This window comes from Lethenteron reissneri, chromosome 3 (genome assembly GCF_015708825.2).
Source record: "Lethenteron reissneri isolate LAM-NWPU_2019-01 chromosome 3, ASM1570882v1, whole genome shotgun sequence".
Lineage (NCBI taxonomy): Eukaryota > Metazoa > Chordata > Hyperoartia > Petromyzontiformes > Petromyzontidae > Lethenteron > Lethenteron reissneri.
In genome coordinates, this window is record NC_083781.1 from 5,258,541 (window position 1) to 5,546,898 (window position 288,358).

Consider the following 288,358-nt stretch of genomic DNA (forward strand, 5'->3'; position numbering starts at 1 on the left):
CAGAAGATCGTGCCAGAGCAAAGCTGTGCATGGTGCAAAGGAGACCATGAGAGTGGGTTGCCGAGAGAGACTCACGGACAAGAGGTCTGATGAGAAGGAAGGCGACGTTTTTGGGAGATGTCCTTAGAGCAGCGGTCGGGAACATATGGCTCGCGAGCCATATATGGCTCTTCCGGTGACGGCATATGGCTCCCAGACAATTTTGAGTTTAAAAAAATAATAATAAAAAAATAAAAATAAAATCAGTTTGGAACTGATTTTAAAATACTTGTGATATTGCTTAATAATACTGTGTCATTTTAAAGTAAACAGAAATTAGTTTTAAAGATAAAATTTCTCGGGTCACAGGTCCCGTGACCAGAAGTCGCATTAAAAGTAAGACATTTAATTTATTATACGTTAAAAATACTATATGGCTCTCATTGAAATATATTTAGAAAAAATTGGCTTTTATGGCTCTCCCAGTCAAAAAGGTTCCCGACCCCTGCCTTAGAGGGTCACAGTTGGAGATATACGCTGTCGACGAAGGTGGTGCCGCAATAGAGAATGGAACAGTTGTTGGTGGGAGAGAGTGCGAAACTGTGAGACCGTGGGGATTTTCGAAGAGTTGGACGGCAATGCTCCACGACAGAGGCTGACGATTGCCTAATCTTATCTTAAATTAATTGATATCGTGCCTTACCCAAGGCGTTCTACACAGAATCACGTGTGGATGCAACGGTGGAGATGAGGTGAATGGAATGGATGAGAGGAAGCAATTGGGGCAAATCTGCGATGCGTGAATTCCGTGAAAGTGAAACTGGTGCGCTGTAATTGATGACGAATGGATTTAATGAATGGGGAATGAGTGAAAGCTAATTGAGAATGTGAGGAGGGAAACATAACAGTGGCGGTTATGAAAGATGCAAAGCACCTGTCATGGACATCGACCCTCAGTTGGGAGGTTGACACAAGGAGCTCAATTATGCATGATATAAAAAACATACAGTCCAAAGTGACTACAAGTCTGTTTTCCTATAAAGCAGTAGTAGTTGCGTTCCAGAAGATCACTGCGTTATGGAAAGATCGCGTTATAATAAATCATAAAGGGGAAAAGCACAGTCCGCGATAACACGTGAGATGCGTACGCAGGCCGAACAAAGACTAAGGCACGTGGGTTGCATCTAGAAACATCCAGGAGCATCCCACTGCATTGTTGCGTGATGCTACACCGAGGCAGCCGTACAACCGCTTATTCCTACTCGCGCGACGTAGCTCCGTTCACTCGATCGCGTTATAGCCAATTCGCATCCGCGTCATGAAAAAAAATAATGTGTTCCCCAATACATCCATCGCGTTGTTATAGGAGAACGTTGAGCAAAATGATTTATTTTTTTTATTACACGGGAAAACTCCAGCTTCTTGAGTTACAGCTGATAGTACAAGAGAGCACCACATATTAAATTAGATGAACAGCAAACAGTAGGTAATCTGTAAGAGAGCATTCAGAAGAGAGGAAAAACAATTATTTTTGATCCATGCTGTTTGATGTCAGACTTTTGCGGTCCAGAATGTTGCGTTTTCATGTTGTATCTCTAATCGTGGCTCAGAAGCAGAAATGTCCTCTGAAAAATTATGCAGTGTACTCAGGTGCGTACGATCACATGCAGCCTGCAGTATCACATGAATGACTGTAATTGCAACCGATGTCGTGCGAAAATGCGATTCCATCTGCTCCGTTACCCAACGGCACCGTTTTATCTGGAGCACAGAGGGCAGTGCCGTTTACGTCTTGTCCATGGGTTCATCCACGGCGTCAATGCAATGTACGTTGAGCACACGTTTAACGGACACATTCCCAGTGCGAAGAACAACAAATGCAGGGCGCTTAAAAAAAACGTGAACACATCTGAGAATTTGCAACAACACCAACAGTAATGCGCCTCCGGGCTCTGGAGACCACCTGGAGAAGATTCTAGGCACGTGTTGACAATGATGGCGAACAAGACTATTTGACTTACATTTGTTATCATGTTTAGTGTATTATCCGTTCTTTTTCCATTAGTCCCATGTAAGTGTTAACATTTTTTTTAGGCACCCTGTATATTCACCCCAGACATCATTAACACTCCACCGAATGTGACTCTAGAATTAATCAAATTCAAAGCTTATTATTGTATATTTGGAATGTTACGATGCAGTGTTCCCCTTGTATATAAAATCACGAATTTGTTTACTTGACAAACCTTACTAATTGGCTGTGTCGGGTGGTGGTGGGTTAACGACACGTTTATATTTACGCAGCTATTAGCACGGATGGCTATATGCTGTGTGAAAGAAGTCAACGTACATCTAACCCAAAAAACATTTATTATCAACAATATCGGTCACGAAAGCCTACGTGTTAAAAAATAAAAAAGCTGGAGCTGCATCTAATCATCTGCCGCGATGTGCACACGTGTGACCAGATCTGTGTAATTTTTTTGATACTGCGAACAAATTAAAAGTGCGTCTTACTTCCCAGAGCATCTTATAATCCGGACAGTACAGTACTGATATTTTGGACTTTTGAAGGGTTTGTTGATCTGCTCGACGTTTACTCGTGAACAATCTTAACACTGCCAACTGATAGCGAGTCATTTTGTAATAAAGGACTCCGTCACAGGTTGTTGATCTCCCGTTGGTCCTTTATTTGTGTTCGTCTTCCGCTCACCCCGCTGGCCTCCTCCTCGGTCCAGCGTCGTCTCTCCTTGCGCCCCGCACACTCTCTATGCAGCCACTCTACTGCCTGTGCAACCTCGCACCCTCTGCTAGCCTCCGCTAGTCTACAGCTACTCGGCTGCTCCGTGCAACCTCGCACGCCCTGTGTGCCCCGCGCACACTGCTTCTCCCCTGCCCTGCGTGGCCTCCTCCTCTCTCTATTCTGACTCTCTCCTCACCCCGCTGGCTGGCGCCATCATGAGCCCCTCAGCCACTAGGCTGAGGCACGGCGACCACCCAACGTGGTCTCCCCTCTTCACTCCCTCGACTCCCCCCAGATGTCTTCCTGTCTCCTCGCTATATCTTCTCTCCCACGTGACCCTGACTCATCCCTCTCCCACGTGACCCTGACTCCTCCCTCTTGGATCGTCACATCCGACCTGCCCATTTACGCTCGCATTACACCACCCTCCCCCGTAGAGAAAATTCCAGCCGTCCTCGGCTGAAATAGAACCAGATAATGCGAGAAAAGGCATCACAATCAGGAGTCCCCCAGACACAACGGAGATTATAACAACAACAACACAAGTAACGAAGGGGGAAGGATCAGGATCCGGAACAGAACACCGGCCTGTCCTCCGCGCAACAACAACAAGAATAAGAATGGAACAATGCACAACAACAGCAACCGACACGCAAGAACGGCCGACGCGCACAACCCAGGAATGTGGTGTTTTAGAGTGTGTCCATGTTGCTGTTTCATCCGCTCGGCTCACGTCCAACGTCAAAGAGCAAGTGGTAGAGCAGGAATGATGAACGGGCGTTCAATTGCTCCTTTAAGTCCTCATCCAGTTAGCACACCCAGTGTGGCAGGCGCCGAAGATCTGTGACGAGAAGGAGAGTCCAATCCCCTGAGGCACAGCACAACAACACACATCCGCATGTCGTACACGACAGCCACCCAGCCCCAGGGTAGTGGAGATGATGTAAATCCGTCCCGCTTAAGAAAACCCCAATAAATACCCAAAATAGACGCGATGGATGCCCCAGTATTTACATTTTAACAACAACATTATTTACACGTGACAACAACAACAACAAAAAAAATTCCTGCTCTTGCCCACCAGCAGTCCTCCCTTGAGGACCAGCACAGACATCGCACGTACACAGCATGTACCCACGGTCACTCTCAACAAAGCCCCCAGTCACACACCCTCGCGTGGAGAGAGCCACGCTCCCCAGCGGTAACGTTTAACTCGCCCTAACCCTCACCGTGGTCGTCAAACCACAGCAACATCCACTGACCATACTCTCGGCTAGTGCAATTTCGGGGATGAGCAGCAACTCGGCCATGCTCCTCTCTTACTAGCCCATCAGCGATGGACACACACCAGCATCTTATAGTCTGACGCTTTATAGCCCAGGGAAGGTTCATCCCCCGGCAATGCCAGACCCCATTGACCCCCCCCCCCCCCCCCCACGGGGCAATGTTCTCTTATAGATTCAATAACGCCCTAACCCAGAGCGGAACAAGTCCGCGGCTCTTCCAGCTGGAGGACCCACAAAGAGAATCCCCGCTCCATGCTAGCCAGGTCACCCCGATCGCTGGCACGTAACGGAACCTCTACTCCAAATCCCGTGAGCCCCCGGCACACCAGGTTCAGTGTGCCACCGCACAACTGAACCATGACTCCCCGAGCTATATGAGCACATGGCCCATTAGTTTGAGACATACCACGGACCGTCTCGCCTCCGGGCTGTCAGGTCAGCCATCAGCCATAGGCCGATGTGACCACAACTCGTGTATCACCCAGTCAACAATGGCAGGCATATACAGATGGAATATTTGCCCCACCGAGGTTTTTCCCGCGCGCTCAAAATGGCAGCACCCTTCGCCAAGCGCATCGCCGCAATATCTCGCGCGCACTAAAAATGGCGGCCCCTTGCGCAAAGCGCATCGTCGCAATACCCCGCGCGTGCTCAAAATGGCGTCCCAACGTGCAAACACGTCGCCAGTTTTCCCCGTGCGTGCACCCCAGCTGCCCTTTGCTGTGGGTCACAAGACGCATCCCCCGTCACGTTGTAACAACCCCCCCCAATGATAGACGCACAGCCCCAGCTTGCTGCGCACAGCAGTCATATCGGGGAAATTTTAACCAATATTTTATCAAAACACATTGCCTACACACCCCCCCCCCCCCAAATTTTACCAATTTCCAAACAGGTACGCACAATTAATAACAATCCAAAACCCAATAGTCAACCAATGCATCGCACCCCGCAACCATACAGAACAGTGTAAACAGCACATGCAGTCAGCATATCGCGATCACAACCGCGGCGTCTTCCCGCCGCGGTGAAGACAAGATGGCGGCTTCCCGCCGTTTCTCTCCGACCACACCCAAGATGGCGGTGCTCTGCCGCGTGTTGGAGAGGCGGGAAGCATAGTCCAGGCCCCAATGGCGGACGGCTCAGCCCCCCTCGGAGACTCACCGCTTCCAGTCCCGCCGCGTGGCCGATCCGGCCTCGTCGCCGGCGCAACCAAGGTGACAAAATCCAGCAGAACGGCCCGCACCGATTCAGTTGGACCGCCACGTGGCCGCTGGAGGACGTGCACCGGCGGCTGTTTCTTCGTCGTCGGAAGACGTAACAAGTGGGTTACGCTTTTCCAAGGTCTTGGTCCTCTTCCTCGATGTTATTTTGCCTTGAAAAAGTCCACTCTGACACCAATGTAATAAAGGACTCCATCACACGTTGTTGATCTCCCGTTGGTCCTTAATTTGTGTTCGTCTTCCGCTCACCCCGCTGGCCTCCTCCTCGGTCCAGCGTCGTCTCTCCTTGCGCCCCGCGCACTCTCTATGCAGCCACTCTGCTGCTCCTTGCAACCTCACACGCCCTGTGCTAGCCTCCGCTAGTCTGCGGCTACTCTGCTGCCTGTGCAACCTCGCATCCTCTGCTAGCTTCCGCTAGTCTGCAGCTACTCGGCTGCTCCGTGCAACCTCGCACGCCCTGTGCGCCCCGCGCACTCTGCTTCTCCCCTGCCCTGCGTGGCCTCCTCCTCTCTCTATTCTGACTCTCTCCTCACCCCGCTGGCTGGCGCCGTCATGAGCCCCTCAGCCACCAGGCTGAGGCACGGCGACCACCCAACGTGGTCTCCCCTCTTCACTCCCTTGACTCCCCCCAGATGTCTTCCTGTCTCCTCGCTATATCTTCTCTCCCACGTGACCCTGACTCCTCCCTCTTGGATCGTCACATCCGACCTGCCCATTTACGCTCACATTACAATTTGATGAAAAATAAGAATAGGTTTTACCCTTTCTGGCAATAAAACTGGTCTTAAGATGTTCATACACCAAATAAAAACCTTTTGCTAGGTATCAAGTCTACATTAACCACACATACTTGTGACAAGACATGCATGCTCTGATAATATATGCATTTTCTTTGAAACTGATTGGCCAACACCAGAGACAGCCTTCTTAATAGCCTTGTCTCATCAGTGTCAGACCAGAGAACGCCAAAAGGCGAACAGCACAAAGACAATTCAAGTATCGGAACACTTATAGCTCGGGTCGAGCATTTAAAAAGTCCCATCGCGAGTAATTTACCAACAATGTAAGGCTTATCAGGACTCCGCAGTGAACGCCGTGCAAAATCCAACGGCAAGTAATTTTTCAGTTTCAGTTCATGTATTAGGTATAACCCTGTGAGCCATGCGGCTCTTGACTCGGGTGCAACCGCAACAAAACAAAAGCATGATCAAGAAACATCTTAAAGTGACTACACACAACAGAAAAATCCTGGAAAAAACAGCAAAGTCTTCCAGAAAAAACACCGCATTTCAACGCTGTGTGCAAAAATCCCAGTGGGATGCAAGTCAAACAATAACAACCATAAGACAATGTAGATTAAAGTTATCAGACCAATTCTGTACTACAACATACACACATGGCCAGACCAAACCGTCCTCAAAATCACCAAAATAAAACCACAAAAACAATGTAACAGTGATCATAGGAACTGTGATTCAAAACCAACAACAAACGATATACATAACATGTGTAGTAAGTATATGGGAGGCTTGACGACAGGATCGGAGGCACACTTGTTTATTACACCAACACAGTAATTACAGGTCACTTGGCTGCAGGGATTCACGACAGCTAACCCCTCTAACCTAAGGCAATTCCTCCACTACGGGGCTAGGGGAGGCTATCTGTCCCAGCCTGGTTAAGCTGGGACCCCGGCACCCTGAGTCACCAGACCAGCTTAGTCTGGGCTCTCGGGGCCACGCCACCAGCTTGCCCTGGTCGGCCCTTATAAGGACAGCGAGCCAGGGGAGCTCTGGGGCCTATTCTAGCAGGTCTTCCTTCTTCTCTGGTTAAAGCTGAGTCCCGACCTCGAGCCCTCGAGCTCATCACCTTTTATAGGACTCGCCCCCGAGGGGGGGCCCGTGGGGGATACACATGCGGACGTCGGTGCGAGCGCCACCCTTGTGTACGGCCGTAACCCCGCCCCTTGTGTTTGTTGGCCATCCGTGGCCATGCATAATCACACCTCAACATTCGTAGCCATGCGCAATTACACCTCTACACATGTATGACCAAACCCCGCAGCGATAGCTGGCTGCATGAGTAACTCCATAACAGCAGGAGCATCAGTAGCAGAATAAAAATTTCTCAATACAGCTTTAAAATCAGCACACCACAATCAAGACTCAAGATCATACTTTGCAGCGGCCATTCGGAATGATACATATGATTTCAGGCCATTCTGAACAGCAGTGGCAACTAGGGGTGTACAACTCCTCTAGAGCAGTTTTGAGTGAACATCTCACAGGCAGTGATCCAAGTTGCAGTTTATTGGCGATAGCATTCCAGACCCTGGGGGCATCAATAGCAAAGGCCCTTCCTCCAGTATTTGTACAGCAATAAGGAATGTGAAGCTGATAAATGAGCGAAGACCTTTTATCACATTTGTTCTTCGAAACAGTGAGGAGATCCAGCAGGTAGTCTGCTGATTTTTTTGTAAGTACATCGTAATCTTCCTCTGGGCATTTCTCCATGTACAGGTTGAGCTCCTCCTCATTCTTGTTAGTATTTCACATGTGTTGAAAGTTGAATACTAAATGCATGGGCGGCAATGGATCGGAATTCACGTTGACTGCGTCACGCCCGACACTCCAAACAACATCACACTACCAGGGGTTGCCTCTCCTTTTCTTGCTGTGAGGGAAAAAAATACCTTTTCACAGTTTCGCCCAAACTATATATTTCTGCCTGGGTGAAAATCGGGCTGTGTCCTTGCCCAATCATGGCCCACTGGCTCCAATCTTAGCAACACAATGTTGATGCAAGGTAGCGTTGATGGCAAATTCATTATTTTTTGGATTGCGCTTACAAACAGTAGCGACAATTACTGCGCCGTTAATGTTCCTGGCATATTCTCCCACATCCGATAGCTCACAATGCCCCCTTGTGCGACTGTATGACGAAATGAAAAATGTTCTTCGGCACTTGTTGTCTCACGGCTCATTATACCTTATCATCCGAATCCGCACGCCAATTAGTGTTTGGGTTTTATCAAAAGCCCATGGAGAGCTTTCCTCCAAAAACAGTTTGCTTCAAAAATCAATGCTTCATTGTTTTTTTTCTTTGACAAACACTTGCTTATTTGATTACATGCTGCATGGGAGGATTGTTTCTTTGTCACCATATGTAATTGTGGAATTAGAGTTAAGCCTTGAGTCAATAAAACATCTTTCCTCAACTCCTTCAGCCAATCTCAGGGATTTGCCTCCAATGATGAAACCAAACCCTCATCACCTCAAAAGGCCTTCTGTACAGCCACCCGAACATGGCTTTTGTAACCATCACCAGGCTGCACAAATTCACCCTCTGGAAAGGACGGTTTACTCCATGTCATTAATCCAATATAATTCAAACCAGTTATAATAAATACACCCCGTATTATTATTATTTTGATCCACATGATTTGTGTACTTGGACAAAACAACCGCCATTCGCCACAAAGTGGCGGTGACGTCACCACGGCGCTTGTGTCAGGCTATGTGCACGTTGAGGCCACGTGACGTGTCAAACGTCCGCTGCCAGGAGGTCACGCGGCAGACCCAGGTGCCACGGGTCGACTGACTGAGGGGGGGGGAGTCGACTGACACACACACAGCCCACCACACATACACCCCACCACACACACACCCCAACACACAAACACACCCCACTCCACACACACACAACAACCGCCATTCGCCACTAAGTGGCGGTGACGTCACCACGGCGCTTGTGCCAGGCCATGTGCATTTTACAGAGTGACGGTGCTGTTCTTCACATGATTGCTATTAACCACAATAAATGTGCTTGCACTCGATTTTGAGCACCTGCCCACGTCCTTCATTTCGAGTGTGCAACATATAATTTCTAGAGATAAGATTCGCAAATTATTATTTTTTTACGTCATATTTGCCTGCGTATAAACTTGCGTTGGTGGCCTCAGCTGACCGGATGGCCAAGGTCAGGGGTCGGCAAACCCGCGGCTCCTTAAGGGATGGCTTCGTGCCAGTTATTTGCTAAGGACCCGCCGTGTTTTGTATTCACCACATTGCATTGCGGCTCTCGAAATATTGAAGTTTTTTACCGAATTCTAACAATAAATGGCTCTTCTTGGTCTTTTGGTTACTGACCCCCTGGCCTATGCCACAATGCCCGCAGGCTTTACCGATGGCCACCGACATCTTATCAATTGGCTTTCGCTTTTTTGTGTGAAAAACAAATAAAATTACCCCGGGCTGTACATATATATTTTGTATGTGGAGAGGTGAATACGTGAAGGAGACAGACGCTTTGTCTGATTTTTTTAAATGTTTTTTTTTATTCCAAACACGTAAGCTAATTCAGATTCCAAAGAACACAGGATGAGATGTTACTATCCTTTGTGCAAGCACTTCCAAGAGTTCATGAACAGTGAGCCTGGTGAAATTTGGGGAGCGCATCGTCAGTAGTGAACCTTTGGGTCCTAGGGTGTTTCGGCCTTTCATACTATACACCCTCCCCAAAGGCGGCCAGCGACAGGGTGATCAATCCTACGCTTGCGTCCCATTCCCAATTAGTCATAGGAGTTGCCTTGTTGTTGATAGCCAACATCCCATGGGACTATGCATGGCAGGGGCGTCCTCCTCCCTGAGTCAAGCATTGTTGACTGCATACCTCCCGGCCCTCTCACTTTGGGGCCCAGCTGGAGTCTTTGCTCTTCATCCAGAGCCACTGATTGCTGCCTTCTGCCGCCTCCGATACAGCTCTGATTGCCGAACGCTGGCTCTGGCCCTTAATTTCCAGGTCTCTAAGCAGTCTGGTTGTAGATGTTGCCACAAAACCTCTGCAGCCCACCTCCACTGGTCGGACTTCTGTGTTCCAGCCATGATGCCGTGCTTCGGCAGCTAGATCGGCATAGCGCAGATGTTTTCGCTCATAAGCCTCATCTACTGAGTCCTCCCAGGGTACTGTGAGCTCAATGATGAAGACCTTCTTGAGCGAACGGGACCAGAGCACCATGCCAGGTCTTAGGGTGGTGGTTGCGATCTCCGGAGGAAACACAAGTTGCCGGCCAATGTCAGCTAGCATTTTCCAGTCGCGGGCCAAGCGCAGCTGGTCTCGCTCTATTGGTGTAGAGCCGCTCTTCGGTGGTTTAGCCCCTTCGTGGACAAAGGTCGTCCGTAAGGGGTGTGATGCTGCTGGGGGTGGTAGGGAGTTGGTGGCAGCTCGCTTGTCCTCCAGGGCGGACGCAAGGTTTTTAAGGACTTGGTTGTGACGTCAAGTGTAGCGTCCTTGGGTGAGGCTTGTTTTACACCCTGTGAGAATGTGCCTGAGGTTGGCTGGCATGGAACAGAGGGCACAGTCCGGATCTTCACCATACCATTGGTGAAGATTAACTGGTGTTGGAAGGACGTCATATGTTGCTCTGATGGAAAAGCTCAACCGCCTCGCTTCCATGGCCCACAGATCCTTCCAGCTGATCTTCCTCTTCTCCACACTGTCCCATCGAGTCCACTGCCCTGTTTGGCAAGAGAGACTGCCTTGGCCCACCTTGCAGCCTCCTCCTGATGGCGTACTTCCTGCACTACCATCTTCCGCCGCTCTGGTGCAGCGGCCTTACTCTAAGCAGCACGGCCAGTTAGCCCAAGGCCCCCTCTCCCTTGCTGAACATGACCCATAATGTCAGCATGTCTAATGATTCTTGTGAGTTATTAAAGTACAGAAATTAAGTAAATAGAGAAACCGGAACGAAACAAATATTGGTTGGCTTAATTAAAAGCCTCAATTGTCTCTCTCTACGTGGTTATTCGACGTTGCTTGTTATTTTTTCCCCTATTCGAAATCTACTTTATATTCTGGGTTCTTGAATAGCAAAAAAAAGCCTCCAATGTCATATGACGAGGGTCGCCCAGAAAGTAATTCCCCACTTTTATTTTCTCGGCCAGAATGTATTGAAGAAAAGTTAAACCTACCCATAGAAATAGGTTTTATTGTATACATACCGGATAACTTTTCCACGTAATCTCCTTCCACCTCAACGGCTTTACACCATCGGGAGACGAGAACGGTGTATTCCTTGCCAGTGGAGCATTACTGTCTGGGTGGCCCTCATATACACGACAACCACAGCTGCTGCCATTGCGAATCAGCATCCGGAGGCTGATGATGTACGTATGTACGTTGAACTTCTTTCGCACCGTGCGTAGCCAACCGTGCTAATCAAAGGTGCGAGGGAAGGACAACACACAAAACAAGCACTGGCGGTGTGCAGGAATGGAGGTGTCCATTCCTGTACAATTCTTTAAATCAAAGAGAGAATAAGAATGAACTCGATAGGCTATACGAAAATAGAAGAATGAAACATTTATATAGTCAGTTAATTTGTCTGACTTAGCGAGTAGCTTAGGAAAAACTTTCGCTTTGCTATTTTAAATAGAAAGTAGCTGAATTCTCTCTTGGGAATGAGACATTCTGGAAAAGATAATTTGTGGATTTTCTCAGCAACACCAGAAATCATAATATTTGTACTGGAGGAATCCGATGAGCTATAACGATCTTTTTCACAGATGTCTAATTAGGGGCGGGTCAGAACGTTACAATAAACAATTCAAACACCAAATAGGAGTGCAAAGTACAAGAAAGGTAAACAAATCACTTAAAATGTATATACAAATAAAACATTTTAAATAAATTTTACTCGGTAAAGACCACTGAGCTATTAGCTTCTTTTTCAGAAGCGACCTAGTCACAGATGATAGCTCAACGAAGTGGCTTATCACTTAGAAATTTATGGCAGCAAAATCATAGAAATAATCTCAACATAAATTTCATCGCTCGAGTTTCATTTTTAAGGGCAGGGATACAATCGGTTTCTTGCCCTGAGCTGACTCAGGGCAAGAAACCACTTTTGGCAAAGCCTTTCTTGATAAATGTTGACAATTTGACTTCACTGACGTTAGCCTCTTCCAGATATTTCAAATATCCTATCAGCGAGCTTGTCCACACGCAATTTCTCAGGGTTATATTTATTTCAATAAAAGGGAAAGAAAGTATTAGCGTAAACACTGTGCGCGTTCTTGCAATCTTCACGACCCACGCGCGTTTTAGTTATTGGGGCTACACTGGCTGATCCTTGTCAAATTGCTCCGATTTCGTAAGAAATGTCAACTCCATGCGAAGGAAGGCACATTGTTTTGTCTTTTTCGAATGCACCACTTCATCCTCACGATTATTCACGTTCAGAACATCTAAAATGCAAGAAAAAAATCTTTACAAAAACTATTTTTGTATATGTGCATGGTGCGTGTTACTTCACCGATCACCGAGTTACAATACAAGATTGTGTAATTAGGCAAATGTATAGGATTATATCTGCTGGCATAGCAGTAGGAAGAATAGGCAAGTTTCTTGAATCCATCTCCGTCTGCCTAGCAGGATAAATTGAACACCACAGATAGTCAATCGGCAGGTCAAATACGGGCAATAAGCGCGTGCCTGTTACTATCTCAGTATGTCACCAATGTAATTTTTGTAGACCCCTTCATTTCATATCCTCGCCTTCCATAGTACAGGTAACTTATTTCACGTATGTGTATAAAAAATATTGAGGCTCGCTGGTCTCGTCATGAAACTGCAATGAAAAAGCACCAGGGGAGGCAGCTATCACATCTGCCTCACTGAAGGGGACGTGTCTAACACGCCCCCTCAGTGAGTACACGCCCCCTCAGTGAGGACACACCCCCTCCGGGAGGCCACGCCCCCATCAGTGAGGCCACGCTCCTCAGTGAGGCCACGCCCCCTCGGTGAGGCCACGCCCCCCTCAGTGTGTGAATCCGGCTCTGACACTAGCCAGTGCCTCCCCCAGCCATTGACCTCACCGCATGTCACTGATGTATGGTGGGGTAATGCGTAGGTAGTCCCACATCTTCCAAGACGTGGCCAGCGTGGAAGGATAAGGTAATTACCCTCTTTTAGAGGGAACTCTCTATAGTACCCTCTAGTAGAGTCCTTCCACCAGCAGTGAAGTGAGCAAGCAATTGCAGGGCTGCACCTTTGCCTATAGTATTAAATGGGCTGCGCGACGAGCGAGCATCGGAATGGACGGTGATGGAGGGGAGATTCCAAAGTGATACAAGCAGGAGTCTAGTTACAGTTGCAATGGCTAATCGAAGGTCGTAGAAGGAGGGGTCTGAAAGAGGATATGAAGGACAGGAGAGGAGGAGAGCTCCGGTTTTGTTGGAGATCTCCGTACGATTGATAGGGGTTTGCCAACACTCCCGAATTGGTCTCTCGATCTCTGTGACGCTGTTGAGAAATCAAAGTTCAAAGGACGTCATGATGAACAAGGGATTATGGTGTGGCACTTTAGGAAGGGACCACTTTTAATTATATCCTTGTGCAGCAAGGGAGTAAAGTGTGGTTCTGTGAAAGTCCTTATGTGCTGTGCAGTGTATCAATGCATCTGTGTACAGCAGCATGTGATGACTTAGTTGGGCTTTTAGGTGGCTGGCAGCGTTAATGATTAACCGGACTTGGACACCTGCCACATGGTTAATGGCGACTCGGAAGAATTGCTGTGTGTGACACACGTTCTGGGTGCATTTTACAGATAAAGGACCCAAAGGTTGTTTTTGATCGTTATATAAATGTCCTAGACTTGTTCTAGACTTTTAGCTTGGCTTTGAATTGTTCGTTTGTGATATATGCTATTAGAGGGGTGTTAGCACTGTGCATTGTAAAGGATGACGCACTGTAATGACCTGCTGTCATTGTAATTCTCTAACCCTAATAATGTTTAGTCTATAACCATGCCCATGCAACCAGAGTATGACTACTTAAATGCTATTGAGAATAGAACACATGTAAAGTAGTAAGTTGTACAATGGTGACAAATACAGTACGTATACTGTACACATACAGTACAGATAATAGGTGTAAGATACCGATATAAGTAGATGGTATAGATAGACATACAGCTTAGGATTAACGTAATATTCGAAGAGTGAAGTGCAAATGTTATTGTCAATGACAAAGATGGTTTATCAGTAGTAGAATTGGGTTAAAGAGAAAACTGTTAATGATTAACTGGACGTGGAGATCAGCCACATGGTTAATGGCGACTCGGAAGAATTTCTGTGTGTGACACACGTGCTGGTGCATTTGTGACGGTGCTGTTCTTCACAAGATTACAGATTAACCACAATAAATATCTTCTTGGTTCTTTCGGTAAAGTCACGTAGAAGGGAAGTAATAAAATAATAAAAATGAAACATAATAAAATAATTCTCACGACGTTTCGGCCACAACACAAGTAGCCGTCCTCAGGTGAAGACAGACCTGTCTTCATTACTTCCCTTCTACGTGACTTTACCGAAAGAACCAAGAAGATGAATCCCTGCAGTCACGAAAGCTTTAAATCGAAACACAATAAATATGTCTGCCCTCGATTTGGAGCACCTGCCCACGTCCTTCATTTCGAGTGTGCAACAATAACCTTTAAATGAAATAGGTCTGTGTCACCGCACCCTTACAAATTGCACACACATTAATGAAATGAATATCACATCGCGTTCTGCTTTTCGCTTGCAAGTTTCAGATTTACTGCAATACACCCGTCCTTGGACGGGCAAAGGCGAGTGAATAATAATTACGCCCTTTGTGAGCCCCAATGCTGGATGAGGGCCTCTCCACGCCTTTTGGGGGTCATGGAGGAATATTTGACTGCATCGCACCACCCCTGGTCAGTGTAGGTTGGTGGAGGTGGGGAGAGTAGAGCGCAGTATTTGGGAGTATTGAGGTACAGTACAACAATGCATATTACTGGACTTCCCTTTGTTGCCCAACACATTCCTGCGGAGGGAGCTGGTAGGAACGTTGGGTTGCTCAGTCAATGGCCAGAGTCAACAGCGGCGTAGTGTATTTCGCAAATATGGCCAACTGTGAGGGCGGGCACAAGCCGGCGTGAGTAGGTTAAACGTTGAGTTTCATAAGGGCACCACGGGGTGACCAGCCCCTCCCCACCCAGCCCCACACCTCCCACCCCCCACCCAGCCCCAACCTCCCCACCCAGCCCCTCCCCACCCTCCCCAGCCAGCCCTTCCCTCCCCACCCAGCCCCTCCCTGCACGACGGACGGACACAATAATCCACTGTGGGCTGGTGTAACCAGGAGGTTCCTACCAGTATAACGGAGCCTTACAGCAGCCTGTAATGACACAGTGGTCACATTCGCCACGCTTCAGGCTCAACCCACATTCTGATGCGATATGACACAATCGTATTATATGGCATATGTTATGACGTCACGTTTTCTAACTTAGTGCAGAGGTAAATATAAAAAACTGCCTAATAAATGCTAACATTACACGTGATATATTTTTTCACATTTTAGATAAATGCTTTGGTAAGTATGCAATATCCCCACAGAAATGTTAGGTTATAAAAGTCATTATCTAATGACAAACCTTCAACATCATTAAAGCTTTTTTTTATGTTGAAATACCCAAAACGTTAAATTCAATTAATGCAGTGTGCAATTACTCATATCAATGGTCGGCATGCAATGAAATAATGCCTTTTGAGCTGCGTAGAATATGAGTATTAATGAGGTTATAGGAGAGTATATATTAGGTGGATGAATGACTTTACGTTCTGCTGGTAAATGATGTTGGGACATTACCAGGGGGTTTTGTTTGCTATATATTAATCATAATGAAAAGCCTGCTGTATTATTTCAGGGAATATGCAATTGTGCTGTATATTAGCCTAAATCACCACTCTTAATACCTTAAATATACCTCAAACTGTAATCAATAAATTCCTGTGCATCATGCCATTTATGCTGCTGTCAGTTGCCAAAGCGATAACGCATCTCAATGTGCTCTCATTAAATTAACATACATCAATGAATCTATTTAAAAAGTTCCCTGGGCATATAATAACTCATATCAAACAGAGGTCACGTTTTATACCTTGGGTTTCTTTTGCTGATGTACACCTATATGCTTACTCTTTCTCTCGCTCAGTAACATTTTTATAGGAGCTCTGATTCCACTATACATGAAAAAAACTCACCATGTGGCCCTTAAAAAGAAAAGCCACACGATAGGTGACGTTCCTGACTACGACGCCTTCCGCACGGCACATGCGGTGAGGTCAATGGCTGACGAGGCACTGGCTGGTATCAGAGCCAGATTTACACACTGAAGGGGGCGTGTCCTCACTGAGGGGGACGTGACTGACACGCCCCCCTCAGTGAGGCAGATGTGATAGCTGCCTCCCCTGGTGCTTTTTCATTATAGTTTCATGACGAGACCAGCGAGCCTAAATATCTTTATACACATACGTGAAATAAGCTATCTGGAGTATGGAAGGCGAGGACATGAAATGAAGGGGTCTACAAACATTACATTGGTGACATACTGAGATAGTAACAGGCACGCGCTTATTGCCCGCGCTCCATCCAGTTACTGAGGAGTTGCTCAATCAGAGGGGAGGCTGAGCTCGTCGCTGCCTCACTTCTCGTCTCTTCCTGTATTTGCGGCGGAGCTCCGCAAATTTTGGCGGTTTTGACTATTAAAATGATTGGAATCGTACAGAAATGACATTTATAACACAGATCAGTGGAATAATCTTAATATTTATTTAATTTGATTATTCTTTATTTTTATTTTTCGTAACAGATATTTTCATTGGAGTATGACAGGTGAAGCTCTGCCTCCCCTGCCTCCCCTGACCGCACGTCCCTGCCGTATACAACATCCCTTCCCCCCTTCCCCGCTGCCGACGTGGGGTCCCCTTACTTGGCTGGGGCAGCGAGCCCTATATCACCCCCCCCCCCCGGACCCCCTGCTATGTATGTTCCTGTCGCACCGAATTGGAACTTTCACAGATTTTCTATTCCTCTCCCAAGTGCATTGGCATATTGTACCGTGCTCACGTTCTGTTGCAATAGAAACGTAAAAAAAAACCCAGCATCACTGGCTACGAGCAGAACAACCTCTACGTAGCTCTTTCTGCAGACAAACACGTCGGCTCTGGTCTCAATCCCCAAACCTTGTTGGACTGGGGGCCAGAACGGAGAGAAACAAACTTCCTCGTTGAGTTGGACAAGGAGAAAAGGGGAGACCTCTGTACTCCCTACAGTCGTGGCAACATGTTCTAGTCACACAGAGAGGGAGAGTGGACAGTTGGCCTAAATCATGTAGGAGTGGGGATTCTTAGTATCTCCAGCAAAGCAAGAGTTTGCTCAGCAAACATTAAGGATTTAACATTGCTACAAGTTTAAGATATTGTGTTGCTGTCCGTCACCCGCACCCCTAATTAGCATGATTGGCTAAGTACTGTGTGACAAACTTTCCAACATATGTGTATACGTATATTGAACATAATTACAACACTAACAAGCCAACGAAGACGCGGATGTAGACAACATTTACGAAGATATTGACCAACATCTTAAATTGGAGTAACAAAAACACGACAACCTGCATCTCCAAAGCCCCATGCGGCTCTTTGGGGACTGCAGTGCGGCTTTTGAAATTCGGAATAAATTAAATAAATATTTTCGTTTGCCGACCTCTAAGCATGGTAGTCAAATTTACCATGGGAGTCCAGTTCACCATGGGAGTCGAGTTCAGCAAGGGAGTCCAGTTCACCATGGGAGTCCAGTTCACCATGGGAGTCCAGTTCACCATGGGAATCCAGCTCAGCAAGGGAGTCTAGTTCACCATGGGAGTCCAGCTTCATTCGTTCATGAAGCAATCTATATATACAGACACAAACACAATTTCCACCGAGAGGATGGGTGCAAACTCAGCAATTATTGGAAAGACGTCATCAACCAGTTTAAGTCATAACTGGCTGTGACATTCCCATCTTGCCACCTTCCGATGTTAATTTTTTTTTTCCCCGTAGCTTCGGCTCTCTGATTTTACATGAACAGGTTGCATTTCTCGCGCCAACGGGGCCACCTACGGACGCCGACCTCTACGTCATGGAGGCCGCTCTTATAACTTACAGTACATTAACATGCTAATCTCTCACATTAACATCACTAGCGCCGCCCACTTAGTTTATAACCCTCGGATTACACCCTATAAAACAATCTGCATTCAGCAGCTTTCTGCCTCTTTCCTCCTGATGACGATCATTTGTGTTGTGATCGAAACGTCGTAATTTTTACAAATATTTATTATTTTTATTAATTTGTACCTATCTACGTGACTTTACCGAAAGACCCAAATAATATGATTTCCACCGTCTCGTATTCACCACAGTGCATTGCGGCTCTTGAAATATTGAGGGTGTTTTTTTTCACCGAATTCAAAAGAATTGGCTCTTCTTGTTGTTTCAGTTGCCGGCCCCTGATCCCCAGCATCATAATGCATGTACAAGCACTCACGTTATTTGGTATGTATTTTTACATTGTTTTGCAAGGCTTCTGCATACACATTATGGGACTGAGTAATACCCCACATCTTCACCCCCCTGCCCCGCCTCCCCACCTTCTGGAAATCATGAACACAGTTAATATCTCAGAGACCGCTATACCTATAATCGAATTCTGTAAGTGCTCGCGACAGAATGAAACACTGGTCCGTTGTTTTAAAATAACACGCCAAGTGAGCACATCAGCGTTGATTGTAGTAACGCATGAGCCGCTTTTGCTGCTAAGGTCACAATCAGATGCATTTATTTATATAACAAGCAGGCAATACGGATGGAGAATGTTAAATTAAAGTATGTACGCATGTTGAACTCCTCTTGGCGCCGCACATGGCCAAGTGTCCGTGTCTGACAGCGCCAATGTCCAAGAGAACGCGTGACCTCTACTTGCAGTTTAAATATGAAATCACAAGAAGAGCCTTTTTGCTTCCAATCAGTCACACTTTTTTTTTTTACCGGTAACGCCGGTAACGTCGAAGCTAATGCAAATGTCGAAACGAGTGCAAGACGTTTCTTGGAAAATCGAAGAAAAAATTAAACAGAGCCCGTGGTAGCGTCGGATTTCATCAGCGAGAAACCATCTCTACCCACGCACGCTCAAGCTGCATCATTAAATAGTCACGAGTGTGATGGACAGCCGTACCTGCGAGAGGAATTGGGAGTCCTTCATTCGGTTTGATCTTGCTCGGACAACACGGGTCGAGTTTAAGCAATAGATTATTGCTCAGGGAAGCTGTAGGATATCGGGTTTTGGATAAAAGACAAGCGTAGAGGCTTTGCCTGTCCCTTCATGGGCCCTCAATGCTCCCCCCCACAACCCCCAGGCGAACACACCACTACAGGGAGCACTGGATATGCATTACCAATGTTGGCCGTGAATGGGAATCTAACTCGGGTGGCCGGGTTTTGGAGCGCAGCTTAGCGCTAACTGCTACACTACCTCTCCCCAGCACACGCGACCTGCCGATCAACCATCTGTTGTGGACCGGTTTAAACCGATGGGTGGACAGGTGGGGGGAAGGGGAGGGGGGAGATTTAAGAAACTTGCACCATCCTTTGTCTGCCACACCACGAGACCGAATTGGCGCCCTCTGGATTGCAAGTCCAGTTTGCTGCCCATTACTCCGCAACAGCATACTGGTAAAGGGATATGGCCACGAATACGTTTCACGTTTAGGATATTGGTGGGAAAGTTAGGATGAAAATATAATCATGGATAATTAATGATCAATGTGAAGCAGCTGTACTCAGTCAGAAAATAAGATGGCTTCTTTCTGGTAATACGTTTATTTTTTTTATTTTCCACCTCTATATTTATTCTGATTGCGCTATCGGCAGAGTGAGAAAAATAATCAATCTCTCAGGCGTGCAAAGAAAATATCAAAGAAGTTGCTGCCCGAGTTAATGCCCTTCAAGTTACTTTTCATTGGGCACCTCCACACTTGTCCTGCTACATAGTCACGGTCACCGCATGGCAGTGAGTCTGACATCTTTTAAGTTTCCGAGGTGGAATTTACTCAAATAGAATGCAGAACTAAATGCAGTCATTGTTGACTGGGCTCGGACCATCAACGTATTACGTGGTGCCGCGGCGGCGAGATGTTAACTACCTCGCCCGGTATACGGGAGGTCGTGGGTTTGATCCTGGCCCTGACGCCTACATATTTGGAGTTTGCATGTCTCTCTCCCCATGGTCGTCTGGATTTTTCTCCGGGTCCTCCGGTTTCCACAAATGATAGCTCAACGAAGTGGCTTATCACGTGGAAATGTATAGCAGCCAAGTACTCTCAAAGCATGTTTCTAAATGTGGAGGAAAAAACCGGTGGACCCGGAGAAAAATCTACACGACCACAGGGACATGCAAACTCCAAGTATACAGCAGGTGTCAGGGTCTGGATAGAACCCACGACTTCCTGTATACCAGGCGAGGTAGTTAACATCTCCCCAGCGTGGCACATGCCAGGTGGTCGGGATTAAATGTTTCCATAATGTGGATACTCTGCAAAGACGAAACTATATGTTGGCACAGTTCAAACACCGGTCGACTGTCGCGTACACATTCACGTCAGACGATTCTCTTCCACGCTCCTTTTGACAGTGGAGAAGAAGATGGCGACCTTCCCAGGCCTCCCCTGGTACGAGTGATTAAACAAAAAACTGGGCCGTGTAATTGAATCAAATGATGCGAGAACAAGTAACGGAACAAACTGCGAGCGGCCCCCATCAGGGCCACGATATGCATATTCTTGGAGGCAGAACGCTTGGAACAATGCAGGCGTCTGGAGTAAATGCCTCATTCGAGACACAAACATCTGAACCTCCTCACTTTGACATTCCTCATAGACACCAGCGTAACCATCAGCCGCATCAGGAACATCAATGGACCGATGTGCGCATCTCCTTCAAAAGTGGACGATTAAAGACACAAGCCGCGGTTAGTGCAACTGTCGCTGTGCAAAGAAAGCTATTGCAATGTGAGGGAATATCCGGGTGGTTGATTGATCACACCTCGTTACGATGATTGGCTCTACCGGTCCTGGCCCATAGCCAATGGGGAGAGCTCTATGGGCGTGGCCCTGACATAATGGGAAGGTGACATCTGCAAGTAGATGATTGGATCTGCTGGCTTTAGCCACAGCCAATGGGGGGACGAGTCAGGGGCGTGGTCCTGGGATCGTACGATGGAGTCTGGAAGATTCCATGGAGGTTAACCAGGACTGGTGGAAAGGTACCACGTGACCTGGGTGGTCAGATCTGGAACGAACGAATGGTGAGGCCATGCTGGAGCGGGCGTCCAGGCCTGCCACGTGGCAGCACGAGTCTCTCTCTCCCTCTCACGCTGTCTGTTCGCAGCGTGAAGGAGTAAGACAGGAGTGGAATTTACATGAGGAGAGTTGTGAACTAAAGACAAATAAAGACCCTGATTCCAGAAGTCGCTTCCACGACCTTTATTACACTATGAACGACACAGTGAACCGCCGCAGTTTCGCGCTTTTTCAAACGGAGGAGGAAAAGCAAAACAAAACAAACTCTCTCCTGAAGCCCTCTCGGTGGTGGCAGTCATCGTTTGGCATTTATCTCCGGAACCTTATTGCCATACGCAAGAAACATTAGGTACAAACGCTATACATCATGCCAATCCTGATGCCATCCGACAGATTACACTATGTAACACAATTTTTGTTCCTGGGTAGTAAGTGTTATTTCCGAATTGCTTATGCCTAAAAAGTACGTATAGAAAACGGCTATTATTCCCAAGAAACTTTTTTTTTGTGACCAGGACAGTGCTATTTTGAAATGTACCTATTTTTTAATGAGAGAACGGGCGAATTTGTGTCTTTTCGTTCAAATAAAGTCATAAAAAAACAACATATTAATCAAATTCACATGCATTTATAATAAAGTAATACAAAAATTACTACAAAAGATTTATAAGTGAGTAGTTTTTCGAGATTTACGATTATATTGTAAATCACTTTCACGAATCAGCCCCCAAATGTAGTCTCCCATCATGTTCTCATTATACTGTCCTTGGTAGCAGTGTTCAAAGTCCAGTATATCCTGGTGGAAGCGCTCACGTTGCTCCACCGAGTACGCTCCCATGTTCTCCTTGAATTTATCAAGATGAGCATCAAGGATATGGACTTTGAGGGACATTCTACAGCCCATTGTGCCGTAGTTCTTCACCAGTCTCAACCAGCTCCACATAGTTTTCGACCTTGTAATTACCCAGGATGCCACGAACCACAGCAAGAAAGCTGTTCCAAGCCGCTTTCTCCTTACTAGTGAGCTTTTTGGGGAATTAATTGTACTCCAGGATCTTCTTTTTCTGTGGTCCGACGAAGACACCGGCTTTGACCTTTGCCTCAGACAGCTTAGGGAAGAAGTCTTGAAGGAACATGAAGGCTGCCGACTCCTTATCTACAGCTCAATTTGATGTGCAGTGGTGGCATTAGCACCTTCAGGGGGTCTACCAGAGGCTCCCACTTGACGTTGTTCCTCCCCACAGAGAACTTGGTCCGCTGTGGCCAGTCCTGCCTGTGGTAGTGCGCCTTGGTGTCCCTGCTGTTCCAAAGGCAAAGATAGCAGGAAAACTTGGTAAATCCGCCTTGGAGACCCATCAGGAATGCCACCATTTTGAAGTCTGCGATTACCTCCCAACCGTACTCATCATACTTCAAGGCATCTAGCAAGGTCTTGATGTTGTTGTAATCCTCATTGAGGTCCACCGAGTGAGCCAGGGGAAGAGACGGGTACTTGATACCATTATGGAACCGCATGGCTTTTAGGCTCCTGGATGAGCTGTCAATGAAGAGGCGCCACTCATTCTGGTTACAGGCAATTCCGATTGCCTTGAACAGACTGGTCACATTGTGGCAGAAGAAGAGCCCATCTTGACGGGTGCTGAAGCTGCAAAAATGTTGGTGACGCTTCCTCTGATCTGCGACTTGCACACTTTCATCCAACAAGTTCCACTGCCTGAGCCTAGACGTCAAAAGCTCGGCATTGGACTTGGTGAGACCAAGATCTCTGATGAAGTTGTTGAGGTCTTTTTGGTTGGGGTAGTATGGGTTTCTCTCCTCAGCTCCACGTCTAAAATTGTCATCTGGGTCTACGTCTTCCCGCCAAAATCTTGGGATAGCGAACTTCATGACTGTCTTTTCCCCTCTGTACCATCCTACAAACTACAAAAATAAATGTATTTCACCCATGACTAATGTGTAAGAGATTAAATTTTGATTTAAAGCTTTCGTGACTGCAGGGATTCATATTCTTGGTTCTTTCGGTAAAGTCACGTAGAATGGAAGTAATAAAATAAAAAAAATTAAACATAATAAAATAATTCGTCTGACAGACCTGTTCTTCACCTGAGGACAGCTGCTTGCGTTGTGGCCGAAACGTCGTGAGAATTATTTTATTATGTTTTATTTTCATTATTTTATTATTTCCATTCTACGTGACTTTACCGAAAGAACCAAGAAGGTGTAAGAGATTCTCGAAACATTTTTAATAAATGATATTTTTTCAATAACATTGAAAATTGTAAAACAATGAAAAATTTTGACCTTTTCCAATTACTTTTTTTTAACTAATGTTATAACGTAAAATTCTGAGCAGCAATTGTCCATCTAACCTTCCAGAGTTTTTTTGCATTGTTCGCAGGTAAAATGAGGTGCTCAGAGTTTGTCTTGATCCCTGATAGGTATGCCGAAATACACTTTGTAGGCCTCATACATCTTCGCCGATGCTTCCACAGATAACTTTTTGCTTTTGCTTTGATAAATTGGCCGCAGACATAGCAAAATGCGTCTGCCGGATGCTTGCAGCCTCTTGATGCCATCTCAGAAAAATTCAGATATGTATCCACTTTGGCAGCTGGAACGAAACTGAACTAGTGGGCTTAAGGCCCCTGTATTTATACCTCTATTTATGTTACTGGAAAGTTATATAATGTTCTAGAAGTTACTCCAAATTTACTCAGCACTGAATCTATTTGGAATGTTCTGGAAAATAGGTAAATTTCAAAATATCACTGTTTTGGTCCCAAAAGCTAAGTTTGTGGGGAATAATATCCATTTTCTGTACTTTTGAGGCATATGCAAATAGGAAATAACACGACCCAGGAACAAAAAAAAGCTATTTGTTACACAGTATTATAAATTTCAATTTCCCATTCCCAACATTGTGCCGGTCGCTTTTTTAATTCCAAACCAAATAAGAAGGATAATACACTAGTTGCATCAATACAATGTTGTCATTAGACAGGTCATATAATTCCACTCACTCGATTAGCACTCACTACATTTTATTCTAATCAATGTGACATGACTACCTCTCTGCGCTGAATACGTTGACCCACTGAAGTATTTTGTCAACATTATGTTAATCTTGGGTGTCTGGATCACAGTTAATGAGACGAAAATAAATGTTCATGCTTTTTTGCTTTAATTTAATAGCATATATATTTTTTTACAATAATCTGCTTATCGTGTCCAGGGAGTTTGCTTACAATCCCTCTTCAATTTCACTAGAAGTCAGTAGGTGATTGCTTTTAGGTCGATCAACACAAAATTCGGAATATATTATTATTATATTTTAGGCACAATGCAACCTTTCAAATCGAAAAAGGTATGATTTTATTTCCCTAACTGCTGCTTGTCACAAAATCGCTCAATCCAATTTTCGAGAAAAGTGGAAATGAAACAAAAGAAAACCATCCGCTCGCTTGCTCGAATCTCCTTCAGCATTCGTGACGCACCGAGTGGTGAGCGCAATTTATTGATTTATTTTGGTTCACGCGAGGCACCTTCCTTGTACAAATCCGCCACCCAAAGCGCCATCGTCACATCATTGCAAACTTAAACAATTATATGCAGTTATTTGTTTTTAATTTTAAAGACAACAGGGTTGTAGATATGTTGCACATTAGGAATGAACCACATAGAGTTTATTGAAACATGCGGCTTCGACAGGCTTCCATTGCACACCTGTAATCCGTAATGTGTCTGTGCTGGTGTCAACCCCCTTTCATATCCTCTGTGTTGTGTTACCTACATTATTTTGTTCATTGGGGGGGAAAGGATTTTTTCTAATAATTAAAAGCAATTAGTGACTGTGAGTTAAGTTGTTGTTCTCGTTGGCCTTAAGGTGTGGAGGCTGTGTAAATGCCTCCCGCATGTCACGAGAGGTCAGGCATGTTTGTTTTAATTTCCCTATTAAGATTCTATGTGTTCGGACGAAGCTTGCGTGTCGAGTCTGGTGGCGCATCAAAACGAAGTGCATGGCTTGTGCTCCAAAGCCCCTTTAAACACGCAAATATCCTCATGTGTGGGTTGGCTGTGATCACGTACCCTTGCAATGGGCTTAGACGGAGGGCTCCTGTCAATAATATCTGCCAACGTAGGAGCGTTTGTTTAACAGCCCGACTGCTGATGAGACCAAGGCAAATGCTGCCGTATACTGGCCTGGAAAGCCAGTCGACTGCGGGTTATTTTAAATGTGTGGAGACAGAAGAGAGTTTTGCTTATAACGTATACAATTTTACCCATCATTCTCTACATCAAAGCTGAAAGAGCTAGTCTAATGTAGGGTATGATAGATGACCCTTGACCCTTCTCCAGGACAACAAATGCCTGTGTCTCAGTTTACGACGCTGTTTACTTTGTAGCTGTACATTTACACTCAAACCACAACGCATTTGCTATTCATCTCCCTACTCGAAGAGACCAAAAGCACTTCTTTGTAGGCGGCGTAACAAATGCTGCGATTGAATTATGTTCACTTGAGGCATGTGCCCATAATCACGGCGTGCACATTTTCAGCTTGACATTAGCTGATTGCTCGTCATCTTCACGTTCATACGGAAATCTATTTAAAGCGTGGCAGCATCTTCCAGTAAGAGCACCGAAGCATTTGATTATAATTCTAACCTTATACCTTTTTCGTAAAAAACCCCCCATAATACTGGAATGCAGATGCTGTAAAATCATACTTTAATGGAGTCTGCCAGTGCGTATCACTGGGAATTAGTTAAATGTTACAATAAAGTTGCAATATATAGCATCTAAATGCAACTGCATTATCACGATGCCGTGCAGAAACGGTGAGCATGTTTATTTGATAAAAAGAGGTAGTCAGTCATTGGCAATGGAATAAATGGAACTTCAGGAGCCTCGACTTAAACAGGGGCAGAAGGTCAACAGCACAAGTATCTGAGGGAGAGAAGTTTCAAACTATGTACATATGTTGAACTTCTTTCGCACTGTACTTACCCAACCGTGCTGATCGGAGGTGCTGGGGAAGGACAACAAACTTAACACAGAAAGCAGTTCTGAAGAAATGAGTTTTCAATTTAGATTTAAAAGTGCACAGCTCTCAGTGGCTTCCTCACATCAGAAGGAAGAGCATTCCAGACGGCCGCGGAAGCGCATCTGAAAAGCGTGCGATGGAGGCAGTAGGTGAAAAAAAGTGACCTCCAAACCGAGCAGAGGGTTGACTGGGAGCTTCGTAAGAAAGTTGCTGGCAAGGGGCGACCTACCGGTGGATCTTGAAGAATGGTGAAGTGCAACCTCTAAGCGAACCTGGCGTTGGGATGGCGTTGGCCACATTTAGGGGCGTGCACGTGAGGAGTCCAAACAGCGGAATGTTAGACGCGTAGGGAATGGCAAAGATGAAGGATTTGGGAAGTTTCATCGAGGAAAGAGTTGCGCTGGCCGAGGTCGGGGTGTTGTCACGACGAAGGCGGGAACGAGGAACTCAGTCGCGTCTGGGCTGAGGAAGCCATGGGCGTGCACAGGGAGTTTGTTGCGCTGGATGGGAGGGGAGCGAGAGGCCCTACGGAGTCCAGATGGGCGAGAAACGAACGAGGCTCAGGCTCGATGATAACTTCACGCCATCGCACACATACACACAATCTCCTCGCCATTGCGACCTCATGCGTTTAGGAGGTGCTCCCCTCGAGCTGGCATCTAGCGAGCATGCGATATGCATTTTTGTTTGTTTCTGACGAGGAGAAAGTTGAAGGCAGTTGCACGACGAGACGGCGTCAAGGAGGAACGAGACATAGCCACGCGAGTCACTCACACGGTCAGCATGAGGGGGTTGATGGTGAGAAAGTTACGATCATCGGCAACCTCCAGAGGAGTGCGGTTCGCTACGTATGGCGCGAAATAATTTCAACACACTGTACATAACAGTGAGGCTGGGATCACAGTGCCAATGGGGATGTGGCCATGCGTGTAATCGGCATAGCCATGATAGTTGACAATGTACATTTTCATTTCGAATCGTGAAGCTGAGAGCACTTACGTTGTGCCTAATTCCGCAGCTCTATACTTTTGTAGTGGGTCCAACTGAGTCGCACCCGGCTCCGCTAACAGCGTCTCCCACGCATCCTCCGGAGCTGCAAGCTGCATGAAGTTCTCGTCCTCGTCATCCGACGCCCAGGTACTCGGTCCACGATGTGTAGATTTAGTCTACAGCTTAGTTGAATAACTAGCGTGTTGGCCACTTCCGACACCAGTTGTAGTAGTTCCAACTGAGTCGCAGACATTCTTCCTTTTAGAAGCAAAACTTTTATTTGTAACACCGTAACACAAAGGGGTAACTGCCCCTTTGCCAGACTACAGCGAGTTACTGCTACGAAAGGTCGATCCCTCACACGGGTCTCCGACCACGTGGTTGCCTCGTAAGACGGAGAGCTTCAGCTTGAGACGTAGAGCTTCCCGCTTGTAGATGTTGAGCTTCCAGCTTATAGATGTTGAGCTTCCAGCTTGTAGAATGCAGCGACCCCGATCCCTCTCAGGGACCCGCCTTATATCCATCTCCGGTTGGGGCCGTTCCGCCTTCAGCCCCGCCCACCTTCCCGAACATTCTCGTTTCCTCTCGATCCTTCTCAAGAGCTCTCTCCGGACACGTGATAACCCCTGAGTCCCCCCCACCTGGGGCCCGCTTGTATGGATATTCTGGATCACGTGTCTACGGGGTCAACTAGAGTGCCATGGCCCGGGGAAACCCTGCCCCTGGGCTGACGCTCACCCCCTCCTCCTCGGGGGAGCCCCCACCACACGCTGTGCGTGGTGCCCGCACTATCCCAGTGCTCGCCAAGCCCCGCTAGGACTGGTACTACACACAGCCACCCACACGGTGCTGTCCCCACTAGGGTCGGTGTTACACACAGCCACCCACACCGTGTTGTCCCTGCTAGGGCTGGTGCTACACACAGCCACTTACACGGTGCTGTCCACGATGTAGGAACATCGAACGGCACGACCCTTCCGGGCCGGCACATACAGTGACATCCCCGATGTCACTACACTTTGACAAAGCCAAATAAACTCCTTTGAGATGCTTCTGGGGACAGCGCTCGCAAATTAAACGATCCCGATCTCTTGAGTTCTCACTTTTTGCCGGAGAAAAATACCCTGGAAGCACTGAGCCATGGTGCCCTTGAGCCCACGCACCTCAGAAATATCGCAACATTTATTTCCAGACCATACGACTTCTGCACATCGGGATGCAACAAATGCAATGTGCACCACACTTGACACTAGCTGCACCATCCAAGCTCTTTGTTGTGGTCAATTTCAGGTATATACAGGGGCTCAGTCTCTGAAATATTTTCTGAAATTATTCTCGATTGTCTTGCAGTGGGGATTGTCGGCCACTATGCATAACTAGTACGGCAACCAATCCCAAACCATCGACCACACTGCTGTCTTAAATCGGACGAGATCCACTCTGCGTCTGAACAGACAATTGAGTGGATAAAAAAATCTAAAATGACATCATTAATTTGCTGCTATTAATACATACGAAAGAAGAATAAGTACTGTAGTCAAATACTCTTTTACCCTTTAATCTTACAATACTATGAACAGGTTTGTACAATTGCAATGGATGGACTGACCTTTTTTTTTTACTGTGACTTTCGTTACTATCCTGAAGCAGAAGATTTGTGCCTGGATAAAGCCACATTTCTCAAATGTGATTTGTAATTTTGATCCTTATCCATACATCGATAGCTCAATCCGAACGTGCACTTTCATTGAGGGACGACTGTGTGTTATCTTGGTGTGGCCTGGGGCTGTTTTTTCTTTTGCTGCCTTGCCCAAACTTGCATATAGTGTTGAAAAATCGGACTTATATACTTCATATATTGTTATTTATATATTTATACGTCGTGGATTACCATTTTCTCTATTTTGCGCTCCTATTTTGTGTTTGTATTGTTTGCTGTTGTCACTCGATGACCCGCCCATACTGGACATGTGTGATAAAGAGCTTCATATCTCATCGGATTCCTCCTGCAGTCTAAATTTATATTCTGATTCTGATCATGAAGAAGCATGATAATTCCCGGGAAAGAATGTTGAACTGTTCTGGCTGAAATTAAGCACTGGGTGCGTTTGTTAAAATTGCTCTCGAGGTTATACCCCCTTACTCAGCACGTACACGCGTTTGAGGCACGTTTGAGTGGGACATTATATCCGCATTTACCTGCTGCAACCGTTTAATGAGGGTTAAAATTACTCCATCGGCACACAAATTTGAAGTCTAATTTCTTAGGTAACAGGCAGAATTCTCGACCCCAATTATTTATTTTCGTGCTTTCCAGAATCGTTCAAATGGCGAGTATTTTTTTTTTATATCGGCCACGGAGAGAAAAAATAAAACCCGATGAAACATCCAAAGGCTTCACGATTTAAAAGGGGCACGCAACGAAACACGAGCTAAGCGACACGCATATTGCTATTCACACAGTGCCAATGCCATGCATTATGCATCGTCGGTACCTATTGTGCCAGGCCCGCAATTTTTTTAAATTAAATTGCACTGCACGGTTTGTGTATCTGAAACTTTCACGGGGTCTGTTCCGGGTTTGAATGTGTGGAGTGGCTTCACTGATTGAAGGACACTTTCCAGGGTCACGGCTACAGCCTTAAGAGGTACATTATTCCAAAGCTGCCTAGCAGACAGGAAGATCAATACGTGCCCGCACATTTAAATACAACACTGATGGAACACGCGTGTGCAAATGTAAGCTTTACATTTATAGGATGCGTGACAAAATGGGTGACTTGATCAAATGAACTCCGATCCTTCACAAGCCGAAGGTTTTCAGTTCAAATCCCGCACGGAGGTAGACTCAACCTCTAAACCCTCCGTGATAGATCAAATGAATGGCACTTGGCAGAGATGTGTATTAAACACCCACCATAGAAACTTGGAATTTCCACGAATGGTTCAGGATTGCCAATTGAGTTGATTATCCGACACATTGCTAATTTGAAGTGAATGACACATACGTTGTATTATGTTTTATTACTAAAACGTGACTGAGGATTTTGAATCACAGCAACCACACAAATCAACGTCACAATATCGGCCATTAAGTAACTGTCGAACAACATGGAGTTTGGCGCAAGCGTGGATGGACGATTTGCTTGGGCATCGCTAGTCCAGCCAGTGGTATATGTCGGAGTGTTGGCCGTCTGCACCTCGGACGGTGCACTCTGCCGTGTGCGGCGAGCCAACATAAAACGGGTTTACCCCGAAGTATACGGAGACACACCGATGCAACGTCGCTCACCCATGCGCCTATCCGTGCACGACTACCCAGTTAGCCCACAGCACAAGTAGCAACAACATATTCTTTTGGTATTTCGGTAAAGTCACGTAGAAAGGTTCAAAGAAAAATAAATAAATTATTTTTGTGTTATTTTCTTTGAACCTATCTTCGTGACTTTACCGAAAGATCAAAATAATATTAATTCCTGCAGTCACGAAAGCTTTAAGTCAAAATTTAGCAAAAACGTATTTAGGACGAGACTGCGTGGAGCAGAAACTCTCCCATCAGGGTCAGAGGAACCGCGGGGCACTCTTTGGGCGATGCCTGGAATGCCTCAGTGCCCCGTGTTTGGCTGCCGTGGGGCAAAATACAACGAGTGGAGCCACTTAGACCCAGGAGCAGAGCACGACCCGCGTCTGCGTTGAAGGGCAAACGATGTCCCCATCGCTTATATGTGTAATATAGTAATTACGGCAGGAGACCACTTGACGGGCAGCACACTTTTATTAATACTCCCTTAGCCACAATAACACGTGTAGCCAACTACAGCCTACGCTACGCGTTCCACTCGGCTACACACACACAGACTCTTCGGCCCCGTAGCTTCCAGGGGAACTCACAGACCCACCCCGGCTGGGGTATGGGTCACGACCACTGGGTCCCACAGCCCGGCCCTCACAAGGACGTCCGGCCGCGGGTCCCAAGGTCTCGCCTCTGAGCCACACAGGGTCCCGGCCCTTACAAAGACAGCGGGGCTAGGGGTCTCAGGGCTCTATCTCTTCCTCCTCCGTCTTCTGTCTTCACTGGTTACCAACTCCCCGAGTGCCCGCGCGCATTGCCTTTCATAGCCCTCCGCTCCCGAGGGGGCGGAGCCTATGCGGACCGCGATGTGAGCACCCACTCGATGTAACCAATCACCACGCGCTGCCACACGATCCCTACTGCCAGCGCGTATCACCACTACATAGCCAATCACCACGCGCTGCCACACGATCCCTACTGCCAGCGCGTATCACCACTACATATGCTCCAGCATCGTCTGTTACGGGAGTCGTGCGCAGACGATGATTTTAAACACCGTTGCTGATCATGCAATCCGCACACAAACCATGGCAGATGCGGATACCTGATGCACAAATGGGAAATTAAAAACTCTCCAGTAGTGCGCGACCGTGGTCATTTACAACATGTAACGACGCAATGTCCCCATCCGCAAACACGAAGGAGACGTCACGGCGATGATCACAACTCCGCTGCTCCTGACGTGGTCGTCCGGCTTGACCACCCCGATGTGAAATTGTAGTTGTGGCTCTGCAATCTATAATCGGCAGCCGTACAACAAGAAAGAAAACTGGTCGTGCGAGGGCCGCTGCTCCCTTACAGCAGTTGAGATTGATCCAAGTTGGTTTTGATGGACACGAAATGAATGGATGACAGGGTGGCCAAAGTCAATTTACAGAGATGAAGTGGTACACCATGAAGCGTGTTCCTCGGCTTTCTGGCACCTTGACCTACACCGGTAAATTACACGAGGCGGAGTGAGTTCGTCATGCCTCCTTGCCCACATGATGCCAGATCGGAACAGCACGCCGAGCGAGCGCTGCTATGTTTTTTTTAGTACTGCGCGGAGGTTGATTAAAGCCCAATGTAAATGGAGAAAAGAAAAAAATCAATTAAACTCGGGAGGCTTGCGTGTCTTTGTCAATATGAAATGACATTTAATTCCACCGACCAGCAGGCAGGGTTTAATGCGTTCCACCCCCATAGTCGCTTGAACGAGCCCATCCGCGGGGACATCTACACGTCTCGGAGTCCTGTCAATTGGTTGGGTGTGTGCTGCACAGAGGCGAAGTTTGACTTCTATACTTGGAGGGCGGGGGGGAGACAGACGTTCGCTTTGTCCCTCACATTAGGAATCGCCGATTCACACAATTAATTTGTAATCTTCTTTATAAACTACTGAAAATAAATTAACGTGTCCAGTTTGGGCGGGGCGTTGCCCCCCCCCCCCCCCTCGCTGTGCCCCCCCCCTCAAACTCCCCCCATAGTGCCGCTCTTGTCGGTGGCGGCCGGGTGGGTGAATTTATTCGAGGAGGCACGGATGTCTGCGGTTGTGCGTGTGAGGTGCAAGGCAGCGAGAAGGTGCCTGCAGATTATAATCTTTGTAATGAGCAGATAAGAATTAAGAGGGGGGGGGGATGGGGGCTGCCCCATGGGCCGTAATGATGAGCCCCGCTCCTTCTGTTGCCTGTAACACACCACGACCATGACGACAATCCAGAAGCGTTTATACGTGTCTTTATTTGACCAGGTAAGGGCCACTGAGGCGATATAGCTCTTTTTTTCAGAAGCGACCTGGCTCTCACGAATGATCGCGCAACAAAGTGGTGCATCATCGTCACGTGGAAATGTATAGCAAACCAAATGCTCCAAACGCGTGTCGATTCTAAATGTGGCGTGGTGGAGGGGGGGGAATCGGGATGAAGGGACACATCTTGGAGACGAGGCTCGGGAGACGTTGCATCCAGTCTCGGGGATTGCCTTGTTTAAACAAACGCTGCTGAAGAACGCTGGTCCTGGAAGGCACGGTGGTCGATGGATCCCGGTGGTGAGATGTTAACTATCTCGCCTGGCATGCAGGAGGCAGTGGGTTCGAATGCAATCCCTGGCGCCTGTATATTTGGAGTTTGCATGTTCTCCCCGTGGTCGCGTGGATTTTTCTCCAGGTCCTCCGATTTTTCCCTTCGCATTTAGAAATAACATGCGTTTAGAGAATTTGGCTGCTATAAATGCTTCCGCATGATAAGTAATGTTATTGCTTATCAGCTGGGTGGGCCTTGTCTGGTAAAATAAAAAAAATAGTATAGTAAAACAAACAGTCTCAATAATTTAAATGTAATATTTTTGCGCGTAATAAAAAAGAACATTTCCCTGCTTTTTACCCACAATCCACAAAAGTAATGATTTGGTGCTAAAATAAATCCAGTGCATTGCTAACATGGTTGCTTTAACAGTTACATTGTATTTTAAAGTTATTTTCAATTTGAGCACTGCTGGCTCAGAGTTCACCGAATGGCTCATGACAAGCATATTTAATCTGATCGGACTCTTTGCTGTTTTCCTTGTCCATATGTCATTGCCAGTGATTCATTTCAACAGGAATAGTTCGGAACATTGTTCCGGGGAAATATTTTATCCTCATGATATTTATTTAGACCTCGTAGGATTATATGGATATGGGATACAATAATATAGGATTAATAGGGATAAGGGAGCGCCTTATTCTGATCATCACAGCAGCGTCCTGGAAAATGACGAGGGAGAATTTAACCCCTGAAATAACTATAACTGACCAGAACAAAGCCCTTGCTTGGATGCTGTAGCAGTGTGAGGTGCAGTGCACTTGCATCTGCTTTTATCTAAAGCTGCTGAGTGAGAAGCTAAGCCCTAGCAATAGATATGCATATGTACTGTACATACCCCGCACCTCCGATTAGTGCGGTTAGCTACGTACGGTGCGAAAGACGTTCAACATACAAACAGTATACATCTCGATCAAGAGTTGCAAGGGTAAATGCCTGGCCAAGACTATTTCACGCTCGACAGCGAGGCAACAGACGAGGAATATTTCCAGCGAATCGGAGAAGCTCTAATCTTGATTTGAAGCTCTCTTCGTTGACGAGAGGACAGGGCATGCATCTCGCCTGGGTCAAAGGTGTTCATGGGACTTGTACAATTCCTACTATCAAGAAAACTGACCTCTTCACTCGGTATTTCAGTGCAGCGAGTAATTTCCACCTTTCATGTGCTGCCTTTACACTCTGAGAGCTGAGTACCAATTGCCATATCAAGCGCAAGACACCTCTTTTGGGATGCTGCCATGAAGTTGTGGTCGGCCCACTGGATTTGCAATCTACGATGGGGCAAGTTTGTTAAATCCCTCCTGTCCACCCGCCAGTGCAAACTGTGTTTACTGCAGTCTTGATTTGAAGCTTTCGTGACTGCGGGAATCCATACTCTTTGGTTGTTTCGGTAAAGTCACGTGTTCACCACAGTCAGTGGCTTTGTTCTCCGGTTTCTCCGGTTTTTCCTTCCACATTTAGAAACTTGCATGTAAGAGTATTTGGCTGCTATATAATTTCACGCGATGAACCACTTCGTTGAGCTATCATTTGTGGGCAGGTCACTTGTGAAAAAGAGTTATAGGAGGAACACGCGAAAAAGGGCATCAGAGACAAATTAGAGCATCATGACTGGGAGGGACCTTAGCCGATGACAGGCGCCGGTGATGAAATTGCAGCCAGAGAAGAAACCACATCCACTCCTCAAGACGGATTTTTGAGATCAGCTCATGTGCAGGAATAAGGCGCCCTAGGAATTCGCAAGGCCATGACAGATGTTGACAATGTGGGGAAGCCTTCATCCACAAATGGACTGATCGTGGCTGTTTATGATAAGGAATGACATGGTAAGTTTGCACGTCTACATTGACACAGTGTGATGGCTTCTCTTGCTCCGAAAATCACATTCTTATCGCGAGGGTAATGCGATGTATTGTGCTCTTCTTCAGCTGATGTTCTTTCACGACGTTACAAATTACCTACGAGGAATGTCTATAAGCTTCAGTCACCGATTAACATTCCATTATTGTGGTCTATTTAAAACCTTTCTATTTCTGATATAATCTAGAATTGTGATTTACTTATTCGGCAGGACTCACTGAATATTTTCCAGGTCACTAGGAGACTGGAGTGAGGGGCACCACATATCAGAAACATTATATTTATTCATACTGGAGGAATCCGATGAGCTATAAAGCTCTTTTTCACCGATGTCCAGCCAGGTTGGGTAAATTAAGTGGGCATACTGGATGTGGTGCGCCAGGCACAGAAATATTTTTTCCAGGTCACAGATCTGGACAATCCCCGCCGAGATTACGCCCTGGCAATTCCGCACCTCACATCTGTACCGGGGCCGGGAGCCAAGAACTTAATTTATGGGGCACGCACATGGCGCTATCAGGCACGGTGCCAGAAACATGGAGAGTCATGAATAACATGGAACAAAAGCGACAAAAGTGCGCAAAAACAAAGCGTGGCGGGATTCGTGCTTGGGACAGCAAGAGAAACACATGGATCAGAGAACGTTGAATCAATCTTGATTTTACGTGGTAATATCGCCATCAATAAAGTAGGCACATTACAGCAGAACAAGAACGGCACAGGGGACACGGAGCAACAGCAATTATAAAAGAAAACCGTCACGACCTCATCAGCCAACACCGACCGAGAAAGGTGAATTGCAACCGCCCGCAAAATAAAATCGTGCAGCAATCTGGAGAGACGAGGCTGCATTGACGCCGGGTTTACACTGCTCTACCAGCCGGACTGCTCAGTCTCATGCACACGGTGTTCATGCCACACCACTTCTGGTCACAACGCCCCGTGTCGGTTATCTGAAAAATGTAATAAAGCTTATCTCTCAGACAAGCTGTGCCAAATTTAGTCCAAAGCAAAACATTTTTTGCAATCATTTTTCGGGGGATGTTCAAGATCTGGTTGATACGACACAAATCAGGAAACGTGAGCCCCTGGTTTAATTACGACAGGATGGAGCCAAGATTTAAACCGAGGCACTGATACCCCCATTATGAGCCACTTCTCCCCCTCACACTGCTTGACTTTGAAATTCCCTCCAATCCTCCAATCACCTCAAAAACTCCTATAATCTTGCTCAATTCAAGAAATGCATGTTAACTTGTATGCTCATAACAGAGGGTGGTTTTTGGGGTTAGATCACGTAAATATAAATGCGTGATTAAACCCGCCATCACCCGACACAGCTAATTAGTAATGTTTGTCACGTAAATAAAACAAACCCACAACATTTACAATTTGAGTACGACGTTTCGCCGGTAAAAATATGACCTTTAGCCAATACTCACAACTAGCCTCATCAGGCTGTTTTGTTTACGTAACAAACCTAATTGGCTGTGTCAGGTGGTGACGGGTTTAGCGACACATTTATATTTACGCGATCGAACCCCCCCAAAATACCTCTCTAATGAATAATATTGGTCTAGAAAATCTATTACTACGTGTAAATTAACTCGTATGTCTTCCAACCCTAATGGTGCTGTATGTTGCTGCATACTTGGGATTCTGGGCGTTTTGGGCCTTGTGCCCAGCAACCGTGAACTTTAACGTGGGGATGGGGGTGAAACATCACTACTTCACATCCGATTGTCACAAATATTGACAACACTCCGAAATTAGGGTCGTGTTGGTAAACCTTTGGAAAGTAAAAAAACACAATTGACTGAAAGTGAAAACTATATCGGATGAATTCGTCTCGGCATGCACTCTGCTCCCCCAGCCTCTCCCCTCTGAACCGCGGAGTGATCGATGTCTCCACAGCGGGCGCTTTCAGGTCAAAAGTCGACATCAAACCCTTCCCCTTGAGCTGTCAATGGGTAAAACAGTGGCATGGGAGCACACACCCCGTACCTGCCACTCTACGGTTTCAGTTTCGTGTTTACTGCTAACAGTGGAATAAGTATTTGGCCAGAGTCCCAGGAATTTCAAGTCAAAGGCAGAATTTTCAATGCACCATTCGTTTTGCCTCCTGATGCATGCTCGCCGATCAATACACGGCAGAGGATTATAGAAGTAAAATAGAGACGAATAAAAATGCATGGTTATAATTCAAATCACACCTCTTTGTGTCGAATTGCATTTGTAAAGAGGTTCCTTCATTGTTTGTGGATATATAATAATGAATATAATGCTTGTGAGTGGCAGATGCAACAGTACTCGTTTCAATGAGGGGGGTACTCATAAGGGCTCTCTTAAGGCCACAACAACCACAAGACACTACTTCAGCCAACAAACCGAGTGGTGCCTTTATGACCTAGAGCATACATCCACCATGCTACCAGTTGCGGCACAACCAAAATAAATGCAAAGCCACAATTATTGGCTTCCTGCACGTGCGTCAGTGGGCGAGTTAACACTTTCAAACTTACTGCACAATGCCGTGCCAATGTAGTTTTACTGGCAACCGAGTATTCGAAGTGAGGATCTTGCGCTAAAAGACAATTCATTGTGATACCCAGTGATCTAAAAAAACACTCGACAACAAGATGAGCAGAGGAGATATGTAGCTACAGAATCGAGGCACTTCTGAAAGGCCAAGCCACTTTTAGGTCTATTCGATTGTAAGTAGCTGCACTTGACGGTGGCAGCATTCATCTAGAATATGATTCAGAATAGTTTACAATTCAGATGAAGATTATAGTGGTGATGGGAATGAAAATGAAAGTGGCCCGGCGAAATGGAATCGCTGTTAATGAATACAATTTATTCGCAGCAAATAAGCACATTTGTTCAATTACTTCTTTTTTAGTGTTTTTTTTTATATATACAACTTTTTTTCATCTATTCTCCACATTGGACCGTTAAAAATCCACTTACAGAGGTTAGGATGCTAATACTAAACTAATCTTCTCATCCCTACAATTGAGTCTCCAATTGGTGGGGGTTTAATGGATTTCCATAAAGAGCAGTTGTAGCTGTACGGCTTGTCGTGTGGGCGGCAGGGTGGCGTGGCGCAGTGGTAACACTTGTGCCTCAGAGCAAGACGCACCTGGGTTCGATGTATGACGTTGGTGGCTTTCTGTGTGAAGTTTGCATGTTCTCCCCCTGTTCTGCATGGATTTCCTCCAGTTTCTCTGGTTTCCTTTTGTCGCGAAATTACATCCCAATGTTGTAAAATGACCTGTAAATTACTCAGTTGGAATTACACGAAGCAACAACGCCCCCTACTGCGACAACTTGGCAGGACTCTCCTGAAAAAAAGTATAAGACTGGCAGAAACTTTCCTGGGGAAACCAGCACACATACTCATAATTATCGTTGGAAAGCTTACCAAAGAAATGCAGCGTATCAATGCAATTTTATGAGAACATAACCTTTGTGATCCATTATTATTAGCATTGATATGTGGATGTTGCCGTGGTGTAAAGGTTGGCAAGTTGGACTTGCAATTCAGAACTGGACTGTTCGATTTCCTGGTGCGTCAGTTAAAACAAATTGGAAAGGTTTCATTAATTCATTAATTTATTCTCTCACCTGTCTCCACTCAGCAGTGTACATAGACCACAGTGAGTAGATCGGCAGGTAGCACCTGGTGGAGTAAAGTGTGTGCACTCCCACCCCTTCTAGCGAGCGTGGAAGAGTCGATCAAATACCCTCAAGAGGCGCCGTCTAGGTCTCCCTCTTGCGGAAGTCCTTCTGCGGGAAAAAAATATCCCATTGCTTCAACTGCGGTGCCTGGGGAGACTGAACCGCAAGAACTCCGGCTTGCTAACCATTGCACAGCAGCAGAATCCAGCACAGCAATGCAGTAATCCCCATTGCAACAGTGGTTCTTAACCTTCACTTGCAGCCCGCACCCCTTTGGTTCTTAATCGTTAAAACACGTACAAAGATAGTGAGTAAAACTAAGGGACAAGCGGTGACAACAGGAAAGGGAGAGAAAAAGGGAAGGATTGCAAGTTCCAGAAAGGTTCGGAAACTTGCCAGAGAGTTCGAGAAGGAAAGGCGGGACCAAGGGCGGGGTGAGGTTCACGGCGAGGATAAAAGGGGGGCGAGGAACGAGGTTCGGGGCTGGATTTGGGGTCGTCGCTGGTTGATCATCGTCGTTGCTGCTGTCTCGTCGCTGTCGCTTGCTATGTTGTTAAATAAAAGAACCCTCTACAGATCGAGTCCGAAGTCATTACACATGTATACTGTTAATAAATACATATGTTTGATTAAACAAAGTAGTTGTACTTAGGTACCCGTGCTTTATTTGTGTCTTCTAAAAAATGTGGCCGTGTCTCACACCCCCAGAAAAAGCATCTCGCATCCCAGGAGGTGCCGTGCACCCCAGATTAAGAACCACTGCATTACAATATATCACATGAGGTCCACACGTCGTCACCTGACATCCGCTGGGCATGGCGATCCGCGTGTTGCCAAATAAAAAAAGACGATGTTTGGCGTGGCCTGGAAAGAGTCCTTGCCACTGTGGTCGTGCAAGCTGTTGGAGTCACTGCTGTCGTTCAATAAAATTCACTCAAAACCCCGTTCAATAGCTAAGAGTGACAACTAGATGTATTTCTCGCCACAATGGCCCCATGATTAATGTTTGTGTTGGTTGTTCAGCAACCCTTGTAATAGCTTGCCTTGTGATGGGGCTATCGAAATTGTCATTTTCTATGATGTACAGCAAATATATAGTCCAACGAAACGGCATCATTATTAAGCCAGGTTTCGTGTTTTGCATTCACTCGAAATGGACATTTCTTGATCACAAATTGTAGTGTCTGAACGCAAGCACTGCACGGAAAAAGCGGGCATATTTTGTGCTCAAAAAATAAATTCCAGCATCGCAACTGCATATTAACCTGCTCACAGTCATACACCTTCGTAAATCAGCTGATTACAACCATATTCACACATATGAAGTCCCAAATCCATGGCTATGGCCCGATTTAACATCCACAAAAATGTAACTTTTTTTTACAACACTAGTCAAGCAAAGAAGTCACGCCAAGGGCCACAAATCTGTCTTACGCATAGCTGTGGATATGTCAATGACTACACGTGGATTCTAAGCAGTTGGGAAATTAAAATCGCTGGCTGTGGGTTCGATGAAACACATACAACGAATACAATCTTGGTTTTTAGTATTTTAAAAAATGCACTTAACAAACACTGCAGGTCACCATTGTGGATAATTACTCTGAATCATAAGTACCGTATCGAAAGGTGATAATCGCTTATAAATTATTCATATCAATACCGTGTGCACGAACACAAACGAAAGCAAGCCGTGTGATATATGCCAATGGTATTACATGCACCACTGCTTAGCATACTGGCGCATCGGTTTCTAAGTGATAATTTTTTTTATGAGAGCCTTGTTGCATGTAATACAATTGCAAGAAATACTGCATTACATTATACAACTCTGAACACACCACGCATTGTATCTTAAACCAGGAATTGCATCTTATTTTTCTTCGCCAAAAGTCACATTATTGCTCGATGTTGTCTACTAGGATTTTAACAACTACTTATATTCTGTGCTGAATAGAAAAATACCTGCTCAACCCACCCTGCTTATCCTTCACGTAAATTACTTGAAGACTGTACTTTTGTTAACGTAACTTTCGAGTGCCTCCTCAACCGGGGACTTGAGGTAGCAATCAAGCAGCAAATGAAAAGTTCCACAGGGTGGGCACAAAGTCTCTTTGCAACACGGATCCTGCAAGGAAGATGGGGCCTCCACCGCATTATGCCCTTCCAATTCGCGGCTCTCCCGTGCAAGAATAATTTCTACAACTCCTGCAGGAGATAAACACGGTAAAATATACACGAGGAGCAGTGAACATACAGTGAGGGAAAAAAGTATTTGATCCCCTGCTGATTTTGTACGTTTGCCCACTGACAAAGAAATGATCAGTCTATAATTTTAATGGTATGTTTATTTGAACAGTGAGAGACAGAATAACAACAAAACAATCCAGAAAAACACATGTCAAAAATGTTATAAATTGATTTGCATTATAATGAGGGAAATAAGTATTTGACCCCTCTGCAAAACATGACTTAGTACTTGGTGGCAAAACCCTTGTTGGCAATCACAGAGGTCAGACGTTTCTTGTAGTTGGCCACCAGGTTTGCACACATCTCAGGAGGGATTTTGTCCAACTCCTCTTTGCAGATCTTCTCCAAGTCATTAAGGTTTCGAGGCTGACGTTTGGCAACTCGAACCTTCAGCTCCCTCCACAGATTTTCTATGGGATTGAGGTCTGGAGACTGGCTAGGCCACTCCAGGACCTTAATGTGCTTCTTCTTGAGCCACTCCTTTGTTGCCTTGGCCGTGTGTTTTGGGTCATTGTCGTGCTGGAATACCCATCCACGACCCATTTTCAATGCCCTGGCTGAGGGAAGGAGGTTCTCACCCAAGATGTGACGGTACATGGCCCTGTCCATCGTCCCGTTGATGCAGTGAAGTTGTCCTGTCCCCTTAGCAGAAAAACACCCCCAAAGCATATTGTTTCCACCTCCATGTTTGACGGTGGGGATGGTGTTCTTGGAGTCATAGGCAGCATTCCTCCTCCTCTAAATACGGCGAGTTGAGTTGATGCCAAAGAGCTCCATTTTGGTCTCATCTGACCACAACACATTCACCCAGTTGTCCTCTGAATCATTCAGATGTTTATTGGCAAACTTCAGACGGGCATGTATAGGTGCTACTTGAGCAGGGGGACCTTGCGGGCGCAGCAGGATTTCAGCCGTTCATGGCGTAGTGTGTTACCAACTGTTTTCTTGGTGACTATGGTCCCAGCTGCCTTGAGATCATTGACAAGATCCTCCCGTGTAGTTCTGGGCTGATTCCACCGTTCTCATGAACATTGCAACTCCACGAGGTGAGATCTTGCATGGAGCTCCAGGCCGAGGGAGATTGACAGTTATTTTGTGTGTCTTCCATTTGCAAATAATCGCACCAACTTTTGTCACCTTCTCACCAAGCTGCTTCGCGATGGTCTTGTAGCCCATTCCAGCCTTGTGTAGGTCTACAATCTTGTCCCTCACATCCTTGGAGAGCTCTTTGGTCTTGGCCATGGTGGAGAGTTTGAAATCTGATTGATTGATTGCTTCTGTGAACAGGTGTCTTTTATACAGGTGTAGTGGGTTCGAATTAGGTGCACACACACAGCTTGGAGGCAACACTATTTATTAAACGGTAAATAACATAACACTGTACATGAGGTGGTGACCACCTTCCTCAACTAACTAACACTCTGGAACGCGACACAGACTGGACCAGGCAGAGTGTCTTCACTCTTCGGAGTACAGTACAACAGCCTTGCTCTCCGTTCACACCACGCTTATATCTGCTTTGGCGTGGCCGGCTCCGCCCAGGCGTGGCTGGCTCTCTCCAGGCCATGCCTCCCTTCCCAGGACACGCCTCACTTCCCCCACCTCTGGGAAGGTCCGGATCCCTCCAGCACGTGACCCCCCAGGCACCCCCTTGGGGCCCCCAGCCCTCGTACGGGCCAACAGAGTAGTGACCGTTTTATGTCACTACATCACCCCCCCCTGTATAAACACACAGCCGTCCCCGGCTGTAACACAACTGTGAAACATCGAAAAGGTGTGCCTCCGAACCAGCAACATCAATAAATGACCGGCGACCGATAAGAAATACAATCACGTAATATATACAGAATCGACGAGGGTAAAAGGGAACCGCATAGAAAACGGGGAATTAACAACAAATATACATGAAAACCGGCTAACCCACTTACGCTCCAGCACAGCCCCCCCCCCCCGTTAGAATCACGCATGCAATGACAGTCACCCGTTAGCACCCCCCCCCCGCCTTTCCGACGTGGTGTCACAACCAGTAGCACGCGTCGGCCATATCGGGGGGGGGGAATTTCCATGTTACCACCCCACCGCCTTTCCGACGCGGCGTCACAACCAGTAGCACGCGTCGGCCATATCGGTGGGATTTTAAACCAGTCTCTCTCCAAGACTCGCATCGCAGCATATAGCTGTACCGACCGAGCTGAGACGACCCATCGTTCACTCACTGCACAACATGCACCCTAACAACTGAGGGAAACAGTCTCAACGTAACAGGACAACTCCACCTGAACCTTACGAATCTCCAGCCCACTGTTTCAACGCGCCTCAGAGGGTCTCAACCTCTGAGCCGTCAGGTCAAGCTGTCAGCCATAGCATGACGGGACCACCCTCCCTGAGCCATGTGAGCGCACAGCCCACAAGGCTAGACAAGCCACAGAGTGTCTCGATCTCCGGGCTGTCAGGTCAAGCCGTCAGACACAGCATGACGGGACGGCACTCCCTGAGCCATGTGAGCGCACAGCCCAGGACGACGACTCGGGACTTGACGACCGATGGTGTCTTCACTCTTCGGAGTACAGTACAACAGCCTTGCTCTCCGTTCACACCACGCTTATATCTGCTTTGGCGTGGCCGGCTCCGCCCAGGCGTGGCTGGCTCTCTCCAGGCCACGCCTCCCTTCCCAGGACACGCCTCACTTCCCCCACCTCTGGGAAGGTCCGGATCCCTCCAGCACGTGACCCCCCAGGCACCCCCTTGGGGCCCCCAGCCCTCGTACGGGCCAACAGAGTAGTGACCGTTCTATGTCACTACACAGGTAACAAGTTGAGATTAGGAGCACCCCCTGTAAGAGTGTGCTCCTAATCTCAGCTCGTTACCTGTATAAAAGACACCTGGGATCCAAAAATCTTTCTGATTGAGAGGGGGTCAATTACTTATTTCCCTCATTAAAATGCAAATCAATGTATAACATTTTTGACATTCGTTTTTCTGGATTGTTTTGTTGTTATTCTGTCTCTCACTGTTAAAATAAATCTACCATTAAAATGATAGACTAATAATTTCTTTGTCAGTGGGCAAACGTACAAAATGAGCAGGGGATCAAATACTTTTTCCCTCACTAGACGACCCTCGTTCATAGTGCTGAATCAGAAGATTCAACGCATTCACAAGCAGCAGACTGCAGAGGCAAGAACCAAACATCTTGACATTTCAAAATTAACCTGAACACCTGGCCAAATTGGTGAAAGAGTATGAGAGATGCCCTCACGGAGATTGCAGGCAGCGCTACACAACCTGGAGATAAAAAAAAACCAGAGAGACAATCAGTGGACACCTTACAGATTCTAAACTCAAAGTCTGACAGGGCTCTTTCGAGAATGAAGTATCAAAGATGCAAGATGAGCCATGTGAGACGTCACCACCACCCCCCTTTCTATCCCAGACACTTCACGCTTCCACTCTCATAACCCCCCTCCCTTCCATCCCAATATTTTGACGGACCATCGGCCAAATATGTCGCGCAAATTTTACATTAATTTACCTTAATTAGATTAGTGATATTTTTACGTCTTTTTTAACTTTAAAGGCCTTCCTCAGCCTCGTACGATCAAAATCAATTCTGTTGCAATTTGTCCATGAGTCAAGCCTCTATTTTCAGTATAGTTTTTGGGTCACTGGCAGACTATGCATGTATATACAATATGTTGAACTTCTTCTCCCCATACGTAGCCAACCGCGTTAATCGGAGGTCCAGGGAAGGGCAACAAACTAGTACAAGCATAGCTAGATCGATACTTGATGTGGTGTGCCGGGTGCAGAATAGTTCCCGGATCGTCGACCTGGACCGAGCCAGCTGAAATCAATCCCTGATTATGAGCCGTAAATAATATTTCGACAAATGCCTTTAAAGCAATGGAAAAATGTGATACAGAGAATAGAGTAACCCAAACGTACAGTGGGTAAGTTGATTCCGCTGGGGTGATAGAGTGTCCGGGTCATCAGTCATCATCTAAATCTTAATCCGTTTCAATAACATAATCTTCTTCACTGTCCATCATCGTCAATGTCACTATTAACCAGCACAATACAATATGGATTGTCATAGCGTTTCAAATGCGACCTCATCTCCCTGACGCTGTACAGAAACAGTGGGCATGTTTTATTGATGAACTAGCTGAAATACCTGGTGTTGCCCGGGTCAAAAAAATATTTAAAAACTACTCTTAAAAACCTAACAGCAGTGCATACTGACTGGTAGTACCTGCTATGATTACAGCAGTGCATACCGACTGTGGTGATACCTTCTATCACTACAGTAGTACATGCTGACTCTATAGCAGTATTTATCAACTCTATAGCACAAAGTACCTGACAGAGTGGCGTGGTGAAGACTAGTCCCGTGCAAAGCCTCCGGCCTCGCCTAGATTGTCCAGCCGGCCAAGGTGGTACCTTGGCAGCCTGGGGCTGGGCTGCTATCCCTGACCTCCCCCCTCAGCCACGATCTCCCCGGCCGCTCTGCAGTAATATCTACGACCTATAGTGGTAGCATCTAGCGACTGTATATATTAGTAACTGCACGCATCGAGGTGGCGGGGACATCACACTGTGAAGATTTAAGCACAGCGTTTAGTGTATTTATTGCATTTTTAACGCGAAAGAAAATGTCCCCCTCACTCCCAACGAAGGCGTGCGACTTGGCATGGGTCGTCCCTCCCACCAAGAGATAAATAAAGAGATAGCGCAAAAATTTGGCACTAAATCGTTCACTAAACTTATTAAAAGTTGACGGATGTGAAAAAGGAATAGCGCTTTCTCACGGCGAGGCTTTAACTTAAACCCCACCGTTAGAGAGACAAATCCTTCGCAAGCGCGTGAATACACACAAAGCCACAAACAGACATTTTTTTACTTTTATATATATTGAATAATTCATACAAAGAGGTCAGCCGGTTGCTCATATGCAGAGGTAAAAAAAAAAAGAAAGGTCCCAAGCCTAAACCTCAACAGGGGTTGGGAGTCGAGAACAATAGATCATCATAATCATTGTTCATTATCATCATGACCATCAATAACCATGTATTGATTTCCGATCTGTGCGGCTCATGTTTGTGTTTCTGCTTAATTTAAATATTATTTCATTTTAAGGTCACAGGGTTATTGACGAATGCGTCAAGTGGTTGTTGTTTGTGCTTGTACACCACTGCCAAAGCAGTGCAGCGTCATTGAATCATTTTCCTCATTTTTTATTTTGATAATTCTCTTGTGTTTTTTTCCTAATTCTATGTATATTTACTAGCTGTACTACCCGGCTTCGCCCGGGACTTGTATCCACCACAGGCCGGCCGCCTTTGTCTCCCCAGTGGCGATGTTAATACGCCACACCAGTTACTCGTTTGAGGCTGAGTCGACCTATGGGAGGTTCAAATAATCTTGACCGGTGGTGGCCATGAGCGGGAATCGAACTCGGTTCGCCGGGTTGGTAGCGCAGCGTAGCGTTAACCACTACACCCACCGCTCCTCACACACACAGACGCACAGACACACACACACACAGACACACGCAGAAACACACAGACAGACACAGACAGACACACAGACACACAGACAGCACGCTAACCACTTTACTACCGCTCCCCACACACCACACACGCACACACACAGACACACACACAGAACACACACACAGACACACAGACAGACACACACACACAGACACACAGACAGCACGCTAACCACTACACTACCGCTCCCCACACACCACACACGCACACACACAGACACACACACAGACACACACACACAGACACACACACACAGACACACACACAGGCAGCACGCTAAGCACTACACTACCGTTCCCCCTACACACCACACACGCACACACACAGACACACACACAGACACACACACAGACACACACACACAGACACACACACAGACACACACACACAGACACACAGACACACACACACAGACACACACACAGACACACACACAGACACACACACACAGACACACACACACAGACACACACACACAGATACACAGACACACACACACAGGCAGCACGCTAAGCACTACACTACCGTTCCCCCTACACACCACACACACAGACACACACACAGACACACAGACACACACACACAGACACAGGCAGCACGCTAAGCACTACACTACCGTTGCCCCTACACAACACACGCGCGCGCGTCCATAGGTACACATACACGCGCTTGCTGCAGACACACACATACACACACATACATACACGCACATACACACAAACACATACACACACATGCATACACACAGACATACACATACATACAAACACACACATACATACACACAAACACATACACAATACACACACACATACATACAGACACACACATACATACACACAAACACATACAGACACACACATACACACATACATACAGACACACAGACATACACATAAACACATACACACATAGTCATGACCCGGCTTTGCCCGGGACTTGTATCCACCACGCCCGGCCGCCTTTGTCTCCCCAGTGGCGATGTTAATACGCCACACCAGTTACTCGTTTTGAGGCTGAGTCCCTCCCTCGCCACTCTGCCTCCCTCGCCACTCTGTAGAGGACGTGAAATTTGTATGAATTTACCTCAGAGTGGCGTGTTGGGTGTCGAGGCCTAGCACCGTGCAGAGCCTCCCGCCTTGCCTGATTTTCCCACCCGGCGAACGCTGGGTACGGGTGCCGGTCCCCCCCCCCCCCCCCGCGCTATTAAAAATGGCGTCCACCCCGCGGAGAAAAGTTGCTACTCGTTGCCAGGGGCAACCGCCGTCCAATGAAAGCGGCGAAGGCGTTGTTAGCTGTTGCCAGGGGCAACCGCCGTCCAATGAAAGTGCGTATGGTCCGAAATCCACACACACATACACAGACAGACAGACATGCACGATTTTATATATATAGATTAGGTTTGCCGAGGTAGCAGCAGATACGACGTGACGGATCATTTGAAGCTTGGAAGTGAGGGATGCTTTGCCGTGTACTATAGCTGCCGCGCCTTTCATCGCAACCTATGCGGGGGAAAAAAAACGGCGTGGGGGCGCATCAGGCCCCCCCCCTCCCCACCAAGGACACTGCCATCAAATGCTGCCACGACGTTTCCAGTCACATGAAAGCAAAATAGCGATCCCTTTTCGGGGGTGGGGGGGGAGTGTGCTTGTATCAATGCTGAACTGCCAGATGTGAAAGGGCGAGACCCTCCATTAACAATACGAATAAAGTTCTAGTTTGACGCCAAAACTATCATGGGAAGAATGGGGGGGGGGGGGACGCCCTCCCAAACTGGGCACCTTTATTAATTTACTTTCAGTAGTTTACAGTCAAGATTTAAAATAAATAATATGCAATGGGCGGTGAAAGGTCCTGGATACCTCTGATGTAGACATTTCGGGTAGATGCACAAAAATGTTATCGCGATGGTGAAAAGACGAGGAGACAATGCCACTTTGAGGGAGCACAATGCACGATGATGAGAATGTTCGCAAAACTTATTTCCATGAATTGTGCCCACCGATCAAAGATGAGCACTTCATGGAACATTCAACATCTGTGACTGACTCATTTTCAAGTATAACACCTCCACACTTGCCTTAATCTATCACCGTACAAGAACGTATGTGTAATAATAGTTCAAGATATTGCAATGCTGTTATCGATAGTTGGTAGTACTATGAGATTACAATGAAAACGTCAGCTGTTAATTAAAAAAAATTTACATAAACGCTTTTCTTGCCTGCAAGCTATAGGAATTTATTTGCATGTAAATTAACTTGAGATTGGCTGTTGGCTGCTGGCCATCGAACAAAGACGGTGGTTAACTCATTGCGTGTTTTCGGATGCACTTCTGCGGCCGTCTGGAATGCTCTTCCTTCCGATATAAAGAAGCCACTGAAGCTATGCAATTTCAAATCACCTAGACTAAACGTTTATTTCTTTCAAAAAGCTTTTTGTGTTCAGTTAGTTGGCCGTCCCTACAACTCCGATTACACTATGTAACACAATTTTTATTCCTGGGTAGTAAGTGTTATTTCTTAATTGCTTATGCCTAAAAAGTGTAGAAATGGCTATTATTCCCACCAACTTTTCTTTTGTGGCCAGGACAGTGATATTGTGAAATTTACCTGTTTTCAAAGAGAAAACGGCGAATTTTTGTCTTTTCGTTCAAATAAAGTAAGAAAACAACAACATATGAATCAAAATTAACATGTATTTATACTAAAGCAATACAAAAATACTATAAAAGATTTAGAAGTGAGTAGTTTTTTTAGATTTACGATTTACTGTAAATCACTTTCAAGAAACAGCCCCCAAATGTAGTCTCCCATCATGTTTTCGTTATACTGTCCTTGGTAGCAGCGTTCAAAGTCCAGTATATCCTGGTGGAAGCGCTCACGTTGCTCCTCCGAGTACGCTCCCATGTTCTCCTTGAATTTATCAAGATGAGCATTCAGGATATGGACTTTGAGGGACATCCTACAGCCCATTGTGACATAGTTCTTCACCAGAGTCTCAACCAGCTCCACATAGTTTTCGACCTTGTGATTACCCAGGAAGCCACGGACCACTGCGACAAAGCTATTCCCAAGCCGCTTTCTCCTTACTAGTGAGTTTCTTGGGGAATTCATTGCACTTCAGGATCTTTTTTTTCTGTGGTCCGACGAAGACACCGGCTTTGACCTTTGCCTCAAACAGCTTAGGGAAGAAGTCTTGAAGGTACTTGAAGGCTGCCGACTCCTTATCTACAGCTCTTACAAACTGTTTCATAAGGCCCAATTTGATGTGCAGTGGTGGCATCAGCACCTTCCGGGGGTCCACCAGTGGCTCCCACTTGACATTGTTACTCTCCACAGAGAGCTCGGTCCGCTGTGGCCAGTCCCGCCCGTGGTAGTGCGCCTTGGTGTCCCTGCTGTCCCAAAGGCAAAAATAGCAGGGAAACTTGGTAAAACCGCATAGGAGACCCATCAGGAATGCCACCATTTTTAAGTCTCCGATTACCTCCCAGCCGTACTCATCATACTTCAAGGCATCCAGCAAGGTCTTGATGTTGTTGTAATCCTCATTGAGGTCCACCGAGTGAGTCAGGGGAAGAGACGGGTACTTGTTACCATTATGGAACCGCATGGCTTTTAGGCTCCTGGATGAGCTGTCAATGAAGAGGCGCCACTCATTCTGGTTACAGGTGATTCAGATTGCCTCGAACAGACTGGTCACATTGTGGCAGAAGCAGAGCCCATCTTGATGGGTGAAGAAGTTGCAGAAAGGTTGGTGACGCTTCCTCTGATCTGCGAATTGCATACTTTCATCCAACAAGTTCCACTGCTTGAGCCGAGATGTCAAAAGCTCAGCATTGGACTTAGTGAGACCAAGATCTCTGATCAACTTGTTGAGGTTTTTTTGGTTGGGGTCGTATGGGTTTCTCTCCTCAGCTCCACCTCTGAAATTGTCATCTGGATCGACAATGTCTTCCTTGCTCTCTGACTTGCTGCTCTCTTCTAAAGACGGCTGCTCTCTCTCTCTGGAGGAGTGGGCACAGGGAGCTCATGGCAGTGTCGCACTGGGGCAATGGATGGAGGAAGGTCCAGATACATGATAGCAAGTGCATTCTTGCCAATCCGACATTTGGAAGGGTCCACCATGCAGAAGTAGCAGTTGCTTGAGTGGTCAGTGAGTTCCCGCCAAATTATTGGGATAGCGAACTTCATGGATCCCTTTTCCCTTCTGTACCATCCTACAAAAATGCGTTTATTTCACCCATGACTAATGTGTAAGAGATTCTCGCAACATTTTTCATATATGATATTTTTTTTCAATAACATTGAAAATTGTAAAACATTTGAAAATTTAAAACTTTTACAATTAAAAAAATGGTAACAAATTTTATAACTTAAAATTTCAATCAATAATTGTCCATCTTACCTTCCAGAGTATTTTATACATTGCTCGCAGATGAAATGAGGTGCCCAGGGTTTTTCTTGATCCCCGACAGGCATGCCGAAATATGCCTTGTCGGCCTCACACATCTTAGCAGATGCTTCCACAGAGTATTTTTTGTTCTTGTCTTGATAAATTGGCCACAGGCATAGCAAAATGCGTCTGCCGGATGCTTGCAGCCTGTTGATGCCATCTCAGAAAAATGCAGATATGTATCCACTTAGGCAGCTGGAACTAAACTGAACTGGTAGGCTTAAGGCGCCTGTATTTATACTACTATTAATATTACTGGCAAGTTCTAGAATGTTCAGAAATGACTCCAAGTTTACTCAGCACTGAATCTATCTAAAATGTTCTGGAAAATAGGTAAATTTCTAAATATCAATGTCCTGGTCACAAAAGCAAAGTTTGTGGGGAATAATAGCCATTTTCTGTACTTTTGAGGCATACGCAATTAGGAAATATAACTTACTACCCAGGAACAAAAAAAAGTTGTGACACAGTGTTATCACGGTTGGCTATGTACGGTGCGAAAGAAGTTCAACAAACATACATTAATTGAATTTTGCTGTGGTATGATGGATATAGTGTAATGGTTAGCAGGACAGTGGAGTTGCAACCTGGATGTCGTCGGTTCGATTTCCATGCACAACAACCGCGTTTCTTAAATCCCCACCTGCCCATCCCACCGTCTATGTTAGTGTAGTGACGTAAATGGAGTCACTATGGCGTTTAGCGCCAGCTACTGTCACAAGAGTGGAACTATACTCTTTGGTTCTTTCGGTAAAGTCATGTAGGTAGAAATAAAATAAAATAAATCACGACGATGTCTGCAGACATCGTGCTGCTCGCAGCAGACATCGCAGCTACTGCGATTTTCTCCTGAAGACGAACGCTTGTGTTGCGTTCAAAACGTCGTGATTTATTTTATTTTATTTCTACCTACGTGACTTTACCGAAAAAAACAAAGAGTATGGATTCCTGCGGTCACGAAAGCGTCAAATCAAGAGTGGTTGTCTTCTGGAATCAACCGGTATTCGGTCGTTACACTTCGTGGGTTCGGTAGTGTGTTACTGACTGACTGTTTTGTAGTTACCCCGTTGTGGTCTGAGTTACTCGTGGTAGTCACCACCTATGTCATTATCCCATACGTTATGCAGTTACCCTGTTGGGGTGTTAGAATAAACGTGTTGCTTCCCAGTTCAAGTGTGTGCCTCCGTAAAACCTACTACATTAGTATAAATGTGTCCACCACAATAAGTCATACTCTTTAGTTCTTTCGGTAAAGTCACGTAGTTAGAAATAACATAAAATAAAACAAATCACGACGTTTCGATTACAACACAAGCGGTCGTCATCAGGCAAAGGGGAGATGTAATTTGATTTATATTATTTTATTATTTTATTTTATTTCTAACTACGTGACTTTACCGAAAGAACCAAAGAGTATGATGGATTCCTGCAGTCACCAAAGCTTCAAATCAAGATTGAATCACAATATGTCAATCAGGCAGACTGTGTGTGGTGGGGTAAAGTGTGGGTGCTCCCACCTCTTCAGAGACACCTGGCATTTGAGAGTGGTTCCCTGAAGCTGGCCCTTCTACCAGCAGTGGCATGAGCAAGTAGTAGCAAAGCCGTAACCTTAGTTTTCACATTTTGGATTACAAATGAGCAAATTGGTACATGTCTCAGTAACAGAAAGATATATATTTTTTCTCAATTGGTTCTCTCCTCCAAGGTGAAATACAGCCCCCGATTGTATTATTTTAGATCCTGACAGGACAAGCGCGTAGACATACACGCTCTATCTTTATTACGTTGCAAGCGAGAGGTCACTAAAATCAAACTCGGTTCAGGCCACAAAGTGAGCCGGAGAGAACCGGTTTCCTGGTCTCTCGATAATGCATTTAAAGCCACCAATGCTGAAACACCAAGCCTCGCAGAATAGGATCACTGGTAATCTTACAGTGATAGCGTAGAAACTACACATTTGATGTGACATGATTAAATTAGTGCGCAATGCAAGTGAGAGTAATGATTCCATGAAATCGCACGTTTGAAATGTAAAATGAATCTGCAACTGCACGCCACGTTAACATGTTAAATTAGGCAATCGTGCTTCTCTGCATAGGCACTGCAGTATACTGGCAAACGCATAGTTATGTCTTGTACGGTGGACTCTAGATACGAGCAAACACATCATCACATTCGGCCAGGTGGCTCAAGTGGTGAAGGCAACGGCTCACAGTTTGGAAAGTTGCGAGTGCCATTCCTTGTTTGGGGGTTGACTCAGCCCATCATCCCTCCGGGATCGATACACTTGCTAACACGTTGTGGGGAAGTGGAACAGTGGTTGTCCTGTGGATGAACTCGTCCTAGCCATAGCAATGTAGATATGCTACCACTGGTTCATGCGAGGTGAGTACCGTCTCAATGTTCGTTTGAGTAGGAAATCACTATGATGTTGACCATAAATTACATACAGTGAGGGAAAAAAGTATTTGATCCCCTGCTGATTTTGTACGTTTGCCCACTGACAAACGATCAGTCTATAATTTTAATGGTAGGTTTATTTGAACAGTGAGAGACAGAATAACAACAATAAAAATCCAGAAAAACACATGTCAAAAATGTTATAAATTGATTTGCATTTTAATGAGGGAAATAAGTACTTGACCCCTCTGCAAAACATGACTTAGTATTTGGTGGCAAAACCCTTGTTGGTAATCACAGAGGTCAGACGTTACTTGTAGTTGGCCACCAGGTTTGCACACATTTCAGGAGGGATTTTGTCCCACTCCTCTTTGCAGATATTCTCCAAGTCATTAAGGTTTCGAGGCTAACGTTTGGCAACTCGAACCTTCAGCTCCCTCCACATATTTTCCATGGGTTAAGGTCTGTTTTGGGTCATTGTCATGCTGGAATACCCATCCACGACCCATTTTCAATGCCCTCGCTGAGGAAAGGAGGTTCTCACCCAAAATTTGACGGTACATGGCCCGGTCCATCGTCCCTTTGATGCGGTGAAGTTGTCCTGTCCCCTTAGCAGAAAAACACCCCCAAAGCATAATTTTTCCACCTCCATGTTTGACGGTGGGGATGGTGTTCTTGGGGTCATAGGCAGCATTCCTCCTCCTCCAAACACGGCGAGTTGAGTTGATGCCAAAGAGCTCCATTTTGGTCTCATCTGACCACAACACTTTCACCCAGTTGTCCTCTGAATCATTCAGATGTTCATTGGCAAACTTCAGACGGGCATGTATATGTGCTTTCTTGAGCAGGGGGACCTTGCGGGCGCTGCAGGATTTCAGTCCTTCACGGCATAGTGTGTTACCAACTGTTTTATTGGTGGCAACTGTTTTATTGGTGGCACCAACTGTTGTCACCTTCTCACCAAGCTGCTTGGCGATGGTCTGGTAGCCCATTCCAGCCTTGTGTAGGTCTACAATCTTGTCCCTGACATCCTTGGAGAGCCCTTTGGTCTAGGCCATGGTGGAGAGTTTGGAATCTGATTGATTGATTGCTTCTGTGAACAGGTGTCTTATATACAGGTAACAAGCTGAGATTAGAGGCACTCCCCTTAAGAGTGTGCTCCTAATCTCAGCTCGTTACCTGTATAAAAGACACCTGGGAACCAGAAATCTTTCTGATTGAGAGGGGGTTAAATACTTATTTCCCTCATTAAAATTTTAAAAATTAGAACATTTTTGACATGCGTTTTTCTGGATTTTGTTGTTGTTATTCTGTCTCTCACTGTTCAAATAAACCTACCATTAAAATTATAGACTGATCATTTCTTTGTCAGTGGGCAAACGTACAAAATCAGTAGGGGATCAAATACTTTTTTTCCCTCACTGGAGGTGGATAAACGCAAATGGCAATTTATGATACGGTACAAGCGTACTTTACATATAAACACACCTGTTCTTGCTACTGTAGTGCAGTAGAACGACACTAGTGTGTTGGCTCGTTATGGGGGCTGTAGGCGGGTGTCACGGATGTCGTGTCAGGCCGTGACACTCTGCGTGAACCCAACAGGACACGTGAAAGTATAAAGGCAGGCCAGGGGCCCCAGGGGGGTCATGTGGTAGGGGGCTCGGGCATTCCTGAAGGATCGGGAAAGGGGGCGTGGTTATAAGTGGGGTGTGAACAGAGAGCTGGGCTGTTCTGCTGCGTCAACTCTGGGATGAAGCCACCATCTACGATCCTTGGTCTCCGGTCCAGAAATGTAGTATCCCTGTGTTTTAGCTCAGGTAGGAATGGTGGTTACCACCCTATGTCGTTATCCTGTTAATGTTAAGAGTTACCCGTTGTGTTTAGAGAATACATAGTGTTGCCTCCAAAGTTCCAGTGTGCGCCTGCATTTAACCCATTACAACTGGTGTCAGAAGTTGCGGAAATTAATTGCTAGGTGTTATCCTAGTATAGTGCAATGTGCGCACAACGACTTGCCTGGACGCCTTCATATGACGGGCACGGCTGGAAGATCATCCTCCTGATAGCCCTGGGGTCTGCAGCCCCGGTGAATGAGTGAGATGGTGCTGCAGGCGGGGTGGCCGGACGGACATCATGGCGCTGCTTTGCCGCCGTCGAGAGAGAGAGACTGCTGGAGTTGCGGGGAGAAGACGCCGCATGCTCAGGTGGGAAATTCGCATGCTCAGCACGCGTGTGCGGCCGCCATTTTGGCGGCTGGTTGGGACGTGGTTCCCGCCAAAATGCCGTTCCCGCCATTTTCAACACCTGCGGAGAGAGACCTTCTTTTGTTCGAGTGCGGGAGGCCGGGTCGGTTCGCAAGAGGATGCCGCGCCCACCATCCAAGATTCTTCAGGGTGTCTCAAGTCTCCACCCTGCTGTCCTCCACTCTTCACAGCCTCTCAGGCGAGTCGTGACACGACATATACCCGGCCCTTGTAGTAACTTCACCCATCTTGCGTGTGCCGGGTTGCGATTGCGTATTTAAAAAAAAAATACTCGCTGGGTTACGGAGCGTGTTAATCGGGTTGTGTGAGTGGCGGATGGACGTGGCGTCCGTGCGGGTGTCCGCGTTGTAACATTGTTTGTTGTTAATAATGGCGTCGGGATCGTTTATCTTTGAGGGGGCTGTTGAGGTATTTTTTTTAGGTCATGGTTGGGTGCCCTGAGCCCGTTAATATCCCGTGGGTTACCGTGTTAATGGTTCACGTTGTGACATAGTTTTTTGTTGTTGTTGCGGAGTCGCGTTTCTTGATGATGTATGGACTGTGACATTGTTACCGCAAGCGGCCGTCCTCAGGTGAACACCAGGTCTGTCTCCCTGACAGACCTGGTCTTCACCTGAGGACGGCTGCTTGCGTTGTGGCCGAAACGTCGTGAGAATTATATTATTTTATTATGTTTTATTTTTATTATTTTATTATTTCCCTTCTACGTGACTTTACCGAAAGAACCAAGAAGATGAATCTCTGCAGTCACGAAAGCTTTAAATCATGATGTATGGAGTGTAAAAAACTTTGATCCCGATTGTTAACGATGTGTTGACTGTATGCAACTTTGCTCGTGATTGTTAACGATGTGTGGACTGTCCGAAACTTTGATCGCGATTGTTGACGATGTGAAGACTGTATGGAGCTTTGCTCGCGATTGTTGACTATGTGCAGACTGTATGGAACATTGCTTATGAGTGCAACATATGGTGCCAGTGATTTGGAATTGGGATGTTGGCTGTGGCCTATCCTGGGGCAAAGATCCTGACAGGATGCCCTTGTGATTACCGCATGTCTGACATGATGGCCTGGAGATCTAGACCCAACGCGGCGCATCTAGTACGATGAGACATGGGCTTATAGTGCCCGGGAGTAGTGGTCCCGTCGGGTTGATACAGACGACTTTACCTGACGGCCCGGAGGTTGAGACCCTCCATGGCGCGTCTGGAGCTGTAGGCTCGATCTGACGGACAGGAGATCGAGACACTCTGAGGCACGTCTGGAACAGTGGGGCCGGAGGCTCGCGGAGTTCAGGAGTAGTGGTCCTGTTAAGTTGTGGCAGTAACCTTAATTGGAGTGAGTGAGCGATGTGTCCTCTCAGCTCGGTTGGTACAGCTGATTGCTGCAATGCGAGTTTTGGAGAGGTGTTGTTGTGTCTTCTCAGCTCGGTTGGTACAGCCAAGGTGAGTGTTCACATCCAACTTCCACTGTATATCAATTTCCCAATAGCTAAGGCTCCTTTTGTTGCGAGATCACAGATTTAAAAAATCTTGATCTACCGATTCACACGTTTATCAAAAAGATGGGATTTTTAGACGATGGATCACTGCCAATGACATTTTCCACGAAGACGTGCCTATGGTGAAGATAAAAGTGCAACCCTGTAAATGCTCGCCCATGCCTCTGCCAGTGGAACGGTCCATACAAGAGGAAGCTTTTGAGAACCTTTAAGAGGTTTATTGGCCTAAACTTTACACACTGCCCATGCATCTTGGATGAGGTGGGAGTACTCATATTTTACCATACCAAATGTGACCTGTTTGTTCAACGAACTGCAAGTTGATCAATTTATACTAGTGTAGTGAGTCACTTCGGAGACACTAATATTAGGAGGCACTTTCCACAGTGTAGGGGATAACTATATACGGGTCAGGACAGCTGGAACACTACCTGACCCAACACCGACGAGGAGGACGAATACTTCATAGACGACAGCTCCATTCCCAAACCGCAGCAGCCCCGACCCAGTGTCGGGGCCTCCCTGTTATCCTCCCCAGCTTGGTCCTGGTTCCGCCCTCGTCCACGCCCCCTTCTGGAACCTACCAGAAGGTTCTGGGCTCTGCCCCACGTATCCCCTCTGTCACTTTTACCCTACATCCGTGCCTGTCACGTGCCCTACTGGCAGACCGGCCGCTGTATCCTAAAATGCCCTTCACTGCCAGCAACTGGCGCTACGCTCTCCAGTGGCACACTTCACCTGCCCTGCTGGTAGACCGGACTATTACACCCACGATCCCGCTCTCTACCAATAACCAGCACTATGCGCCGTAATGTCCCATTCTATGTCACTACACTAGTGGGTGGCCACAGGCGGGGAGGATTTAATAAACTTGCTGCAATGGGAGATTGAACCGGCCACCTCTGAATTGCAAGCCCAGTGTGCAAACCACTGCACGAAGGCAACATCATGCACCTAAGAGTGCAACAGGCACCTCCGATTAGCATGGTTGGATACGTATGGTGCAAAAGAAGTTGGACATACAGCACAGTCGAGTACTGTGTGTTTTGGACACAAAGGTGAAACACATCGTCATAAAATGACAACTCTGCACTTTGCATTGCGTGGCAGCAGAAACAACGTTGAAATTCAGGTCCTGTATGAGTGCACAATCACGTCCAACATGGACTGAACCCTGATGTCCCTGCGCTGGTTAAGCACTGCCTCACCAACACGTTCTTCACCTGGAATGGTACCTTCTACAAAAAAATTAGGGCACCCGTATGGGTCCCCCCTTGTCACCAGTGATTGCCAATGTTTTCATGGAGAAATTTGAAACAGACGCCATCCAGTCATCCACTCTGCGTCCTTCCCTGTGGAAGAGATACGTGGATGATACTTTCGTCATTTGGTCACATGGCCTCCCAGCATTGAACCAATTTCTAGACCACATCAACTCCATACACCCATCCATCAAATTTACCATGGAAGTGGAGAAGGATGGCATGCTACCATTCCTGGATGTTCTGTTTGAGAGGAGGCCCAATGGCTCTTTGGGACATTCTGTCTACAGGAAGGCCACCCACACAGATTCCTACTTGAAGCCTGATTCCCACCACCATCCGGCACAAGATAATGCCCTCATCAAAACACTATACCATAGGGCCCACTGCATCTCTGACCAACACCACCTGGCCAGTGAATTGGAACATGTACATCTGGCCCTCAAGATGAACGGATACTCGGACCGTGCTATCCGCTAAGCTGTTTCTCCCACCATTGAGAAACAACCCCTTGAGACTCTGATCAAAATCATTACATTGCCATACATAGCAGGCGTTACCAAATTTTTTCCAAAATTCTAAACAAACACAATATCCAGGTCCGATTCAGTACAGTACACAAGATCCGTGATCTGATCCCATCCGTAAAGGATGTCATTCCTGACTTACAGTACCCTGGTGTTTACAAACTGAGTTGCACCTGTGGTGATTGTTATATTGGGGAAACGAAACGACATATTTCTGACCGCATTCGCGAGTACAATTCAGATTTGAAGCATGGCAGGACAAATTCTTCGGCCGTAGCTGACCACTGTGATAATACTGCTGGTTCTCATGGCATTGTGTTCTCTGATACCAAGGTACTCTGCAAGCCTCCTGGATACTACCAAAAAGGTGTCCATGAAGCCATCCAGATATACAAACATAGACATAACTTCAACCTAGAGGATGGATTCAAATTGAGCAATCATTGGAAGAATGTAATTAACCAAGTTAAACTTTAGCTACCGTGCAGTGTACTGCTATACAGCCAGTTTATATTTATTTTCATATTCATATCTATATTCCCAGTCTTCTACTCCCAGCTTTACACACTACCATCACCATTGCCACACATTATTTCGAGCGTGCAAGTTTAGCTTGCGCCTTTTCTAATTTTCCAGATATACAAACATAGACGTAACTTCAACCGATATGATTGATTCAAATTGAGCAATCATTGGAAGGATGTAATTAACCAATTTAAAATTTAGCTGCCGTGCAGTTTACTGCTAGACAGCCAGTTTAGATTTATTTTCATAATCATATCCATATTCTCAGTCTGTTACCCCTAGCTTCACACACTACCATCACCATTACCACACATTGTTTTTCAGCTTGCGCATTTCTAATTTACCCCCCCCCCCCCCCCGACAGCATAACAAAAGGCTGCTTAATCTTAGCTTTCTTATCTATTTCTGCCCCTGCATCACAAAGCTTCAGTTTGAACTCCATACATTGCCTCCAAGCGCCCACCCTGTTCCTCACATCGTTGACTCCCAGTCCACAGCCCGCCCACACACTCATCATGGCCCCTCCCCTCCCTCCATCCCCCGCGACTATATAATTCCTCGTCACAGCCCATCTCTGAGACACACTTAAGTGGTTATGCTTTCGTTACGTTGTACCCACCTGAAGAACGACGTTTGTGTTGCGCCCAAAACGTCGTGATTTAATTTAGTTGTTTTCATTTATTTTCTTTTTTACCTACGTGACTTTACCGAAAAAACCAAAGAGTATGAATCCTTGCAGTCACGAAAGCTTCAAATCTAGAACTCCCGCATATGTTTCTCACAATTATACATACTTTGGCCATTCTGTTTAAGGCATAGAGCAAGAGCACTTGATGCGTAAAGCTTGAAGGTTAATTGCCCATTAGGGAAAGAAGCATTTAAAAGGGTACACAACACTTGTAAAATAACGAGATCATGACTGTGTTGGGTTTTTCTTATCTTGAAGTTGTTTTCGTCAAATATTCAAACTGTGCTCTCCACCACATGTCATGAGACAAATAACTTATTCGTATCTCTAGCAGAGCAGTGCATTACCCCCGTGTGTCAGAAAATTTTCAGCGGCAAGAAGACTTCACAGGCTTACCCAGTAGAGCACTGCACTTCCCCACAGGCCCTACTGCGATGAATGTTCCAAACTACCCCAATATTTCTATTTTCAGAGATGGAGTTTTTCCAAATTAAGTATAATGCCCCGCACCCCCCCCCCCCATTACCCAATCTATATATATAAAATCGTGCATGTCTGTCTGTCTGTGTATGTGTGTGTGGATTTCGGACCATACGCACTTTCATTGGACGGCGGTTGCCCCTGGCAACAGCTAACAACGCCTTCGCCGCTTTCATTGGACGGCGGTTGCCCCTGGCAACGAGTAGCAACTTTTCTCCGCGGGGTGGACGCCATTTTTAATAGCGCGGGGGGGGGGGGGGGGACCGGCACCCGTACCCAGCGTTCGCCGGGTGGGAAAATCAGGCAAGGCGGGAGGCTCTGCACGGTGCTAGGCCTCGACACCCAACACGCCACTCTGAGGTAAATTCATACAAATTTCACGTCCTCTACAGAGTGGCGAGGGAGGCAGAGTGGCGAGGGAGGGACTCAGCCTCAAAACGAGTAACTGGTGTGGCGTATTAACATCGCCACTGGGGAGACAAAGGCGGCCGGGCGTGGTGGATACAAGTCCCGGGCAAAGCCGGGTCATGACTATGTGTGTATGTGTTTATGTGTATGTCTGTGTGTCTGTATGTATGTGTGTATGTATGTGTCTGTATGTGTTTGTGTGTATGTATGTGTGTGTCTGTATGTATGTGTGTGTGTATTGTGTATGTGTTTGTGTGTATGTATGTGTGTGTTTGTATGTATGTGTATGTCTGTGTGTATGCATGTGTGTATGTGTTTGTGTGTATGTGCGTGTATGTATGTGTGTGTCTGCAGCAAGCGCGTGTATGTGTACCTATGGACGCGCGCGCGTGTGTTGTGTAGGGGGAACGGTAGTGTAGTGCTTAGCGTGCTGCCTGTGTCTGTGTGTGTGTGTCTGTGTGTGTGTGTCTGTGTGTATGTCTGTGTGTGTGGTGTGTAGGGGGAACGGTAGTGTAGTGCTTAGCGTGCTGCCTGTGTGTGTGTGTCTGTGTATCTGTGTGTGTGTGTCTGTGTGTGTGTGTCTGTGTGTGTGTGTCTGTGTGTGTGTGTCTGTGTGTCTGTGTGTGTGTGTCTGTGTGTGTGTCTGTGTGTGTGTGTCTGTGTGTGTGTCTGTGTGTGTGTCTGTGTGTGTGCGTGTGTGGTGTGTAGGGGGAACGGTAGTGTAGTGCTTAGTGTGCTGCCTGTGTGTGTGTCTGTGTGTGTGTGTCTGTGTGTGTGTGTCTGTGTGTGTGTCTGTGTGTGTGTCTGTGTGTGTGCGTGTGTGGTGTGTGGGGAGCCGTAGTGTAGTGGTTAGCGTGCTGTCTGTGTGTCTGTGTGTGTGTGTCTGTCTGTGTGTCTGTGTGTGTGTTCTGTGTGTGTGTCTGTGTGTGTGCGTGTGTGGTGTGTGGGGAGCGGTAGTGTAGTGGTTAGCGTGCTGTCTGTGTGTCTGTGTGTCTGTCTGTGTCTGTCTGTGTGTTTCTGCGTGTGTCTGTGTGTGTGTGTGTCTGTGCGTCTGTGTGTGTGAGGAGCGGTGGGTGTAGTGGTTAACGCTACGCTGCGCTACCAACCCGGCGAACCGAGTTCGATTCCCGCTCATGGCCACCACCGGTCAAGATTATTTGAACCTCCCATAGGTCGACTCAGCCTCAAACGAGTAACTGGTGTGGCGTATTAACATCGCCACTGGGGAGACAAAGGCGGCCGGCCGTGGTGGATACAAGTCCCGGGCGAAGCCGGGTAGTACAGCTAGTATGGCTACAAAATAAAGCTCAACTCTTGCATGTAGGGTGTGTAGGCATATATGCCTACATATATTTATTTGGGGGGGAGAGTCAACAATTTTTGCAAACCTGTTGGATCAATACTCTTTGGTTATTTCGGTAAAGTCACGTAGGTATAAAATAAAATAAATCACGACGTTTCGGGCGCAACACAAGCGTCCGTCATCAGGTGGGAAAGCATGGTCTGCTGCTGAGGCAGACTGTTTTAAAAGGTTTGAAATGGGTGTAGCCCAGGGGTCATAAATAAGTGGCCGGGGATAGTGATGTTAATGTGAAAAATTAGCATGTTAATGTAAGATACCGTACAATCCACAAATCTGTCTCCCCAGCCATGCGGAGACAACCTTCTGAGGATCCAACAAAAACCATCACTTTACCGTACATAGCAGGGGTTACCAAAAATATTTGCACGTGCCATCGTCGTCGAAAGCGGGGGGGGGGGGGGGGGATCCGAATGATGATGCAGGAGAGAGCGGCTGATTTGGGAGATTTTAAACTTGATCATGAAAAAGGAACATAACTCATGCCTGATGAAGCACGTGGTGTGTACGAGCTGCTATGCGTCACGCGGTTGAGGAACGCGGTCATGAATGACAAACATGGAACGGTAGCTCAAATGTGTGCTAAGAGGTAGGGGGATATGTATGCCATTGCGATTACACCGAGAGACAAAGAAGAGAGAACACGGATCAGAGAAAACACGCAGATTTCGTGGCATGATTTAAATTGCGAATACAAGTGAGTTGGTTCGGACAAGGGCAAGTGAAAACAAGAAGGGCTGAATGGCTTGTGGTCGAAAATAATAAGGGCCTGGGGCGAATTATTCCCCGAGTCTCCGTTTGAATGAACTCAGTGAATGGGACACCCACATGACGTCATCACGTATCCGTAGCTGATAGAGAGCAACATAAATCCAATACCTTTATTATAAATTCAACACCTGTAAACATTTATACAATACCTCGCCTTCATATAATACCTTGTACCTAAATCGAATACCGATATATCTTACCTAAATACAATACCTATATGCAATACCCATATACAATATCTTACCTTAATATAATACCTTATACCTGAATACAATACCTCAATTAAATACTATACCTCATACCTAAATGCAATACAGTAACCAATATACAATACCCTGCCTTAATACAATATATTATACCTAAATACAATACCATATACCTAAATACAATACCTTATACCTAAATACAATACCTTACCTGAATATAATAAAATATATATATACAATACCAACACAATCTATATATATAAAATCGTTCATGTCTGTCTGTGTGTGTGTGTGTGTGTGTATTTCGGCCCATACGCACTTTCATTGGACGGCGGTTGCCCCTGGCAACGGCTAGCCACGCCTTCGCCGCTTTCATTGGACCTGGCAACGGCTAGCGACGCCTTCGCCAAGGGCTGCAGTTTCATTGGACGGCGGTTGCTTCTGCCAACGGCTAGCCACGCCTTCGCCACTTTCATAAGCTCCGTATTTAATTAAATAATAGCTATTACACAGTATTGTTGGAGCGCTGAGGGGGGGGGAAGGAACGCCACCCGTACCCTGCCTCTTCCAAGCCGACAATTTTAGGCGAGGCCGCAGGCTTTGCACGCTACTAGGCCTCGACACCCACCACGCCACTCTGAGGTAAATTCATCAAAGTTTTTCCTACTCTTCACTACACCCCCACCACAATGTGTGCTATTAATATTACTTTTAAACCCAACGCGCCAACAATCGATTACTTTAATGTTCACTGTACAAATACTCATTAAGCTGGGTGAGCGTACTGCCAGTCTATCATGTACACTGTAGCCTGCTTATTAAGCTCGGTGAGCGTACTGCCACTCTATCATGTACACTCTAGCCTGCTTATGAAGCTGACTGCGTGTACTGGCAGTCTATAATGTGGACTGTAGCCTGGTTATTATAATCGATTCTTTATATGTTCTTTGTACAAACAGTCATTAAGCTGCTTGAGCGACCCCAGTTCGATTCCAACTCACGCCCACCACCGCTGACGATTATTTGAAACGGACCTGGCCCTCCCCTAGGTCCACTTAGCCTCAAACGCGTAACTGCTGTCGTGTGTGAACATCGTCACTGGGGAGACAAAGGCGGCGGGGCATCGTGGATCCAAGTCCCGGGCGAAGCCGGGTCATGTGTATGTGTGTTTGTGTTTATGTGTATGTCTGTGTGTCTCTATGTATGTGTGTATGTATGTGTATGTATGTGTTTGTGTGTATGTGTGTGTGTATGTGTTTGTATGTGTTTGTGTGTTTACGCTCGCATTACACAAATGTGTTGCTGGTCTAAGGCGTTCCTCGCACAGCATTGCCGCTTTATTTTTTCAGTCGTTTACTGCCTTACGCACCCTGAAAGTCGTGTGTGTCTGCAGCAAGCGCGTGTATGTGTACCTATGGATGCGCGCGCGTGTGTTGTGTAGGGGGAACGGTAGTGTAGTGCTTAGCGTGCTGTCTGTGTCTGTGTGTGTGTGTCTGTCTGTGTGTGTCTGCGTGTGTCTGTGTGTGTGTCTGTGTGTGTGCGTGTGTGGTGTGTGGGGAGCGGTAGTGTAGTGCTTAGCGTGCTGTCTGTGTGTCTGTGTGTGTGTGTGTCTGTCTGTGTCTGTCTGTGTGTGTCTGCGTGTGTCTGTGTGTGTGTCTGTGCGTGTGTGGTGTGTGAGGAGCGGTGGGTGTAGTGCTTAACGCTACGCTGCGCTACCAACCCGGCCAACCGAGTTCGATTCCCGCTCACGGCCACCACCGGTGACGATTATTTGAACCTCCCCTAGGTCCACTCAGCCTCAAACGAGTAACTGGTGTGGCGTATTAACATCGGCACTTGGGAGACAAAGGCGGCCGGGCGTGGTAGATCCAAGTCCCGGGCGAAGCCGGGTCATGTGTATGTGTTTATGTGTATGTCTGTGTGTCTGTATGCATGTGTGTATGTATGTGTTTGTGTGTATGTCTGTGTGTGTATGTATGTGGGTTTTTTTGTATGTGTTTAAGTCTATGTCTGTGTGTCTGTATGTGTGTATGTACGTGTGTGTATGTGTTTGTGTGTATGTGTGTGTGTATGTATGTGTGTATGTGTGTGTGTATGTATGTGTGTATGTGTTTCTGTGTATGTATGTGTGTGTATGTATGTGTGTTATGTGTGTCTCTGTGTGTCTGCATGTATGTCTGTGTGTATTGTGTATGTGTTTGTGTGTATGTATGTGTGTGTTTGTGTGTATGTGTATGTCTGTGTGTATGTATGTGTGTGTATGTGTGTGTGTGTGTTTGTGTGTATGTGTGTGTGTGTATGTGTTTGTATGTCTTTGTGTGTTTACGCTCGCATTACACAAATGTGTTGCAGGTCTAAGGCGTTCCACGCGCAGCATTGCCGCTTTATTATTGCAGTCGTTTACTGCCGTGCGCACCCTGAAAGTCGTGTGTGTCTGCAGCAAGTGCGTGTATGTGTTCCTATGGACGCGCGCGCGTGTGTTGTGTAGGGGGAACGGTAGTGTAGTGCTTAGCGTGCTGTCTGTGTCTGTGTGTGTGTGTCTGTGTGTGTGTCTGTGTGTGTGCGTGTGTGGTGTGTGGGGAGCGATAGTGTAGTGCTTAGCGTGCTGTCTGTGTGTCTGTGTGTGTGTGTGTCTGTCTGTGTCTGTCTGTGTGTGTCTGCGTGTGTCTGTGTGTGTGTCTGTGTGTGTGTCTGTGCGTGTGTGGTGTGTGAGGAGCGGTGGGTGTAGTGCTTAACGCTACGCTGCGCTACCAACCCGGCGAACCGAGTTCGATTCCCGCTCACGGCCACCACCGGTGACGATTATTTGAACCTCCCCTAGGTCGACTCAGCCTCAAACGAGTAACTGGTGTTGCGTATTAACATCGGCACTGGGGAGACAAAGGCGGCCGGGCGTGGTGGATCCAAGTCCCGGGCGAAGCCGGGTCATGTGTATGTGTGTATGTGTTTATGTGTATGTCTGTGTGTCTGTATGCATGTGTGTATGTATGTGTGTGCATGTGTTTGTGTGTATGTATGTGTGTGTGTATGTATGTGGGTTTTTTTGTATGTGTTTATGTGTATGTCTGCGTGCCTGTATGTATGTGTGTATTTACGTCTGTGGATGTGTATGTGTGTGTCTATGTATGTGTGTGTATGTGTTTCTGTGTTTGTATGTGTGTGTATGTATGTGTGTTATCTGTCTGTCTGTGTGTCTGCATGTATGTGTGTGTGTATTGTGTATGTGTTCGTGTGTGTTTGTGTGTTTACGCTCGCATTACACAAATGTGTAATGCGGGTCTAAGGCGTTCCTTACACAGCATTGCCGCTTTATTATTTCAGTCGTTTACTGCCGTACGCACCCTGAAAGTCGTGTGTGTCTGCAGCAAGCGCGTGTATGTGTACCTATGGACGCGCGCGCGTGTGTTGTGTAGGGGGAACGGTAGTGTAGTGCTTAGCGTGCTGCCTGTGTCTGTGTGTGTGTCTGTGTGTGTGTCTGTGTGTGTGCGTGTGTGGTGTGTGAGGAGCGGTGGGTGTAGTGCTTAACGCTACGCTGCGCTACCAACACGGCAAACCCAGTTCGATTCCCGCTCACGGCCACCACCGGTGACGATTATTTTAACCTCCCCTAGGTCGACTCTGCCTCAAACGAGTAACTGCTGTAGCGTATTAACATCGCCACTGGGGAGACAAAGGCGGCCGGCCGTGGTAGATACAAGTCCCGGGCGAAGCCGGGTAGTACAGCTAGTACCTATATACAATACCTTACCGGAATACAATACCTTAATACCGAAAAAAGTAAAAAATATATATAGATGACAGAATTTGACTTCCTAAATATAATCGCCAAGCATTTCAAGTTGTCCCTTATGTCCTGGAATTGCATGCTTCTGTTTTCTTTGGATGACACTTTCCCCAGCCCCCATGTATTTAAAGCAATCGCTGGCATTAAGTCTTATAACCCCAGTAAGCTGTGTGTTTGAAGGTGTTCAAATTTCTATAACTCTATTGCCAACCTGGCACACGTTTTTAGGGTGCGTCTTACTTTCCCGAGTGTCTTAGGGGCCGTACATAAATGACGTCACGCACCTGGGGGGGGGGGGGGTCAGACATTTGTGACAATGTGTGACGAGGGAGGGGGTTTGTGAAATGTGACGTCACATAAAAATGCGCAACTTTAAATAAATATAGAATTTCGATTTAAAGCTTTCGTGACTGCAGGGATTCATCTTCTTGGTTCTTTCGGTAAAGTCACGTAGAAGGGAAGTAATAAAATAATAAAAATAAAACATAATAAAACAATTCTCACGACGTTTCGGCCACAACGCAAGCAGCCGTCCTCAGGTGAAAACCAGGTCCGTCGAGGCGACAGAGTCTGAATGAAACAGCACACGAGCTTGGAGCATATATATAAGCTGGGCGCATTGACAAAGGAATTTGCATATCAAAAGGGATTTAGCATATTTATGGGAAATGCAGGGATGTGATTAGTACTGCATATGCATGTGCATTATGCAGGATTAACAGCATCAAAGGGAGCTGCAGTTACTGCTGCTGCAGCAGTTGCTGCTGCTGCTGCAGTTTCTGCTGCTGCTGCAGTTTCTGCTGCTGCTGCAGTTGCTGCTGCTGCAGTTGCTGCTGCTGCTACAGTTGCTGCTGCTGCACTTGCTGCTGCTGCAGTTGCTGCCTTATCCATTTTAATATAACACTACTAGCTGTACTACCCGGCTTCGCCCGGGACTTGTATCCACCACGGCCGGCCGCCTTTGTCTCCCCAGTGGCGATGTTAATACGCCACACCAGTTACTCGTTTTGAGGCTGAGTCCCTCCCTCGCCACTCTGCCTCCCTCGCCACTCTGTAGAGGACGTGAAATTTGTATGAATTTACCTCAGAGTGGCGTGTTGGGTGTCGAGGCCTAGCACCGTGCAGAGCCTCCCGCCTTGCCTGATTTTCCCACCCGGCGAACGCTGGGTACGGGTGCCGGTCCCCCCCCCCCCCCACGCTATTAAAAATGGCGTCCACCCCGCGGAGAAAAGTTGCTACTCGTTGCCAGGGGCAACCGCCGTCCAATGAAAGCGGCGAAGGCGTTGTTAGCTGTTGCCAGGGGCAACCGCCGTCCAATGAAAGTGCGTATGGTCCGAAATCCACACACACATACACAGACAGACAGACATGCACGATTTTATATATATAGATGTATTATTCTACCCACCCTAATGTGTATCATACTGCTATATGTTTACTGTACAATTACGACACCATACATTACTCTGCACACTGCACCATGCCAGTGAGTGGAACGCGGTCTGAAAGTCACCGTAAACGTGAACACAATCAGTTAAGATCCGAAATGGTTTATTACGTCCTTCCAATGATTGCTAAGCCAGAATCCATCTTCTCGGTTGAAATTGTCTCTGTGTTTGTATATGTGGATCGCCTCATGAACGAATCTCTCATGATAGCCAGATGGCTTGCAGAGAACCTCTGTCTTGGAGAAGTCAATGTCATGTGAGCCCACTGAATTGTAACAGTGATCTGCCACGGCTGAGGTGTTTGTCCTACCGTGTTTCAGGTCTGCCTTATGTTCACGGATGCGGTCCGAGACATGTCGTTTGGTTTCTCCAATGTAACTGCTACCACAGAGGAAACTTAGTTTGTAGACGCCAGGGTACTGTATGTCTGGAACCACATCTTTTACAGACGGGACCAGATCACGGATTTTATGTACTGTGTTGAATCGGACCTGGATCTTGTGTTTAATCAGGATTTTGGAGATCTTTTTTGTGACCCCAGCAATGTAGGGTAAGGTGATGGTCTTGAAAGGCTCCTCAACAGGATCCTTCTTGATGGTTGGAGTGATGGCTTTGCGGATTGTGTAGTCGGAGTAACCATTAGCCTTAAGAGCTTGGCGTACGTGTTTGAGTTCACTGGAAATGTGTTCATGGTCGGAGATGCATTGGGCTCTATGATATAGAGTCTTGATGAGGGAATTCTTCTGGGATGGATGGTGGTGGGAATCCGGTTTTAGATAAGCATCCGTGTGGGTGGCTTTCCTGTAGACAGAGTGGCTCATTGAACCATCAGGTCTCCTTTTGATTAGGACATCCAAAAAGGGTAGCTTGCCATCATTTTCGACTTCCATGGTGAATCTGATGGCTGGGTGTATGGAATTGATGTGGTCGAGAAATTGGTCTAGAGCAGGCCGGCCATGTGGCCAGATGACAAAAGTGTCGTCTACGTACCTCTTCCATAAGGTCGGGCGTAGAGTGGCAGTCTGGATGGCGTCCGTCTCAAATTTCTCCATGAAGATGTTGGCTACAACCGGAGATAGGGGGGAGCCCATTGGGGTGCCCTCAATTTGCTTGTAGAAGGTTCCATTCCAGGTGAAGTATGTATTGGTTAAGCAGTGTCTCACCAGGGGGGGTACCCCAGCATTCAGTCCTTGATGAACCAAGTCTTCAATGATTGCGATGGTGTCAGGCACAGGCACCTTGGTGAACAAGGAAACCACATCAAAACTGACAAGCAGGTCGTCTGGGGACAGGGCAATCCCCTTGATTGTCGATACCAGGTCAGTAGAGTTTAGTACTGCAGAGGTGGTTTTTTCAGTGAAAGGCCGTAGGATTTCGGACAAAAAACGAGCCAGTTTGTAAGTGGGGGAGTTGATAGTAGAGACAATGGGACGAAGAGGTGTATCTTCTTTATGTATCTTTGGCAAGCCGTGCAATCTTGGTGGCCTGGCTGCAGAAGGTTTCAACGAGAACTGTTTGGTCTGATCAATTAATGCGGTTGAAGCAGAAATGATGTTGTTGGTTTTGGAGACGAGGCTGTTGGTGGGGTCTCTTTTTATTTCTGTATAGCTGCCATCGTTGAGTAGTTCTTGAATTTTGTTGTTGTATTCTATTTTGTCCATGATGACAGTGGCATTGCCTTTGTCGGCTGAGAGGATGACAATGTCATTCCTCTTTTTTAATTGAGCTAATTCAAAACGCTCATCTTTGCTGATGTTGCTAGCTGGCATCTTAGCGTTTTTGAGGGTCACAGAGATTTCAGATCTTGCTACGTCTGCAGCGATGTGACTCAAGCCCTTGAGAGCTACATCTACTCGAGCAATTATATCATTAACTGGTATGTGTCTAGGTGTGACTGCAAAGTTTAGTCCTTTAGCTAAAACGGATTTCAAACCTTCAGAAATAGGACTGTTACTGCGATTAATTACGACTTTGTTAACATCTAGCTTTTCAATGTGTGGGTCCGGTTTCTTGTTTGAGAGGCGGTTGAATTTGGAAATCAAGTTGTCCTTACATTTAGTCGACATAGCGGCAGCTGAAGAGGCAGTCATTTTTTCCACATGTTCCCAATCCGATGTGGACATTGTTACACTCAAAGATAAGTGTGATTTGTAGAGTGTCTTGTCTAACTGATCTAGTTCGGTGCGCGTAAGTCTGATTTTCTCTGAGATAAGAGCTAAACTAGTTCTAGACAGAATTCGTTTCGCATTAGAAGAAGTTACAGCAGCAGATGTTAGTGTAAATGCGTTTGGTATTACCTTAGAGTCGCGGCATCTCTTCAGAAAGGTGAGAGACTCGATTAGCTGAGCCTTCTTATCCCGGAGCTTGTTGAAGGATCTCAAAGTTATGTGGAAACCCTCCCCGTAGAGGTGGTTAAATTTCGATTTAAAGCTTTCGTGACTGCAGGGATTCATCTTCTTGGTTCTTTCGGTAAAGTCACGTAGAAGGGAAGTAATAAAATAATAATTGTTATAACACCACTCCTACAACATCAGACTGCAGCGCCACATTAAATACGCACTACAATGACAGTAGTTTAAAGCGATTTGAAGCATGTTTAATTTTCAAAATGGAAATATGGTTTGGGGGGGGCAGAGCTTTGTGACGTCATATTGAGGGGGTCTGAATTTTTGTGACGCCGTGTGACGAGAAGGGGGGTCAAAAATCGTCCAAAATCGCGTGACGTCATCTATGGACGGCCCCTTATGTTAAGGAGAATACGGTAACACGAGGCAATGCAAAATCGATTATATTGTTTTAAACAAATGTTATTATCCCATTCCGCGTCGATGCTTACAGATGCAATGGGAAAAGCAGTGGTTGTACACAACACAACGAATGGTGAACATTTGAATTTCACAAACCGTTTTTATTTGCAAAGAAACATTACATTTTTCTTCACTGCAGACGTGTGTTCCCTGTGTATGCTGCGGACAAAGGTGCGTTGGTTTCACAGTTGGTCAGATGGCACGCGAGAATACAATGGGAGATACTGACCCTCCGCACAGTGCGAAGTGTTAATGGCGCTGAAAGATGATATATGTTCTCTGTGTAGTAAGGCATTCTGAAACAAAATCATCAACCATGGTCAAAACACTGCTGAAGCCCCCCCTCCCCCCAAGCCGCTGCCATCTGTCACGACCGTGCAATGTAACTGACAAGCACCCCGGGAATACGACCGCCACGGAGATGGAGCGATGAGATCAGGTTCATTTGCAGGGGTGAGATGGACTTTGGCGTTGCAGGATCATGAAAAATGGCAATAGCGTGGAGATGCTTTCATCTAGCAGTGGCTGCAGATGATTGTGATGATGAGAGATATCCTGACTCGGCTCACTGCAGGATATCTATTTGATCGCAGCCTGAATGGACAATGATAATGTTAGATGAAAAATGGCCTTTACCTGCAATCTAACCTGGATACCGTGGATTTCAAGTGAGGAGTGCTGGCTTCTATATTAAAGCGTGCATTTATTAATATCCCATGACTTGGGTTCAAGGTCTGCGCCTTGGCTGTCAGACCGACAATGCCCATGTCAATTACCAATCCTACTCCATTCAGTTCACGTACAAAGCCCATCACAACCTCTCCTTCCTAATAGCATCTACAATGCTCGCATGCCACATTTTATTCCCGTGATAGAGAAAGTAATTTTAGATATGAGTATACGGTAACACGGTGACTGCGTGCATTGTTTTCAACGGCAACGTTTTTACTTTGAAAGATACATGCTTAAATATAGTTCACTTAATGTCGCCTTGAAACACATACATCTCAAATTGCAAGTGCTTTAATACTTTATTTCGTATTTACCGATGAATTTCCTCTATGTGTTGTGACATTTGGTTAATTAAACAATTTATATTGTTGAAAGTGAAACTCGAATGCATTTCTGGTGAAGTGATAAATATGGCATCTTGCAGCTGTGTTGTTCCACTGCGCAAATCAGCAGGGAGATAAATTGCCCTTTTTAAGTCTTCTCAATTCGTATTCGTTCATTAATATTAAGCAAGGCATCATGGTAATTCGACAGAAGCGCCGTCTGTGAATTGCTGCATTGGAACAATAGTATACAAAACGGCCTGGGGCTCCATCGGACCTGAAAGTTAAATAACATGAAAAGAAAACGTATTCTATCAGCTACTGCTCAGGTTTACACCGTTCTGCTTTATAGCTCTCTGATGAAGTTTACGGTTGTAACGCGAGGTGTTTGTTACAATGTCGGACCTTTTGCTCCACATCCTGGGAGCTTCTTCAACATCTTCCTTCCCCCATGCCTGAAGAAACTCCAGGAACATACCGCAAACACATCGGAGAGATATACAGCACAACCACAGAGAAACCTACGCAGTACGTCAAGGTATTGTTTAATGTCTGCTTTAACAAAATACTTTGAGCGATTGCATGCATAGATTGCCTGGTAGCAGTCGTAATTGAACCATTTGATCCGAGCAAACTGTGGCTTGCTAAATACTAAGTGGGTAGCTGAGAGCTAAACACTAAGTGGGTATTCTTGGTTCTTTCGGTAAAGTCACGTAGAAGGGAAATAATAAAATAATATTAATATTAAACAATAAAAATTCTCACGACGTTTCGACTGCAACACAAGCAATCATCATCAGGTGTGAAATCCACAGCAAAAAAAATCCACAAATTTTCTTGCTGTGGATTTCACACCTGATGATGATTGCTTGTGTTGCAGTCGAAACGTCGTGAGGATTTTTATTTAATATTTTTATTATTTTATTATTTCCCTTCTACGTGACTTTACCGAAAGAACCAAGAATATGAATCCCTGCAGTCACGAAAGCTTTAAATAAATAAAAAACTAAGCGAGTAGCTGAGTGTTAAACGCTAAGCAGTTAGCTGGGTGCTAAATGAGGCTGCCGTTGTGATGGATCATCAGAGGGTGGATTACGACAGCTGAAGAATGAAAGAGGCGAGGGTTGAAATATCGCACCGCGCCTCACCGCGATTAGTGTTCATTAATGTTCAGAGCGACTTACCACAAGGTTCAAGGTTCAATTTCTGCAAAGGCCGGAAGAGTTGAGCAAGTAACTTGCTGTGAATGTATTTTTAAAAAGATAATTTTACATCGTAATACTTGGGTGGATAGTAGGCATTCAACAATGCATCGATTAAGATAGATTATTGTGATGACGGTGCATTCTAAGAATCGATTATTTGTCAATAATGTATGAAATTTACGTGACCCCTGCAGCCAACAGAGGCACTACATTCACCACAAAGTTAAAAACAAATCGCACAGTGACCCAAAATCGTGACATTTAATGACGTGGATAAGGCAGAATTTAACCGTAGAACTAGAACACTTACTCTATATAATATGTAACTAAAAGTTAGAGGTTTATCATCCACTCCTACCAAAATTCTTTGCATAGCTAGTTGGGTCTCCTCACAAAATAACAGTTTTATTACCATCGACCTTCAATTTTGAACAAATTAGATATCACAATGACACGTTGTCTCCCAAATTAAATACCTCGCGAATGGTATGCATTCACCAATATTCCTCATTCAAATCCCAATCAAGTAATTACACATTGCACAAATCCGAAGACTGCTAAAACTCGAAACACGGTGGGACACGGAGAATGGCACTCGAAAAGTCTTGCGTTGCCAAAGGCTTCGCGAAATAAGAAATTTGGTTTGGCAATTAATTTTGCTAAAATACCGCTCTGAGAGGTAAAAATTGGGGTTTGACCATCGTGCGACAAACATTGCCCTCCATGGCAGGGCGGGTGGGAAATTGCTGCCCCATACTGTGTTGCCCAATGATCACTTGAAGGGATCTCAGAGGATAGCTCTGCATTATCAACTTCTGTGGGCCATTCTCTCAAAACTAAGGGTCATCCCTGCTCCGTGCGAGATCAGAACGATTCCTTCTTTCGTGAAGTGACACCTATGTCACGATCGGGATGAAAACCGGGCGGGGAAAAAAGACCCAAACGCATTTGAGGGGAAACTCCTGCTCCGCGTATCCGTGTGGTTGGCGAGGGCCCCTCAGTCGTCCAGCTGGCAGAGAGCAGCCACGCCCCGGTTGATCCAGTGGCTGCTGGGCCGGTCGGACGGCAGCTCGATGGGAATGACGTAGTTGGTGGAGTGGCCCGTGGTGGAGAGCGTGCCGCGGCGGGCGCTTGTCTTGTACACGGGGCAGGAGTAGCAGGGCGCCGGCCGGAACGACGCCTGGTCCCCGGGCCGCAGCCACACGATGGGGATCTGATCGAAGAGGACCTTGGGCAGCGACTCCCCGATCGCCATGCGTTGGCGATCCCAGCGGGCGCCCTCCAGGAAGAGCCCCTTGATGTAAGCGCCGTCCTCCGGCTTCTTCTCCATCTCCGACTCGGCCTTTGTCACCTGCACGGGGAGCAGAAACGCGTGAGCAGAGTAGCGGTTGTCGCGCGCTTGCACAGAAGCACGGCACGCCGAGCGGCAATCCTATATTTTGGCCCCCGAAAGTGAGCACTGTTTTGTGGGAAGTCAAAAGGAGTTGTCCTGAAGATTGAACTTCCCCTGCCATAGGAATGTGCAATTTACACCACTGCCTGAGGGCTGTAAACAGTAGCTGATCCCTGTTCCATGCGCATTCGAGCATGGAGCATCACATCGCTTACAAAAGAGTCCATAATATCGTCAAATCTTTGCTTCGGTGAAATGTAAAGGTGGGCAACATGATGCTGTCACTGAACTGAAACCAATTTTCCAGCAAAAAAACACAACTAGATGTGAAGATCCCTTGCACCGACAAGTGCTTATCACATTCGTTCCCACTGCATACAGGTAACCACTTGGTTAAGAAAGCACAATGAACATCAGCATATAGCCTTTAACAGAATGTTCGGGCAAGTGCTGTCAGTGAACACCGGTTAAGGCTGACATGGCATATAAGTGGCCAATCCCGACCCAGCCTCATTCGTCTCCCTGGTGCTGATGTTTACACACCGCACTGGTTGCTCATTTTAAGGCTCAGTCGACCTACAGGGGGCCCAGAACTGGTTGAGATATTCATCACTGACATCGGCCATGGGCGGGAATCGAACTCGGGTACCTGGGTTCATAGGGCAGTTCGCTAACTAAACAGAGAAACACATTCCTGCAGAGGGAGCTGGTAGGAACGTTGGGTTGCTCGGTCAATGGCCAGGCTCAACGGCGGTGTGGTGTATTCCGCAAATATGCCCGACTGTGAGGGCGGGCACAAGCCGGCGTGAGTAGGTTAAACGTTGAGTTTGATAAGGGCACCATGGGGTGACCAGCCCCTCCCCACCCAGCCCCACTCCTCCCACCCCCCATCCAGCCCCACCCTCCCCACCCAGCCTCTCCCCACCCTCCCCACCCAGCCCCTTCCCACCCTCCCCTCTCCACCCAACCCCTCCCATTTTTGGATGCACGACGGACACAATAATCCCCTGTGGGCTGGTGGAACCAAGAGGTTCCTACCAGTAATAAACACAGACAATGCAATAACACCGCACCTCAAACTCGAAGCCGATGTGATCGATGGGGATGGTGTATTTCCTCGCGTAGTTCTGGGAGACACCAGTCAGGAAGGACTGAGTGAAATAGAAGCCTGAGATCCAGAACACGCTCGGGGGACCATTGTCTATCCAGTCCTGGTCACAGTGTAGGAGAAACAAAACACAGCAAAGGAACGTCGTCGTGGCTTTTTCAACTTTCACGTGTAAATATTTACGTGTCCTTGATAAAAAAAAATGTTTGGCAAGATATAAAAAACACACGTGAGAAGCAAGGGTGGTATTTTATTTCTTGTTAATTATTATTATGTATTTTATTCACCGTTGTATGTTTGTGCTATGAGTGTTAAACCATTACATGCACACGTTGTCAAGACTACCCCAGGGAGTTTTGGTTTTTGAAAGACTTCTAAAGCCTTCTCACTAGGCCTCTCATGTCTGACTCTCGATGGCTCTGCCTTAAGGATACGTGTGGCATAGAAACAAACCCCCAAAGTGCTCAGTCTTCAAAGCTGGAAAAAGGTTAATGGAGTGAAAATACTACTTTTTAATTAACATGTATCTAGCCAAGACCGTCAACTCGTTACCACTAAGAACCAGGTTTAATTACGGGCCTGGTGAAACCGGAATTTGAACAAGTGATCTCATCAAAAAAAATGTATGTTCCCTAATAGGCCGCTGTACGTGAGCTGTATCGTTCAGTTTCGTTCCGACAAACGGGGCACTACTTTTTCTTTTGCTCAATATGTTCAACGTTAATAAAAGGTATCCAAGCAAAAAGTTCTCCACGCATTATCCTGCAGTTAATGAGAAAAGTGTAATTTATTGGCGCACTATATTGACTGCGTATTGAGACATATAAAACTGTTGAGCTAGATTTTCAACCAATCAGCATCGAAAATGTAAGTAGGTCAGAGTCAAAATCAAGCCAATATCACTACGCACATGTAAACATGGAGGAGGACTTAAGCAGCGCAGCTTCATCTGATAGCGGCGATCAAACTCGATTAACACAGGTATGTTTACTCACTTGAATTGAATGTTATGCAAGTTAATATATTGCCAACTGGGTTTATAATTTATTCTTCATATCTTTAATATAGGACTTCTTCGTGAGGCAGCTCAAATGAAATCAGATCAGAGCATTCTGACACACATTCGTGGGAAAGACTGCATTGCAATCGAGGTCCGATACCACAAATCCTGCTATCGAGATTACACAAGATTTCTCAGCAAAACTGAAAAACATATAGGTAGGTAAAAAAAAAAGTTTGTTCACAAATCTGTGGGGTCACTCCAATTACATTTACATATTGCGTGTGAATGCAATGTAATTCCATAATCAAATTATTTCTCTATAGAAGGTAGGGCTTTAAATATACATGTCCTATCTAATGCTCTGACTGGAGCCTTCACTTGGCAACAGTGAGACGTATGCTGGCATGGTATTTTGCATATGACCGCCAAAATTATGCAAGGTACCTATCAGCATATTGGGTCGAGATGATCAATCTTCCAAAGACTCATCCACACTGCTATGAAGAAGTTACTGCAAAAGGAAACTGGACAGTACAGCGTAAGGATGCTAATAGGTTCTCATCCATAGCTTGTGACCAAGCAATAGAACAAACCTGCAACCGTGATTCAAAGACCAAGGGCGGCATAACTGGGATAACATTGAACAGAGGTGCCATCCAGCGATGGATACTGTCTCATCCTGAACGTTCTGCAATCACAAGGCAGTGTGAAATGATGGCTGGAATGCAACATGAAGAGAGGGGTCATAAAGAGTTGGATGCAACAAGAATTGCAAAAGACAACGCTGCTGTTATATCTTTGGTTTCAGCGGTTGAGTCTATGATCAATCCCTTGCTGCCTCGTGAAGATCTTGTAGGTATTAGCTCTGGTGTTGTTGCTACAAAGACTGTCAGAGATGACATACAAAGTGCTTGTGATAAAGGTGAAACAGCTCTGAAAATTTTCATCCAAGATCGAGTCCAGTCATCAAAAACAGACTTCTTCTCTCCAATAAAGTCATTGAAGCTCACTGCGTTTGGGGATCAAATGAAGAAATCATCCAAGACAAAAGATGGAAATCAAGTCATTCTAAAAAATGACAGGAGACTCTTTGCACGACTGTTAGTGATAAGTCAATCCCTGTCTGTAAACTTGAAAGAGATTCTGACATATTCACTTGGCAATATCTCATCCCCGCTAGCAAGCACTGATGGTTCATTAGCCAAAACAAATAAGGCTGCTTTTCTATCTTGTTTAGAATCAAAGAACAAGGACTGTCATGTGAACAAGACTGTTGGTGATAATGGTGCCCTACTGATAGATGGCATGGCATTGATCAGGAGTCTCAAGAATATACCAGGCACATTCGGTGAGCTTGCTGATGATCTTCTTCAACTTATGATTAAGATGGGTAGAAAGTTGTCCAAGGGTCGATTTTGTCATTGATCGCTACCCGGCAGTGAGCATCAAAAATGCTGAACGATCAAGACGTGCTGTTGCTGGACAACAATTACTGCAAATATACAGCATCAAGCAGAAGACTCCAAGTCAGTGGACCAAGTTTATAGCCAGTGGTGAAAATAAAAAAAGCCTTGACAGACTTTTTCTTTGAGACATGGAGAACTGTGCCTTTACAAGCATCTGGAAACGACATAGCTATCTTTGTGGCACACAGAAATGTATGTCATCAACTCACTCTTAAAGATGGCATTATGTCTGTCAAAGAGGTAGAATCTTTGACTTGTGACCATGAAGAAGCGGACACGAGGCTCCTACTTCATGCAAAACATGCCTGGAGTGAACTTTATAATAAGATAATCATCCAGAGTCCTGACACTGATGTTGCTATCATTTCACTTTCAATAATGTCTAAGCTTCCCTCAGCAAAGATGTACTTTCTGACAGGAACAAAAGACAGGCAAAGAATGTTAGATCTCCAGGCTATTGGTTCTGCTTTGGGTCCTTCACTAACAGAGGCACTGATAGGACTACATACATTCACTGGCTGTGACTCAACTAGTTCCTTTTATGGGAAAGGAAAAGAGAAACCACTAAATATAGTGTCTGGAAATGCAGAGTACATCCTGTATTTGTTGCTCTTGGGAGGCAATTTGAAATGGACAGCACCACATTTGTGACCATAGAACGTTTTGTGTGTGAGCTGTATGGAGAAAAGGTATCAGATGTTAATTTGGCCAGATACAATAGGTTCTGTGTCCAGGCCTCTTCCGAACAGGCATTACCTCCAACAAAAGATGCACTTACAGAGCACTTCAAGCGTGCTAACTACCTAGCTGCAATCCACAGGAGAGCATTGGATCCTTTTATAAATGCTCCCAGTCCAGACGGCTTTGGATGGATTGTCAAGGATGGTGATCTCATCATATCATGGATGACTAAAGATCCAGCTTCTCAACAGATTTTGGGGTCACTCCACTGTGGGTGTAAGTCTGGTACTTGTACAGGTGGAAGGTGCTCATGCCACAAGGCTGACCTGGCCTGCACTGACCTATGTAAATGTGTTCATTGTGACAATGTGAGATTAACTGAGGATATTGTTTCATGTGAATCTGATAGTGAGGACAGTGATCTTGATATTTAGTGATGTGTATATGATAATAAAATTAATATAGGACATATATCTATATATATAAAATCGTTCATGTCTGTCTGTCTGTGTGTGTGTGTGTGGACTTTGGCCCATACGCACTTTCATTGGACGGCGGTTGCCCCTGGCAACGGCTAGCCACGCCTTCGCCGCTTTCATTGGACCTGGCAACGGCTAGCCACGCCTTCGCCAAGGGCTGCAGTTTCATTGGACGGCGGTTGCCCCTGCCAACGGCTAGCCACGCCTTCGCCACTTTCATAAGCTCCGTATTTAATTAAATAATAGCCATTACACAGTATTGTTGGAGCGCTAGGGGGGGGGGGAAGGAACGCCACCCGTACCCTGCCTTTTCCAAGCCGACAATTTTAGGCGAGGCCGCAGGCTTTGCACGCTACTAGGCCTCAACACCCACCACGCCACTCTGAGGTAAATTCATCAAAGTTTTTCCTACTCTTCACTACACCCCCACCACAATGTGTGCTATTAATATTACTTTTAAACCCAACGCGCCAACAATCGATTACTTTAATGTTCACTGTACAAATACTCATTAAGCTGGGTGAGCGTACTGCCAGTCTATCATGTACACTGTAGCCTGCTTATTAAGCTCGGTGAGCGTACTGCCACTCTATCATGTACACTCTAGCCTGCTTATGAAGCTGAGTGCGTGTACTGGCAGTCTATAATGTGGACTCTTGCCTGGTTATTATAATCGATTCTTTATATGTTCTTTGTACAAACAGTCATTAAGCTGCTTGAGCGACCCCAGTTCGATTCCAACTCACGCCCACCACCGCTGACGATTATTTGAAACGGACCTGGCCCTCCCCTAGGTCCACTCAGCCTCAAAAGCGTAACTGCTGTCGTGTGTGAACATCGTCACTGGGGAGACAAAGGCGGCGGGGCATCGTGGATCCAAGTCCCGGGCGAAGCCGGGTCATGTGTATGTGTGTTTGTGTTTATGTGTATGTCTGTGTGTCTCTATGTATGTGTGTATGTATGTGTATGTATGTGTTTGTGTGTATGTGTGTGTGTATGTATGTGGGTTTTTTTTTATGTCTTTATGTGTATGTCTGCGTGTCTCTATGTATGTGTGTATGTACGTGTGTGCATGTGTTTGTGTGTATGTATGTGTGTGTCTATGTGTGTGTGTGTATGTGTTTCTGTGTATGTATGTGTGTGTATGTATGTGTGTTACGTGTCTGTCTGTGTGTCTGCATGTATGTGTGTGTGTATTGTGTATGTGTTTGTGTGCATGTATGTGTGTGTTTGTGTGTATGTGTATGTCTGTGTGTTTGTATGTGTGTGTATGTGTGTGTATGTGTTTGTGTGTATGTGTGTGTATGTATGTGTGTGTATGTGTTTGTATGTGTTTGTGTGTTTACGCTCGCATTACACAAATGTGTTGCTGGTCTAAGGCGTTCCTCGCACAGCATTGCCGCTTTATTATTTCAGTCGTTTACTGCCTTACGCACCCTGAAAGTCGTGTGTGTCTGCAGCAAGCGCGTGTATGTGTACCTATGGACGCGCGCGCGTGTGTTGTGTAGGGGGAACGGTAGTGTAGTGCTTAGCGTGCTGTCTGTGTCTGTGTGTGTGTCTGTGTGTGTGTCTGTGTGTGTGCGTGTGTGGTGTGTGGGGAGCGGTAGTGTAGTGCTTAGCGTGCTGTCTGTGTGTCTGTGTGTGTGTGTGTCTGTCTGTGTCTGTCTGTGTGTGTCTGCGTGTGTCTGAGTGTGTGTCTGTGCGTGTGTGGTGTGTGAGGAGCGGTGGGTGTAGTGCTTAACGCTACGCTGCGCTACCAACCCGGCGAACCGAGTTCGATTCCCGCTCACGGCCACCACCGGTGATGATTATTTGAACCTCCCCTAGGTCGACTCAGCCTCAAACGAGTAACTGGTGTGGCGTATTAACATCGGCACTTGGGAGACAAAGGCGGCCGGGCGTGGTGGATCCAAGTCCCGGGCGAAGCCGGGTAGTACAGCTAGTCTATATATATAAAATCGTTCATGTCTGTCTGTCTGTGTGTGTGTGTGTGGACTTTGGCCCATACGCACTTTCATTGGACGGCGGTTGCCCCTGGCAACGGCTAGCCACGCCTTCGCGCTTTCATTGGACCTGGCAACGGCTAGCCACGCCTTCGCCAAGGGCTGCAGTTTCATTGGACGGCGGTTGCCCCTGCCAACGGCTAGCCACGCCTTCGCCACTTTCATAAGCTCCGTATTTAATTAAATAATAGCCATTACACAGTATTGTTGGAGCGCTAGGGGGGGGGGGAAGGAACGCCACCCGTACCCTGCCTTTTCCAAGCCGACAATTTTAGGCGAGGCCGCAGGCTTTGCACGCTACTAGGCCTCGACACCCACCACGCCACTCTGAGGTAAATTCATCAAAGTTTTTCCTACTCTTCACTACACCCCCACCACAATGTGTGCTATTAATATTACTTTTAAACCCAACGCGCCAACAATCGATTACTTTAATGTTCACTGTACAAATACTCATTAAGCTGGGTGAGCGTACTGCCAGTCTATCATGTACACTGTAGCCTGCTTATTAAGCTCGGTGAGCGTACTGCCACTCTATCATGTACACTCTAGCCTGCTTATGAAGCTGAGTGCGTGTACTGGCAGTCTATAATGTGGACTCTTGCCTGGTTATTATAATCGATTCTTTATATGTTCTTTGTACAAACAGTCATTAAGCTGCTTGAGCGACCCCAGTTCGATTCCAACTCACGCCCACCACCGCTGACGATTATTTGAAACGGACCTGGCCCTCCCCTAGGTCCACTCAGCCTCAAAAGCGTAACTGCTGTCGTGTGTGAACATCGTCACTGGGGAGACAAAGGCGGCGGGGCATCGTGGATCCAAGTCCCGGGCAAAGCCGGGTCATGTGTATGTGTGTTTGTGTTTATGTGTATGTCTGTGTGTCTCTATGTATGTGTGTATGTATGTGTATGTATGTGTTTGTGTGTATGTGTGTGTGTATGTATGTGGGTTTTTTTTTATGTCTTTATGTGTATGTCTGCGTGTCTCTATGTATGTGTGTATGTACGTGTGTGCATGTGTTTGTGTGTATGTATGTATGTGTGTGTCTATGTGTGTGTCTATGTATGTGTGTGTATGTGTTTCTGTGTATGTATGTGTGTGTATGTATGTGTGTTACGTGTCTGTCTGTGTGTCTGCATGTATGTGTGTGTGTATTGTGTATGTGTTTGTGTGCATGTATGTGTGTGTTTGTGTGTATGTGTATGTCTGTGTGTTTGTATGTGTGTGTATGTGTTTGTGTGTATGTGTGTGTATGTATGTGTGTGTATGTGTTTGTATGTGTTTGTGTGTTTACGCTCGCATTACACAAATGTGTTGCTGGTCTAAGGCGTTCCTCGCACAGCATTGCCGCTTTATTATTTCAGTCGTTTACTGCCTTACGCACCCTGAAAGTCGTGTGTGTCTGCAGCAAGCGCGTGTATGTGTACCTATGGACGCGCGCGCGTGTGTTGTGTAGGGGGAACGGTAGTGTAGTGCTTAGCGTGCTGTCTGTGTCTGTGTGTGTGTCTGTGTGTGTGTCTGTGTGTGTGCGTGTGTGGTGTGTGGGGAGCGGTAGTGTAGTGCTTAGCGTGCTGTCTGTGTGTCTGTGTGTGTGTGTGTCTGTCTGTGTCTGTCTGTGTGTGTCTGCGTGTGTCTGAGTGTGTGTCTGTGCGTGTGTGGTGTGTGAGGAGCGGTGGGTGTAGTGCTTAACGCTACGCTGCGCTACCAACCCGGCGAACCGAGTTCGATTCCCGCTCACGGCCACCACCGGTGATGATTATTTGAACCTCCCCTAGGTCGACTCAGCCTCAAACGAGTAACTGGTGTGGCGTATTAACATCGGCACTTGGGAGACAAAGGCGGCCGGGCGTGGTGGATCCAAGTCCCGGGCGAAGCCGGGTAGTACAGCTAGTATTTAATATAAATCAATCAAAATTCAATCTTGTTTACAATAATCATTGCTGTGAATATGTACATGTAGTGCAGTTGCTGCTCATGTATGCGAATTGACAATTCACCATTAAATGTGTTATTTTGAAAAGTGCTTTTTTATATATTATATTTTGGCTTAATTCTATTTGTTATTCAGATTTTACCTCAAATATTACCTTTCAATTGGAACAACATAATGATAAGTAATTGGGATGTTAATGCTACAGCAGAAGTTTTCTTGATAATCTTATCATGTTTACTGTGCATAGATAGCAACTTCAGGTATATCACACATTTCAAACTGGTTAATTTTGTACTTCAAGTGGTAATTCTGCATTTTTGGGTTTATATGATAAACAGGTTTAAAAGTGCAAAATTCCCTATGGTTTCCCTTTTTTCAAAATGGGCACCTTTAGCATCATTTTTCTCAAAAACTGCAAGGTTGTGTGCGGAGAACTTTTTCCTAAGGAATCTCTATATATTTCTGATGTTAAATATTAAAAAAGTAGGTAGTGCCCCACTTGGTGGAACGAAACCCTATTTCTAGGCCTCTTTTAGGCTACCGACAGCGGCCTATAAAACTAAAAAGCATTGTATCTGTGGTTGGAGCAGTAAGTTGCACATGATCCCACATTCCGTGTTTCATAAGAACTATATATAAAAAAAATTGTTATATTATGACCTCACTTTGTTTGTGTTCGCATATTTGGGCTGACTCTGTCAGCTCAAGTGTGCTAGAGACACACGGGCAAGACATCAGAAAACTTTTTGTTCCATAAAACTAAAAACATTGGATCTGTGGACGGAGCAGTAAATTGCACATGAATCCACATTCTGTGTTTCATCAGAGCTCTTTATATAACAAAATAATTGTTATATTATGACCTCACTCTGTTTGTATTCGTGTGTTCGGGCTGACTCAAGTCACCACACGTATGCTGGAGACACAAAGGCCTCTGATGCCAGCCTCGTTATCCGAAAGGCTGTCTATAGCTCCCTCTCGTACTCTTTCAGTATAAATAATGATTATGATTCTGACAAAGATTCTGATGTGGTGGGTCAGGCACAGGTGCTTGCTGAGAAGATTGAAAAATACAATTATTTTGTGTATACTTGTGCGTGGGAAGCTGTGGTGCAGCGATTAGCACGCTGCACTGTGAACCCCCATGAGCCGATTTCGATTTTCGCTCACAACCAACATCAGTTGCGAATAGCTTAATCTGTCCGGAGCCTACCGTAGCGAGACTCAACGTTAAAAGGGTTCCTGGTACAGTGTGTGGAATCGTCAACAGTGGAGAGAAAAAGGTGGCCGGGCGTGGTTCTGGTCACACCACCCCTTCGTGTGCCGTGCTGGCTTTCATAGGTTCGCACCTCTGAATAGCATGGTTGGCTATGTGCGGTGTAAAATAAGTTAAACATACATACATACGTAGGTGCTCACTGACAGCACTTGCACCCACAGTCTGTACAGCTATAAGGGGAATCTTTTTCTTTGTGTGCGCACACATGGGTATGCGTCCAAATGTACACATTTGGGAAGCTGTGGTTAGGTAGTTAGCTCAGTATGATACAGTTTGGACTTGTGCAGCATCTAAAATGTGAGGGCATCTCAACACGCTGGGCAGAAACAGTGGCGCATATGTAGTTTATAGAGAGAGTGGCATTCAATCATAGCAGAGGAAAACGAGGAAGGTCTTGAGCCTGGGCTTTAAAGGGTGGCTAGTGGTAGGGAGCCCTGAATCTCACCTAGGTTGACTCAACCTTCCAGAAAAACAGGTGTGGTGTGTGAAGGGTGGCGCTACTACACCATACCTTCGTATGTAGATACTATGTTAGCGTTAGTAGGTGCTTGCCAATGGTACGTTACTAAACTGCATAGGTAGTAAAGATATAGCCTTCCCTAGGTCCCTCTTACTTGTGTGAGCGTCTCATTGCACACTACCTTGCGTGCGTTACAAATCGGACTTATTGTTACGAGGGCCACCACGAGAGGGAGCTATAGACAGCCCTTCGATAGAGTATTTGTATCTATGTACTAGCTGTACTACCCGGCTTCGCCCGGGACTTGGATCCACCACGCCCGGCCGCCTTTGTCTCCCAAGTGCCGATGTTAATACGCCACACCAGTTACTCGTTTGAGGCTGAGTCGACCTAGGGGAGGTTCAAATAATCATCACCGGTGGTGGCCGTGAGCGGGAATCGAACTCGGTTCGCCGGGTTGGTAGCGCAGCGTAGCGTTAAGCACTACACCCACCGCTCCTCACACACCACACACGCACAGACACACACTCAGACACACGCCGACACACACAGACAGACACAGACAGACACACACACACACAGACACACAGACAGCACGCTAAGCACTACACTACCGCTCCCCACACACCACACACGCACACACACAGACACACACACAGACACAGACAGCACGCTAAGCACTACACTACCGTTCCCCCTACACAACACACGCGCGCGCGTCCATAGGTACACATACACGCGCTTGCTGCAGACACACACGACTTTCAGGGTGCGTAAGGCAGTAAACGACTGAAATAATAAAGCGGCAATGCTGTGCGAGGAACGCCTTAGACCAGCAACACATTTGTGTAATGCGAGCGTAAACACACAAACACATACAAACACATACACACACATACATACACACACATACACACAAACACATACACACACATACAAACACACAGACATACACATACACACAAACACACACATACATGCACACAAACACATACACAATACACACACACATACATGCAGACACACAGACAGACACGTAACACACATACATACACACACATACATACACAGAAACACATACACACACATACATAGACACACACATAGACACACACATACATACACACAAACACATGCACACACGTACATACACACATACATAGAGACACGCAGACATACACATAAAGACATAAAAAAAAACCCACATACATACACACACACATACACACAAACACATACATACACATACATACACACATACATAGAGACACACAGACATACACATAAACACAAACACACATACACATGACCCGGCTTTGCCCGGGACTTGGATCCACGATGCCCCGCCGCCTTTGTCTCCCCAGTGACGATGTTCACACACGACAGCAGTTACGCTTTTGAGGCTGAGTGGACCTAGGGGAGGGCCAGGTCCGTTTCAAATAATCGTCAGCGGTGGTGGGCGTGAGTTGGAATCGAACTGGGGTCGCTCAAGCAGCTTAATGACTGTTTGTACAAAGAACATATAAAGAATCGATTATAATAACCAGGCAAGAGTCCACATTATAGACTGCCAGTACATGCACTCAGCTTCATAAGCAGGCTAGAGTGTACATGATAGAGTGGCAGTACGCTCACCGAGCTTAATAAGCAGGCTACAGTGTACATGATAGACTGGCAGTACGCTCACCCAGCTTAATGAGTATTTGTACAGTGAACATTAAAGTAATCGATTGTTGGCGCGTTGGGTTTAAAAGTAATATTAATAGCACACATTGTGGTGGGGGTGTAGTGAAGAGTAGGAAAAACTTTGATGAATTTACCTCAGAGTGGCGTGGTGGGTGTCGAGGCCTAGTAGCGTGCAAAGCCTGCGGCCTCGCCTAAAATTGTCGGCTTGGAAAAGGCAGGGTACGGGTGGCGTTCCTTCCCCCCCCCCCTAGCGCTCCAACAATACTGTGTAATGGCTATTATTTAATTAAATACGGAGCTTATGAAAGTGGCGAAGGCGTGGCTAGCCGTTGGCAGGGGCAACCGCCGTCCAATGAAACTGCAGCCCTTGGCGAAGGCGTGGCTAGCCGTTGCCAGGTCCAATGAAAGCGGCGAAGGCGTGGCTAGCCGTTGCCAGGGGCAACCGCCGTCCAATGAAAGTGCGTATGGGCCAAAGTCCACACACACACACACAGACAGACAGACATGAACGATTTTATATATATAGATGTTGAACTTGTTTGCACCGTATGCAGCCAACCCGTGCTAATAAGAGGTGTGGGGCAAGGACAAGAAACTACCGCAAACAAAAGCTGCTCTAAAGAAATTAATTTTCAACATAGATTTAAAAGTGCGTAGCTCCAGTGGCTTCCTAATATCGGAAGAAGAACGTTCCAGACGGCCGCAGAAGCACATCTGAAAGCACGCGATGCAGTGACAGTCTTTGTTCGATGGTAAGGAAAAACCTGCTGGGAGGATGACCGGAGTTTGCGTGATGATGGTTAATGCCCCTTGACGAGATCAGCGAGGTATTGTGGTTCATTTGTGGCAAGCACTTTGTGTGTAATGAGTGCAACCTTGCAATGTGTTCGTTCAGCAACTGCAAGCCACAAGCGACCTGCCGATTGACTGAGACGAAACGTGGGGAACCTTCACCTACATTTGCGCGCACGGTACACCGATCGCACCTGGAAGAACTGCAGACGTGCGAGCAGGTCGGTGACGTAGCTGCCCAGCGGCTTGAGCGAAGGGTAGGACTTGGCAGCCCACTTTCCCGGCACCTTTCCCACCAACATGGAGTTGAAGATGTCCTCCAGGTCCTCAGACATGACCACCAGACCCTTGATGGCCTTGCGGACGTTAATGAGGCTTGAGCGAACAACGGTCGTCAGTCTGAAAATGAAACGCGAATGTCGGAAATGTATGTATTTATGTTGATAAATGTCTGTATGTTTAACACGTAGGCTTTCGCGACCAATATCATCCACTCTTCAACACACCGGTGGGCTAAAGTAGTGAACTATTTGTCTTTTGTCAACGTGACACTTTTTTGCTGATTGGCCGTGTCGGGTGGTGGAGGGTTACGACACATTTATAAATAACGCGATCTAACACAAAAACGTTTATTATGAATAATATTGGTCGCGAAAGCCTACGTGTTAAACTGAATATCATCCATAATACATGTTTTTTTTGGTTAGATCGCGTAAATATATAAATGTGTTGTTAAACCCGTCACCACTCGACACAGCCAACTAGTAAGGTTTGTCACGTAAACAGAACATGCCAATTCGTCACTAGAACAGCACACCGGTGTGTTGGAGAGCAAATCCACATGATTTACAATCTGAGTACGACGTTTTGCCAGTAATTACAACCAGCTTCATCAGGCGACAGCCAGATTTGTGGAGAAATCCTGTTTCGTTCCATAAATAGAGGGGTAGAGGTGATGACATCACTTGTGTGCTCTTCTTGCGTGAAGTGGGGGGAGGATTAATGAATGCATATAAATTACTATGGGTATCCATTGCCGTTTGGGTTATTTATATGGTAATCAACGTACATTATGCATGCGCATTATGCAAGCCCATTGTTCTTGAACTTCCTGTCGATTGTGTGCACTAAAATAGCCGTACCAACGGTAATCCCGATTGAAGTATGGTGACCCGTAGAGGCATGCATTTAAACAATGTATTATTTCATGATTCGCTTTTGAATCATCATTATAAATGTATGTATGTTGATAAATGTATGTTGAACTTATTTCGCACCATACCTAGCCAACCATGCTAATCGGCCTCCATTGAAGCTTCTTAACTCAATGGGCCTTACCCGAAATAAACTGACTGACTTCCTGATGTCAGAATCAAAATATGTGTTTATACTTGTATGAATACAATGAGCCTTAAAGCTCTGTGAACAGTTAGCCGCAGTCAAAACAAGAGTTGTACCGGATGTGGTAAAGAAATATGCTGCGGGTCGCTGACCCGGATGGACAAGGCTGAAATTAAGCCCTAACCACAACTGCTGACCATCCTGCTGGGTGACATTGGAGCAGACTGCCGAGCTCACAATCCAATTGATGTCGATTCCAATTTTCGGTTGGCAGACATCTCTGCAGTAGATAGTATGTATGCTAGACTTCTTTGGCACCGTACATAGCCACTTGTGCAAATCGGAGGGAGGGGTAAAGTGCGTTTCTGGCCACTTCTAGAAGGTGCTAGCTACGGCACACTGTCACGCGCCGCAGCTGGCTGTAACACCTTGCTAGGCTGGCATTTAACGCTGCTACAGTGCACATAAGCACAATTTGCCGTGCGTACGTCGCCGCGTCTCCTGTATACTCCACATTACAACATGCTCCAGCAAGTAAGATGTACCCCGATACTTGCGCCCGGTGTCAATAAAGTTACACAAATCTGCTCACATATACACACGAAGCAGATAATATAACGCACACCCCAACTTTTGGGGGGGGGGGGGCATCTTATATTCCAGAGAACACCAGCATATTAGTTAGCACGTATATATGTTATTCATCCAAAAAATATGCCATGGTTGAAACTATCTTGACAGGAGTGTTTATATCAAAGAAGGCATCACTGAGGGCTTCAACCTACTTGCTGTACAGCCTCTAACTCAGTTCCCCTTGCAACTGCATGTCACTCAAGAGATGGTTACATCTCTGCAGAAACTATCAACCCCACCGAGCTGAAATGTTTCATTACAGACGCACGCCACCTTGCCCGGTATGTTCAAGTAACTCGCTCTCTGATATGTTTTCAGACTGCACGTGCTATTCGGCATGATGCTTTTGCTCCGCGTGCTAGGAACTTCTTCATTTCCTGAAGAAGCTCCCGGCACGTGCATTGAAACGTCGATACATCATGTCGTGATACAACCTGAGCTGTACAGCACAGCTGCAAGAAACCATGCGGTCGTCGTGACCGATGAGTTTAGTTGCCACACAGAAGTGGCAGAGCAATCGTTGTGGTTGGTTAAGAAAGCGTCGAGGAGAAGCGGTTGTCCCTACCTGTTGAAACGAATGAGTTCCTGTCTCAGCACGGTGTTCATGGACTCCTGGTAGACCACAGGGTACTTGGCCATCACCACCTCCATGTCAAAATCCTTGGGAAGTTTGGAGAGGATGTCTGACGCCAGCTCCTCTATCACGTCCTGCGTTACAGTTCAGCACAGAGGAGTTCTTGCCAACATCTTTGACATGTGCAGTCATCTAAGTTACACGCCTTGTACAACTGACAACCATGTATATGTTTCCCCTGCACCTCCGATGAGCACGGTTGGCTATGTACGGTGAGAAAGAAGTTTGACGTACATACACACAGTATACATCTAGAGCAAGAGTTGTAAGAGTAAATGCCTGGCCAAGACAAATTCTTCCGAGATTATTTTAAGGTCGACGGTGAGCAAACAAGCGAGGTGATATTTCCAGCGAATCGCAGAAGCTCTATTCGTTGACGGGAAGACAGGCCATGTATCTAGCCTGGGTGTCAAAGGTGTTCATGGGACTTGTACATTACTACTATCAAGCAAACTGACCTCTTCACCCGGGATTTCAGTGCAACTAGTAATTTGCACCTTTCATGTGCTCCTTTTACACACTCTCAAAACTGAGTACTTATTGCGATATGAAGCGCAAACGCCACTGTTGCGATACTGACGTGAAGTAAAGATGTGCATTCATAAAACCTTAATGGCACAAAACCTGAAAAACTCCAGTCCAATCAAACGGAGAGACAATTGCTTACATCGGAGAGCCACACGGCACAACCGCAAAAAACACAGGCGGTAGCCTGAGTGCTATCACTAAGCTGGTCAACAACAGTGCGGTACGTGGTATGGCGCACGATGAATACACCCCCCACAGGCCTCACCTGTGAGGACTTGCCAGTGCCCCCGGACTGTCTGGGCAGCGTGAGCAGCACGCTATTGAAGAGCTGGTTCGTCTCTTGGTTGTCCTTGGTGATGTCGGCGTTCTCGTGCAGCCCGAACACCTCCGGGTGGGTGATGAGCGGAAGCCCGCGGATGTACCCGACGTAGGTCTGCGGGAAAGGGGCAAACGCCAGCTCAGCTCGATGGCGGTGAACGCGGTGACGTAGCCGAGCGCTTGACACGTTCGGTTGCTTGCAGTGGCCGCGGTTCGCGGTTTCGGGGGCCCAGCGGCTGCTCTGGTCATTACCGCCGCTCGCCGTCCGCTCCGCGGTGCACGTTCAAGGAGAGTTGGCCACGTGTGCTGGCGCCGTGGTCCAAATTTGCCGAGATTGAGAAATGACCTCCAACTTACTTGATCGGGTGGAAATGATGGGGCAACATGACTCCCGACATAACAACATCCATCTGTGAAACGTGGCAACTTCGTGATAGCCTTGCGCTACAAGAATGGTGTGAACTGTTACTATTAACTGTTTTAGAAACTCATCAGGAGCCAGACTTCAGTGCTACATGACAATGACCACTTCTCGCTCTCTCTCTCCATGCGCCGTGTCCTTTCCAAAACACATTGGCGATCATGACCTTACTTCCATTTAGCCCTGTCTGCAATATTACTCAAGAACTTTGCATTGGATACTCCTCCCATTTGCATCCAATTGTTTAAATTAGTTATGTACGCAATTCGCTCTCTTCCCCGGCTTATTGTGGTACCTATAATCATTACAGCGTCAAGCTGCTCATTATTGTGATTATCATTCTGCAGAGTGCTGCTGTTGATAGACTGTCCCACTCATGATCCCACAGTAGACAGCTCTAATGCCAATAGAGGGTTCACTCAGTCCATTATCTCATAGGAAATGAAAAATAAGTATCACTTTGTAAAAATTCCAACAGTGGTTGTCTTCATGGAGAGACTCAAGTTCTGCCATGACAATATGCAATTTTCACCACTGGTTCAGGACACTTACAGAATAGGGTGACCAAGGTCACCTAAATTGTTCAGATTAATGGGTTGCAGCGAGACAAACAGCAGTCCCCATCATCCTGGAAACGATGTTAAACATCCATTGAGGAAGGCAAGGGGAAAAACTTCTCCTCAAAATGGCACATGTCAAAAACGAATAAAAGAGAATCACACATCAGACCTGTCTACAGACGAAACACTTGATGATGAAAATGATGGTGGATCAGGACACCACCTGATATGAGCAAAACCTCAGTGCTCATCGGAGCATGTGGACTGTTTGTCCATTTCTTAATGCCATTAATAAAAAAAAGCAATACTCAAAACTAAATTTTAAATGTTGATACATTGCTGAGTTTATCTCCGCTGAACTTCCAGAAACTGCTTCGTCAAGGAGTCACGAACAGATAAAGACGTTATGATTTTAATAATAACCAATTCGGCATTATTAAGCAGCCATGGTCTCCTCCTGCTGAATGAAGGTCCCCCACTTATCACCTATATTAGCCATGGCATGGAATCGAATTCCGATCACCAGTTGCATAACAGCACTATGTGCGAACCACTCCACCAACTACTCCTCATGTGAATCATTATTATTATATTTAGTGAGTATCCTTTGTGATGCACCACAATGAATGGAATGCTTTTGAGAGCACATTCTCTGAGGAGATGTCACGATGACACCAGGTCATGTGCCGATGCTGTGGTTGGGTTATTACATCGCAGGGTTGAGAGGTGGTGTTGGTGGTTTGCGAAGGCTTTTATCCAGCAGTGGATTAACCAGGGCTGTTGATGATGATGAACACATGTTTAAACACTAAACATGGTGCGGTTCGTTAATAAGCATGCACGTTTGTAAATGTGTTTATTGCAGCTTCAAAATTTTAAATAATAACTTTAAATATGTCTGTTAAGCCAAAGTATTATTTTAATTGCATTGTTCTAAAGTTTGATAGGAAAATAACAATGTATTTATTGGACTCTTGGTTTAAGAAAGTAGGTGTGTTGAACTTCTTTTGCACAGAACGTATCCAACCGTGCTAATTGGAGGTGCAAGGGATGGACAACAAACTAAACACAAAAAGGAGTTCTAAAGATAATTGCTTGCAATTTAGATTTAAAAGTGCAGTGTTCCAGCGGCTTCCTCATTTTGTAAGGAAGAGCAATCCAGATGACCGCAGAGGTGCACGTCATGCAGTGGCTGTTTTTGCTCGTTGGTTATCCAAAAGCCGCTGCTGTGAGTAAAAGAAAGGCAACTTCAAAGAAATGAAGCTTGATCGATACCTGGTATTCACCGTGCAGTGGCACGAAGTAGGCCTCAATGGGAGAGAGAGGGTATTTGTCTTTCTGCAGCAAACTCTGGTTGTAGAAGTTTGCGAGCAGAGACAGGAGAAGCCGTCTGTCCTTGTCATCTGTTACTCGACCACCGTAGTTGCACTCCCCTGGGTAAAACAATGAAGGGAAATTCACCTGGCCTCCGATCACAGCTTGGACAACAAGTCTGGTTCACACCGTCACATGCGTTATTATGGGGTCGTTGTCAACATTTTCAAAAGCGTAACTGCCATGGATAAACGAAATTACTGAATTAAAATGCTGATCATTAGTTTATGATTTTATAAACATTTTACTGTCACAAAAAATATATAGTTTATATGTTAAAAAAAGCCTAGATTAGACCTCACCCATTGTCAATTACGGTTCGTGCTGGGTGTGTGACAATGCATACATTAATTTATTCACATCGATCATTACATTATATGTGTATTCATAATAATGTATATGTGATGCTCATTTGAAATACGTGAATGTAACATTTAAACGTATGCAGCGAATACAACTGAGCAAATGAGACGGGGCAAATGAGCCAGCAAAAACAAGAGAACTTAATAATAATATATTCTTGAATCAAATCGCAATCCTGAAGCATGACATTATTATATCACTGGGTGGGGGAGCTAATCATCATATCACAAGCTTGTTTTGTAAACTCAATTTGGAGATACTGTTGATACGTGGATTTAACGTTTAATAATCCGTTGGTTATAATGGACCTGTGTACGTGGGGGAGTGTGTGAATTGTAAATGTGGTTTTAGCGCACGGGAGAATAAGTAAACAGTCACTTTAACAGGAATATGTGAGGTCCACTTTCACACATGTCTTTGCTGTTCATTCACAACACCACGAACCATCAAAGAGAGCAGCACAGTCCATGAACATTCCAATACTGCAGATTTCACCATCTCCGGTGAGTTTATCTGTGACACTGTGTGGCATGAGTTGGTGTGTTTATGTATTTTAAAAACATTGGGAAGCTAAAAGCGGAGCATTCTCAGTATCAACATGAATTTAAATCTTTCTCCTTGTGGAAGCATCATCAATGAGTCTCAAAAACCATTGTCAGGCACGACCTGCTGGGGATGTTAGGCCAATTCACTGTCGCGTTTATGTGGAGGATACAACCAAAGTGCTTATGAGTACCACCCGTGGTGGCAAATGCTAACAATTATTTTCCAGAAGAATTTCATCTCTATATTACAAATTCGTATGATAGCAAGGTCACTACGGTCGCATTTTTTCTTTTATGAGAACATATTAAATGGGCACCATATTGTGTTTGATGGAGATAATCGCTTTGGAATGAAAATAAACCCATGTGATTTGACACATCCACGAAATATGAGAATACATGGGAATAGTTCTATTGTATACGCTAAACGTTCTGCTCACAGTAGATATTTTACCCATGGTGCACACTGCCCATGGTGCACACTGCCCACGGTGGATACTGATGGTTTGTGCCACATTCTGCCACATTGTGAACACAAGCAACTCATCATAAGCACACGTGATTGATGCACCACTCCACAATGAAACATCGTTTTCTTATTTTATCGCCAAACCAAACAGAAGAAATAGCAAATAAATTTCAATGAACATTTTATAGATATAAAAAAGCTAGGATGAAAATTAGACCATTAAATAGCGTTCTGAAGAATAAAAATCACAAAATGCAAAAAACTAAACTATAAAAGAACCTATTTTTATTTTACCAGATTTGGCCCACTGAGCGATATAGCTCTTTTTCAGAAGTGACCTGGTCACAATTGATAGCCCAATTAGGTGGCTTATCACGTGTAAATTTACAGCAGCCAAATACTCTAAACTCGTGTTGATTCTAAATGTGGAGGGAAAAACTGGAGGACCCGAAGAAAATATCCACGCCACCACAGAGATAAGAAAAACATTTCAAGAAGAAATGATGGCCACTGAAACACTGTCTCAATTGTGGATGATCCAGGGCCTGCATATGCACATTGTTGTGACAGCAACGGGAAGGTACACGTGACAGGGCATTTGAGCGAGGAGACGGAGCAATAAAAACAGCTCTGTGTGCAGGCGCTAACCGAATTGCAGGATCGTGAGAGCTGATGATGATGAATTGGGGAGGCATTCATCCAAGACGGTGGATTGCGCATGGCTCACAATGTTCCACATCGCTTGTACGAGACCGTTACCTGTGAGGTACGTGAGGGCTTCCAGGGGGACCTCTTCGTATTCGTTCAAAAACATCTGGATCTGTCTCATGCTGATCCGGAGGTCAGATTCATTGAACTCGTACGGGATATTCCACCCTGCAAATAGAGCCAGCACAACGCATGTATGTGTGCATGTATGTTGAACTTATTTTGCACTGTAAGTAGCTAACCGTGTTAATTGGAGGTACAGGGGGAAGGACAACAGACTAAACACAAACCATTTGCACCTCAGCCCTAGTAATAGAGGTACAGGTGCAGCCCTGCAATTACTTCCTCACGACACTGCTGATGGAAGGCCCTCCACTAGAGGGAGCTCAAGGGAAACTACCTCTGGAAGATATTTTGTCCAAACGTCTTGTAAGAAGTGGAAGTACCCACACTTTACCCCACCACACGCCACCTGCCGATAGACTCCCTGTTGAGCATCCATCTATACTCCTGGACCAACAGTGGCGGGAGGGATTAATTTGCCTGGTGGGAGATCGAATCGAGCCTGCAAGCCTCGACCCCGGGAGGCTTCTGGCTAATCGATAGATTAGGCTGAGTCACTTATCAATGGGGATTTGAACTCAGACCCCTCCGGTTGTGAATTGGACACATAAGACAAATGGATTAGATGACATAGACATCTTGACGGTTGTTATTCTCATCTCCGAGGTCCCTTTCATAACCCCATCGTAGAAATGGTTCCTGAGCTTCATGCCCCATTGCACAAGCAATTTCAAGTGTGCAAGGGAAAAATGTTTGACGAAACAAACAGATGGTAATTTTCATTCAACTAAACACAAATCCATTTCTGTTGAGAGCCATTTAAGAGGAAAACGAGTGCTTCCTTCAAGGTATATGGAGACAAACACACCACAGCTTCGCTACGCAGAGCCCCTTGATTGACGTGGATCATTATATTACAATATCAATACACTCGGCCTCTACAATCTGATTTCGCAAGGATGTTGCTACAATACGTGTAAAAACAAAAACACACGCGCGGGACACACTAAGCTAACTCCACAAACTCAACCTCAAAGGGCTGCTCACTGCCAATTATTTATACACTTGCATATTATTCTTGAATGTAAGCTGTATCAAACCATGTGTCTCTCAGAGCTCTCGAAGCCCGTGGTCTGATTAAATTACGGTGCAGATATATAGTTCAGTTTTGTAGAATATTCATGTTTACGTGATCAAAATTCTGTATCAAATAAAAAATGCATTTTGATCAGACAAAAAAATCCTCATTGTTGCATCTGAACAACTTTGTTTTTCAGTCGGACCATTCGTGATATATTTCGCTTCATACTTCAGTGTATTTGTGGTGGGGAGAATCGAAATTCCTAAAAAATACCCATGCATACGAGGAGAGAATGGACACATCTCAAACCTATTTGATTCAATAATAAATAAATAAAGGCGCGTTTCATACCCATAATAAAAATAACAATACATTGCATTTATATAGGGTCTAAGTGCCATTCATCTCAAGACACTTTACTAAAAATGAGAACCCCACATTCTTGTAGAAGGGGAGTGGGAAGTGGGGCCAGGCCAGGGAAACGACGGGGAATGAGAGGGTACGACATTTCATGACGGCGAAGGACCAAGCAAAGTTTGTTTATCAAACCGAGTCTCAGAGTGGGAATTCAATCAATAGGTAACCTGCTAGTGACCAGGCTGAGACCATCAGCTTCTTCCACCAACTCATTGCTGAGTTCCCTCCAACTACCCCCAAAAACGGGCACCCAACTTTCATTTAAACACGAGAAACCCACTGCATAGGTTTTGCACTTGTGCTGTATAGCTCTCCGATGTTGTAGTTTCGCCCCACGTGCTGGGAGCTTCTTCGAGGAACAGTTCCAGGAGCACTATTACTATGAACAATATTTATTTTACCAGACAAGGCTCAATGAGCTGCATAGCTCTTTTTCATAAGCGATCTGGCCACAATGATAGCTCAACGAAGTGGCTCATCAAGTGGACTTTCATTGTAGCCAAATACTCTACAAACGTACGCCGATACTAAATGTGGAGGGAAAAACCAGAGGACCCGGAGAAAAAACTCCACGCAGGTCCTGAAGAAGCTCTTCATGCACGGAGCGAAACGTCAACACGTCATCCAACGGAGAACGACGCGCAGTTAACAGGCCGAAACCACATCGGAGAGTGACGGATGAAACCCGTCATTTTGGGGCAGCCGATCGCAACCAGTTGCCCAGCACACGAGAAGGAGCCCTCACCGAGCGGGCCGAAGTTGCGGCGCTCCTGCACCAGCGCGTGGAAGAAGCACAGCCCGAAGAGGAGTTTGTTCCAGGCGTGCGGCTTGGAGCAGGCGGCGAAGAAGGTGGCGTCCGACACGGGGTCGTTGAGGTACGAGCGCAGGAGGTTGGCGCGCAGACCCTTGGGCGGTTCGTTGGTCATCTTGACGCCGTTCTGCAGGATACTCACAGGGAACTTGTCCGACGGGTAGCTGGTGAGCCACAGGCTGTGTGTCGAATGGGCAGAGGGGGGGCAGCAACAGGCCCCGGGGAATGAAATCCAGGAATTTCAATAAAGTGGCGAGAATAAATGAGAGGTGGAGTGACTCGCGCCCACATCGAAGAGCATCAGCAGATGAAAGGGTGACATGACATCAATTTCTGTGATGTCACTTCCTCCTGGAATGGGTGCATGGTGGCAAAGGTGACAGAAGATGTTCTTAGTGATGCTGAAATATTTTTTTAACGAATCACGTAGTTTTTTGTTACATAATTTTATTTATTTATTTTACAATAGTAATGTACAGGGGTTGGCCACTTGCAGCTCCAGAGCCGCATGCGGCTCTTTAAGGACTGCTTCGTGATGTTATTTATGAAGGTTCACCACCGTCTTGTATTCGCATGCATTGCGGCTCTTTAAATATTGAGTTATTTTGACCGGATTGGAAAATAATTGCCCTTGTCATTTTGGTTGCCGACCCCTTGGTGGAATGACATTGGCCGAGGGCACAGGTTGACCAATCGCGTTGGTCTCCCACGTGCTCTGTGGTAGTGGTGACCTTGCTCTCTCTTGCCGAGTCCAGCTTAGAGAGGCTTTTCTATGCAGTCTGTTTGAATGAAGAGCGTTTTGATGATAACTGTATGTACTGCATTGTGATTTGGCCTGGAACCAATTTTCCCCTCCTAATGTGATATATTGTCATGATTCCGGGTTGTCATTTTAGTGTTTGTTGCTGTCTGCTTTGTTGAATTCAATGACTTTTCATAGCAGAAGTGACATCAACCCACAAGATGTACATTTAGTCAATAATCAATTCTTATAAGCACGACTTGATGCGTAGTGTGTAAGCAGAAGAATACATTTTTACCGAACCAATATTTTGACACACCTACTTAATTCTAACTTACACAAATATGCTGGATTATAAAAAAAAGATAGACACACAATAACTGGAAAAACAGCATGAAACACTTGCTCAAGCTTTTCATCATTGTACACCACGCTGAACGATGTGCCCTCCGTGAGCTGCTCACGAAACAAATACATTATACGGTGGCACTCATTACACACAAAGTGCTTTCCACAAATGAACTACAGTATCTTGCTGATCCCGTCAAGGATAATCAACAAACACACGAACTCTGATCATCCTAGCAGCGACTTTTAGCGAGCCACCGAACAAAGACGGTCACCGCACCGCGCGCTTTCAGATGCGCTCCTGCGGCTATCTGGAACGCTTTTCATTCCGATAGTAGGAAGCCACTGAAGCTATGCACTTTTAAATCTCGAATGAAAACTCACTTCTTTATAACTTCTTTTCGTGTTTAGTTTGTTGTCCTTCCTCCACACCTCCCAATAGCACAGTTGGCTACGTACGTTGCAAAATAAGTTCAATGTAGACACATACAATACGCCTCTCTTACCGGAAATCAGGGTGTGTCGATTCGGGTGTGATGACCTCTTCGCACATCTTCTCCAGCTTGGGCATCCAGCTGGTGGCCAGGTGACAGTTCTGCAGCACCACCCAGGTGCCGGCCTTTATGGCACTCTCCATCATCTGGGCCGCGATCGGGCCTTGACCTTGGCCCAGCGAGATGCACTGGGTCTTACTGCCTCCCATGCCCATATCCTCGGCAAACTTGAGCAAACCTAGCCATCAAATCGTTCAATTGGTCATTCATTCAAATTAGTCCTTCAATTACTCATTCGACAATTATCCATCAATCTATTGTCACTATAAATCTACGTAGAGTGAAGCAAAATGTGTGATTGCCTGATTGAGCAGGACTTTTCTGTTCTAAGTATCGATCCTAATCCTGTGTATGGCAACGTGTTTGGAAGCTGAATGCAGCTGGCCGCGACGAGACGGCATCAGAATAGAGTCCATGCAGTCTTGGTATTGCTGCGTTGAAGGAGCGCAGGCTGCAGTGGTTTAATACATGGTTAATAGTTTGGCTTGTATGGCCTTTTACCTGGATAATTGGCCGAGATGGAATGTCATTTTCAAGGGTTTCCAGGGCATCAAGTGACACGTACATGGAAAACATGGAATGAGACCCATATAGAAACAGCACTGGACACGTCTCACGAGAAATTAAGCCATTTCAGATCTCACAAAAATAGAAAATGAGTCACAGCTAATGTAGTGCTGTAATGGGAACATTGCAAATTGTAGCTATGCAGCCTTAGAAACACATTTGTCAATTTCCTGGAAAAGGCAAAATTAACTTTACAACTGATCAAGACCTGACCCTCTTTTGAGAATTGGCATCCGCTATTTGCTGGACATGGCCAAGCCTAACCTGAATGTGCCACTAAAGAGTGCCGGTTGTGGTCGTTGCTTTCATTAGCTTATTATGATGGATCATTTTCCTATCACGTGTAGTGACAGAAGAAGCATTATCTCCTCATCATAGACAATGCAGAGATGTGTTCTTTTGCAACCATGCGGTAGCGTATGGAAGAGAATGACACGTGCAACCATAAGTGTACCTGAGAATGTGACGGTGGTCTGAGCACAAATGACTTACATTGGTAAATTATTCTGCTCTTCGTCAAACAAGTAAAAATGTTTTCTTGCTCAAATGAGCACTGAGGCGGTGCTCATCTCCTGATAACAGCCCTTAGGCAGTGGTGAAAATGTTCATGTTCTTATGGCAGGGGCGAGTCCATCCATAGGACAACCACTGTTATATTTCTCCACAAAGTGGTATATATTTGATCGACCCTGGAAGCAGGATGGGTGAGTCAAGAATCTAAATCACTAACTTTGCAGGCTTAATTTGACTAGAATAATGGGGCAGATGCTATGTTACGGAAATGTCTCTTGATTTGATGGATGCGAATTATGGGTCTGTGTAATACACCACAACGGGAACAAACCGTTCTGAGTTGTCCTCGCCGCTAAAGGTCACACCTTTTTTTCACTGTTCTAACGTTGACAGAAGTGAAAATCTCATTTGGTGTGAATAATAAAGTGGTTTAAATTACTGCACGCTTGGGAACGCATACATTTTCAGAAAATGGTGATTTAGCAACCCGTTGTAACCCCCTGCATTTCTTGCAGATCTATACACCGCATATGGTTTCAGGTATTTGTCCCTTTGAAGGGATGCTATGTTAAAACTAACCGCTTTAACAAAAAAAACCTACATTATTGATCTAACAGTAATGGCCAAAAGAGTCAATACCTTTTTAAAATTGCTGTATGTTCCTGTTGCGAAAGTTTATCGTATTAAAAAATATATATATAAAATAAGATATCTCTTGCAAAAGGGAAGGCGCGTCTCAACAGTGGGCTACCAAGATCATCGAATTAATTTATGAACTCTCTCTTCCCTTGAGGCCGCATTCACCGACATCGATTTTGCGCCGCGTTGTAAAGGGGGAAGATAAAACGTGCTCACCCGCCATGGGGTCGGCTCCGGGCGAGAGCACGAATATCAGCGGGGCGCAGCAGCCCGAGTCGCTGAAGCTGCCCGCGAGGTCGAAGGTGGGCGGCTCGACGAATGTACGGCCCATGCTCCTGACGATGAAGTCCTGGGCCGCGGGGACGATCTTGTCGGGACGGAAGCAGCGCAGCACGGCCATGCGGTCGAGCCCCGCCAGGAGGCCCCAGCCCTCGGGCAGCTCCTCCTCGTGCGGGCTCGCCGAGTCATACAGCCTCTTCCAGCGGCTCGCGTTGGCCTTCACGTCATCCATCAGGCCGCGCAGGTTCGCGAGCGACGAGGCGCGCACCACCTCCGACCACGACTTGTCCGAGAGCCACTCGGGCGCGGGGTTCGGGTGCGGGTTCTCCAGCGCGACGCCGCCCGTCAACAGGAACCGCCACGTGTCTTCGTCCACCTCGCCGCGGCCCTTGAGGAGGCCGATGGTGAGCAGCAGCGAGAAGAGCAGCTTGTCCTTCTCGAAGAGCGAGCGGCACACGTTGTTGTAGATGCTCGCGGTGAAGTGCTCCACGATGTTCGCGATGCGCTCCTGCAGGTCCTCCGACTGCTTGCTGTGCGAGATCGAGGTCACGTAGAGGTTGATGTACCAGGTGAGGGAGTACTGGTACATCGGCTCGATGTTGGCCATGTCCGAGATGCAAAAGAAGATTATAGAAGAGTGCTCGGCGACTGGCCTGTAGCCCATCCGCGTGTCGTCGATTTCCTTCTCGGTGGCCGTGGCGATGGTCTGCTTCTCCGAAATCTCCTCTGACAGCAGCTTGGAGGACGACAGGATTTCGATGGCCGTCTCATCCTCCAAAATATTTCCCCGCGAGCTCGACAAAACCTCCAGGATCTTGTCCTCGATCTCCTTTAGCTGCTTTTTGTTGGCGGCGCCCTCCAGAATCAGCTGGTTCTTCTTCTCCTCCAACTCCGGCTTCTCCTTGGCCGCCACAATCCCGAGCAGCTGATCTTCCAGCCCCATGGGCGTGATGACGAAGTTGAGGAGGCACACCTTGACGGCCACCTCGGGCAGGTAGTGCGGGTTGCGCAGGCACGTTGTGATGTAGAATCGGAAGTCGCGCGAGTACTCGACGACGCTCTCGCCGAGCCTGATGTACTCGACGCCCTGCTGCTTGAACGTCTGCTTGAGCAGGATGGGCTCCAGGACGGGGTCCAGCTCCTCGCCCACGTTCTCCAGGAGCACGGGCGTGCCGAACTGCACCGCGTTCTCCAGGACGCGCGCGTACGCGGCATCCGACGGCTTGATGACCGACAAGTTGTTGCCCCTCTCCATGTTCCTGATCCACTTGTTGGCCTGTCCCTGCGGGTCGATGGCCAGCGGCCACCGCCGCGAGTTGGTCACGATGATGCCGTTGTCGATGGAGAACGAGTCGACGGGCAGCCCCGCGATCTGCCACGCGCGCACCGTCGTCGGGTCGCCCAGCGTGCCGCTCAGCGAGAACTCCTCCGAGCAGGGCACCTGCCGGCGGGCGCACAGCGCCTGCCACTCCCGCCGGCACTCGAGGCGGAAGTCGACAGCGAAGGCGCCGAGGTATGCGACGGTGCCGGCCGAGAGGAGCACGTCGCCTGTGAGGCTCGTGTAGCGCTCGCCTAGGAGGCGCGCCGCCTCCGTCCAGCGATCCTTCTCGCCACCCAGGCCGCCGATGAGCTTCTCGGCGCGCTCCAGCTTGCACGAGCACAGCTTGATGTTGGCCTCCAGCTCGCCCTTCTTGTGGTTCATGGCGTCGAACGTGTCGTTGAGGGCCTGCAGCTTGTCCTGCACCGCCTTGAGCTCGGCACGCTTGCCGTTCAGCTTGGTCATCTGCACGCTCAGCTCCGACTCGGCCTCGCGCAACCGCTGCTTCTTGGGCGCCACCACCTGCGCGCGTCGGTGAGAAAGTCGCCGTCATCGTCACTCTATCCGCTGCTGGTGCCGGCTTGGCATTTGTCCCATTTAGTGTGTTTTGAGTCAGGCAATCGTTTGATATTGTGCATAAGAAGTGTGTTTTGACACTGCAACATGACGCTGACGTTCCTTGTGAATATTAAAAAATATCTCCTGCATGGTATCCATGCCACAGTCTGTTCCCCACCCCACTGGTTGAAAAACGCTGCTCTAGACTGTGATAGGGCTCAGGCTCTGGGAGGATGATGGGTTGATTTGACCCAGAATTAGACCCTCCTGACTAAGAGTCAAACGCTTAACCGCAGCACCGCCCAGCCAGCTTCTTCAACGTGCACATCATCATTATTGTCATGCAAAGTCTCGGTTGTCTCACCTTCGCCACACGGTCGTATACCTCCATCGCCCGCACCCACTTGCAGAGTCCCTCGCAGGCAGAGGACACGTTCTTGATGATGGACGGCTGGAAGTCCGGGTGGTCCACAAACTTCTCGCGGATGCGTTTCATGGCGGCCGCCGGGATGTTGTCCTTGTCGAAGGCCTTGAGGTTTTCCAGGAACTTCATGTCGCCCAGAAGCTTCTTCGACGGCCCCCAGAAGTCCTCGAGCATCTTGCCTAGTGGGACAGAGAGCGACGCGGGCGAATGAGCCGAGCATGCGTGGGTTTGGCGCCTGACCGATTTGTGAACCTCCCAAATGCACTGTGCCGCAAGGTGGCCAGGATAGGGCGAATCGGTTTATGACCCCGAGTCTTGTGCAGCCATTTTAGCGTCAACCTCTACAAAAAAACTCTTGTAGCACCTCTAGTGGCTGCAGGGATCACGTGAACAGATTGCATACAACACCAAATACCAATGAAAATTATTCAATCTTATACACATGCACACACAGAATTCAATGCATATATCACAAGTACAAACAATAATTTAAGTCTATGAATAGATGCATCATAATATACCTACTGTTCAAGCTACAAAGTGGCTTTTTATTCCCCAAAAGACAAAGATCCCCTGTATAGCCTTAACAGACTGTTGGGGCAAGTGCTGTTAACGAGCACCTATGAAGGCTGATACGGCACACAAAGGGGATGGGAGGCCCACACCACTCCCTGGCCGCCTTTGTCTCCCAAGTGGTGATGTTCAAACACTGCACCATTTGAGGTTGAGTCGACTTAGGGGAGGGCGAGGACCGGTTCAGATAAGCATCACTGGTGTTGGCCATGAGCGAGAATCGTACTCGGGTCTCCAGGTTCGTAGCGCAGCGCGATGACTGCTACACTACCACCCCATTCACAACTGCACATCAGAGCCAAGCCAGCACAGGGCCAGCACAGTAGTGGTGGTTTGCTTTGGTATTATACAGAGCTGAGCTGTGCTGGTCTCCAAAACATCAGAATTTAGGGTCAAGCCGTGCTGGGAGCGGGGCTAACGACGCAACGTGATGGCATCATGTACTTGCATCTTGACGTCGCTCGTGAACGTCAAGCGGCACAGCTTGGGCTTTTTGTGCAGTGGAAAAGCAACCCGCGCCTCCTGACCTGTGCTGCACTGGCTCGGAACAGCCCTAGCGCAGCTTAGATGTGCAAGTGGAATTTTTTTTTACCTCCCCTCCTTTATATGGTCCAGTTGCATCGGGACTATCCTCAGTGAATTGTGACACCCGGTTATGCAAGCCGCGCGATGAGGTATTTTTTAGTAAAAACAAATTAAAAAAAGCGAAAAAAGATGTCCTACACGACCAAACCACGGCCTCCCGACGGCACCGAGGCTACGGTCGGCCCTCACCGGAGCCGCTGGGGTCAGGCTTGCGCTCCGCCTTGATGTTCTTCATGACACAGATGCTCTCCATGACGAGCTTGACGGGGCCCGGCGGGTTCTGCATGGCCTTCACGACGGTGATGTCGGCCGGCTTGAGCGTGTTCAGGGCGGCCAGGGCGGACTCCAGTGCCGGCATGGCCTCCGCCAGGTCGCTCTCGCACTCGTCCTGCAAAGGTGACCCCCCACGCCACGCTGGGAACTCGCGGAAAACTTTTCGTGGTGCGTTTTATTCGGCAGTCAAGCGTTGTGTGCCCCGCAGTGGCGAACCACAAATTTAAGATCTCACCATAGTGGGGAGATTAGCAAGATACAATTCATGCCCAAATAGGTCAACGGGAAACTTTGCACCTCCTTAGTTGACCTTCCTCCTTGCTTGAGATGTCTTTAAAACACTGCCTCTTTGTGATCATTCATAAATCCTTCGATTGAGATGTCAGGATAGATACGAGCGAGCCATTATCACGTCAAGTCTCATTCAGAACAATCACAACGCCTGTTGACTTATGACAGAGTCGCTCGCAACTCATCGCCTCGGGAGGGACAATGATCGACCGATCGAACATACAACCCGAACGCAAGTCGAGCACAATTTGTACGACCTCTGTTATGCATATTCTCAGATTCACAAAATCTATTGTAATTTATATGACTAGATTTTAACCCCCCTATGGTCTTTGCACCTGATAGACTCACAGTGTTGACATCACCATCACTATATTTAAGACCCAATGATGCTGGTTGTAATCACGAGCGGAACGTGGTACTCAAATTTCCAATGCTGTGGGTTTACTCTCCAACACACCGATGGGCTGAAGCACTAATTGGCATGTTTTGTTTACATGACACACCTTACTAATTTGCTGTGTCGGGTGGTGGTGGGTTAACGATACATTTATATTTACGCAATCTAACCTATAAATCTTTTATTATGGATCTCTTTACCAATAGTGCTGTTTGTTGCTGGCCACTGGGCGTATTTAGCTTTTGACACCTGTGCTCAGCGACCGCTATGAAAATAAAATACTGCCGCAGAACCTCTCGGCCGGATGCTGGGGCGTACTTAATTTAACAGCTGATTGAATATTTCATGAAATATTTCATATGAAGCCCTGTGGTCCCACCCGTGCCTCACCTTGATGGCCTTCGCCGCGGCCGCCGCCTCATTTGCCACGGCCTCGTCGGCCGCCACCAGCTCCTTCTTGGCGTCCACCTCCACCGTGTCCTGCTCAATCTTCACCATCATCTTCTCGGTCTCAGCCGAGGTCTTGATGAGCTCTGGCTGCAGATCAGTCAGCTCCTTCTGCATCACCGACACCTGTGCGCGAGCACCGATAGATTCGTCAGCGTCAACAGCTGTGATCGATCCACTGCTGGATGAAGGACTTCTGCAAGCTGCTGCCAACTGTCATGATCCTGCGATGTATTGAAAGCACCCGGGATGATGTCCGCACGGACATGGAGCGATGAAATCTGTTTATTTGCAGGGATGAGATGGATTGTGCCATTGCAGGGCCATGAAAAATGGCAATGGAATGGAGATGCCTTCATCTAGCAGTGGATAATGCACTCAGCGCTTGCACATACAATTAATTAATCACTCCATCTCCTTGACCGATCTGCTCTCGGACACGTTCCACTCCTTGGTTGCCACTCTGTTATTTTGACAATCGGCCAGCATCCCTCTAGCAATGTATCTTGCTCAAGCCACATTAACAGCTATGAGGAGGTTAATAACAAACTCAACTAAACTATTTTTTGTCATTTTACCAGGTAAGGCCCACTGGGTCATTAGCTTCTTTTTCCATAAGTGACATGGCCGCCAACGATAGCTCAACGAAGTGGCTCATCATCGCCGTCGCGTGGACATTAGTAATTTACAGCGGGAGTCGGACCTGCGATGCGGCGAACTGCAGCTTGTCGAGGCCCACAACGTAGCGGTTGCGCATGAGGGACACCTCCTGCCGCTTGGAGTTGAGCAGCGCCTTGAAGGTGAGGATGAGCTCCAGGTAGGACGTGGGCGTAACGTAGTTGTGCCGCCGCATCACTGAGAAGTACCTCTCCGACAGCTGCGACACGCTCTCGTGGAAGTACTTGCACATCCACACGACCCTGGCGCACGGGAGAGGGCGGCAGGGTCAGCGAGGGCTGCCGTGGCGGGGGACGAGATCGGAGATTCTTCCCAGCGCACCGTCCGTCGATCGTCATCCACAACAGGTGGTTGTGGATGACAGTAAATTAAATTAATGCAACACAGCCAGTCAGAGTTAATCCTCATGATCCCATGGGAAATATAGGCTGTGAATAAAGGTTGAACATTTACGGATTCATATCTTGAAAGGATGTATGTTGAACTTCTTTCGCATCGTATGCAGCCAACCGTGCTCATGGTAGTATCTAGGCATAATTACTTCTGATTTTTGTTCGATCCAGACTTCATGGAATACATAGATTAACCTCCCGATAGCATGCTCCATGAAATTATAATATTTGCCATGAAAACAGTGGAAAAAAGTATGTACAGCCCGAATCTATATACATTTCAGCATTGTTCAATGCATTCTTTCATAGACAATAATCCGTTTAGTTTTCTGGCGTGCAAAAACGAAAACCCTGACGTCAATGACAATTGGATTTCCAGATGATGGACACTAGATTAAGGTCACAGAGAAGATGCCATCAAAATAATTTATCACTGCAATTTTCACGATATAAGTGCTTTTTTGACACAATGCATCGAATTCAAAAAGAGGACATGGCCATTTTCCCAATGTTATTGTCAACCAATAACTCGTGTTTGACCCACACACGAGGGCAGGAGTACAGATCGAGCAGTGATGCTGCATTCTGCACAATAACTCTACAATTGCCGAAAAAAGAGTTTGATTCCGGCCACAGTATTGCTGATCGTGTCTGTCTCGTTTGACAAGTCTACAGTTTCCCATATACAAACCAGCATTAGCCAGTGCTAAGCTCCTACAGTGGTCCTTAGCCATTGGTACAACGTCCACGTTATTATGATGGTGACTAGTAGCTAACTTCCTACAAAAGTATTAGTTTTGCAGACCCTGGAGGTATGAGCTCGATGAGCACGGTTGGTTGCGTACAGTGCGAAATAAGTTCAACATACCATACCTGTCAACCCCTGATCAGTGCCTACCTTATTACAGATTAATTCAGGCTTTATTGGTCACCCCGTGCCCTTATAAATCTCAACGTTCATCCTACAAAGTCCCATCACAAGGGAGAAACACAAACAAATAGACAAAACTAAAATGTGCCCATATTGAAACGGCTGCAGACCTTATGGAACTGAAAACTCTATTTCCCTGTACAAGAATACGGGTAAATCGTATGGGTTGACAGGTATGACATACATACAAGCATTGTGACCTTCCGATTGAGAGTCAATACTGTGCCCCAGGCTTCTACCTGCAGTGAATTGCAATGCGGCACCACCTCGACTTGGTGTATAAGCTGGAGAGGCTTCAAAGTCTGAGCAGCCATACTGGATAGAGGCACCCATACCAGTCAGGTACGCAGCGAGAGGCGAGACAAAATGTGCTCCACCAACCTGCACCGACCAGCGTGGTGAAGTACGGTCAACCAACTCTACATCCCCTATGGTTAACGCGACCTGCCCCACCCAGGTATACATATGTAGTGATGTTAAATGGATCACTACGGCGCGAAGCGCTGAGTGCCGTAGAAATGGGCAGAGGCTAATACACCGTGCAGTACCATACAATGGGCCACTAGGGGCATGGTACTGGGTGCTTGTAGAAGATAGTCAGATGAGTTCTACCGACAGAGTAGGGGATAACAGCCTCCGCGAGCGCCGCAGGTAATCGCCACGGAATCGGCCACTGGGGGAGTGTGGTGGGAGCGGCTGGCGGTAGGGGGCATGTAAAGACGAGTCACCCCGGCACCAGGTTAAGCACGTGATGGGCCGGGGTGAGGAATGTGGGCCAAAGGTGAACGAGGGGACACGGGAAGAGTAGCTGAGAATGTCTGGAGAGTTCCCGAAGGGGGCATGGTTAAGGGCGGAGCCAGAGAGGGAACAGGTGCAGTTAGGTCTGGAACCGTCGGGAATATTCCAGAAGTAGGCGTGGCTGAGGGTGGAGCCAGGCCACGCCGAGAGAGATAAAATGGAAGCCCCAATCTGTGATCGAGGCTGTCCGCAGGTGAAGTAGAACCCAAGTGCTACGTCTTCGTCTTAGTCCCCGTCTTCCTTATCGTGGGTCAGGCAGCACATTGGCTGCTCTGACCCGATTAAAGTTATCCCGTATGCGAGAGAAAAAGGTGTATTATGGTCCTATGCGTAACAAGCGTGAGAATAGGTGTATTTAGTCCCTGTGTAATGGTGTTGCATAAAGTGTAGAATAGACGTTGTTGCCTCCTAAATAGTGTATCTGAATGACTAACTACACATATATAACAGCAACAACCGCAATTCGCCACTAAGTGGCAGTGATGTGTCACCACGGCGCTGGCGCCAGGCTAAGTGCACTTTGAGGCAATGTCAAGGGTCCATTGACTCGCGAACAGGAGGTCATGGCACGGACCCAGGTGTTATGGGTTACCTGACTGGGAAGACTGGCAGACACATATGTAAGGGTTGTTATAAAGCACCCTGAGCAAAACATCATAAAACAGCAGAGCTTTTACATGGACAGGGGGTGGGAACATGTGAGAGGGAGGAGGGGAGGCAAGCACGGATCAGTTGAGAGCAGGGGCAAGGGGGAGAGAGAGGAGGGGGAAGCAGGACAAGATGGCGGCCGAGACTGGGAGCTGGACATGTCAACAAAGAGAGCCCTTTCCCCGTGTGCTGAGCCTCTGTGTTCCTTTTTACACATATATACACAATATATACACAATATACACACAAGATGAACACGGCGTATGAATGAATGATGCAGGGACTTCACTCTTTGCGCACGCCGTCCTCCAACTCCACGTCCCGCAGGAACTTGTGGGCCACCATCTCCAGGGCGTCCGCGGGCCACGCCTGGAACCAGTCGATGGTGCAGCAGTTGATGAGCGACGGGAACATGCGCAGCCGGTTCCGGAAGGCGTCGCCGATCGGGCTCATCGCTGTGGGGGGGAGCAGTGACGAGAGCGTGACCCGAGCGCGCGCGTTGCCCCGGTTCGACATCTCGGCTCGTAGGGTTATGCAGCTGTCGCCGCGTCGTACGCAATGAGGCAGCGCTGCTTCTCTCGTTTGGGAAAAAGGGCCACTGAGATAGCCCCACTTCTTGGAAATGTTTGGCGTGGCATCAGCCAGGGTAGGCTGGAGGTAGTGGTTGGCCCGGTGGTGGGTGCGCTGCGCTCGACACCCGGGGAGCCAAATTGAAAACCCCGCCAAATTCTAGGCTTCCCATTCGCCAACATGCACTGCCTAGTGGGGTGATGTATAGGTCACACAAATCAGTCGTATGTCAAGGGGAGGCCTTTGTCCAGCAGTGCACTGACGCAGGACTGTTAACTATAAGTAATCGCTTATTTTTACATGTTGGGCAGTAACACAACATTCAATCAAGACACAATAAATTGCGTTGCGTTTTGCTACAGCCGCACAATTTAAAGGCACAATGTGCCGAGATTACATTGTAAATTAGTTCTCAAATTTTGGAGATCCTAATCCCGTGCAGTGTAGCATTGCACATTGAAATTGGTGAGAATTAATTTGGTAACGGGATGGAAAGCTGCCTCTGGAAGCAATGCTTGTCAGTGAAAAAAAAATTTAGTCAATGAATAGATTTCTTTTTTCACATACATTTTTATTAAAGTGGGGAGCATTATGTCATGGCTAGTCCGACGACTCTAGTTCGATTCACACTCACGACATTGGTGACGAATATCTGACCTGGTTCTGGGCCTCCCCTGGGGTCGACTCAACCTTAAATGAGTACCAGTTGTGGTGTGTAAACATCAGCACTGGGGAAACAATGCTGGCCGGGTGTGGTGCTGGCCACCCTCCTCCTTGTTTACCATGTTTGTCCTTCCTAGGTGCTCGCTCACAACACTTGCCCCAACAGCCTGTTGAGGCTAAAGGGGGGATCTTTTTCTTTGTTGCAGTCAAGGGGCTTTCTAGATGGGAATCAGAGGGTAGTGACTTGACCTTGCGGAAGCACGTTCGACGCCTAATGCAGAGGTTCACGGTTAGAATCCATCGGCCCACTGGGCTATGTAGCTATTTTTTTAGAAATGACCAGGCCACAAATTATAGCTTGACAAAGTGGCATACGATGTGGAAATTGATTGCAGCCAAATACTCAAAACGCGCGTTTCAAAATGGGGAGAGAAAAAATCTACATGACCACGTGGAGAGAGAACATGCAAACTCAGTAGGTGTCAGGGTCGGGATGGAGCCCACGACCTCCTGTATACCGGGCGAGGTCGTTAACATCTCGCTACCGTGGTGCCTCGAAAGCCAGACCATCTGGCTTTGGAAAGAGCGAGGTGGGCCGCTTACCCAGCACGATGTGCAGGTTGGCGCGCACGCGCTCGACGAAGTAATTGTACATGGCGAGCGGCGTCGCATCCACCTTGCGTCCCTCGAGCCGCGCCACTGCCTGCATGCGCTCCACGATCTCGGCGCGCTCGTCCGCCGCGAGCATGTTGGGCACGTCGCCCGCGTTGAGCAGCATGTTCACGTCCTCCACGAAGCCCTCGTCCTTGATCTGCGTGTCGCTGCGGAACGCGAGCGAGCGACGGACAGTCTGTGTGAGTGTGTGTCGGTGTGTGTGTGTCGATTTGTGTGTGTGTTGATCTCTTTGTGTGTGTTGATCTCTTTGTGTGTGTTGGTCTATGTGTGTGTGTGTCGGTCTTTGTGTGTGTGTGTGTCAGTATGTCTATCTGTGTCGGTTTGTGTGTCGGTTTCAGCGCTTACTTGAATTACTTCTATCTCGCAAAGTCAAGCAAGGGCTCGTGCTGACTAGAATAAACTGGGCAGTATGGTATAGATGTATAACGTTTGACCCCTGGCCGAGGTAAAACATATATACACTCAGCTGCTCCTGCCCAATCACTATCCTAACCACCCCTCTCATTCAGCGCCGCAGCGCCAAGATGTAACCGCAGCCCCACCGCCACCCCACCACCCCCGTTCCTTGCCACCACATAACCCCACCGCCCCACCACCACCACGGACATCAACACCAGATAACACTTCCATGCCACCATCATGGCTCCCTGCCACCACTTAACTGCACTGCCACACCACCACCAACATCAGGACATGTATTTATACTGGATGAATCCGATGAGCTATGAAGCTCTTTTTGACAGATGCCCAGTCTGGGCGGATAAGAACGTTACAACAAACACTACACAACAACACGATAGGAGTGCAAAGTACAAAATAGGTAAACAAATCACCCAAACACAAACAAATACAACACCAAACCATCCCCATCCTACCAGGCAAAGCCCACTGAGGTGTGAACTTATTTTTCAAAAGAGACCTGGCCACAAATGATAGCTCAACAAAGTGGCTTATCATTTGGACATTTTTAGCAGTTAATTAATCTAAATACGCATGTTTCCAAATGTGGACGGAAAAACCGGAGGACCTGGAGAAGAAAATCCACGTGACCCCGGGGAGGACATCCAAACTCCAAATATACATAGCCCTGCCACCCCACCACCCCACCACTCCTCCACCACCACCACACAACCCCGCCACCTCCGGCCCCCCCTTGACTCCATGCCGTCGCTGCACCTGAAGAGGAAGACGGTGGCCTTGCCGTCGACGCCCGCCTTGCGCGTGACGCGCTTCAGGTCCTCCCTCCATTCGGCGGCGCCGTACCCGCGCGTTAACTCGATCTGGAAGAGATCCTGGCCGGCCATGAAGGCGGCGAGGCGCGCCACGCTCCGTCGCCCGCTGCCCCCGATGCCAACGAGCAGTGCGTGGCCGCCGTCCTGGGCGAGCACGCGCGACACGCGCGACACGTGCTCGATGGCGAACTTGAACAGGACGAGCGGCATGGGCGCCTTGCTCACGTTGTTGTACTCCTGCGGCGGGGCGGGGGAGAGTGGGCGCCAGACGGGCTGTGAGTATGTGTGATGGACAAACCCAGCAGTGTGCGTTGCTGCTGTTGTTGAGCATGTCTGTTGATCGGGTGTTCCGTCGCTGTTTGCGAAACTTGCTGTCCGCGAGTCTGGCTATCCGCAAATAGAATCTGGGAATCTTGATTTGAAGCTTTTGTGACTGCTGGAAACCATACTCTTTGGTTCTTTCGGTAAAGTCACGTAGGTAGAAAAAAGAATAATAATAATAGAATACGACGTTTCGATCGCAACACAAGCGGTCGTCCTCAGGCGGGAAAAAAATAATCCAGCAGTGGAACTGCTGAGTATAGAATCTGGGACTCTACACGAAGACTATATCGAGAGAGACAGAAAGAAAGTGATGAGATAAAGTCATGAGAGATAAAGCGATGAGATGAAGGTGAGTTCATTCATAAACAATTATTGAATGTGTTAATATTGATTTATTTTATGTTTATTAGAACCCATTTATATTTTTGCATTATTATGGTCATTTTCATATATTTATAACTTTGTATTTATTTAAGGAAATTCATTAAAAAGATATGTTTCCATAGGCCAATATCATTATCCACGAAATTTCATGAGCATCTCCGGTACGTACCTCTCGCGAATAGCGAGGGAATACTGCATAGCCTATACAACACACATCTCCATTCTGTGTCTCTATGAAAGCAAAAATGTTTTGGTCGTAAGCCAATTGTCGATTCCAGACCAATATTATCCAGCAGCATTTGTTTAAGTGAGCAAACTTAGCACAGTTTAGATTATAATCATTCATTTCAGCTTGTTGTCCTTCCCCCGCACCTCCGATTAGCATGGTCGGCTACGTATGGTGCAAAATAAGTTCAACATACATACAAATGAAAAATAAGAATAGGTTTAACCCTTTCTGGCAATAAAATAGGTATTATGTTATCGCTTCTCCGCCCAAGCTATAAATGCACTGACACCTGCATTGGCTTTGTGCGTTCTCTGGTCGGACACTGGTGAGACTAGGCCATAAAGAAGGCTCCTGTCTCTGGCGTAGTCCAATCAGTTTCAAAGACAATGCATATTTTATTATCAGAGCATGTTTTGTTTGCATGTTCACCACAAGTACATGTGGTTAATGCAGACTTGTTTCCTCGCAACATGTTAAGTATTTGAACATCTTAACACCTGTTTTATTGCCAGAAATGGTAAAACCTCTTCTTATTTTTCATACTGTGATACTAGCAAAAAAGGACCCATGTTATACATACATACATTGTGATCTTCCGATTGTGAGTAAATATTGTGCCGCAGCTCTCAACCTGCAGTGGATTGACAAAGGGCTGCCCCATATGCACATGGTTCTGCAATGCGGCACTGCCTTGGAGCCTTCAAAATCTCAGCGGCCGTATTGCATAGGGGCACCCATACCAGTCAGGTACGCAGCGAGAGGCGAGCCAAAATGTGCTCCTTTCACCAACTTGTACCGACCAGCGTGGTGAAGTACGGTCAACCAACTCTATCTTCCCCATGACTGACGCAACTTACCCACGGAAACCTATGCAGGAGTAACGACACGTCACAACCGATCAGGATCGCTGCCCCCCCTCCCCCCCCCCCAGCGCACCTCCAGGTAGTGCTCCATGAGGGATGTGAGCTTCTTGAGGTCGGCGATCTCCTGGTAGGGCCGCGGGTCTGCGTCCGGCTGAGCGTAGTCGCCGAAGAAGAGGCCTCGCACGTGCTCGTCGGCCAGCTTGCCCGTCGGCGTCAGGTGGCTCAGCACCTTGTCCACGCTCTGCTTGAAGTAGCTGGACGTGGTCTCGCGGACGACGTCGAAGAACGTGGCACGATCGCCGCCGTCGATGAGACGGTCGTAGAAGACGCGGTAAACCTCGTGGATCCAGAGGCGCACCAACCTCTCGCCATCCTGCGACACACACGCCGATAGGTCATGAGCCCACGCCGTGTTCCTCGGAGTTCAGCCCTTTCCCGTTCCGGGACGTATGCAAGTCGCAGGGTGGGTCCCCCTGTTCACTGCCGAATCTCGGAGCGCTGAAAGCAGCTCGGTGTTAATTTTATTTAGAGAGGCGTAGCGCCGCTGCTTTTATAGACATTGTGCTCACCGCAGAGAACCTAGCGACACGGCCGCACTCTACGATCGCTGGCGCCAAACTGTACCACACACCTTCCCCGCATGGCCTTTTACTTCTGATTTTGTTCTGATGACGCACACAGACGTCGTCGGAAAGCAATCTGAAGCAAAACCGATGACATACATGTACGTCATCGCAATGGGAAGGGGTTAAGAGCTCGGAGCTTCCCCGTGCCGCGAAGCGGGCAACAGAGCTTCGTCGCAACTTCTAGTCTTCATTCTACATTTGAAGCTTTCGTAAAGTCACGTAGGTAAAAAATCAGCTTCACACACTACCATTCCCCAGCTTCACACACTACCATCACCATTACCACACGTTAGTGTTCATCTTGCTACTTAATCTTCGCTTTCTTATCTACTTCCGCCCCCTGCATCACAAAGCTTCAGTTTGAGCTCCATGCGTTGCCTCCCAACGCCTTCCCCGTTCCTCACATCGATGCCTCCCAGTCCACAGCCCACCCCACACACCATGGCCCCCCCCTCCCTCCATCCCCCACGACTATATAATTCCTCATCACAGCCATCTCTTAGACACACTTAAGTGGTTGAGCTTTCGCTACGTTGTCCCCACCTGAAGAAGGACGCTTGTGTTGTGCCCGAAACGTCGTGATTTCATTTAGTTTTCATTTATTTTATTTTATTCTAGTCTTCAGCCAGCTGAGCCACGTCATCCCATGTGACTGCAATGACTTCTTAAGCTGACAATTAGATTTTTTTCCCCACTGAAGTAAACAATACACGGTTTATTTTTCACCCTGTAACGAGCAGATATAAGCAGAATCAATTCATGATAGATTTTTGGGTAAAGCTATGCTACGTAGTGATCTGGCCAGATTTGTATCGTGTAACCATCCACCACCTCACATAGCCAAACAATTTAAACTGTCTAAAATTTTTGGCCAGATCATTACGTGGCCTCAACCAAAAAAGTTATTATGAATCAGATTCGCTGTGAAAACCTGCAAATTAAGATAAACGGAATGAAATGCTGCAACTCTAAGAGAATGGATTATTTGCTCCGCTGTGGGTCTCCTACCACCGCTCTCCCATTGACTATGTTTCGTTGCTTCTACATACTATTAACAATCCCTCCCTTTGTTAATGCTACCCCCTACCCCCTCCCTTTGATGCTGCCAATCCTGCATAATGCATGGGCATAATATGACTTTGAAACCCCCCCGCTCACCTCCTATGCATTTTCCTTAAATATGCTAAATTCCTCTTGATATGCAAATAATTTTGTCAAGGCGCTCTTCTTCCACCTCCAACCCAGCTTAAATATACGCTCCAAGCTTGGTTGTGTTTCATTCTTCACCTGAGGACGGCTGTTTGCGTTGTAGCCGAAACGTCATGAGAATTATTTTATGTTATATTTTTATTATTTTATTATTTTCCTTCTACGTGACTTTACCGAAAGAACCAAGAAGATAAACGGAATGCTATTCTTTCTCTGTACACATTAGCATGGTTGGCTACGTACGGTGCGAAACATACATACTTTTTTTAAATTCCATATCAGCCTTATTGGTTATCCACAGTAATGTTATCAAAGCAAGCAAAATGTGGACCTTGGTCGACCCTGCCCTCTGGGTCTCTTCATCAGAACTAGGCCTGTCGAACAAACGCTTGCCAGGTCATTTCGTCAACGCGGAGTGAATTGAGCCGACTCAGTGCTGCTGTATTTGGCTGCTTTCAATTTCCACATAGTGAGTAACTTTGTTGAGTTATCATTTGTGGCCAGATCGATTCTGAAAAATAATCTAATAGCTCAGTGGGCTTTACCTGGTAAAACAAAAAGTTTATTTTGAAAGTGAGTTGCTTAGATTTTCTATACATTGCACTCCTATCAGTTTGCTGGTGATTAAAACGAGCTCACAATTCTGGCTAATCACCTGATGAAGCTGGTTGTATTCACGAGCGAAACGTTAACTCGAATTGTAAATGTTGTGGGTTTACTCCCCAACACACCGGTGTGCTAAAGTAGTAACTAATTGGCAAGTTTTGTTTACGTGACTAACCCTGCAAATTGGTTGTGTTGGGTGGTGGCGGGGTTGAAGACATTTATATTTATGCGATCTAACCCAAAAAAAATACTTGATTATGAATAAATGCACCATGACCATCTCGGTGAACTGCGCTCAGAATTCTATCACAGGACAGCTGTGATCGAATTCTGATTGTGGTCACAAAATCCTACGTACGTGTTAAACGGATTCCTCCAGTATAACTAAACATTCTAACTCTGAGTCACCTGCAGGTGTGTGTGCGGGCAGAGGAGCACCCCGCGGATGACCCGCGCGAAATCGCGCAGGTTGAACACGTAGTGGGACTTGGACGGGGTCGGGAGGAAGTTCTCCACCGCGGCCTTGTAAACCCCCATGGTGGCTTGCACCATCATCCTCCCCAGTCTGCAAATGCAAACAGGCAGGCTTGACAAAGCACAATGCGCTTATCCGCTATTACGCTCCAGCCGTGCTGTCGAGTGTCGTTATCACGAAACGAAGAAACGTCCGTCTGGAGCTCTCACGGTGAGCGGTACATTGCGTGGCAGAACCACGGGAATATATTTCTGAAGTCGCTTCAATAGGCTTCATATCCACGCTATGTGGGATACCTTTATGCACTGCAAATGTGTTCGCAGCATGGCAATCAAGCCAAAATTGTGGTATTTGGAGCTTCTGTACGTAATCTGGTAGGTAACCATGGCAACTAGCATTTAAGAGATTATGTTTTCGCAGCTGTCGAGCATGAAATTGGCATAACAGTCAATACACAGGGAAAGCTTGTTTCACAAAGTATTAAGTCAATAGGCTTTCCAGACGATTTGCTTCCCAGCAGCATTTAATGAGGAAAACAACTTGGCTTGTTTTTCTTTCTCCAAGGCTGTTTCCATGATGGCTAAGTCCAAGCTGGCCCAGTGGAGAAGTGGCGTAACAAGGCCCTGTGTTGGCTGGCCCCGGTAATGCTGCTACTGTGAGAATTGGGGAATCTGGACCAGGTCCACTTTCCCGAATCATGAAATTGGGCCGGGCCACCGCGAAGTGGTTGTGGGAATGAGAAATGAATCTCATCCGGACGATGTGGCCCATGGAACAAATGCTCCTAAAACAATTTAATATCACGAGTCTAATCAAGCTCATGCTATTTGAAAAACAACGATTGGGCCTCTCACTGATGTGCAACGGAGTCCGTGGCACCCACCTGAGAAAAGATCCTTCGAACCCCTTTCCGAAGTGCCAGTCGACAATGGAGTTGAATATTTTCGTCATGGTCTCATCGTCAAACGAATCGATGGAGAGAATATTGAGGTGACGGGTGAAGCGCCCTAAAGGTGGGTAATAAAAAATATATATATTAACCACGGGTAAAGATGTATTCTGCCAATGCAGCCACATGAGCTGCAGTAACTCAGGAAAACATGCCCTGAAAACAAACATTTGAACACAATCAAGGTTTTTTTGGGGTTAGATAGTGTAAATATGAATGTGTCCATAATAGAGGGTTTTTTTAGGTTAAATCGCGTAAATATATAAATGTGCCGTTAAAACCCGCCACCACCCGACACAGCCAACTAGTAAGAGTTGTCACGTAAACAGAACGTGCCAATTCGTCACTAGTACAGCACACCGGTGTGAGTACAACGTTTCGCCAGTAATTACAACTAGCTTCATCAGGCGACAGCCAGATTTGTGGAGAAGTCCACCTGTTTCGTTCCTTATATAGAGGCGTAGATGTGGTGACCACACTTCTGCGCTCTTGCGCAAAGTGACGGGGGGGGGGGGGGTTACTGAGGAAACGTACATTATGCATGCGCATTATGCGAGACCTTTGAGCTCATCTTCCTGTCCATTGTGTATATTAAAATAGCCATACCAATGCATTGCCTGTATAGGCAATGCATTTAAACAATGTATTATTTGATGATTCGTTTCCATGCAGCACTAAGTCGGTAGCTATCCGAACGGTCAAAATTATTTTTATTTCTTCCAATTTCCATAGATGGTGCGTTAAAGCATTCCTGTAATAATTAGTCTTGGCCAATAGTAGTTTTGCACACAACTTCAACATAATCAATGTGCCGTTAAACCCGTCACCACTCTACACAGCTCATTTGTAAGGTTTGCCACGTAAACAAAACAAGCAGCGCACGGATGTGTTGGAGAATTTAGTTTTCTTGACAAACACGTAGGCTTTCGCGACCAATGTTATTCATAATCAACGTTTTTGGCAATTCGCCAATTGCCCGATGATGCTGGTTGCAATTACCAGCGAAACGTCGTACTCAAATTGTAAATGTTGTGGCTTCAACACACCGGTGGGCTAAAGCAGTGAACTATTTGTCTTTGTCAACGTGACACATTTTTACTGATTGCCCGTGTCGGGTGGTGGAGGGTTACGACACATTTATAAATAAACGCGATCTAAACCCAAAAACGTTGATTATGAATTTCTTGACAAACCTTACTAATTGGCTGTTGGGTGGTGGCGGGTTTAACGACACATTTATATTTACGCTATCTTACCCAAAAAGAAAATCTTTATTATGGATAATATTGATCGAAAGCTTACGTGTTAAACAAACATTTGGACTTCAGAAACTGCACAGTGCATATCTTAGTGTTTCTCAATACAATTGTTTTTTACTGCATGACAAAACAAACCATAGCTAAATGTCATAATGACCATTGGAGGTAGGGTTGGTGGATCACACAAACATCAATTGTGTGTGTGAAACATCCACCTGAAAGGCGGCAAGGCGACTGCAGGTGAGTTGGTGACCGACCTACGATGACCTTGAGTTGTTATCCCCTCGTGTGTAAAAAAAAAGTAACTGGCTTAACATCACAAGCTTGACCTTCCCCACCCCACTGCCAAATAAAAGATGGGTGGTTTTCTGTGAACATCTATGTCATGTCGAATACATTGATGGATTTACTGAAAGAAGAACCATGTTCATAGGGACAGCAATGGAAGGGGTGGCTTTCATTCATCAGTTCATACAGTGGATGATGATGATGCTGTATCTCTTCACTTGGCACGATCATTATGTTTACACGCATACAATATGGTGCGTTAAAGCATTCCTGTAATTCCAGATAGCCTTCCAGAATACACAAAGATCATCCGTATAGACTTAACAGACTGTTGGGACAAGTGCTGTTAGGGAGTAGCACCTACGAAGGCCGACATGGCACTGGAAGGGGTCGGTGACCAGCATCACGAGTTGCCTTGTCTCTCGAGTGGCGATGTTTACACAATGCACCAGGTACTCATTTGAGGCTGAGTCAACCACGCATGCATGTGTGTGGAAGGCACGTGTGTGTGTGTGAATGATGGAAACATCCATCGTGCTGACTTGATATCTTCTGATAATTATAATCGGTATCTTCACACTACAAAAGGTTTCATTAAACAGACCCATTCATCTCATTGCTAAGCTCCTGCATCGCTTTCAAAACCCTCATGCTTTGAAAACTCAATATACTTAATTCTGGTCAATCTGCTCCAATATCAACCTTTGTATTGCTTTCAGAATGCTTTAAATGATACTGATAACAACCATTATCGTCTTCGAGCTGCTTTTCTATCAACTATACCTGCGATGCGCAGAAGGGTTCAAGCTCTCTGACTCTAAATAATGTTCTTATTTTGTCCAAGAGACAATCACCGAAACTTACACAACCATCTACTCCCATTGCCAGTAAAACATTCTGTATTATCTTCTTGGTTCTTTCGGTAAAGTCACGTAGAAGGGAAGTAATAAAATAATAAAAATAAAACATAATAAAACAATTCTCACGACGTTTCGGCCACAACGCAAGCAGCCGTCCTCAGGTGAAAACCAGTATATATTATATATATGCTCCAAGCTCGTGTGCTGTTTCATTCAGACTCTGTCGCCTCGACGGACCTGGTTTTCACCTGAGGACGGCTGCTTGCGTTGTGGCCGAAACGTCGTGAGAATTGTTTTATTATGTTTTATTTTTATTATTTTATTACTTCCCTTCTACGTGACTTTACCGAAAGAACCAAGAAGATGAATCCCTGCAGTCACGAAAGCTTTAAATCGAAATTCTGTATTATGTATTGTGTTTTTTATTCGCATTTCCCGATGCATGGTACACTTCCAACAAGAAACAAACTGCCCGTATGCGTCCTTAATTGCAGAGTCTATCGTAATGCTACAGGATTGGGCATTCTTTTAGTTAATGGACATTAGAGGGGTGGGTAGGGGAGGGAGGAGGAGAGGGGACAGTGGCCGACAGATGAGAGAGTAAAGAGCTGTGCATGTTACAGTTTAAACTACACTACTTTTCATATTACCAGGTAAGGCCCACTGATCTATATAGCTCTCTTTCAGAAGCGACCTTTCCACAGATTATAGCTCAACGCAGTGGGTTATCACGTGGAAATGTATAGCAGCCAATTACTCTAACCGCACGTTGATTCTAAATGTTGAGGGAAAAACCGGACGACACGGAGGAAAATGCAGGCGACCATGGGGAGAACACGCAAACTCCAAATATACAGCAGGCGTCAGAGTCGGGGTCGAACCTATGACCTCTTGCATACCAGGCGAGGTAGTTAACATCTCGCCACCATGTTGGTTGAGGGGATCTCATGCGATTAACAATGCGGGTGGTCCCAGGGCTGTTTTAGTTTTTAATGAACCTGAAAAAAAATGTGATTCAATGAAGTAATTTGAAGAATCTTATATAAACTGCCCTGTATCTTTACCTTTTAAAAAGTAAATACGACACGAATGTTGTTCATGAACAAAAAAGTACGAGTCATTATTTATAAATGAGTTGTTGTTCTTTACATGTAATTTTAATATATAGGCTTTTTTACTTTTGGTTGCTTTGACACTTATAAAATAATGCTTCCCTTTAATTTTTCTTCACTCTGCTTTGCCCGTGGATTTTACTAAGTAAAGAACTCTTTCAATAAAATTTCAGCTGTCAACCTTTGCGGGTGACAGTGGAAGGAACTATTGTAGTGCCTCACGGGGGCCTGGGTTTGATTCCCGACTCAGGCACCTTTCTGCATGCAGTTTGTATATTTTCCCCCTGATGTGAATGGGTTCGTCAAAATTCCCTGGTTTCCTTCCAAAACTAAACCCCCCTCCCCCAACAAAATGTAACTTGTATTTGCCAAAACATCTCAAGGATTTAAAATTACCTGCAATTTTCTCGATTGAGATTACACAAGGCCGCATCGGCCCCCCTCCTGCGACAACTTGACTAGTTTTTGTATTGTTTGTTTTTTGTTACTTTCTGACCCAGAGTCCTCCAGTCTAAATAAATATTCTCCTGATTCTGAACTTGGCCAGGACCCCTCCTGAAATGGGTCTCAACACTCGGCGAGGATTGTCTGCGTAAACACAAGCACAGCAAATAATTGCCACGACAGTAAAACAAAATGAACTTACATTGGTCACCATCAAACCGCACTCGAGATACTTGGTGCTGAGCCTGACCAATGCCCCCTCACACCCCACCTCCATGTGGGCGTGGGCCCTGAGCCGGAACTTTACCTGTGATGTCGTTCCGTCCTCCGCCCGGGGGTCCCATGGCCGAGACGAAGAGCACATCGACGATATCGAGGCGCGACGTGTCCTTCTTGTCGTACCAGTGGCCGTGGTCGATCCACTGGCGCAGCAGCTCGATGGGAGGCTGCGCCCCGTACACCTCCTTGGCCGGCATGTTGAGGTCGTCTGCGCAGAAAAGAAACCCAGGGGGTGGTGCGGGGGCGGTGGGGTCAATGCAGGCAAGCGATGACGCCTGTCGATACTGACGCACGGGAGAAGCAACTTCTCGACAGCGTTGGGGTCCTATCGTGATCACTGCTCCACGTGACATCACCAAACTGACACTGGAGCTGTGCCCTTTTAAATCTAGATTGAAAATCAATTTCTTCATAACTGCTTTTTGTGTTTAGTTTGTTGTCCTTCCCCCGCACCTCCACTGAGCACGGTTGGCTGCATAACTGTGCGAAAGAAGTTCAACGTAAATATGTGCATAACCCATTGTGGCGAGGCAGTATCTCAATGAATGGCTTAGACCAGTGTTCTTCGCTAATTTTCAGAGGAGGGCCACTTTCAGTGTGAGGACCGCCATATTGGGTTTAACAGCAGTGTGAGGACCGCCATATTGGATTTGACAGCACGATGGGGTGTTTTCACATTCGTGTATTGTCAGGGGCTGCACGACAGGGGCCGCATTAAAGGCCACCAGGGACCGCCAGTGGGCCTGCGGGCCTTGCAATGAAGACCACCGGCTTAGACCGACCAATGGAAATCAACACTCTTTTTCTTACAGAGACACTCGAATACCACCATTGCACCCGCTCCTTGAAAGCACCACTCGTGTGTCGCGCCTCCTATTCAAAAAGCAAAGAGGTACCTCGGCCCTGCGCGGGGCGCGGGCGTGGCTCACCGACAAACAGCACGGCCCTCTTGCCGATAGGCGGCCCGAAGATGCCCTTCCGGCGGCGGTCCAGCTTGGCCATGACGATGTCTTGCGTCTGCGCGGCCGAGGTGCGCGCCGAGAAGTTCACCACCGTGGGGATGTAGCTTTCCTTGGGCAGGCTCAGGAGGTAGCTGCCGGCGATGGCCGACTTTCCCGTGCCCGTGGGGCCCACGAAGAGCGAGGCGACGCCGTGCTCCACGTACGTCTTCAGGAAGTAGGTCTGCCTCGCCGTCTCCATCGTGGGGATGATGAGGTCCGACACCTGGCACGGTGATGGGTGGTGGTGTTAACCCGGAGAGAGCTCGTTCATGCGGGGACGGGGGGAAAGGGCCTGGTAATAGCTGCGTGGGGTTTTTGTTGGGCGGTTGCAATGTGCGTGGCACAATGTGAGGGACACATCAGGGTGGGCCGGGTCTTTAGCCACCCCCTCACAACAGTGCGTGTGTCAGCCTGAATGTGAACGTACGCGTATATGCTTATGCACGTTGCACGTGTGACTGGGTGAGATTTCCTGTTGGGACAGAGTTGGGTACTCAATGTCATAAGGAGGAAAGTTGTTACTTGCGGTGCTTGTCGGGGGTCCGTTCTGAAACTGGAAACATGAGTTTGATTCCCGGTCACGGCTAACGTCAAATCATATATGAATTTGTTCTGGGACCACCACTTCACCAATCTGCATTGACCAGAGTGGTGAAGAATGGTCAAACAACTCCAATGACAGAGCATAAGAGACATTCATTCCAGTAACCGATTACCATGCACGGTTGGCTACGTACGGTGTGAAGAAGTCCAACATACGTACATACAACTCACTGCAATGTAAGACACCCATGTTATGAAGTGCATATATGGAAGATATACCCCAGCTAACCACTTCCATCCACTTGTCTCACATTCAGATCTAAAAATAGGAGCAGCATATGTCGAGGAAATTGAATAATTTCCTTTTGAGGCGTTACCTGGGGTCGGCGACCTGCGGCTCAGGAGCAGCATGCGGCTCTCGAAGGACTGCTTTGAAGGATTACTTCCAAGGACTACTTCCAAGAACTACTTCCAAGGACTACTTCCAAGGACTACTTCGTGACGAACGCTTGTGTTGCGATCGAAACGTTGTAGTTTTTTGTTATTTTTTGCTATTTTCTTTGAACCTATCTACGTGACTTCACCAAAAGACCCAAGAATATGAATTCTTGCAGTCACCAAAGCTTTAAGTTAAGATGTCTCTTCTTTGTTATTTTTGTTGCTGACCCTTGGGCCTGGGGAATAAGGAATGATTCACCTTGGCCCCAGGCGGGATGACCAGCTGGTCCGCTTGGATGGAATCGGTCCACACGTTCCACTGGCCATTTCCCTGCTTCAGGAAATAGTAGTCGTACACCATTCCTACAGAGGAACGACACATAGAGACGTACACACAGTTTTAGTCCAAGAAGGAGTCGCATTTCATAGTATTGCTCGACGTGTCCTATTCCTTATGCAAGAGCAATACAGAGTCGTGGCATTCAAAAAAATAATGATTAAATAATTGATAGGGCATCAGTTAGTTGGTTCTGATAAACCTGCAAAAAGGTCAAAATGTCTCTATTCCCAAACGAAGGGTAGAACAGGCTTAAGCTTTGGCGTTATCGTGCTACATTTACCTCGAACATTGTGCCACGAGCTATCTGCCTGGTCCAAGCACACCGAAATAATGCTATAATTGTCAATCGCGTATGATTTGACATTGTAATGGCACCCACTCATGCCTTAAAGAAAATTTCCTTTTTTGTGTTCCCCTGCTTTCAATAATAAGAAATGTACTTATAAAGTGCCTTTCATCAAATATCTCAAAGCGCCGTACAAGACACAGCAAACACTTGGCATGACAGTAAATTATTTTTTTTTAATGGTAAGTAATAAAATAAATACTAAAAGCTATTTGCTCAATTCGCCAAAAGTTCAACAAACGAAAGTGTGTAGATACGTACTCTTTGGTTTTTTCGATAAAGTCATGTAGTTAGAAATCAAATAAAATATGTGACTTTATCGAAAGAACCAAAGAGTATGGAGTCCTGCAGTCACGAAAGCTTCAAATCAAGATTGTGTAGATACGTTTCAAGACGAGCTTTCAAAATGTTCACAGACTCAACGATCCTAATATCTCCTTGGAGAGACAGTTCCAGAGTCTGGGTGCCATGTGGGAAAAAGCTCGTTCACCCATAGGCCAAAGCCTCTATGACCTGAGAATGCAGAGAAGATCGGCATCTGCAGATCTTAGAGGCCTTGGTGTCACCATTAGTAGCCACTAGTAATCCAAGTATGGCTTCTGCACGTTCAGCTGTGTTTATTCTCTCAATTCAGTGCCTGAAGGTGCCTGCTGTAGTAGTGCGTGGCAAAAGCCTCAGAGCATAAATGCTCAACATGCAGCCCAACCTGGGAAATAATCACTTGGATTCTCACACTTGAATTTTGTCATCAATCGCCACTCTTGGACAACACTCACAGTTACAATTTTTAGGGGCAGACCAAGCTTTGGGAGCCAAACTGCACTTCGGGTTTTCATATTTTAGTTGTCATGCGAATGCAGGTGAAGTTATTGCTGTAACTGGAATGTCAAGGCCGTGTGTGTGGCGGGCAGAACTACTACAGACTGCGCCTGTTAAACAAAGGCACTTGATAGTCTTGCACTATTAGAATAGCGCGAAAGCCAAATGTACTAATGGAAATTAAATTCGTCGCTGTTCTAAAAACCAGCCGCTCATCTCTGCAATGAGAACATATGACAAAAGGGAGATCACCGATCCAGCCACAGCCACTGCGTTCCCGCCGCGCCGACCGTTCCATGCCACCCTCACCTCGCTCGGGAAAGATGCTGTTCTTGGTGAGCTTGACGCTCTTGGGACGAGGGTGGCTGTCGTCCTGGCCCATGAGCAGGTTGCGGTAGAAGACGTCAAACTTCCTGCGGCTCTCGCCGTTGATGGTGCCGCCCACGGTCCACACGAGGGCGAAGAGGAAGAGGCCCTGCAGCCACATGGTCACCTGCTGGCTGGAAAGGGCTTCCTTGCTGCCCTCTCGCGGTGCCGACAGCTCGTCTGAAAATACAGCGGGAAGAGTGCCACAAGTTGGTGGCGAGATGTTGACTGCCTCACCTGGTACACAGGAGGTCGTGGGTTCGATCCCAACCCTGACGATGCCTGTTGTATATTTGCAGTTTTCATGTTGCATGGATTTTTCTCCGGGTCTTCTGGTTTTTCCCTCCACGTTTATAATGAACATGCATTTAGAATATTTGGCTGCTATAAATATCCACATGATAAGCCACATCACGTGCTGTCATTTGTGGCCAGGTCGCTTCTGAAAAAGAGCTATATAGCTTAGTGGGCCTTACCTGGTAAAAGTTTAGTTTAGTTTGTACAACGTCAAAGCCCAATTTGGTGACGTCACATTCAAAATGTCAAAATCATCTTCATAGTACATGATGAGATGCCAATCCGGAGGTCACTACTCTGTTGTCCTTGTACGGCAGGTACGGAGGCAATCACAAATCAAACGCATTCAAGCAGATGCTCAATATTATAAATGGGTGCATGACAATTGGTTGCTGAGCAGCAATGTGTCTGGTGGGGTAAGTGTGGGTACTACTTCCACCTCTTCCAAGTCATCTGGCCCACAAGGAACAGGAGGCCAAATACCTTGTCGTGGGGCTTACTCGAGCTCCAAGCTTCATCTAGCAGAAGCCCTTCTGCCAGCAGTGACGTGAATAAGCAATTGCGGGGCTCTGTCTTTACTTACACATTTTGTATGTATGTATGTACGTTGCCAACAATGCTAATCGGATGTGTGGGGAAAGAACAAACAAACTAAACACAAAAAGCAGTTCTAAAGAAATACATTTTTTACATAGATTTAAAAGCGCATAGCTCCAGTGGCTTCCTAATGAGCGTTCCAGACGACTGCAGAAGCGCGTCTGAAATCGTGCGATGCAGTGACCGTCTTTGTTCGATAGCTTGCCAAAAGCCGCTGTGAGAATGAATCGACGTGCCCAGTAGAACAAAACTAAAACTGCCGAAATACCGGACGTTACTGCATTGACAGGAGGGCCGCACGATGTGTGTGAGGTGTGTGAGACACGGGGTGGCCGGCAGTACCGAGCAGACAGCTGTAGAGCCTCATGAGGGAGTAGGCGAGGTGAATGGGCGACGTCTGCACGAGGAAGCGACAGTCCAAGCGGATGAAGTCCAAGCACGGCTGCACCAGCCACTCAAAGAGGTCACCCACCTGAGGATGGAAGCAACTTTCAATGCCACTGTGCACCACACGCGTCATTCGCGGGAGGGACGCAGATGAGTAGCGCGAGTGTACTCTACCAACAACAACTTTGTAGGTTTGAAGTTTTCGTGACCGCAACGATCCATACTCTTTGGTTCTTTCGGTAAAGTTACGCAGGTAAAAAAAAAGTTCAAATAAATAAATTAAATCACGACGTGTCGATTGCAACACAAGCAATCATCATCACCTGATGATGATTGCTTGTATGATAAAAAAATTTTTACCTACGTAACTTTACCGAAAGAACCAAAGAGTAACAACTTTGTAATTAAGGGAAAAATATGCAGCAGCGTGTTGACAAATGCATGCACGTGCGCGTGCACCAGCGCGCAAAGAAGCAAGGGAGAGATAAACGCTTGCAATTAGGCTGACAGACAGAAACTGGGAACACAGATCGTGCTTGGGAAGTCAAGTAACTTCACTATTGAGTATATGCGCGGCATTTTCATGTCATTGTACGTGCTATCACCTAATGTGTGATAACTTTTAACGCTTTCCAACGAAGGTTGAAGTTATTAATGCATTAGCTATGTCTATCGTTGGGGTCACAATGACTCTATTAGAGATAATTGATATAAATGTATATAGATTTTTTTTAATTTAAAGTGTGTTGGTATTAGGCACTTGGTCAAATATAGAAAACTGGTCAAATTGGCCAAGACTGCCGTGCGTATTGAGCCAGAGGGCCGCCGTCCACGCGGACGTCCGAAGAAGCGATGGATGGATCGAATAAAGGAAGACATGAAGATGGTCAACGCATCCCCTGAAGATGCCCTGGACTGAGCCAAATGGAGAACACAATGCCGAAAAGCGGACCCTGCGCCACAGCGGGAACCACGCTAGGAAGAAGAAGAGGTCAAATTGATTAAAAGGTTACCCAGAACTTGACAACAGAAAACACGGCACGAATGCTCTCGCCACACCATCACGTGACTACGCGTGACATCGTCTTGTGACATCACACGTCACGCACCGTGTGACGCCATCTCACTACGCGACTCGGAGGGTAACGTTTCCATCACTAATTATAGACTTGTGATCACAAACGCAAGTTGGAATTCATGAAAGAATCCATGCATGTGCATCACGTTTCTTCCTCGTTTACGGATACTCCGGTTTCCACCCAGCATGCAAAGCATTAATCAAAGCAAGGTCAAAACATCCCAACCAAATGTAGTTCGTGAAAGAGAGTCTGGTGATTCAGTGCAAAGTCCCTTGACAAAGAAAGGACCATGAAATCGATTTGCAGAAGGGCTATGCCCACGGTAGGGCATAAAGATACGCACCAGCTCTCGGTGCTCATCCGTGAGACTGCTGGGCAGGGTTTCCATGTAGGAATCCTTCAGAGGCCTCCAGCCCAGCTGATGGGGCTCCATATAAATCATACCGCACCTGTCCGCACAAAAGGGGCACGGCACGCATTGCAAGAAACGACTTGTCGTGGAGAACAAATACGCGGCGCCATTAGCACGTCCGTACACGCAGGCAAGAAGAGTTTGCACAGAAGCGCGGAGGGGTACACTGAGAGACAGAGAGGGGATTAGGGAAGAAACGCAACACTGAGACGCCACGCCTTCAAACGTTAAGCACGGCAAGCGTGCTTGCAGGAGGCTACATCGCTAAAAAATAAATGACGGCCAATGAACAAGAGCGGTGGCGCCAGGGTGGCGAGATGTTAGCTACCTTGGCTAGTATAGAGGAGGTTGTGGGTTCGATCCCGACCCTGACTCCTGTATAATTGGGCTTTGCTCTGCATGTTCGCCGCGAGGTCGCGTGGATTTTTCTCCGGGCCCTCCGGTTTTTCTGCTCGCACTTAGAATCAACGTGCATTTAGAGTATTTGGCTGCTACACATTTACACGTGATAAGCCGCTTCGTTGAGCTATCATTTGTGATAGCCAGGTCGCTTGTGAAAAAAGAGCTATATAGCTCAATGGCCCTTATCTGGTCAAATAAAAATATATAGTTTAGTCATAGTTTCATAGTTTTAATGGAATGGCCGTCCAAGTGTAGAACACGGCGAGAGGGTAACCACCATAGAGATGGGAGTGAGATGGATTCTGACATCACACGCCTCTTAGGGGTGGTGAAGGCATGGGGAGGTCTTTGTCCGGCAGTGGATCAATGATATCTGATGATGATGCTAATGATGGATGCATGTAGGGGAAGTTCCTCCTCTCCTGAAAGCAGACTGCAGGGCTAAGTGCTGTTAGCGAGCATCTATTGAGGAGAGGGGAAGGCAGCTCGATGCAATGTAACCTCTGTGCTGGTATGGACACACTCCACTGTGTATTTAAAACTACTAAACTATTATTATATCTTGACTTAAAGCTTTCGTGACTGCAGGAATTCATACTCTATATAAAGTCAAATGAGACGCTGTCTCCCCGACAGACCTGGTTTTCACCTGAGGCCGGCTGCTTGCGTTGTGGCCGAAACGTCGTGAGAATTATTTTTATGATGTTTTATTTTTATTATTTTATTATTTCCCTTCTACGTGACTTTACCGAAAGAACCAAGAAGATGAATCCCTGCAGTCACGAAAGCTTTAAATCGAAATTCAACTGAGCTGTTAACTAGTTTTCAGAGGCTACCTGGCCGCACACGATAGCTCATCGAAGAGGCTTATATCATCACATGTGGGAATTTATGGTCGTGGGCAAGGAATCTAAACGTCGAGGGCCAAACCGATGATCCCAGATAAAAATCCACGTGACCATCAGGAGAGAAAGAAATGCAAACTCCAGATATACAGCCGTCAGGGTCGGGATCGAACCCACGACCGACACTGGTTACATGGGTATGAATCCTGAGCGCATGGCACGCGAGGTGCGCTGGTACCATTCCCCACATTGGCGTAGCCACGTGTCTCGGTCGCAGGGACGGGGCCGACCATGCTAATTGGAGGTATGGGGGGAAGGACTACAAACTAAACACAAAAAGCAGATCTAAAGAAATTAGTTTTCAGATCTAGATTTAAAAGTACGTAGCTCCAGTGGCTTCCTAATATTGGAAGGAAGAGAGTTCCAGACGGCCACAACAGCACATCTGAAAGCGCACGATGCGGTGACCGTCTCTGTATGATTATTAGCCAAAAGCCACTGCGAGGATGACAGGAGTTCGCGTGATGGTTTATGTTCCTTGTTGAGATCAGCAAAGTATTGTGGTTCATTTGTGGCAAGCACTTTAATACAATCGATGCACGATCCCCCACCCCTGCTCAGCACTCCCCATGAACCCACTGACCTGCTCGCTCGCCTGTGTTTGAGTTTGCCAAATATATTGGGGGCATTATATGTACACATTTACTTCGAGAGAATTGGGAACACGTCAAGGAATGATGGAAGTTATATCAAGGTGGTATGGGGGCTATTATCCAGCTGTTATGGCTGCAATTTGAATTTTAAACTATAGTTGTTTGCATATTTATATTTTTCCTGCGATGGGTATGAAGGTAACATCATTCTAAACAAAATTAATTACCACAGTAGACCCACCTATTCACATCTCCCAGGATAAGTAAGTATATCTGAAAGCTAAATATAAAAGGGTAAAAGGTGCAGCGCGGGCAGACAAAGAGGTGGAACTAGAAACATCCCAGGGTGGGGCGGTCCAGAAAAATTAAAGGTTTTTAAACAGGTACCTACATTAATAATACAAAACCCTACCTATTTTCTCTGTTAAATATCAACAAAATAACTATTTACAGGATCTCATGGGAGGGTGGGGGGGGGCATGGGTTCGATCGCTCAGCGCAGCCCCCCAAGAATTGCCACCAAGCAGTGAAATCTCTCGCTGTGCTTGCGGAAGGTTCTCCACTACGAGACTACACAGCCCCTGCGGGCAATATTTGACCCACTCTACCGCACTGAAAGAGGTGAGGAAGTGGGAGTACCCACACTTCACCCCACCACGTTTGACCTGCCGGTCCACCGTCACCGGTGGACAGAGGCCAGCGGGCAGGCAGGGGGACGGGGTGTTTAATAAACCTGCACCTATATTGATTCAGATACCATGCCAGAAATTGCCATGCTCGTAATCAAGGGCACCCACCCAGCATATGCTTGAACGTGTACAATCAAGTGGCATTGCCTCTGCACCTGCTGACTGTAGCTGGAGACGCCTGCTCCAAATCCGCCGGCTCGAAGATGAGGTTCATCTTTTGGCTCATTTGAATGATCTCTCCGCTCATCAAGCACAGCTGCGAAAGGGAAACAAATCGACGGCAAAAAAGAAATTAATAAAAGCTTTACCGCGCCACTCCACCTAGTTTGAGCTCTCATCTGGAGGGTGAAACATTTCCGCTGGTTGGAACACGTCGTCAACTCTGCATTTTACATCGCGTGCAATGAAAACAATGAAGAAGTTCTATTGAAATTCAAGTCCTATGTGAAAGTCCACGCACTTCCACAGACGTTTCTAAGCCAGCACGACGATCTTACTGTGGAGCTCAAAAGGTTCACGTAATGAGCACAATGCGAAATATTTCATCCGTTCAACTTATGAAGTAAGAGCAGGCAACACTTGACATGCAGAGCTTGAAGGTCAATTGCTTCTAGGAGAAATAAAAAGCATCCCACAGGGTACGTGCACTTGATAATGCATTATATACCGACTGTGTTTGATTTTTCTTTCGTTTTCTATGCATTGTTTGTTTTTCCCCCCTATTCAAATGGTGCAGGTGGCTCAGCGGTGGAACCATTAGTTCGCAATCGGAAGGTTGCGAGTTCCAATCCCGGTTGGGGGTTGACTCAGCTCCTCGTCATCCTTTTGGCGTTGGTAAACCGAGCACCACTGCGGGGAAGTCCACGATGGTTGTCCTTTTGGCGGGACTCCGTCCCCATCGTAGGAACGTGGGATGTCCATCCACCGGCTCGATGCTCACTTGAGTAAGAAATAACTTCTGACCTGACGACAACTACTGTTGCTGTGAACTCAACGCGAGTTTGGGAGGGTGAATGTCGCACGGTCACCGTTATGTATATTGAACTTCTTTCGCACCGTATCTAGCCAACCGTGGTAATCGGAGGTGCGGGGAAAGGACAACAAACTAAACACAAAAGGCAGTTCTAAAAAAATGTGTTTTCAATCTAAATTTTAAAGTGCATAGCTCCAGTGGCTTCCTAATATTGGAAGGAAGAGCATTCCAGACGGTTGCAGAAGCACATCTGAAAGCGCACGATGCGGTGACCATCTTTGTTCAATGGCCAGCCAAAAGCCACTGCAAGGATGACCGGAGTTCACGTGATGGTTTGTTTTCCTTGACGATATTAGCAAGGTATTGTGGTTCAATTGTGGCAAGCACTTTGTCTGTAACGAGTGCGACTTATGTAATGTATTAGTTCGGCAACCGGAAAACCAATGCAGCTCGTGCAACGACACGGTACGGATCTTACAGCATTCGTCACGACATGTGCCCAGGGAATCTTGTAGACGCCGCTGCTTGGTAACGTTTTTACCAGACGTCCCGTAGAGTGAGCGAGTTGCAATGAATGGAGCCCTTAGGCGTCGACACACCTCCGCTGGACGCCACACACGGTTACCTTCTTGTTGTCGTCGAGCACCGTGTTCATGTTCTCGATCCACACGGCGTCCACGGGTCCATCGAACACGATCCACCGCCTCTCGGGCCCCGCGGCCGACGCCTGCTCGCGGAACGTGTTGGCCAGCACGCCGTCCGTCCACTCGTGGCTCGCGGGGTCGAAGCAGCCGTACAGCTGCCCCATGGTGATGGACTTGGGGTTGATCACACGGTACTCCACCGCAAATTCGTCCATCGCGCCCTCTGGCAGCGGACCGTTCGTGGGGCGAGTAGGCGTTCGCCGAGTTAGCGTCAGGAGGGGGGTGGGGGGAGCACTGTGTGGGGTTCAGCTCTCCTGTGATCTAATTCTGAGCGCTGCTCGCCTGATGAAGCTGGTTGTAATCACCAGTGGGTCGATTGCCACATGGGCCTATCGCTCGCCGCTGCTGTTGCAGTTTGGTAGGAGGTACCGCATGTTAGGGAAGGCAAAGAGAGAACACTGGACTGCGGGCTGCCTGGGAAAACTGGAGGGTGACGTTTGATCTGCAGCGTCACGGTCACTCGCCTGCGAAGAGGTCCCCGAGCGCGCCCGCCAGCACCTTGTAGGCAGACGTTTTCCCCGCGAGAGGATCCCCGACGATCATGAACCCGTGACGCACCAGCATCATCTCGTAAATCTACGTGAGGATCACGATACATTTTTTTTATATTTAACATTTGCAAATTGTTATCTCTGCGCTATTCTTACAGCGCAAGGCCACCACGAGGTGGGCGATGTTTCAACGTGGTTTTACCCAACTAAGCAATCAGGAGCATTAAAAGCATTATGTCATTAACAGTGATGCACATTTAATATTCACTGGCGCCGTGTATACGGTAGAGTCGTGGAGGTGGCTCATTTGTCTAAGTCCACACAAAAACCGAGTGTTTTTTTAGTCCAGGACACAGGTGTTCAAAGTGTCGACTGCCCCACCACCCCATTGGCTAATGGTCTAATGGTTTAACGATGTTATACGGAAAGGGTTACGACGTGGCCTATCCAGCCACTACACGACACATCTGCAGCGATAATTATTTTGAAAACCATTGTTAATCCATTGCCGAATGAAGGCCTTGCCTTACTGATCATTGTGGGTTAGTGAAAAGGGGGGGGGGGGGAATTCCAGTTCGCAGCCACGGGCAGAGAATCGAACTCAGACTGATGGGTAAATAGCCGAATGCGCTAACAGCTGCAACTACTGCTTCAGAATTATATGTGGAGATAGACAAGAAAAAGTCTGTGATGAGAAATGTGGGCACAAATTTTACAAGCCGCTCAACGACTCCAATTCTAAATAAACCGGTGCAGAGTTTTGTTGCTGATATTATGCACGGTTGGCTACATATGGTGCGAAAGAAGTTCAACACACATACATAAACATAGCCTGCGCATGTTATAAGAATCCTTTAGACTGACACAGACTACTAATGCTCCCGTCAAAATGTCTACAGCATACAGGCTGGAATGCTACTTCTACAGTGCTGTTACGAGTGGACCTCTTAATTGGTGTAAGTTGCCACGCTTATGACAAGTGGCGTCAAAGAGCCAGATGTAAACCCTGACCACCAGAGGCTTAACTGTCTAAATTGATTTGGAAAATGCTAAAATTAGCCTCCATGGAAAGCTCTGGGTAGCATATTAATGAAGAAGAAAAACATCTAAACCATGAATGTTAATGCAATAAAATGTAAGCTGTCCAACTAAACATCACTGCACCTTTCATTATGGAAATGAAAGGAGTAGAATACGACCCACAATTATTGCTCTGCCGCTCAAAGATAATTTACTGAGCGAGATGACACGTGGCTTGTAATCCAGCTCTTGGAAGCTGTGGTTGGTGACTCATACAATCCATCACGTTCTGTAACAATTCCTAATCTGCTGGGCTTTGAGGTTTGCTAGATGGCGGTACAGAGTATAGGTTGATTACCTGCACGTATGGATATTGTATCTTATGAATACATTTTTACCAGGCACTCGTGTGTTTTCCTCCCACGTGAAAAAAAGACTCAAGGCTTAGATAAAAACTCGCAACGCCAGGTTCGTAGCACAGCATGCAGCGTTGCTAACCGCTACGCCACTGCTGCTGTCAGCACACACACACAGAAAAATAATCCCTGTATAGCTTTAACATACTGTTGGGGAAAGTAATGTTAGCGAGCACCTATGAAGGCCGATACGGTACATGATTGGGTGGGTGGCCAGCACCACGCCCAACCGCCTTTGTCTCCCCAGTGGCAATGTTTACACAATGCACCAGGTACTCATTTGAGGCTGAGTCGACCTAGTGGAAGGTCCAGGACCAGTTCAGATAATCATCACTGGTGTTGACCATTGAGTGGAAATCGAACCTAGTTCATATTCCAGCGTGCTAACCGCTGCACCACTGCATACACACGCATACACACACGCAAAGATCCCCCATATAGCCTGAACAGACTGCTAGGGCAAGTGCTGTTAGCGAGCACCTATCAAGGCCAGCACAGCACACGAGGGGGTGGGTGGCCAGCACCACGCCCTGCTGCCTTTGTCTCCAAAGTGGCAATGTTTATACACCTCACGAGGTACCCATTTGAGGCTGAGTCGACCTAACGGAGGCCCAGGACTGATTCAGATAATCGTCACTGGTGTTGGCCGTGAGCGGGAATCGAACTCGGGTCGGCAGGTTCGTAGCGCAGCGCGCTAACCGCTATACTACCGCGGCCTCACGCATACACACACGCGCACAAGGTTGGCAGATGAAAGCTCACCTGGATTATCTTCCCTATGAACCAGGGCACGGGCTGAAGGTTCAGCTTGGCGATGTTCTCATTGAGAGCGCGGACGAACACGTCATAGTCTGGCTTGGGGAGCACGACCCCCGGGAACAGGTCGGAGATGATGCCCTGCGCAGGCCCGTCAAGACAACACACGGAAGAGGCACCGGTACTCAAACAGTCCTGCGTTAACAGTGGTGATGTGTGCGTGTGTCAAATAGATGTTTGAGAGTACATTGATTCGTCGATTCATATTGCTTGTTATATCATAATGAATGTATGTTGAACTTCTTTCGGACCGTACGTAGCCAACCGTGCTAATCGGAAGCAGTAAGTAAAGGTACAGCCCTGCAATGTCTTGCTCACACCACTGCTGGTGGAAGGATTTTCGCCAGAGGGAATTCTACAGAGGACCTCTAGATGGTATTTGGTCTTGGAAGATGTGATAGTACCCACACTTTACCCGATCACACGTGATATGCCAATCGACCAACTGCGGTTTACCCATTTATATTGCCGAGTCGACGGAGATGGGTGGCGGCGGGGGGGGGAGATCTGGCGAATTCTGGAATGCCAGTGTGCTCACCATTGCACCGTGGCAATAACCCTAAGCTCACGATGCAGGCATTGAATCCACGTGTGTGAGAATCGATGTTTGTCGATCCGTGTAAGTCGTAAGTAATGGGTTCACATCACCCTTGTAGCCACTGTTCATCGTAATGTAAAACCAATGTAATCTATTCTCGAATTAAATCATGACGCTGAATTGTGATCAGTCAGCACACCCAATATTTAACGAACATTAGCATTGTCATTAATGGTCCAACAGCTTTGAAAGCCTAAATGTAACCACACGGTTACCACACAGATATAGCTGTGTTCTTATAGCAGAGAAAAACATGCGTTTAGATTTTTTGGCTGCTAGAAATTTCCACATGATGAGTCACTTAATTGGGCGACCTGGTAAAATAAAAAAAAATGTGGTTTTAGTTTATTTACTTTTGTAATTTGCTTACCTTTCCTATACTTCCGACTCCTATTGTTTTGTTTGTTGTTGTAACTTTCCGACCTACACCCTACAAGACATCTGTGAAAAAGAACTTCAAAGCTCATCGGATTTCCCCAGAATTCTGATTCTGATTATCTTATGGTAGCAGGCTCGAGACCAATGACAGCACAATTATTAATCACATTGAGTCAGAGCCTGGTTACGTGGACGTATGAAAAATGCGAAAGAGAGAGAAAGCAAGTGACCCTTAGCATAGTCAAAATATCCACTTTCTGGGAAAATGACAATACAGCTCTTTTTAAAAAGACACCTGGGCAGGCCTGCAGTGATTCACTCTTGGGGCTCTCCTCCACCCTGTTCTCTTTCTGTTCTCATAATGGAACAGAGAGAATGGCTCTCTTACTAATAGATGTGGGCCAACAACACAGCCGGCGCTACCTCAATGTGAGCCGTTTCTCAGAACGTTTCGAAGTGTTTCCGCATAAACACGGTTCAGAGAATGGAAATAATTACCGATGCAGTTTCATGACATCCTTTTGTCAAGTGAAGACGATGGGCTTTCAGCTCTCACTTTTTTGAGAGGATTGAAATTATTTGATCATTTCCTGTCAGGACTGAAAAGAACTGGTGAGGTGTATAAACATCGCCACTAGGGAGACAAAGGGGGTTTGACAGGACGAGTGCCCTCCTCTGTATGAACAAAGACGGTCACCGCATCACGCACTTTCAGAAGCACTTAATTAATGTACATCATTATGGGATGCAATTAGCGTGAATGACGCTCTATGAAATTAAAATATGATTATTCAAGCATGGGCGTGGCACAATTGCATCAACGGCTTGGGCCGTGATGACTTCTTGATTTCGATCTTAAATTACGTACGTGGTTATGTTTTTTTTTACTTGCACTATGGCAATAGACGTGTCATCCGTGTGTGCATGTTCAACTTCTTTCGCACCGTACGTAGCCAACCGCACTAATCGGAGGTGTCAGACATCTCATTAAGTGCTTTCCCCGCCCCCCCCCGACCGCCCCCCACCCTCCTCCCCCGGCACAATCGGGGGGGGGGGGGGCGCACGGCACCTGGAAGAGGGGCACGTCCTGAGCGAGGAACTTGGCCAGGTTGACATCGATGAGGGCGCGGAGGAGCAGCACGCTCTCACTCTCCTCGGGGTAGCGCAGCTTGAGGCTGCCGGCGGCCGTCAGCACCGACTTGACGGCGCGCATTCCGTAGTCGTAGTGGTGCTGGGAGGACAGCTGCTCCGAGCACAGGCGGTACGTCGCCACGATCTTGTGGGACAGGACTGCACAGGGGCGGAGGGGGGGCCCAGAGCATCGAGCCGAATTCACGATTGAGTCACAGGCTTGGTAGCAAGCGCGCGCGTTTGTGAACACTGCCGTGGTAGGGGTATTTCTTTTTCCGGTTGTGCTGCACGGCTCTCGGGATGCGTTTTGACGTGCTGTGTCCGCTGCGTTCAGATCGGAACTGTTGGACGTTGCGCTGAAACAAAACACGGTACAGCTCGCAAACGCAATTCCGGATATGCCAAACACATCTGGTTATCTCCATATATATAAAAGGCAAAGTTGTGAATGTGTGTCTGTTCATAATGTTTAACGTACTTCCTGACATGCAACAAACTTGAAATTTGCCATGTGGGTACTTTCCAGACTGTACACCATGCAAAAAATATTTTAAAAAAATTCGATTTAAAGCATTTAGACTCTGTCTTCTCGACAGACCTGTTCTCCACCTGAGGACGGCTGCTTGCGTTGTGGCCGAAACGTCGTGAGAATTATTTTATAATGTTTTATTATTATTATTTTATTATTTCCATTCTACGTGACTTTACCGAAAGAACCAAGAAGATATAAAAATACACTTTTTTTTTTTGGGGGGGGGGGGGAGCTCAATAATGCATATATTTTTTGCACGGCAAGTGAGCTGTGATGTCAAATCTGTCACGTGACCCGCGCATGTGGAAGCGTAACGCATTGTAGTGTAGCGGGTAGCGCGCTGCGCTACGAACCCGGTGACCCGAGTTCGATTCCCGCTCACGGCCACCACCGGTGACTGATTATTTGAACCGGTCCTGGGCCTTCCCTAGGTCAACTCAGCCTCAAACGAGTAACTGGTGTGGTGTGTGAACATCGCCACTGGGGAGACAAAGGTGAATCCAAGTCCCGGGCGAAGCCGGGTAGTAAAGCTAGTTGTGTTTATATTTCTAAGAAGATGACTGCTGTGTCATGTTTTATCCGTGTCATACATGAGCACTGTTGGCAACGTACGGTGCGAAAGAATTTCGACATACATACATAATCGGAAGGGATTTTCTGTTGGCGATTGCTTGTGTGGCGATCGAAACGTCGTGATCTATTATTTTTTCTACCTACGTGACTTTACCGAAAGAACCAAAGAGCATGGATTCCTGCAGTCACGAAAGCTTCAAATCAAGATTGAATTGTGCTCCTGTTAATACAACTTTGAATTCCTGCCAGGTCCTCTCTTAAACATGGTATGTTTATCTCAATCGACTCGTAGATAATGATGTGGCCAAGTGGTAGCGCATTTGCCGCTTGTTGCAGAGGTTCGCAGTTTGTGCCTGACGCCCGCCCTGATAAATACTGCGGGTGTAATAATCGTGAAATATGTGGCGTCTGCTTCACAGTGAACGTAACAGATCCTGTGATGTCATTCATAAAAGTAGGCCATCGTCATGTATCTATGTATGTTGAACTTCTTTCACACCATGTGTAGCCAACCGTTCTAAACAGAGGTGCGGGGGAAGGACAACAAACTAAACACAAAAAGCAGTTCTCAAGACACGAGTCTTGAGAACTGCTGATGACTCATCATCTGTGTTGGTAGAATTCACAATGGCAAATAGGAAACAAATTTACCACTTATATGTGTGTGAGGGCAAGAGTTGATTTAATTGAATTAAAAGCTACATTTACCCACTGTGGCACTGTGCAATGATACACCCGTGCTCTTAGTGACAGTAGCGGTGGGCTCATGGTACGTCTCGCCTACTTGGAAACAAAGTAAAAATGCGCTTCACAGATATGTACCTGCGAGAGTCGATGAATCCCATGGAGTAGAGGGAGATCTCTCCAATCAGGGCGTAGTCCGGCACCATCATGGCCACGGTACGAAACAGCACCTGATGGTGAAAAACAATTCAACAATATCCCACGTTTAGTCTGAGGGACTCAAATGACGATTCATCAATTAAAAACACGACGTGGACAAATCGTGCCTAAGGATTTAGGTCAGTGGGGTGGCTAGGAGTAGTGGCTGGTTGGCCAGTTGATTAGGCTAATTTTAAATCAGTTTAACACGTAGGCTTTCGCGACCAACATTACTTACAAAAAATATATTTTGGGTTAGATTGCGTAAATAGAAATGTGTTATATCGCGGTCGGTAAAGCAGCGGCCCAAATGCCCAATCACCAAGCGGTATGTGGGCGTAACATGTGCTAGGCTAGCGTGGTCCAACTCCGAACCGTCTCGTCCCTCCTCTACCCACTGCAACGTATGGGGCTCTTCAGGCAGTGGGCGCCGATCCTGATTTGGTTGCTTTCCACCGCTTTGCCCACAGGGGGCGGAGGCACCTTCAGGTTGTCGGGCAGCTCGGCCCGGCCGGCGTAGCCCGGGTTCATGGTGATGAAGACGGCGCACGTGGGGTTGAGCAACAGCTCAGTGCCCTCGAAGTTGAAGCGCTTGAGGTTGCGCACGATCGCCTGCTGAATGCTCAGGATCTGCTGGGCCACCACCGACAGCACCTCCACCTGGACAGCACCGCACAACATAGATTCCCTGTCTATTCTGAGAGCTCACTGGACAGTCGTTCCCTCTGTTGCAAGGAAGACGACCTCTATTAATAGTGAAAATAAATTACAATAGTTTAAAGCTCCTTTGTGAATTCACTGGTCGATGAAGGCCTCCCCATGCCGTGTTCGTGAAGGTTTATTATTTATTATTTTACTTGTTCATCTAGGAAAGCCTCGATGAGTCTCATGACTCCTTTTCAGAAAGGTTCTGCCAATTATTTGCAGTTGGGGGCTGATTGGTACGCACTGTATATATTCCAATTGAGCAAATTTGCAAACAATCTTGTCAATTTTGTTAAATTGTAACCATGACGCCGGTGTACAATGGCCTACTCGTGCAAATGACATGCAGGGATTTTTAACGTCCGCTGTGAAACAGTCGGCATGTAGCGTTTTAAAATTATTAATACACACGCATAGTTCATACACACCGCGGTATTATGATCGGCCATCTTCTTGTTTCTTTCGGTAAAGTCACGTAGAAGGGAAGTAATAAAATAATAAAAATAAAACATAATAAAACAATTCTCACGACGTTTCGGCTACAACGCAAGCAGCCGTCTTCAGGTGAAGAATGAGACACTACCAAACTAGGAGCTTATATATAAGCTGCATTGGGGGTTGAAGAGCGCCTTAACAAAAAGAATGTGCATGTGAAGAGGGATTTAGCATATTCATGGAAAATGCGTAGGCGTTGGGCGGGGGGGTGTCAAAGTCATATTATGCCCATGCATTATGCAGGATCAGCAGCAACCAAGGGGGGTGCAGGGATTAGCAGTAACAAAGGAAAGGAATGTTAATGATATGTAGCTGCAGTTACTCAACAACCACGTAGAAAACTAAAGTATAAACTACATAAAAAACTAAAGTATAAACTGCATCGCACCATCAGTATACTTACTATACTCTATAATAAGCTGAGTTACTAACAGCAAGTAATACATTACAATTTTACCTCGTAAAAATTCTATAATATGCTTCCATCTAAACCTTATTCTCTTACATCACACGAGCATATACCGTACTATATACTGCCATAGATAAACCCAACATTAAATTATATACTGTATTGCTGTAAACCAACCTATATCTTATACATTTAATATCACACTATGTATTATTCTACACACCCTAATGTGTATCGAAATGGTTTATTACGTCCTTCCAATGATTGCTGAGCCAGAATCCATCTTCTCGGTTAAAGTTGTCTCTGTGTTTGTATATGTGGATCGCCTCATGAACGAATCTCTCATGATAGCCAGATGGCTTGCAGAGAACCTCTGTCTTGGAGAAGTCAATATCATGTGAGCCCACTGAGTTGTAACAGTGATCTGCCACGGCTGAGGTGTTAGTCCTACCGTGTTTCAGGTCAGCTTTATGTTCACGGATGCGGTCCGAGACATGTCGTTTGGTTTCCCCAATGTAACTGCTACCACAGAGGAAACTTAGTTTGTAGACGCCAGGGTACTGTATGTCTGGAACCACATCTTTTACAGACGGTACCAGATCACGGATTTTATGTACTGTGTTGAATCGGACCTGGATCTTGTGTTTAATCAGGATTTTGGAGATCTTTTTTGTGACCCCAGCAATGTAGGGTAAGGTGATGGTCTTGAAAGGCTCCTCAACAGGATCCTTCTTGATGGTTGGAGTGATGGCTTTGCGGATTGTATAGTCGGAGTAACCATTTGCCTTAAGAGCTTGGCGTACGTGTTTGAGTTCACTGGAAATGTGTTCATGGTCGGAGATGCATTGGGCTCTATGATATAGAGTCTTGATGAGGGAATTCTTCTGAGATGGATGGTGGTGGGAATCCGGTTTTAGATAAGCATCCGTGTGGGTGGCTTTCCTGTAGACAGAGTGGCTCATTGAACCATCAGGTCTCCTTTTGATTAGGACATCCAAAAAGGGTAGCTTGCCATCATTTTCGACTTCCATGGTGAATCTGATGGCTGGGTGTATGGAATTGATGTGGTCGAGAAATTGGTCTAGAGCAGGCCGGCCATGTGGCCAGATGACAAAAGTGTCGTCTACGTACCTCTTCCATAAGGTCGGGCGTAGAGTGGCAGTCTGGATGGCGTCCGTCTCAAATTTCTCCATGAAGATGTTGGCTACAACCGGAGATAGGGGGGAGCCCATTGGGGTGCCCTCAATTTGCTTGTAGAAGGTTCCATTCCAGGTGAAGTATGTATTGGTTAAGCAGTGTCTCACCAGGGGGGGTACCCCAGCATTCAGTCCTTGATGAACCAAGTCTTCAATGATTGCGATGGTGTCAGGCACAGGTACCTTGGTGAACAAGGAAACCACATCAAAACTGACAAGCAGGTCGTCTGGGGACAGGGCAATCCCCTTGATTGTCGATACCAGGTCAGTAGAGTTTAGTACTGCAGAGGTGGTTTTTCCAGTGAAAGGCCGTAGGATTTCGGACAAAAAACGAGCCAGTTTGTAAGTGGGGGAGTTGATAGTAGAGACAATGGGACGAAGAGGTGTATCTTCTTTATGTATCTTTGGCAAGCCGTACAATCTTGGTGGTCTGGCTGCAGAAGGTTTCAACGAGAACTGTTTGGTCTGATCAATTAATGATCGGCCATATTTCCCCACGACAGTGCAGTATAGCCTGATGAAGGGACTGGTTCAGATATCACTGATGCCACATTAGCCGTGGCCAGCAATCGAACTCAGGTTACCGGGTTCATAGCGCAATTTGTTAACAACTCTGTAATTGGTCTCCCCGAGAGAAAACAAAATAGTGTAAATAACCATCCCCTGTGTGTGATCTCTCATCACCCATGTCCGTGACCTCCCAACCCATGTCCCTGTGACACCATCAACTCATGTCTATGTGATCTCCCAACCGATTTCTCCAAAGCATCAGATGACAAGCAAAAGCTGCAAAACAGCACTCTGCACATGTGCATGACCAAGTGCATGGATGCAGTTATTGTGGTTGAGTACTTCAGTAGCAGGTAACATTATACATCTACATTTAGATGATGATGATGCTGGTGCACAATAAACAACTATTGAAAATAGGGTAAAGTCAAGTTTTTTGCACATTCAACTTCATGCAGACTGTTGGCTTTGGCAATTTCCCCAAGATATTGCTGTGCCAAGCTGTAAGCAGAGGTGGGAGATTTACTGTAATTAAACTTGGATCAATAACAAGCGATAAAGTCACTAGGCTACTCAATTAGACATTTAGAAATTACGTTTCAAATAGAATAACAGTCGGAGAAAAGTTAAACAAATAATTGCCTCTATTAGCCTTAAGAAGATAATTTGCAAAACAAACATGTAACTCAACACATGAATTATAACCGTGGAATGCTGATCAAAGCCTTGCAGTCTGAACAAGAAAGGAATCCTTGATTATAGCAGAGGCTCCTCACACACCGATGGTGTTGTGTAAAAGGTTTCATAAATGCACGCTTTAACTTCGATCCTCAAATCGAGTCAATGCGAGCTCCAAAAGTGGCGTAGAATGTCACCCTCGTGATTCTATTCTTGCGAATGGCGATGTTCAGGAGATAAATGCCAATGTCGAGGTGTGCTAGCAAACTAAGAGAGTGCTTTAGGAGAGAGTTTGTGCATTTTTGCTATTCCTCTTCAGTTGACGGGGTGCAGGCTAGTGGTTTACCATCTGTACAGATGTGTGTTGCACTTCTTTCACATCATACGTAGCCGACCATACTACTTTGGGTTGCATGGCCACAATCACACTCCTGTGGCTCGTGCTTTTAATGTTCCATGAATTGATGAATCTGTTGCATGCTGCGTGAGAATACCTCGATCCGGTTGAATTCATCAAAGCAGGCCCAGGCTCCGGCTTGGGCGAGCCCTTTGAAGAACTTGCCCATAGCCTGATAATCCAGGCCATCAGAGCAGTTGAACACCACACACTTGGGGATAAACATAGAAACCACGCATTAAGTAAACGTGCAAAACTTGAAACTTTCATCTCAAGAAAACTGCGCTTGAGAATAATCCCATCTGTGACCATATCAGAATCACAATATACATTTATACTGGAGGAATCCGATGACCTATAAAGCTCTTTTCACAGATGTCCAGTAGGGGTGGGTTATTAAGTTACAAAAACAAACAGTACACAAACACGACAGGAGTGCAAAGTATAGGAGAGGTATTCCATCCGGCCGTCGCTCAACCTTAGTACACGTACAACTGTAAATGTACAACATGTGCTGAGCAGATTTCGGCAAGGCACACAAATCACGTCCAAACTTAATGAATAGAAAATATGAGGAATGTCAGGCTTCTGCCTTCATCAAAGCATTCCATAATTGCTCAATCGGAATATACAGGGCAACCTTCGCGAAAGCTTGAGAGGACCCCCTGAAGAAAAAGTCACGAGACCCAGCGAGGCTTTCTTGTGTAAACAATAATGCTACAAAGCAGTAGTGAATCTAGATTTGAAGCCAAAAAAAAATTATCGCTGTGGTTTTCCCACCTGATGACGATTGATTGCGTTGCAATCGAAACGTCGTGATTTATTTTTATTTTATTTTATACCTACGTGACTTTACCGAAAGTACCAGAGAGTAAAGCAGTAGTGTTCACCATTACCGTGTAAATCACCATCGCCAGTCTACCTGCTTTGCGAGCGCTTTGGCCAAGTCCTTGGTTGTTTCTGTTTTCCCGGTCCCTGCCGGCCCTTCCGGAGCACCTCCCAGGTTCAGCTTGAGAGCTCCCATGAGGGTTCTGTTTGATAACAAAAAAATTGCAGAACATCCCGCAGCTTACAGACAATGAACTTTGGATGGACAGCAGCTGAGCTGAATTTCCAATGAGGCTGAGAGCACTTCACCACCACCCTCTCTCCCAACACCTCGTGCGGACACATTTATCTGGCGATAACTTTCCAAGCGATTACCCCCAATCTTCAGAGCAACGGGGCGATCTTTGTAGACTCTATTTTGCAATTGTACCCACTTGGTATAATTTCAGTCACGAAGCAGTCATTGTTCATGGACTTGGTTGGAAAATATGCCTCATGATCGTTTGCCAATGTCTGTTACCTATGCGCCACTCAATTCCATTGCTGCTTATGGATGTATTTTACACTTGTGCAAGATGCATTATCAATAAATAAGTAAATGATAAGTAGACGCCCATTTTTTTATAATCAATGTCTACTATCTGACAAAGGGAAGTGAACACAGAAAGCACAGATCCATGATTAGCAAGGATTTCACAGAAAATCAATTATTGATGTTTAGGAGGGCATTGAAGCTTGAACATTAGGAGATGGAAGCAAGACACATTTTGAACGTGGAATTTGGAATTCACGCTGTCACCAGATAATATTATTGAAACAAACAGGGCAAAAAATACAAAGATCCCCCGTATAGACTTTAACAGACTGTTGGGGCAAGTGCTATTCGCGAGCACCTACAGAGGCCTAAACAACACACGGAAGGATGGGTGGCCAGCACCAGGCCCGACCACCTTTGCATTCATAGTGGCAATTTTTACACATCGCTCTAGGTACTTATTTGAGGCTGAGTCGACCTAGGGGAGGCCCAGGACCGGTTCAGATGGTCGTCACTAGTGTTGGCCGTGAGCAGGAATCGAACTCGGCATGCAAGGTTCGTAGCACAGGGCACTAACCGCTACACTACCGCTCCCCACACACACACACCAGTAGTAGAAGTGCTCGCGCTATAACTTACAAGTCCGTGATGTACGCCACATAGGGATCCCTCCAAGCTAAGTCGCTGCGTTAGGCACTTCAGACAAAACTTAAATTATGCAGTAATGGGATAAATCAGCAGTTCCCTAACGTATTGTAGCCTCCGCCGGCTTTCAGGAGATTTTGTTGCGTAAGAATTTAGCAGCTGCCTGAGAGCTGAGCCTGAGGGAGAGACACAGATTCATCCTCACTGTGGAATACATAAAAGCTATTCCATCTCCATTATCCCCGTATTAAACCAATAAGCCCCTAAGCTATGTGATGTGGCAAGGACTTACCACACGTATGAAATATTCTAGTCCTGCTTACTCGACATGTATGGGTAAAAGTGCAGCACAGCAATTGCTTGCTCACAGCCACTGCTCACAGAAGGGCCTCCAGTACGAGATGGTATGGCCCATTTAGAGGGTGCCCCATGGCATGCATCCTGGCGATCTACAAACTGTGGTGCACCCATTCACACTGCTGGGTGCATAGAGGCGGGCAGGATTTAAGAAACCTGCACCACTGTTCCAACCGCCGCGCCAGGTCGATCGATCTGGTGAACTTCTAGCTTGCAAGTCGATTGCGCTTCACCGCCATCCACCGGGCACGTGCCGACGCGCGAATCCCGTCGATGCAAAAATTAAAAAAAATCCATTCTCACTATTCCATGATGCGCGCTCGCGAGCAAAGACCGTCACGTGCCTGTAGCAGCGGTCGGTGAGCGGCGTGATGACGAGGCGGGGGGAGTTGCCCAGGTACTCGTAGCCGTACTTGAGCTCGGTGGTGATCATGCGCACCATCACGTCGTCCTGCTCCCAGTAGTAGCGCAGCTGCGACAGCCACTGGAAGTCGTCGGTGCTCGCGATGCCGATCTCCGCCAGCTTGGCCACGACGTCGCGCGCTTCGCACGGTGCGGCGTCCGGACGTTCACGAGTGCGGGGAGCGCGGGGGGGGGGGGGGAATGCGGCACGCGGTAAAGACTCCGGATCGCAAAAAAGCTAAAGGTGCAGCCCAGAAACTGCTTGTTCAACACCACTCCTTGGATAAAAGGGCCTCGACTAAAAATGAGTTCTCGAGATCACCCCTCTAGAGAGAGGGTATTTAGCCTACTCTTCCAAGTTGGCCAAATGACTTGGAAGAGGTGGGAGCAGTACAAATGCAAAGAGATCCCCCGTATAGCCTGAACCGACTGTTGGGGCAAGTGCCATTAGCGAACACCATGCCCTGCCGCCTTTGTCTCCCAAGTGGCGATGTTTACACACCGCACCAGGCACTCATTTGAGGTTGAGTCATCCTAGGGGAGGCCCATAACCAGTTCAGATAATCGTCACTGGTGTTGACCATGAGCGGGTAGCGCAACGTGCTAAACGCTGCACTACTGCTCCCCAGTACACACACACAACCTGCTGAACGACTGACTGTTGTCTACCCATTAAAACTGTTGGGTGGACATAGCTGGTGGGAGTTTAAGAAACTTGCATCGTTGTTTCAACTGCCACGCCGGCAGATAGAATGGAATCGGCGAACACATAATTGCAAGTCCAGCGTGCTAACAATCGCACTGCTGGAGTGTCCCTGACGCTCAATTTAACTACATTAAATGAGCGGCACAACAAAAGCAACCATAAACGTAATGTATACGGCAATCATGGAACGATGCCTCAATCAATTCCATATTTGGAAAGATTAAAGCTGACCTGATGAACTACAGACCTGTTAGTCTCTTGTCCCGTGAATATAAATGATTCAGGATAATCATTGGGTAATGGTAAATGCTATTTTTTGGTAACCTTTCCAAATCCCCATGCAATATTAAAATAAGGGGTGAAATGATGAAAGAAAGACCTCTCCTAAAAAATTAACATTCATAAGCATAAGATCATAAGCAAATGAATGAAGCACTGCCCTTGACAGGTAACAACAGGCTTGAGTGCCACTCAACAGGGAGTCTATCGGCAGGTGGCGTGTGGTGGGGTAAAGTGTGGGTACTTCCACTTCTTCCAAGACGTTCGGGACAAAACATCCTCCAGAGATAGTTTCCCTTGAGCTCCCTCTAGTGGAGGGCCTTCCATCAGCAGTGTAGTCAGGAAGTATTTGCAGGTCTGCACCTGTACCTCTATTACTGGGGTTGAGGTACACATGGTTTGTGTTTAGTCTGTGTTGTCCTTCCCCCCGCACATCTAATTGGCACGGTTGGCTACGTGCGGTGCGAAAGAAGTTCAATGCACGTACATACCATGAACATCGATGACAGTGAGAGCCCCCAGAGTGGAGCGAGCCCCACCGGATAGCTTTCCTCTCACCAGCTCCACAATCTCATTGATCTGCTCGTTGCTCTTCCCGAGGTACGCCTGCACCACCCACACACCGACCGCACACACGCGTGCATTGCTCGCTTTAACCGCGGCAACACTCGCGCTCGCCGTCAAAACCATCCGACGACTATTTTGATCTCAAAACTGAGACCACAGTCTATTTTATTTTACCAGGTAAGGCCCGCCGAGCTACGTCGTTCGTTTTTTTTCCGGCAGCAACTTAGCCACAAATGATGGCTCACTTGTCAGTGTACAGCATGCCATTTCTAATGTGGAGGAAAAAAGCCGAGAACCTGGAGAAAAATCCGCGCGACCGCTGGTCGAACATGCAAACTCACAAATATACCGGCGTCAGGGTCAGGTTCGAACCCACGACCTCCTGTACACCAGGCGAGGTAGTTAACTATATTCATCGGTTTAAAGCTTTCGTGACTGCAGGAATTCATACTCTTTGGGTCTTTAGGTAAAGCCACGTAGATAGAAAAAATTATAAAAATAATAATACAAATATCACGACGTTTTAATCGCAATGCAAGCAATCGTCATCAGGTGAAAAAATAGGGGTGTCTGACGGTTAGGGATCGGACTAGTACTCGTGTCCGATTGGCTGGTGACCGGTTGTTACAGGACGAGTACTCGTGGCTAGCTGGTCGGGGTTACGGTTGGGGCTCTTTGTGAGTTTTTACGCGCAGACTTTCGCGTATTATGGATAGGGCTCTTTGTGTGTGTGTTTTTTTCACCTGATGATGATTGCTTGCGTTGCGATCGAAACGTCGTGATATTTGTATTATTTTTCTATCTACGTGGCTTTACCGAAAGACCCAAATAATATATATTCACAGGATCGATGGGGTCCGTTCAGTCCATCATCATCCCTCCAAAGTTGATTAAATAAGTACCGCTTTGTCATATGACAGCAGTGGTTGCCATTAGGAGATAATGATCCCTCCACTACAATTCCATCAAAGGAATTTCCATCACTGGCTTAGACCTGCTCACAAAGATGAATGAGCAGTTGAGTAAAGAGGCACCTGGCACACTGCACTTGATTGTCTTTGATTGTATCGATTACTATAATACCAGTGGGGAGGCCTTCATCCAGCAATGGATTAATGAATGGATGACGTATTTATTTAATAATAATGATGATGATGGTGATGATGGGTGGGACAAACACCATTCCTCATGCCCCACGAGCGTAAATTCACTGAGGATGCCAATGTATCACCTTTCAAATACGACTTAAGTTGGTGCACGCTGCACATGCCATGTGGAGACAGCTGACTAACATATCGAGCTTGCGCATATGCGCATGTTGAACATGCTTACACAATCGTCGGGCATGATCACACAAACGGTAATTTGTATTCGAACGAGGGCCATTTGGTGACTTCAGAGAGAAGTGGCACATGTTGGTGCGTTAAGAAACTCTCGCAATGATTGAGAATGAAGGTCAGGAGACTGTCAGCTATCAACCCAGAAAATTGTCTGAAATGTTTGGTCGTATGTGCTGGATCATGGCCCTGCTTTATTTCCATATAAGACCAGAGAAACCTTAATCAAATTTATACATAATATGTTCATTGGATTAGCATGAAGATCGTTGTATAGTCCTTTATTTGAGTGCTTTGATGTCAAAGCACAAATATTACATCAATGCGCTAATGCATTTCAAAAGGGCTATGAGCCACTTAAGTAATCATCATCAGTCTATGTTGGTATAATTCCTTTAATCAGATCACAGAGCACTTACATTAAATCCCTTATATTGCATTGATCATGAGTAGGGTAAACTTAATGAAGCTCAGTATTACGATATTGCCAAGCTGTTTATATTAAAAGTTTGCCTTTATGTTATTTCAATGATATTTTTCCGATTATATATGAATAACAACATTCTGTAAAAGCATAAATTGAGACATTGTACAAGAGTAAATAACTTAATTAATAGTCACGCAACTATTTGCTACCCTTACAGTTCGACACATTGGTACGATTCAGGGTTCACGTTTCGATTCAAGGGTATATATACATCTTTTTTTTATTAAACACTGTGGCCAATATTAGCACCTCTGGTGGCTGCATGGAGTCCTGCGAATCAATGACATGCAATCTCTACGGTGCATACGAGACGCTCTTACGGACAGCAACGCGATTTCATGCGTGTATTGTGAGCTTAAGGGGGTAAACTTTTAACTGTGGAGTTGATCCTTCACTGGATGCCTCCTGGTTGAGAGACGCTCCGGTAATATATGCATTGTCTTTGAAACTGATTGGCCTACACCGGAGAGAGCCTTCTTTAGGGCCTAGTATCAGACCAGAGAACACCAAAAGGCGAACAGCACAAAGACCATGCACTGTGAGAGCATTTATAGCTTGAGGTGGTCTGCTACCAATTGGGACCATTTTGCCAGTATCAAAGTATGAAAAAATAAGAATAGGTTTTAGCCTTTTGTTTGCATGTTCACCACAGGTACGTGTGATTAATACAGACTTGGTTCCTTGAAAAAGGTTTCTATTTGGTGTTTGAACATCTTAACACCTGTTTTATGTCCAGAATGAATAAAACCTATTCTTATGTTTCCATGTTTTGATACGGGGGTGCACGCAACCCTCTGGGGGTGCGGTGCCTTTCTGGGGGTAGCGAGACATGGTCAGATTTTTTTTTAGACGGTAAATCGTCTAAAACACGAATTAAGCACAGAAACGTAGGTTCAAGTACTTTGTTTCATCAAACCCTATGCATTTTTTTCACATTACAGATTTTTTAAACGATTGACAAGCAAAGGGGTGCAAGGCTGCAGTGATGGTTAAGAACCATTGCCTTAAACTAATAACATTACCTCAGAGAACCAAACATCGCACCTCCTGCCTTTGCCATTCCTCAAAGAGACTGGCACAGCCTATCAATCGCATCAGAACATCTTCAGGCTGATGCACACATCGCCTTCGTGAATAGAAAATTCAGAATCATCAGAATGTTAAGTTAGACTGGAGGAGGAATCTGATGAGCTATGAAGCTCTTTTCCACAGATGTCCGGTAGGGGCAGGTCAGCAAGTTACAACAAAAATAAATCCACAAGCCACAGACTGTGGCCATGCAACTCAAACTATGGGCCATATTGTAAGCCCACATAGACACATAGAGATGCATAAAGGCTCACAGAGATACACAGAGACCCATAGAGACACATAGAAACCCATACATATACATTGAGACCCATAGACATACATCTTGATACATTAAAGACAAGCTACAGGAGTGCGATTGTGGCCTTGCAAACCCACACTATGGATCACAGTGAACCACTGTAGCCTGCGCTCCGTCAACTACACCAACTCTCTCCTGAAGCCCCTCTTGTCGTTGCGAGCAGACCTCGACATTCGCAATTCGCTCCTGAGCATTTTGCTGCCATCATTCGCAAGAATAGCCCTGGGGTCAGCTCGCATGCAGGTGCAAGGTGGATTGTTCCATTGCACAACTGTGAGGGATGACAGCTTGGGGGGGGCCTTCATCCAGCAGTGGATTGATCATGGCTTGCGATGATGATGACGATAAACAATAATACACTGAAATAACGTTGGTACACCGTATTCATTTTGTGAGGGCTTTCCACGTAACAAGCGGTGCAGAGAGAGACTGCTCTTGATGGAATGTGCTAAAACCCACCATTTAGAGACTCAATTATAGGGACGAAAAGGTCAGTGTAGTGTTGGCATCCTTACCACCGTAAATGCATTTTTAACAGTCCTATGGACAGAAGAGAAAAAAAAACTACTTCTCTACAAACGTAAAAAAAAAATCCCAAAAAGCGAAGTGAATAAATATCGAGTTTTAGTTGCTTAAATTAAGTCTACCTTGCTCGACTTTTCATTTCTCAATTATTTTGCGATGGCGATGGTGATACTGCTGCCATGAGACACATTGAAGAACACACTGGGGTGGCACTGGGACAGAAGCCGTGTGCTCTGCAGGAATCCTACCGTGAGAGTGCCCGTCCTGATGGCTTCAGACACCTCGCTGGTCCAGTAGATGGTCGAGCTGCAGATCACCACCTGCCCAGGCCAGTCCAGCACCCACTTCCTCCGTGGAACCTACAGGCACAGGCACAGGCACATTCAATTGTAATATATTGTCATAGTAATGATGTTTACTTGTAACGCGCTGCCAAACAGAATTCGCTTCACTCTCAAAAAGAGACGACTCGGAAGCACGGGCAACCACAGCCAAGCAGGAAGGCCGCCACGCGGTGAGCCCACGCCAACAATTGCCAAAGTTCTGCGGTCCTCTGTTCATAAAAATGTTATCAAGCAATGAATAAGCATTTACATGGAGGAGGAAACCGGAGCACCCAGAGAAAACCATGCAAGCGAGGGGGAAACACTCTATCCCGTACAGAGAGAAGACCACATTTGTAATGTACCGCCTTCTAGCGAGCCAGGGAATGGCTCCTCTTCGGCGCCCATGGGAAGGAAGTCTCGCAACATCTGTGTGCGATCCACTAACCCTCACCTACACAGTGCTGGTTTACAGGGGTGCGTCACCATCAGCCATTGTCTATTCACTGCTGGATGAAGGCTTCCCACTCCGTCGCCATCCCTCACAGTCCAGGGTGAGGGATGCCTTTCTCTCATGTGGCCGCCACTCCGTTACCAATCTCATCCATCGGCCATCATCCCATCTAGCAATCGCATCCTACCCAAGCCCATTTACTATCCTTCATTGTCAATTCAATGTCAAGGATTTGTGCTTGTTCCCTGATCCACGTGTCACTTTTTTTATCGCACATATGCTAAGCGTAATGCTAAGTGTACACCTCTCCATACTTGCTTGAGCACTTTTCAGCTTTTGTTCCATTTTCTCAATTGCTTTGCCAGTTACCTAATTAAAGTATGCATAAAAAGCCTCACCTCCCTTTATTATTTCGGTGTAATACCTCCAAACGACCGAGGAAGCACATCCATACATGAGTGGCCCTAAGGGGGAACTTTATCGTTCCAGCAACAGTAACACTTGTAGGGCACGGACACGATTGTTCATAACCAGCCTCTTCTTCTAGGCCCCCACCCCCCAATCCCCCCCTCCCTCCCCATTCACTGTTTTGTCTGCCCTTCCCATGTATACCCTCTCCTCTTGAGCAAACAATGGATTTTTCCCCCAATCCCTATACTCCCTTTGCCCACCTCCCTTGCCAGCTCCCCTCGCTCATTATTTCTATGGGATGTGGTCCCTTGTCCTATTCGTGACCCCCACGCTCAATCTCAACCACGTGCGCCACCCCCCCCCCCCCCAACGAACTCGACACATGCATGCACAACCACTGGCAAGTGACAACGAATTCAAATGCATGCAGCCAATTTTATTGCGCTGAAAAATCACATAGATATTGGGCAGTGATGTGGCCCAGCGGTAGCGCGTTATTGATGCAGAGGTCCATGGGTCAGATCGGGAATGCAGCTCTGCTTAATACCGTGCGCGTATTAGCCATAACATACACACCGGATGATTCACAGTGGACGTTAAAGATCGCATTACGCCATTCCAAAAGAGTAGGCCATTGTGTGTCGGCACCATAGTCCACATTTGAAAATGTACCCACAAAATAATCAATTGGAATTACTCATAGCAACATCACCCCTGACTGAGAAACAAACTGCGGTCTGTGCCTGTTACGTAAAACGGCCTTTCGCTATAATAATGGCGCCAACGCCAAATGCACTCTGATTTGATTTGATCTCGACAGAATGTAACCTAAGGACCATAAATTAATCATGAAGTGTAACGGAGCGATGCATCATGTCGAACCTGATTGTAGGCATTCACAGCCTCCTTGATGACGCTCCTGATGCTGCTCAGCATGATGGTTTCTACCTGGAGCAGCCACTTTTCCACCATCCCCTGTCACGTCCAAAATCAGAGAGCGACATGGGTGACAGTGGCAACCAATGCAGCCACCGAGACAAGTCCATGTGTATTTTTTCCACCAGCTAAGAAACCCAAAGGGACCAGGAGGAGACCCATTAACAAGAGTGACCTGGGTCACCAACATGACAAAAGTAGTAATAAACAAAACTATGCACAAGAACAGCAATAGCACAAAGCAATCAGAACAAAAACACAACTCAATCACTTGAGGAATGAAAACATGATTCAAGGTAAAAACTAAAGTTAAACAGTAAGTTCCCCGCACAAAAAATCAGCTTGGGTAGTTCACCCCCAGATTATCACAGCATAAAATACCAAACTTAGGAGGTCATGTGTTCGATTCCGACACTGACGCCTGTCTACTTGTATTCTTGGTTCTTTCAGTAAAGTCACGTAGAAGGGAAATAATAAAATAATAATAAAAAAACATAATTAAATAATTTTCACGACGTTTTGGCCACAACGCAAGCAGCCGTCCTCAGGTGAAGAACAGGTCTGTCGGAAAGACTTCAGCCGCTGTCTTTCCAACAGACCTGGCCGAAACGTCGTGAGAATTATTTTATTATGTTAAATTTTTATTATTTTATTATTTCCCTTCTACGTGACTTTACCGAAAGAACCAAGAAGATGAATCCCTGCAGTCACGAAAGCTTTACATCGAAAAATTGTCTATTTGTAGTTTGCATATTCTCCCTTTGGTCATGTGGATTATTCTCCGGGTCCTCTTTGATTAAGCTCTCCACATTCTTTTATTTTATTTTCTTCTCTCCCCCTGATGAAGACCGCTTGCGTTGCGATCGAGAACATCGTGGGATTTTTGCTTTCATTTTAATTTTATTTTATTTCTACGTTACTTTACCGAAAGAACCAAAGAATATGAATTCCTGCAGTCACGAAAGTGTTAAGTAAAAAAATGCGGGCAGAAGGACTGCAAACCTTAGCTTTGGCCGGATATATCTTCTTGTTGAAGGGCACGGTCTCGCGTTCGGAGCTGATCATGCCCGTGATCTCCATGTCTTCGGTGAACTCCAGCTTCGCGATGCCCTCAAAGCACTTCTTGAGGTGTGGCTGCACTCGCATGGGGTCCTTTGTCTCGGACAAGATCTCAAGAAGCTCATCGTTGGACAAGAAGAAGAACCTAGATGAGCGTTGCACAGATGGCGCGTCACAAGAGTTGACAACACTGCACCACTGTCGACGTTGCATGCAAGAGACAATTCTACTCTAGCACATGGCAATATGTTCAGGAGCCAAATGCCAATGTCGCGGTCTGCTTGCCATGAGAGGGCTTCAGGAGAAAGTTTGCACAAGACACGATGTTTCTTCTCACACAACTACACAGTGACTCATCGATGGCTTAGAAAGTGCTTCAAATTCAGAACTTGCAACGTTAATTTGTCAAGTGATATTTGCACGGGGGGGGGGCAACTCTGAACAGCCTGCAAGGCATGTTCATCGCATGGTAATCAAACAGCAATTTAAAAGTCTCACAGCTGGAAGTTGCAAAATTAAGCGAAAAAGACCAAAATATATTGTTCATGTAGTTATTGGTGACTCCACTGAGAACATTACATCGTTGCAGTTGAGAAATTGGTTTCATCATAAGTTGATTAGCCTCGATTCAAACCCAAGTTCTCAATGGTGCCAGCTCTTCGCTGTGACCACTGAACTACCCGACCAACCCACATTATTTACTACGTTTACCTTGGGAAGAAGAGGCGTTTCTTCTCCAGGTAGCTGTTGAGGCCCTTCTGGATGTCCTCCAGCAGAACGTTGGACTCCTGGAGGCGTTCGAGCATCCTGGGTTGACTGGTAGCCACAAGGACGCCAGTGTCCTTCAACTGTGGGTCACAATAATGTCGCACTGAACGCATGCATATATGTTGAACTTCTTCTGCACCGTACGTAGCCAATCGTGCTAATCGGAGGTACATATATACTTGGTCTGAGCTGATTGGCTACTCGACGAGCGCTTGCCTGATTGGCTAAGAAACGAGGCGTTTGAACCTGATTGGACAGCCAATTCGAAATGGAGAAACACGCCCCATTAATAATGATAGAGTTTGGTTTGAGAACCGTGCATCAGGGGTCGTGGCACTTTGTGGAAATATGGGATGAGAGTCCTGGAACATTCGAGAAGGTCGGGAAAAAGAGTTTGAAAGGCCCAGGGATGGGTATCTCGGGTAGTCCTCTGAAACAAGCTCCCCATGTGCACATGGTGTGTTTTTTGGCTTTGATAAACGACACCTTCCAGCACCTGCTTCGTCTGCAACTCCTTCACATATACATGGACTCACGCCCACTATAGCAGTGTTCTTCATTGCAAGGCCCGCGGGCCACTGGCGGCCCCTGGTGGCTTTTTGTGCAGCCCCCGACAATACACAAATGTGAAAACACCCCATCGCGCCATCAAACCCCAATGGTTTAAAATGTGTGGCGGCCCTTATTAATGATGTCTTATCGGCGAAAGTGGCACCACCTCTAAAAATTAGTGAAAAACACTGCACTGTAGGAATGAGAAAATGTCACCACTGACCCAGGGCTGTATAACACAAAAGATGAGCACCACCTCAGTACTCGTTTGAGCAGTGGTGAGTGACCATGCAGTGGCCATGCAACTCAACCTGCGGCTCGGGAGCGTGCGGCTCTTTAAGGACTGCTGCTTCTTGACGTCATTTATTAAGGACCCACCGTCTCTCGTATTCACCAAGTGCATTGAGGCTTTTGACATATTGTTTTTTTTACTGAATTCGGGAAAAAATGTCTCTTCTTGTTGTTTTCATTCCCAGCCTCGGGTCTATGACTACACCACTCTGCTTGCTGTAAAGGACTAGAGTTAATACAATACAATAAGTATTTCTTAAATTTTAATTTATTTTCTCTGTGATGATCATTTTATTGTTAGGTGTATTTTTTTCTCGCTATTTACATATACATTTTCTTCATTTTGGATTTGCTAAGTAGTGGGGTTATGTTTTTGTATCATCAGTGTGAGGGACAGGCTAATTGATGTGTGGCGTTATGGGATGCATTTGCATGAATGAGGCTCTACGAAATGAAATTATATTATTACTGTTAACAATACAAGACCGACGTCCCAGGGGAAAGTCTCACGGCGCCAGTCATGATGTCCCGCCAGTTGGCGTCGACGATGCCAAATTTCCGTCCCTCTTCTGGCATCTGAGCGATGATGTCCTCGGAGCTGAAGATGGGCTCCAGGTAGAGCCACGTGGCCTGGCACTTGAGCCAGTTGTCCAGGATGCTCTGCATGAGCACCAGCTTCTCCTCCCAATGCTGTTCAGATCGGCATGCAATGCGAGGCACGGTTTAATCAAACTGCCACCGACACGTGCGCACTGCCACTAGATTTCATGGTTGGAAATATGACGACAACAATATGAACTGAGATATTTTCCCAAGGCAAGCCTCACTGAGGCTCCAGAATCTTTCAAAATGTTCCAGTTTAGGAAGTGTGGGCAATTGCTTCTCCTGAATATTTTTGATAGGTAGCAGGAAAGCGGACAAACCCGATGGATATGCGGGAATGACACCGTCCGTCTTTCTGCGTGTCTCTGTCTCCTTGTCTGTCTCTGTCTTGTTCTCTCTGTCTTTCTTTATCCCTCTGCCTCTCCCTTTGTGGGTCTATCTGCTCTCTCTTTGTCTCATTGTCTTTGTCACTATCTATTTCTATCCCCTCCTCAGTGTGTCTCTCCATTTCCCTCTATCTCCATCGCCCTTTTTTCTTTCTCTATTTTCCTGTCTCTGTGTGTCCGTCATTGTCTCTTTCTTCGTCTCTTTCTGTCCGTCTCTGTCTCATCTCTTTCGGCTTCCCTCCCGTACACTGTGCTCATGGAGAGAGCTGCTGCTGCCACGTGACTATAGCATTCCACAGTGTTCAAAATATTCCGCTTAAGTTTTCTTTACACGGCCTTGATTCGGTTGAACATAAATACCCGAAAAGGAGCCAAAATTCACAGGCGAATCAAACATTCGGAACATCCCCGTACTTTTCACTCAAATTTTTAAGCCGAGGCCAAGTCGGCGGCACGCGTACCTTACACTCCGTCTCGATGGCTTTTATGAAGGGGGACCCTCGCATGGTCTGTGTCTTGATGATATGATCGTCCATGAGCACTTGAATATCATCCACAGCCGACAGAATGCTCAGCCCCTGTAAGAAGACGCAACACAACGTACATATCCCCAAATATGTATATCTCAACAATTTATCATTTCAACAAAACGTATGTATGTATGTTGAACTTCTTTTGCACCGTACGTAACCAACCGTGGTAATCGGAGGTACAGGGGAAGGACAACAAACTAAACACAAAAAGCAGTTCTAAAGAAATTAGTTTTCAATCTAGATTTAAAAGTGCATAGCTCCAGTGGCTTCCTAATAATACGAGAGTAAGTGCAGACTGCCCGTGTAAAAAAAAACAATCAACGAACATCACCAGTAGGCCGTTTCGCCTACTGTCATTGCAACATCATTTTTCTCCCGAACACTTTGTGGAAATTAAAATGTTTTGGCTATACGGACAGACTGGTCCCCCACTTATGGGAACGTAGAATTTCTGCCACTGGTTTAGAGCCATGAAGATGATCACTGCCAAATTCTCAACTGAGCAAGGAAAAGTTTATGCTTAATATGTTCTCGTCAATTTTCTTCCGTCTTATACATCCAGTACTTTAATCTTAATGTTTTCTGACATTATGTCATCGTGACATCAGAGTTATCAAGAGTTATTAAATATATGCATAGTGCAAAAAAACTATAATATATCGTTAACAAAGGTCGTGTTTTAGCAATTTGAATAATTGGATGCAACTGGGTGTATCTAATGCAGCGTTCTTGAGAAAACATCATGACCAGAGCTAAATAAAAGGGCATGATCGCCAACATCTTTAAGAAAAGACACAAGGCATATAGCGAGAGGGGGGTATGTGCATCAATGCAAACTCAATCACTCTGTTGGTAAGCATGCATCAAGTGAAAGCGTGTGAGTGAGCCATCCCTTCAGAGTGCCAGTTGCTGCATGTTCCACCAAATGAAAAAGCACTGTTCATCACCGACAGGTAATATTAATCTAGATTTGAAGTTTTCGTGACTGCAGGGATCCATACTCTTTGGTTCTTTCGGTAAAGTCACGCAGGTATAAAATAAAATATATTAAATCACGACGTTTCGGGCACAACACAAGCGTCCGTCATCAGGTAATATTAGCTCCGGACGGAGGTGAGCCATGCGGTCAAGTGGAGAACGAGCGCGTGAATGAACTGTGTGGTGCTCACCGTGTCCCTGTAGCTCGTGAAACTGAAGCTCGTTTCTTGCCATTCTGACTTCATCTTGGCCAGTGCCTTCTCCAGGGAATACTCCTTGCTGGCTGCCGCGCCAATCTCCTCCATCCTACAGAGAATAACAAAACAAATATTTGCATGCGATATAAAAATACAAAAACTAATATCACAGAAGTAGAAGTCGCTTATTGATGTATTTTGTTATTAATATTGCATGGTGAATCTCAGAGAACACGTCCTGCCAGAGGACAACCCAGAAATATTGGCTCCATGGCAATATCCTGGTTCATCGGTTGTTGTAAAGGCCTCTTCATCTCCTTGTTCTTCAGGTCCTGGTCATCTGCTCAGCAGCAACGATCGGTCTAAACGATGTCCCTCGGTCGGATGTCTGCCACCTACCAATTTCATGGCTGCATTCATCGGCAATTTCCCACGTTCTACATTTTCATGTCAATGCCTTTATTTTTCGAACCCAAATTATGGAAAAACATCTTCTGGATGTATAAATCACGTGGGTGTAAGTTTGTCTTCCTTGTCTGACTCTTAATCCGATGTGCATTTTGCCACTTTCAGGAAATGACTGAAGAGTTGATAAATAGGGAGACACAGTCCATGCACGATAAATATGACCACAACAAAAGCCATGTAGGCCGCAGCTGACAATGAATATGAACACTACCCAGTGTCTCATTAAACGCAGATGTAAATTATGACAATTATGACACTTGTTTACCCAGGAAAGCTTCATTGAGTCTCATGACTTTTTTGCAGTTGGGGTGATGATTGCTGAGTATATTCAAATTATTAGCATGGTTGGCCATGTACAGCGTGAAAGAAGTTCAACATACATACAATTAAGCAATGTGCGGGCAATGTTTCTAATTTCCCAAATTTGCACCATGATTCCGACACAATGTCGTACGCTTGCGAGTGACGTCGCAGAATCTTTTTGTTTGTAATGTATTTTTTTTTAGATATACGTTGACAAAAAACCCAGTACATGGCACAAACCATAATAAAAGGGGAAAGGGGGGTGGGTACAGAAATTTTGCAGACCGAAGCACCAACTAAATGCTCCTGGGTGGTGGGAAGGGGTGAAAGTTTGGCTCTCGTCGCAGCATCTTTAACGTCCACTCTGAAGCAGACGGCACGTATTCTTACGGTTAATATCCCCGTAGTTTAAAACAAGGGCGGCCGTGAGGTCAAGCTTATATAAGGGTGCAACGATTCTCCCCCCGTGGCAATTCGATGAATTGTCACAAATTCAGGGTAACTATTTAAAGCAGAAATTGACTTTGCATTTTTAGATTGTGGTGAATGTAGCGACCTCTAGATGCTGCAGACGTCACGTGAACTGACTGTATACACCATATATATAAACGAAGCAAAACGCATTCTTATAGAGGCAATTTGAGGCGTGAAATATCACCTTGATTAACAATTTCAACATTTGCAAGGGAAGCGATGGCCTCTACATCTGTCCTTTGACCTCTCGCCAGCAAGCCTTCAAGGCTTCACATGGCTTCAAAGTGCACCTAGCCAGGTACAAGAACTGTGTCGTTATATGTCGCCGCCACGTAGTGGCGAATGGCAGTCGTTGCTGTTGTTGTACTACGAGTGAGCGTTTTGTGGGGTTTACTTGTCGATGTATTTGGATAGTCCGTATTCCAACATGTTGGCAAGGGAGGTGTCCTCTCCGGGCTTCAGGTCGTATCCCACCAGTTCGCTGATCTGTCACGGGAAAAAGAACAACGGTAAATTACATTATCAACAACAGCCGAAGGTCTTATTTATCCAAAATAACGTAGGCAACAAAATAAAAAAATAAAACACTCTGGGGACATATATATAAGCTGCATGGATAGATAGACTACATTTATGGAAAATAATAATAATGATTGGATACATTTATACAAGAATGAGTCAAGCCAGAAGTGACTTTCTCATAATCCAGCGAATGTTCTAAAGGAGATGCAGGTGAAAGGCTGGATTATGCTTAGTAGCCTGAAATGACATGTGACAAACACCAGCACAGATAGGCAGACAAACAGATTGATGTAATCAGATAGCTCTAAATATTTTGCTTGTTTTACTAGAGAACACCTCACTGCATCCCATGACTCTCTTTCAGGAAGGTTCTGCCAAGTTTTCGTGGAAGGGGGAAAATTATTGCTCTATAGATTCCTATTGAGTCCATTTGTCGAAACATTTTCTTCAAATGTCGCAAATTGGAACCGTGACGTACTCCCATGTTAACACCAAACACAAAAGTTTGCCATAATTTAACGTAATAATAATTTACACGTCAAAAGCGCCTTTCACCCGGAGGTCATACGATGCTGTTCTGAGGAAAAAACCCCAAATTAAACCGAGCAAGCTCCCACCCACCAAACCAACCCCAAAATAAAACTACTAAATAAATACAAAGAGCAGTTAAAATAATGATGATGCTCGCTAGCACTTTAAACGTACAAAAGCAGGGGTAGGGAGCCTTCTCCTTACCGAGGGCCGAACAGAACTTTCAGACACCTTTGGCGGGCAACCACCCTTTGTCACACAGCTAAGTGACTGGTGTTGCCGCACGAGGCTCCCCGCAATGGGCGTCATTGTGCGGGCCGGTTCAAAGCGGTAGAAACTGGCGCGGTCGTAGCTCGTACGGAATGGAAGTCGCCGGACGCAGCGTTACCCAACGCGCACGACACTGTCGACCCCCATCGCCATCTACGAGCCAACTCGTCCCGTGAATACTGCTGCCCTGACCTGGTCCCAGTGGCGATCCTTCATGCCCGGGTTGCAGATGGTGCTCAGGATGGGCAGGTGAGGCTTGAACTTGTCTATGCGAGACTTGACGGCGTCGGCGATGCGCCGAGGGCCCGGCAGGTCCGCAAAGGTCTTGGTGAGCTTGTACATGTTCCTCCACATGGTGCCCACCTCGTCGACAAGCTCCTCCGCATTCAAGCCCTGGAAGGACCCTGCCGAGTTCAGCGGGAGCAACGGCTTCAATTTTACGGGCGGCTGAGAGGCTTAGCGGTTATTGACAGGCCATAATTGGGGTGAAGACGTGCAAGGTTTTTGCGGCTCAGACACCGTAACCGCACCATTATGATGTGCGCCAGTGTCATCAAAGATCCTGCACTCTCGTGTCGATGTTCAAGAGCCTGTGATATAAGTCTCAAGTGTAGACCTTTGAACTGCATAGATTTTCGCCGGTCGTGCTTTACAACCCTCCGTGGGAGCCGCGTTGGTGACATGTTGTCTCCCTCACCTGGTGAGCAGGAGGTCGTGGGTTCTGTCGCTACCCTGGCGCCCGTATGTTTGGAGTTTGCGTGCTCTCGCTCCCCCCGTGGTCACGTAGGTTTTTCTCCAGATCCTCCACATTTATAAACATGTGTTCGGATTACTGGGCTGCTACTATAAATTCCCACTCACATGATATAAGCCACTTCCATAAGCTATCATGTGTGGCCAGGCTGCCTCTGAAAAAGAGCTAATAGCTCAGTGGGCTTTACCTGGTAAAATAGAATTGTTTAGTTAGTTTAGATGTGTGTTTGTGTTGCTGTAACCACGTGTCGCCCATCATAGAAATGAAGGAGCTGGGAACAAGCTCCCACAGCGTGGGAGAGAAACGACGAACGCGAGGTACAACCTGTACATCGTTACCATGCATCCAGACGTCAGACTTGAGGTGGAAGTTGAGGGCGGTGGTCCAGAGCTGATCATAGGGCTGCTTGTTCGCCATGGTGGCCTGAAGAATGGGGAACTGACTTGCCTCCCACTCCAGCAGCTCCTCTTCCTTGTTAATGGCCTGAGGAGCAGAGCACACAGTGAGCCCTCATTATGCTGTAACCAAGCAAACAAATACACGTACTCAGCATCATCATCATCATCGTCGGCCATGGTCAATCCACTGCTGGATGAAGGCCTCCCCAAGGTGCCACCACCTCTCATGGTCCTGCGATTCCACACTCTTCCTTCCTCCTGCACATGAACCGATCTCATGGCTCCATCTCTACAGAGTGGACATCCAACCACTTGGATGCCCTCTCTCCTTTGGCCATCCATTATGTCACCAGTCTTGTCCATTTTCTATATTATCCATTCGAGTGACATGTCCTGCCCATGTCTAATCCACCTAGAGCACCTGCAGCTCCGATTAGCACGGTTGGCTATGTACGGTGCGAAATAAGTTCAACATACATACACATGGTGAGCCCTCATTACGCTGAAACCAAGCCACGAGGACACATATTCAGCATCATCGTCGGCCATGGTCAACCCACTGCTGGATGAAGGCCTCCTCAAGGTGCCACCACCGTTCACAATCCTGAGATATAATAATCCACATATACAGTGAGGGAAAAAAGTATTTGATCCCCTGCTGATTTTGTACGTTTGCCCACTGACAAAGAAATGATCAGTCTATAATTTTAATGGTAGGTTTATTTGAAAAGTGAGAGACAGAATAACAACAACAAAATCCAGAAAAACGCATGTCAAAAATGTTATAAATTGATTTGCATTCTAATGAGGGAAATAAGTATTTGATCCCCTCTCAATCAAAAAGATTTCTGGCTCCCAGGTGTCTTTTATACAGGTAACGAGCTGAGATTAGGAGCACACTCTTAAAGGGAGTGCTCCTAAACTCAGCGTATTGCCTGTATAAAAGACACCTGTTCACAGAAGAAATCAATCAATCAGATTCCAAACTCTCCACCATGGCCAAGACCAAAGAGCTCTCCAAGGATGTCAGGGACAATATTGTCGACCAACACAAGGCTCGAATGGGCTACAAGACCATCGCCAAGCAGCTTGGTGAGAAGGTGACAACAGTTGGTGCGATTATTCGCAAATGGAAGAAACACAAAAGAACTGTCAATCTCCCTCGGCTTGGGGCTCCATGCAAGATCTCACATCGTGGAGTTGCAATGATCATGAGAACGGTTAGGAATCAGCCCAAAACTATACAGGAGGATCTTGTCAATGATCTCAAGGCAGCTGGGACCATAGTCACCAAGAAAACAGTTGGTAACACACTACGCCGTGAAGGACTGAAATCCTGCAGCGCCCGCAAGGTCCCCCTGCTCAAGAAAGCACATATACATGCCCGTCTGAGGTTTGCCAATGAACATCTGAATGATTCAGAGGACAACTGGGTAAAGTGTTGTGGTCAGATGAGACCAAAATGGAGCTCTTTGGCATCAACTCAACTCGCCGTGTTTGGAGGAGGAGGAATGCTGCCTATGACCCCAAGAACACCATCCCCACCGTAAAACATGGAGGTGGAAACATTATGCTTTGGGGGTGTTTTTCTGCTAAGGGGACAGGACAACTTCACTGCATCAAAGGGACAATGGACGGTGCCATGTACCATCAAATCTTGGGTGAGAACCTCCTTCCCTCAGCCAGGGCATTGAAAATGGGTCGTGGATGGGTATTCCAGCATGACAATGACCCAAAACACACGGCCAAGGCAACAAAGGAGTGGCTCAAGAAGAAGCACATTAAGGTCCTGGAGTGGCCTAGCCAGTCTGCAGACCTTAATCCCATGGAAAATCTGTGGAGGGAGCTGAAGGTTCGAGTTGCCAAACGTCAGCCTCGAAACCTTAATGACTTGGAGAACTGCAAATAGGAATGGGACAAAATCCCTCCTGAGATGTGTGCAAACCTGGTGGCCAACTTCAAGAAACGTCTGACCTCTGTGATTGCCAACAAGGGTTTTGCCACCAAGTACCAAGTCATGTTTTTCAGAGGGGTCAAATACTTATTTCCCTCATTAAAATGCAAATCAATTTATAACATTTTTGACATGCGTTTTTTCTGGATTTTGTTGTTGTTATTCTGTCTCTCACTGTTCAAATAAACCTACCATTAAAATTATAGACTGATCATTTCTTTGTCAGTGGGCAAACGTACAAAATCAGCAGGGGATCAAATACTTTTTTCCCTCACTGTAACACCCGCACCTCCGGTTAGCATGGCTGGCTATATACGGTGCGAAAGAAGTTCAACTTCGCACTAATACACAAACTGGTTTCATCGCTTCGTCTCCTCGGTGGCCGTACTTGCCAACACGCTCCATTCCTCGGTCGACCAATCCAATCATGGAGGTATTTAACAAAACAGTCACTCGGGGTTGACCCTCATTATAAGTAAATTGGACTGAAGAGATGCTCATTGGCAGGCAATGTCACAATGGCATGATAATTTTCAATGCCATTTGTCTGGGTAATGAAGTTTGTAAAAAAAAGAAGAAAAGGTTAGGGCGTTTTCTAAATTGCACGTTGAATATAATTAAATGTTATTAGCAATCCAAATGGGTAGGGTCACTCAAGTCCAAGCGATGCCATGCTGAAATTAACCATTCGGCAGTGGTTATACTGAGCCAAATTAAGTAATTAGATTTCATTGCTGCGCAGACTGGTCTGTAATAGAACCACCACAGATGACTTGCATGCAGTGTGACTCACTTGATTGACCATAACAGGATGATGGGGATGTGTTGACCACAGGATGGGATTTCAACTTGTAACCTTACAATTGGAGGGTCAATATACGCCGCTCAGCAGCAGCTACATCACTTGCCGCTGATGTAAGCCGTGGCCAGGAATTAAACTCGGGTTGCAAGGTTCATAGCGTAAGTGTGCAAACCATTGCGCACATCATTAACAATAAATATCCCACAAGGATTCAAATAAAAAGGTAACGCTTCATGGGAGAAATGATAATTAAATTCAGCAAATTGTATGAAATCCCTTTCATTATGTAACCAGTAATGATGGCTATACAATGGCCAATAAGCAAAAAAAACTATTAAAATAAATTAAGTTTAACATGTAGGCTTTCGCGACCAGTATTATTATTCATAATAAAGGTGTTTGGGTTAGGTCGCGTAAGTATAAATGTGTCGCAACCCTCCACCACCCGATACGGACAATCAGTAAAAAATGTGTCACGTTAACAAAACGCCAATTAGTTATTTCTTCAGCCCACCGGTGTGTGAAGAAAAGTGAATCCACAACATTTAGAATTTGAGTACGACGTTTCGCTGGTAATTACATCCAGCATCTTTGGGCGATTTGCCAGAATAGTGAAGCCATCCACTGGCATTCCTCCAAAGGTGCAGAGATTCAAAGGTAATACCAAACGCAGTTAAAATAACACATCACGTAAAGTCTGTTAAAGCTACTTCAGCATTTGTTTCGTGCTGTGGTTGTCCCACCTGATGACGGACGCTTGTGTTGCGCCTGAAACGTCGCGATTTATTATTTTATTTCCATTATTATTTCTATTATTTTATTAGTTATTTTTATTATTTATTTTTTTACCTACGTGACTTTACCGAAAAAACCTAAGAGTATGAATCATTGCAGTCACGAAAGCTTCAAATCTAGAATCTGTTAAAGCTAACCAAATACTACACAAAGCTAGCGAATTATTATTGCTACAGAGAATACAGCACAACAGGAGTGAATTATCTCAAATTTCTGAGTCTCTGAAGCACTTGCATAACAGCAATAGGGTATCCATACATTATTGGAATATAATTGATACCATAACACAACAATCGGCTGATAATGTTTAAATCTAACTCAAACTAAGCAAATTAATAAATTATCCAGACTACATAGCAAACTAGTCCCAAATAATAACGAACAATTTTAAAACAAAATTGTAATGAACTTAACTAAAACTGATTTAACCAGCGACATGATATCCGTCCTTCTAAAGGCCTTAACTTTGCCGTTGCCCCACGCACGATTCCAGCAGATGAGATAATTGCCGAGGTGGAATCAGCGGTAAGACATCTTCCACATAATGAGGCAGAGAAGACTAGACACGAGGTTGCCAAAATAATTGAGAATAGCAAAGTACCAAAAATAAATATTAGCTTTGGCGAAGCAAAAGCCTTAAGAGAGCTTCGATTAAATAAATATACTCAAATTCTGGCAGCTGATAAAAGCCGAACTACTGTTATTATGTCACGAACATATTAATTATGATAATAAAATTCAAGATTTACTGGAGGAAGATACCTATATTAAAATTAAACGAGATCCAAATAATACTTTAGAATGCAATACTACTGCAATCATTTTTAAATTTCGATTTAAAGCTTTCGTGACTGCAGGGATTCATCTTCTTGGTTCACGTAGAAGAGAAATAATACAATAATAAAAATAAAACATAATAAAACACAATTCTCACTATGAGAATTGTATTTTATTATGTTTAATTGTTATTGTATTGTTTCCCTTCTACGTGATTGTACCGAAAGAACCAAGAAGATACTGCAATCATTGCAAATTCATTAATCCCCAAGAATGAGCAATACAAACTTAAGCCACGGGCCTCAAAGCCACCAAGATTGGGCTCCCAAAGATTCATAAAATCGGTATCCCATTACGACCCATAGTAAGTACAATAGGCTCTGCCACATATAAATCAGCAAAATATGTAACTAAACAAATATAGACCTACATCGGTAGGACATCTTAATTTGTAAGAAATTCAGAACATCTTGTGAATGTGATTCAAGATATTAAACTTAACCCTAATGATATTCTGGTGAGTTTTGATGTAATTTCTCTATTCACTAAGGTTCCAGTTAACGAGTCACTTAAATCACTTGATACACTGGTAAAGAAGACAGGTTTACCAGAAGATATTCCAAAACTAGCTGACCATTGTCTAAATAACTTATTTCTTATGGAGAGGCGATTTCTTCAAACAAAAGGAAGGAGCAGCAATGGGCTCTCCTTTATCTCCTGCTACAGCGAATCTGTACATGAAAAACTTTGAAACAAGAGCACTTGCCTCAAGTACATTAATACCATATTTTTGGTTTAGATATGTCGATGACACTTTGGTTGTCTGGCCACATGGTAAAGATACACTTAATGATTTTTTAAATCATCTCAATGCACAAAACCTGGCCATCCAGTTCACCATGGAAATGGAGGTGAACAACACACTCCCTTTCCTAGATATTTTGCTTTGATGCGGCCTAAATGGTAAAATCACACGCAGCGTTTACCGAAAGAAAACACACACTGATACCTATCTGAATCCATCGAAATTGAGAAAAATACAAATAATTTTAACCGCTCTGATAGCTAAAGGCTTAGCGCAGCCTGGAAGCGTATTACTAAGTAATACACAATACACATTACAATTCGTTATAAAGGAATCCCATACTAATTAACTGATTACTAATCTATTATATAATTACAATACCCCCCCTACCTCCGCCTCTGATCTCGAAACCTGATGGGGTTCAATGATGACGTCGTCCTGCACTATTTAAGACCTGGAGCAGGCTTCACTAGTCTGGCAAATCGCCCGAAGATGCTGGATGCAATTACCAGCGAAACGTCGTACTCAAATTCTAAACGTTGTAGATTAATTTGTCTTCACACACCGGTGGGCTGAAGAAGTAACGAATTGGCCTTTTGTTAACGTGACACATTTTTTACTGATTGGCCGTGTCGGGTGGTGGAGGGTTGCGACACATTTATACTTATGCGATCTTACCCAAAAGCCTTTATTAAAAAGAAATTCAACTTATAACGTGCAGAGTACTTTCTCACTCTTATACAGAAAGAATGACTCAGAAGTGCGAGGAACCACACACAAGCAAGAAGGCAGCCATGACGTGAGCCGGCACCAATAATTGCCCAAACTCTGCGGGCCTCTATATATTAAGGTGTTATCAGACAATTAATGAGTGTTTACATGTGGGAGGAAACCGGAGCACTTGGAAAAAAAATCCCCACACGTGCGAGGGGGAAACACTCTATCCCATACAGACGGAACGGATGGAGTCCACATATTTGCTGTACCGCATTCTCATGGCGAGTCAGGGCATAAGCGCCTCTTCGATGCCCACAGCAAGGGAGTTTCACAGCATTTGTGGGGTCATCCAACAAACCCTCGCCTCCACAGTGCTGGATTACCAGTGTGCCTAGCCATGACCGACGAAACAATTTCTTTGCGTTCCCGTGTCTAGCCATTACCGCCAGCTCTTCGGCGGCAGCGTTCAGGTGGGCCGCGAGCTCGCCGAGCTTCTCCACGTTATTCTTCATCTCCTCCAGGTTCATGGTCTCGCGTTTCTTGAAGGCGTCAACCTCCTTGCTGTAGAGATGCAGCTTCTTCTCGAACTCTCGGACCCTACCGGGAGACACGGTGAAAGGTTTCGTGGGTAGGGGGGGGCGGGGGGAGCATGGACAAAGATGAGATTTTACAATGGCGCCCCCCCCCCCCCCCCCAGCTCGTTTCACTCCGCAACCGACACATTTTTACAAAGGGCAATGAGGCCTCTATACAGAATCAGAATCTTTATTTATACTGGAGGAATCTGATGAGCTATGAAGTCCAATAGGGGCGAGTAAGAAAGTTACAAACAACAAACAATAGAAAAACTCAATAGGAGTGCAACGTAATGGAAAGGTAAGCAAATCACTAAAATTATAATAAATAACTTTTTATTTTACCAGGTAAAGCCTACTAAGCTATTCTTTAACTGAATTGCATTCATTATAATAATTATCTTATGTTTACGGAATTAATGTACTCCTGTATAGTGATGATGTTTTATTTACTGTATGTTTTTCGACTTTAGAACCAGTTATGAAATTGCGGACTAAACTAAACTTTTAATTTTATTAAGGTAAAGCCCACTGAGCCATATAGCTCTTTTTCAGAAGCTACCTGGCCACAGATGATAGCTCAACCAAGTGGCTTATCACGTGGCCATATAAAGCAGCCAAATACTACTAAACGCAAGGGCTGTAAATTATTCTCAATTATTGTTGTTGTTGACGTCACACAAGGCAGCGGATTGTCTCTTACTTTGCGCGGAGCTCGTCCTCGGCTTGCTCGCGTCGCGTCTGCAGTCGGGTGACGCTCGCCTCGAACACGGAGCGGATGTGGTCGGGCCAGTGGAACACCTGACCGTTCAGTTTGATATCCTCGGCTGTTGCACGACGGGAAGGAACCATTGTCATTTATATCCATTCATGAATCCCCCCCTCACAACCCACCCCCACTTCTCTCAAGAAGGGCTCACAAGCGATCCCATCACATCTACCCCTCTATTTGAGGAACGAAACAGGAGGATTTCTCCACAAATCTGGCTGTCGCCTGATGAAGCTAGTTGTAATTACTGGGGAAACGTCAAACTCAGATTGTAAACGTTGTGGCTTTGCTCTCCGACACACCGGACTGCTGTACTAATAATGAATTGGCACGTTCCGTTTACGTGACAAACCCTGTTACTAATTGGCTGTTTGGGTTGTGGTGGGTTTAACGATAAACTTACCGTATATATTTACGTGTTCTAAGCCCAAAAAAACCCTGTGTTATGGGACGGAACTGTCACACGCAGCAGAGAGCACGCCTCAATCGAAACTCCGTCATCATAAATTCACCGCCCGCCCCTCTTCCAAGTATAGCTTTGCAATAGGCCGATGTTCCGGCCTGCTGGCTCATTGTTGGAGCTCAAAGCATGTAATTGTAAGGTTGTAGATGTTGTAATGGGTTTACCCTCCAACACACAACCAGTGCGCTGAACTAGTAACGACTTGGCACGTTTTTGTATACGTGACAAACCTCAATAATTGGCTGCATCGGGTAATGGTGGATTAATGACACATTTTTATTTACGCGATCTAACGCAGAAAAACCTCTCTCAGCCCATCATCCCTCTGGGGTTTATACAATAGGTACAACTCTGTGGAGATATCAACGGTGGTTGTCCCGTGGATAAACTCGACCCTGCCATAGGAATGTTCAACATTGGCTCAGAGCTGCAAGCAGTAGATGAGCACCGATGGCTCAAAGCTTATTTGAGCAGGAAATCACTTAAGAGTGTTTCTTGAGCCCGATGTTAAAGCAGCACGAGTGGCTTAAGAACGGCATCACGGGTCAAGGGCGCGGAGTTTAGGTTTGTAAAGCTAAGCAAGAGGAGGCAATCACAACAACATTGCTCCGTCACAAGGGCATTCAGCTGCAATGCAGAGCTAACAAACTTACATTGTAACACCATCAGGTCAAACAGCGTGTCGACGGTATAATGTTAGTTCCACCTTTAGGCTAAAGCTACGGGGTTTTTAACAAAAGTTCAATATTTTAGGCAGTGATAAGATCATTCAAATAATAATTTCTTGGTAGGCACTATTTATGAGCATAAGTAATAATAGGAAACAGCAAAGCAAATTCCATCATACAAAATAAAATCCGAGGGATGCCTGTAAACAATTTTCTCCTTCACAGCAGAAAAGATGGAAAGGTAATGTATTGTGAACTATGCAAAGGATTACATTCCGCATTACTTTTACAGACCGGCGTCAAGATAGAAATAAAGAAGGGTTCTTCAACCCCATTCAAAAGATCGTGACAGGCCCATCCGTGAACATCACAAGTAGCTGATAACCCCCTCACCGATGCGTGCGGGTGGCAGTCGTATATGTATGGCGAAATGTTCACTAGTTCTCCTGGTAAACAGGAGTTTGTGGGTTCGATCCGAACTCTTACGCCTATATATTTGGAGTTTGCATGTTCTCCCCGCGGTCGTGTGAATTTTTCTCCAGGTCCTCCGGTTTTTCCCTCCACATGTAGAAACATGCGTTGAGAGTATGTGGCTGCCAAGTGATAAGCCACTTCGTTGAGGTATCATTTGTGGCCAGGTCGCTTCTGAAAAAGAGCGATATAGCTAAGTCGGCCTTTCCAGGTCAAATAAAAATTGTTTATTTTTGTGTACGTATGTATATTGAACTTTTTTCCGCACCGTACGTAGCCAACCGTGCTTATTGGAGGTGCCATCATCCACATTGGACGCTGCGCCAGCATGACCCTGCCTTGGCAACGGGGGTGGTAGGGGGGGGGTGAGACCGCTCACGTGTGAATTCGGCGTGGTCGAGCAGGAAGCTGAGCCGCTCCACGGCGTCGCGCACCTCGTCGCGCAGGCGCCCCGCGGCGGCCTCGCCGTCCTTGCGCAGGAACTCGGTGAGCGTCACCAGCTCCTCCGTGCTGCCCGGCTGCCCGCAGGCCCGCTGGGCCAGCTCGTCGTAGCGCCTGCAGATGCTGCGATGCGAAGGCGGCCCAAGCGTTCAGTGATCACCCGGGGAGGGGGGAGGGGGGGGTGACGCAGCCAAGCGGCTGGCGCGTTTGCCGCCGGCTTGCACAGGATTGTGGTTCGAGGCAAGCGGCTGCCCCGGTTAATACTGTTTGTGGGTTTCTTGACTATAAAATTCGAAACGTGTGCCACCCGGTGGGCATGATTTAAAAAAAGTAGAGCACCGAGCATTCCTCTCCCCACCTATGCATGGTCAAGTGCCGAAAGTCCACCCGCCCCTCGCGGTTTTTATGTCCCCTTCCCCAGAAACCATCGATGTGTCGTACTGGGCTTGTGCGATTACCGTAATAAAAACGTTTTTTTTAAGTAGGCTACGAGTGCTGTTGTCACAGTTGAAATGTGTAAAATTTAAAACTGCTTGCAAATGACCTAACTGAGTACACCCATGTGTCAACAACATCCCCTACCGTGAAATGATTACGTGAAATACAGCAGCTTCATCTGTGATAGCCTTGCACTATAAGAATGGCACGAATACACAATGTACCTCATGATTTGATTTGAACATCAATCACGTAATGTCATTTTGTACTATTCCACCGCTCCCCGCATGTACACACAAGTGCAAAAATACAAAGATCCCTCGTATAGAATTTTACAGACTGTTGGGACAAAGTCTGTTTGCGAGCACCTAGGAAGGCCAAACACGGCACACAAGGAGTTGGGTGGCCAGCACCATGCTCAGCCATCTTTGTTTCCCCGGTGCTGATGTTTACACACCACTACTGGTACTCATTCAAGGTTGAGTCAACCTAAGGGAGGCCCAGGCCCAGTTCAAATATTCGCCGCTGCTGTTGGTCGTGAACGGGAAACAAACTCGGGTCACTGGGTTCATGGCGCAGAACGTGAACTGCTACGCTGCCACTCTCCATGTACAACAACAACAACTGCCATACGCCACTAAGTGGTGATTATGTCACCACAGCGCTTGTGCCAGGCTAGGTGGCACTTTGAGGCCAAGTAAAGTGTCGAAAGTTTGCTGACAGGCAGTCACGGGACAGACCCAACTGCCATGGGTTAACTGAGATGACTCGGCATGTACATCCACGTGCACGCACGCACCTGCTGTTCATCAGCCGATTCTCCTCCATCTGGAAGAGCACGAGCCGCTCGCTCTGCCTCCGCACCCGTGCCGCCAGGTCCTGGTGCAGCTCCTCCGCGTGCAGGCACACGAGCGCCAGGTGCACCGTCACGGGCTTGCTGGCGACCTTGCTGTGCACGGCTTGCAACGCCTCCAGCTTCTGCTCCACGGCAAGCGGGATGGAATTAAGCACTCATTTCCCCTCTTTTAAAAATGTTCGTTAAAAGTAAAATATAAGGACGAGGTCTCTACGTTTAAAGCAAGCATCGGGTGGCGTTCATCTCACCCAGCTGTTGAAACTCCACATTCTCATGGTGAAAGCCAGTCTCCTGCCCATAGGACAATCAGTGCCGACCACCCTCAATCCACTCGGCCCATTGTCCTTATTCGCTCTCAACCAAGATTTGAATGCGCAACCTTCCCCATTGTAAATTGAGTGAGCTGCCATAACACCAACTCAAAGATGTCACCTGCCGCTCACTCAAGCATTTCCCGCTCCCAGAAACCCCACGCGAAAAATCAGCAACGCGTTTGTTGGCAAAGTCCTTCAAAACGATACCTTATCAAAGGCCTGCAGGGAATGCCGCTCCTGCAAAAAGGCACTGATCTCCTGCCCTGCTTTGTTGTTCAAGAAGTCACTGTATTCCTTATAAATGTTCAGATACCTGAAATGAATAAATAAACAGACGCGATCAAATGAGCTACTGCTATTCCTATGAATACATCAGGCGTATACTGATCCCGATACAAAAAAGGGTAATCTAAAACAAACAGTTAGGGTTACATAAAAAATCCCAATTGTTTTTGTACGTATGTATGTATGTTGAACTTCTTTCACAATGTACGCAGCCAACCGTGCTAATTGGAGGTGTCGGGAAGGACAACAAACGAAACACAAAAAGCAGTTCTAAAGAAAGTAGTTTTCAATCTAGATTTAAAAGTGCATAGCTCCAGTGGCTTCCTAATAATAGAAGAACATTCCAGACGGCCACAGAAGTGCATCTGAGAGCGCGCGATGCGGTAACCATCTTTGTCCGATGGCTAGCCAAAAGCTGCTGCGAGGATGACCTGAGTTAGTATGATGGTTTACACTCCTCGAGGATATCAGCAAGGCATTGTGGTTCAGTTGTGCCAGCAATTTTGTGTGTGTTAACGAGTGCAACCTTTTTGCATCAACTCGCTTGAACTTGGCCACTTATAAATACGTCAAAACACATCCTGGCCTGACGTTGAATAATTCCACCAGGCTCAGCTTACTTGAGCGGCCCAACGGTGTTCGAGTTAAATATCCGAGCGGCTCTGTTGAGAACGTCCGCGACGAACGCCTCCTCCTGGTGGACTGAACGCAGCACCAGGTTCTCTTCCCTCAGGTCCACAAACAGCTCTCGCTCCACCTGCAACCGCAAGGCAGCGGGGTGAGGCCAACATTCCAAAGGACCTCCGAAGAGAAAATGAATAAATTCCGCCGTGAAAACTTGGCTACGCAACAATTCGCCTCCCATCGGTAATGGCTTGGTGCGATGTCACGATTACACGATTCCTTTTCCAGTGATCAATTTTTGTAAAGTTGGAGTGGCTGGTAGGGGTGACGTGACCACATTTACGCGCGACAAAAACCGACCAGAGCACGGGAATTCTGAAGTACGCGATATTCTGCGCGTATGGTGAACTTAAAAATCGACAGCAGTCGATGAATGGATGCACCGTTTCACGCTTACCAATTACAACCCAATTTTATTCCAAAACAATGATGGGAATTTATTTAGCAATTAATTACACTGGTCGACCTGGAAGTGACTCTGGCAGTGACACATGTCCACCTGCCACTGTCAGTTAAAAGTACCAAGCGCTTACTTTTGTCCTTCGCTCTCTGCCGCTTTCCTTCTCTGCTGTATCCTGGATCATAGCTAGGGGGCCTCCATTGTTACACGTGTTTTCATATTGGTCAGCTGGATGCTGACATCGACCTGCACCTTTCACTGTTGTTGAAAATATAAAAACGTCAAAGCGGGAATTTTGACTGGATGTGCCTCACCCTTGAAATGCCCTCGGAGCTGCTGATGATCACGTGGAAACAACGGAGGAGGAGTTGCCAGCACTCGGCGAAGTCTGGATCGAAGCTTATCTTGGGCTCCTCCACCTTGAGCTGCAGCGTGAGCGCTGGGATCGTCACGAACCGCAGGTGACCGTACGCCTCGCCAAAGTCATTGCCGTCCTAAACAAAGATAAAGACCCCTCATATAGCCTACGCAGGCTGTTTGGGCACGTGCTGTTAGCAAGCATATTTGGAAGGACGGCACGGAGCACAAGCGGATGGTGCAGTAAACACCACGCTGGCCGGCTTTGTCTCCCCAGTGCTGATGTTTACACACTACGGCCAACAGACATTCGCCATGTATGTTGGCCGTGAGCAGCAGTACAACCCTCCTCGCAGGGTTCGTAGCACAGAAGTGCGCTAACCAGTAAACCGAACCAACAGACATGTACATGCGTAAGCACAGGCAATGTCCGAAGTGTATAAAAGAGTGGTAAACCGATTCTTAGAAAAATTATTAGAAATAGTGATGCCATTAATGCCATTTTGCTTGTCCTCGAATAACCAAGTAACAACTCAGGCGGGCCACCTCACCTGGTGCATCCTTAGGAACGAGAGGAGGTCCCCGAGAGACTCGGTCACCATCTGCCGGAGCTGCTGCGACATGAGCGTGGCGACGCACGCAAAGAAGCCCTGCACCTGCTCCAATGGGCCGCTGTCGCTGTGCGGCACCAGCGGCGTCCAAAGCGCCTGGTGTTCCACGAACAGCTTGGCACAGGCGGGCACCCAGCTGCAAGCGGTGCAGCGCAAGAAACGGGCAGAGCTTAGTCCACTGGTTTTGACAGCCAGGGGGTCTCGACTACCCGGGGTAATGCGAGGACAGGTCGTCCAGATTAAAACAGCACGGATATACTTTATTTAACATTTTTTTTATTTTACCAGGTAAGGCCCACTGAGCTATACAGCTATTTTTTTTAGAAGCGAACTGGCTATCACGAATGATAGCTCAACAAAGTGGCTTATCACGTGGAATATATAGTAGCCAAAAAACCAGAGGACCCAAAGAAAAAGCCATTTGACCACCGTGAAAAAGACCGGTGAACTACAAATATACCAACGTCAGGGTCAGGATCGAACCCACGACCTCCTGTATAACAGGCGAGGTAGTTAACATCTAGGAACCAGATGCATTTAGATTTGGCGATAATAATGTACTATTTAGCCGTTTAGAATAGTGGTGGATACAAAAAACGCATCGGTTTTTATTGCTTAAAGTCTTTTGCGGCCACGTGGCCACAGAGTCACGGATCTTCGATGATTGGTGAGTGGACAACAACAATAACAACAACAGAAACACGCTGGCGTGTAAAAAATATTCGACTGTTTTTTTCCGCAAGCACGGTTAATCCACAACCCAAGTAATCTGCCCACACTGCCTTTCTAACAGATGATTCGCGCAACGGGCTCCGCCACGCAATCCTCTGCTCGTGCGAACGGCATCTCAAACGCCGTCTTCGCATCCGAAACGGGATGGATGTGGCGGCGCTCTGCAACCGGCACCTGGAGCAGAGGGTCTCGCGAGCCTCACGGCAGTGCGTCCGCACGAGCTCCTCGAACTCCAGTGGCGGGAGAGGCAGGGCGGCTGCATGAAGGTCGGCCACTCGGACAAAGCGCAGCTCACTGAACCTAGCACGGGGTGCAGCAAAGACAAAGATCTCCCATATAGACTTTAACCGACTCTTGAGGCAAGTGCTGTTAGTGAGCACCTATGAATGGTGAGGCACACATTTCAACGTTAATATAAAACCTGATCTACCAATCAATCAAGGAGCTGTCTGCACTAATGATTCCACGTTGTACAAGACTTTAGTGGTCCAGGCACGGGCATGCGGGAATTTGGCATCAGTGTTTGCTCTGTTCAAACAGCAGTTGCTGGGAAACACTGGGATGGAAGGTCTATTCTTCAATGTACATGTTGTGTGCGTGTTTAAATGTGTAAATGCATTTGGTGGGAATTTGTCAAGTGAAATTGGCCAAGTGCCCCGTAACTTCTACGCTGGTTAGCGTGCAACTTGGTGAAGGTGAAAAGTATGGACATAAAAGCAAAAGAAGTAGAACACAACATTTTCATATCAAACGGCCGTACTGGTGCAGCCACAGCCAATGGATGTGCAGCATCATGGGATGGATGCTGAAGAGGTCGGAGGTGGCCGAGGCCTGGGCCTGCTGGAAGGCGGCGTGCCACGGCACGGGAGCGCGCACGGTGCGCACGGCAAACGGCCGCGGCACGCTCGCCACGCGCAGCCTGCGACGCTCTGCGGGGTCCTCCAGGATGTAGTCCACTGACGGACGGGGCGGGGGCAAGGGGACGAACACAATGGACACAGCACAGCGGAGGGTGCAAACGCAGGGGAGGGGTGGCGGCGGTTAGTAGGAGCGGCGGCGGTAGCGGCGGCGATAGCGCAAACAGTTATAACTATCCAGGTAAGGCCCACTGAGCTGTATAGCTGTTATTAATTCGGCAACGGGAAGCCAGTGGATGGACGGATGGACATGTGATGTCAGCTTGTATGTAGGTGCTCAGCGGATTGTTGCATAACAGGGATGTGAGACATGGCAACGGATTGTAGAGGCCTTCGATCTAACAAGAGACAGGTAATGGCTAATGATTAGATAACGTTCGTTAATCAAGGAATACACATCATGGGATCTCCTTTGCCATACAAAATATGATAAAAGTTTTTCCCCTTTATCTGGTAACAAATCAGGTGTTAAGATGATGTTAACATCTTAACACCTGTTATCAAGGAATACACAATCACGTAAACTAAATTTTCTCGTCTCGCTGCTGATACACTTGGGCTACAACCATCTCCAAACCTTTATAAAAAGTTTGCCTTTAGAGGCTAACCCCTTTTCCTGATGATGACCGCTTGTGTTGCGATCGAAACGTCGTGATAATTTTATTCGCTTTATTTTCATCATTATTATTTTTTCTATCTACGTGACTTTACCGAAAGAAGCAAATAATATAAACCTTCTATTTTACCAGGTATGGCCCACTGAACTATGAAGCTCATTTTCAGAAGCGACCTGGCCACGAATGATAGCTCAACGAAGTGGTTTATCATGTGGAAATGTGTAGCAGCCAAATACGAAAAAAGCACGTTTCTAAATGTGGAGGGAAAAACTGGAAGACTCGAAGAAAAATCAATGCGACCACGGGGAGAACATGCGAACTCCAAATATACAGACATCAGGATCAGAATTGAACCCACGATCTCCTGTATACAAGGCGAGGTAGTTAACATCTCGTCACCATAGCACGCTGAGCAGAGGCAACATGAATGGGAGCAACCACAGCAGCATGAGCAGCAATATAAGCAGTAGCAGCGTCAGCCATAAAACAACCAACAGCAACTACAGCAGCAGCAACATATGCAGCAGTAATATAAACAGTTGGGAGCATCAACTTCAGGATAAGCTGACAAATAGGCAGCAGCAACGGTCAACATATACAGAAGCAGCATCCAGAGCACCAGTAATAAGCAGAGAAACTAAAACAGCGATACAAATCAGCAACAGCATTGCAACCAGCAAACCGAATTATCAGCAGAAAAAAAATCAACAGCGGCTCTTAACAATTGCAGCACACACCTATATACAACGACAAAGATCCCCCGTATAGCATAAACACACTGTTGGGACAAGTGCTGTTAGTGAGCACCTATGAAGGCCGGCACGCTACGACGAGGGGGTGGGTGGCCAGCATCACCCCCGACCGCCTTTGATGTTTACACACCGCACCAAGTATTAATTTGAGGCTGAGTCGACCTAGGGGACACCTGGGACCGGTTCAGATAATCGCCACTGGTGTTGGCTGTGACCGGGAATCGAACTCGGAATGTAGCGTAGCGCTAACCGCTACACTACCGCTCCCAACTACATACAAAAAACAAAAACAAAGATCCCCCGTATAGCCTTAGCAGACTGTAAGCATTATTTTCTACGGATGTGAAGACAGGTGCCATGTATCAATCCTCATCTCCATCGTCACTCTCGCAGTGTTCACCGATTCATTGCCCAAGGCAAAGCCCCGGTTACCGATCGCCCTGCGCAGGCTGAAGTCGTAGTCGCCGAGGCTCTCGTCGCGTAAATCCGGCAGCATCTTGGCGAGCGTGCAGTCCCCCACCAGCTGTTCCGGCAGGAGCCGGAGCACTCTCTCCCACTGCCCGCTCTCGGGGGGCGCCAGCATGTTCCCGTAAACGCCGTGCACGACGTAGTAATAATACCTCTGCGGCGAGACGAGCACGGAGCGCATCGCACCAATTTTGTCACGTCTCTTTGCGATGAGAGCTCCCGAAGGTATTCGCGGAGTGCTCTTGTATGTATGATGTTGTTGAATTTATTTCGCACCGTATGTAGCCAACCGTGCTAATCGGAGGTGCAGGGGAAGGACAACGCATTACACACAAAAAAAAGTTGTACAGAAATGAGCTTTCAATCTAGATGATTTAAAAGTGCATAGCTCAAGTAGCTTCTTAATATTGGAAGGAAGATCGTTCGAAACAGCTGATAAGCGCATCTGAAAGCGCGTGATGTAGTGACCATCTTTATTCGATGGATAGACAAAAGCCGCTGTGAGGATGACCATGTTAGTTAGTTTATAATCCTTAATGTTTATAATCCTTAATGTTAGTTTATAATCCTTAACGAGATCAACTTCCTACTATGACGCAAAGCTGTAATGTTTGTTTAGCCTTGGTGCTGGTTACTGATGGGACAGTACCTCTAGATCCTTGTCGGAAGGGATTCCTCGCTTTTTCACTTCCATCTGCTCTTGGCACACCATGACGCTGTGCTGCGCATCTGGGAACATCGGTGCGTCAATCTCCACATCCCTGGGCGCATTTTGAAAACGGAGGACCTCAGCTTTACCTTCATCGGTTTAGAAATCAAGCATTCGACTCGCAATCAACACACTGGTTGTCCAAGGGATCGATAAAATCAATGCAGCTTTGTGTGAAGCCGACAGTGCGTGATCTATAGAGAGGGTTGGCTCCATTGACAGGAATGTGGAATTTCCACCACTGGCACAGAAGTGGCGATGGCAATGAGCATCGACCAAATGCCCGTTTGAGCATTACCGAGCACTCATGTCTCCAACGCAACGGGCAAACAAATGCCTCCTTCACCTCATGGTCTTGAGGAATCACTCAGGAGCTTTTGCTATCCGAGCACGCAATGCTCTGAATTATTTCGTAAATTAAAGGCTGCTGACCACAATTGTGAATTAACATATATGCCCCGGAAGCACAATACTACTTTATATGCACTGTCCACTATCTCCCGAACAAAACTCCGCATGCAGATATACGTTCACACGCTCGTGCCCCTTGCCTTAGAGACAGATCCTTCCTTCTGATGGCGGACCTGGTTTTGTCTCGAAGAGGAGCCACTTTCCTGGGGGAGAGTGGAGATCGAGTAGCTGTGTATTTTTGAAGGTCAGAGAAAAAAACGCCCCCATACAGAGCGTAGTATATAGTCTTCTCCAAACTTGAGAACATTTTAACGCCCCCCCCTCCCCACATTTTGACACCACGACCACTTCCGCCATCAATGTATGGCCAGATGTACAGTGGACAACGTTATTGCCATTACAACGTTAGCGTATTTGATAGATTACGACGCACGTTTATTCCCAGCTTCCACTCTGAATTTCCCTATCCTGGGATGTCATTATTAACATGACCCAAACGTTTGGAGTAAGTTTTCCCTCCCGTTGAGTGCTATAATTCGGAGAATGTCTTTTGCACATTGCATGTCTTATTCTACTTTAAATAGTCAATCATGTATTATCCTTATAACATGAAAAGAGCTTTTTGACCATCGATCATGATTCGAACAGCCAATAATGATCAATGGTCTATTCGACCAGCGAGTATGAGATTGGCCGGGGGAATTAAAATGAAAATGTGCGCGCATTTTTCAAGACGTTAATGGCTTAAAGAAGGTTCAGTAAGGAGGGGTCGTGAGAGGATATGAGGGACGGGCAATGGAAAGCTCGAGGTCCACTGGAGACCTCCCTACATGTAGACTGCTCACCGTGTGGACTGCTCGTGGCGTATACAAAAGCCACCCTTAAAGCAACTACATACGCCCGCTGGACTCATTGTTACGCACAACGAAGGTGAACGTAGCTTGCGGCCGACAAGGATACGGGAAGAAGCCTTCCTGGGGCTGGAGTGGCGAGTCGTGCGCGAGTGAGGAACAGGAGGCTCGTAGCGCCGGGCCAGGGCCTGCAGACGCAGGCTGCTCACGCTGGGCGTGTAGTTGTTGGCGATGGACTCGCTGGGCGTGCGGTGGTAGCTCTGCTCCTTGTACGGCACCGCCTGCGTCCAGGATGCGCTCAGCATGATGGGGGGGTGTGCATTGCTGTGCATCACCGTCTGTGAATACAATGACAATACTAGCTCTAAAACAAACGCATTTATGGAGCCCCGTGACAAAATGAAACCTTTATAATCATTATGGTATATTTTTGTTACAGTATTGCGTACACATACAGCCCTTATTTCTACCAACGGATGGGCAAAGGCTTCACACGGTGCGGGTCATGGTGCTTCATACAATTAATTAAACAATTAATTCACTGATGGATTGTTCTCGTACAACTGACAGGATGTGCATTATAAGTGTTATACATTGCAAAGTTGAGTGTCGAAAAAAGACTCGGAACAAAACCCGAGCGAACGTGAGCTCGCTTGACCCAAGGGGATGCCCAGGCTCAATGTCGTGCTGCTGACTGATTATCATCGCGTTTGATGGTGATCCGCGCTGCTCGCGGATCATCATCGTGCTCCATCATGCAGACAAAAAGCCTGTCCAGGGAGAGGCCAGGTGAGGGGCGATGGATCGCAGCACCTGGAGACATAATAATACATGGCCCATTAATACTATCAGAATCATTATTTAGACTGCAGGAGAAATCTAGGTGAGAGTCCTGAGCAGCTACTTGAAGGTGAATGATGTTGCTGCCGCGAATATGCAGTGGGGAGAGAGAGCGTTCCAGACGGGCTGCTGGTGCAGCTATGGTGAAATTACGCTGAGCCAGAAGAGTTCTGGTTCTGGAGACGTCGAGCAGATTACTAGATGTACTCTGTAGGACACAGCAGTTTGCTGTGGTCCGTGGAGTGAGAAGGGTGGTTTAGTGGAGGAATTTCATTAGAAGTAAAAGCACTGTCATGTACGTTCATGCCAGCCTCGACAATCAGCGCAATCCAAGTGGAGGGAGGGCAAGAGACAGATCATATTAGATCGTTGTCACGACGATCTCGCTCTTGGCTTAGAGGTAACAAACTTTACATTTGCAATTGTAAATTTAATTAAAGCTCTCTCATCACAACCCCACTCTTCAGCGGTGGCACGATCGAGTTTATGGAAATATTTGTGAAAGGCAGCTAAAACACCCTTTTCTATTTCCTTTTATTGGGACCAAAAAATGTTTTTCTCGCATTTTGTGAAATGCCAATGAAGTTAAGTCAGCCTAAAACAACTTAGGATTGCTTGCCTGGTGCATTGGCAAGAAAGTTAAAGGAGCAGCTCTGCAATTGTTTGTTCACACTGTTGCTGGTTGAAGGGCCTCCACTCAAGGACATTTTTGGCCTACTCTTCCATGCTGGCCAGACATCTTAGAAGAGGTAGGAGTACAAACACTTTATCCCACCACAATGCGTGATCTGCTGATCAACTAAACTGTAACGTACTTCGATTATACTGCTTGGTGGGCAGGTGTGGGAAGATTTAATAAAACTTGTCCCATTGTTGTAACTGCCGTGCCAAGAGGTCGAATCAAACCGGTTGACCTCTAGATTGGCAAGTCCAGTTGTGGACTTGCAAACTACTCCAGGACAGCTTCTACGTTCAAATAAAGTCAGAAGCGATTGCTGCCGTGGTGTTCGTGTCAACGGGTGGATAATGTTTTTTCATGAAACAAAACGGAATATTTTCCCAATATGCATTCGCATTTGCCTCACCCAGCCTTTCACGAATTGCTCAGGTGGAACAAGTCCTCTGGCTTAAATCCCAATAAATACGTCCACCAATGCGATTCTGTTGTCCCCCACCGTGCACTGCCAACCACATCTCTGAAGCGGTCCTGCCCCCAGATGCGAGTGCCCCACGTGTCATCGCCACACGCGTCAACGGAACGACGGTGCCTGCTGTCCTCGTGTAATGCCACTTGCAATGGTAGTGTTGTAACTCACTGCGCGAGGCACTTATAATTCATCAAAGGAGATGGGGTGAGCCTCGTGAGACGTCTTGAATTGTTATTCCTAATTGTCTACCTGTGCTCTACAACAGCGCATCACGCTCATAGGCACATTGTGCCACATTGTCTGCATGTAATGGAGGTATCTCCTTTATGGATATTAAATATAAAATTAAAGTGCAGTTTAACACGTAGGCTTTCACGACCAATATCATCAATAATAAAGGTGTTTGGGTTAGATCGCGTAAATATATTAATGTGTCGTTAAAACCCGCCACCACCCGACACAGCCAACCAGTAAGGGTTGTCAGGGGGAATCCGATGAGCTATAAAGATATTTTTCAGGGATGTCCAGTGGGGGCGGGTCAGCAAGTGACAACAGCAAACCAGTCTCTCTAATGTTGGACGATCGTTATTGACATCCCACGCAGTACTACTGTGCTGTGCCATTTACTGACATTTCTTCAATGAACCTAAAACAAAACTGCCAAGATACGTATTACTTGCTCTAAACAATAACAGAACAATGTTAAACGACATTATTGCCGTTAGAGATTTTGCAATGGCAAAGATGAGAGACCATTGCTTTGAATTATCTGTGGCATAAAGGTACACGGAGTTTTTTAGCGGTGTCGGGATCTGTACGCATTTTTATACTGACGTCGGTGGCAGTCAATTAAATGAAGGCAATTGGGCACCTTTAATAAGGCAGGGTTAGGGTTTCACATTTTTCAGAAAACAAAAGATTTCTCTGTGTATGAACCTGAGCGTGCTCATTGTGTAGGAGTGAGGTGCTTCACGGCTCGAGGATAACAGCAAGTCTCGGCACGAACGCCTGCAAAAACTCTGAGGGCAAAGTGTTCCTGTGCTCAAGAGATCCATCAAGCCAGACATGTGAATTGTAAAATGGGAGGACAGGTGCCACCTTACCTGGTTGTGTGTCTTTAAATTGCACTACCTCCACACAACATAAATAGGTTAATACATGTTGCAAAAAAAAAAACACGCTGAACTTGAAAAATTAACAATCCAATCGCTATGAAAATAGTATTTTGTTTGTGTTAGACCTTGACTAAAGCTACAAAATGTAATTCCAACACCCACTTGTGGTCACAGAAAACTGAGGTTTACTCCCAGCCTAGACCATAAGTGGCACATTGTACCACATCTGAGCCATACCAGGGTCACCCCTAGAATTATGAGCTGAGTTATTGTCACACACACTCTTGGCAGCGCTTAATTAAATTACAGATCATTGCATTTTTTTGCATTTTAAATCTCGAGCAATAAAGCTGCAGGCTCAATCAGACTCCGTTTTGAATTCGGAATCTCAGCTGCAGAAATTAAAATGTGATTCAGCTTAGGCGGATTTGTCCCAATTCCTAATTTAAATTATACAATACACGTAATTGCCATGTACAGAATACGAAGGGACGATGACTCGCCTTGTGGAGAAATGTTGCTGCCTGTTGGCTACAACTGGCGTGATGGAGCTCAGCTGCATTGAAACTAAAAGCCCAAAACAGTTCTGCGCGGAACAGAATATCTGCAATTTGTATTACATTAAAATATATTACTGACTAGTACTAACAAATAAACGATCGGTATGGATAAATGAATCGCCATTAAATTGTAAGATGCAACATTGTACAATACAACATTCCTTTCACAATAAAAAAAGGTAAAGGTGCAACACTGCAATTGCATGGAATGTTTGGCCTACTCTTCCCTGCTGGCCAAACTTCTCTGCTGCCCAAACTTCTCAGGCGAGGTTGGGGGCAGAGGGGGGGGGGGGGTTACCCAAAACTGTGTACAAAAATAAAGATAATTGATATTCCTTGCGAAAAAAATCCTGCATAACTGATTTTAATTGCAATGCCATCAAACAGACTCCGTGGGCTTTGGCTTTTATTCCTCGCCTGGGATTTCTAAGCTGCCCTTTTCTTTGTTCTGTTCACATTAGGGGCCTCTTGTTAAAATTTTACCCACCAAAGCCAGCCAACTCGAGTAACAAAAACAAACGCAGCAGAACGAAGGAGGGTAAGTACATCCTGCCATTAGATTGATTGGGAATTCTTCACAAATTGGTCCATGCGACTTTAAGTGAAAACAACTAATTAAAAACACAATCAGTTAACTTCCTGACAGCTTGGAGATGCAACAATAATATAACAGTTCAATAATATAATTGAGGATTTCCAACAGGACACTTTTCAATAAAGGATGGCAATGTATCTTTGGAAATCAATAATGAGTCACAGCCATGTGTCATTCTGCTTCTTGATTAAGGTCCTGATTACGTTGTGTAATTTACGGGGGTTGTTTCACCACAATTCACTGTGATACTCAGCGTCGGTTTGAGAGCAGATATCATCCGTCACTCATGTTATCTGTGGCCAGGAATTGAACTCAGTTTCTCGGAATCAAAGCGCAGTGCGCGAGCCATTGTGCCACTAACTCCACTCCTGGAAAGCAAAATATCTTGTGAACGTGTTATGGCCAACAGAAGGAACTAGTTCGAAGGGACGTGATAACATACGTCTGAACATTGAGTCCGGGCATGCCAGATGATTTTCATCCATACAAGACCAGAAACGATGTTAGCACCAAGATATTTTAGTAAATAATATATGTATACAATAACGGAGGCTGAAATACCCTTGTATGGGACAGAATGTTCAAGCGAGTTAGGGCATTAGCTGGCCGAGTGAAAGCACTCCCGAATATGACGTTTTGTAAAGTGTTCTTTTATACATCAGCAGGCAGGTACTAAAGATTGGAAACCCTTTCACTAAGATAGTGGAATGTAGCGGCTCTTGTCAATAACAGTCCAAACAATGTGCATACAATGCAGGCACTTGACACTTTCAAACCTCGGACCGCACCACAGTATGGACCTTTCGGCTGAGGAACAATAAACGTATTCGTTAGAGCTTATGTTCTGAGCAGATTACTTAAACCCACAGATGCACTACACCGAGTTGTCGACGTTTGCCTATGTGTAGGCTTAAACGGCACCACTTAAACAACAGTATGAGTGCCAAAAGCTGCTTGCGTGAAAACACATTTTAACGGTTTTCTTTTCCACTCAAGTGGCTTTATTCATATTCTGCTGACAATGTATTCCAAAAGTATTCCCCAGATTATGATGCCCTTTCATTTTCAACTTTCAAGCAAAATGTTGGTTGTGTGTTTGTGTGTGGGCAGATTTGTACAACGGAGGACAAGTTCCTATCTTAAAAAATATGGTATATTCTTTATGGTAGGAACTTGCGTTGATATTTCACGCATGAAAAATTATACATTTGAACGTATTGGTGGTACACCGGTGTGCGGTATTAAAAAAAAGGAAAATGTTCGCATAATGATTTATTTTCCCATGATTCGCAACCCCGGTCAGAAATTATTGCGAAGTGGTGATGCATCAAAATCAGTTATCGTGATGTCGAAGCAGTCGTTAGACGAATATCGTTTAAAACATTTTAATTTTAGACGGTTTTATGAGGACGGTTGTGTTATGCTGTACCGGTGTAACAGCCAATACATCCATTTATTGTAGCTGTGGGTCATTTTCAAAACTGTGATTTTGGATTCAACACCAGTAAGCAGTAACCAATTGTTGATGTTAAGTGCAATCTCCAACACTTCTTTACCCTCTCTCAGGCCTCTCTGTTTATGTGCTATAAAGAAGGGCAATTGCCCAAAACTTCACCAATTATACATTTTTTTCTTTTAAGGCCACAGTGTTGTTGATGAGTATGCCAATGCAACAACATCGAAGAATTCGTTTACAATTTACCTGGTCAATTCAGAATATACCAAGCAATGTGTTGCGTGCCAGAATGGGAACGCGCACTGCAGATATTTTACATTCGGCAATATTAACAAACTGGACGCACATTACGACTGTAATGCGTGAGGTGAAATGGTTGCCAAGATTGTTGTGAGCGTACAAAAGAGACCACAAGGCCGTTGCTATGCTCTTGGGCATTACGAATGGCTCTGTAGCAACTTCCGTTTGGGGTCTGAGGAGAGGAGTGCAACGTGTTACTAAAGCCAGGGTATTCATGATAAAAACAAGAGCACTACAGTTGGCTTCAGCACTTGGCCAATCACCGTGACGTTTCCCTTGGAACGTTCACAAGTTTTGCTCACAATTCAACTATGGCAGTCGTTCATATAATACATATCGTAAATATGCTGTGTAATAACCCAATTTACGAATAACGTAGAATCAATTCATATTATGATGTTACGAGAGCACACAAGCGACACGTTTAGGTGGCACTTATTAATTACCGTATGAATTATTGTCTGCAGCTATGTCCATTAACGTCATGCAACGCAGAAGAAGTGTAAGTAGTTAAGAGACGACGTTTGGTAAATACGTCAAATGTAAATGCGTTATAAAATGTAATAATGTCGATTTTCCAAAAGAAACACTTTCTGCTCATTATGTTTTCAATTCATCCACTTGAAATTATGACATAAACTAGTATACAACATTAATACATGTATGTACATGCATTTCAAAATTAAACCCAAAAATAAACCAAATCCATGCTTTAAATGTGCCCCGAATTGACCTGAGAATCTTTAAAGCTTTATAGTGGATGTCTGATATACGAAAGTGGCACTTATACGTTTGCTGTACAGCCAAAATGTCATGTACCGGGATTAATGGGATGCTTCAGAAAAGCTGTGTTAGTTTTGCAAACATATTACTTTTCAACAGAACCCATCTGCTCCATTGTACTGTTTGTATCGCTGCAAAAGGTAGAGTGCCTTTTCAACAAAGAGCTCTCAGGCTGCTTAGATACATAGCCAGAAATTGCCTAGGTGGTATTTTATCCATTAAAACAGAATAAATCCCAAACCAGTGTGTGTGTGTGTTGTGTAAGAGGTGAGCTCGCTGCGCTACAAACCCTGCGACTCGAGTTCAACATCTGTTCACGGCCAACACCAGTGACAATTCTCTGAACTGGTCCTGGGCCTCCCCTAGGTCGACTCAGCCTCAAATGAGCACCTGGTTCGGTGGTGTAAGCATCGCCAATGGGGAGACAAAGACGGCCGGGCATGGTGCTGGCCACCCGCCCCCTCGTATGCCGTGCCGACCTTCATAGGTACTCACTAACAACACTTGCCCTAACAGTCTGTTACGGCTATATGGGGGATGTTTGTCTTTTTACACTAAACAATCACCATTTTTGTGAAAATTAATTATGAAGGGTAGCTCACAATATCAAAGTGTGAACAAATGCTCATATAAACACAGGCTGAGAATGACTCGCCGATGATTTCATTAACACTTACGCATATTTAGTGCATTCATAATTTTGTGAAAATTTAAAAGCTTATAACATAACAAAATACCTTTTCAGCTTTCTTATCTCAGCAGCATTAGGTATTGCAATCATATTCGACATTTATCCTTGTCTGTTTACACATTAGTACAATAGTCACCAGAAACATCTGCTCAATGTTTCTGTAACTTATAAATAATTGTATTGTGATGAATATGAAAACAAATCTTCCTGAGCTGACATTGCTATTATTTTACAACGATTCATGTTTGTGCAAATGTTGCGATTTCCCCACGTTACACGCGCCGGGTGTTTTGCAGCGATTTCTATTTGCTTCATTGATGTCGTTGATTTGTCATTGTTTTGCTCCGCTCATTTTGGTGACCCCGGGTGACTCTTGCAAGTGAGACTCATCCTGATCTCTTGAGTTCTCACGCCTGATTAACCGCATGAACTTGGCTGTATTGACTAGCGGGTAAACTTTCAAATAAAGTAATAACAAAAATACACAAATATTAACACGATCTAAGCATTACTCTTTGGTTCTTTCAGTAAAAATAAAATGAATTAAATCACGACGTTTCAATTGCAACACAAGCAATCGAAACGTCGTGATTTTATTCATTTTATTTTATACCTACGTGACTTTACCGAAAGAACCAAAGAGTATGGATACCGGCAGTCACGAAAACTTGAAATCTAGATCTAAGCGTTATTCCAATAACTTCCGTGCACTATATAATATTGAAACGTAGCTGTCTCCCAATTAACCGCTCTTTTTAGTATCTGCGCAATCAAATAGAACCATGGAAAATCATACTGTCAACACGTTAATGAATCTTATTATCCACACTTATCTACCATCATGGCCAAAACAACAACAACCACTATGACCGCTGCAAACATCACCAAGACCACTGAGACCATCAGGTTCGTTATTGGGACCACGACCAGAGCCAAAGGGACCACCACCACCACTTCCTCCTCTCCATCACCTGGGAGAGCACTGCCTCAACCACCATTTGAGGATGCATTTCTCGATAAAAATGCAGCTGTGCGATACTGGACTACTGCAGAGAATAAATTTGACAGTACTAAAGACCTGCAAGCAGGCTATGGACTACACTGACAGCAGTCACGATGACACTGTCGCACGTTGTCTGGAGCTGGCTGACCACCTACAATCGCTGCACTTTCTCTCCTCTGCTGCCAATTTGGTGATCCAAATCACGCCTGCAAAATATATCCTCCAGGTCTCCTCAGTTGTCACCTGGTTAAACAAAATAAACCTTTTTGTTGACTGGCCAAGAACCCAGCCAAGATCTGCTGCGGTACTCAACAGATCTCATAATAACTGTTACAAAGAAAGATGAGTACACAACTCACGATGAATCAAATCTAACAACGATTCCACTCGACAGTGCTTCAAACAAATCCTACACCTCGTACCATGTGTAACAGGGCGTTACCACACGTCCCAACTGCTGCGGCACCACGGCCCCTGCCAGCAGCAGCGACCGTGTGTGCGATTCAATTGGACGCCTCGCTTCTCTGTGGCAGTGGCACAGCACACCTGTGGGTCCAGGGTTATTGAATGAGCCCTCACAATCTGATCTGTCCCTCCATAGTTTTTCTTTCAAGGCAGCTTTGCGTGTGAACTCAGTCAAGGACTTCCCGAAAAAAGAAAGAAATGGCCAGAGTCTGACACTGCCACCTTGTGGGTCTCTTCAAGCAGTGTCGATTTTTTTTTTGAGTTTCTCTTCATTTACAAGAATTACAAGACTGATATTAAACTAAACTGTTACACGTTTATTTTTATTTTACCAGGTAAAAGCCCACTGAGCTATATAGATATTTTTCAGAAGCGACCTGGCCACAAATGATAGCCCAATGAAGTGGCATATCGTGCGGACATTTATAGCAGCCAAATACTCTAAAACGCATGTTTCTAAATGTGGGGGGGAAGGAGGACCTGGAGAAAATTCCTCGCAACCACAAGGAGAACATGCAAACTCCAAATATACGGCAGGCGTCAGGGTCGGGATTGAACCGATGATCTCCTGCATACCAGGCGAGGTAGTTAACATCTTGCCACGAGTTTTTCAGGTTTGTCACTCCATTTATTGGATTCTGTCTTATCTTAGGGTTTTCTTCAGTATATTGGGTTTCGGCCACTGCCCCCCTGTGTTTCGCTTCAGTTTCTTGGGATTATCTCGTGCAGAAGCAGCTATAGTTGCCCTGGCAATTGGATCAAGTGGGTTTAGGTACCATTATCGGTAAAGGTGGGGGGCGATTACTCCGCAGGATTTAATAATGCCGTGACAGGACACCGTCAACCTCTGGATTACAAGTCCAATGTGCCAACGTTTAGACCATGACAAGTGCCTTAATTCCAAAGTAAAAAAAAAAGATAACCACTTGTTCTAGATTTGAAGCTTTCGTGACTGCAAAGATTCATACTCTTAGGTTTTTCGGTAAAGTCACGTAGGTAAAAAAATAAAATTAATGAAAGCAATAATAGAAATAAAAGAAATAATAGAAATAAAATACTTATTATTTTATAATAATTATTATTTTATTTTATTTCTATTATTACTTTCATTAATTTTATTTTTTATTTTTTTACCTACGTGACTTTACCGAAAAAACCTAAGAGTATAACCACTTGTGTTCATTGCTCGAGACATTTCTACATGTGCGGCAAACTGGATTGTTTTTTTGTTCGCAATTTTTATTTTCCATTTGATTACCGGGAAAGAAAAAAAGACTCATGAAAGGTCACGACTCGTCCTTTAACAATTGCAACATGTCCAAATACTGCATTTAATTACTTCAAACTCAAACGTTTCAGTGGCGGCAAGAGCCAAAATTGATCCAATTAACTGCCGAAATATTCCACAAAGGCCTGGTTCGCCGTCTTGTTTATGCACATAGATGTGTTTATATTTTATATATGTCCTAATTTCTTACATCTTACGGAATAATTTCAGGAAATTAACCAACAAAATCCAGGCAAGCCACTTGATTATTTAATCTAATCTAATGAACTGTCAAACATTATTACCATTACACGAGCAAATATGAATTTCACAGCATTAACACATCCCTGACTACAACATGGTGCAATAGTGAAAATACTATTAATGAAATATTGACAATGTATTTATTGTTATAGCTGCCGTGCAACAAGGCGGATGCAGCAATTACCTTGCACAGCTCTGAGAATCCAGCGTGGGAGGATGACTGCGATGGTATGGAACCAATATTGCATTGTGTTTCTCCATTCCCAAATGCTGACCCTTTGGAAACCTGTGGACCGACACGGTTGTAAAAACGTTTAAGCCATGTGCTTGGGTTTGTTTTGAGGATTACGTAGTAGGATCGGGGATTAAGTTTTTATTTATCGAGGATGTTTAACTGTCGACCTCCAACTCCAAGGTCCAGAGCACAGCCCCAAACAGCTCCTGCTGAAATTAAACCAAGAGTAGGACCATTATTTCACTCTTAAGTCTCTCAGGTAATCAATAATCGAGTTTTTTGTAAGTAAGAGTACATCGGATAGAGTTTCCCAGTGAATATTGAGGCTCTCAAAACTTTAATATAAACAAATATGCAAATATGTACATCCAATAGATTTTGATTTAAAGCTTTCGTGACTGCAGTGATTCAATATTTTGGTTCTTTCGGTAAAGTCATGTAGAAGGGAAACAATAAAATAATACAAATATAAAACAATAAAATTATCACGACGTTTCGACTGCAACACAAGCAATCATCATCAGATGTGAAATCCACAGCAAGAAAATTTGAAAAAAGTGGCGGTTTTTTCTTATTTTATTGTTTCCCTTCTACGTGACTTTACCGAAAGAACCGAGAATATGAATTAGAGTTGATGGAGTTAAGCTTTCAAAACTAGACCAGTTAATATGCAGTACTTTAAATATGGGCTCCAACAACAAGCCACAAACATGCACAATTGGACCAAATGCATGAATAAATGAACGCATTTCTCAGTGAGGGAAAATCACATGTCAACATTGTAATGGGTGACTGTGTGTTTGTGTGTTGAACTTCTTACGTGGCTAACCGTGCTCATATAAAAGATAGGTGAAAGGGGCGGTGACGAGAGGATGATTGTACATTTGGGATTGGAGTGAGAAGTAGACGGTAACATCTATTGAGCGTTATGCAATTACTGGCATATTAATGGTTAGTACACGGAAAGTGGAGGGCAAAGTGAAAAGGGCAAAGAGAATTACTAAACCCACAAAGGACACAATGAAGTGGGCAGAAATGAAAAGATAGGAAGATGCAAGACAAAACATTAAATACACTCAACTCTAACATTATTGGGGAAATAAAAAATAAGCCAGAGAACTCAAAACACGTTTGAAAATGTCTATGCATAGGACCACAAAAAGACAGCAAGCCACATGGCGATCTGGCACCAATAATTGCCCAAACTCTACGGTTCTCTATATATTAAGATATTCTCGGACAATTCATGAGTGTTTACACGTGGGAGGAATATCCCATACAGATGTACGTATGTTGAACTTCTTTCGCACCGGACGGGGCCAACCCGTGCTATTAAAAGGGTCGTTCGAACATTACGAACTAAATTAAACTAAAACTATACTACACCGTGTTTATGTGTATTAAAGGTTGCTCTCCCACTCGTCCTCTTAGCAAAGTTAACACTGCGAAGTGGCCTAGCCAGACTTTAAGCTCACTTCGCCAACCCGCAATGCCCAGCAATGGCCAGTCTTCATCCAGCAGTGGATAGATAATTTGTATTATTATTCGTTTATTATGCGAGCGACAACGCTCAATTAATTTGGCATGGCTGATGTTAAGGAATGCTAAAGTATTAAACGCTGAAAGTTTTAAAACTCACGTGCACACTTGTGTTTATCTTACAGTACCTGCACATTAGACGGGTCCGTAGTCGACATTCCTCGCCTATAACTGACCGAAAAAAAATGAAAGTAATCGTTTAAATTAACGTTTCATTTAAGGTCGACGACACCAACTTACTAAATCTAACGAGCTCAAGCAGGCGTCAGTTCCACGTGCTCACGCGGACGAACAGCTGAGCGAGCCGGACCATACCAAGTGAAACCGTATAGCACACACGCAAATCTCAACAACGACAACGTAAAATAACGGCAGATTAATTCATATATACGTTCTATGCTCGTTAACTTTTTGTTTTAAGGTAATTAAATCAGGCGCATTACTCGAATCCTCAGCATTTGGTATTTTCTAGCCCGTAGAACGGGGATGGTGGTGGTGGTGGTGGGGGGTGTTCATGTCCACTTGGTATCGCCCGGAGCCGTCTCAATCGCCTAGCAACTGTTGCTATGCAACCGCGACCGAGCGTCCTCCCCCCCACTCCCACCCACCGCGTTGCTATGGGCAACGCAAACAAATCACAGTCGGCACTGTGTGTGCGTGTGTGGTCTTCTCTGCGTTTGAGCTGTGTGTGTGTGTGTTTATCTTTGTGTGCGATTGTTAACCTATAACACCTATGTCCGTCCCGTGACCTGCTGCTATAGCGAGCGAGCGAGCGGGTCTTTCACACTTTACGCGATAGCCTCGAGGTGCACCTAGCCTGGCACAAGCGCCGTGTAAACGTCGCCTCGAACTAGTGGCGAATAGCGGCTATTGCTGTGATTATCGTAGACACAGGAGAGGTCCAGAACACATCCTTAAATTAGTACGTGGTGCTGTGTAAATGTCAGTACTTGGGAGACAAAGGCGGTCGGGCGTGGTGCTTGCCACATCTCCCTCCCTCGCCAACAGCTTATGTAGGTTACACGGGCGCCCTTTGTCTTTGTATGTGTTTGTATGTGTTTGTAGGCCTTTGTGTGGTTAATGTGTGGTCGTGAGCGTGTGTGAAGGCATGTGTGTGCAATACAGTAGTCTGTGTGTGGGCTTGTGTGTCTGTGATGTTGTGTATGGGGAGCGGTGGCGCAGTAGTTAGCGCTATGAACCCTGCCAACACCCAGTGACGATTATCTGAACCGATCCTGAGCATCCACTAGGTCGACTCAGCCTCAAATCAATACCTCGTGCGGTGTGTGAACATCGACATTAGAGAGACAAAAACGACGTGTGTGTGTGTGTTGAACTTATTTCGCACCGTATGTAGCCAACCGTGGGGAAAGGATAACAAACTAAACATAAAAATCAGTTCGAAAGAAATGTATTTAAATTGACATTTAAAAGTGCATCGCTCCAGTGTCTTCTTAATATCGCAAGGAAGAACGTTCCAGACGGCCACAGAAGGGCATCTGAAAGCGTGCGATGCAGTCAGTGGCGGGTGACACCATCAGAGGGGGTGACCCCAAAATGACTGTCGATACAAAATGTTGTGCAGTGTTTCAGCAGAAATGTATTTTTTTTTATATAAAAATATCCCTGTAGTTAGTTATTACAATAAGTATAACCCGTAAAAACAAAGTTTTTCACTCTAAATCCTTTATATGCGTGGCGGCTAGAGTCCTCTCGTCCTCTGGCTTGAGATGGCTGCCACCTATAGGTCAGATGATTGTCTGCCAGTATTAAGCAATTGGTCATTAAATATTTAATTTGTTTTCCCTAAACAGTGTAAAATTTTGAAAAAAAAATTTCACGAACATTAATTGTCTCGCACAACGAGTCTGTGTGCAAAATGTCAGCTCGATTGGATCACGGGAAGTGGGTTAAAAAACGACCGAAAGATTTGCACGGTCGTAAGCAAGCAAGCAAGCAAGCACGCAAGCAAGCAAGCAAGCGAACTTAATATAAAGGATTTAAAAATATTGATAAGCCCAGCTTACACGTACTGTATCAATATACCTACAAGGCTAAAACTCTTTGCTAATTTACTTTTTGAACCTTCTGATGGTGCTCCGGTTAGAGCTGTCATTGTTACCCAACTACAGTGACGCGTCCAGTCACGTGGCTTCGTCTGCACGCGCTACAAGCACGTGCTTTTGTGTTCGTCGCTGCTCGTGTTTTTATAGTCACTGATTTTGTAAAATGTTCTGGTGATTTAGCTACATTGTTGTGGTAATTAGTTTTTGTGAACCTATATCACTAACTTTTTTGAGAATGAAGTAGTAAATAAAGGAAAAAAAGGCGTCCGCTCCATTACAAATAATGTTGGAACTAATAATGTTGTAATTTAATGTAGAAAGATTTTACAATAAATGTTGTTAGTATTCATATAACCTAAGAAATATTACATTTAAGCAATTTACAACGATATCACATATTATTCTCTGATTAAATTTGATAATAAACTTACATGTAGAACAATTATTGATTATATAACTCTTTGATAACTAAATAGAGAAATTGACAATTTAAAACATACAGTGGGGGGAAATGCTATGTTTCTTGATACGTGTTTTGAAATATAACTTACATCTTAAATTCATTTTTTTTAAATGTTTAGTCTTTTTAAATTTTCTTTAAAAACATCACTGTTTTGCAAATATATATCTGATTTTAAATGTTTTAATTTTTTTACTTCGAATTCTATTGTTTTCTTTCAAAATGTTCACTTCAACCACGTGAAACTATGTAAAAGTAAATACATTTAGGCTGTACGTATGATATTGTAATTTAAAGGTGTAATTTTAATTGTGCTAGTTTATGTGACTACTATTGCCATTACATTCAGTGATACACGAGACTTATTATTTACGAGTAACATTAGTACAAAACACATGACTAAGGATTAAGCATGGTCTGGTACGGGAGAAGGTCCATGGGGGGTGACACCATGAGTTACCGCACTGGGTAACACCAACCCTCGTGACGCCACTGGATGCAGTGACTGTCTTTGTTCGATGATTAGCCAAAAGTTTTTGCGAGGATGACCGGAGTTCGCGTGATGGTTTATGAGATAAGCAAGGTTTTGTGGTTCATTTGTGGCAAGCATTTTGCATGAGGGCGACCTTCATAGGTGCTCGCTAACAGCACTTATCCCAAAAAGTATGTTCAGAGGCTGTGTAAATTTCAGTGTGCATCATTGTGTGTACTTAGCGTACGAGTTCACGGAAATTGGTGTGGATATATTTGTATGCAGTATGTGGATATGTGTGTGAGCCTTTGGGTAGTTACTTTATATGGAGGACCCAACATTGTGGAGAGACGTGGGTGTATGTCTGGAGAGATCTGGTGTGCGTAGATGTGAGGAGGTGTTTGTGTGTGGGTATACAGGCAGGTCTACAGGGGATGAAGGATGTGGAGAGTGAATCTGTAACCCAATAATCAAAACATATTGGTGATGCTGAGTTTGACGTTTCTTTATAGCACGTCATCATCATGTACAGAGTACAAACAACAACGGCAGAGTCTGCTTGCTGTTGTCATTTGCAGCGTTCTAATTGGCTGAAAGGTAAACAGATTACTTCAAAAATATACAAATAAAAAAACTTTGCCAGGTAAAGCCCACTGAGATATTAACTTATTTTTTAAAGCGACCTAGCCACAAATGATAGCTCAACAAAGTGGATTATGGCAGCAAAATAATCTAAACAATCTACAATGGAGATTGGGGGGAGGGGGGGACCGCTCAATGACCGGGTACTCCCACGAGTTCAATCTACAAACTACTTTACGATAATATAACTACAAGTATGTCTCGATTTACGAAAGGGATCTGTTCTTCAAAAACACTCTTAAAACGAAATTTCGTAAATCGGAATGGCTTTTCCTATTAACTCAAGACAAAATAATTCGGGATGTGTTTCGGACCTGTCATTACAACTCGACTACGAGCCTAAAAAATATCCACCTCATGGCTTTTCACAACACAAAAATAAATACATTAATATTACAATGATTACATAACAATTAATTTAGTTAAAAAATAATTAACCTTTTCTGGTAAACCTCAACCAAAGAAGATCTGCTGCATGTAGGAATGACTTTAAAGGCGATGTGGAGGCGTTACTGTTGCACTGCAGGGACTCCGTGAACGCTGTGGCGGATGACTGACGACGCAGCGTTCCACGTGGCTTCTCGTTTGATCTCACGGGCGCGTGCCGTGTAAAATTTCCATTTCGTTAATCAAAAAGTGTCCTGAATTTGTCAATTTGCGTTCACGCAAAATTTTGTAAGTCGAACGTTCCTAAACCGAGGGATACCTGTATTTACTACAATACGCACGCAAAGGACTGGGCATTGGTTTATTCAAACTACAATGTGCACAGTGACGTACTGTATTTGCATTGGTGTATTCCAAATGTACGATGACGTTGCTCATGTGAAACATTTATTGCAGTGATTACAACAATTTACAATACAGACAAAGAGTAATGCAATACGATTTGCGTTAATCTACTGGGTTACAGAGCCGTTGTAATTGCGTACACGTACGATCTTGCACTACAAAGTATCGATTAAAAATGTCCACAACATGTATGCACAATTCTGCGTGAAGATTCTTACATGACATGAACACCAAGCCTTAGTGCTGACACTGATGTTGCGTTAAATCATGGTTCGGCAACCAAACTAACAAGAAGAGCCATTTTCTTATAATTCGGTTAAAAAAATACATCATACCGTATTTTAAGAACGGCACACTTTTAGACGTTCACCGTTCATCGAACATGATTAGGAAGGTTTTTTTTCACTTTGTCATTACAGTGTCGGTAGGCTCGACCCCAGCTTTAAATAAATTGAAGGAAAATGTAATAAATGCATGCTCATTTACCCTTTGAACTAGCTGTAATGATTTAGAAGCTGTCAAAAAAGACAGCTAGAACAGATTAACAGAATAGCAGAATAAAAAATTGAGGAGTCAGACAAGGATATATCATGACGATACGGTCATGATCTCAAATGTTAATTAATATTCGTGTATTTATATTGCCACGAGAAAATACGGCGAGTGATTTGCGGAACTTCGTAAAGAAGGATGCACGTTTGGAATCAACATAAAATGTGAGCAAAGTTAAAGTTATTTTTTTATCGGTTTGCTAAACGAAATTATATAATCGTCGGAGGGAAACCACTTGGAAACAACACTAGAATTTACTCAGAACAATTGTCGAAGGTGCTGTAGATTCTGATCAAAATGCCGATAGAGAGCAGGATAGGGCACTTTTGTAAATATGAATTTGCTTGTGAAAAACAACCACTCCACTACACCTGAAAATCACTATCAATCACTGCATATTGCCAGCTATGACACGAATTAAATATAGCTTCGAACAAAAACCGGAGCAAAATTTCAACAGTGGACAGAGAAGCATGGAGATATACGCTTGCTTGGAGTTACACTGAGATACAAGAATATGTAACGCGGTGGCGTTCATGTTCATGAGAGACCATGAGCCAATTGTGGAAAATCCACGTTCGTGTGGGCAGGAGTCTGTAGGCTCTCCACAAAACAGCCACGAAATATTTATCGTATCCCAGTTTGAAAGTTAACTTTTTGGAACAATTACATTTCATCACGTCTTCTGTATTATATACGTCGACTACTGTACTATACACATAACGTAGATTTATATTATTGCTAAGGAATAGGCGTTACACGCACACCAATTAGTGCAGAGGATGCCTCTCTGTGCAACACGTGGAGTTGCCCCACGATGGTCTCCATCAGCTCCAGGAGGCCACCTTTGCGCAGCAGGGTGTCTCCATAAGCCTCGCATTTTCTTTCCAAAGCGTCCATCCTCGCCGACAGCCTGGCCTCCACCTCGGCCATTCGCTGACCTAGTAGGGCCAACGTCGACGCGGCTCTGTCGTGCAGGTCTGTCATCTGCTCCAGTGCATTGGCAATCCCGTGCACCCACACCTTGAGCGTTTTTATGGAGGCAGTGTTGTTCACCTTCCTATAAGAATACTTCATTATGGAGGAGCGTTGGTCTTGCTTAGTTTTTCTTGCAGGATGATCCTCTGGGTGTGTTCCCTCTGCCCGAGAAGTGTCGTGCTTCTCATGTTCAATAACACCATCGCCATCCCCTGGAGTACATGAGTGACAGTGATGGTCGTGGTACCTTTGACTGGGCTTGCTATGCTGAAGCGTTTTTCCAGAATCGACATCTTCTACAGGAAGCTTCTGATCCGGCTCCGTGCGACTGTGAATCTTGGTGTCGTTGGATCGACCGGAGGTAGATCGTATTGCATACTGCAAGATGCTGTCAAAAAGTCTATTGACGAGAGCATGATGTTTCTCTGCACGGCCTTTTCCATCGCCAACATCGCCGGCCATCGCTTGCGTGAGTCTCGGCGCATCATGCTTGAACTTCTCGGATCCTTCACCGCTTGATAATTCTGTTCCCACAATCTCGCCGGCCTCCTTAGGCTCTTCGATTAAGCCAACTCTAAAATCAGGGCTTCTCGGACGAAGGCCACGAGGGGCATCGAGCCCATGCTTGGTCTTCCCATGGGTTCGGTCTTTCGTGGCATTTCCTAAGGAAGCCTGGAATAAGGGGATGACGAGGATGATGAGTCGCAGGAGGACGACGCTGTCCATGGTGCTGAAGACGCTGTTGGCTCTTGCCTGTGTGATTCACGCAAGGCACCCCACTTTGTCAATTGTGTCACCATCTGTGGATGAATAATGACTGCCAAGGTATGAAATTGCACCAAGCCGATTTTGCTACACACGACAAAAGAAAAGTATTGCTTTGATCACGACAGTCCTGCTGGCCCGATTATTATTTAATTTCAGCAAATTAAATACGCTTTTGTTGTACGGTATCTCATAGCAATCTGTGGGAAGTGCTGTTCATTGTATTGCTTTAAATGAGGTCTCTATAAGTCTCTGCGCAGCATAAAGGCGTCCAAAGCCCCTTCGGAGAGTCTTTCAGGATTATAATACGATATTAGAAAAAATGTTCGCTATCTGGAGAGAGGGTGGAACGAACAGATGGACAGTCAAGTCCAAATGACGTGTGGGTTGCTAGTACTATATAAATAATATATTTTTGTTAAACTATGTATGGTTCTAAATCTATCCAATGCTGGACGGAGGCCTTCCCATGTGTGGATATGGGGGTTGTTTTTCCATACTTCACATTTATCAGTGTGGGTTGGTGGACGACCCGTTCAGAAATCACTCGTGATAGATGTCATCCGGCATCCGAATATAACGTGTGGTAATACAAAGGCGGAGCAATTTTTTGATTAAAGTGCATCTATATAAACATTGTATCTTGTAAATATGTTAAATTACGCGTTCTATTAGACGTATATAATCTATCCAGTAGCCTATTTATCTTAAGCATCTTAAGTATAAGCCTGGATTAGAGTTGATATTTATTTAACCATGAATGTTCAATTGAGTAGATTTACAAAGAGTCATGTTCATGCACGTGTAACCACCCTTAAGCTTCGCGTACAGCATTTTAGAAATGTAAACGGCTACGTGTATATATTGAATGGTCTCTATATATGTTATTTTGAGTTAGTTGAGGCTTACAAATATAATAATCACGGCTGGGTGGCGCTGCGGCTATAGTGATTGAACCAGAAGATTGTGATTAGGGTTAGATGCGAGTTGGGGTCAAATCAAGCCTATCGTTCCCGCGATGGCGATAAAACGAGTACCAATTTGTGGGAAATCAACGCTGACCTCGTCCTATTGAGAGACTGGCCCAACCGTGGGAATGTATGATTTCCACCAATGGGCCACGACTGTCAGCATAGTTGTGAATATCGAGCAGGGAAACTACCTAAACCTTACACAACGTGCTTTTGTAACTATTTAGATTCCCGTTATTACTTTTTACAGCACTGCCTCTGACCAATTTAGCCACAATGCACCCCATCCCATCAGATTTTGGAAGCAAGGGAGAAACCTTGATAGTACATGCACGGATTGGAATCCAACATTCTAAGGGATGCGGGCCTACATGGTGGTTCGCAGACCGCATTGGAAACAAATCGTGTTGAATTGTAATTCGACGCTACCACGTATTTTGTCTCCCGCCTTCAGCAATCAGTACTGACCGGGTTCCCTGGGTTCGATTCCCGACTGAGGCACATTTCTCGCACGTTCTCCTGCTCGCCTTGGCGATGGATAGTCCAGCATATACGAAGAGCCCAGCGTTGTGGTGGTACACCTCTGCTCGAGACTTTGGAGGCAATGGTTTGTGGATCAAGTAGAGATGTTTGGAACTCTCAAAGCTGATGGTCTGCGGCATGATATTTGTTGCTATGTTTGATTATTTCTATCTTAAATTTTGATTTAAAGCTTTCGTGACTGCAGGGATTCATATTCTTGGTTCTTTCGGTAAAGTCACGTAAAAGGGAAATAATAAAAATATTTATTTCTATTATTTTATTATTTCCCCTCTACGTGACTTTAATAAAAATATATGTTTTTATTATTTTATTTTTTCCCTTCTACGTGACTTTACCGAAAGAACCAAGAATATTTCTATCTTATCTAACCCCCCCCCCCCAAAAGTACCCCTTTATTATGAATAAGATTGGCCGTGAAAGCCCATGTGTTAAACCAATTTAATACAGTGCGTTAAACCAATTTAATACAGCGCGTCGAACACAACCCTAATTGTCGACATCAGATAAGTCAATGCCACGCCAATTGCAATGCCCCCCACCCCGTTGCACTGACGGTATTTATTCCTACTCTTAGGTTTTTTTGGTAAAGTCACGTAGGAAAAAATAAATAAATAAAATTAATAATAAAAATAATAGAAAAAAAATAATAAATCACGACGTTTCGGAGGCAACACAAGTCTCCGTCATCAGGTGGGACCGTCAATGCAAAAATTTAAGTGAGGCAAAAATTCCAAGAGACAAGCTCTTAAATACAAGGGGGGGAGGGGCTTATCTGAATGTGGTAGCCAATGAATGGAACGTGTTGGGGTGGGGGGTGGGCGGGGCTACAAGAGTATTTGTTCCGTTGCCGACCTCGTTGTTTAGTACCGTAATACTCCGCGTAGCGGCGCGGGTGGGGGGGTGACAATTCCAACGGCGCCCCCGCGGCGCAGCAGTCGCCATGGCAACTCGAGACGAGTGCGCGCGCTACTCGGCGCATTACGGTACCGAATCTCTGCAGGGCCTCATAGCAACGGGCGGCGACGCGCCTCGCGGGCGCAACAGAAGAAGCCGCGACGCTTTTTTTTCCAAAGAGTTTAAAGGCAGAGGTCTAACGAGCGCGGGCAAAGCGAAGTATCCCTGCGGTACGTCAAAGTGACTTAAGGGGTGGAGGGAGGGGGGAGGTTGTTGAGTGAGACGGTTACAAAAAAAAGTGATTTAAGACCCGCGCGGAGCCGGTGAGTTCTTGTGTTGCGCCGTGCTGTGTTAACTTTTAGCGACTCAGTCGCGGCCACGTTAGGGTCACTTACATTTAAGACGCTATTGTTTCAGAAACGCTGTGTGTGCCGTCTTCAATCTACCGTTTTATACTGCGTGTTGTTGTCGTCGTCGTTATTATCATTATTGTCAGGGCTTGATGTCCAATGGAATATTCTAAAGGACAACCACAAAACCGCCCGCTTTTTCGGAGCACATTTTTTTTCGAAACTGTAACCTGGATAGCTCCGCCGTCTGCAATGAAGCCCTGGTGACTGTAATATTATAATTCCGTATGTCCTGCAGTCCAGCATGGGTTGGTGGACGACGTAGATAATTGTGGCATTTAAAATAAAATAAGTATAACCCGTAAAAACAAAGTTTTTCACTATAAATCCTTTATATGCGTGGCGGCTAGAGTCCTCTCGTCCTCTGGCTTGAGATGGCTGCCACCTATGGGTCAGATGATTGTCTGCCAGTATTAAGCAATTGGTAATTAAATATTTAATTTGTTTTCCCTAAAAAGTGTAAATTTTTGGAAAAAAAATTTCACGAACATTAATTGTCTCGCACAACGAGTCTATGTGCAAAATGTCAACTCGATTGGATGACGGGAAGTGGGTTAAAAAACGACCGAAAGATTTGCACGGTCGTAAGCAAGCAAGCACGCAAGCAAGTGAACTTAATATAAAGGATTTCAAAAGACCCGAGGTGGCTTGCGCGCGCGTGGCATTACAGCAAATATGTGTTTTATGAACCCATATGTGCGGTCCTATGCAGTGTTTATCGCTCATTGTGTTTCATGGGTTGGGGCTACTCCGGGCACTTCCTATGTCCTTCCACGCGAAGAAAAGCCACTGACGAATCTGGCCAAACATTGGAATGCAGGGCCCTCCCTGAAGATGAGCCTTGAGACTCAATAAGGCTTTCATTGGTAAACAAGTTATGGAAATCACTCGTAAGAAATCAATATGCTTTGCCCTGCTGTGATGTACTGCGTATCCAATTAGCCCGTTGTGCATGTGTAAGTTTACGCGGTGCGTGGGTTTGTAACACATTGTAGTGGGGAAAGGCATTGTGTTCTAGCTGTGATCTAATTATGTACAATTTGTAGTGCCTACAAGGGCTTATAGTTATTAAAGGGTCCTCAATGCTGATACACACGCAACAGGTCAAGGCGCAGGGCTGCAATTGCGTGGTCACCCCATTGCTGACAGAAGGGCCTTCATTCAAGTGAGCTCCAGAGCCTAGAGGGTAATTGGTCTACCTTTCCAATGTGTGTGGCCGTCACCAAGTCCAACTTTAATATATACAATTTAAGAAGGAAAATTATTTCATTCACTTATATGTGTTATGTACTACTTACTTTTCTTATGCTATCTGTTACACGCGGTTGCACTTTATTTTGCGCGCAGTTTAAATTTACTTTGCTTAGTCGGTGTTAGCCGCTGAGGTCGTGATTAGTCTCTTTTTCTCATTCCTATTGCTCTCTGCTCCCCCCCTTGTACCGCTTCCGGTTCTGCTGTTAAAGGGCGATATTGGCACGTAAAATACAGATTAATGGATTCACTGACATAGAGGACTACAGAGATTGGGCAAACTTTGACGCCTGCCTTCCTGCTTGTCTGTGGTTCCTCGGGCCTGTGAGTCGTTCTCTCTTTTCGAGAGTGAGCGTATACTGTGCGAGGTGCAAGTTGATATAATGTTTGTAAAACGTGATCATGTATTGCCGTTTGCTTTGGTTCTTTCAGTAAAGTTACGTAGTTAGAAATAAAATTAAACAAAATAAAATCACTGCTGGATGAAGGCCTCATTACCGCGCCGTGGTGGTCGTGTCGTGAAATGTTTTGACCTTACTAGGTAAGCCACGCTGGTTGGTGAAGGTGGTAAGGTCAGGACCGGTCCAGATGTCGCCAATGATGGGAGGTTTGGCCGGGAATTGGAACTCACGTGGCTGGGTTCATAGTGCTAACTACTGCGCCAGCAGTCAACCCTGAGTACATATTGTATTGTACTGTGTAAACAATACTACATTCTTATTTCCCTTTACACAATGTTGATTTGTTTGATTAGTAACTCAAGTGTACGGTAATCGTTTTTTACATTTATATATTTTTCTGTATCATAAGTAAAGCGCATCTTTTCATTGTTTTTGCCATGTTACGTTCAATTTACGGGGAATACAATATCATTTTATTTAAAAGGTAATTGAGTTTTTTAAAAATCACTTTACTGTATGCGTCTTTCCCCTGGTTCCTTTCCTCTCGTATTCTGGTCATTCCCGTGTTCCAGCTGTGTGTCTAATTCATGTCCGCATTGTGATAAATTAGACTTGGCTGAATGTGCTTTCACTTGGATTAAATGTATTACACTGTATGGTGAAAACTCTATTTTCTGCCCTCCAATTACCCGCCATACCAAGTATATGCTCCTAAGTCGATTGGGGGCCTTGCTGTTATCCGCACATCCATTGTGCCTGTCATTCACACGTTTTATTATATTTTACCAGGTAAAGCCCACTAACCTCTTTCTCAGGAGCGACCTGGCCTAAAATGATAGCGCAATCAAGTGGCTTATGAATGGGGGAATGTATAGCAGCCAAATACTCTTAACCGCAGGTTCCAAATTGTGGACAGAAAAAGCGGAGATTTTACGTGAGCAATGTGCAAATTGTGTTTTGTATTGTGCAAGCAAAATGTTTTTAATGCTACTTAAAACGCTACTGATGCACGTGGATTGCAATCTACAACTGTACTCATGATTCAATACTAATTCTTCAACAGAAAAGGTCACTTCAGGTACAACTAAGCAACACATTCTAAAGCTGTCCTGCGTTAATCATACGATGCACAAAACATCCGAAACACACACACAGCACTATGCAGTTGACAGCAATGAATGCATGTGTTACTACACATATTGACATGACAGCTGCGTTGACGTTAGGGTTAAGAATATTACCACTTACATGACCCAGGGCAACAGGTCCTCAACTCACTTGTAGCTGGAGTGAAAAGGCTGCAACATTTCAAGTTTTTGAATGGCCATTATAATGATGATTTAAAGAGTCCAGCTAAGTGTGGTGTAGAATGTAAATGGAATGCAGACTATTCTTAAACGGTACCATTTTGCTGCATGATAAATCAACGTGCTGATGCAATTTATTCAGAAACTTGCACCTTCAACAAGTTTTTTATATTTCATTTCATTTGTACAGTATTGTGGAATCATGAAACCACTGTAGTTAATTTGACTAATACGTAATAATTATATGTATTATTTAAGCAGAAAATCCGATTAGTTTTTACATATTTAGGAGGCATCTGCATTGGTGTGTTTGACCGATTCAATAAATGAGAATTTGGCACGAGCAGAAAACTGGCGTTACAGCATCTGTATAATAAACCCGACATTAAAGGAGTAACACTGCCACATTCTGGCCACCTCACAACCACATGTCTGGTGGTTCCCTTTACAATGACTAGCCAGGCAAAGCCTCCGAAAGTCATTGAGGTTGGGCACATTTCAAGTGATATTACCATAAGCTATTTTCTCAAAGCGGTATTTATTTATCTCGTATATATATTAACTTATTCCTAATCTGAAACACACCAGTGATCCATCTAACCAATGATTGTATAACACGGCAAAATCCGAACTACAGAACGCTCTACGGTATTGCATGGAATTCTTATGAGATGTAGTGTTTTTAGAATAGTTGATTTGCAGTCAACACTGCCAGACCAATTACTGTTTTATTTCTGGCATTAGATGCCCTTTGCCCAGCGGGAGGCAGATCTGTCTGTGCCAGGCTGCCATAAGGCAATCACAAGCAATTATTCACGAGATGGACGATGCCAACTGTGAGCAATGGGCAATATGGAATTACCATCAATGTATGTTTTTCAGCTTCATATTACAGAAGTGTAGCTGGGAACATTTAACAATGAAACTAAAACACATTACATATCTTTTGAAGGTCAAAGCAAATTTTGGCAGTGCAGTATAAGCTGAATAGGAGCACAGCTCACGTAAGCACAGTTCTGATATATGCAACACATCCCTCTATGACACTGGTGAGGGGACAGAAAAGGGCAACTTCAGAATAAGCATTCAATTTGGATATAAGCATTGCTGGACAAACCAGTGTGCGTTGTGTAAGCTGTCAGCGTACTGCGCTACGAACCCAGCCGAGTTACATTCCCGCTTACGGCCAACACCAATGACGATTATCTGAGATGGTCCTGGGCTTCCCCTAGGTCGACTCAGTCTCATATACCTAGTGCGGTGTGTAAATATCGCCACTAAGGAGACAAAGTCGGCCGGGCGTGGTGCTGGCCACCCACCCCCACCGTGTGCTGTTCCAGCCTTCATAGGTGCTCGCTAACAGCACTTGCCCCAACAGTCTCTTAAGGCTATACGGGGGATTTTTGTCTTGTCTGGACTTGCTCCCAAGGGGTGTGCGTATACCCATCCTCTTTTGTATTAATATAAATCAATCTATATGCCTTTGGTAGGAGCATAAGCTTTAAGCGCATGCCATCCATATGCATGTCTTCTGAAGCATGGGTTGGTGGATATCATAGAGATTTGTGAAATCCTAAAACCACTGGCCTACGAAGTGACCAGGAGATAGTAATCCAGCAAAAGCCTTCTAAAACCCATCCATGTGCACCCTTTACTGTTATCGCCTTGTATGACTATGGTTTCTGCTTGTATGGCAGTTTCTTGTCACATGCATAACACTCCTTAACACTGATATTACCAAACATCCCAATTCAGGAACCATATGAAAACTAGTATTGGGACTCGATGACGCTTTCCTTGAATACATTACAGTAAATAGTAAATATGTCATTAAATGAATATTAAAAACTAATTTCTTTAGAACAGCTTTTTGTGTTTAGTTTGTTGTCCTTCCCCTCACCTCCGATTAGCATGGTTGGCTACATATGGTGCGAAAGAAGATCAACACACATACATTACTCCATCGTACATATGTATTTACTCCTGATGTGAAAGCATTTTGTTGTATATAAAGTAGACTGCACGTGCACATTAACACACTCCTACCTGCCACCACTCACCCACCCTTTACCCAAACGTCACTGGATTTACGGAAATTGAAACAAACCCTGCGGCAATAACTAAGCATCGCTGGCATGGTGACGGCCACACCAGTGATTGTGGCCATTTGTCAATCATGTACGTCTGTAGCAGGCATTGCGAGTGAGGTTGGCAATCGGCATCCGCTGGACATGCGGGAAGCGACCACGGCAGGTGTGGACGCTGACCCCAAGCTGCGATGCCACGCGGTGCCCCGGGAACTCACCAGCTGCGGGCATTGCCAGGCGTGCATGCTCACCGGCTGGCTGGACCGCACCACGGCCTGGCTGGGCCACTTGGGACATTCAGCCCAGAGAGACTTCGTGGCCGGCCTTCTGCTGCGCACAAGAGCGAGGAAGTCGCTGAGTCAACTCGCCCAGACGATCCAGGTTGGCCAGCATGCAGCAACATTGGAGTGGAGGAATTAGTCAACTTTGCATTCGTACAAAAACATCCTTCGCAAAGGAAAATAAGTCAAAGTAATCTAAAATAATTCTCAAATTATTGTTTGGCTTATTCTCAATTGCATTACATTTGTGCTACTGGCGCCATGGCGTGAGACAAAGAGATTTACGTTTGGAACTCTGCAGCTAGCGGCTCATCACACTGTGTCAGAAAATGGGCTGAGAAGATGAGGCTCCAGAACTGTGAGGTCTCTTCAATCGTCTTCTTTATCCCCACTGGTTTTTTGTGCATTCATTGGTGGCCGGGCTGAGATCATCAATTCTCTACACTCGAGAACCCAGTTTAATGGCAGCTGTCTGCTTGGATGAGAACCCAGGATCTCAACCAGTACCAGTTCAGTACTGTGACTAATGTATTTCCAAAATATCTTGGATATTAACGAAAACCATTATGATGGCTGTGTAACACCTCCCCCTCCCCCCCAGCTTCCAGCCCTGGCCAAAGACCTGACGTACGCCCGATCGGTCATTAGCTGGCCGACGGCCAGCAACCTGCTCGTGTGGGCGGACGTGCCGGAGAGCCTGCGTGGCGTGGAACACCCCGGCAGGGAGGCTTCCCGCGCGTGGCAGTGGTTCTCGTCCGCCGGCGTCTGGAGCCAGGCCCTCTTCCTGCTGGGAGCGCTTCGTGCGTGCGACCCATGCCTCTCCCTCGAGCTCAGTGAACTCGTGCAGGCGCTCGTGGAGCGGCAGCATTGCTGGCGAACGGGTGAGCACGGTGCCTGGAAAGATGCCGCTACTCGATTGGTTTTCTGCCTCCGATGTGTTTTCAGGTTACGTAGCGCGTTGTTCGGCATGACGTGCCGCTTTTCACTCGACGTGCTAGGAGCTGCTCTGGTGAGTGAACATCTGGCCAAACAACAGGCGGTGCAAACCGAGCAAACACTCCTTAACACTGATATAAAGAAACATACCAAATCAGGAACCATATGAAAAATAGTATACAGCAGTAATGGCTTGCCATGTTACGGTGCTGCAAAAATTGTCATTATTACTAATATTACGAATATGGCTTTTGGCAACCATCGAACAAAGACAGTGCATCGCACGCTTTCAGATGCCCTGCGGCCGTCTGGAACGCTCTTCCGATATTAGGAAGCCACTGGAGCTATGCACTTTTCATTCTAGTTTGTTGTCCTTCCCCCGCACTTCCGATTAGCATGGTTGTCTACGTACAGTGTGAAAGAAGTTCAACACACAGTACATGCATTCATTGTTTTATTGCAAGAGGTTACCTAAAAATCACCATGAATACACTTTTCTGGACCATAGGATATGTCATGTAGGTACAAATTATTTATGTCAGCCAATGACCACATATGGGTGGCAGAGTGCCACCCAGCTAGCTGGATTAGATTATAATATTACAGTATAATATTAATTAAATAGTTCACAGCCCGTTGTCCATCTGCTCCTGAATGAATGCTTCCTCTTAAGTATGTTGGTTATTGTGGGCTTGTGAAGAGGGAGGCCCAGAACTAGTTCAGATATCATTCACCAACGATGTTAGCTGTAGCCGGGAATCAAATTTTGGTCGCCACTATGCCAGCCACTACACCACCGCTCCATCGCCTCCACCATTCAATATCCAAACGACGTCAGTATGCTATGTGTATGCATGATTTGCATCTATTGGTGCACGTAAAACGTTTGAATGCTAAGGTTATATTCAACGTAGAGAAAAAAGCAAAATGAAGGTGTGTATTTTGAAATAAGAATAACCTGACTATGTGTGCAATCACATCTTCCAGAAGAAGAAGAATGCAGGCATGGAGGAGGAGAAGAGGAAGAAGAGGCAATTGGCGAGACTCAAAGCTCAAGTGACAGCTTCCGGACAGAAGATCATCCCAACTTGCAGCTACTGGTGGCTGCCAGACGGGATTACTGCGCCATTTCACCCGGCATGGTGCCACCGAGCCTGCAACGAAACATCGTCGGTGTCATGGGTACGTGGAGATATCTTCCGCTCATTTTTTTTCCCCACGGGGATTTTCAAGCGCGTGCCGTATTTTCCCATGCCGCCTGCGTGACGGCGTGCAATGGTGCGAGCATAGATTGACGTTTCCTGGAGATGTGGAGTGGCACATCCATTATGAAGTCGAGAGGTCAATTTTGGACCGTGCTACGTTGTTTCACCCATGCACAACCCCTATTTCCCCACGTCTGTCCGAATGTTTGAACCTGTTTTTTCGATTGAAGCACATTTTAACACGTAGGCTTTCGCGACCAATATTATTCATAATAAAGGTTTTTGGGTTAGATCGCGTGTCGCAACCCTCCACCACCCAACACGGCCAATCAGTAAAAAATGTGTCACGTTGACACAAGACAAATAGTTCACTACTTTAGCCTACCGGTATGTTGAAGAGTGAATCCACAACATTTTCATTTTTTGAGTACGACGTTTCGCTGGTAATTACATCCAGCATCATGCCAGAATAGTGAAGCCCTCCACCTCCTCCCGATCTTAAATAGAGCAGCAGGGTGACATCAGCATTCCATGCTGCTGCCCCATGTTACTACCACCACTGTTACTCCTTCAGTGACAACTTTCTACAGTCGCTGCTGCTGCTGTCCCGTGTTACTACCGCCGCTGTCACTCCTTCAGCGATAACTTCAGTCGCTACTGCTGCTGCTGTCCCGTGTTACTACCGCCGCTGTCACTCCTTCAGCGATAACTTCAGTCGCTACTGCTGCTGCTGCCCCGTGTTACTACCACCACTGTCACTTCTTCAGTGACAACTTTCTTCAGTCGCTACTGCTGCTGCCCCGTGTTACTACCGCCGCTGTTACTCCTTCAGTGATAATTTCAGTCGCTACTGCTGCTGCTGTCCCGTGTTACTACCGCCGCTGTCACTCCTTCAGTGATAACTTCAGTCGCTACTGCTGCTGCTGCCCCGTGTTACTACCGCCGCTGTCACTCCTTCAGTGATAACTTCAGTCGCTACTGCTGCTGCTGCCCCGTGTTACTACCGCCGCTGTCACTCCTTCAGCGATAACTTCAGTCGCTACTGCTGCTGCTGCCCCGTGTTACTACCACCACTGTTACTTCTTCAGTGACAACTTTCTTCAGTCGCTACTGCTGCTGCCACGTGTTACTACCACCACTGTCACTCGCTTGTTTCACGCGGACTTCGTCCAGCCGGTGGACAGATGTCGTTACTGCTGATATCTTCATTATTTAGTCTGTGCTCAAATTCTATGGGAGCATGCTGTGTGCCGCAAATAAGCAGATTTTATTTGAAATTATTGAAAAAAATGTTATTGCTAATTTTGCAATGAAAAAATCTTGAAAAGTTAATCTCCGGTGTAAATTTTTCTCACCTTATGATTTTTTTTATTGTTATTAACATGACTCTGCCTCTTTGAATATGCACTGTGCCTATCCTTGCCATATAAATATATTTATTCCAGACGACATCTTGGTTACATGTTTTTCATACAAACAAAAACATATTCTTAGGTTTTTTCGGTAAAGTCACGTAGGTAAAACATCTAAATTAATAAAAATAAAATTAAATAAAGATCACGACGTTTCGGAGGCAACACAAGTCTCCGTCATCAGGTGGGACCGTCACAGCCAGATTAGCTGCATCAAGCTAATCTGGCTGTGACGGTCCCACCTGATGACGGAGACTTGTGTTGTCTCCGAAACGTCGTGATCTTTATTTTATTTTATTTTTATTAATTTTGATGTTTTACCTACGTGACTTTACCGAAAAAACCTAAGAATATGAATCCTTGCAGTCACGAAAGCTTCAAATCTAAAACAAAAACATGGTCACATTTTTGTCGTAAGCCCTTTAGTTTTCGTAGGCATACAGCCCTGCTTAGGCTGCATGGTGACCATGAGATGGCATTATAGCAATATATTATTGCATACATCTGTCCAGAGCTTTTGAGCGTTACGCTCTTGTATTTCTGGGCGCTCCAGTTTCCTCCGACACGAAATTGCAAAATATCCGGATACAGGACCCTCCGAAAAAGTAGAGTCTAGAATCAATGAGGCTTTCCTTGGTCAAGAGCATTATTATAACTAGATAAATTTTTTTAAATCTTGTATTTCTCTAATTGGCACTTTTGCTCACGTACAGAGCTTTTATGTGGATTTCCATAATGAAAGCCCATATTGCTATGTTACAGAAGATGGATTTAATAACGTGAGAACAATAATTTCTTGGGCCAGTCTCAACTCGAATACAGAAGTTTTGAATAACTTTTATGCAGAAGCATGCTGCCCTGGTATTTATGCGCTTGGCATTCTCTGAACTGCATTTGGAGAATGCATGTTTGAAATTATAGAGATGATGAATGCATTTCTGAAATTGTTAACATGGTTTGTGTTTCTAAGAGTGTCCAAAAAATGTTTAAGCTTTGTGTGGATCCCAGTTTAGGGCATGAACGTCTGTGGGGGGGGGGGGGGAGAGATGGTGCGGGGATGGTGTGTAAAGGTCACAGCTGTCTGTCTCTCCCCCTTCAGGGTCAGAGGTGACACCTTATTCCAAGAAGAGCAAGACCAAGGGACGTAGAGATCGTATTGGAATGGAAACCTTCTCAAGGCACCTTGCTGGTGTGGGAAATCAAAGGGACTTAATCCGGAGCCTTCCTGTGCATCTAGCCAAATACATACTGGGTAAATACCGCAGTTGCAAATTGGCCAAAAATATTTGTATATATATAAACACGCATTTTATTTTTGGCAAATGTGAATGTTAATGAGCTCTAAAACTATGTGTGGGCTGACAGTACATGCCTAGCAAACTATTATTGGGATAAACAATTGTATAATTTGGTAAGAAAACATGACAAAACATTTTTAATAATCAATATCCGCAAAAATTACGGCTATCTGTAGAACATGCTATGTATACGTTTGTAAATCAATGAAAATTATGCAGGATTTAATGATAGTACATTTCTCCACATGGCAACGTTGGACATGCGTAGCGTGCACACAGCTCTTCCAACACTGACAGTTTCAATATGCTGCTGTTGCTCTCTCCAATGTAAAGTCAAGCATTTGAGGTCTAGAAATACACGTATGATAACTTATAGGTATGCTATTCTTGGCAGGCATAATTAGCACTGTGTGCATTGCTGTACAAGATTAATTTTCTGTCATTTTAATTCCCGCATATCAACTTTGAAAAAACATGTTTTCGTGTTATATTTTAAAATCGAGTAATTGTAGTTATGCACCATCGTAAGCTTACCATGACCAGCAGCCACTATGCCCAGTCTACCGCTGCGTAAAGGTCTCTTCAGATTTGCGCTGCCACTTGCCAAGATAGGTTTTAGAGGGGCAGCCAGTAGCAGTATATCATACCGAGATCCCCAGATTCAGTTTGAGACTGCTTTAAAATGTCTTGCCACTGTTATTATGAAGACACACCATGCAAAAAAGATTTAACTGCACTTATTTGGACCATCTTATTTGACAGACAACTATTACAGGTTGCTGATAGACAGCCAGTTTTGTTTTACCAGGTTTAGTTTTTTTTTCACACTTTTGGAGTCACAAACCGCACCTCTCCATAATAAAGGCTCACTCTTTTGTTATGCAGTCTATTCTTAGTCTTAAGCCTCACCTTACCATATTAATAAAAATGTGCCGTTCCTGGCCCTTCCCCCCTCAACCATTATATATACGGAGTGGTATCTCTTGTAATCTCTCATTTACTTGATACAGCTGTCGTGGCTGTGACGGTTCCACCTGAAGACGGAAGCTTGTGTTGCCTCTGAAACGTCGTGATTTTTTTTATTTTTTTCATTTTACTTTATTAATTTTAATTTTTTACCTACGTGACTTTACCGAAAAACCTAAGAATATGAATCCTTGCAGTCACGAAAGCTTCAAATCTAGAATTTTTTAATAAAGTTCACGTATATATGTGTGGACAATACCGGGAGTGAAGTAGTTTTGAATCGATGTCAAGTTATCTTTAAAAAAAACTACACCATACCTCCTAATGGGAGGTTAACTGCTGTTGCCCTATGAAGAGACTGACCCTTGTCAATGCAATATGGAATTTCAACCACTTCTGCAGGGAGGGCTTCAAGTGAAGATGCTGCAGGGAAACACTTCGATTTTTGACCAACTGTGCATGCATCCACCGTGAAGCAAGAGAAACCCACTGGAAACAATGCACCGTTGATACAGGGGATCGGCAACCCGCGGATCCGGAGCCACATGTGGCCCTTTAAGGACTGCTCGTGATGCAATTTATTAAGGACCCACCGTCTCGTATTCACTTGAAAGATTTTTTTTACCGATTTCGACAAAAAATGTCTTTTCTTGTTATTTTGGTTGCCGACCCCTGGGTTATACAATGTCCTAGCAGATACTTGTACGACATGCCTGCTCTGAGCAGTGGTGGTGCACCCCTGTAATCCAGCAATTTTTAGGCAAACTAGGGTTGGTGCAACGCACAAATGGTTTTGTGGGACTCCCTTCCCGTGGGCGTCGAGGAGGTGCCATACCCTGGCTCGCTAGGAGCAAGCAGTACAGCGAGTGGTCCAACCGCCATCTGTTTCCATCTGTACGAGGATAGAGTGTTGCCCCCTCGCACGTGCGGGTTTTCTCCGGATGCTCCGATTTCCTCCCACCATTGCACCTCCGATTAGCAGGGTTGACTACGTACAGCCCGAAATAAGTTCAACATACTTACATACATATTGCCACGTGTATAGAAGCTCATTAATTGGCTTAAAATACACTTAGCATAAAAATGCAACGCAGGACACTCCAGAAAAAAGTTATACGCCTCAACGTGGCTTTCCTGGATGAATAAAGAATTATTATTGCCCCCACAGGTATATTGGACCAGGCCTCATTGTCGGCTTGCCGGCACGTGTCACTGCACTGGCGGTACCTTGTGACGGAGGTGCAGAAGGAGAGCATCGTCAAACAGGTGGTCAGGGACGAGGCCATGGCATTGCAGGTAAAGCCTCCCATCATTTGAGCATAGCCTGCAATGTCCAGGAATGATCAAGCTGCTCCAGCTCTGCAGACACAAATGCTGACAAAATCGACTCAAATAATGACGTCATCTGTCATTTATTTCTCACGCCATATCAATCCAAAACCACCTTTGCCACTGAGCATATACAGCATCCTCCTTCATCCACTATCCATTAGGGTTTCCACCTCTGAGGTACAGCAAAAACTGAGACATCATGGGAACAAGTATATCTATCACACCTCCGATTAGCACGGTTGACTACATGCGGTGCGAAAGACGTTCAACATACATACACACAAAACCAGGATAGGGGAGGACTATGAGTAAATTAATGGTCTTGAGCAGTGTATTATTACGCAACTCAGAAAACCTAGAACTTTTAACGTCCCGGAAGACTGGAGGATATCCTAGGACAGCTGCCCTCAACAAGAGCATGATCCTGGGAAACCACGAACAGGTGGCAACTGCAACCACCATCAACATTGACCATCATCAATGGTGCCAGCGACTGAGACGAGAGGTAGCTGCAACATGAAATAGCCCGTCTAGTAGACAACGTCTCTGACATGGGTGGAGGAATCAACGAGTGGAATTCACGTCTTCTGTTGGTTTCACGTGACCCCCTATTGCCACAAGAGGCTGCTGCGTTGACCACAGGAGAAAAATTACGGACTCTTGACTCACTTAGCCGCCCTGAGCATTACTGTGGCGCGGTATTAACCTTAATAACACTACGCGCCATCCGCTTCACAGCAGACGTTACGTAATTCACAAGAGGAGGACATTGTGGGCCCCGGATTAGGGTCAATATTTGCCAAATTCGGAAATTACACCGCACATTGCTCAATTGGGATTACAAATTGCAAACATTGCCCCCTATTGACAGACCAATTTCCCAGATCACTCTTGCAAATTGTACGATCTTGATCTCTGGAACTCTCGCCTTGTTAAACAGAGTAAACTTGAAACTATTGTTTACTTCTGCGTCGCAAGAGCACTGGCGTTCACAATTTAAGAGCTAATGTTTCAGCCACATGGTCGAATATATGAACCAACCACCCCTGCTGTACTTAGCGCTGTTATTTCTGAAAGCAAACACAGTGCAGTACTCACAGTGTTGAATACTGGGGGTATAATCATAAATAGGTTCATTAACTATTATCGATTCTGAAGATCATGGAATATGCATTGAACTTCTTACATAAAAATAAATGTATTTTGATTCATATATGTTTTTGTTGGGAACTGCTGTGGTGTAATGGTTAGCATATTGGACTTGCAATCCAGTGGTTTCCAGTTTGATTCCATCTCCCAGCTCAGCAGGTGAAATAATCGTGGACATTTCTCAAAGCCCATCCACCTAGCAGTATCAATGAGTATACAACAAGCAATTTGCATGGCTGCACCTTACCTATTTATATATGCTGTATGCAAAGTGTTTAAATTATGCGGCTTAGTGGCTATACATTTGAAAAGGAATGCCGATCGTGTTGTGATTGTATTTTTAATAGGGAACATCGGCCAAGAGGGTGAACCCAGTGTACGCCAGGCTACGAGAGATGGAAGTGCCAGCGCTCGCTGAAAATGGATTGGACCTCATCTCCACTGGAGATAAGGCATCTCACAGCGCTACCACCAAGGTGGCCACTCTCAGCGACACTACACGAACTCGTTAATGATAATCATTTACAGCCCTCTGTCAATCCATCACTGGATGAAAGCGTCCCCACGCCGTGTTGGTCATTGGGATTGTTTGGCCAAACTTTGCCACGCTGGTCATTGCTGGTTGGTGAACGGACGGGTGGTGGGGAGGGGTTCCATGATCGGTTCAGATATCACTTGCCACTGACGTGAGTAGCTCTGGCTGGGAATCTAACTCGGGGCGCCAGCTTCGTAGCGCAACCCGGCTCACCACTGCGCCACGATCCATATTAATACGGTTGGGATTCACAAATAATCCATGACCAACAGGACTGAGCAATAACAAGCAGGCTTAAGCTCTGCGGTCCATTTTGATGATTGAAACCAAATCCATACCGGCGAGGGAATGTGCCAATAAATGACAATGATCTGTAAAGATAGGCAACATAAGATACGCAAACAATAGTTCTCCTTCTTATGTCTGTTTCTCCACGTTAAAAAACTAAAAGTGTATTTCCCAAGCCATCAGACCCAACAGCCTTCTGGGAGTGCATTACTTCAGCTGCATTGGTTCAGTCCTGCCAATTTCTGGACTGGTTTTGACACAAAGCTTCTCATCAGCACAATTGGGCTAGGTTGAATCAATCCTGGTGAACTGCCAGATGTTATAGTCAAGGACCATTTCTTCAAGATATAGGTCCTAGTTCGATACGAAATTATGTAATGCATAAAAATAATAAATGGTGTCGTTCTGGAGAATATAAATAACAACATAGTTGTTCAAACCGGTCTATAGTTTGTTTGTACTTATTAAATGCTGCTGAAATGATGCATTCCAAGAAGACCGTTGGGACAATGGGTTGTGTAAGATATACTATTGTGTGTTTTTATGCGTGGAGACATATATACGAAGGAGAAATGTAGTGTGTTTACCTTTTTCATTGATAATTTTCACAGAGAAGCTAATGGTTATTTTCGTGACATGTAAAGATGGGCTCACGGATTGGTTGTGTTTGCGTTTTGCAGGTGAATAGCAGCTTCTCCTCTGCACTGCAGGGCATTGCTACACGGGTGGTACACATGGAGGAGAGGAATGTTTACTGCAGCGCTTACAACGTCCTCATTGTCCTACAAAAGTAAGAGTTCCTGTTTGTAAGTAAGCGCCGCTTGGCTTATTCTTCTACGTGGCGCGTACACGTACCGTCGGTGTGCGGACTTCATTGGCGGTGGTGTGCAGGCACGAGTTAAACACTCTTCAGCATCATGCTGGAGGAATCCGATGCGCTACAAAGCTCTTTTTCACAGATTTCCAGTAGGGGCGGGGTCAGAACGTGTCAACAACTCAGAACGTGTCAACAACTCAGAACGTGTCAACAACTCAGAGCTTGTCAACAACTTAAAACATCATTGGAACCTCATTTGCCAGTAAAAATATGATAATTGTTTTTTTACCCTTCTATCTGGCAACAAAACTGACACCTTTTTACAAGGAGTCATATTTGCATGTGCACGTTATCAGAGTTATTTTGTTTTGTTTGCATTATGACTGCAGGTATTGTGGTCTATGCAAATATGACTCCTTGTAAAAAAGTGTCAGTTTTGTTGCCAGATAGAAGGGTAAAAAACCAATTATCAACTTAAAACATAACAACTGTCCGTCAACCTACTATTCATGTTTTCCCACATCAAGGCAGTGTTTATGAGTTGTTCATGAATGTCAATGTCTCCATTGTAAATACGGCACGTTGTCACCTTGTCATGGCGCTGACATGTGTATTTTAAGCTCGTCATAATTCACGCCCTCACAGTTCGTTGAATTGTACAGTTTTGGGGGCTGCGATTCGATTCAAGAATTCTGTGATTTTTTTCTCCTGTGGTCAACGTAGCAGCAGGGGTCAGGCAATCTCAATAGGTAACGCGAATTCCACACGTTGCTTCCTCCACCAGTATCAGGGACTTTGTGTCTACCGGACTGGCTATTTCATTTTGGCTATTTCCACACCTTCGATGAGCACGCTTGGCTACGTATGGTGCAAAAGAAGTTCAACATCCATACACACATTTTATCCATATTGTGTTTAACTACTATCCTGCAGGTCACAACACCTATCAATCTGTTTCTTCCCTTACACTACTCAACTTCGGAATTCCCTCCCATCATCTATTTTATTACAAGTTCTCATATCTTCACTCAATTGCAAAAACGTATTAAAGTCTTGTGTCCATGAAACACATTCGAAAGTGCTGTTTGTCGCTTGGCGTTTTGGGCTTGTGCTCAGCGTCCGCGATAAAAATTAAAACACAAGGCATATGAATGAAATGCATAAATACTTACAATCTTAATTCAACGCTTGTATCGTGAGCATCATTTAATTGATGAACGCATACATCGTTGCACATCGAACACACTTAATCATTTTCGCTCATCCCACTTGTCTCAACAAAATTGCCAACCGCTAAAAGTCATTCCGCTTTGCTGAATTGCTGGAGAATTCTAAATGAATATATCTGGACACGCAAGCCTTGCTCGTACGTTGATGTGCCCTCCGTTACGACTGTTGATTTGGGTTCAATAAAAAAAACATAAATATGACTCTCACGGCTAACGTGGTATTCCCGCGGTTGCAGAGAGGAGCCGTGCCGGGTGGTGGCGTACGCGGGAGGCCACCTGGCGGCGCTGGGCTCCATTGACCGGCACGTGCGGCTGCTGGACGTGGAGCGAGCCAAGGAGGTGCCCCCCGTGATCCGCGGCCACGCGGGCAGCGTCCGCGCTGTCCTCGTGTGCCAGGAGAGGGGCCTCCTCCTCAGCGGCAGCTACGACCTGAGCATCAGGTTTTTTTTAATGCTTTCGAACTGAGTTGGAGAGCGTGAATGCGATTAACCACAGTCTGTACGTCCGTCCGTCCGTCTGTAAGTCGGACTATCTGTCGAGAACATGGTGTAATGATTGCTATTGCAAAGATGATCTAATGTAAATTTTGTTTGGAGTTGTGTTGCTGTTCGAGACTTACCCTTTAGAAAAATGGCCAAAGCTAGCAGACATAAACCAGAGCCAAAATTACTTTATTCAAATATGCAATCACATTTTGCCCTGACAGCTACCCATCGGCTTCTTTACTGCGAATAAATAGTTTCAAGGACAAACACATGTTGGACACTGTTACAGAATCCATGCACAAGCATGCTTGTTATTTTATTTTTCGGGCCTTCTTTCCCAAATTTATTCTAATTGTGCTCTCAGCATCACATCACGAGATGATTTGTTCATTCAGAACACTTGCTGAAAGCGCGCATCACCCATCGTTGTAGAACAGCCTGCGAAAACTGATGTGAAATGAACTTCAACATGTAACGCACCGCACAGTATCCACTCACTCTCGTAGAGAGAGAACAACTCAGAGGCGCGAGGAGCCACAGACAAGCGGGAAGACAACACGTGATGAGCCGGCGCCAGCAAATGCCCTCGAAATTATGGTGTTATCGGCCAATTAATGAGTATTTGCAGGTCAGAGGAAACTAGAGCACCCAGACAAAAACCACGTGTGCGAGGGGGAAACACTCTATCCCATACAGACGAAAGGAAGTTTCAAGACATGTGATCCACCAACACTCGCCTCAACAATGCTGGATTACAGGCATGCACCACCACCACCCCGGTAAAAAACACAAGATTTGTTTAAGTGATGTTTTTTTAACTTTATTGGGTGGTGCTGTAGGTCGTGGAACATGCACAGCGGTGCCTGCCTGCGGATTTTCCGTGGACACCAGGGCACAGTCACCTGCTTGGCCCTGCACGGAGACTGCTTAGTGTCTGGAGCCAAGGACGCGCATGTCAAAGGTGCTGCTCACATTGTGTGTATGCGCGGATACGCGGCAATGAGCGCCACTTGCTCCGAACGATCATCGAAGCGTACTGGGTCACGGGTCATTGGTGCTGACGTTTAGTGCAATCCACGGACTTGCGCCTGCTTATCTCAACTGCTATGTATCGAAACTCACGAGTCCACGTCGAAGTCTGATAGCCAAAGGATAGCCTCGGGGGGAAGCTTAAAGGATGTCCGCAATGTCCTACGCTCACATAATAATTTCTCAGTACAACCCATCTCTGTCACTACTATCATTGCCAGTTTAACACGTAGGCTTTCGCGACCAATATTATCCATAATAGAGGTTTTTGGGTTAGATCGCGTAAATATAAATGCGTCGTTAAACCCGCCACCTCCCGACACAGCCAATTAGTAAGGTTTGTCACGTAAACAGAACGTGCCAATTCGTTAATAGTTCATCATACCGTTGTGTTGGAGAGTAAACCCACAACATTTACCAGTGGAATAAATGTTGTGGGTTTACTCTGCAACACACCGATGTGCTGAACTATCAACGAATTCACCGGCACCTACTGGACATCTGTGAAAAAGAGCTCCATAGCTCATCGGATTTCTCCAGGATAAAAAAAAGATTCCGATTCTGATGCTACGCGATTTCGCTTTGTGCGCTTTTTTTTGGGAACGCTGCATCGACCGCGTAAAGTGATGGTAGGCCTGTGGTGTTTGTTTCCATGTTCTGGCAGTTTGGGACGTTCACACGGGGCGCTGCTTGCACACGCTCAAGCACCGGCGGTGCATCCGTGCGGTCGGGGCGAACACCGGGCACGTGGCCAGCGGCTGCGAGGGAGGCCTAGTCAAGGTGTGGCACCTGGAATCCGGCAGCCTCATCAAGGTGATCCCCACTCGCTCTCAAATCGTTCATTTGTCATGCTTATCTCGCGGCACTGTAGTAAGTACTCTTCTCATTCTGTGCTCTGGACTCTCGACAGTTTGTATGCCAACAAAGTCAGCATGTGACGGTGAAGTGTTTCTGATTGAGATTCGCAATTTAATTCAAGAATCAATATGACTAGCGGCTCTGTACGCGTGGCACACCACGTTAATGGGAGTAGAGTCACCGATATAATCTATAGAAAGAGAAAAGGAATGGGAGAGAGAGGGAAGAGATGAGAGAAAGAATAGGAGATGGGAGGAAAGGGATGGAAAAATAAAGAAGTGAAAACAAAGGTAGAGATGAGATAGGGAGGAAGAGGCTAAATAAGGGCCTCGACTAATGCACGAAGCATCGTCTGTTTTCACAGGAGGCGGGGAGAGTGTGAGGAATTCAGAGTGGAGGTGTCCACATAAAAGTCACGTGATTCACAGGAGGCTTGAGCGGATTTAGACATGTAGATGGTGGTGATGGTGGTGATAACAGTAATGGCAATGGTGGTAGTAATGGTGGTAGCCAGAGTAGCAGTTATCGTGCTACGCTAAGAACCTGGTGACCCGAGTTCGATTCCCACTCACGGCCAACACATGACGATTTTCTAAACTGGTCCTGGGCCTTTTCTAGATCAACTCAGCCTCAAATGAGTACCTGGTGCGGTGTATAAACATTATCACTAGAAAAACGCGGCCGGGCATTTTGCTGGCTATACACCCCCTCGTGTGCCGTGCCGACCTTCATAGCTGCTCGCTAACAACACTTGCCCCAAAAGTCTGTGAAGGCTATATGGGGGGTCTTTGTCTTTGTAATAACGATAGTAGTACTGGTCATGGTAGTGGTGGTCATAGTGGTTATGTTGATCGTGGTGGTGCTGGTGGAGTGGAATATGGTGGTAATGTTGGTAATAGTGGGGGTAATGGTGGTAGTTGTGTTCGTAATGGTTATGTTGGTCATGGTGGTGGTGCTGGTGGATGGGGATATGGTGATAGTGTTGGTAATAGTGGAAGTGATGGTGGTAGTGATGGCCGTAGTGGTAATGTTGATCATGGTGGTGGTGCTGACCTCTCATCAAGGTTCTGGAGGGTCATCGTGGAGCCATCACAAGCCTTGCGCTGGACGCATGGCACCTCGTGACAGGAGGCGTGGATGGATTCGCCATGACCTGGAGCATGCTGGGAAGGCACAGTCTCTCCATGGCAGCTTTCAGGCATCCCCGGTGAGGCTCGTCTTTAGCCAGCATGTCCTGAGAATCACCACGATGGTGCCACGGTGGCAAGATGTTAACTACCTAGCCTGGTATACAGGAGGGTGCGGGTTTGATCCCGACCCTGACACCGGTTTTTCCCTCCACATTTAGAAGCATCCGTTAGAGTATTCGGCTGCTATAAGTTTCCACGTGATGAGCCACTTTGTTGAGCTATCGTTTGTGATAGCCAGGTCGCTACTGAAAAATAACTATATAGCTCAGTGGGCCTTACCTGGTGAAATAAAAATAGTTTAGTTCATAGTTTATCAACCAATACATTCATCTGTACATTCAAACCAGCAGGGACAGCGATACGAATATAACAGTAAGATGAACATACATTCTCAAAAGGCAATTTGTAAAAATGAGCCTTGTGATTTGTCTTAAAAATAGCAATGCTCGTCAACCTCTTGACATGCAAAGACAATGGTCATTACAGTCTAGGTGCAGCACAAATGGCTCATGATGGGAAAGGTATTCAGAATCCTGATGATGCTGAATGACAACTATTTGGAACAATCGCAGTAAGGTTGGGTATATATGCGTGAAATAGACACTCATAAAACATGATGCATTGTAGACTTGGAATGGTGCATTCGATGGTTAACTGTGAAGTCAATCATGACCTTTACCGTAATGCATTTGCATGAATGTGTCTTTTTATAACCACACAGTTGTCATCTTTGAAATATATGCTTCTTTATATACCACATTCATCAAAGGTTAAATTTGAATATTTTCATTTTTAAATGAGCACATTGCACCTTCCACATGTGTGGAAAACCTGTCCTAAAATGAACAGGTATAGTTCAGGGCACATTGTTTCATGTATTATTCATCAGCAACAGCAAAAGCAGCAGCAGTAACCATCAATATCATCATCATTACGATCATCAGCAGCAGCAAGTGTCATACGAATAATCATCATCAGTCTTTGCAGCATAAACACCGATTTCATCATCAGCATCACCATCAACAACAACTACAGCAGCAGTAATAGCACAATTCACAAAAATTCCAAAGCCCATTGAGCCGGCAAGTCTCTTTAAAAGGTGGAGATCCAATTAGATACGAGGACACGAGTTCACATGATTCTGCCGAGAATGAGAAAGGGTGTTAGAGAGAGATGGAGAAACATTTCACGTCATTGTTTTCGAGTACCCATTGATAAGGATTAACAACCGCATCGGAGGGACTGTGTGGACGTGTGTACAAAATTCTCTGGCACGGTGTCGTGACGGGTACTGCAAGATCCGACCGTGTCCGTCCAGTGTTCGCCGAGCTGCATTGGCTTCTGCTTTCCGAATGAATACATTATAAGGTCGCACTCATTACACACCAAGTGCTTGCCACAAATAAACCACAATACCTTGCTGATCTCACCATTGGAACCTCATTTGCCAGTAAAAAATATGATAATTGGTTTTTTTACCCATCCATCTGGCAACAAAACTGACACCTTTTTTACAAGGAGTCATGTTTGCATAGACCACAATACCTACAGTCATAATGCAAACAAAAAACATAACTCTGATAATGTGCACTGTCCTTGAAGTTGATTGGTCCACACCCGAGACAGCTTTCCTTAGAGCCTAGTCTCACATGGGTTGGACCAGATGACGCCAAAAGGCGCACAACATGGCGTCATCTGGTCCAACCCATGTGAGACTAGGCTCTAAGGAAAGCTGTCTCGGGTGTGGACCAATCAACTTTAAGGACAGTGCACATTATCAGAGTTATGTTTTTTGTTTGCATTATGACTGTAGGTATTGTGGTCTATGCAAACATGACTCCTTGTAAAAAAGGTGTCAGTTTTGTTGCCAGATGGAAGGGTAAAAAACCAATTACTTGCTGATCTCGTCAAAGAACATAAGCAATCAAGCAAACTACGGTCATCCTCGCAGCGGCTTTTGGCTGGCCATCGAACAAAGACGATCACCGCATCGCACGCTTCCAGGGTCAGTTCTGTGGGCATCTTGAACGCTCTCCCTTCTGATATTAAGTAGCCACTGGAGCTATGAACTGATTTAAAGCTAACTTCTTTCGAACAGTTTTTTGTGTTTAGTTTGTTGTACTTCACCAGCACCTCCGATTAGCACGGTTGGCTATGTACGGTGTGAAAGAAGGTCAACATACACACACACTGAAATGTAGCGTGACCGCAAGCATTAACCTAAGCGAGCGTGGGTCTGCGTGCGAGTGCAGGGAGGTGCTGTGCGTGGCCCTGCTGTACCTGCGAGTCGTGACCGGCTGTGCCGACGGAAAGATCCGCGTGTTCAACCTGCTGTCTGGCGACTGCCTCCGTGTCATGCGGGGAAACAGCCACTCCGAGCCGATCACTTACCTGGCCACAAGCGACAGCAGGTGTCTAAACTGAACTTAAGAAAAAATATTTTTTATTTTACCAGGTAAGGCCCCACTTCGCTATATAGCTCTTTTTCAAAAGCGACCTGGCCACAAATGATAGCCCAACGACGTGGCTGATCATGTGGACATTTAAAGCAGCCAAATAGCCTAAACGCACGTTTCTAAACGTGGAGCACAAAACCAGAGGGTCCGGAGAAAAATCCACACAACCACGGGGAAAGAGACACCGCAAACTCCAAATATACAGCAGGCGTCAGGGTTGGGATCGAACCCATCGACCTCCTGCATACCAGGCGAGGCAGTTAACATTTCGCCACCGTGGCGCCCCTGTCCCGTGACATCACACTCCAAGGTGGCAGGGTGGTGGCGCAAGGGGGAGCACAGCAAGAAGTTGCCGGGTTGGATTCCCCGCCTCGGTCACCTTTCTGTGTGGATTATCTACGTTATCCCGCTTGTTCTGCCTGGGTACCCTCCGGGTTCTTCAGATTTCTCCCATAGCCATAAAAAAAACATTCAAGGTAACTAGTATTGGCCCAATTCTGGCAACAAAAAACACACACACCTGCAGATGTTTCAATTGGGATTGCACACATTAGCATGGCCCCCCTTACTACGAAAACTTAGTAGCACACTCCTGAAAAGAAGTATTGAGACTCAGCAAGGCTTTCCTGGGTAAACAAGCGTGATGATGATAATAATGACATCGATGCTCTATGCGAACACAACATTCACCTGGCACCTCTTACATGCGAGGCAGACCGTGAATATCACTGCAAAGTAATGAATGCACATTACTCAGCACTCATTTATATATTGAATGCATATATCGATAAAACGTCAATACTTTGGAAGTATTTTAAACAGTATAAATGATTCTGAATCACGTATGCTCTCAGAAAAAAACACATTTGTGTGACACTAAATTATGAGCTACATTTAATTTATATGCAATAATAACAGTTACCTAGTTATATGCAGATATGATCATGTGTACAGCCCTAGGACCGCACCACGCCATGTGGGTCGTGGGCATTATCTCACCATTCTTCACCACGCCGGTGAGTGCGAAGTGGTAAAGGCATGGGAGCATAGAAAGTACAGGACAACTATGGATTGTGCTGCACTGCCTTCTGCTGCGCACAGCATAACCCCGTAGCAGCATATACCAACCTGTTGTGTATGTTGGTCCCTCACCTGAGCACTGTCCAGTCTCAGCCCCTCTTAGTTTCCAAAATATGATGTGATCGGGCCTGATTCTGTAGACTTGTTTGTGAAGTGGAGATACGGATATGTTTGTATGTATGTTAAACTTCGATTTAAAGCTTTCGTGACTGCAGGGATTCATCTTCTTGGTTCTTTTGGTAAAGTCACATAGAAGGGAAGTAATAAAATAATAAAAATAAAACATAATAAAATAATTCTCACGACGTTTCGGCCACAACGCAAGCAGCCGTCCTCAGGTGAAGAATGAAACACCACCAAGCTTGGAGCGTATATTTAAGCTGCATAGTGCACGGGCATAATATTAATTTGAAACCCCCCCGCCCACCTCCTACGCATTTTCCATATGCTAAATTCCTCTTGATATGCAAATTATTTTGTCAAGGCGCTCTTCTTCCCAACCTCCCCCCCTCCAACCCAGCTTAAATATACGCTCCAAGCTTGGTGGTGTTTCATTCTTCACCTGAGGACGGCTGCTTGCGTTGTGGCCGAAACGTCGTGAGAATTATTTTATTATGTTTTATTTTTATTATTTTATGTTAAACTTATTTCGCACTATACTCTTAGGGTTTTTCGGTAAAGTCACGTAGGTAAAAATTTAATTAAAATTAATAAAAGTAAATAAAAAATAACAGATTTTTTATTTTTATTTTACTTTTATTAATTTTAATTTTATTTTTTACCTACGTGACTTTACCAAAAAAACCTAAGAGTATGAATCCTTGCAGTCACGAAAGCTTCAAATCTAGAATTATTTTTCACTGTCCATACGATACACCTCTACTACATAAACACATCACAGATATACAAATACCGCAGTGAATATACCAAACAGCGGCGTGCCCTGACTGGGAAGTGGCCCTCCCGTTGCCCGGCGCGTCTGTCAGGCTGCTGATCAACACGCCGACGAGCGTGCTGGTGTTTCAGTTTGAAGACGTGCGGTGGGATTACGATGCGGCGAGCGAGTGCGTGGATAAGACGACGGTCGAAGAGGAGGAAGAGGGAGAGGAGGAGAAGCCCGGCAATGAGCCGGCAGCGCCAGCGCCACGGCGATTGCCCACACGAGCCCGGCGCGTCCGGAAACCTCGCTCGGCGTTACTGGGCAAGACCGGGGCAGCCGGGACACATCTGCTTCTACTGACAGGTGCGCCACCGATCGCAGTGTAAATGGATGAAGTTACCTCAGCGTCAGTTTAAAGCCCGTAGGCTTTCCTCATCCGAGCCACTCATAATCTCTTGAGTGTTAGGCCGCACGTTGAGCGTTGTATTTGCCCTACTGAGCTTTCGCCACCACGAGATACCGCGGGGAGTCTTCACGATTTGACACATTGCTGAAGCGTCGCTTCTGTTCGTTACGTGAAACCGGAGTCACGACGGAGCCACTGTCAAAGTGTCTGCCATGTTCGGTCGAGCACTGGAGGGCACTCGTCTTTGTCGGTGGCCCTAAACTTGTGCTGTGGTGGAAATCATACATGTTTATAGCACGGAACCTGACTAACCACAGGGCAACCACTGTTGATGCATTACATAGTGGTACTTATTTTATCGTGTCCTGGAAGGATAATGGAATGAGTCAAGCTCTCACTTGGATTTGAAGTTCTCCTTGTGAGTCATGTGTCGTGCAGCCACTGCCACCTGTTGAGTTCAGCCGTAATGGTGGACCAGCCACTGTATTACAAATAACAAAAACATCCACATTGTCTCGATGATTAGACAGATGGCTGCTCGTAGCCCTGAGCCAGTGATGTGAATTCCGCATTCCTATGGTAGGGACCAGTATGTCTAAAGGTTAACTCACTGTTAAAATTCCAACTTCGCGCAAAGTAAAACGTACGTATTATGCACCAAGTGCCTATGATAACGACAATTTTTTTTACCCAGGGTGCACCAGATCTCGTCAGATCTCGGATGGTGAGCAGGGTTGAGCCCGAATAGTGCTTGTATGGGTTGCCACCATGCACAACAGGTTGTTATAGGGCTTTCGGGGCTGTGTGGTGGTCAGCAATGGGCAGTGCAGGAAAATGCACTTGTACTTTGTGTCACGTCCACGTCTGTGCTCCACACCTCTGCTGTTTGTGTTTAATTTGTTGTCCCCCCCCCCTCGTCGTCACCGCCACCCCCGCACCTCCGATTAGCATTGGTTGGCAACGTACAGTGCGAAAGAAGTTCAACATATGTACATATATACTTCCACCAACCGGCACTGGCCCGTGTGGTGAAGCATATTGAAATAACCCCTCCATGACCCGCACGGCTTGGGGATGTCCCCATCCAGGAGTAGACTGACAAAGCGGGTCTGTGTACATGTACACGTGTACTAAGCAGTACTCGTTATATCGTCTGTAGAGTGAAGGTTTTGCTTAACCCCCCTAGCTGGGACTTGAACGCAGGAACGTTCCAGTATATCACAGATAACAGCCATAATAGAGGTTTTTGGGTTAGATCGCGTAACTGTGAATTTTTCGCTAAACCCGACACCACCCGACACAGCCAATTAACACAGTGACGACATCACATGCATCCCTCTGTTTAAGACCGAAACAGGAGGATGTATTCACAACTCTAGCTGTCGCCTGATGAGGCTGGTGGTAAATGCTGGCGAAACGTCATACTTGAATTATAAATGTTGTGGGTTTAGTTTAGCATGAATGCTTTCACGACCAATATCATTCATAATATAGGTTTTTCTGGGTTAGATCGCGTAAATATAAATGTGTCGTTAAACCCGCCAATTGGTAAGTTTTTTTTCACGTAAACAGAACATGCCAATTCGTTGCTAGTACAGTTGGAGAGCAAATCCACAACATTTACAATCTGAGTATGACGTTTCGCCAGTAATTACAACCGGCGCTATAAGGCGGCAGCCAGATTCGTGGTGAAATCCTCCTCCCGTTTGGTTCCTTAAATAGAGGGGTAGATGTGATGACGTCACTTGTGAGCCATTCTTGTACGAAGTGGGGGGGAGGATTAAGGAATGCGTATAAATTACAATGGGTATCCACTACCGGTTGGCTTATTCATTATTATACATTCATATTTACGCAATCAAACCCTAAAAAACCTGTATTATGGATGATATTGGTCGCGCCAGCCTACGTGTTAAAGAATAACAGCAATATGCAAAGCTACCATTAATGCAGAAAAAGTTCTCGTCCATGGCTGAGCCTTCAAGTATGCAACAAGGAGTGTTGGCCAGTGAGTCAGGGCCACCCATGTTGAGAATCCCTCCCCATAGCGCATTGGAAGTGAATCTTTTGACATCAAAGGTCGAGGTGTGTGTACATAAACAGTGTAGACATTATTAGTAACAACATTATAAATTGGTTGATAAAAGTTTGTAGAATTAGTCATGCAATATGTTGCAACAGCTAAATGCTTATTTTGTGGCCTTATTTGTATGAATCACTGTATGAATCTCTGTCAGATGTTATGATTATTGTTAAACTAGAGTGTGTAGCGTTTTAATTGTGACATTTATATGAATAATTTGTATTTGTACATATATTAATAATCATATACGTTTGAAAATAATTATATTAAATACTAAAAAAATATTCATGTCAGATTAAAATATAACATGTTTTCATTTCAAAGATATTAAGATAATGGAACACTGTTTAACTCAAGAGAAGCATGTGACTTTCTTATTGATGCACTGTTTATTTATTTTGTTATTCTAGAGAGAGGACACACAGCATCACTACCTCTGTCACAAGATGTCCTGCGCAGCTTTGATCTCCACTGGCAAAAGAGGCCAATGACTGCAGATCAAATATATCTCAAGATCTCTGCAATGCGGCAGAAGCAGAGCTCAGAGCAGCTTGGCATCAACACCGAAAAAAATCACCAGCCAGGGATGCTGAACACAAAAGGGCTTAAACTGGATCCAATCAAATCGACGGCGGTCCAACCATCGCCTTTGAAATCTCCCCAAGTAGAGCTTTCACATTCCACGAGTTCGGAAGCGATTGTTCTGCCGAAAGCAGAACGCCCTAAGTCACCGTGTCCAAACGGCGTCAGGCAGAGCCAGGATTCCACAGCGCACGAACGCGGCAAGGCGGCACGAAGCAGCGTCGGCTCGCCCGAGCCGTCGGTTCTGAACGTCGCGCTGGGGAAGCTGACGTTCTTGAAAACCGTGGCGACCCCTTTGGAGGTGCTCGACTCGAAGCCGAAGCGAGAGCCGAGCGGCAGAGTGGCGAGCTCCTCCATCCCCCGGCCCCAGCTCGCACGGGCCCTCACCAGCCTCGGCTTTTGCGAGACACCGGGCAGCGCGCGGTGCGCGGCACGGGCCCGGCCTCGCTCGGTAACCTCGGCCTCCCCGAAGCTGTACCGAGTCGGCAGGTTCACCACGTCGGCCGAGCGGCCTATTGGCGACACGAGGATGCTCTTCCATCCCGGGCACCCGGGCGCTAGCGCGGCCCTGAGCCGGCTGGGGTCTGCCGACAAAGGAACCCACCGCCCCCAGGCCTCGTCGAGTCGCTTAGTCGAATTGAGGTCTTGCACCGGGCGGTCCCAGGGGCAGCAGCTTAACAGGGAGGCTCAGAGCCAGGCTGCAGCAGGCGTAGCTCCTCCGTCCAGGCAACGCGTGGTGGACAGGCAGGATTTGAGCAGGTGCCGCTCTAGCAAGTGACGGGTCATAACGCGCCTTTGTGATTTAGGAAGTTGTGGAGAAATAAGCGATGGATGCATGCACACTCTACTGTGACGGGACTGCATCGCAACGAGCCCCAGTCATAAGTACGTCAAGCTATGAATGTGCACCTTTAGGTGTAGTATTGGCTGGCACTGTATCAAGAGGCAGTGGCAATAACCCTGGTATGGTTGTGACTGAACAGTTGTATCACAGTCACTCAACTCTCTCATGCTCTCCCTCCCTTGTGCTTAAATTGACTTTCTCGCTCTCATTTTATCCGCTTTGGCTCTTGTCAAATGCCACAATACTAATGGCCTAGTGGGCTCAGAGGTCAGGACACTGAGCTGGCACTACCGAGGTCCTGGGTTCAAATCCAAACGACATATTTGGTTTTACATTTAATTTGACGACATTCTAGCTCTGATAATTAAACATAATAGTTTGTTTGTCACACAACAAAGTGGGTGCTAAGGTGTTGCCCTCGACTTTGTGGATCAGAGGTCACTCGAAGGGATTTCAAGAAGTAGTTCTGTTGTGACGTCCCCTTCCGTGGGCTGTTCTCGAACACAAACAGGTTTGCAGCAGAAAATGTCATCTGCACACGCAAAGGATGCTGGGATTCGTGTTGTGTTTTCGGTTGGAAAACAACTTTTTTTGCATTTATAGTTTAGTGCTCGTGATGGTTCTGTTTTACACTCGTTGCTGTTTTGTCAGCTCATTCCCATCTCTGGATTGATATACAGTCTCTTTGTTAGCGTGCAGTTTACAACGTTAGTTTAATGGCACTTTTCGAAAAAAGAGTTTCGTGCATTGTAGCAACAATCCTGATAAGTGTAATATTCGGATATAATACCATCTTTCTCAGTCCCAGTAATTATAAGACGAAATTGCATTGACATAAAAACAAAGACGCTGGTGATTTGAAGCGTTCATGACTGTAGGAATCCATACTCTTTGGTTCTTTCGGTAAAGTCATGGAGGTAGAAAATAAAATAAAATAAATCACGACGTTTCTGGCAACAGACCATGCTTTCCTGCCTCAGCAGCAGACCATGCTTTCCAACCTTATGATGGACGCTTGTGTTGCGTCCGAAACGTCGTGATTTATTTGATTTGATACCTACGTGACTTTGCCGAAAGAACCAAAAAGTAAAAACACTGGTCTACAATAAGGTGTTCATGTCACTTGTCAGCTGATGTAAAACAATCTCCGCTATGTGTGGCATTGTATTATCAGTGCTTAGAAAAACCAAGCACTTCATGATTTTTTTTGTTTAAAGCCATGTGATGCTTTTGGAATCTCATTGTAATGTAATAAATTATACTTTCATGCGTGAAAATCTCTGGCTGCATTTATTCACGCAATCCAAACGAAATAAGCAACCTCAACATATGCTAGCTTGATTTGAAGCTTTCGTGACTGCAGGAATTCATACTCTTTGGTTCTGTCGGTAAAGTCACGTAGATAGTAAAAATAACTAATAAATCACAACGTTTCGATAGCAACACAAGCCATCGTCTTCAGGTGAAACAATGCAGCAGGCGGACTGCTGACGAGGAAATTTCACCCCCATCCTCTCGCCCGTTACGGCAGCCCCCCCTCCTCGGATTCGCCGAGGTCACCCACCTCTACCCTATCTGCGATTAAATTCACTTGCAAATTCCATCCCTAGTCCCGCCCACTTACCCTTGGGTTGTACCCACCACAAACGTCTATATAACCTTTGGTTGCAGTAGCTCTCTCGCTACATTTCCTCCTCGGCAGTCCGTCTGCTGTATTGCTTCACCTGAAAACGATGGCTTGTGTTGCTATCGAAACGTCGTGATTTATTCCTTCTATTTTCTCTCTACGTGACTTTACCGAAAGAACCAAAGAGTATATGTGCCAGCTTATTGGCCTCCCAGGCTGATCTTAACCGACGGAACTGGACCGGTTTCACAAGACTGAGACGCAGTTGTAGAGTCTTGCATGATAAATACCGTACTGATGGTATCATCATCGTCACGATCCATGGGCAGATAGCCCGTAGGTTGACCACATTGGAAATGGTCGAGAGACGTCTCGCTCCACCGTGTACCAGTTGCGAAGACAACATTGTATAACATGTCACCCAGTGCTGCAGTAGAGCATTGTGGGTAATACATATGTTATCATTTGACTGTATTTTTTATTGCCAAAACGGTCACCTAAAAAACATTCTTGAAATGTTTAGGAGAACGAATTAGTTAACAGCATGCGTGGCTCTGAGTTATCTTAAATACCTGAAGGTTGGCAATGGCCATGGTTATCTAGTTGACCAAGCATGTATCAGCAAAGAAAACAAACACGTAAAAAAAAATATGATATGAGAAAACCTTCAAATGACCGTGGTTGAAAATAAACTTTTAAGTAATGAAATGGAACAACCAAATGTTACCAAGCGCATGTCTTCGCGCTCTCACGTGGCAAAATGACCATCAACGCGGTTCGACACTAAATATATGCATTCTAAATGTGACTGCACGACAAGACGCTGCCCGGGACCAGTGGGGAGTTATCCAGTTCAAAGAGAGGAGGTCGTATGCAGGGACAGAAATAAGTAATATTTTAAAATACTTTTTTTTTAAACACGCTTTAATGAAATGTAGATTACGAGTAATGGCAGAACTCCACGACTCCAGGAAGTGGCCCCGAGGCTTGCCATAACGTAAGGGGCCGTGGTGATTTACAGCCAACGTGAGTTGAGCGTGGACAATTAGACCCAAGCCGAAACATAACATAAAAAATTGTTTAAAATGTACATTTTTATTTTGAATGATAGAATATAGTATTGTCATCAGTATGACATAAGTATACCCTGTTTGCAGTCGATACCATATTGGGAAGTGGGTTAAAATGGAGTTACACGATTTGAGGATACGACAACAACAGACAGAGTGAGTTAATAGAAAGCGTGTAAAAATATTGTTTAAAAATATATTTGTTATGATAGAATATAGTATTGTCATCAGTATGACATAAGTATACCAAGTTTGCAGTCGATACCACATTGGGAAGTGGGTTAAAATTGCGTTACAAGATTTGAGAATACGACAACAACGACAACAACAACAGAGTGAGTTAAATAAAAGCGTGTAAAAAAACACCGAGGTCTTTGAGCCTAAATTTGAGTTGATGCATCTTTTTTTCGGAGTAGCAAACCACAGGTAAGCTGCAGAAGGCGCTCGTGTGTCAGATCTTTATGCACCTGCTGTTCGCTCCCAGTTCACAAATTCACCCGTTTTCACGACCAATATAATCCATAATAGAGGGTTTTTTGGGGGGGGGGTGAGATAGCATGAATATAAATGTGCGTTAAAATCGCCACCACCCGACAGCCAATTAGTAAGGTTTGCCACGTAAACAAAACATGCCAATTGGATAAATAAATCAATATTTGTTGCCGGCCCACGGGTCTATTGGACCAGGCCTCGCTGTCGGCTTGCCGGTACGTGTCAACATTCAGTTGAACCCCTCTCAACGATCACCCCTGTGAACGACTAATCACTTAACGACGGGCCTCCATAGAGCCCAATGTGTAGTGTATCGTGTAGTGTATAGTAATGTAGTGTAGAGTGACCCCTTGTGTTCGCAAGGGGTCATACCGGCGTCTCGAGTGCCCTGTTTGATCCACAGATCACACCGGGGGCCGACCACAGGGGATGGCGCCATTTCTTCGAGGTTCACAGGCCACTTGGAACGTCGACCGCCAACTGAAGTGGGTGCTGTCCGCGGCTGGAGTTTACGCGTGGGGCCCGGCGCGACGTGTCCACAAAGCCGACGGCCGGCTCCCTCTCGAACTGAGCCCTCGGTCGCTTTGAGACCGGTCGCAGACGCGACGGTGACATCGCACGTGGAAGGACTGCGACCGATCCAAATCAGATTGAAGCAATGTCCAGGCCTGCACAACATACAACAACAAAACTGACAAAACACAGTAATGGTGGACTCTCATTATGATGTTTTGACAATTTATTTAATCAATGTGTCATTTCATGAGGGAGGACGAAACGAGAGATTCGGATAAAACCCAGCGCACACACGAGGGGTAACCCTCGATACTGCTACCCCCAGTCCACATCGCAAGTCGCAAGTACCCTGGCAAGTGCTGGCGGTTACCCATCTCTAATTACCAGATAGGTTCTAACCGGCTTATCTTCAGAGGGCCAAGAGAGCCGGCACAGTCAGGGTAAATCTTGACTTAAAGCTTTCGTGACTGCAGGAATTCATATTCTTTGGGTCTTTCGGTAAAGTCGCGTAGATAGGTTCAAACAAATAACAAAAATAACAAAAACTACGACGTTTCGATCGCAACAAAAAACGGTCGTCTTAATTTTCCTGATGACGACCGGTTGTGTTGCAATAGAAACGTGGTTTTTTGTTATTTTTGTTATTTCTTTGAACCTATCTACCGTACGTGACTTTACCGAAAGACCCAAATAATACATTCAGGGTCGTTTGGTTGGAGGGGGGAAACTCGCAGATACATACAACTCCGCACACACATAGTCAGTGTCTTACTCTGGCCAACTTGCAGCCAAAATCCTATACCACCTGGTTTTCACTGGCAGTACTAACCAGACTTGAACCTGCTTAGCTTCTGAGGTCTTACACTATTACTCAATATATTCGTGGCGATTTGATTGTAGGCACACATTTTAATTTATTTTCCAAAATATATATTTTTATAAATAAATCCTTTACCCTCAATGTTACTCACTTTCCTGGTTGCATGGTCGGAGGGGCAGTGGGTGTCATTTCAGTGTGGGGAGCGGTAGTGTAGCGGTTAGCGCTAAGCTGTGCTATGAACCCGACGACACGGGTTCGATTCCCCCTCACGGCCACCAGTGACGATTATCTGAACCGGTCCCGGGCCTCCCCCAGGTCGACTCAGCCTCAAATGAGTACCTGGTGCGGTGTGTAAACATTGCAACTAGAGAGACAAAGGCGGTCGGGCGTGGTGCTGGCCACCCACCCGCTCGTGTACCGTTCCGGCCTTCATCGGTGCTCGCTAACAGCCCTTGCCCCTAGAGCCTGTTAAGGCTATATGGGGGGGTCTTTGTCTTTGTCTTTGTCATCTCAGTAGAGGCCAAGAGGGCTTGGGGGAGAGGCGAGGGTAGTCATGCATTTCCCCACAACAGCCGATTGCCTGCATGCATTGTTGTCCCATAACGTCTGCAGTTTTATTGAAATTGTTAGAGAGAAATTTACTGCGGTGCACGTCGACTCATGTGACATCTCGCTTTGTTTCCCCCCGCAAAGCATCGCAAACGAGATCTTCCATCTCCGAAGGATTTTCCCGGTGCAACATTTGATGAAGTTAAAATGTTAACGAAAAACATCTTTTGACTTGTGAATCAACTGAGAGGCGTACATGCGCCTGCGTGAGTCGCAGAAAGTCGCGTGGGCAATACCCCGAACCTACGGATGCATGCAAGGCTGGCTCAGTGCAGCGTGATTCAATCAATAGCGTGCGCAAATGTTTTAAAGGCGTGCCCAACGTCATCAAAACCGACTGAGAATGAAAGAGCGTCGGCTTGAAAAAGAAAATCAAGCGTGATTTTTCCGATGTTGTTACTGGAGGACAGGTCTGGTCTTTGACGTTCTTGCCAAAGGCAGTCTCGAACTTAACATAATACGGCGAGCTATTTGCAGGAAGTTACCGCAATATAATACCGCTTAAAGAAATATTTTCACAGCTTGGAGCAATTGTCACGCGTTCGCTGAAGCCGGCGAGCGACCCGTCTTGAAAGTTTTGAAGTGGCCGTGCGAGCAGGGCAGAGAGAGGACACCGGGTGAGGATGAAGCCACAGCCACACACACATGAGATTAACAAATGCGAACGGTTCTCTAAAGTTAGCGATTTGTCACACCGAAGGCAAAAAAAAACACAGGGCTGCCAAAACGTCGCTTCTAACGCAGTTCATCCCAATCACGCGTTTAAAGCGAACTCCTCCTGCGCGTGAAACCCACGTGCCATTGTCGCTCGCGTGTTTTGACTTGCGGATGATTTTTTTCTCTTTCCCGGGCGACCGCGCTCATCTGCCGCACTTTGTAAGTTCATGAGTTTTTTGTTGTTGTTTAAATCTCTGCCGATGCTTGTCGAGGAAGACTTTAACCTCCTCGCCCCCCCCCACCCACCGTTGTCTGGATGCCGTTGTCAATAATCGGAGGCGTTATTGACAAGTCACGCCATACAGCTCAATTATTCACAGTGGGCTGACGGCCCTATACAAACTGTTGCGAGTCGGCGGGTGATGTTTTTATTTCCGCCGTTGCCATGTGGGGGGGTCTCTGATTGGGAGGGATTATTTTCTTTATCTGTCCCGCTGCTGGGCTGCGAAGTTCAAAAACTTGGCCCCATGCTCTCCCCAAGCCTGAGCCTCCCACGGCCTGGCTATGATGTGCCGCGAGGGGGTTAGTGGATGACACCAAATGTTGCGAACATCTCCCTGCCCGTGGCGGCCGTCGAGGAGGCGCCGTTACACCCTGTCTCGCCACGAGAAGGTGACAGAGCAAACATACATGGACTCCACCCGTTCCATCTGCACGGGGATAGAGTGTTTCCCCCTCGCACACATGGGTGTTCTCCAGGCGCTCCGGTTTCCTCCCCACATGTAAACGCTCATTCATTGGCCGATAACACCTTCATATGTAGAGGACCGCAGAGCTTGGGCAGTTGTTGGCGCTGAGCTCACCGCCTGGCTATCCGCCTTCGTGGTTCTTCCTCGCGCCTCTTCGTCGTTCTTCACCATTGCTATCATTACACTGGTCCCCTGTGCTGGCTGTGTTCCCGTAACCTCAGGATCGCCGCGGCCTCAAATACCTACAGAGGTGCGCTCGCGCCAGACGACTGTTGCCCAGCCTGCATGCTGCACTCTCTCACGTGCGTGCATTTTCCTCGTCGTTTAGGGGCCGTACATAAATAACGTCACGCGATTTTGGACGATTTTTGAGACCCCCTCATCACACGGCGTCACGAAAAGTCAGACCCCACCCCCCTCAAATATGACGTCACAAAGCTCTGCCCCCCCCCCAAAAAAAAAAACATGCTTCAAATCGCTTTAAACTATTGTCATTGCAGTGCGTATTTAATGTGTTTGTACTCCTACCTCTTCTAAGATATCTGGCCAGCATGGAAGAGTAGGCCAGTGAAGGTGCTTCAACCAGCAGCGGTGTTGAGCAAGCAATTGCAGAGCTTTTTTCGATTTAAAGCTTTCGTGACTGCAGGGATTTATATTCTTGGTTCTTCCGGTAAAGTCACGTAGAGGGGAAATAATAAAATAATACAAATTAAAATAATAAAATCAAATTCTCACGACGTTTCAGCCATAACACAAGCAGCCGTCCTCAGGTGAAGAAACAGAGCTGCTTGCGTTGTGGCTGAAACGTCGTGAAAATTATATTTTATTATGTAAAATTTTTATTCTTTTATTATTTTCCTTCTACGTGACTTTACCGAAAGAACCAAGAATATAATTGCAGAGCTGCGCCTTTAACTTTCTTTGCAATGCTACAGGCAAGCAATCCTAAGTTGTTTTAGGCTGACAACTTCTTTGGCATTTCACAAAATGCGAGAATTGTGTTCCGGTCCAAATGAAAGGAAATGGAAAAGGGTGTTTGAGCTGCATTTCACGAATATTTCACTAAACTCAATCGTGCCACCGCTGCAGAGTGAGGTTGTCACGAGAGAGCGTTAATAAAATTTCCAATTGCAAATGTAAAGTTTGTTTAACTCTAAGCCAAGAATGTGTAACATTTTTTTTTATTTTGTTCCTGGGTAGTGTTATTTCCTAATTGCTTATGCCTCAAAAGTACAGAAAATGGCTATTACTCCCCACTAAATATGAGAATAGGTTTTCCCATTTTTTCTGGCAACAAAACAGGTGTTAAGATAGTAAAACACCAAACTGAAACCTTTTACAAGGAATCATGTCTGCACTAACCACAATAATTGTGGTCAAAACGTAAACAAAAAACATAATCGTAAATCTCTAAAAACTACTCACTTCTAAATCTTTTGTAGTAATTTTTGTATCGCTTTAGTATGAATACATGTTAATTTTGATTCATGTGTTTTTTTCTGACTTTATGTGAACGAAAAGACACAAGTTCGCCCGTTTTCTCATTGAAAATAGGTACATTTCAAAATATCACTGTCCTGGTCACAAAAGCAACGTTTGTGGAGAATAATAGCCATTTTATTAAATCCTTTATATTAAGTTCGCGAGCTTGCTTGCTTGCTTAGGACCGTGCAAATCTTTCGGTCGTTTTTTAACCCACTTCCCGTGATCCAATCGAGCTGACATTTTCCACACAGACTCGTTGTGCCAGACAATTATTGTTCGTGAAAAAGAATACCCAAAATTTTACACTTTTTAGGCAAAAACAATTTATTTTACATATATTCAAATAGAACGCATTCATGGCTTTGGCTGAACGTCAGAGTGTAAGAGCCCAGAGCGTAACCCCTCCACAGGCCGTGGCGGAGTAGTGCAGTTGGTAGCGCCCTCGCTTCCCATGCCAAAGGCCGCGGGATCGATCCCCACGTCCTCCACAGGCGAATATATTTTTAAATCCTTTATATTAAGTTCGCCGCCACGCATATAAAGGATTTATAGTGAAAAACTTTGTTTTTACGGGTTTACTTGTATACTTTTTAGGCTTAAGCAATTACGAAAAAACACTTACTACCCAGGAACAAAAATTGTGTTACATAGTGTAATGTGTCTCTTGCGCTCCCTCCACTTGGACTGCGCTGCTTGTCGAGGCTGCCATCAACGTACATGACAGTGCTTTTATGTCTTCTAATGAAATTCCTCCACAAAACCACCCTTTTCACTCCACGGACCACAGCAAACCACCGTGTCCTACGGAGTACGTCTCGTAATCTGCTCGTCGTCTCCAGAACCAAAACTCTTGTCGCTCAGTGGAATTTCACCATAGCTGCACCGGCAGCCCGTTTGGAACGCTCTCTCTCCCCACTGCATATTCGCGGCAGCAACATCATTCACCTTCAAGCAGCTGCTCAAGACTCTCACCTAGACAGTAAAGTCACGTAGGTAACTACGTGTGACTACGTGACTTACCGAAAGAACCAAAGTGTATGGATCCTTGCAGTCACGAAAACTTCAAATCTAGAATGAACCACCTCTACGGGGAAGGATTCCACTTATCTGTTAGAGCTTTAAACAGACAACGGGACAAGAAATCACAGCTAATCGAGTCGCTATACAGTTATTTTGTTTCTTACTGTGGTTGTCCCACCTGATGACGGAAGCTTGTGTTGCTTCTGAAACGTCGTGTTTTAATCTAGTTATTTCAATTTTTATTTTCATTTTATTTTCATTTTATTTATTATTTTAATTCTTTTCACCTACGTGACTTTACCGAAAGAACCAAAGAGTATGGATCTCCCCTGTTGTATGTATGCATGTTGATTTTCTTTCGTACCGTATTCAGCCAACTGTGATAATCAGAGATGCGGGAGGGCAACAAACTAAACACAAAAATTAGTTCTAGAGAAATTAGTTTTAAATCTCGATTTAAAAGTGCATAGCTCCAGTAGCTTCCTAATATCGGAAGGAAGAGCGTTCCAGACGGCCGCAGAAGCGCATCTGAAAGCGCACGATGAGGTGGCCGTCTTTGTTCGATCGCTAGCCAAAAGCCGCTGCTTTGAGGATGACCAGAGTTCGCTGTTCAGGTTCTCACGGCAAATTTACTCCATTGATATCTGAAATAGCAATCATTGCCCCCCTACTTCGTAAAAACGTGGTCGGACCCCACTGAAAAGGAGTCATGAGACTTCATGAGGCTTTTTTTCTGGCTAAACAAGTGGAATAATAAACTAGTTTGGAAAAAGGTCAAACTACAACAAGCAAAAATTAGATGTGAAAAATATAGTGAACGGAAAAAATTGCCCCCTTTCAGAGCCAAACGCTCACAACTAAAAGGGGTTTAACACCAGATTGAGGACATGAACAAAATGCCAAACCCAAACATAACAGGGTCTGACCAGCACCGCGTGGAATACGAAAATAATCGCAAATCGTCAGAGATATGAATGAAAGTAAAACATGAAAGCTATCGTCGCAATCTGACCGTGCATTTTTTAAAATAAACCGTCTGCTATGGATTCACTAACAATTGAGATAACGTTAAAAAAATGTAGAAAGGCACTGAGATCCAATGATAAAGCCGAATCTGAAAAAATTACAAAGATCCGTTGCTGGGTTTGCGACTGTTATCATTTCTACCTAAAAGTCACAAATGATAGTGAAAGTGGTTATTTCAATAGTGTATAGCCTCCATTACGTGGAATTACATTGTGTCTGCCGTGTATTCAACATCTTTCCCACCATCACGTCCAATTAAATTTCTCACACTGGAACACACACATCCCCCCCCGCTCACCCGAGAATGCAAGTATTGTTGGTGGCTGAGATGTCAAGCTACCTCAGTTGGCAGATACATTCACTTCGCTGTGTCCTCCTTCAATCGTCTGAAGCGTTTGGGGCTTTCGTAGGCATTTGTAAATAAATATGGTCAAGTAATAGCCCATTTAGGCTATACATCTTTTTTTTTCACCGAAAGCCTTGAAACGCTACGACAGTATTTGGTCTTGTACATGTTTTGTTACTTGGCCTGAATGGTGCTGTGTCAGAAGTTTCAGTTACAATTTGGAGCTCATAAAATTGGCCACCAACCCTTGGCGGTTGACAAAAATGAGCTCAACTTTATTACAAGTCAACGGTGGCTGTTCTATCGGTAACTGGTCCCATACAATAGCAGCGTTGCCTTTTCACTAGTAGCTTAAGATCACCAATTGCAGTGAGGCAAATGCTTGTTTTAGGTATAATGACACGCATTTCTTTATTCTCTTAAAGATATATGCTTTATTTTTCTCAAATTTTAATCCAAACGTGCTGCCAGCCTCACGTTATGAGATGAGGAAATGTCCATTCAGAACTCTTGCAGGACAGTGAATCACCCGCTGTTGAAAGAATGCCACGTGGAAGATAATATCACAGAACTACTTCCGAGATCATTTTTAAGTGACCTTTACCACACTCGGGGCACTACACAACTCCATGCGTCTTTCTGCAGAGATGCTTGTCCCGTGTTTGCAGTCACACGGATATTTTTTAGTTCTCGTAGCTGGAATTTTGACAAATCAAATGTAAAATTTCCAGTTTAATATGCCGATCGTTTCTATGCAGTCACATTTGACCATTAACTCGCTAAATATTCAATCAAAGGCAGCAGCCAAGGCTCAACAGTGCGTTGACCTCTGAGCCACCGGGGCAGCTCCAATAACACACAATGCGTAACATTTGCATTTTAAACATAACAAATATGTAAAAAATGATTCAAATTTTTGATTCCTAATGTTGTCGTCAACGGTTAGTATTTTTTACATTTCCTGACAGATGTTTGTTGCTTCGCATGATTTGTTATTTTTGTTGTGACAAACTTTTGTGCGATGTACCCTTTGCTTTGATCGCAGGTGTTTCGTGCACTGGAGCCCTACGGACTCAGTGTGGCTACTCAGAATCAGAATCTCTATGTAGGCTGTAGGAGGAATCCGATGAGCTCTGAAGCTCTTTTTCACAGATGTCCAGTTTTAGGGTCGGGTCACCAAGTTACACGTGTCTCACACCCCCCCCCCCCACCCACGTGTCTCTAAATAGCTCTCTTTATGCGCTACAGTAATTTTGCTGGAGCAGTTCTTACCTGATGACGGAGGCTTGTGTTGCTTCCGAAACGTCGTGACTTTATTTAGTTGTTTTCATTATTTATTTATTTTGTTTTCACCTACGTGACTTTACGGAAAAAAACAAAGAGTATGGATCCTTGCAGTCACGAAAACTTCAAATGTAGAATACAAAAACGATAGAAGTGCAAAATCGAGAAAAAAGTAAGCAGGCGACGAAAAATAAATACGTAAACATACGTAGAGTAAGTAAGTATAAATTCCATAAGTATATAAATTCTTGCCGATTTCTCAACACGAAATGCAAGCTTGGGCCAGGCAGAAAAACAACAACGGTCCCAGACCACATCAAGACAACACACAGTCAGTCTCTCAATGAAATTGCGCATTAGAAATTGAACCACCGTGTACTCACACCTCTTCCAAGATATCTTGGCCAGTGTGGAAGAATAGGCCAAATACCCTTGGCAGGATTGTGTATATGGCTCCCTCTAGTGGACGCCCTTCTGGCAGCAGTGGCGTGAGCAAGACATTGCAAGGCCGCACCGTTGTGTAGCAATATGCTCTGCCGCATGGTTTGTGCGTACGGTTGTTTATACGATCGTTCTATACAGGTAAGCATCTTGAGATGCCCTTAGGGGCCGTCCATAAATGACGTCATGCACCTAGGGGGAGGGGGGGTGATCAGACATTTGTGACGATGTGCGACGATGGGGGGGGGGGGGGGGTTGAGAAATGTGACGTCACATCAAAATGTGCAACTTTAAATAAATATAGACAACACGTTCTACTTAATGAAATAGACTTTTTAATAAATGTTTTCTCCTACAGCATCAGAGTGCAGCGCCACATTAAATACGCACTACAATGACAATAGTTTAAAGCGATTTGAAGCATTTTATTTATTTATTTGGGGGGGGGGCAGAGCTTTGTGACGTCATATTTGAGGGGGGTCTGACTTTTTGTGACGCCGTGTGACGAGGGGGGGGGGTCAAAAATCGTCCAAAATCGCGTGACGTCATTTATCGACGGCCCCTTATACGTAGGTGCAGGTACAAGGTAGAGGCGCAGCCCTGCAATGTGTTGCTCACGCCACCGCTGAGTGATGGGGCCTCCACGAGAGGAAACTAAAACAGCTTCTCTCGAGGTTACGTTTGGTCGACGCTTCCACGATGCGCGAGGAGCCATGCACACCTTGTGTAAAGATGCCTTGTAAAGTCAAACTAATGATAGTATCACATGACAAACTGTGCTGCTGACTTGATTATTCTGGCTAACCCACGTAAGTAGCAAGTAAAAAAAAACAAAGATCCCCCATATAGCCTTAACAGACTGTTGGGGCAAGTGCTGTTAGCGAGCACCTACGAAGGCCGGCACGGCACACGAGAGCGTGGGTTTGCTAGCATCACGCCCAGTCGCCTTTGTCTCCCGAGTGGTGATGTTTACACACCGCACCAGGGCATCGTCTGAGGCTCAGTCGACCGAGGGGAGGAGGCCCCAGGACCGTGTTTCAGCAAAACGTCACCACTAACACTGCCGCTTCCCAGTGAGCCAGCAGGCGTGTGTCACATCCAGAAGCGGGGAAGCCACTTGGCTTACACCCACACATGGCAAGCGAGTTCTTGTGGGATTCTTTTTGTTGTTTGTTTGTCCTCGTTGGGCAATTGGTCTCAGAGAATGGGGCTTCTTGTGCAATGCAAGGTGCACTCAGCAACGCATGAGTGCTTCTGAGCGAGAGGGCCGACGATGATGATGGCAAGGCGTGACGCGCGGATGGGGCGGGGAGGGTGGTGGTGGTGGTGGCGGTGGCGGTTTTCGCTAATTCACTGTGAGCCGCGAGACTCCGGGGGAAGTTGTTTAACCTGGGGAGCCAGCGAGCCAGACGGCCGGCCCGGTATGTTACGCCCGACCCCTCCCCCCGCCGCCCACCCCATTTGTCAGCGCGTTTCACTTTGTAATTACAACACCGCGTGTTTAATTGGGCACGGGTCACATTTGTTGAACAAAGTCTGAGCCTGCTGATGAAGTCGGAGAAGGTTTGGAAGCAGCCCAGAGTTTTCTTGTTTATTCATCGAATGCTGTTTGATTTCATACATATGTATGCACGGTTTTGAATGTCGATGCCTGAGGCTGATGGACTTGAAACAAAATTTAGATTTACGTGGGGAGACAGAACGGAGCCCTGCTGGGATTGACGTTCATTCGCAGGCTGGATGTCAGCGATTGGTTTCGCGAGCTGAGCGGCAAGGGGAATTAAACGAGGTTTAAAGCAATGGTTCTTCTTCTTAACCTGGAGTGCACGCAACCCCCTGGGAGCGCGAGATGCCCTTTCTGGGGGTACGAGACGTGGCCAGATTCTTTTTTTAGAAGGTAAATAATCGAAAGCACGGGCACGTAAGGGGCCGTCCATAAATGACGTCACGCACCTAGGGGGGGGGGGGGTCAGACATTTGTGACGATGTGTGGCGAGGTGGGGTTAAGAAATGTGACGTCACATCAAAATGCGCAACTTTAAATACATATAGATAAGACGTTCTACTTAATTAAATATACTTTTTGATAAATGTTTTCTCCTACAACATCAGAGTGCAGTGGCACATTAAATACGCACGACAATGACAATAGTTTGAAGCGATTTGAAGCATGTTTTATTTGTTTTAGGGGGGGCGGGCAGAGCTTTGTGACGTAATATTTGAGGGGGGGGGTCTGACTATTTGTGACGCCGTGTGACGAGGGGGGGGGGTCAAAAATCGTCCAAAATCGCGTGACGTCATTCATGGACGGCCCCTAAGTACAACTTACTTTGTTTCATCAAACCCTATCTATGTATTTATTGACATGGTATATTTTCTGAACAATTGAGGACCAAAGGGGTTCAAGGCTGCAGTAAACGTTTAAGAACCGTCGGTTTACAGCGAGGTCACAACTTAAAACGGTTTGATGCTCAAATGCGCATGCGGGCGGAAATTCCACATTACTATGGCCAGTGCCGGATTAAGCTAGTGCGGGGCCTGTAGCATATATTATAAAGGGGCCCTAAAGAATAATTTAAAAAACACTTACATATTAAAAGACATACATTTTGAACTTGCATAGTAAAGTCATTGTATTTTTGTATTTGCTATACAGCCAGACAATACGACAAATCGCTAACCTTAAACATTCATTCGTTCATTAAAGTTGAAGGCGGTATAGTACTATAGTAATAGAGCAAGTGCAGAATCACTGAACCGGAATTGATAGCTTGAAACCATTTAGAGCGGGGCCCTTGAAAGTGCGGGGCCCGTAGCTACTACATATGTAGCTACTACTACAGATGTAGCTACTACTACATATGTAGCAGCTACATATGGAGCTACTTTTGCTCCTACGATAATAATTCGGCACTGAGCATTGGTGGGGCGTGGTGCAGGTGAAGCATTGGACAACCGCAGCTAAACTCAGCGCACAGAGTGGTACTTAAAAAAAACTAATTTAATGAACGCGTGACTTTACGTGACTTTACCGAAAGAACCAAAGAGTATGGATTCCTGCAGTCACGAAAGCTTCAAAACAAGATTGAACGAACGCGAGTTCGGTGGCGAAAGGGGTCAACAACTCAGCCAGGAATTTGAGTTCTCGTGAACTTCCGACTGCCGTGCGATCGGCAGCGCCCTGCCGAATATTCCACGCTCAGATGACGCCGCTCCCTTCGTCGCGTTCTTCGCGCACATTCAATGGGACGACAAATGCCTCTGCCCGCTTGGGTAGCCGTGCTCTCGCCTCTTGACCGCTTTGCGTGAGGTTCCCACTGCTGCTGGCCTTTATCATTCGCTACGGGAAGTTGCGGCAAGTGGTCATACTGTGCAGGCTGCTGCCTGAGTATACGTAACGTTAAGCAACCCCCCCCCCCCATAGGGTGATTCACACCAACAGGGAAATGTGCAATGGGTCACGGTCAAAAGGGGTGAAAAATGGAAACTCGTTAGGTGCTGAACGATGCATAAACTCGCCGATCGGCATTCCTTCTAGAGTGTGCGACACGTGGGTCAGATCATGCAAGAATCGACGTTTTGTTTTCTTTCAACCGATTATTTGTGTATTAGTTAATAGGCAAAAGCAGAAATGGGCTAAAATCAGTTAGTCCCCGTTAATTGGCGTGGCTAATCCGAGTAGATAATTCGATGGTGCCGTTCATATCACACAATTTCACCGATACCGGCCACATCAAATAAACTGACCCCGCTAAAGTTACCCCCAACTCATGGCGGCGCCAGCAAGTGAAGATAATTCTCTGGTCTGGGGCTCAGGGACTGGCCGCATGTAATCGCTTCACATCACTCGGGTCCTGAGCGGGGGGGGGGGGGGGGGCGTCCTCAGAGCCCTCCGCGTGCGGATGATCGTCGATTTTGGGTGAGAATCGGGCACATTGGGTGGTATGGGGAGAGGCTTGGCGTTCGCAGGGCTCGCCGTGAGGTCGCGATGGCATTTCTGCCGTGGGCTTGACAAGTGCGGGCTTGTTTTGCTCGGCGGTGCTTTGGGAGCAGGTGAAATGTGATCCGTGGCATGCAAATGTGGACCCCCCCCTCCCCTCCCCACATCTAACTGCCTCTTCCCCTCTGGCTTCGTTCTCGGCCATTTGTGGAATTTCAGCGACGGTGAGAGAGCCCGGTCATAGTGAAACAACCGATGCACGCCCTGTGAACTGGTGCACGCTCCGATTATGTCAATAACGATGCATAGCCGTGCGCTCCACGGTCTTGTTTGACGTGTTTATTGTGGTTTGCACAGCACCAAATAATTTGTTTCAAAGCAGGAATTAATTTTGGGGGGGGGGGGAGGGGGGGGGTGGAGGGTCACATGACATCTGGACCACCATGTACAGTACTTCAGCCCAGCTACGCAGAGTGCAGGCCACAGCGGTGCTTAATTCTTGTTCAGATGTCTTGTGACACCCCTTTAATTCTTTTTTTAAACACATGCTCTTTATAAAGTAATTAATATGCAAATTCATTAGGGGTCACAAGACACATGGACCATCCTCTGCAATGCTCTCGGCCTTGCCTATAAATGATGATGGTGAATATCTATCACTGACTCTGCTATGTGCTATCCCAACTGAGAAGTGTGTGGGTAATAGATAAAGGCAAAGATCCCACCCATATAGCCTTGACAGACTGTAGGGGCAAGTGCCGTTAGCGAGCACCTATGAAGCCCGGAACGGTACACGAGGGGGTGGGTGGTCAGCACCACGCCTGAGCGCCTTTGTCTCCCCGGTGGCAATGTTTACACACCGCTCCAGGTACTCATTTGAGGCTGAGTCAACCTAGGGGAGGACCGGTTCAGATAATCGTCACTGGTGAGCGGGAATAGAACCCGGATCGCCGGGTTCATAGCGCACTACGCGAACCGCTACACTATCGACAATACACGATGACATCCACCACATTTCTTTTTTTTTAGCAGTAAATTCAAAGTGCATTGTTGTAAAGGGTGGTCCAGATGTCTTGTGATCCCCCATTTAATTATCTAAAACTTCAACAAACAAGAAAGTAAGGTGTATTTAAAACAGAAATTAACATACAAAGGGTAAAACAATGTTAGGGGTCAATAAAAAAGAACTATAAAAGTATATTTTTTTATTTGACCAAGTAAGGACCCACTAAGCTATAAGCGACCTGGCCACAAATGATAGCTCCACTCTAAGCGCGTCATGTTGATTATAAACATGGAGCGAAAAAAACCAGAGGGCCCGGAGAAAAATCCACACAAACCACGGAGAGAGACACGCAAACTCCAAATATATATCAGGCGTCAGGGGTCGGGATGGAATCCACGACCTTCCTCTCTATACCAGGTGGGGCGTGGGGGAGGGTCCTCACGTCTCACCACCGTGACGCCGATTTAATTGCGGGTCACAAGACATCTGGGCCACCCCATATCAATTCTGGAAGTTCGTGACACGAGCGGGCGAGCAAAGGGGACGTCCATAAATGACGTCACGCACCTAAGGGGGGGGGGGGGGTTAAGACATTTGTGACGATATGTGACGAGGGGGGGGGGTTGAGAAATGTTTAAATATAGACAACACGTTCTACATAATTAAATTAACTTTTTAACATATTCCTGCGGAGAAAGCTGGTAGAAACGTTGGGTTGCTCGGTCAATGGCCAGGATCAACGGCGGCGTGGTGTATTCCGCAAATATGGCCGACTGTGAGGGCGGGCACAAGCCGGCGTGAGTAGATTAAACGTTGAGTTTCATAAGGGCACCACGGGGTGACCAGCCCCTCCCCACCCAGCGCTACCCCTCCCACCCCCCACCCAGCCCCTCTCCACCCTCCCCACTCAGCCCCTCCCCACCCTCCCCTCTCCACCCAGCCCCACCCCTCCCATTTTTGGATACACGACGGACGGACGGACACAATAATCCCCTGTGGGCTGGTGGAACCAGGTGGTTCCTACCAGTAATAAATGTTTTCTCCTACAACATCAGAGTGCAGCGCCATATTATAAACTCACTACAATCACAATAGTTGAAAGCGATTTGAAGCACGTTTTATATTTTTTTAGGGGGGGGGGGCAGAGCTTTGTAATGTCATATTTGAGGGGGGGGGGCTGACTTTTTGTGACGCCGTGTGGCGAAGGGGGGGGGGGGAGGTCCAAAATCGTCCAAAATCGCGTGACGTCATTTATGGACGACCCCTAAGAACTTCGTTAAACGATTCGAAAACGAGATGAAGAAGCAAGGCCCCCTGTGTGTGCGGTGCGGATCGGACGTTGGCAGCGGCACAGGAAATCCAACTCGGGTCGAAGCCGACTTTATAGGTCTCCGGTTAGCAGAGCGCACTGCGCTCACCGCTGTGCACCGTGTGATCATTTAATTACGGGGCCGATCAAGTCGGCAACCACCCATGCCCCCCACGGAATTGCTTCGGGGATATCTCCGTAACAACTGCAACCGTGTGTTGTTGCTGTTGTGTGCGTTCGAACAATCAAGAGTTGACTTCAAAGCGGGGCCGCGTGCGTGTCTGTGGGTGCGGGGGGAGCGGTGGCGTAGTGGTTAGCGCGCTGCTTACCCTCAACGCCGGTGGTGATTATCCAAACCGGTCATGGGCCTCCCCCCTAGGTCGACTCGACGTCAAATGAGCACCCGGTGCGGTGTGTAGTAAACATCGCCACTGGGGGAGACAAAGGCGGTCGGGCGTGGTGTTTCCCACCAAACAACCCTCTCGTATGCCGTGCCGGTAACACGCGAACAGCACTTGCCCCAACAGTCTGGGCAGCCTATACGGGGGGTCTTTGTATTTGTGTGCCCCCTCCTTAATTGGCGATGGTTGACACGAAAATCCCTATTCTTTGTTCTTTCGGTAAAGTCACGTAGATAGAAAATAAAATAAAACTAATAAATAATAAAAGCAAAAAAACCCACGACATTTTGAAAATCCTTTGCGTTCGGCTCCTCGAGTGCTGGCCGCGTCTGCGGGGTCTCGCAACCAAAGGTTGCTTTATCAATTTGGAAGCAGAGCCGCGCGACGCGCCGAGCTCATGGTTACGAAGCCCGATGTTTGAACAACAGGTCGCGTGCAACGTTTTAGAGATTAACAAAAGCCTCCCCCCCATCACCACGGGCTCGTTGTTCCGCGTGTGGGAGTAATTCCCCCCCACACCATCCCCACTTCAAGCAGAGGCGTCGCGACGTTTTAATGTGACGGACTTCGTTGAGCTGTGAAAGAGGAGAGAGAGATAGAGGTGAGAAAGAGAGAGATACGTTTCTTATTAACTATTTTTTAAGGACTTTTTTTTAAATTTCAGTTTGTTTCTTTTTTTTTCTTTGGTCCCCGAGGAAAATGAACTCATTTCTTAGAGAACTGCTGGATCCGACGCACGGGGATGTTTTTGAAAGCCTCACTGCCGTGCCAACAGCCTGGCGCCAAGGCGAGCAGCCGCACAGCGTTATCCCAGGTAAGGCCCCCACCCCCCGCCCCTCTGCAATATAACGCCGCTCGCACGCTCCGGGCTCATCAATTCGGACGATCGCACACTCCGGGCTCATCCACTCGAGCGATCGCACGCTCCGGGCTCATCCGCTAGGACGATCGCACTTCGGGCTCATCCACTTGGACGATCGTACGCTCCGGGCTCATCTGCTAGGACGATCGCACTTCGGGCTCATCCACTCAGACGATCGTACGCTCCGGGCTCATCCGCTAGGACGATCGCACGCTCCGGGCTCATCCATTCGGACGATCGCATGCTCCGGGCTCATCCACTCGGACGATCGCACTTTGGGCTCATCCACTCGGACGATTGCACACTCCGGGCTCATCCATTCGGACGATCGCACGCTCCGGGCTTATCCACTAGGACGATCGCACTCCGGGCTCATCCACTCGGACGATCGCACGGGGCTCATCCGCTAGGACGATCGCACACTCCGGGCTCATCCGCTCGCACGCTCATCCGCTCCCTATTACGCGTCACTCTCTCACCGTTCATACAAAGCTGAGTCCAGGTGTTCCTTTCGAAGCTAATTGTGATAAGCAACGGGCCGCTCTCATTAGTTTCCATGATCCCACGGCAGGCCTTCGAATGCGCCTACATTGAAATGTGCACGCGCGTTCTCATTTTTATTTCCCATCACGTAATGTTGGACCATGGCTTGGCCGGGCGTGGCAACAATGGCAGGGTGTTGCGGTTCGCGATCGGAAGGTTACAAGTTCAAATCCTGCACAGGGAGGTTTGATTCGGGACATCTCTCTCTCTCTCTGGCCTGAACAAAATATGCACCACTTGGCAGGGGAAGTATAAAAAGTGGTTGTCATTTTGAGGGACTGGCCCTGCCATATGAATGTGGAATTTCAACCACTGGCTCAGGGCTGTAATGAGGACATGAGTGCGATCCCACACTCAATCGAGTTGGGAAAACAATTGTTCAACAATGAGCTGTCTTGAGCTCCGGCACCTCTGAGTTTCACGATTGGCTGTGTACGGTGCAAATGAAGTTCAACATATATACGTACATTCATCGTGGAGACCCTTCCACCAGCAGTGGCGTGAGTGAGCAAAGCAATTGCAGGGCTGCACCTTTGCCTCACCGCAAGGCCGTAATTATAATATATAAATGCTATGCTATGCAAATAAAAACAACAATTTGCTAAACCTTGGCCACAATATCTAGACTTGTAATAATAGGGTTTTTCCCCTTTTTTCTGGCAACAGAATAATGTGTGCATTAACCACAATACTTGTGGTCAAAATGCAAACAAAAAACACACTGATAATATATGCATTGTCCTTTTGGCGTCCTCTGGTCTAACACCGTTTGAGACGAGGCTCAACAGAAAGCCGTCTCTGGTGTGGACTAATCAGTTTCAAGGACAATGCATATATTATCAAAATATGTTTTTGTTTGCATTCTGACCACAAGTATTGTGGTTAATGCAGACATGATTCCTTGTAAAAAGGTTTCAGTTTTGTTGCCAGAAAAAATGGGAAAAACCCTATTATTATATTTTGGTACTGGCAAGGAGGTCTAATGATATAGAGTTGTCTTCATATAAATCAATGCATAGATTTCTGTTTATATGATTGTGGTTATGGTTGTACTTTATTAATCCCTAATCTCTGCCATTACATACAATGTAACAAGAAATGGTAAAAAAGTAAAAACAGAGCAATGTAATACAAAAACTATTATACATTGTAAAAAACAAATAAAAAGTCCATCCCATGTGTTAGTGAATTATTTTTTTATTTTAGGCAGGAAATTAGTTTAGAAATTTCGATATATTTGGGACCCCCAGACACCCTGGAAGATTTGCCCCCCCCCCCCAATGTTGACTCCATGGCTACGGCCTTGCCTCACTGGTATGAGGGATGTTCCCGAAGTATACGTGAAAAGTCACACGGTGGTCACAGATTACACTTAACAAACAAAACTGCTTTCGGCATGATCACCTCCTCAGATTATGACCGAGGCCATATGAGCCCTTTGTCTATTGCGACGCCGACTTGAAAATCTCACTGCGGTAGAGCTTCCGGTTTGATCGGTCGCCTTCTGCTGCTGTGCCTGCCCTTCTTTGGTCCGTCACACCGAAGATTTCTATCCGCAATATCTCTCTTGCCATCCTTGAATCGCGTGGACCCGCAAAGCCTCTGACGTTGCTTTCACACAACGCAGTGGGTGGGTTGGGTGGGGGCGGGGGGGTGGGGAGTCCCTCGGGGGGCACGGCCACCCAATCTTCATCTCTCACGAGAAATTCTACCGCAGATTTGCGTTTCGAGCACATTGTCCTGTTTCCGTGACAAACAATGCATCGGCCACCGTGAGTAAAAGTCCCAACGCTGCCGCGGCATGAGGGCGGGTGAGTAATATGCCTCGCAAATGTGGCCGTTAGACACGCACGTTTTGTCATAACAACGGACTTTGATTAAGTGGCCCGCCATAAATGACGTCACGCGATTTTGGACGATTTTCGACCCCCCCCTCCATCGTCACACGGCGTCACAAAAAGTCAGCCCCCCTCCCTCAAATATGACTTGACAAAGCTCTGCCCCCCCCCCCAAAAAATAACACATGTTTCAAATCGCTTTAATCTATTGTCATTGTAGTGCGTATTTAATGTGTAGCTGCACTCTGATGTTGTAGGAGAAAACATGTATTAAAAAGTCTATTTAATCAAGCAGAACGTGTTGTCTATATTTATTTAAAGTTGCGCATTTCGATGTGACGTCACATTTCTCAAACCCCCCCCCCCCCTCGTCACAAATCGTCACAAATGTCTGACCCTCCCCCCCCCCCTAGGTGCGTGACGTCATTTATGGACGGCCCCTAAGACTCTCGTACATATATACCCTCGTACGTGGTTCCACAATTGGCACACGTGGGATGTATCCAGTGGTACAAGCTATTGATGGTGCAGGCAGTCCAACTGCACCGAGGCTCAGGTGCCGGGCAATGAAGCGAGGGGTACAATTGGACTGGGCGTCTCTGCCAAGGCACACGCCAAGCGCGCTACTCCATGGGATATACGGTCACGTTGCAGCGCGTGCTATTCGGCATGATGTCCGACGTTTCACTCCACATTGCTGGGAGCTTCATATTAATTTGCTGAAGCTTGCAGCGCGTGGAGCAAAACATCGGACGCATCGCAAATGCATCACAACACATCGGTGAAATGCCATGTTTTTTGTTGTAAAGTCCTTTGTTGACTGCGCCGATTCAGTGGCCCGCTCCCACCCAGCGAACGTGGGCATGCCAGCGAGCTTCATCCCCAAGTCGTGCGGGTGGCTCCCGTACCCGACGTACGTCTCCCCGGCCGTCCGTCGCTTCATCGAGGAGGATCGGCAAAGGTTCAGAAAATTGGGGGATGCCCCGGGCCAGCACGCGCTCTCGTCGCAGGGCAAGCCCAGGCTCCGCCACGTCCGCCCGAGCAAAGCGCAGCACCAAAGCAAGGAGCAGCAGCAACAGCACCGCACGTCTGCAGGCGCCGAGCAAAATTCACAATCGCTTGGGTGCGCCGCGAGGGATCCGTGGAGGTCTGGGATCGAGGACGTTACGTCCAAAGTCGGAGCCGGCTGCAGGCCACCGGTCGAACGGACTCGCGCGGACGTGGACTCGGAGTCGGTGTCGACGTTCAGAACCGACAGCATTTCCATCCCGTGCCCCAGTCGTGGCAGCGTGAGGTCTGGGCACGACGGCTTTGCGTCGCCGTCGGAGGTCGCGCGTAGAGGAGGCTCCGTGAACATGTACGTGAGCAGCACCCCCATCCTGTTCTGCTCCAGGCCAGGCCGGGCATCCTATCCCATGCAGCGTTCCCTCGACACTCACGGCACTCAACTGAGTCATCGATCCACGGTGACACGGGCGTCGCACGTGGCTTCGGCTCGAGGTGTGGCCACCGCAGTGAGCTTGTTGTAAGCTGGAGGCCACCGGCGTCATGGATGGAAGTCTTTCAAGTGGCACACATCTGAAGGGTGACCACAAGAACGAATGAACTGAACGGCCAAGAGAGGTTGTATTTTAATGGAGTTGCAAAGACCTTCACGGAGCAAAACTTTGCCAGGCCGGTGAAATGGATTCTTGAAACGCCAAACAAAACACACAAACCTCAATACTTTAACGTCAGCGTTTCAATTATGATTTATTTTTTTTGGTTTACAAGGGATTACAATGACGATTGAAATTTTTATGTAAATACCACTAAGGGTTGTAACCAGGTGCTTAGTCTCAAGGTTTGGCCAACGTGGGGTCTTATTTTTGGCTACAAACCACCAGCACTATGACTGGACGTCCATCACACCACAGATGGTGTCCCACAGAACTACATCTAGAGTTTCACCGATGCACCGGTTCATCGATTGAAAATCGATACGGTCACTCGCGATGCGTGCTTGCAAGTCAACATATCGAATTGTGCATGTCGAAGTCGGTTATTTGAAGATGTAAATAAACTAAAACATTTTTTTTTACCTACTAAGGCTTACTGAGCTATAATGTTCTTTTTCAGAAGCGGCCTGGCCATGAACGATAGCGCAACGAAGATGCTTGTCATGTGGACATGTATAGCAGCCAAATACTCTAAACGCATGTTGATTATAAATATGGAGGAAAAACCGGAGGACCCAGATAAAAATCCACACGACCACGGGTAAAACATGCAAACTCCAAATATACAAGCGTCAGGGCCAGGATCAAACCCACGACCTTCCTGTATACCAGGTGAGCGAGTTAACATCTCGCCACCGTGGCACCCACATTATATTCTTTAGATGTAATGGGTTCATATAACCCCTGCTGTCAATTGGAGGCCGCGACATTCATAACAGTGGTAACAAACAAACAAACAGTCGTTACCAGTTCCTGGAATTACGACCCCCGATTTGTGACAATCCATCAAATCACCACTGCGTAATCTGCTTCTTCTCATATCTGCCAGTGCAAAAAAGTAGCACAAAGCCAGTCAAATAAAGAAATCGTCGAATGTTTATTGAGCAACCTGCCAGTCAATTTTTTATTTTCTTTACAGATAGATTCAGAACTTAAGAATGGAACCAATGGTATTGTCAGATCAGTATTCTTTCAGTGCTAAACGTTTAATGTTGTTACGAAGATATATGCACTGAATTCGTGCATTGGACATCATTATCATCGGCTATCCCTCGCAATCGAGGATGATTGTCTTCCAGAGCAAAGTTGGATTATCTGTGGGTCCGAAGATGGCTGAAGAGACCAATCTGAGATCGACTGATTCTGCCGGAGCTTGGGCACGCGTGTCCAGAGAGAGTGGTGTGGGTGGAACTGCGTTAGTAAGTCGGGGGGGGGGGGAGGGGCTGCAGTGGGGTGTTTGCGCCGTGCGTGCTTTTTAAATCATTTATATTAAGTTCGCTTGCTTGCGTGCTTGCGTGCTTGCTTGCTTGCTTACGACCGTGCAAATCTTTCGGTCGTTTTTTAACCCACTTCCCGTGATCCAATCGAGCTGACATTTTGCACACAGACTCGTTGTGCGAGACAATTAATGTTCGTGAAATTTTTTTACACTGTTTAGGGAAAACAAATTAAATATTTAATTACCAATTGTTTAATACTGCAGACAATCATCTGACCCATAGGTGGCAGCTATCTCAAGCCAGAGGACGAGAGGACTCTAGCCGCCACGCATATAAAGGATTTAGAGTGAAAAACTTTGTTTTTACGGGTTATACTTATTCTCTTCCTGTTTCTGCTGTTGAGTTTCAAAATGTTTGGATCCTTGAAATAGACTCGGTCTCCATCAGAGGTGATCCCGGGCAAAGGTTTTCCCTGAGTAACATTTGACATATTGCTTAAGTAGTGGCCTAGATGGTGCATAAGCATGTGCGTTATGTAATTAGCACAGCCCAAATATGCAAAAGCACTGCAATGGACTGGTAACAGGTATCTTGACTCAAGCAATACTGAAGAATTATGTACAGACCCATGGACAGATTATGAGAGTATTATAAATGTATTACAGGCAACTGCTACAAAAATATATCTAGTAAGCATAACTAGAGAAAGGCACAGTTAGATTTCTTGGACATGTATTGAAAAAACAAGAGATTGAATATAAATGCGTTTTGACTGCGACAATTATAGGTACAGGCATACCCCTGGTTTACGCCCAAGATGTGTTCCCAAAAACCGGAACGTACATCGAAAGTACTTAAATCAACGCTTGTGTTGTGCCCGAAACGTCGTGATTTAATTGAGTTGTTTTCATTTATTAAAAAATTTTACCTACGTGACTTTACCGAAAAAACTAAAGAGTATGAATCCTTGCAGTTACGAAAACTTCAAATCTAGAATCAAAGCATTTGATTTAAGGAATAATGTTTATATTTGAGTGGGGAACACAAATATGAACATGTGAGAGAGACCGTAGCCAGTCAGGGATGCTAACACTTGGGCTCCTCAAGACATCTGGCATCTGAATGATCGCCATGGAACGTAAAAACATTGAAGTGCTTAATGGTAAAGTTCGTAAATCTCGAGTACGTTATGGTAAGGTGTACGGTGTACGTACAACAGGATTTGGTGTCAAAAAGCTGAGTACGTACAGTGGTGAGGTGTAAATTGGGGTGTTACTGTACAAGACGCCAGGAAAGGCAGCCAATTAACCCATTCCCATTCCGATGACATACCTCTACAAGTCTTGACTTAAAGCTTTCGTGACTGCAGGAATTCATATTCTTTGGGTCTTTCGGTGAAGTCATGTAGATAGGTTCAAAGAACATAAAAAAACAAAAATATATTTATTTGAACCTATCTACGTGACTTTACCGAAAGACCAAAGAATATTACATATCTGTACGTCATCGGACGTTTTTCTTATGATTCGGTTTTTCTTCCGGTGATCAGAATTAAAAGGTCATGCGGGAGGGCGTGTGGAAGTTTGGCACCAGCCATCGTAGAGTGCGGTCGTGTTGCTACGGTTCTCTGCGGTGAGTACAGCGTCTTCCTGAATAAAATTAACGCTCACCAATTGCACGCAACAAGATTCAGCGGCGAACGGGTCACCCACCCTGCGACTTGCAGACATCTCGGAACGGGGAAGGGTTAAGTTTCATGAGCAATTTGAATAATCGGATGCAACTGGGAACGTCTAATTCCAAGTTCTTGAGTAAATATCATGGACAGAGCTGAATGGAAGGAAGGCCATGATCGCCGGCGTCTTTGACAAAGGACACGGCTCACAGAGAGAAGTGGAGTTTACAACTCTTTGCCAATCCACGACTGGATGAAGGCCTCTCCACGCAGTGTTGTTTGACACCATGATTCACCACGCTGGTCAGTGCGGCCTGCTGAAGTGGTGTGATTCCAGGACTATTTAAAATATTACTCGCCACTGATGTCAGCTGTAGCGGGGAATCAAACTGAGGTTTCTGGAGTCGCAACAAGGTGCGTTAACCACTGCGCCACCACTCCACCCGACTTCAACTGTTATTGTAAGGGAACTTAACCAGTGTCATGTGAGAAATTGTTTTGTTATGTGGTTTGGAGGTGCCATTGTGGCGAGATATTAACTACCTCGTCTGGAATGCAGGAGGTCGTGGGTTCGATCCTGGCCCTGATGCCTGTAATTTGGAGTTTGCATGTTCTCCCCCGTGGTGGCGTGGTTTTTTTTCCGGGTCCGCTGGTTTTTTCTCTCCACATTCATCAACATGCGTTTAGAGTTTTTAACTGCTATAAAATGTCACGTGATAAGCAACTTTGTTGAGCTATCATTTATGGCCAGGTAGCTTCTGAAAAAGCGCTACAGTATATAGCTCATTGGGCCTTACCTTGTAAAATAAAACAAATAGTTTTAGTTTAGTTTGTTTTGGCACTTTTAACAGTTATTAACAATTACCTAACTTTCTTTTTATCACGAGAACAGGATACACAAGTTTAGAGTGCGATATGTTCCCTATTTCCCACGATACAACATTGCCTCTGCTGTGTGTCTTCAGAATAACACCACAAGGCTTCACACTTGTGATGTTTGTGTAATTCTGTACTTTGCCAGTCCACCTCAATAATGTCAGCCGTTAACCTTAAATGCAATTAATTATAGAAATAACTCGAAGATGTGACAACTCGTATGTATGTCAAACTTCTTTCACACCGTACGTGGCCAACCGTGGTAAATGGAGGTGCGAATTTGCGTATTTTGTATCGATGTACCGTTAAGTGGTTTAGGCTGGAATTGTGGTTCGCTTTGAGTTGGGTAAAAACAATTAGTACTGCGGTGTGGGAAGTCAACAGTATTTCTCCTATGGATAGACTGGTCCCCACCATAGGAATGTGGAATTACCACCACTGATTCAGGGCCACCAATGAATGTGCACCACCCTAGGCTTGTCTGAGCAAATTCCGTGGCAGTTATGTGTTTTTCTAGACAGCAAAATGTATCTTGCATTCGTCAAAATAAAACGCGTATGGAAAATCGGTTTCTTTAAAATAACACTGTAGTATATATACAACTTTAAAATAACACTGTAGTATATTTATACAACTTCCAGGAATGTATACAGAAGTGCACATGACAATGTAATGCGTTTATGGAAAGCCAACTCGCTTCCAAAAATGTTGCAAGGAAAATTCACACTTTTTTTTACATTTCTAGCAGAACAGTCGTCCCTCGGTTTACCATGCCATCGATGAACGACGTTTTGATTCACGATCTGCCTCCCAATGGGGCCCCAATTGTTTTTGTTAGCGATACATTTTCGATTAACGATGTATTACGATATCACGCGGGCCGCCAATTTCGGCCAATCGGAACGCTCCTAAGTGGACTCGGCAGACCTCAGCCAATCGGCGACTCGCCCTTTTATGAGCGTTTTGAGAACAACTGGCTTGTAGCTTTTCAACGTTTTTAGGGTGAAAAGGTCAACTTCTGATTATAGTGGAACAAATTAAGCCTTTAACATATGTTCCCTACATTAAAGATAGTTTCAATTAACGATGGTTTTCGTGGAACCAATTAATATCGGTAATCAAGGGACGACTGTATGCAACAAAGTTGTTTTAAAGAATAAAACACGAAACATATTTGGAAAATTAATACCATACATCCTGCATGTGCATTGCATTCACATTCAAGTGATTCTAACAATCTGATAACATTCACATAGTAGATCGAATGCAAGCTAAAGTCATTGCCATGCATTTTGTTTTTGGGGGTATACCGTGTTGATGCACGACCTTGCCATTCGGAACGTCACTTTGTACACCGTTGCTTTTGGATTGTTTTGTTCATGTTTTATTGTTGCTGTGACCAGGTTGCTATGGTGTAACCGGGTCCCCATCGGATATGAGCATTTATTGCCAAATGGGTTTTACCTGTACCAAAATCAATATAATTTTTTATAATTTTTTATTTTATTTTACCAGCCACTGAGCTGTATAGCTTTTTTTCAGAAGCGATCTGGATATCACAAATTATAGCTCAACGAAGTGGCTCATCACGTGGAAATGCCCAGCAGCCCAAATACTCTTAAACGCGTGTTTCTAAATGTGGAGGGAAAAACCAGAGGACCCGGAGAAAAATCCACGCGACCACGGGCAGGAACACGCAAACTCCAAATATACAACAGCAGGCATCAGAGTTGGGATCGAACCCACAACCTCCTGTACACCGGGCGAGGTAGTTAACATCTCTTAGCTACCGTGATGATTATGATATAGATACACAAACTCCAAATGTACAGCAGGCGTCAGTGTCGGGATCGAACCCACAACCTCCTGTATACCGGGTGAGGTAGTTAACATCTCTTAGCTACCGTGGTGATCATGAGAGAGACACGCAAACTCCAAATATACAACAGGCGTCAGAGTCGGGATCGAACCCACAACCTCCTGTATACCGGTCGAGGTAGTTAACATCTCCTAGCTACCGTGATGATCATGAGATAGACACACAACTCCAAATGTACAGCAGGCGTCTGGGTCAGGATCGAACCCACGACCTCCTGTACACCAGGCCGAGGTAGTTAACGTCTCGCCATCGCGGTGCCTCAAAATAAAAACAAAACCTAATAAACCAATCAAAATCAGCCCTTCGTCGACCCCACTGCCAGATGAAGCCCTCTCCCACTGCGTTTTAAATCACGGGCATCGTTTGGCTATACTCCACCATGCAGTGGCGTAGCTAAGATATTTTGCGCCCGGGGACGAACTATAAAATTGGCGCCCCCCCCCGATTAATCACATACCAAAATGTAATTACATGACATGTAGGCTGTGTGTGGCGGGATATATAAACTTTAAGGTTGAGGTGTAGATTTGTGCAGTAGTTTCAGGCTGCCGCGCCCGCCGCAATAAGTTATAATGTAACGTTGTAAGCCTCATTTTGGCGCCCCTTTACCTTGGCGCCCGGGGACACATGTACCCCCCTGCCCCCCCCCCTAGCTACGCCTCTGCCACCATGCCGACCACGCAGGCGCGCTCGGCACTGTGAATGTGTCCGCGTTTTGTCATTTTTAAATGCATCGCTCGCAAAGCGCAGCTGTTAAAGAGTTGGCGTGCGGCTATCAACACGTTGTCGCCTTGTTGAAAAAGCCTTTTCCACCCCACCACCCCCTCCGAAATATGTATATATATCCCGGCGCCAAAGAAGAAAAGTTCCTACTCCCCGCCCACCCGTGTCTCTCCCTCACTCTCTCTGTGAAGAGTCTCTGAGAAACGGGGTTAAAAATATGTAGAGTATTTATATAGAGGCAGCAGCGGAGTGGACCGCATTGGAATGCAGGCGATCCTGCAGGCAACAACAGCATGCAGCACTGTACTGCCCACTGTATGAAGTTCAAGGACTCAGTCTGTGGCCCGGGTGGAAGAAGCCACCTGAATGCAATGCAACGAAAACAAACGAGACATGTGAACGGTACCGATGATTTAGGTCAGGGGTCGGCAACCTACGGCTCCGGAGCCGCATGCGGCTCTTTACGGGCTGCTTCTTGACGATATGTACGTATGTACAGTATGTACTCAGATGCATTGCGGCTCTTGAAATACTGAATTTTGTACCGAATTGGAAAGAAATGGCTCTTCTTGTTATTTTGGTTGCCGACCCCTGAATTAGGTGATGGTGATGCCGCTGCCGCTGCTGCTGCAGCGATGGAAGTGATGCACAGTCACAAATAATGATAAGTATACATCTTGACACATCCGTCGATGACGCCGTGGCCTTAAAAGTAAAACGGATGCAATAGGCGACGTTTCAGGCAATGGGCCTCCTCCTCCATAGCACGTGCAAATTTGGAGGCCAACATTCAGCAGTGGATTGACAAAGGAATGCGAATCAAAGTATTATCATTTATAAACAACAACAACTTATAGCTTATCGAGAGCTACGCCACATGAGCTTGCTCGGAAAATTTGTCATTGGGACTGTGGTTACAACAGCCGCGCATTGTTAGCACAGCGCATTTGTTACGCCATGCAAGTGCTGTGCCTGTCACGGTAAACATCATCACATCAAAACTAGACTCGGCTCTGCAGATCCCACGGGGGGTGGGGGGGGGAATGTAAAATCGTTAACATCAAGTCGGGGGGTATGGGCAGCACCTCCGTATGTTTTGAGAAGTGCGATATGGCAAGGATGGAACAAGAGGGCACGTGGCCAAATCACCGGCAAATGGGCCCGATCTTGGCAAGATACCAGCAGCTAAGCAGGGCCGAGCCTGCATTAGTTGCTCAGATGACGGGGGGAGGGCGATCACCACCATGCACATAGCAAGGGTGCAATCGGCGTTGTGGGGCAGCAGAGGGCAGTGCAGCAAAAATAAGTAATATTAAAAAAACTTTTTTAAAAACACGCTTTAATGAAATGTACCGTACTCGTAATGGCAGAACTCCACGACTCCAGGAAGTGGCCCCGAAGCTTGCCATAACGTCGTCATTTACAGCCAACGTCAGTTGAGCGTGGACAATTACCGTAGACCCAAGGCGAAACATAACATACAACAAAGATGGTTTAAAAATATATATTTTATTTTTAATGATAGAATATAGTACTGTATTGTCATCAGTATGACATAAGTATACCAAGTTTGCAGTCGATACCACATTGGGAAGTGGGTTAAAATTGAGTTACAAGATTTAAGGATCCGACAACAACAACAGATTTGGTTAAATAAAAGCGTGTAAAAATAAAAAAAGCAATCATTGTCCAGCGCTGCTGCCCGCCTTGAGCGACGAGCGCGGTGAAGTATGGTCGAAATCACCCTCGCTGCCTACACGGTGGACTTCCAAGTGGGACTGACAGCAGGTCGGACGGGTGTCCACGTAGGTAGCAGAACGAGGTCAGCACAAGCGGCCCACTCTTGTTGTCAGGCCAGGTATGTGTACATCCGCGAGACGACGCGCTGGTCGTTTCCTGCACAAGTTGTCAGGGCAGCTGTCAGGAAATGAACTTTCGACTCTTCTCCGGTGTAAATTGGATCGCTGGCGAGAGGAGAGAGGCCACTGCGTGGACACCCAATCCTCTGTTTACACTGCAAAGAAATCTTAAAAATGTAAAGAAAAGTCCCCGTGAATGTTTTTTTTTAAAGCAGCTGCTTTCACGCTATTAACGAAACACTGGTTTCTTTAAGAAACGGTTACTAACAATTAGCGATTAATAGCCGCCCGGCATATTTGTACACCTACAACGTAAAATTGTAATGTTTTCGAAAACATTAAACCGCCGTGTAAATAATACCGCTGTAATGTTTACGACCGAGGCGGTCCTGATTGATGACACATTGACGACTCTAAATAGTAGTACAGTTCTTTGGAAATAAACTAATTCTATTCAAGAAACGTAAAGGAAACAATATGTTGCAGCAACCTTTCCATTTCAAAATAGCTCTCTTTTTTTACAGAGTTGATATATGAACGGACCTTAAAAACTGAATATTTTTGTCCAAAAAAAGCATTTTTATTTTCATTGCATGCCGAATGGAAAATGTGCGGCCAGGTGTACAAGCAAAATTTAATCTAGTTTGAATTGTGCCGTTTTAGTTTCAGCATCAGCAACAACAAAAAAAATTAATCACGCACGGCTGAGCTTCTTGGCACCTGTGCCAATTAAAACTGGCACCTTTTCAAGTACGCATTTCTATTAAACACCGAGCCGCTTAAAATGAAACCCTTGATTTGACCACGGGTTAACAAATGACAACATTCGCAGTTCGCAGCTCAGCACGTATTCCGCAACGCGTCACGCTTCAAGCATGGTCGAGTATCAAGAATACAGAGGCTGAAGCACAATAACAATTTACAATTTGTAAGGAACATTTCATCCGTAGTTCCCAATGCGTCACCGTGTAATGGAAAGCAAAAAAAATAAACAGAACCTGCGGGGTAAATGGCCAGAACTTGGGGGTTCGATGCCATTTTAAAGAGGTGAGTTTTTAAGACGGACTTAAATATATCTGACGATTTTGATTGTCTTATTAGGTAACATACCTGTCAACCCATACGGTTCACCCGTATTCTTGTACAGGGAAATTGAGTTTTCAGATCCATATGGCGTACAGCGGTTTCACTACGGGCAAAAAAAATCATACTTTTGTCTATTTGTTCATGTTTCTCCCTTGTGATTGGACTTTGTAGGATGAACGTTGAGATAAATAAGGGGCACGGGGTGACCAATAAGGTCTGAATTGGTCTGTAATAAGGTAGGGCACTGATAAGGAGTTGACAGGTGTGAGCAAAAGGCGATCCGAAGACCTCAACTCTGTTGGAAAGCGATTGGGAGTGAAATTAAACTCATGTGAGACAAAGCCGAGGCAAGAAGGCCGCGGTTCCTACACGAGTTGCAGCAGAAGTGAGTGAGGAATGAAAACAAAACTCCCGGTGTGGATGTCCTTCCGTCCATTCAATCATCGCGCGTCGTCAGCGAAGGATCGTTGCGCCCAAACGCGTGAACCGCCTTGCGACATCGGCCGCATGAACAGCGCTTGTTTGCCACACATCAACCGTCCGTTAATGAGTGCACTTAAAAGAGTGTCGCTTTGGGGTTTTTGTTACAGCAAATGAAATAAATTTCATTAGAAGAGGTTACAGGGGGTTCGGAGGTGGCCCTGCGACATTGCCGTAAACTCCACAGGGACGCTAATTATTTCGTGATAATTATGTCGCTTTATCGTTCCTCGGGGATTCTTGTACTGTGCCGAGCCAACACACGCTGTGATTCTGGGTGTTAAAACCCCAACAGGGGGCAGCTATGGCTGCCGCTGCGATGAGTTATAACGTCAGTTGAGCACGCAGTAGGCTTTCGCGACCAATATCATCCATAATATTGTTTTTTGGGTTAGATCTCGTAAATATAAATCCGTCGAAAAACCCGCCACCACCCGACACAGCCACTTACTAAGATTTGTCACGTAAACGGAACATGCCAATTCGTTACTAGGGGCCGTCCATAAATGACGTCACGCACCTAGGGGGGGAGGAATCAGACATTTGTGACGATGTGTGGCGAGGGGGGGGGGGGTGAGAAATGTGACGTCAAATCAAAATGCGCAACTTTAAATAAATATAGACAACACGTTCTATTTAATTATATAGACTTTTTGATAAATGTTTTCTCCTACAACATCAGAGGGCAGCGGCACATTAAATACCCACTACAATGACAATAGTTTAAAGCGATTTGAAGCATGTGTTTTTTTTTTGGGGGGGGGGGCAGAGTTTTGTGACGTAACATTTGAGGGGGGGTCTGACTTTTTGTGACGCTGTGTGACTAGGGGGGGGGGGGGGTCAAAAATGGTCCCCCTAGTACAGCACACCGGTGTGTTGGAGAGCAAGCAACAGCCAAATTTTCCTGTCGCCTGATGATGCTGGTTGTAATTGCTGGCGAAACGTCGTACTCAGATTGTACATGTTGTGGATTTGCATTCCAACACACCGTTTTGCTGTACTAGTAACGAATTGGCATGTTCTGTTTACATGACAAACCATACTAAGTGGCTTTGTCGGGTGGTGGCGGGTTTAACGACGCATTTATATTCACGCGATCTAACCCAAAAACCTATATTTTGGATGGTTGTTAACGGACTTGCAATCCAGAGGTCGCACGGTGCGAAAGTAGTTCAACATACTGCACATACATTCATACAAATATACCCAGCCTCTATCCCACCCAGCTGCATACATGGGTTCACCACAATCAAGTAGAGCGGCGGTGCCACGTGCAGTGGCGTGAAGTGTGCGTGTACTGACACTTGTTCCCAGGACCTCTGAGCCAAAGTGGAAGAGTCGGCCATCTTGTTGGAGGGGCCGTTTCACCAGCAGTGGTGTCAGGAAAACAACCTCAGGCCTGCAACCTTTTACTTGATGGGAACAACTCATATCCACTCATCTCTGCCCCTGCGGCTCAACAGAGCGTACCTACTTACGCGCGTCACGGTTAAAGCGCAAGCACCCATGACCGCACACAGAAAAGTAGGTCTCCCCTGGAAAATACTGTGTGTCTCATAGAGCACTCACCTGGTTTATGAATAGACGACCGACTCTATCCAGTGTATCGTTTTCACAGGTGTGTCACTGCAATCATTGTGTCGCCTAGCTACAGGGACAACACATTATATTTGTATTTGAGCTACGCCGAGGTATAAAAGGTACACACAGTTTCTAAGCCACAAAATAAACATGCTTTCGCTTCCTCATCTATAAAGAGGGGAACATCCCCTCTGTAGCCTCCACAGGACTATTGGGGACAGTTCTGTTAGCGAGCACCGGATTAAAGGCTGTGTAAGCTACATGGGGGAATCGTTGTCTTGAAATGCAGCTTACAAGGGCAAATATATTCCGTAAAGCCTACAGAGGCTGTTGGGGCAAGTGATGTTAGCGATCGCCTACGATGACCCACACGGTGTAAGGGGAGGTGCTGTGCCCAGAACCACACCAGGCCGCCTTTGTCTCCCCAGTGCCGATATTTACACACAGCACACCAGGTACTCGTTCAAGGCTGAGTCGACCTCGGGGAGGCCAAGAACGGGTGCAGATATCCTCCACTGTCATTAGCTGTGACAGGAATTCAACTGAGGCCACCAACACACACTGATACAATCACACGCATAACTACAACACTCAGATGCAAGGCGTGCACTGCGTCGTGAGCGGAATTTCTAGGTTATCGCGTTGGAATTACAATCCAGAGACACGCCAGGTTCCAATCATGGCCCGGAGAGATGAAATCCTGGGGATGTTTAGTCCCCCCACACATTCTCTCTCTACCCAGCGGCCAATGGATTGGTCAAAGCCTTTCTTATCTTCACGGGCTGAAGGTGATCGAGCACAATGTGTAACGCTAACATCTCACACAAGCCCCAGCGATGCATATCCTGCACGCAGCGTATGTCTGTGTGATGTGGGTTCTTGGGGAAAGAGCATGAGACTTAAATTTCGATTTAAAGCTTTCGTGACTGCAGGGATTCATCTTCTTGGTTCTTTCGGTAAAGTCACGTAGAAGGAAAATAATAAAATAATAAAAAGAAAACATAAGAAAATAATTCTCACATTAATTCTCATATTATATTATTATATTATTTTATTGTTTTATTTTTATTATTTTATTATTTCCCTTCTACGTGACTTTACAGCATGAGACTTGTTAGTAGAGTCTTGAAGCACCCCATCCCCTGATTAATGCAGGGCACTTTAAGAGCTGCATCCCAAGCAGGGCCTTGGCTTTTGAGGGGCCTCCCCCAAAAATAAAAATGGTTCCCAACTGATGTTGACTTTTCTCAGCCTCGAAGTCATTGGTGTAACCATCGACCGCATCAGAACGTCACCAGGTCGATGCACACATCTCCTTCACGAACGGGCATTTTAAATCCAAGCCGCAGGAGTGAGATTGTGGCCAAGCAACCCAAACCATTGACCATATAGTAAAGCACTGCAGTCTGCGTTCCTTCAATGGAGGAGGAACAGCAGAACTGCATTTTTTCAGTTTCATTGATTAGGTATAACCCTGTGAGCCATGCGGCTCTTGACTCGGGTGCAGCCGCAACAAACAAAAACATGAACAGGAAATATCTAAAAGTGACTATGCGCGACAGAAAAATCCAGGAAAAAACAACAAAGTCTTCATGAACGCATGAACTCTCTCTCTCTCTGCTGAAGCCCCCTTGTCGTGGCTAGCGGGACATTGGCATTTAGCTCTAGAACACATTGCCATCCCCAAGAAAATTATGGATGAAATGTAAGACTGCAGCACTGCAATAATTTGGAAATTAAAGCCAAGGCATCAGTGTGTATTTACACTAATTATGTGCTGAAATCAAAATAGTTTTGTTTGTTTTGACCTTGACTAAGCTTTACAAAAGTGTTTATCACGTAAAAACTAAAACATTAAGTTTACCAAAATAAGATAAAGTACATGTATATAATGTTAAAGTTCAATAACATCGCCAGACGTTTCACTGGGGGGGGGGGGGGACCCCTAAAATGTGAGATCTCTACACATTCAAAATAATTTCACGTCTTCACCTGATCAACAAGTCTCGACTGCATGAAGTCAAAAGGGAAGATAATTCAAGACATCAGGCGCAGAAGCCGACCGTGTGCGTCTTTATAATGAGGAGGAGGCCTCTATTGCTGGAGCAGAGACAACGTGGCCGGAGAGTGGAGATGAGAGAGGAGAGGGGAAGAGGTAGGTAGGGGCAAGACCATGAAGAATAAAAAAAAAATTTCTGCAATCTTAAACCGGGGTAAGCGGTAAAATGGTTTGAATGAAGGAATATAAAGGCGGTGGGACAAACGCGTGGAAGAAGACATTTTACAATTACTGAAAGAGGAAACTCATACTAATTAAATGATTACTGATCTATTATATAATTACAATACCCCCCCCCTCTCCCGCACCTGATGGGTTCAGTGATCACGTCGTCTTTCTCTATTTAAGATCGGGAGCAGGTGGATGGCTTCACAATTCTGGCAAATCGCCCGATGATGCTGGATGTAATTACCAGCGAAACGTCGTCCAACTCAAATTGTGGATTTACTCTCCAACACACCGGTGGGCTGAAGTAGTAACTAATTGGCGCGTTGTTTACGTGACAAACCTTACTGGCCGTGTCGGGTGGTGGAGGGTTACGACACATTTATACTTACGCGATCTAACTAAATGAAACGTTTACTGTGAATAATATTGGTCGCGAAAGCCTGCTACGTGTTAAACCGACAAAGGCGGTGGCCCCCCAAAACACTACAACGGCCCCAGGTACCCCCCCCTACTTAAACCTGCCTAAGTACCGTAACAAAGACAAAGATCCCCCATATAGCCTTAACAGACTGTAGGGGCAAGTGCTGTTAGCGAGCACCTATGAAGGCCAGAACGGTACACGAGGGGGTGGGTTGGCCAGCACCACGCCCGACCGCCTTTGTCTCCCCAGTGGCGATGTTTACACACCGCACCAGGTACTCATTTGAGGTTGAGTCGACCTAGGGGAGGCCCAGGACCAGTTCAGATAATCGTCACTGGTGGTGTTGGCCATGAGCGGGCATCGAATCCGGGTCGCCGGGTTATTAGCGCAGCGCGCTAACCACTAGACTTTCGCTCTCCAAGTACCGTAACACACACACACTCACACTCTCTCTCCTCCTCCGAGCTTCGCCAGCGTTTGCTGGTTCAAGCGAGGACATCACTCCAAGTCGAAGGCCTCTCTCGTCTCTCGACGAACCCGAGGACGCAGAGGAGGCATTTGTACCAATCCAAGGGGGGCCCGCAGTGGGCAACCCCTTGAATGAATGTGGACAGAGTGAGCCCGAGAGGCAATTATTCTCCTAAACACTCAGTGCGACGGCTAAAATCAGCAACAAGGGTAGCAATGCAAACAATTCAAGGGTGGCCTGGGACAGAAATCAAGTGGCGAAGGTTCAGCAGCCACAAACGCTGAAAGCCATCCCCTGACAACACCAATTGATTGACATCACAAGTCTCTCTCTCTATATGTAAATACCATATTCTACAGATCATATACAGGGTGTACTCGATTGTCAACGAAGGCGACAGCCACAAATCTGGCTGTCGTCCTGATGAAGCTAGTTGTAATTAAAGGCGAAACGTCGTACTCAGGTTGTAAATGTTGTGGCTTGGCTCTCCAACACACCCGTGTGCTGTACTGGTGACGAATTGGCCACGTTCTGTTTACGTGACAATCCCTTACTAGTTGGCTGTGTCGGCTGGTGGCGGGTTTCACGACACATTTAAATATATATTTACGCGATCTAACTCCCCCGCCCCCCAAAAAAACGCAAATGACGCAAAGACAAAAGACTCCCCCCGTGTAGCCTGAGACTGCTGGGGCGAGCGCTGTTCAGCGAGCAGCACCCATGAAGACCAGCTCGCTCGCACCGCGCCGCCTTTGTCTCCCCCGTGGGCGGCGATGGTCACACACCACACCAGGTGCCCATTCGAGGCTGAGCCGCACACGCGCATCTTGCCGGACTATAAAAGGCGCACCGCCACGTGCCGCCACCGCTCTCTCGATCCTGCGTGTGGCGACTGCTGCCCTCCCCCTTCCAGGGACGACAGAAGCCGATGTCGTGGCCATCGTCTTCTCTCTTTCTAACTGGCGCTTTCCGTTACGGTGCAGTAACCTCGGGGGGGGGGGGGGGGGGGGGGGTGCTGGCCACTTCTCTCGTATCATCATTATTCAGCAGTGCCAAGAAATCGGCGTTTTCCCACCCCCGCCCCATCTCTCTCTCTGCTGCTCCTGCTGCTGCTGCTCCTGCAGATGGCAGCACGCGTTACGCGAATGATGGCCAAATGCCCACTTGCGTGGCGTGAGCGCTTTGCCTGCTTGGGGAAGCGTTTCCCTTCCACACAACAAAGGCAAAGATCCCCCGTGTAGCGTTAACAGATTGTTGGGGAAAGTGCTGTTAGCGAGCACCTATGAAGGCCGGAACGGCACGCGAGGGGGCAGGTGGATGGCCAGCACCACGCCCGACCGCCTTTGTCTCCCGAGTGACGATATTTACACACCGCACCAGGTACTCATTTGAGGCTGAGTCGACCTAGGGGGAGGACCAGGACAGGTACAAATATTCGTCACTGGTGTTGTTGGCCGTGAGCGGGAATCGAACTCGGGTCGCCAGGTTCACAGCGCAGCGCCCTAACCGCTACTACACTACCGCTCCCCACTTCACTTCCACAGAGCCCCCCCCCCCCCCACACAAACAACACCACTCTGGCAAACTTTGGTTGAAAAACAAATACCGCATCTCAAAATCTTCGGCCACGCAACGGTGGGATTGGAATAAAAAAAATGGGCAGACTTGATGATGTGCAATGATGCTTCAAGGGTACGGTGAAGACTTGTATCCTCGCTTCTGTTAGCAATTATTGCGATTATCCACACGTAACTTATTCCATTGTACATGCTAAATGATGGGCAAATGTGCGTCTAGAATGATGTAGATGATGATGATGATGATCACGGTGATGTTCCTGCTGCTGGCGTTGATTGCCGACGATTGCTGCTGCTGATGGTCATGACATCTCACCGCACCGTGACGAAGTGCACCAGGTACTCATTTGAGGCTGAGTCGATCTAGTGGGAGGACCAGGACCGGTACAAATATTCGTCACCGGTGTTGTTGGTCGCGAGAGGGGAATCGAACTCGGGTCGCTGGTAGGAACGTTGAGTTGCTCGGTCAATGGCCAGGATCAACGGCGGCGTGGTGTATTCCGCAAATATGCCCGACTGTGAGGGTGGGAACAAGCCGGCGTGAGTAGGTTAAACGTTGAGTTTTATAAGGGCACCACGGGGTGACCAGCCCCTCCCCACCCAGCCCCACCCCTCCCCCCCCAGCCCCACCCTCTCCACCTAGCCCCTCCCCACCCTCCCCACCAGCCCCTCCCCACCCTCCCCGCCCAGCCCCTCCCCACCCTCCCCGCAATACCCTCCCCACCCAGCCCCTCCCCACCCTCCTCTCCCCACCCAGCCCCTCCCTCCCTCCCCACCCAGCCCCGCACTGCACGACGGACGGACACAATAATCCACTGTGGGCCGGTGTAACCAGGAGGTTCCTACCTGTATAAATCCTCCTGTTATTGAGCAGTGCGAATGTGTCCTGTTATCCGCACTCTCAAGCAAATAACCGCCCGGGTAAGTCGAGTTACGCAGAAGTGGCAGCAATCCGCCCTGTTATTCGCATTTATCCACGCTTCTTCTTGCAAGAATAAGAGGAGTTGTTTGCACAGAGTGAGTGCAGATAAATACGACGTGGCCATAGGATGTCCCACTATCAGTGTGCATTTAGTGTAGTCGTAGAGAATCTGAGCCGGGGAAAAGCTCACTGATACAAATGACCCCTCTGGCAGTGTGGACAAAGTCACAAACACACACCTCGTGAATAATCGTAAGATCGCTGGGTTCGATCTTCGGCGAAAGAAGCGTCGTACAGGGCCACAACCCAAAACGTCATCCGCGCACGAGCCATGGTGGTAGGAGTATATGCGGATACTTTACAATGATGACGATGATGACGATGCACACATGGGAAAAATAAACTCTCCGGCGTGAGATGACTGTGGTCAACCAGAACAGACCGTGAAACGATGATTCGATGTCCGATTCGCAAATACGAAGAAGGAGGCATCAGCACAGCGATGGGCCATCCGTTGCAACTGATGCAGTCATCCGGCTTGACCACTTCCACGTAACATTATAGTTGACTAGCTGTACTACCCGGCTTCGCCCGGGACTTGTATCCACCACGGCCGGCCGCCTTTGTCTCCCCAGTGGCGATGTTAATACGCTACAGCAGTTACTCGTTTGAGGCAGAGTCGACCTAGGGGAGGTTCAAATAATCGTCACCGGTGGTGGCCGTGAGCGGGAATCGAACTGGGTTCGCCGGGTTGGTAGCGCAGCGTAGCGTTAAGCACTACACCCACCGCTCCTCACACACCACACACGCACAGACACACACACAGACACACGCAGACACACACAGACAGAGACACACACACACACAGACAGCGCGCTAACCACTACACTACCGCTCCCCACACACCACACACGCACACACACAGACACACACACAGACACAAAGATCCCCCGTATAGCCTGAACAGACTGTAGGGGCAAGTGCTGTTAGCGAGCACCTATGAAGGCCGGAACGGTACACGAGGGGGTGGGTGGCCAGCACCACGCCCGACCGCCTTTGTCTCCCTAGTGGCGATGTTTACACACCGCACCAGGTACTCATTTAAGGCTGAGTCGACCTAGGGGAGGCCCAGGACCGTTTCAGATAATCGTCACTGGTGTTAGCCGTGAGCGGGAATCGAACCCGGGTCGCCAGGTTCATAGCGCAGCGCGCTAACCGCTACACTACCGCTCCCCACACAGACACACACACAGACACACACACACAGACACAGGCAGCACGCTAAGCACTACACTACCATTCCCCCTACACAACACACGCGCGCGCGTCCATAGGTACACATACACGCGCTTGCTGCAGACACACACGACTTTCAGGGTGCGTATGGCAGTAAACGACTGAAATAATAAAGCGGCAATGCTGTGTAAGGAACGCCTTAGACCCGCATTACACATTTGTGTAATGCGAGCGTAGACACACAAACACACACAAACACATACAGAATACATACACACATACATGCAGACACACAGACAGACACATAACACACATACATACACACACATACATACACAGAAACACATACACACACATACATAGACACACACATACATACACACAAACACATGCACACACATACATACACACATGCATACAGACACACAGACATACACATAAACACATACACACATACACATGACCCGGCTTCGCCCGGGACTTGGATCCACCACGCCCGGCCGCCTTTGTCTCCCCAGTGCCGATGTTAATACGCAACTCCAGTTACTCGTTTGAGGCTGAGTCGACCTAGGGGAGGTTCAAATAATCGTCACCGGTGGTGGCCGTGAGCGGGAATCGAACTCGGTTCGCCGGGTTGGTAGCGCAGCGTAGCGTTAAGCACTACACCCACCGCTCCTCACACACCACACACGCACAGACACACACACAGACACACACACAGACACACGCAGACACACACAGACAGACAGACAGACACACACACAGACACACAGACAGCACGCTAAGCACTACACTACCGCTCCCCACACACCACACACGCACACACACAGACACACACACAGACACACACACACAGACACAGACAGCACGCTAAGCACTACACTACCGTTCCCCCTACACAGCACACGCGCGCGCGTCCATAGGTACACATACACGCGCTTGCTGCAGACACACACGACTTTCAGGGTGCGTAAGGCAGTAAACGACTGAAATAATAAAGCGGCAATGCTGTGCGAGGAACGCCTTAGACCAGCAACACATTTGTGTAATGCGAGCGTAAACACACAAACACATACAAACACATACACACACATACATACACACACATACACACAAACACATACACACACATACACACACATACATACACACAGACATACACATACACACAAACACACACATACATGCACACAAACACATACACAATACACACACATGCATGCAGACACACAGACAGACACATAACACACATACATACACACACATACATACACAGAAACACATACACACATACATAGACACACACATACATACACACAAACACATGCACACACGTACATACACCCATACATAGAGACACGCAGACATACACATAAAGACATACAAAAAAACCCACATACATACACACACATATACACACAAACACATACACACATACATACACACATACATAGAGACACACAGACATACACATAAACACATACACACATACACATGACCCGGCTTCGCCCGGGACTTGGATCCACGATGCCCGGCCGCCTTTGTCTCCCCAGTGACGATGTTCACACACGACAGCAGTTACGCGTTTGAGGCTGAGTGGACCTAGGGGAGGGCCAGGTCCGTTTCAAATAATCGTCAGCGGTGGTGGGCGTGAGTTGGAATCGAACTGGGGTCGCTCAAGCAGCTTAATGACTGTTTGTATAAAGAACATATAAAGAATCGATTATAATAACCAGGCTACAGTCCACATTATAGACTGCCAGTACACGCACTCAGCTTAATAAGCAGGCTACAGTCTACATGATAGACTGGCAGTACGCTGACCCAGCTTAATGACTATTTGTACAATGAACATTTAAGTAATCGATTGTTGGCGCGTTGGGTTTAAAAGTAATATTAATTGCACACATTGTGTTGGGGGTGGAGTGAAGAGTAGGAAAAACTTTGATGAATTTACCTCAGAGTGGCGTGGTGGGTGTCGAGGCCTAGTAGCGTGCAGAGCCTGCGGCCTCGCCAAAATTGTCCACCCGGCAGAGGCAGGGTACGGGTGGCGTGCCTTTCCCCCCCCCTCAGCGCTCCAACAATACTGTGTAATGGCTATTATTTAATTATTTACGGAGCCTATGAAAGTGGCGAAGGCGTGGCTAGCCGTTAGCAGGGGCAACCGCCGTCCAATGAAACTGCAGCCCTTGGCGAAGGCGTCGCTAGCCGTTGCCAGGTCCAATGAAAGCGGCGAAGGCGTCGCTAGCCGTTGCCAGGGGCAACCGCCGTCCAATGAAAGTGCGTATGGTCCGAAATCCACACACACACACACACACAGACGGACAGACAGACATGCACGATTTTATATATATAGATAATAGTTTTTTTGGGGTTATGTCTGCGTAAATGTGTCGTTAAACCCGCCACTACCCGACACAGCCAATTAGTGAGGTTTATCATGTAAAGAAGATGTGACGATAGGTTACTACTTCAGCACGGCAGTGTGTTGGAGAGTAAACCCACAACATTTTACAATTTGAGTAACGACGTTTCGCTGGTGATTGCAACCAGCTTCATCAGGCGATTTGCCAGAATTGGGAAGCGGTCTTCCTGTTTCGGGTCAAATAGAGTAAAGGTGATGTCAACACTGCGAGCCTATCAGGTACGAAGACCAGAGGAGGGTTAACGTCGTCATTATAAATTACAATGGATTGTGTTATCATCGTTTTAAACTCACAGCTCTTGCTTGACATCTACATCAGCCATACGAAGAAGAAGACGTGTTGACATGGGTGTGTGTATTAAATTGTGCGATGGGACTTTCAGCTCGAATAACCCGGCTTCAAAAGTGAAGGCTCACCACAGACGGGTTAATTGAATGTTATTACAAACTCGATCGATCAAAACAAGCACAGAGCCATTGCTTGGTAACGTAGACACAAGAAATTAACAAAAACAACGGCAAAAACACAATGATGTAATCAGAAGCTCCGTTGTGCTCACACCCTCCCAACATTTGGCAATATGGAATGCGCAGAACGTGACTTCATCTTGAGAAGATGAACCGGAGTAGTTTCCCAAGTATCTGGCAATTAGAATAAAGTATGGTGATGGCAGTCGGTGTGACAATTCTTTGAATGGCACCGTAAATGAGTCTCGCTTGCGAGACACGTCAACAAAGAACGCGTCAGAGCCACCGCGATTTTGAAATAACTACACTAGATTTGGAGCTTTCGTGACTGCTGGAATAACTTTTTGGTTCTTTCGGTAAAGTCACGTAAAAAGAATAAGTATGCTATTATTCAATTTATTTTTTCTTTCTACAGGACTTTACCGAAAGAACCAAAGAGTAATTCAACTCTACGTGACGGCTCTGGGAGCTCCGAAACGCGTTGTTTTTGCACTTGAGTGCGATTGACTGTTTACGTGAGAGCATTGCCACAATGGCTTACCGTGAAAGAGGCGAAAGAAACCAAGGTGATGGTAGAAGGGGCACATCCTTTCAATTGCCGGCTCACGGCAATGATGACGGAGGGCCTCCAATAGAAGGGAGTTGTTCTAGAGGCCCTTTGGTGGATATTGTGGTCTATTCTTCCACACTGACCGGACATTAAAATGGTCGTGAAATTAAAAAAATATATATGGCGGCGTATAAAATATGCGCACATTTGCGTACGATAAATACAGTGAACACACAGCGTATAATAATCGTTTTAACCCTTTTTTGCCAATACAACGGGTGTTAAGATGTTAAAACACCAAACAGAAACATTTTGCAAAGAATCCTGCTTGCACATCGTATCAGTCATTCAGACATTCAATATAACCATGAACTATCTTAGCACTGTCCCACTGTGAGCTTTATGCAAACGATGCTTCCTGAAGGTATTTTGCAATCTGCAGCATGGGTGACATGAACCATTACACATACCGTAACCCAATCCGTATGATTGTCCCTGTGTGAACGATGTGATTATGTTTCAAAAGAACTAGAACAATTACATTTGGTAAAACTAAAGTATGCTTATACCAAAACAATCTCAAAACCAAAACCTTCAATTTTGGGCACAAAAAAATTACATGCAACCCATGACCGAGAGACATTTGTCACTGGAGTTGTTTATGGGTGCTGAATCCAAATATGGAATTGGGCTTTCCATAACTCAGCTGTTCGGATACTTTCATAAAGAGTGTGACACTGAGGTTTACACACAACAGGCATTTCATCAGTCGTGTTAAATTATGCTTAAGCCACTAAAAGCAGGTTAAGAAAATCAGCACATTGTTCGATAACGCTGCCTTAAAAGGAAATATATGTAATAGGCAAAGTTCATGTAGTATGAAGGGTCATTGCCTGAAACGTCTCCTGCTATATAGTTTTAATTTGAGGCAGTGGTATTGACGAATGTGTTTATTATTTGTGTTTGTGCCCCACTGCCAACGGAGCATCGCCAAACCACTCGTTAAAATCAGGTAGGGTGCTTTAGCCAACCTGGCGGGCCAGTTTTTTAAATGTGTTGCCTCAACTCTGGTTCTTTCGGTAAAGTCAAGTAGGTATAAAATAAAATAAATTAAATCACGACGTTTCGGGCGCAACACAAGCGTCCGTCATCAGGTTAGACAACCACAGCCAGAAACAATTGCTGAAGTGTTGCGCCCGAAACGTCGTGATTTAATTTATTTTCTACCTACGTGACTTTACCGAAAGAACCAAAGAGTATGGATCCCTGCAGTCACGAAAACTTCAAATCTAGATTGTGTTGTCTAAGTTGATCCCTTCTTTCGAAAGCTGCTTTGCTCAACTGTGGCGATTACAGACTTCGGGCATAGCCAAAGACAAAACAGCCGGTGGGCGAGACCAGAGGGCAAGATGATCACTGGAGGAGAGGATGGAAAGGTGAAAGGTAAACACAGGGGCAATGGGCTACTTTGGAGAAACAAAATAGATTAAGGTTTCGTTATTGGGCACCGTGCTTAAACTATTAAACTACTTTAATTTTATGGGACCTCCTTTGCCAGTATCAAAATATACTAATAGGGCTTTCCCCCTTTTTTCTGGCAACAAAAACTGACACCTTTTGCAAGGAATCATGCTTACATTAACCACAATACTTGCAGTCAAATGCAAACAAACAAAGAAAAATTATCAGAGTATTGTTTTTTGTTTGCATTTGACTGCAAGTATTGTGGTTAATGTAAGCATGATTCCTTGCAAAAGGTGTCAGTTTTTGTTGCCAGAAAAAAGGGGAAAACCCCTATTAGTATATTTAATTTTACCAGGTAAGGCCCACTGAGCTACGCAGCTCTTTTTCAGAAAGCGACCTGGCCACAAATGATGGCTCAATGAAGTGGCTCATCATGTGGAAATTTGTAGCAGCCAAATGACTCTAAACGCCTGTTTCTAAATGTGGAGGGAAAAAACCAGAGGAACCAGAAAAGAATTCACGTGACCGCGGAGAGCGCGAGAGAGAGACATACGCAAACTTCAAATATACAGGCGTCTCGGTCGGGATCGAACCCACAACCTTCCTGTATACCAGGCGAGGCAGTTAACAACGTCTCTCCACAGCGGCTTAACGCAAATAGGATGGACGGAAGGTCCGTCTGATACGGTACGTGAAAGGATGGTTTTCCATACGCGAACACGTACGTCTATTGTGGTCCTCTGTGGAAAATACGATTTGGCTCTGTAGACGCTACACACCCTGAACATGCAGTAAAAATCATGCGGTTTGTGGTCACTGCTTGCGTGACCTCACACTCGTTGGAGAAAATCAGAACGAAGAGTCCAAAATAGATTTATAAAGGTTGAACAACCCTTACGGGCAACACGGAATGTGGCGGGGAGGGGAGGAGGAGGACTTCATCCACGCGGTGGGTTGATAAAGGTCTGGAAACTGTGACAGCATTGGAGTATATTATTATTATTATTGCGGATAAGTTTGTACAGGTTACCAAGAAATCACAAAGCCGCGCGAGTCGCTTTTTTTACAGTACTGTTACTATTGTAACGACTGCTGCGGTACACTGAGCTTGACTTGCCACCTCGGGGCCACGGTCGTTTAAATCCCGCGCGAATCTGCATAGCTTGTTGATATACCAGGTCGCTTCATACACAATGTTCACACTTATATGGGACTATCGTTTTTAATGAAAAAGAACGGATAATACACTGTAATTATGATGACAAAAAATGTAATCTTGATTTGAAGTTTTCGTGACTCCAGGAATCCATACTATTTGGTTCTTTCGGTAAAGTCACGTGGGTAGAAAATAAAATATATAACAAATGTACGTTAATAGCTTCAAAAAGTCAAAGAGTCTCCCACTTGTTCGCCATCATTGTCAGCGCACGCCCTGGAATCTTCTCCAGGTGGTCTCCAGAGTCCCGAGTGGTGGGACGCGTGATGTGAACGGGCGCATCGTCCATCGGCGCGTTCCCGAGTTACCGCCGTCAGCCCCCGACGCGCCAGGAGGGGCACGGAGGGGGGGGGACAAAAAAAACCGATGCCGGTTAAATTTTTAATTAAAGCTTTCGTGACTACAGGAATTCATTATTCTAGGTTATTTCGGTAAAGTCACGGAGATAGAAAATTAAATAAAAATAACAGATAATAAAATGTAATTAAAGATTTTTTTTAAATAATAAAAGCAAAAAACCCACGACGTTTCGATCGCAACACAAGCGGCCTTCATCAGGCGGAGAGAGACCACTTGTGTTGCGATCGAAACGTCGTGGTTTATTTTATTTTATTATTTTCAATGTATAAAAAAAAAATATATAATTTTATTAAATTTTATAATCTGTTATTTTTCATTTTATTTTCTATCTACGTGCCTTCACCGAAAGAACCAAGTAAAAAAAACGACCCCGGGGCCCACCGATCGCCGAGCACGTGCCGCGGCGTGGCCCTGATGTTGCGCCGCCTCTGGCGTCGGGACGCCGCGCCCTGCTGCCGTCTGCCTCCTGTGGGAACGCGACTGGCGAAGCTGCCAGCGTGCCCCGACAGGCAGCGGTGGAGGTGGTGGGTGCAGAGGGGGAGGTCTGAGCAATGCAATCGCCGACAGTCAAATGTCACCGCCGCCACCATCACCACCACCAACACCGTAGTCCAGGCCACACTGAGCAGGGTCCATGTGCCATAGTGAGCAGCTTCAGTGGTGATACAGCTCGAGACTTGGCACCAACTCTTCATAGACGGACAGTTATAATTTACCAACAATAATAATTTGAACTTGTAACGCGTCGCGCGGTATTCACTCGCTCTCGGTGAGACAGACAGGAGAGACAGGCCGGCTGAGAGGCGAGAGGAAGAGCCACAGCCACGCGGTGAGTCGGCGCTAACAATTGCGCAAAATCTGCGGTCCTCTATGCACGAAGGTGTTACGGGCCATATTACATGTAGAAGGCAACCGGAGCGCGCAGAGAATCTCAATGCAGGCGAGGGGGAAACGCTCTATCCTGCACAGATGGAACACGTGTTGTGTTTCTGCACAGCCCTCTGGCGAGCCAGGTTATGGCACTCCAATACCCTGCGGGAAGAGAGTTTCTCAACATTTTGTGAGATCCATCCACCGACCCGTCGCCTCCACGGTGCGGGAACACAGGCGCGCATCGCCCACAACTGCCCAGCAACTTGCGGATGTACTCTGCTGTCGTCTTGGTGCATCGGTCAGCGCGCTTAGCGAGCAGCACCCATGAGGGCCGGCACGGCACACGAGGGGGTGGGTGGCCAGCAACCACGCCCGGCCGCCTTTAACTCCCACAGTGGCGATGTTTAGGGGCCGTCCATAAATGACGTTACGCATCTGGGGGGGGGGGGGGGTGTCAGACATTTGTGACGATGTGTGACGAGGGGGGGGGGGGGTTTGAGAAATGTGACGTCACATCAAAATGCGCAACTTTAAATAAATATAGACAACACGTTCTACTTAGTTAAATAGACGTTTTAATACATGTTTTCTCCTCCAACATCAGGGTGCAGCGGCACATTAAACACGCACTACAATGACAATAGTTTAAAGCGATTTTAAGCATGTTAATTTAGGGGGGGGGGCAGAGCTTTGTGTCGTCATATTTTAGGGGGGGTCTGACTTTTTGTGATGCCGTGTGACGATGGGGGGAGGGGGGGTCAAAAATCGTCCAAATTCGCGTAACGTCATTTATGGACGGCCCCTTAAGACACCACACCAGGTACTAATTTTAGGCTGAGTCGACCTAGGGGAGGCCCAGGGCTTTTTCAGATAATCGTCATTACTGGTGTTGGCCGTGAGCAGGAAGTGAGTTCTAAACGCTGCACTACCACTCTCCGTGTGTCATATCTATCACGTGAATGCATGCAGAGCAAAGTATGGCTACACATTACACAGATATTTGAGAGATTTAGGTTATGCCGTCAACGTTTGGCTAATGGCGATGGTTCATATTTGTGTAAATGGCAAGGTTAGTTATTAGTATAATTAGCCCCATATCATTGGGGACACTGGAGATGGCTCTGTACCCCCTCTAACCCCCGCCCCCCATACTGAAGGCTGAGCCCCCCTTTATAAATCCTGATAGTCAAGTCAAAAAATGTTGGTTCAATATTTAACACCAGTTGCGGTTTTTTTTCTTCTTGAAAGCCCTCCAGGTTCGGAAAACTTGGCAGAAGCAGATGCTGGCGTCACCCATTCCGTGTAACCTTTGACGTTTTGTTGAACGCTTCTGGTAACATTGACTGTGTCCTCTTCCCGCTGCCCCCCACCCCCCCCCCCAAACTCCCCTCCTTTTCAACAAGGTCACGCTTCCAGGTCGATGTGCAGCGTCATTGATTGATCCACCATGCCTGAGTGTTAGAGTGGAAGATGGCAGCCCGCGCCGCCCACTCTGTTAAGTGAGAAATGTCGACGAATGCCATCAACGTGGCGACCGAACGTCGACAATCGATTTCCCGGTCTCCAGAGCAACAACAACGCGAGCCACACTAACGGCCCTCTTCAATGACACACAACGCGCCAGACGGGCCCTGGGACAAAGATCTTCCAAATGTACATTGAGGGACTCCCGTGGCCCAAGTGTCTGGGCCTGACCACCTGAATGTGAAATTGTAGTTGTCGCTCTGCATCTACATCAGCCATACGAAAAAAATAAGAAGACTTATTTTTTGGGTCTTTCGGTAAAGTCACGTAGATAGGGGGGGGGGGCTTTATTTTCTTCCTGATGACGATCGCTTGTGTTGTGATCGAAACGTCGTAGTTTTTATTTTATTTTTATTCATTTGAACCTATCTACGTGACTTTAAAGACCCAAAGACTATGAATCCCTGCAGTCACGAAAGCCTTAAGTCAAAAGAAGAAGAAGACGAATTAGTGACGAGTGGAGACAACCACACGAACCAAGATCATTGCGACGGAGCGATTCGAAATGTGGGCCCGCATTTGGCGAAAACGAAATGGCGCACAGAAACGCACTGCGAGTTTGTGCTCACCGCATTAATCCTCTGAGTGGCTACAATTGTGGAATAAAATGTTTCTTTTTCTTCTCGGGCCAGAGCCCTCAAGGCATGGTTCTGAGCCAGCATCTCTTACTCTTGGCATGTTCAATTTCGATTCCTGGCACACACACGAGTGTAAAAGAAACTTTCTCGTTTTTTATGCAGTTGTGACGTAAGTTTTTTCTTCTTCTATAGTTCCAGGCCAGATGCATGGACAATTGTCGGACCAACGCTTGCGATTGGTGTTGATGTTTTAGCTCAATTTCGCTCGCTAATAAGTGGTGAGAATAACACTCCAGATAAGCGGAAGCACTCTTCTAAGTTATATAACAGGGCAGCATTACCGGATTAATGATTTCAAGGACATTATACCCGGCGCGGTTCATGATAAGTGTGATAAGGACCATGATTCGTGATTTCGCATTTACCACTAATTTGTGCCTCTAAATTAGATTGCGATGGATTAAATTCCTTAATTACCCTTTTATAAATATTTTTGTTACATGTTTCAGGCACATTACTTGAGATACAATATCGTCACGTGTATGACACGTTTGCTTCAGCGTCTTGAGATGTGGTTAACGCGTACAGTGCTCGTGCAGCTGGATACGCTGCAGGCTTCATGAGTATCACGTGAGTGACCACACCATTTTTTTAGGGGGGAGGGGGATGAAACATGTACGTAGGTGGGGCTACTGAAATATAAAAAAATATATAAATATTCACGTGTGTGGGTGCGTGTAAAAGTGGTCATCGCATGGCAGGGCGTGGTGGTGGAGTGGTTTCGAGCACTGCGCGCTACGAACTCAGGTGGCTCCAGACGGGTTCGAATCCCAGGCAGGGCTCAAAAGATTTTTTTTTAAAGTTCCGCACTTTTTTGCCGAGGGTCACCCAACCTGGCGTGGTGTGTGAACACAGGCACAAGGCAAAAAGAAATATTTGGTTAGCGCGTGGTGGTGCTGGCCACCACCTCGTGTGCCGTTCCGGCCTTCGTTAGATGTCATCTAAAAGCACTCGGCCCCACCAGCCTCTATAGGCTACACGGGGAATCTGTATCTGTATTACGCACATGAAACAATGTACAGTAATATAGTGATGGTGAATTTCTAAATGCTGTGGCAGAATAAAGAGTTTGCAATCTGGAATGAGTTTTCAATCTACAATGAGTTTTCAATCTATGAACGAGTTTTCAATCTATGAATGAGTTTTCACTCTATGAATGAGTTTTCAATCAATACATTAATTTTCAATCTAGAATGAGTTTTAAATCGACGAATGAGTTTTCAATCTATTATGAGTTTTCAATCATTCAATTCGTTTTCAATCTAGAATTAGTTTTCAATCTATGAATGCGTTTTCAATCTACGAATAAGTTTTCAAACTAGATAATAAAAAAGTGCACGCAGCTCCAGTGCCTTTCGTAACATCTATCGGATGGAAGAGCGTTCCCGACGGCCGCAGAAGCGCATCCGTGACAGACTCCAGACGTGCAAGTGACCGTCGCCGTTCGATGATTTAGCACGACGGCGACATCCACGCCACGCCTAATAAACTCGCTCGGTGAGCACAGACAATCAGAATCAGGTTTCTTCCCGGTCCCCACCAACCTCACGTATGTTTTTTTTTGGTTGGGAGGGGGGGGCAATTTATTAATTCATTTATCTCACGTTAAATACAGTCCCACCGGGAGCGCTGACAACATGCACCGGTTTCAAACCGGTCGGACCAGCAAAAAAAAGCGGTGGAAATCCCCGTCGCAGTCGCCAATCGGCTTCTGGAAACAAAACGCCTGCCACAAGCACCCCCCCCTCCATCACCATCAACACCACGTCTACTGTATACGCGTAAGGTGCGTGCACCCACGAAGCCAATGCACTATGAAAACGCCATTAGCTTGGCACGCAAATGTTTGATCATCTTACGTCCCGGTAGGAAATCGAGTTTTGAGATGTTGAACCGCGGCCACCGTGGGATGTCGTGGGCGTCCAGACACTGCTGCCCCACCCCCCCCCAATGTTGTATATATTAGAAACATCTGAGAGACCTCACAACATGTTGGACCACTGCTGATTATGGGCCATCCACTTAGTCTGTACGCATGGAGGGGAGATGGAGGGTAATCCAAATGCGTACGCTTGCGTATGGGGGGGGGGGTCTACTGACAATGTACGTATAGGAAACGGGGGGGGGGTGAAGCCTTGATAATAATTTGTCTACATCGGCCTTCAAATGAGTTAGATAGTTCGGCGGTGGACTATCTGTTTGCTTAAACACGTTCATATTATTAATCCTTGATCGTTTCTACGTGAATTAAATATCGGCCGTTCTATAGGATTCGGGTGCGTCAGGCGTACGTACGCAGGTGGGAGGGGGGTGTAAAGTTTGCGTGCGTGCAGGGAGGGGGGAGTGGGTCAAGTTTTGACAGATTTTTGCGTACCTCCTAAATTGATGGCCCCTTACAGAACGATTGAAGTATGTACGTACAAAGCGGGGGTAAGAGAACAGTCGTCTCAATCGGTACTTTGGCAGTACGATGGAGTATAATTATAGTGCAGTGGAACTCCCCATTTTTGCGTGACGTTTCGCGGATTCCGTCTGTAAATTGCCAAAAAGCCACCTCGGAATTCCACGATGTTGCCGCGTGCGTCTTGGGGCTGCCGCAGCGCTGTCGCGATAAGGCGTGCGAGTCGCGCCACGTGCCAGCTGGCGTTTCGTGCAAATACTCCGACGGTGTGAATTCGATATCTCGAGTGGCAATGGCTCTGTTGCGCAGCCAGTCATCATCCGAGTCAGACAAACAAATAACAATTGCGCGAAACTGCATTGGCCGTGGTGCACAAGCACGTCTCGCATTCGCTGTTTTTAGGCCATTGTCAAGAATATACAAGGCTGACTTGTTGATGGCGACCCACAACGTGGAAACCAGTCCATACATGTATTTTATTTTGCTTGCGCAAATGTTGCTGGTTACCTTAGGTCTAGGAAGGGCAGTGGGTTGATGGACTAATTTTTTTTTAAACTATGTATGCGGAGATAGGGGTGGGAAACTGATTTATTCACGTGATAAACCAAACTCATCTCAGCCCAAGGCTGCAATGAATATACATTTAAGCTACTCTGCCGGATTGTTTGTCAGGAAGGCACGGGTCCAACCATTCTATACCAGTCTGCACAATTAAGTGATTGACTGTACCGTGGCTTTGCAAAGACAAAAAAACCCCTTGAAGAACATTGGGCAAAGAGCCAATGATGCCACAGGT

General features: G+C 46.0%; 3 protein-coding genes across 7 annotated transcripts; 2 read left to right on the top strand and 1 right to left on the bottom strand.

Moving 5' to 3' along the window:
- Nucleotides 1-74,122: 74,122 nt before the first annotated feature.
- Nucleotides 74,123-196,253, bottom strand: DNAH3 (dynein axonemal heavy chain 3). Its single transcript, XM_061556151.1, has 64 exons — nt 196,165-196,253; nt 195,850-195,892; nt 194,132-194,233; nt 183,570-183,798; nt 182,750-182,837; nt 182,139-182,250; nt 181,454-181,643; nt 179,496-179,691; nt 178,910-179,035; nt 177,944-178,139; nt 177,350-177,529; nt 176,572-176,708; nt 175,874-175,979; nt 175,296-175,474; nt 173,997-174,181; nt 171,950-172,073; nt 171,115-171,268; nt 164,762-164,906; nt 163,862-164,073; nt 162,741-162,832; nt 161,096-161,210; nt 159,855-159,971; nt 158,915-159,094; nt 157,505-157,641; nt 156,737-156,938; nt 155,681-155,773; nt 153,859-153,969; nt 149,796-149,910; nt 148,262-148,460; nt 146,475-146,583; nt 145,650-145,763; nt 141,646-141,822; nt 141,103-141,194; nt 139,114-139,333; nt 137,015-137,149; nt 134,790-134,901; nt 134,247-134,488; nt 132,804-132,904; nt 129,991-130,096; nt 128,524-128,653; nt 127,231-127,467; nt 125,676-125,779; nt 124,364-124,658; nt 123,463-123,642; nt 119,127-119,250; nt 118,177-118,333; nt 115,401-115,700; nt 113,472-113,764; nt 112,224-112,441; nt 110,677-110,842; nt 107,644-107,860; nt 106,884-107,066; nt 105,719-105,917; nt 104,312-104,550; nt 102,009-103,911; nt 100,026-100,251; nt 98,364-98,608; nt 96,109-96,225; nt 93,874-94,031; nt 91,565-91,732; nt 90,703-90,845; nt 88,358-88,562; nt 76,344-76,481; nt 74,123-75,228 (listed from the first exon to the last, which is right to left on the bottom strand). Exons 2-64 carry the CDS (start codon nt 195,877-195,879, stop codon nt 74,875-74,877), a joined length of 12,159 nt encoding a protein of 4,052 aa, XP_061412135.1. The 5' UTR covers nt 195,880-195,892; nt 196,165-196,253; the 3' UTR covers nt 74,123-74,874.
- An 8,665-nt stretch (nt 196,254-204,918) lies between these two features.
- Nucleotides 204,919-235,023, top strand: LOC133345394 (F-box and WD repeat domain containing protein 10B-like). 5 transcript variants are annotated; one of them, XM_061556140.1, is made up of 15 exons: nt 204,919-205,086; nt 210,416-210,693; nt 211,195-211,474; nt 212,517-212,711; nt 215,246-215,335; nt 217,579-217,706; nt 219,239-219,367; nt 220,395-220,504; nt 221,997-222,200; nt 223,085-223,206; nt 223,939-224,087; nt 225,197-225,339; nt 227,575-227,733; nt 229,845-230,101; nt 232,638-235,023. In XM_061556140.1, the coding sequence occupies exons 2-15, from the start codon at nt 210,457-210,459 to the stop codon at nt 233,585-233,587; spliced, it is 3,153 nt and encodes a 1,050-aa protein (XP_061412124.1). In that variant the 5' UTR covers nt 204,919-205,086; nt 210,416-210,456; the 3' UTR covers nt 233,588-235,023. The 5 variants fall into 5 exon arrangements, with proteins under 5 accessions (XP_061412124.1, XP_061412103.1, XP_061412108.1 ...); XM_061556119.1 differs by having other exon boundaries at nt 204,920-205,179; nt 215,246-215,398; nt 232,638-235,022; XM_061556124.1 differs by having other exon boundaries at nt 204,920-205,179; nt 210,419-210,693; nt 215,246-215,398; nt 232,638-235,022.
- Nucleotides 235,024-247,162: 12,139 nt separating this feature from the next.
- LOC133347583 (uncharacterized) lies at nt 247,163-257,781 on the top strand. Its single transcript, XM_061559974.1, has 3 exons — nt 247,163-247,216; nt 253,147-253,265; nt 256,529-257,781. Exons 2-3 carry the CDS (start codon nt 253,151-253,153, stop codon nt 257,221-257,223), a joined length of 810 nt encoding a protein of 269 aa, XP_061415958.1. The 5' UTR covers nt 247,163-247,216; nt 253,147-253,150; the 3' UTR covers nt 257,224-257,781.
- Nucleotides 257,782-288,358: the final 30,577 nt, after the last annotated feature.

Excerpts from the sequence above, each read along its gene's own strand:
- LOC133347583 (XM_061559974.1), top strand. The coding sequence starts at position 253,151 with ATGAACTCATTTCTTAGAGAACTGCTGGATCCGACGCACGGGGATGTT. Across the intron at positions 253,266-256,528 it reads GCCGCACAGCGTTATCCCAG|TGGCCCGCTCCCACCCAGCG; the intron begins GTAAGGCCCCCA and ends GCGCCGATTCAG.
- LOC133345394 (XM_061556119.1), top strand. The coding sequence starts at position 210,457 with ATGCGGGAAGCGACCACGGCAGGTGTGGACGCTGACCCCAAGCTGCGA. Across the intron at positions 219,368-220,394 it reads CTCACAGCGCTACCACCAAG|GTGAATAGCAGCTTCTCCTC; the intron begins GTGGCCACTCTC and ends TGCGTTTTGCAG. Across the intron at positions 230,102-232,637 it reads ACATCTGCTTCTACTGACAG|AGAGAGGACACACAGCATCA; the intron begins GTGCGCCACCGA and ends TTGTTATTCTAG.
- DNAH3 (XM_061556151.1), bottom strand. The coding sequence starts at position 195,879 with ATGTCGACTACGGACCCGTCTAATGTGCAG. Across the intron at positions 153,970-155,680 it reads CTGTGAATGCCTACAATCAG|GTTCCACGGAGGAAGTGGGT; the intron begins GTTCGACATGAT and ends CTGTGCCTGTAG. Across the intron at positions 141,195-141,645 it reads AGCTGCCCGACAACCTGAAG|GTGCTGTTTCGTACCGTGGC; the intron begins GTGCCTCCGCCC and ends TTTCACCATCAG.